The sequence below is a fragment of the Nomascus leucogenys genome, chromosome 23 (genome assembly GCF_006542625.1).
Source record: "Nomascus leucogenys isolate Asia chromosome 23, Asia_NLE_v1, whole genome shotgun sequence".
Taxonomy (NCBI): domain Eukaryota; kingdom Metazoa; phylum Chordata; class Mammalia; order Primates; family Hylobatidae; genus Nomascus; species Nomascus leucogenys.
The window spans coordinates 8,406,762-8,695,119 of NC_044403.1; the positions used below are offsets into that span (position 1 = coordinate 8,406,762).

Below are 288,358 nucleotides of genomic sequence, written 5' to 3' on the forward strand. Positions count from 1 at the left end.
ATCAATAGACATAAATGGATATAACCATATCTCTTTAGGGTATAAACTCTTTAGGTTAATGTGAACAGAAGCTCTTCTTTAGGGTCCTCAGTAATTTTTAGAGTATAAAGTGTCCTGAGTCCAAAACATGCGAGAACTCTTGCTATCAAGGGTTAATGATTGTTATATGGTGAAACAATCCAATGACTATCAGTGTATGAGTCTGGGTTATCCAAAGAAACAAAACCAATAGGTTTTATTTATATACATTTATATGTACACATATTACATTAATATACATAAATTTATATAATAAATATATAATAATATAATAGTATATGATATATAATAAACATACATTATATTAATATCCATAAATATTTCTATATATATAGTAACGAATTGGCTTACATGGTTGTGGAAGTGTTAAGAAGTCAGCAAGCTGGAGATACATGAGAGTTGATGGTATAATTCTGATCCAGGTCTGAAGACTTGAGAACCAAGAGAGCTGATGGTGTCCAAGTTTCAGTTTGAGTTCCATGCGGAAGGAGAAGACCACTGTCTCAGCTACAAGACAGTCAGGCAGAGAGAAAATTCTCCCTTACTCAGGATTTTGTTCTATTCAGGCCTTCGGTGGACTCGATGAAGCCCACCCACACTGGGGAGAGAAATCTGCTTTACTCAGTCTACTGATTCAAATATGGATCTCATCCAGAAACACCCTGACAGACAGACCTAGAATAATGTTTGGCCAAATGTCCAGGCATCTTATGGCCCAGTCAAGCTAACACATAAAACTAACCATCACAATCAGCAACACATACAAAATTTCATTTTCCCTTGTTTGCATGCATGCATACATAGATAAGAGGAACATTTATATGCATGGATAAGTGGTTAGATAGATGCTTTTTCCCTGATTTGGACCTGTTATTAGAACGTTAAATTAATCACAAGCCTTAGTCCATGATGAAAGATCCCTTTAAGCCTCTGTTCCTGTTTTACTTATTCCCTCTTATCCCCATTCTCTCTTCCCATTTATCTCCTCTCATAAACAACTATTCTAATGTGTTTTCTGTGTATAATTTTTTCTGGTATATGTACTTGTAAAATATGTATAATGATTTTATGTTGCACATATTTTTAATTTGCAGAAATAGTATTGCGATAAATGCATATAAATTTATTTCCTATTTTTCATTTTAGCATTATGTTCTAAAGATCTATCCTTATTACATCATGCTAGTAAGAAAAGTCATATAGACAGATCATCTGACTGATACACATTTTTCTCAGCACACACATGCAGCTATAGATTGGATGGCAGCATTAAAAGATTTGACCTTTTAATATAACAAACATTGCTAAGCTATACAATTTATACAACCTAACCTAAAATTACTTTACCATTTGCTCTCAAACCTCATGCTGTCAAGCAGCTTTTATTGATGGTCTCTGTGTGCGACAAGCTTGTTGCACCATGAGAGTGTCTAAGCAACAAGAGCCAGAACACGGTTTCAAAATCTTGGCTCTATAATTGTGTGATCTTGGGTAACTTACTTAACTTCTCCGTGTTTCAGTTTCATTATCTGTAAGGTGAAGTTAAAAAGAGTACTACTTGCAGATGCTGTGGCTCACGCCTATAATGCCAGCACTTTGGGAGGCCAAGGTGGGTGGATCACCTGAGGTCAGGAGTTCGAGACCAGCCTGCCAACATGGTGAAACCCCATCTCTACTAAAAATACAAAAATTAGCTGGGCATAGTGGCAGGCGCCTGTAATCCCAGCTACTCAGGAGGCTAAGGCAGGAGAATCACTGGAACCTGGGAGGCGGAGGTTGCAGTGAGCCGAGATCGCGCCACTAACTCCAGCCTGGGCAACAAGAGCGAAACTCCATCTCAAAAAAAAAAAAAAAAGAAGATACAACTTTATGGCACTGACATGAGACTTTAAATGAATTAATATATTTGTAAAGTGCTTAGAACAGTGCCTGGCAATAGGACACATTATATAGATGTTTGTGAAAGGAAAGGAAATGAAAGAACAAAAAGAACATGCCACCTGAGAATGTTGACTTGTTCCTAAGAATCAGTCTGCCTTTCCCATTAGAGCATTTCTCTTCCTTATCTTCCTGAGAAAAATGTTTTGGTAATAAACAGTCACTAAATGATTATGGATAGAGGTAGTAGTATTATTCTGTTATTTTACAATCTTATGTATAATATTAATAGTTACTTAGAATATTTAAGTAAATATACTAAATATTCTAAGTAACTATTAGAATTCTCAGTATAAGAATCAAGAGTAGAGATTGTAGAAAGTAGAAAAGTTCCTCTTCAAAGCTCGTCTTAGTTTAAAAATAAAATAATAGACACTAGGAATAATAGCTTCTTACTCTAAAGCCTTCTATCAACTTTAGCCCAGTTAGTTGCTTTGACTTACTCAGGCATGACTGGACAGGCCCAGGCAAGTTCTTAGCTCATAACTTATGCCCCTTCCATATTTGGAAATGTTATTGCTTCCTTAAACCTTTCGTAAGCAACTTCCTCTCCTTCTCTGTTCTCCCATGCACTTACCTATTTAGGAAAGTTTTAGGTTATTAGCAAATCAGGTATCAGTTTAAGAATGTGAGGTCTAGCTTCAGCCAATGGATGCAGGACACAGCAGTAAGGATGACCCAAATGCAAAAGGGATAAATATGTCTGTTTTTTCTTTGTTCAGGTGTGGCCTTGCCATTGTTCCATATGCATGGAGCACCCTTTCTGCAGAAAGTAAAGATTGCCTTGCTGAGAGGTCCTTTGTCTCCATGCTGACTTTTCTTCGTGGCACCAATTATCTATTTCTAACAGAGATTCATGGGCATTCAGACTAAGAAAATAAAAGGATTGTGCATTTCACATCAAATATAGTAAGTTGTCAATCTCCTTAGAGCCCACAAAGCCATCTTCTTTTCTTTCCCATCAAATCATTCATGACTTCACTATTCTCTCCTGGCCACAGAAAACAGAAATTCCCAGTGCCAGGAGCAGTGAAGTCAGAGCAATATGACAGCCTCCAGGTGTTTTGTATAACTAATTCCTGGCATGAGGCTTTATAGTTTTCTCTGCTTTTATCCTTATCATTAATGACCATGTCATTCTAGAAGCACTAACAGAATATCAGAAAAAGATGAGCATTTTTAATGGGGTTTGAAGAAGTCTGTCAAATGGAAGACCAACCATGGGATATATTTCTTAATTTGAAAATCAAGCTAAATTTAATTGATCCAGATCGTTTTTCATTATAAACTCTTGCTAGCTTCCTTTCTCAGAGTGATTGCAATCACTTACTTTTCAGATTGGGTGCCTGGGATAAAGCCAGATTAACTTTGAGCTGTGAATTTTACAAATGCTCTTGTTTAACATATAATCCATTTAAATAGAGCCATTCTACAAAATGCAAACATGGTAATTGGTGCAATTTTATTTTTTTGCGTGAAACCATACAAGAATATGCTTGCTTTGACTTTCTGAATCTCTGCACAGTCAGAAATCTGGCAGAATAATCACTGAAGTTCAAATTAGAGCCCCAGATGGAAACACAAACAGGGGCCACCACTGTGCCTTTTTCACGCTTCGAAGCTCAGTTCTGGACGGAAATGTGTTTTGAGTTAAAATATAATCATTTCCAATTCCTTCTGATCACTGAATCATATTTGAAAGAAACAGCCCAAGGACTACGATTGCTTTTAATTACCACCGAATGTTGATTGAAATGATCATTTCCTTCCTATCCATTTTTATTTTTATAGAACAAATAAGAATAAAATAAAGATATGGCCTTTTAATATTTTAAGTGTATTTTGGGAATGATTTCTGTTGGACATTGCACTTTTTGGAGTAGAGTTTCTTTATCAGGTTCAGATTTTCCCAATTTTATTTACTATGGATCACAGAAAGGGTAAGGTCAGTTTAATATCCTTGAATGGTTGAGTTTTTTAATTTGGTTGGCTTCTTTTAAAATTCAGTAAGGCTCAAGAGAGTTCATGCACTTCTCTGATTAAAGAATCTAAAACTGTAAGATATCTTAGACAAGGTTCATTGTAACTTTACCGTACTTCTACCTCCCCACAGCATTTAAAAAATGAATGCACTAAAATTATTGAGAAAGACAAGTAAAAGCAAAACAAAACAAAGCAACTCTATTTCACATAAAAACTTCATGGAATATTCAATATTTAAAATTTTATATTAATTTTGATCTTTATATATTATTAAAATGTTATAAATTACAATTATTCCTCTCCTTAGCTGACACCTAGGCAAGTAGCCTAAAACCCAACAGTAAAGAGTGGTACCCAAGTCTCATTCAAAATATGAATGGAGAACACAAAGGTGTCACATGGCCTCCCATGATTTATTCTCCTGTGTCTCAATTCTGAACAACCATGAGACTAAATAAATGTATTTTTTGATGCTTTTCTGATTATTTTAAGATTTCTAATACAAATTCAAGAAAAATGTCTTAGAAAGTTAATTCTGTTGTGAAATACATAATCTCTAAAATGAATCCTGTATTTGGGTTTCCCCAGAAGCCTTTGAAAGAAAATTTGTATATGTTTCCAGTAAGACTTCATAAAGCAATATGTTTAACCAATCTATAAAATGCTAATTAATTGCATAATCTGTAGAGTCAGACATACCTAAGTGGTTCCAATCCACCTTACTAACTCCTCTAACTCAAATTCTCTGTGCTTAAATGTTCTCACCTGATAAATTGCTAATTCTAGTCCTTCCCTCAAGAGTTCTGGGGTGAATTAAATAAGATAAAATGAAGTGTTTGGCATAGTACCATAAATATAGTTAGTCTTGAATAACAATAATTGTTATTATACTTGGCTATATGGGAATACATAAAAAGGAAAAGGAATACATGATTGTCCCTACCTTCAGGAATGTTATCCTCTCACTGAGGTTTTGACATACGTACATGAAAAGTTAAACATACTGAAAATCAGAATATGATTCAATGAGTCTTGTAAAAGATTTAGACTTCCAGGGAGAGGAGGTTACTGTGGAATGCAGTGGCCTAATATGACTTTAAGGGAGAGAAAGGATTTGAGCTGGAGCATAAATGAAATGTAGGATTCAGATATTGAGAAAGGTGCAGTTCATTCCAAACATGAGCAGTGAAGGGGAACAGTTTTGGGGATAGGACTTTGGGGGACACTTCTAGACAATGAATATGCACACGAGCGTGTGTGTGTGTGTGTGTGTGTGTGTGTGTGTGTGTGTATTTGGCTAGCACAGAGTCATTCTTGAGAAGATTCAGAAAGATGGGTTTGAATGTGTTTAAGGTCTTGGATATTTTTGAGTAATGGAATGAGACGATTCAACAACAATTAAGGAAGACTTATTTGATTGTTTCTTGTTGGATGGGCTGAAGGAAGGATCTGATAAAGGGATATAGGTTAAGAGGGATTTTTGTGTGGACCAGGATAGAAGTTGTGTTAAGCCATTCTTGCACTGTTGTAAAGAAATGCCCAAGACTGGGTAATTTATAAAGAAAAGAGGTTTAATTAACTCATGGTTCTGCGGGCTTTACAAGAAACCTGATGCTAGCATCTGCTCAGCTTCTAAGGAGGCCTCAGGAACCTTACAATCATGGTGGAAGGCAAAGGTGCTAAACCATTCAGGAAGGACCCATCCCCATGATCAAATCACTTTCCACCAGGCCCCACCTCCAGCACTGGGGATTACATTTCCACATGAGATTTGGAGGGGACAAATAGCTAAACCATATAATTCTACCCACTGCTCCCTAAATTTCATGTCCTCTTATTTCAACATCAAGTTGAAAGTCTGAAATCTCATCTAAGACTCATCTATTCCCACCTATAAGTCTACAAAATCAAAACAATTTATTTACCACCCAAATACAATGGTGGTACAGGCATTGGGTAAACATTCACATCCCAAGGGAAGAACTTGGCCAACAGAAAGGGGCAACAGGCCCCATGCACATCTGAAACCCAGCAGGGTAGTCATTAAATCTTAAAGCTCTAAAATAATCTCCTTTGACTCTATGTCCTTTGACTCCATCCAGGGAACATTGGTACAAAGGGTGGGCTCCCAAGGTCTTAGGCAGCTCCACCCCTGTGGTTTGTCAGATTATAGCCCACACAGCTGCCTTCATGGGTTAGAGGTGAGTGCCTGCAGCTTTTCCAGGTACAAGGTGCAGGCTGCTGGTGGATTTACCATTCTGGGGCCTGGAGGACATCAGCCTTCTTCCCACAGCTTTACAAGACAGTGCCCCATTGGAGACTCTGTATGGGGCTCCAAACCCACATTTTCCCTCCATATGGCTGTAGTAGATGTTGTCTGTGGAAGCTCCACCCCTACAGCAGGCTTCTACCTAGGCATCCCGGCTCTCTCACACATCTTCTGAAATCTAGGCAGAGGCTGCCAAGCCATATTTAGTCTTGCCCTCTGTGTACCTGCAGGCTTAACACCACGTGGGAACTGCCAAAGATTATGGCTTGCATTCTCTAAAGTGGCAGCCTGAGCTGTACCAGGGCCCCTTTGAGCCACAGCTGGAGCTGGAGCAGCTTGGATGCAGGGAGCTTGTCCCAAGGGTGTGCAGGGCAGCAGGGACCTGGGCCTGGCCCACAAAACCATTCAGTACTCCTAGGCCTCAGGGCCTGTGATAGGAGGGGCTGCATGGGAAATCTCCAAAATGCCTTTGAGGCCTTTTTCCCATTGTCTTTGTTATTAGCACTTGGCTCATTTTTAGTCATGTAAATTTCTCTAGCAAGTGGTTGCTCCTCAGCCTGCTTGAAATCCTCTCCTGAAAAAGCTTTTTCTTTCTTTGCCACATGGCTAGGCTGCAAATTTTCCAAACTTTTATGCTCTGCTTCCCTTTTAAATATAAATTCCAACTTTAAGTCATTTCTTTGCTCCCACCATCAGAAGCAGCCAGGCCACATCTTGAATGCTTTGTTGCTTAGAAATTTCTTCTGCCAGATACCCTAAATCATCACTATGAAGTTCAAACTTCCACAGATCCCTAGGGCAGGAACACAATGCAGCCAAGTTCTTTGCTAAGGCATAACACGTGTGACCTTTGCTCCAATTCCCAATAAATTCCTCATTTCCATCTGAGACCTCAGCAGCCTGGACTTCACTTTCAGCATTTTGGTCACAACTATTTAGCTAGTCTCTAAGAAGTTCCAAACTTTCTCTCATCTTCCTGTATTCTTCTGAGCCCTCCAAACTCTTCCAACCTCTGCCCATTGCCCAGTTCCAAAGCTGCTGTCACATTTTCAGGTATTTTTATAGCAATGTCCCATTCCTTGTACCAATTTATTTTACTAAGCCATTCTTGCATTGCTACAAAGAATTACCTGAGACTAGATAATTTATAAAGAAAAGAGATTTAACTGGTTCACAGTTTTGCAGGCTTTACAAGAAGCATGGTACTGGCATCGGCTCAGCTTCTAGGGAGGCCTCAGGAAGCTTCCAATCATGGGAGAAGGCAAAGGGGGAGCAGGCACATCACATGGCAAAAGCAGGAGCAAGAGAGAGAGAGTTGTGGAAAGGTGCCACATGCTTTTAAGTGACCAGATCTTATGTGAACTCAGAATGAGAGCTCACTTCTCAGTAAGTGGAAAGCCCAAGTCATTCATGAGGGATCCACCCCCATGATCAAAACACCTCCCACCAGGCCCCACCGCCAACATTGGGGATTACATTTCAACATGAGATTTGGGCAAGGACAAATATCCAAACTATATCAGAGGTCATGAGGTTGGAAAGAGAAAATAATGATAATACCAAATTAGATAATGCAGTTAATCACCTACTTTAATCCTCCCCATAACCCTAAAGAATAGATACCATTATTTTACCCATTTTATTGATGAGAAAACCAAGGCTATCAAAGCTAAGCAATTAGTCCAATAAAACACAGCTAGAAAGTGAAAATGATGGGATCTGAAGTCTGATTGCTTTTCTGATTCCAGAATTCAAGTACTTAACCACTGTGGCATATTGCCTGCTATATATGAGAAAAAAATGGTTTCAGGAAATAATATCTTGTTTCCTTTACCAAATACAGCTTATTTTCAGATCAAATGCTAGCTTGATCAATAATGTGGGAATAAAAACCAAATTAGAAAAGCCAAGGCTATTTACTTTGAGCTTGCTATAGTAAAGAAGTTAGCCATCATTGCTTGCACTTTGGCAAAAACTCAAAGGCAGGCAGGGGAGTGGGAATGCTTTGTAAATGAAAAAGGGAAGGCTCTGGGTATGCCCTGATGGGAGGCTGTTTCATGGGGAAGCTGTAAGCAGGCTAACTAGGGGTGGGGCACCCTGTGTGATTGGTTAGGTGTCCATATTTAACTATCTCTGATTGGTCATTAATTGGAAATGAAGTGGGGAGGCCAAAAATAGGAAAACTGTCAGCTATTAATCAAGTCCAGGCCATTTGGGGCTGATGGTTACAAAAGTTATTGTTTAGCTTCCTGGATTGTCACTGGAGATAGCATTGTGGCTTCCTGCGAATTTGACTTTTAGCAGGCTAGCTTCCTGGGTTGTTTATTGCATGTAAGGTTTATTGCATGTAAGGTTGGTTTCCTGAGCAGGTTGCTGCAGGTTATAGGTCAGAATTCTAATTTTGTATATGTTCTGGCCATTGGCTGTTTGAAAATTCAGTCTCAATACTTTTTTAGGGCTTAATGACCTTCAAACTTCTTAAGATACTTTCCGATTCTGGTGAAAGAAACAGTAACATCATTCAAGACATAAATGTTAGAAATGTAATTGAAAAATTTACTTGGGAGTACAAAATTGAAACTGAGTATTTGAGGTTTACAGCCATACAATATTTTACCCCAGAGGCAAAAATATGCCTAATATACAGCAGGTATCTAGGTATATATTTCAACTTAGCCTGTGCCCACTCTCTATACTTTCTCTTGCCTCGCAGGGGAGAAGCCTGGGAATTACACTTCCCAGAACCCCTACCCAGCAGGTTGTAGGTTAGATTCTCTGGTGAAATGGCCTCCCTTGAAATACAGAAAGAAGTAAAGCTATGACTAGTAACATTTCTTATTTTTCTTTATCTTCCCAATGTTTAGCATAAAACCTAGCACAAATTAGCCACTCAATAATAGTTGTAAAATGAAGTCAAATTAAATAAATGGATAAACAGATAAGGAAGCAGGAATTTTGAAGCAGACCAACACAGAAAAGTAGCTGATCAAAAATAAAAGTAAGTATAAAAAAGAAAATAAAATCATAAGTGACAGTTAAAATTTATAGCCTACTAATAAGGCCCTTCCACAAAGAGAAAATTGAGGACCAAAGTATTAATGAAGAGCATTCTTAGAATTATCTTACAGTTTATTTCTGTTGTAATTTGCCTTTTAATGCTGTTCCTCACATTCCGTCATTTCATTGCTCTTAATTCCCTTCAAACTCATCTCAAATCTGTTCACTTTGGGCCATCTCTATTGTTACTATCTTAATCCAAGCAGCCCTTATCTTTCTCAGGGACTTCTGAAGTAATCTCTGAACTGGGATCTGCTTCCACTCCAGTCCCCTCCACTTCATTCGAGTGAGCTTCTCTGTCTAGTACCGTGCTAGTGTGAACTCAGAAGTGCTGTAAGTATAAAATACACATTACATTTCAAACACTTAATATGAAGAAAGAATGTAAGATGTCTTAATAATAAAATTTTACATGGATTATATAATGATACAATAATACTTTGGGTGTGTGGGGTCAGATAAACTATATTATCAAAATAAATCTGATTTGTTTCATTTTCCTTTTTAAAATGTAACCAATAGAAAATTTACATTTTCAATGTGTCTTTCAATATATTTCTATGGGACAGCTCTGCTCTGACCAAGAATTAGTGATCTTTTAAAAAGGAAGAATAGTAGATATTACTACCCTGCTTTAACCTTGCATTTAGGATAAAAACCACCCAAATGTTGGAGGGGTGCCTGGTAGGAGGTGGTTGGATCATGAGAGTGAATGTTGATGCTATTTTCATTACAGTGAGTGAGTTCTCATGTGATCTGGTCATTTGAAAGTGTGTGGCACCTTCCCCCAATTTCTCTCTTGCTCCTGCTCTGGCCATGTAAGTCATGCCTGCTCCCTTTTGCCTTCTACCATGATTGTAAGTTTCCTGAGGCCTCCCCAGAGGCAGAAGTGCTATGCTTCCTGTACAACCTGTGGAACCATGAGTTAATTAAATCTCTCTTCTTTACAAATTGCCTTGTCTCAGGTATTTCTTTATAACAATGCAAGAATGAACAAGTACAGCATTTTTATTAGGCTCATGTGATTTCAGACAAACACGGAACATTAGCTATCATCTAGACAAATATTCTTATTTTAGATATGAGGAAACTGATACAGTTTTAATTTCAGTAAGAAAGGGGGGAAATTCTTTTCTATGATTTGTATATTATGGAGGCAGTCACCTTTCTATTGAGACACTGTAACATATGATACATGAGATGAGATGATCCTTCCACACTCCTACAAGGAATGCACAGGTTTGCCACCTACCATCGTGTTATATGGTATGAATCTACACTGGGGCACTATGTGTGAGGAAAAGTCGGGGAGGATGAGGCTTTATATTTCAGAAGAGCCTGGGCCATCCTTTGCTAATTCTACGTAATGCAAGTATTTATTTGTTTTTTTTCAAATAATTTAAATTATATCAAAGGAGTGAAGCCAATTACAGATGTCTGTTATTTTTCATCTTCGTTTGTCTGAGAAAAGTCTTTTTTAAGCCCTGATTTCTGAAACATACTTTCACTGTTTATAGAATTCTACATTGACAAGTACTTGAAAGATGTCAATTGTTTTCTTTCTTATCTTTGTTTCCCTGTATGTTGTATGTCTGTTTTTCTTTGGCTGCTTTTAAGATTGTTTATTATTAGCTGTCAGAAACTTGATTATGATGTGACTTGCCATGGTGTTCTTTATGTTTATTCTTCTTTGGGTTTGTTGAGCGTCTTGGATCTGTGGGTTAATAGTTTTCAGCAAATTTGAAAAATCGTTAGCTATTCTTTCTTCAAACAACTTTTTCTGTCCCTCTCTCTCTGATCTCTTCTAGGACTCCAATTATGCATATATTAGGCTACTTTATACTGTCTCACTGGTCATTTTCAGTTTAAAAAAATCTTTGTGCTTAATTTTGGTTAATTTTGTGGCAATATCTTGACATTGATTGATATTTTTCTTTAACAAGGTCTAATCTACTGCTAAAACCATACAATAAAGTTTTTCATCTCAGATAATGCATTTTTAAATCTCCAGAAGTTCTATTTGAGTCCTTTGTATATCTGCCACTTCTCTCCTTATCATGATTATGTTTTACTCTACCATTTTCAACATATGGGTCACATGTATACTAGCCATTTAAATATTCTTGTCTGCTGGTTTCATCATACCTGGGTCTGTTTGCTTGATTGATTTTTCTCATGGTTAATTATCCTTTTTTGCTACTTCTTTGCATATTGGTAATTTTTAATTGAATGCTAGATATGGTGAATGTTACATTGTTGATGCTGGATTTTGTTGTGGTTCTTCAAATAGCCTTTGGTTTGTATCTGCATACAATTAACTTAGTTGGAATCAGGTAGTTCGTTTAGAAACTCAATTTTAAGCTTAGCTGGAGTAAATTCTGAGCAGCCTTTGGTCTTGGGTTAATTTAGCCCCACCGCTAAGGCCTCCTGATAATTCTTCCCAAAGCTCCATGTGTATGGCAATCTTTTTACTTGGCTGGTGGGAACACAAACTATTCCCAGCCCTGTGTGAGCTCTAGACATTGTTATGCCTATTCCTTTCCTTTCTTGTAGCTTGTGCTTTCCCTAGCCTTGGGTAGTATTCTTACATGCATGTGCTGATTAGCACAGAGCTGAAAGACTCAAAGGGAACCCTCTGCAGATTTCTTTTTCTTTCTCGCTCTCTTTTTTTTTTTTTTTTTTTAAGATGGAGTTTCACTCTTGTTGCCGAAGCTGGAGTGCAATGGTGCCATCTTGGCTCGCTGCAACCTCTGCCTCCTGGGTTCAAGCTATTCTCTTGCCTCAGCCTCCCCAGTAGCTGGGATTACAGGCGCTCACCATGATGCCTGGCTAATTTTTTGTATTTTTAGTAGAAACGGGGTTTCACCATGTTAGCAAGGCTGGTCTCAAACTCCTGACTTCATGTGATCCACCCACCACCTCGGCCTCTCAAAGTGCTGGGATTACAGGTGTGAGCCACCATGCCCAGCCCCCTCTGCGGATTTCTAGAGCACTCCTTCTCTCTCTCTGCCTCTCCTTGTGTCTGTCTCTCTCTCTCTCCACTCTGGCACTCTGCCTCATAAATTCTAGTCATCTTAGTCACCTGGAACTCTGATCTCTGTATTGTCAACACAGCAAGTCTACCATGCTATGTTAGATCTATCCCTGCTCTGTGCTCGGGACACCCTCCCAAGGCAGTAGGCTAGTGCAGTCCTAGGGCTCATCTGTGTCTCTTCTCACAGGGGACACAGTCCTTTGGTTTGGTCTATTGTCCAATGTCTGAAAACTATTTTCTCACACATTTTACATTTCTTTCTTTCTTTTTTTTTTTTTTCCAGAGACAATGTTTCACTCTATTGCCCAGGCTGAAGTGCAGTAGCACCATCTCAGCTCACTTCAACCTCCACCTCCTGAGTTCAAGCCCTTCTTGTGCCTCAGCCACTTGAATAGCTGGGATTAGGGATGTGCACCACCACAGCCTGCTAATTTTTGTGTTTTTAGTAGAGAGCTAATTTTTGTGTTTTGGCATGTTGGCCAGGCTTGTCTTGAACTCCTGGCCTCATGTGATCTACCTGCCTCGGCCTCCAAAAGTGCTAGGATTATAGGCGTGAGTCACAGTCCGGCCTACATTTATTTCAAGTGAAGAAAATCAGTTCCCTGGTACTTCGTTTTGGCCAAGAACTGGTATCTCCAGTTGTTTGTTTTCTATAAGAAGAAACCATGTCTTTTGCACCTCATAGACTCCAAGAATTTTGTAGCTCAAGGGACTCCTAGTCTAATTGATGTCATTATAGGTAGCTGGTAAGCGATACTCATGGAGGAACAAAAGCACACAAAAATATGGCTTTATGCTACACAGGGAGACATTTTACTCCAGCTGTGTAAATAACAACAGTCATACCACAATTATTAAATAGAATTGATCAATGATGACATTAAGGTAGAGTAAGAATGTTCTGGGCATTGTCACCAGTTCAATTGTCTTTGGGAGGTGCTAGTAATTATCCGTATAACAAAATGTTTCTCCTAAAGGGTTTAGAGAAAAACAAAATCACAATTTAGTTCTGTTGGCTGCTAGTTTCCATTTCTATCCAATGGGCATAGGACTCCTTTTCCTTTCCAGGTACCATTGAAGTAACAGGACAACTCCAGTACCTAACTGCATTCTTGCTTCTTTTTCCCTTTACAGAGGTGCTGGTGGTATTTTACTGATGCTTATCTGCCTGCTATCGTAAAAGTAACTTCAGTTTGGTTTAAAATGCACCTGAATCTAAAATCTCTTTACTGCTAGTCCTCCTTTTTCATTACCCTGCTTCTTACCAGATGGCATTCTCTTTAACACCAACATTTTTGAGAGTTTCAGAGTAGTCTGCTAAAGTGAAAACTTGAAACCTGAGGGTATTGTCAAATGCTAGTACTAAAAGGGGACTTCAACTTGGGAGGGCCCTACTCTTTCTTTTTTAACATAGGAACACCATGATGGAAAATGGACTTCTATTGCAATCCCATAAAGATCTTAGCAGTAGTGTATGTTTCCCATTACTAAAAATGTATATACACAATGGTTTAAGATGATTGCAAAGAATTCCAGCAGGTTTTCTAATTCTTTCCCAATCCCTGCCTTCTCCTTTCCAATATGCACGTGTTTTAGAGTAAGTTATTGTCCTGGTATCATTTTTTAAAAAATAAGGAAATTACACCCACATAGTTTTTCCTGTTTTTCAACCCCAACCCCTTTTAAATTTTCTCAATTACTCAATTGATGGACTTGGGGGAAATGCAATTAAATCGTATATTAAGCCATTGTTATATTTAATAAGAACAGGTAGTTTAAACATGAACATTTCAAACAGTTTATATCTACCAACAATGTCTAGATTCATGTGTTTTATTTAGAATGAGAGTCTCTTGAACATTATGTACAGCTAATCTTGTTCAGCACCAGTGACTCACCTCTAATCAGACAAACAATGTCTCTTTTTAGACCAAAATATAATGTTGGTAAAAGAAGTCTTGTCAGGTTCCTGATTGTCTGTACTACATAGCGTCAAATTTAGAGATTATGCTGTAATACAGAGTACCATCTGGGATGCCTGAAAGATGACCATTGTATCTGCTAACACGTAGCTATGATGCATATTTTAGTCTTCAGAGTTTCTGTGTATTATGAACACATATTTGTAGTCTGCTTATGTGCATGAATATGTTATAAATCAGAACTACAAGTATATATATAACCCTGAAATTTTCAAACCCCCTGCATGGGGTTAAGTTTTAGCATGGGAGATTGCCCCTTTGTCACAACCTAAAATGCTGTCAGGGCTTGAGGCATGGAAATAAAATTCCTGTCCCTGGAAAAGGATAAAAAAATGAAGTGACCCCCATCTGTGGATCTGAAGCAGTGAGGAAGACCAAAATTTACTTGCATTATATCTTCTTCAAGTTGGGTATTATTTATAAATAGCCCATCTTTTTAATAGGAAATTTCAGGCCAACTATTCTATTATGTCATTTCTTTGCCATTTTTTTCCCCTTTCAATACAGTTGTGGTTTTGGCTTTTCCATGTAGTTTCTTAACTGAATTGTCAGCAAGATCTAGTCTCAATTACTTCACACTTAAGCACTGTTATAACTCTATTTCTCTTTACTCTATCTCATCACAAAAACCTGTAATAGTGACCAAAGTCTATTTTAATCATTCATCATTCTATCAGCAGTCTTTTGATGACCTAAGGGTCTAACTGTACTACACTGATGTAGATCCTAAGCTGTTGGTTCCACTGTGCAATCTGCATCAAAATATTCCAGGAGGCAGATACAACCTCACGTTTAAATGGAGCCAGGACAAAGCTGTATATTATGCTCTCTTCTTTTAAATATACAGCCAAACAACTTGGTACAATCATTGTGTAAATTATGTGCATACGTACCACCAAATAAGAAAAAAAAAGGTGTTCCGATTATTTTAAGAGTCAGAAAATTACAATATTTGGGTTTAAAAATAATTTATATATTTATTTTTAGATGAGGTCTCACTCTGTCACCCAGGCTGGAGTGCAGTGGCGCAATCTCTGCTCACTGCAGCCTCAACCTCCTGGGCTCAAGCAATCTTTCCACCTTAGCCTCTTGAGTAGCTGGGACTACAGGTGGGAGCTATGATGCCTGGCTAATTTTTGCATTGTTTTTAGAGACAGAGGTTTCTCCATGTTGCCCAGGCTGGGCTCGAACACCTGGTCTCAAGCCATCCACCCGCCTTGGCCTCCCAAACTGCTGGGATTACAGGCGTAAGCCACCGTTACCGGCCAGTGTTTGTTACCCTGGGTCCTCCTAGATGTAGATGCCAAGACAGCTTAAATGGTTAAACCATATATAATTCAGGAAATGCCTGCAACAGAACAAAGGAAGGGACCCAGAGAAGACTGAGCCTTCTGGCCATAACGTAAGCAGAATGAGTGAGAAGAGGGAGTGAAGAGTGGATGCAAGTATTCTAGATGACTGTGAAATCTAAGGAAGGTTCAGGGAGGCCAACAGCGAGTCCTCAAGGCGAAGTTGACTGTCAAAGGTGAGTCTTGAGTCTCCCAGGAGCGGGCTGTCTTAGTGCCCCTGCTGCACTCAGTTCTCACCTGGGAGCAGCCAGTGGGAAGGACGGCCTCAGTGCAGACACAGGAATGGATTTCAGTGAAAGGCAGCTGGGGCCCTTATCAATTTCAGTGTAGTCAGAGGTCTGCAAGCACATCCTTATAATCACCACAATTTCTCTCTTAAAATACTAAATATAGTTCAGGATTCAGGAATTTGTTTCATATGAAATATCCAAGTGCACCTAACTATAAGTTCTATCATAACAGGACTTCAATATACTTACTTTAAACAAGGTTTGACACAATATGAAGTACAACTAGGTCTCAAAACAACATGTACTTCACATACCTGGAGCAGAGGAATATTGTTGCCAAGGTCCCAATGATAATGCAATTTCATTTATACCTTGAATTTGATTATGCTTAGCAGCTTAGGCAAAAAGAGGAACACATTTCTTTTTATGACAAAAGAAAGTCAACTAATTTAACATTAGAGGCCAGGCCGGGCCGGGCGCGGTGGCTCACGCTTGTAATCTCAGCACTTTGGGAGGCCGAAGCAGGCGGATCACGAGGTCAGGAGATCGAGACCACGGTGAAACCCCGTCTCTACTAAAAATACAAAAAATTAGCCGAGCATGGTGGCGGGCGCCTGTAGTCCCAGCTACTCGGAGAGGCTGAGGCAGGAGAATGGCGTGAACCCGGGAGGCGGAGCTTGCAGTGAGCCGAGATTGCGCCACTGCACTCCAGCCTGGGTGACAGAGCGAGACTCCGTCTCAAAAAAAAAAAAAAAATTTAACATTAGAGGCCATCTTTTTTTGCTAAAGCTAAACTCAAGCTGTAATGTATTACTCATCCTCCCTGTGCAAAGAACACTCGGTAACATAATGGGTCATATCTCCAATTACAGGTTTACAAAAGGATCAGAAATTCAGTTCAAGGAGATGATTCTTGCACTGACCTTCTCTAATGGTAGAGGACTCAACATTCAACTGTAACTCGGTCAAGGAATTTCTATGTCTGGCTTTAATAATATGACTTAAAACCTATCCCTTCAAATATAATACTTGGACAGAAATTAAAGAATTTAGAAGAGAAGCTTGCTCATTAGACTCGGCTAGACTTTCCCCATTATGTAATATTTTAGAGAAATCCTTGGCCAATCTTTGAGGGTGGTCAATTCATAGCAGAATTTATAATCAGCGTGATGCATATCACTCATAGACCAGGAGATGTTGGAAGATAAATGAAACTTTTTTATTTTCATAATTAAAATGTTACTTTACTATGTTTTAGAAAAAAATATAATTAGCCCATTGAGTTCACAGATAAGATTAAGTAAAAAACTTTTAAGACAAATATTAAGTAAATAGTATTAACAGTATATTGGTAAGCAAACACAGCAAAAATGAAATGGTGAAGGTGATGTGGTAGATTAGATAATGGTCCCTGAAAATGTCCACGAACTAATACTTATGTGGTGAAGGGAACATTGCTGATGTGATTAAGTTAAGGATATTGAGATGGGGAGATTTTTCTGGATTGTCTTGGTGGCCCAGTGATGTAATCACAAGGGTCTTATAATAGGGAGGCAGGAAAGGCAAAGACAGAGGAGTGGGAGTTGCGATGAGGGAAGCAAGAAGCTTAGAGTGATTGGAGGAAGAGGCCACACGCCAAGGAATGCAAGTGTCCTCTAGAAGCTGAAAAAGACAAGTAATAATTTCTCTCTTAAAGGTTCCAGAAGGAATAAGCCCTGCCAACGCCCTGATTTTAGCCCCATAAGACTGAACTTTAAGTAGCCACGTATGACAAGCAGCTACCCTATGGGACAGCATGCTGTAGATGATGCCATGAAACTGATCATTAGTGGGTTGCTTTGTGCAGCAGCCCCAAGGGACACACACTAGATAGTAGTACGATTGCACTCTTGTATGACACTCAACCCAGCAGCTTTATATTCTGTATCTGTTATACTGACAAGGCTGTATAATGAGGTTATCCAGGAATATTGATATGATCCATCTTTATCACACTCAGGAGGTCAAAGTATAGGATCCATGATGCATCTCAGAGAAACATGTTATTTAAGTTATGTTTTAAGTCTGAATTTCAGGGGGCAGATAATCACATCCAAATGAAAACCCTCTAGTAGTTGGTTCTTTGTGGTGTTCCTCCTGAGATGTAAGGAGCTGTGGGTTTTAGGTGTATGAAAAATGAGCCCTTTTGACCTAGCATGGTGTTTCAGTGAAGTTAGGGATATTATATCAAATTAAGTTCCAACTTGGAATGAGAACTGTTGTAAAATTTTCCACTTTAAGAGAAACCCAGGGAACTGAAGTTTGCTTTATTATATCAAAGTGAGCAGTCAGCAGAGAGAAAAACATATTACATCCTAAAGGAGAAAGAGACTTTTCTTGAATTGCAGAATGTTGACACCATACATCTGTCCGACATCAAAGCTGTTGGTTATAAATCTTGCAGATAACTGATCATCCCAAATCCACAAAGGCAAAAGTTGAAAGAGAAGTTGGAACATCAGAAAAGGCACAAGAAACTCCGCAGCCCCTGAAGGGGTTGAAGCCGTTTCCAGTGTGACATATACCATGAGGTTTCTGCAGGATTTGGCTGTCCATTTAAATGCTAATGTGCAATTCTGGCATATCCTCAGAATGAAAGTGCTGAAGCAAGCAGCAACACTGGAAATTTCAGAACATCGTTGAATATTCAGTATCCATGCACTAAAGAGCTCAGGTAGCCTTTTAAATACCAGACAACAAACCATAGTTCTCACTTCCATATGCTTGGCTAAGAATTCTTTGGCAACATGCTACTTTTTAAAGAAAAGTTCAGTGAAGTTTTGCATTTCCATGTGATTTTTTTATGAAGTTAATCTAACAAGCAAAGCAAGAGGTCATCGGTTGCAATTAAAAGGCAAATTCAGAAGTTCTTCCTGGTTGTTTTCTCTTAAGTCTCGATCGTCTTCACCTGTGAGAACTGAAACTTGTCAGGAATTGAAGGGAAATTTCAAGGTTTTGCCTCATTTTCTTACTCTGCATTTATGTAGCGCATCAAGCCATGTTAATATAATGTCACTGAGCCAGCAATAAGCGGGCACGCTGAGGAGTAGTAATAACTGTTACTGAAATTTGTGCCTTGAGAAAAAGAAGAAACTATCAAAGAGAGTGAGTTCGAAAAGTTATAAAACGTAACTGTTATATATACTACAATTCAGAAAATTCTAGTTTCATTAAACAATATTAAAGATCATTCAATGTTAGCATTAAATATATATAATAATAATAATAAAAAATATGAAAAATATACTGATTCCTGTAAATAATAATGTAATTAATATCATAGTCCTTATTCACTGGGGATATGTTCAAGACCCTCAGCGGATGCCTGAAACAGCAGATAGTACTGAACCTTATATATACTATGCACAAATTTTATTTATTTTTTCACAATTTTATGGATAAAAGATTCAGTCTTACTATAGATCACAGCAACCTCAGCACTGGAGAACTTTCACTTTTTCACTTAAAGGAAGTATATGGACTACTGTATATGATCTGTATTTATGCAGTGCATCAAAGTCATAATATAACATCACCGAACAGCAAAACAGCACACTGAAGGTAATAATGTTATGAAGTGGTGTCCTGAAAAAAAGCTATCAAAAGAAGTTTCCAAAGGACAGTTATATGGGAAATGTTAATTGCTATATGGATATTTACTACATTCTCTAGAAGAGAAATTTTACACCAGTGTAGAGAAAGTGCAGTTTATACTTTGTCTTTGCCATATCTAAATTGCCAGCATCACTACTCTTGTGCTTTGGGGCCATTATGAAGTAATATAAGGGTTCCTTGAACACAAGCACTGCTTTACTGTGACAGTGGACCTGATAACCGAGACAGCGACTAATGACTAACGGGTGGGCAGTGCCTACAGCAGGGATACACTGGACAAAGAGATGATTCACGTCCTGGGAGGGATGGGGTGGGATAGCTCCAGATTTTATCACACTACTCAGAACAGAGTGCAATTGAAAACATGAATTATTTCTGGAATTTTCCATTTAATCTCTTCAGACTGTGATTGACCATGAGTAACTGAAACTGTAGAAAATGAAACCATGGATAAAGAGGAGTACTGTATTAACTCATTTAACCCTGTAAGGGTGTAATCCTGTAAGAGTGTAAATACCTTTATGAGATAAATATTTATGGATGGGGAAACTGAGGCACAGAGATTCTGCGACTTGACAAAGGTGACACAGATCATAAGTGATGGATAAACAATTCAGACTCAGAAGATACTGGACCACAAGATATGCTCTTAAAATCACTATACATGGTGCCTTAATCCCACTTTCCAGTGACATTTTGAACAATCTTCTATTTCAAATTTCTTTAGGTATTTACAAAAATAAAAGCCTGCTTCTCACTAGCTTATAAATACCTTGAGGTTTTCCTCACCATGTGGTGGCTTGCGCATATTCAATGTTCCACAAATGTTTGTGGTGTAGGCAGTATAAGAGCAAAGGTTTGGGGGCAGAGAAAGCTGAACTGGAAACTCCACTCTACGACTTCCTTAAGGTGTGAACTCAGTTTTTTCAACTACAAAATGGGAATCACGGAGTTATTGTGAGCACTAAACCTCACAGCTGAGGAAAATGAGGGCCAGCCACACTAGAACTCTGGCCATCTAATATCTACTCAGTTCTCTTTATCCAAGAGACCTCCTTCTCTCCTTTCCTTCATCCTTTCCCTCCTTCTGTTACTTTATTCACTCATTAAATATACTTTTTATTAAGTATCCACTTTGTACTGGGCCTTGTGAATAAAAATAAAGCAAATGATGGGTTTCCAATCCTGACTCAATTTCTGCTATGGCGGTAGCTCTTGGATCATGGACCCTGAACAAGCAACATCAGCATCCCTTGGTGTGATGGTTCATTTTAATGTGTCAGCTGGGCCACAGGGTGTCCAGACATTTGGCCAAATATTATTCTGAATGCATCTGTGAGGACATTTCTGGATGAGGTTAACATTTGAATTGGTAGACTGAGTAAAGTCCATTGCCCTCCCTCATATGGATGGGCCTTATCCAATCAAAGACCTGAATAGAACAAAAAGGGTGAGAAAGAGAGACTCCCTCCTGCCTGCCTAAGCTAGAACACTAGTCTTTCTCTGCCTTCAGATGCAAACTGAAGAGTTGGCTCTTGGGTCTTGAGCCTGCCAGCCTTCAGACTGGAATGTACACCACTGGCTGGCTCTCAGGACTTTGGACTTCGCCTGGAACTACACTGTTGGCTCTCCTAGGCCTCCAGTGTGCTGACTGCAGATCTTGGGACTGCTCAGCTTCCATAATTGTGCAGGCCAATTCCTTATAACAGATCTCTTTAACACTCTGTGTATCTCCTATTAGTTCTGCTTCTCTGTAGAATCCTGACTAACATACTTGGGCAGTGAGTTCAGGCTGCACCCTGAGAGTGAGGCCCAGCAAGCTGTGTTTTAGCAAGCCCGTCAGGTGACTCTGATGCCCCCTAAAGCTTGAGAAGCACTCTACTTGAGATATTCTTGATTGACCTCACTAGTGGGAAGCACAGCATTTCATCATCAGCAGAGTTAAACTCCTGAGTCACGACTTCTTTTCAGATACTACAACTGAAGGTCAATTCTCTGAACGAGTTCACTTTCACATCAGACCTTTCCTACAAGAGCCAATAGGAGGCCCTGGTTGTCCAATCTCTTAATGAGCTTAGTTTATAAATATAAGTGTAAATATGCTGGATATTTGTTGTTGCTCAGCATAAATATATTCTAAAGACTGACTGAATTAGGTAAGAAAGCTCTCCTCAAACTCTTCAAGGACTGTAATTACCTTACTTCCAGTGGATGATGGACCTTATCTAACGAAAGCAAGCTACAGGGACAATAAAACATTCTTACACTACATTGCATCGAGTGGAGTCTGCCAGAGTTCCTCGGCACTCCCTCCCGAGACATCTGATCTCTATTATTTTTTCTCCATGATTAAACATGCAGGTCTGCTTTCCAGCTCCTCAAGGACACTCAAGAGGGGCTGCAGGAATTCGCATTCTGTTGTTCCACTGTGAAAACACACTGTCCTCAGGGGTATTCACGATTCCTGCGAACTGTGGGTGGTGAATGTTTGCCATTTTCATCCAAATTAAGATGGGTAATGAAAGTCACAGGCTTTTCTTTTTTGCTTTTTTTGGGTTTTTTTGCTTCAAGAAAGATCATCTAGAGTTTCATTTCTTTCCTATCAGTAGGGGAACAGGAACAGATAACAGATCTTTTGTTCCAAACACATTGTACCAGTACTTGATCCAGGTATGTTGTACCCACAGAAGTGAGACAGACCTCCAGTCAAAGAGCGTGCTCTGGAATTCTTTGTGGGCAGAGCAGCAGTCTATTTTTTAGTAAAAACACACAACAAATGGATTATTACATGTTATGAGCTATTAAGCAGTTCAAACATACGTTTATCATCTACACATATTCATTGAGTGCTACCATGTACTAGCCAGTGTCCGATGGCATTCTAGAAGAGAAAGTAATGTACTGAGTTGTTAAACGATTCAGTCAAAATCACTTCGTTTGTGGAATGGAAGAATCAGATCTTAAAATCTATTTCTTTCTAAATCCAAGCACTGTAACATGTTTTCTCTGTGCCTCCAGTTTTTCTCTAAATGGACAGTCAGAACTTCTACATTTAAAAACCTCAATAATAATGCAAATCTGCAAATACCAAGTGGTAGGGGTGGGGATATGAAGAGTAAGCATTAAGAAAGCAAAGATGGATACGGGCACTGTTCTACCAAGGTCCAGCCAGGAAAAACAGAAAGGATATTTTAATGAAGGTGTTTTAGAAGAAAATTAAGAAATTAAGAACGGTATTTTAACGAAGAGATTGGTCAAATGGGTATTTGAGCAGTGAAAGTATGAAAGGGAACTCTAGGTAACCGCAGGAAGTAGCTCCCTATCCTAGACTGTGGGAGCAAAGACAAGGGGTTGGAGTTATTAGGACTTAGCTCCAAGGAGGGGCCCTGCCAAGTTGGAAGCCAGTCTTGTAGGCGGGGTGATGACTGGCAGGTGCTGGTCGTTCTCAGATGGTGTGTTCAAACTTGTCCTGGGAAGGTGAGGGGGGAAACATGAAAACTGCAACCTCTAGAATAACTGCTGAGAGTGAAAAAATGTTTCTGATGAGACACTCAAAGGAATAGGAAGCCACCAGGATGCTAAATGGAAGCAGATGGAGGAACAAGTCCCCTTTTCCTCCTTCTGCCTTCCAGGCTGCCTCTTACGTCCGCTATTGGCAGAGCCTGGCATGGGTCCAGCTGGCAAAGCAGCAGTGTCTGCTCCTGAAATCCTCACTGCGCCTGGCTAAGTCCATCCCTAAGCGGAGGTAAACCACATGCTGCTATGCCTCTGCACTGATCAGTTCATGAACTGGAGTAGAGGCCCCCTGGGTGCAGAATTCACTCTCACTTATACCCTTGGCTCCATTTGGTGCGACTCTACTCATGATCTTCGCTCATTTCACTCTTGTGGGATCAAGGAGCATTTTCCAGGTTGTCCACCTCATAGGTAGAAGTTTGTCAGGTTTTCCATGACTTAGTGTCTAGTATGTGAGTCCACTGACTTAACCCTTTTAATTTTACTAATTTCTCTGGATACATTTCTCCCACTAATAGAATAGATTTCACCTCCATTTAGTACATCTCTCTGATTTTCATCTCTCTATGAAGAGAATCCTACTTCTGTTTATTTTGTTCCTTTTCCCCATTATTACCTTCTGATGAGAACTACTCATTCTTATCCCAAGTTGTAGATGAAATTCCTGCGAGCTGAGATTTTAGAGAGAAAGCTAGTTATAGCAAAAATAATCCTCAAGTAAAATAAACCAGAGTTCCCCAGACTTTGGAACAGTGCTGGTCCAAGATGAAGTTTTCTCTAGTGCAAAATAAAAGCAATGCCAAGAACTATGAGAAGCAAATTTGAATTCTGCCTCCCATGATTTTTGGGAAGTTACTTTACATCTCTGTGCCCCAGTTTTCTCATATTCTCTTACTATTACAACTAATCTACAAATTAGTCATTAATAAGCACACAGACCACTAAGTGCTCAGTAAAGGCTAGATAATATTATTTCTGGACTGTTTAAGGATGCCAACTGTCCTTTCATGAGAAGGATTGACCTATATTCAGAGATGACATCAATCTTAATTTTTAAAATTTGGAAATGCTTTCTTGTATAAAATGGCATTAACAGTAAATGCGGCGAAACCTAAAGGTCTGAAAACACTGCTATGAAAGACTCCTAAATTATATAAAGAAATGTTTAAAAAAAAAAACAAGTGTTTTATCAAGTCTTTTGAGGTTTTTGTTTTTGTTTTGTTTTGTTTTTGATACGGAGTTTCACTCTTTCACCCAGGCTGGAGTGCAGTGGTGTGATCTCAGCTCACTGCAGCCTCCGCCTTTTGGTTTCAAGAGATTCTCCTGCCTCAGCCCCCCGAGTAGCTGGGATTACAGGTGTGTGCCACCACGCCCAGCCAATTTTTTTTATTTTTAGTAGAGACAGGGTTTCACCATGTTGTCCAGGCTGGTCTTGAACTCCTGACCTCGTAATCCGCTTGCTTTGGCCTCCCAAAGTGCTGGGCTTATAGGCGTGAGCCACCACGCCTGGCTGAGTTTATAAAATATTAATTTACTAGTTTGACAAAGATATATTAGGTGCCTGCCTTGTGTAGGACCCTGAGATGATGCTAGAAATGCCGTGATGAGTGAGACAGACATGGTGTGTGGCCTCAGAGAGGCGATACCTAGCAGGGCTTTTCACATAACTTATTTAATTTGATCCACATAATCAGCCTGCAAAAGGGTATCATTATTATTACCTCTGTTTTAAAGATAAAATTTAAGTCTCGTGAAGGGAAATAAGATTCTTTGCATCACACAGCAGGCAAAAGTTTGGGTTCTTTTCCCCGTAACACAATGATACATTGCAGGCCTAGCTCTTCTCCCAGGAATTGCATCTCTGTTCTTACAATGAAAACTTCTGGGAACATGTGCTTAATAAACGTGTACAAAGGCTCACTTTTCGGAACACATCTAGTCTGTGAAACAAGACTGGGTATAGATTCAGAAGCCCCTGACCCCCCAGGTAGAATAACTGACTCAGGAATTTAACAATCAGCTCTCTAACCCTCTCTCCTCTTCTCATTTGTTAAGTGAGCAGAGGGTGTGAAATGTACCTTTAATGCCTCTAGCCTATTCTTTCCACCCTCTCTGTGACCTTTTTACCCATCTATTCCTCAAGGGAATAGAGTGCAGAGCCTGCTGAGCCCACGCCCACCGGGAACTGGCGCTGGCCCGCGAGTACCGTGCGCAGTCCTGGTTCCCAACTGCGCCTCTCCCTCCACACCTCCTGGCAAGCAGAGGGAGCCGGCTCCAGCCTCGGCCAGCCCAGAGAGGGGCTCCCACAGTGCAGCGGCGGGCTGAAGGGCTCCTCAAGGATGGCCAGAGTGGACACCGAGGCTGAGGAGGCGCTGAGAGCGAGCCAGGGCCGCCAGCACATTGTCACCTCTCACCAGCACTTGGGGAGGCTGAGGTGGGCAGATCGCCTGAGGTCAGGAGTTTGAGACCAGCCTGGCCAACATGGCAAAACCCTGTCTCTACTAAAAAATGCAAAAATTAGCTGGGCATGGTGGCACACACCTGTAATCCCAGCTACTGGGAAGGCTGAGGCAGGAGAATTACTTGAACCCAGGAGGTGGAGATGGTAGTGAGCCGAGATCATGCCACTGCACTCCAGCCTGGGTGACAGAGTAGGACCCTGTCTCAAAAAAAAAAAAAAAGAAAAGAAAAGAAAAGAAAAGTAAATTGCCTCTAAATCTCTCATCTCCTCTCCATTTTTTCAAAAAAGTAACGTCATAGGAACTTAATTAAAGTATTACTGATAGATTAAGTAAATTATCCAAGTCACTCAGCTAAGAAGCATTGGAGCTAAGATGTGAATCCACAGCTCTCTGGCACCAAAGTCTGTGTTTTTCTGTTTACTGGCACTTACCAAACTTTATACAGCTAGATGTGAATTCCACTAGGTATTAGTAATGTTGTCCTGCCAAAGGCATTCATGATCAAGGATGTTTGGGAAATAGTAAATGTACTTGATTCCTTTGGAGTTCACACCGTGTCTATATTTAGCAAATTAAGACTCTAAGAAGCTCCGAAGAATAGGAGAAAACCCTGTTTATTTGGCTTAGCTTAGCATTTGGGTTTCTGCTCCTTTCCTGGGTTAAACACTTAAAACAATTGCTGTAGGATGGAGAAAAGGAGACACTGCAGTGCATCAGTCAGAACAATGAGAAAATCACGACAACTGCTAGACTTGGATACCAGACAGCCCCTTGGAGCCAGAGTTGCTGTCTGGGACAAAATGATCTGCTTGAATCTAGAAGGTAGTATTAAGAACAGTCTCAGGAATAGAAAATGTCATATGGGGAGCAGAAAAGGTTTGTTTTTAAAAGGGAGAGAGGTCTAAGTGGAAAAGAGCCCATTTAGCTGGAAATACTGGGTAGTTATGGTGTGTAAGTGGGCAAAAAGAGACTAGTTAACAAAATATTATCAGGTTATAATTTTATATATATAGTAATAATTGAGTCTTTTGTTATTTTACAGATCAATACCAATGAGAGAGATTGACTCGTTTCCTAGGGTGACCACCCATCTCAGTTTGCAGGACTTTCAGTGCTAAAATTGAAAGAGAATTCACTAAAAACTGATTATTTGCAAAGATTGTCATGAACACTCAGGTACCACATCTATGTGATCTTAACACGTTTTTAAAGTTCATTCAATACATTAAAGGAAAGTTCATTACACAGATTATCGATAGTGTAGTTTTGATGTAGAGTGAAGCATTCTTGTGCATTAGATGTTAATGGTATGGCTTGGGATCTATCAGGGACACAACAAATATTTATTCTTAGCAAGTCAGAGCAAAGGGCAGTGTTGTTAATCTGATATTCACCCCTCAGTAATATAAGCCTGGCCCAAGAAGAACTGTGCCAATTCTACGGCTGATAGGATGGATCCATGAGGGAGGCAGAAAGCACCAAGATTCAAGGTTGTAGCTGCCTCCAGCAAATGGGCAGCCACCAAAGTCCATGACGCAAGTCTAGAGAGATTAACAGCCTGCATCCAGTTGGCCTGTGTAGAGGAATTAAGGTGTGTGCAAAAGTAATTGTGGTTTTTGCGTTGTTGGAATTTGCCATTTTATATTAGAATACATTCTTAAATAAATGTGGTTATGTTATACATCATTTTAATGGGCGTGCCTCCCTTTATGATTTTTTGCTAATGACTTATTACTTGCTGTTTATTTTATGTTTATTTTAGACTGTGGAAATAATGTTAGAGAAAAAGCAAATTCAAGCGATTTCCTTATTGGAATTCAAATGGGTCGTAAAGCAGCAGAGACAACTCGCAACATCAGCAATGCATCTGGCCCAGGAACTGCTAATGAACATACAGGGCAGTGGGGGTTCAAGAAGTTTTGCAAAGGAGAGCCTTGAAGACCAGGGTAGTGACCAGCCATCGGAAGTTGACAACGACCAACTGAGAGCAATCATCAAAGCTGATCCTCTTACAGCTACACGAGAAGTTGCTGAAGAACTCAACTTCGACCATTCTACGGTCTTCTGGCATTTGAAGCAAATTGGAATGATGAAAAAGCTTGATAAGTGGGTGCCTCATGAGCTGACCTAAAAAAAAAATCATGATTTTGAAGTGTCATCTTCTCTTATTCTACGCAACAACAATGAACAATTTCTTGATCGGATTGTGACATGTGATGAAAAGTGGATTTTATATGACAACCAGCAATGACCAGCTCAGAGAAGAAGCTCCAAAGTGCTTCCCAAAGCCAAAAAAACAAAGGTCATGGTCACTGTTTGGTTGTCTGCTGCCCATCTGATCCACTACAGTTTTCTGAATCTTGGCAAAACCATTATTTCTGGGAAATATGCTCAGCAAATTGATGAGACGCACTGAAAACTGCAATGCCTGCAGCTGGCATTGGTCAACAGAAAGGACCCAATTCCTCTCCAAGACGACGCTCAACTGCACGTTGCACAACCGGCGCTTCAAAAGTTGAACTAATTGGGCTATGAAGTTTTGCCTCATCTGTCATATTCACCTGACCGCTCGCCAACGAACTACCAATTCTTCAAGCATCTCGACAACTTTTTGCAGGGAAAACACTTCCAAAACCAGCAGGATGCAGAAAATGCTTTCCAAGAGATCGTCGAATCCCAAAGCATGGATTTTTATGCTACAGGAAAAAAGAAACTTATTTCTTATTGGCAAAAATGTGTTGATTGTAATGGTTCCTATTCTGATTAATAAAGATGTGTTTGAGCCTAGTTATAATGTTTTAAAATTAACAGTCCGAAACAACAATTACTTTTGCACCAATCTAATAGAAGTGACCTTGGCCCTGAATTGAAATGCAGAGCAAAGCTTTAGTTCTCAGGCAGCAGAGTCAGCAAGAGCAAAGGAGGGCTGGTTCTCAAAGGCAAGGCAAGTACAAGAGGCCCATTGTCAGAATGGAGACATCACGGGGGAGTGAGAGGCAGAGTGTGGACCAGCATGCTGCGGCCTTGCACCCTGATGGAGGCCAGGCAGCGAGATGTCTACCAACATAACAAGCCCATGGACCACCTCCAAGGACATTTAGCATTACATTTTTCCTGACTGTGACGAGATCAAGGGTCCCAGGTCCTTTAAATACTCTCTATCTGGGAAAGGTAGTACTGAACATCTATGTAGGAAGATCATCAGAACGAGACAGAGGAAGAGGGGAAGACAAGAAAAGGCAAAATGGGGTTCACTAATTGCCAGGTGCAGCAACTCCTCCTTCAGTTCCTGAGGGTTTGGGAGTTCTGAGAATGGAAGAGCAGAGAGGCCAATCCTGGAGTCACAGGAGGCTTCTACCCACTCACTCAGTAGGTTATGTATATGGAGAAAATGTAAAATATTGCACTGACACACGTCACCCTCTTCTGCTCCCCAATCTCAGTTCTGCTGGAGAACAGGTGCTGGGGGTGGGTAGGATTCCTCCTGGGACAAGGGCTTGGAGACTGTGGGACTTGGGCACAGAGCTCCATGTCACCTGACATGATGGAGGCAAACACCAATAGGTGTTTTATCCCTAAAGGGAGAGGAAACGAAGGGGCTTGGCAAGGCCGTCATCCTTTCTCATCAAGTAGAATCTCTTTTACAATGAGGTCAGCAGTCTGTTTATTTTCCAGTTAACAAAACGTCTGGAGAAGAAGGGAGCTGTGCTTTGTAAAATTTCAGTGTTGGGGTTCACAGTCCTGCTTTGAACCCACATAAAAACACATCTGATTTGAAGTAGGCTGGTGTTGAAATATGATGCTGAGAACCACACCACCACACACGAAAACCTTGTGGAATAAAAGGCCTTGTAAAGTCCCTGTTAAAATACTATGTTTTGTACAAGGGCATCTTATAGAACGTTTCAAATGACTGGAGGGGAATTACAGAGATTAATCATCTTATAAGCACCAATTAATGTGACTGTATGTTATTGGTGTCTCACTGGACAATCAATTTTTAAAAAGAAATAAAAATTTCTGGGAGCTACATTGCTTTGCCTCAGCTAGTGACTGTTTATTATTCCTTGGCTGAACTACTTGCTGATTTATATCCTTGAAACTGAATCCTTTATTTGGAAATCCAATTGTAGATTTAATACTCTGCAGTCAGTTTTCTTAAAGGGAAGATCTAGAAACAAAGAAATAATAGAATTTTCCAGAATCGACTCTGTAGATTAAGTTCTAAGTGTACATTCTTTGGGCATCTACTTCCAGGTCTCCTTTCACCCCCAGGCTTCCCCTGTTACTCCAAAGTCCTGCACTGAGGTCACACTTTTTGCTACCCCTTTAAGGTAGATAATCCTGGGGTGTTACTATCTTTTTTACTCTCTTCATCTGTTTCCTCTGGACCATCTACTAAACAGCCATTGCTTCAGCTAACATCGCTAAACTGATTACTCCAAATTTAGAGTTCTACCTCAGACTCTCTCTAAAGCTCTCAACTGCCTTCTTGATACGTTCCCTGAGAAGTGTCATTGGCACCTGAAATTCAACATGCCAAGACCAGACTGGTCATCATCTATTTCTCTTTTATTCCCTATTTCAGGAAATGACATCACCACCAATTGGCTGGCCAGGCCAGAACTTTGTGAATTGTTTCAGACTTTGCTGTCCCTACAAAATTACCTTCCATAACAAGCATTATTTTATAGTCCACAGTGAGGGTCTCATAAGAGATCCTGTAAATTCCCTCCTACCAAGTGTGGCCCCTGATCCTCCTCACACTGAAGCACCAGTGTTCTTGCAGTGCTAAAGCACTCTCTGGGTCATGGTGTCTTAGATCGAAGTGAAACATTCCCCCACCTCATTTTCTCTTTTTCTTATCAAGATATGAGCTCATGAGGACAGAGGGACTTCTGAGGATAGCTACCAAACTGCATGCATAATCATTCCTGTCTTCTAACTGCAAATGTGTTTCTTGATCAAGCTGATTATTCTGACTCTTTAAAAGATGTTTTAGGCTGTCGCTTTCTCACACATGTGCAGATTGTCTGAACCCAGTTTGGGTTCAGGCTAGGATGTCAATCTTGGATGTAGATAAATGACAGGTGTACCTTGAGGCTCTAGACAGCACCTGGATATCCTTGTTTACCAGGTATGTAGCTATGATTCAGGGACTAGTTGGAAAATGATGTTTACCTGTCAAATAACAGCAGTTCAAGTAGATTTCCTCATACCAGCAATGCTTTGACATCTCACATCAAAAACTCAGAAAGAGGCTCCTTTCCCAAGATGCCTGGAAGTACGGCTCTTTGCTAAGCAATCAAAGTCATTTTAGATGCAGTTCTTTAGCGAGCTCTGCCAGAGCTCTGCCCACTAGAAGAAAGGATTATGAACACTTACTTTGTAAGATGTGGTCTTGAGGCAGCAGTAACTTATCCCTAAGGCTCTGTTGAACAAAGGCTGTGTCACCCACTAAATAGGGACATGTGAAAACGTCTACTGCACATATTGTCTGGTGATTTCACTTTGAGTCGTTGCTGCATTTCAACCAACTTCCAAGTGACTTTTTTGTTCTTCAACAACTACCCTAAATGTTACACTATTATCATAAAACAAAAGACCTGAGAATCCTTTCTGGCATTTTTGTGTGAAAGTAATTTAAGCTTTGCAGAAATCTGTGGCCCTTTCATATTAACAAATACATTATCATCTTCAATGCCTCAGTCATTTCACAGCCATATATTGAAATATTCAACTAAAGATATTTCTAATTAAATGAATGAAAAACTATGGATACAGCTAACTTTTAAAAATAGCTTTTCTCTGACAACTTTACTTGAATCACCATACTTTTAAACAAAGGCTATTTCATTTTTCCTCTCTGCTTCTTGTATCAAGTTTAAGAATCAATGCCAGCATTTTTTTCTTACCTTCGACCATTTCCTCCTCTTTAACTCCGTATCTCTTCCTTTTGAAGTCCATGATGTCTGATTATATGACACCGCCCCACATCCTATCGCTGCCTCTGTTGGTCCTTCATCATCTCCATGTTTTTGAAGAACAGAAAGGCCATGTGCTCAGAGACTAGAGAGAGTGGATGATGCCGGGTAAGTTGGAGATGTTGGAGGGCTAGATCATAAGGACCTGGTGGGCTGTGTTGAGAACTTTGGTCCTTATTTTAAAAGCAGTCAGAAACCTTTTAAGGTTCTTAAAAGGATAAAATGATACCTGATATGATTTTTATTTTTTTGGAGACAGGGTTTCACTCTGTCTCCAAACTGGAGTGCAGTAGTGTGATCTCGGTTCACTGCAACCTCCACCTGCCAGACTCCAGCAATCCTCCCAACTCAGCCTCCTGAGTAGCTGGGACCACAGGCACATGCCACCACGCCTGGCTAATATTTGTATTTTTTGTAAAGATAGTGTTTCACCATGTTTCCCAGGCTGGTCCTGAACTCCTGGACTCAAGTGATCCACCTGCCTCTGCCTCCCAGAATGCTGGGATTACAGGCATGAGCCACTGTGCCCAGCCAAACTGATGTGATTTTTGAAAGACCACTCTAATTGCAACACAAAGTATGAATTGAGTCAGGTAGGAATGGATATGAGGGAGCAATTAGAGTTCAAGGCCATAAACAGAGCAAGAGGATGACAGTGGCTTTGACAAAGGTGGTAGCAGCAAAGGTGGGCAAAGTGTTCGGAGAAAAAATGGGCAGAAGTTGCAGATTATTTAGATGGAGTTCAACAAAGAGAAAGAAGAATCTAGGATGACTCCAGTGTTTCTGCAAGGAGCAACAGAGGGTGTGGTGGTGTTGTTGCCTAAGACGGACAACACAAGAATGGGGCAGCTTCTCCTGGGAGTGAGGGCTAGCTCAGATTTCCTCCCCATGAACTCTCCCAACACCTGCCTGTCAAGTTCTAACTGCTGCTACTGTTCCCAGACAGGTAAGTGTCGCCATGGAAGATAATGCAGTAACTGGCTGCACTTCATATACATCATGTCCAATGCCCGCTGGTCCTCCAGGCTCTTTGGAAATGTTTTTATCGATTTCAAATTAAATCTTATTCTATTTTTTATACTGTGTTTTTAAAATGTTTTCACTCTTCCCATACTTCAGTCACATGGAGTCAATACAATCCTTAAATAATATTTATAAACTGACAAACTTTAAGGATCTAGCTGTATATAATGCAACTCTGCAGAGTTTTGTGGTTTTTTTTTTAAGAAAACAGTATTCTGAAACAACATTCTATGTAATCATTAAAACAAGGGCATATATGTATATAACTAAATGAAAAAGCAGGTAATAAAATAAAATATATGCCGGGTGTGGTGGCTCACGCCTGTAATCCCAGCACTTTGGGAGGCCGAGGCAGGCAGATCACCAGAGGTCAGGAGTTTGAGACCAGCCTGTCCAACACGGTGAAACCCCGTCTCTTCTAAAAATACAAAAAAAGCATTTAGCCAGTCATGGTGGTGTGTGCCTGTTATCCCAGTTACTCAGGAGGCTGAGGCATGAGAATCGCTTGAACCTGGGAAGCAGAAGCTGCAGTGAGCCAAGATCACACCACTGTACTACAGCCTGGGCAACACAATGAGACTCTGTCTCAAAAAAAAGAAATAAAATAAAATATATAACCCCATTTTGTTAAAGTATATGTAAATACACAGCAATATAAACATATACACATGTATACATGTCTGTGTGTATGTATACACACATACATTCTACCACCTATCTATTCAGGGGAAGAAATGAAAGAATACATACTAAAATGTTGACTGAATTTACTCTGTCTGATTAGTTTGGAGTGACTTGACTTTTTAGATCTTTTGATTAAAATGTACTGTTTCATTTGTGTGTGTGTGTGTGTGTGTGTCTGTGTGTGTATGAGATACAGTTATTTTTTATGTAATAAAAAGTAACAAGTAATGATTGTTATGTTAAAAGAGATACTGTGGGCTAAAAATCAGCAATAACTTTTAAAATCATCTGGGCAAGTTATAAGGGAAGTCTAAACAATCCAAGGACAGAGTATTATTCACTGTTTGATTTGGCCAGTTTTCTAACTATAATTATTATAGCTTTATGATAACATTTTCATAAGCCAAGAATAGGTGTTAAAGTGAATCATCAATTTATAAAGGTAATTATAAAGTAATTCTACTCTGGTATTGATTGCATTTAATGATCCCATTCAGAAGAGTAATACTACACTTCCTTCACTCTAAGTGATTTGTTACTACACTGTTCAAAGAGATGTAGTATATAAAAGCATTAGGCATTTGGGACTCTACCTTAGTTTTATTAGGAAAATTAGGGAAAAAAATGTGTTTACATGTGGCTTTTATTCCCTGACTTGTCCCTTTGGGATAATTACATTCTGGTTAATCCTTGAAGAAGAGGCCAAGGTTCGTATTTACCAAACACATATCATAGTATTTTTCAGGCATTGTACTGGTATATTTAATATTCACACAATCCTGTGAGGCAGGTTTTTACATTTTAAGAGATTGAGGCTCAGAGAGATTTCTAACTTCTCTGTGGCCACAAAGCTAGTAAGGTGGTGATACCAAAATTCAAACTCAAGGCTTTCTGACTCCAAAGATTCTGTTCTTTCCAATCGATCAGAGTTGTAACATCCTATGGTGATAGATTGTACTATTTTTCAGAATTATTCAATCTCCTTTTACCATAAGGAGATCGTATCTCCCGCCTCGTTTACTCTGGGCATGGCTGTGTAACTTGCTTTGACCCTTGGAGTGTGAGTGGATGTGATGAATACCACATCATTTTAGAGGCATCAGGGGTTTCTGTTAACTCACTTGCTCTTTTCCCTGTGCCATATGAATGTGGCAAAACATTAGAGGGAAGGAGGAGAAAGAGATTATGTTTATCCCCTGTACACACACTGCTCCCTTCCTGCCTCTTGGAGTTCTAGGCTGGCTGCATTCCTCTAAGGCCACAGGGCCTCTGCAGCTCTAGCTCCAATAACACCTTTAAACCTAAGAATGATCATGATTTCTCATTCACCGATGCTCCACCATCCCTTGCCTTCTTCACCCAGTCTGTATCTCTGTAACTAGTTCCTTTATGATACTCTCTTCAGGTTTAAGCCCTTTGAGTGGATCATCTTTTCCTGAGATGTCCCTGATGATAGAGAAAGAAGCCCAATCAGACTTTTAAACATGTTGCAGAACAGAAATCAGTATCAAACATTGGAGGCCATAGAGAACCAGAATCAAAGAGATGAGAGGGAGGAATGATGAGTCATAGAGTCCTATGAGCAGTTTCTGTGGATCAAGTACTAAGTGCTTCACGTGCATGGCATTTAAACCTCACAATGACCCAGTGACTTAATAGGATAACTACCAAATTTTATAGGTGAGAGAGTGGTTAAGTAATTTGTTGTGGTCACTCTTTAGTCATTGGCAGAGCTAAGATTTGAATCCCAAATCTTTTGCTTCCCAAACACAGGCTCTTAACCATGTACTATACTTAACTTTCTATTACAGAAACAAGACCTATAGTTTACTGCTTGCTTTACATACTTGCAAGGCTTGGTATGTGTCACGGTTAGCTGTCTTTAAAGGGCAGATGGGGGCAGGTATTTTGGCGATAGTCAGCAAATGTATCTGAGTGTTGATGAGTCCAGTGTTGAAAGGCTGCCATGGGAACACCTGACACCCTTCTCTGTGTCACTTCCTTCTCTCAAAGCTTAGGCAACTCCTCATTGGCCTCCAGATAAAATCCAGCCTCCTTTGCCTGTCCTTTCCTGTTCTCCGCAAGTGTGCCACATCTACCTTTCCAGAATTGTCTTCTACCAGTCACACGCTCAACATGCTTCAATCAAACGGACTCACTCTTTGTGGTTCACTGGTTTCTTCATGAAGTTGCTTTTACCCCATTTTTTTCCCCTGCGAAGGCCTCTTGAGCCCTTCTGGCCCTTAAAGTCGCTTAAAAGCTACTCCCCCCAAACCAATCTCTCCTTATTACCCAATCACAAGCCATCATCTCTCCCTATTCTTAATATTAGCAGCTTTGTTTAACTACTTTTGCTGCACATATTAAACACAATAATTTTAGTTGTCTGTGTTCTCTTTTACTTTCCTATCGGATATTAGGAGCTTAGACAATGGGGAAAGCTAAACTGTGTGAAACAGAACCCCTAACCCAAGGAGAACTGTCAACACAAAGATCTCTAAACACCAGTGCCTCTATGTACTTAATGTGGCAAATGATCAATACTTTGGGCATTTAAGAGAGTGAATGTTCACATTTAGGTGAGGGGACCGAAGAAGGTTTCTTGGGGAAAAATAATGCCATTTGGGATACACCTGGAAGTCTGGTAGGGCTGTCAAATGACATAAATTGGGAGGCTCATTCTTTGAGGATTCTATGGAGCATGAAATGGCTTTAAGAATATTGCCTCCATTGCGCTCAACCATGCCTCCAGTGTTTAATGATACTAATAATAGCATAGATCATTTACTGAGTGCTCAATATATGTCAGAGATTCTGTTAGACATTCCCTTTTGTACATTATCTCATTTAATTCTCATAAGAGCATTTAAGATGACAAAAATCAATGCTTAAAGAGATTTAGCAACTTTTCCAAGGTGGACCAATTAGTCAGTGGTAGAGGTGAATCTTATATCCATGTCTAACTGATTACAAAGTCTAGACGACTAAATGAGACCACATTGCCTTTATTTTTCCAGCCTGATATTTTACAAAATCCTTCTTTATGTATCTACAACTGACATTCCAGGGAAAATGCAAACCCTCAAAAGTCATATGGAGTCAATACAATCCTTAAATAATATTTATAAACTGACAAACTTTAAGGATCTAGCTGTATATAATGCAACTCTGCAGAGTTTTGTGGTTTTTTTTTTTTTTTTAAAGAAAACAGTATTCTCAAACAGCATTCTAACTATCTTATGACTTTTATATTGGGGCATTAAAGTTGTGACTCTTTAATCTGAGGTACACAACAAATTCCAAAATCTCTGAGTGATGATATAGCTCTTCACGTGAAATATTTTCTAAAACTAAACTATGGTCCCCCAGTAATTATGTGAGTCATCATTCAAACTAAGGTCTCTGTTTAAATTCAAACCTGTATCTAGTAAATGAGATTTTAAAAGTTGCTCTTTGCTATTTTTATCAGGATAAAAATGTGACAGCACTTTCCAAGTCTACAATGAAATTAAATTCAGGGATATGAAAGTGTTATACATTGTAGAATATGAAAGACATTTACCAAAGACAATCAGCTTCTATCTTCCATGTGCTCAGACACTGCAGTAATAAGCATTAACACACCGGAGTTTCCTGGGTGTGAGTTATAAACAAGCATGAGCTGAAAAGGAGATGTCGGTATTTTTTCATTGTTGTTAAATCATAAAAACATCTATTTCCCAGATGTTATGAAATGTTTTCTGTGCCCTGTGTGAAAACAGTAACGAATTTTCATACCAACAAAATATGACTTGAGGACAGATTGCTAGCAACATCTGTTAAAATGAGAGAGAGAAGAGAGAGAGAGTGAGCACACAAGCACACACTTCCCAAGGGCAGAATCTTACCTACTGATAGGCAAAAGACTGGCAGGTGTCCTTCAATTACAGCACTGCCAAACAGAACATTCTCCATAGAACCTCTTGTTAGCTACATTGTATTGGTGCAGAGCAGCAGCTCTGGAGAACTATAGGAGAATGTTAGTTTTAGCACACACTGCTAAAAATTTTGGGGGAAAAAAATCACATCTGAAGGACATAAAGTTTGGAATTATCCAGACTTTCGCTCAGTTCAGAACTACCAGTAGCCAGAAGCAAAAGGGCAGTGGAAAACGAAGCATTTGCAAGTTTGTCAAATTGCTATTTATGTATGCATCAACATATGGACTTTTTGGCAATTCACAGACACTTTTGAGATCATATATTTTTGTAGATATGGAGAGGACTGAAAGTGTTTCCCAGAATGACCACAATAGACTATGGTCACACTTGACAGACCGTGAAGTGGGTAAAAGTGTGATTTGTTTAAACTATTGTTCACATTCTAGACAATGCCAACTAACATCATAAATGTTAGTAGCTTGGTAAATGTAGCTTATCTGACTCAACAATACCAACCATTCTGGTTTTCTTGGGACTGAGGGGTTTCCCCAGGACAAGAGACATTCAGTTCCACTGAAATTGCCACTAAAGTAGTATAGTCCCAGACAAATGGTAGTTGGTGACCACTATAATAAGACAAAATATTTTAGTTTCTATCTTATATGCCAAATTCATATGAAATTTAAAAGTGCAAAGGAAAACAAAAACCTTGCTCTATTATTTTTAAGCCACAAACTTCTTATGTTCAATTTTTTAAATTACAAGTTTATTGAAATAATTTAAGTGATTGTTTTAAAAAGTAAAATAACACAATAAAATATTTCTTTAGTAAACTGAAGATGTTTTTATAGCTCATAAGAAACAGTGGAATCATTTCATCACTCTAAAGAGTTTCAAAACTTTTGCTTTAAAAATAAATAAATGAACAAAAAAAGCATTAAATAAAATGACTCCTGAAAATGCATAGAGCAAAGGAGAGGCAATAATGATATGAGCCAGAGCCAATGCATTGGTGATGCTGGTGATAATTTTGATTGGGGCTCTGACCTGAGATAAATTAAAAACAAGGGTTCAAAGAAGCTTTGAGGCACTGTTGTATTGGGGGATAGAGAAGATAGCTGCACATGTGAATCGCTGAAAGACATGATGGGACAGGATGGGATGAGCCACTCTGTGCCACTTCCTTAAACTGGAGCCTCCTTGACAAAAGGACAAGCCACAACTGAAGTGGAAAGAATAGGTCAATAGAACCTTAGTAAGATTCACCAAGACCTGAAGATCATCCTCTTTTTGTACTTCAGAGTACAGCTTCAGGCAATTCTGTTTATTGCATCAGCACTTAATACTAGCTGAGTGGTTTGAAAAAATACATTTTAGAAGGAACAGTGCACATGTTTGTTATTAATTCTAATTTACAATATAAGGTGTTCTATTTTAATTCTTTGCTTTTATATTGTGCCTGCTGTGGGAAAATGGAAAATGACTAACTTTTAGCAAATGAAAGGAGGCGGATGCAAAGCAATATGGCTTTTGCAGCTTTTATTTTTTTAAGCATATTTTATATACACTGAGAAAAAACAAGTAAATTAAACATACTAAATGTTATTAATGTAAGTTATTTCTGGGTGGCAAAATAATAAATTTTTATTTTATTTTTTATTATGTCTAATTTCTCTAAATTTTTAGAGTAAAATAATAATTTATCAATGTAATAATAAAGTATTATAAGTAATAATTTACCAAACATTATGTTCCAAGGAAAATAGACCACTGTGATTACTTTCAATATCTATTAGAGAAAGTGAGCAATTAATAAGCATTTTTTGACTATTGGGTACAAATAAAGAAGAAGGCATGACCCATGCTCTCAAAAAGTGTAAAATATAGCAGGGAAAGAAAAAATCATAAACATTTATGATGATAAAGGCCAATGTGATTCATTTTGTGATTACAAAGGATATTGTTATTCAAGTATATGTATTATTACTTTTGATATTGTTTTGTTGCATATACTACTTTATACATACATGGAAAAATATCACCGATTATTAGAATCTGCCTAGAGTATGAAATATATTTAAGAACCCGCCTTCCAAAAAAAGCTTTATGCATATTTTCAAAATAGCATTCAGGGGATCCTGCTCCAAGATGGCCAAATAGGAACAGTTCCAGTCTGCAGCTCCCAGCATGATCAACACAGAAGACAGGTGACTTCTGCATTTCCAACTGAGGTACCTGGTTCATCTCACTGGGACTGGTTGGACAGTGGGTGCAGCCCATGGAGGGTGAGCTGAATTAGGGCAGGGTGTTGCCTCACCTGAGAAGCTCAAGGGGTTAGGGGATTTCCCTTTCCTAGCCAAGGGAAGCCATGACAGACTGTACCTGGAAAAATGGGACACTACCACTAAATACTGCGTTTTTCCAACTGTCTTAGCAGACGGCACAGCAGGAGATTATATCCCACACCTGGCTTGGTGGAGTCTTGCTCACTGCTAGCCCAGCAGTATAAGATCGACCTGCAAGGCAGCAGCCCGGCAGGGGAAGGGGTGACCATCATTGCCGAGGCTTGAGTATCTAAACAAAGAGGCCAGGAAGCTTGAACTGGGCGGAACCCACTGCAGCACAACAAGGCTTGCTTCCTCTACAGACTCCACCTCTGAGGGCAGGACATAGCTGAACAAAAGGCAGCAGAAACTTCTGCAGACTTAAACGTCCCTTTCTGACAGCTCTGAAGAGAGCAGTGTTTCTACAGCATGATGTTTGGGCTCTAAGAACGGACAGACTGCCTCCTCAAGTGGGTCCCTGACCCCCATGTAGCCTAACTTGGAGATACATCCCGTTAGGGGCCGACTGACACCTCATGCAGGCGGGTGACCCTCTCGGACAAAGCTTCCAGAGGAAAGATCAGGCAGCAATATTTGCTGTTCTGCAGCCTCTGTTGGTGATACCCAGGCAAACAGGGTCTGGAGTGGACCTTCAGCAACCTCCAACGGATCTGCAGCTGAGGGACCTGACTGTTAGAAGGAAAACCAACAAACAAGAAGCAATAGCATCAACATCAACAAAAAAGACATCCACACCAAAACCCCATATGTAGGTCACCATCATCAAAGACCAAAGGTAGATAAAAACCACAAAAATGAGGAGAAACCAGAGCAGAAAAGCAGAACATTCTAAAAACCAGAGCGCCTCTTCTCCTCCAAAGGATTGCAGCTCCTCACCAGCAACGGAACAAAGCTGGACAGAAAATGAATTTGACGAGTTGACAGAAGTAGGCTTCAGAAGGTCGGTAATAACAAACTTCTCTGAGCTAAAGGAGGATGATCGAACCCATCGCAAGGAAGCTAAAAATCTTGAACAAAGATTAGATGAATGGCTCACTAGAATAAACAGTGTAGAGAAGACCTTAAATGACTTGATGGAGCTGAAAACCATGGCACGAGAACTACATGACACATGCACAAGCTTCAATAGCTGATTCAATCAAGTGGAAGAAAGGGTATCAGTGACTGAAGATCAAATGAAAGAAATAAAGTGAGAAGAGAAGTTAAGAGAAAAAACAGTAAAAAGAAATGAACAAAACCTCCAAGAAATATGGGACTACGTGAAATGACCAAATCAACATTTGATTGGTGTACCTGATAGTGATGGGGAGAATGAAGCCAAGTTGAAAACAGTCTTCAGGGTATTATCCAGGAGAACTTTCCCAACCTAACAAGGCAGGCCAACATTCAAATTCAGTAAATATGGAGAGCACCACGAAGATAGTTCTCAAGAATAGTAACCTAAAGACACATAATTGTCAGATTCACCAAGGTTGAAATGAAGGAAAAAATTTTAAAGGCAGCCAGAGAGAAAGCTCGGGTTATCCACAAAAGGAAGCCCATCAGACTAACAGCAGATCTCTTGGCAGAAACTTTACAACCCAGAAGAGAGTGGGGGCCAATATTCAACATTCTTAATGAAAAGAATTTTCAACCCAGAATTTCATATCCAGCGATATGAAAACTAAGCTTCATAAGTGAAGGAGAAATAAAATACTTCACAGACAAGCAAATGCTGAGAGATTTTGTCACCACCAGGCCTGCCTTACAAGAGCTCCTGAAGGAAGCACTAAACATGGAAGGGAACAACCGGTACTAGCCACTGCAAAAACATACCAAATTGTAAAGACCATCAATGCTAGGTAGAAGCTGCATCAACTAACAAGCAAAATAACCAGCTAACATCATAATGACAGGATCAAATTCACATGTAACAATATTAACTTTAAATGTAAATGAGCTAAATTCCCCAATTAAAAGACACAGACTGGCAAATTGGATAAAGAGTCACGACCCATCAGTGTGCTGTATTCAGGAGACCCATCCCACGTGCAGAGACACACATAGGCTCAAAATAAAGGGATGGAGGAAGATCTACCAAGCAAATGGAAAGCAAAAAAAAGGAGGGGTTGCAATCCTAGTCTCTGATAAAACAGACTTTAAACCAACAAAGATCAAAAGAGACAAAGAAGCCATTACATAATGGTAAAGGGATCAATTCCACAAGAAGAGCTAACTATCCTAAATATATATGCACCCAACAGGAGCACCCAGATTCATAAAGCAAGTCCTTAGAGACCTACAAAGAGACTTAGACTCCCAAACAATAATAATGGGAGACTTTAACATCCCACTTCAATATTAGACAGATCAACAAGACAGAAGGTTAACAAGGATATCCAGGACATGAACTCAGCTCTGCACCAAGCAGACCTAATAGACATCTACAGAACTCTCCACCTCAAATCAACAGAATATACATTCTTCTCAGCACCACATTACACTTATTCCAAAATCGACCACATAGTTGGAAGTAAAGCACTCCTCAGCAAACATAAAAGAACAAAAATCACAACAAACTGTCTCTCAGACCACAGTGTAATCAAATTAGAACTCAGGATTAAGAAACTCACTCAAAATGGCACAACTACATGGAAACTGAACAATCTGCTTCTGAATGACTACTGGGTACATAACGAAATGAAGGCAGAAATAAAGATGTTCTTTGAAACCAATGAGAACAAAGACACAATGAACCAGAATCTCTGGGATACATTTAAAGCAGTGTGTAGAGGGAAATTTATAGCACTAAATGCCCACAAGAGAAAGCAAGAAAGATGTAAAATCAACACCCTAACATCACAATTAAAAGAACTAGAGAAGCAAGAGCAAACACATTAAAAAGCTAGCAGAAGGCAAGAAATAACTAAGATCAGAGCAGAACTGAAGGAGATAGAGACACAAAAAATCCTTCAAAAAATCAATGAATCCAGGGGCTGCTTTTTTGAAAAGATCAACAAAATTGATAGACTGCTAGCAAGACTAATGAAGAAGAAAAGAGAGAAGAATCAAATAGATGCAATAAAAAATGATAAAGGGGATATCACTACCCATCTCACAGAAATATAAACTACTATCAGAGAATACCATAAACACCTCTACATAAATAAACTAGAAAATCTAGAAGAAATGGATAAATTTCTGGACACATACACCCTCCCAAGACTAAACCAGGAAGAAGTGGAATCCCTGAATAGACCAATAACAGGCTCTGAAATTGAGGGAATAGTTAATAGCCTACCAACCAAAAAAAGTCCAGGACCAGACAGATTCACAGCCAAATTCTACCAGAGGTACAAAGAGAAGCTGGTATCATTCCTTCTGAAACTATTCCAATCAATAGAAAAAGAGAGAGTCCTCCCTAACTCATTTTATGAGGCCAGCATCATCCTGATACCAAAGCCTGGCAGAGCCACAACAAAAAGAGAGAATTTTAGACCAATATCCCTGATGAACATCGATGCAAAAATCCTCAGTAAAATACTGGCAAACCAAATCCAGCAGCACATCAAAAATCTTATCAACCATGATCAAGTCAGCATCATCCCTGGCATGAAAGGCTGGTTCAACATATGCAAATCAATAAACTCCATTACATAAACAGAACCAATGACAAAAACCACATGATTATCTCAATAGATGCAGAAAAGGCCTTCAACAAAATTCAACAGCCCTTCATGCTAAAAACTCTCAATAAACTAGGTATTGATGGAACATATCTCAAAATAATAAGAGCTATTTATGACAAACCCACAGCCAATATCATACTTAATGGGCAAAAACTGGAAGCATTCCCTTTGAAAACCGGCACAAGACAGGGATGCCCTCTCTCACCACTCCTATTCAACATAGTGTTGGAAGTTCCGGCCAAGGCAATCAGGCAAGAGAAAGAAATAAAGGGTATTCAATTAGGAAAAGAGGAAGTCAAATTGTCCCTGTTTGCAGATGACATGATTGTACATTTAGAAAACCCCATCGTCTCAGCCCAAAATCTCCTTAAGCTGACAAGCAACTTCAGCAAAGTCTCAGAATACAAAATCAATGTGCAAAAATCACAAACATTCCTATACACCGATAACAGACAAACAGAGAGCCAAATCATAAGTGAACTCCCATTCACAATTGCTACAAAGAGAATAAAATACCTAGGAATCCAACTGACAAGGGATGTGAAGGACCTCTTCAGGGAGAACTACAAAACAGTGCCTAGTGAAATAAAAGAGGACACAAACAAATGGTAGAACATTCATTGCTCATGGATAGGAAGAATCAATATCATGAAAATGGCCATATTGCACAAGGTAATTTATAGACTCAATGCCTTCCCTATCAAGCTACCAATGACTTTTTTCACAGAATTGGAAAAAACTACTTTAAAGTTTATATGGAACTAAAAAAGAGCCTGCATTGCCAAGACAATCCTAAGCCAAAAGAGCAAAGCTGGAGGCATCACACTACCTGACTTCAAACTATACTACAAGGCTACAGTAACCAAAACAGCATGGTACTGGTACCAAAACAGACATATAGACCAATGGAACAGAACAGAGCCCTCAGAAATAATGCCACATATCTACAACCGTCTGATCTTTGACAAACCTGACAAAAACAAGAAATGGGGAAAGGATTCCCTATTTAATAAATGGTGCTGGGAAAACTGGCTAGCCATAGGTAGAAAGCTGAAACTGGATCCCTTCTTTACACCTTATACAAAAATTAATTCAAGATGGATTAAAGACTTAAATGTTAGACCTAAAACCATAAAAACCCTAGAAGAAAACCTAGGCGATACCATTCAGGACATAGGCGTGGGCAAGGACTTCATGACTAAAACAGTAAAAACAATGGTAACAAAAGCCAAAATAGACAAATGGGATCTAATTGAACCAAAGAGCTTCTGCCCAACAAAAGAAACTACCATCAGAGTGAACAAGCAACCTACAGAATGGGAGAAAATGTTTGCAATCTACCCATCTGACAAAGGGCTAATATCCAGAACCTACAAAGAACTTAAACACATTTTCAAGAAAAAAACAAACAACTCCATCAAAAAGTGGGCAAAGTACATGAACGGACACTTCTCAAAAGAAGACATTTTATGCAGCCAACAGACACATGAAAAAATGCTCATCATCACTGGTCATCAGAGAAATGCAAATCAAAACCACAATGAGATACCATCTCACACCAGTTAGAATGGTGATCATTAAAATGTCAGGAAACAACAGATGCTGGAGAGGATGTGGAGGAATAGGAACGCTTTTACACTATTGGTGGGAGTGTAAATTAGTTCAACCATTGTGGAAGACAGTGTGGCAATTCCTCAAGGATCTAGAACTAAAAATACCATTTGACCCAGCGATCCCATTACTGGGTATATACCCAAAGGATTATAAATCATACTTCTATAAAGACACATGCACATGTATGTTTATTGCAGCACCATTCACAACAGCAAAGACTTGGAACCAACCCAAATGTCCATCAATGACAGACTGGATTAAGATAATGTGGCACATATATACCCTGGAATACTACACAGCCAAAAAAGGATGAGTTCATGTTCTTTGCAGGGACATAGATGAAGCTAGAAACCATCATTCTGAGCAAACTATCACAAGGACAGAAAACCAAACACCACAACTTCTCACTCGTCGGTGGGAATTGAACAATGAGAACACTTGGACACAGGGAGGGGAACATCACACACTGGGGCCCATCATCGGGTGGGGGGCTGGGGGAGGGATAGCATTAGGAGAAATAGCCAATGTAAATGACGAATTAATGGGTGCAGCAAACCAACATGGCACATGTATACCATGTAACAAACCTGCACATTGCACACATGTATCCTAGAACTTAAAGTGTAATTTTAAAAAAAAAGAAAAAGAAATCATTCAGTCCAAAAGAATCCAGTTTGCCCCAAACATTTACAAATGTTTACGCTCCCTTCAATCACTTTCACTCTCTTCATTTGTTACTCATCTTACTAATAGGCATCTATGTTGAGCCTCCTTATTTTATGGAGTCATTGGAAAAACAAGCCAAATGTGAAGAGAGAAAATGATTATATGTGCAGAGCTTTAAAAATCACTTTTGAATTTTAACTGAATCCACTGTGACTACAATTCTGATCATTAGATTCAGTCATTTTCATTTTAGACTGAGATAGACCAACCATGTGACATTTTTCTTTACCCTTCTGGAAAATGGGAAGAAAGTTGATTATGTTTCTTCCTTAAGGAGCTATTGAATGAAGGTGATGCTGTTTTCCACTTACTGATAAAGGGTATCTCTCCTCTAAAACAAGGCTTTGTTAAAATTAAACATCAAGGTGATTTATAATAATTGGCCACTGTGTCTTTTAAGGATAAGATGGTCTTTTCTTCTGCATGAAAAAAATACAAATATAAAAAACAAGAGATCATTCTCTCAGTTTTCAACTGAGAAAACTGAGTTCTTGCCTTATTAGAAAGAAATCAAGCTTGCAATTGTTACTATGGCAACAAATTGTCAGTATGAACACTGGAGTTTCTCTGGCCTGGTTGATCACTAAACAGAAGGCAACAGAAGAACAATTTATTCATTATTTTTTAAATTAAAAACATTTTGCTTAAGAATCCATGTCTGTAAGCTCTCCAAGGTTGGGAATACAGGTGCAGTAATAAGAACCACATTACAAAAGTAAGTTAAGCCAGAGGATGTTAAGAAAGTGAATTAGACCTTGGGACAATGAGTTTGCCATTTGTAACCTGTTAGTGGCTGGCAGAGACCTCTTGGTTGGCCTCACTGGACTCTGATTTCCTTTACTTGGCCTTGTTGCCCTTTCTCTGGTATTCATTTCTCAACTGGGAAATGCTGGGTTGGTGACAACATGTGGATAAAAATCCATTTATTCACCAATTAAAAAGTGTTTGTTGAGTGCATGCTATATACCAGGCACTATTCAGCACCAGGGGGCACAGTGTTTGAACAAAGAAACAAAAATAATGCTTTCATGGACTCACATTCTCGTGAGAGAGACAGGCCAAAAATAAACAGAGAAACCCATACATAATGTCAGATAGTAATAGCTGCTATGAAAAAAGTGAATTATATTAAGATAGTTGTAGAAAAATGTTTGAAAGAACAGGGAAATACTAAATCTTACGACATTTTACCTTACCTATAACTAGGCCTGATAGACATAGATTACATGTGAATATATTCATTCATTCATCTTTCTAAAGAAATATGGACTGGATGGGAGCTTTCTATTTGCCAGACATTGGGATCACTCCTGAGAAGAGGGAAATATTGACCTGGTTTCAGAGACTGAAATATCATGAGCCCTTAATAAGGCTAATGAAAGCCTTCAATTTGAGACCTTTGATTTTTTTGACTCCATGTTTTATATCTCTCTCGAGTAAATTCCTTGACATTTTCCAAATATGCTTTATTGCTCTAAAAAATGCCTTTGGAATATTTTAATGCAGTTTCTTACAGAGAAAAGAAGGCTTAAACATTTTGCTCTCCGGCTTACACGTTCTCACAGCAAGTTCCTTTGTGGAACCCATGACCTCAGGTGGTAGTCATGGAAGAAAATATAAATGGATTTGAAGAGAATCTGTTTGTATTTTCATAAATGGCAGAGCCATTCCAACAACTAAGGGGAGCTTAAAGGTTTGGAGTGTGTATTCCGCTAAGGAGCCTACAAAACAGAGGCCCTGCCATGAGACAGGCAGAGAACTAAGAAAGGCCCTAAGGATGACCAAGCCCTCCCTTCCCTGCCAAGGTTGGGCTGGCAACAGTGACCGAGTTGCACACCCTCTGGACCACCCAGTGTGGCAATTTCTGTGTTCTTCCCAGGTTATAGTTATTCTTTATTGTCTCATAAAGAGCCTGGCACTGACTTGGTCACTTTGTGGGACAGCATGTTGGCATTATATTTTGTGTTGCCAGAAGCAACTCCAGTGATTGTGGTAGAGCAGGCCTGCTGCTTTTTTGATGATCAACATTTAGCATGGATTATAATTGAACTCTTCACTTTCTTTTCCTGGATTGAAGATCACATTCTGCAAATGATTCTAAAGTGCTTTGTAAATACGAGTGCAGCCATATTGAAATGTTAGTTTTTACAGTAGCTGGGGTTAAGTAAAACGGTGCAGGTTGATCACCTAGCAGTCTTAGAAAATCTGGATTCTAGACCACATAGGTGAGTTTTTAAGGATTGCAAGCTGCTCTATCCTTCCTCTAAACGTTGTTTTGTTTTGTTTTTAGTTTTATTTTGTTTTAAGTGCTTGTTAACCTTCAGAATATCAGAGTTATGCCCTCTTGCCCTTGGGTTAATCTATCCCCAGTTGGAACTCAAGGCTGTTGTGTCAAATAGCCTTGAGGACCTCATCAAGCTGAAAAGTTGACAAAGCGACACCCATAGAAGTTCTGACGAAACACTAAAAAAACGATTCACCCATGAGCTTCTCAGGCTGTAGCCCAGTGCTCAGATGTCTCTTCCACTTTCATTTCTCTCTCCCACCCCCGTTAATTCTCTTTACTCTGAAGCCCTTTTGGTCCCTTCCAATTCACAGGATATTGGCAATGGGTCCACCATCACATTAGCATGGGCCCTTGGTGGTGGAACATCTTGTTTCAGCCCATTTCTCTTGACAGTACAGCCTGCATCAAAACAGGCAGCAGGAGCCTTTCGGAAGATCCCATTAGTGAGTTAATTAGTAGCAGAGCTCAGATGTGCTCCAGGGATTTTATGACATGTCCTTTCTGAAGCGTTATTTCTATTCACATTCTAAGCCTTAAAAAATTAAAGTCAAAATGTTAATAAGCTAATAAGCCTGACTGTAAATTTTTTCAGGTATAGAAACAGATTTTTCTTAAAATTGCAGAATTAACACATTCCTCCTTTTCTTTCAACATTAATTAGTTTATTCTGAAATACAGACCATTTTTAAAAGGACATAAGAGGGTCTTTGGAGTTCTAACTGCAGCATGGAGATTGTGTAAGTTACAATTCACACCATCTCAGCATTGCCCTGTGCTTGCTGCGGGCTTACAGCATTCATCTGCCTCTTTCAAGTTCTCTTTGTTTCCCTTAATTTCCAGCTTAGCTTACATATGGGCTAATTTGCCTTTCTCTTTTATTTATTCACCTTCTACAATCTACAATAGCTAAGGATCAGCTATTTCCCTTAGCTGCCATCTCTTCCTCAGAAGAGCAAAATTCTACCTTCATTTCTGAAATATTTTGTCTGTCTTCAATACTTTACCAGTTTATATTATTGTGGTCAGGTTATCTTGACATACTGCATCATTTCTTAAGTTGTTTTCTTACATCCTTGCCTGCAATTCTATTTGATTAGATATAAATGACAAAGTAATTTGGGCTCACATTTGAACAAAAACCTGTGTGTGTATGTGTGTGTGTGTGTTTGGGTGTATTTGTGGTAAAGGATAGTGGTGGGCTGAAGGGGTAAAAGAGAGATGTTGGGGTGAAAATCTTCTCAAGCTGGTGGTATCAGCAGATTCTCCCAATCCAGGGAGGGATTTGAAATACTCCCTCAATCCCTTGAGAGACTCCATAATGGAAATGGACAATTGCCCACGGAGATTTCCCAGGAAACGGGGAGGTTCCCTGGGAAATTTCTGTACAGGCCAGGCTAGGATTCTTCCCAAATCCAGAGAATCTTGGGGCTGCATGGCAAATAAAAGCAAAGAGAGTACTGGAAATAGGCATTTGCTTTGGTAAAGCCCAGTACTCATCCAGATTTATTTTTCGGTTGTCATGCTGGTAAAACTGGTTAATCTAAAAAAAAAAAAAAAAGTCTCTACAAGAGCCTATTCTGTGTGGGGAAGAGCGATCTAGTGAACCAACAGAAAACTTATATAGCTATTCAACTGTTATTGACTTGAGACGTATGAAAGTGAGCAAGTCAAGATCTTTCTTTTCATTGAGAGCATATTGAGGCTAAATGAACTGTGCACAGTTCTGCAGTTCTGTAGACACTCAGACAATGTTTATTTATTTATTTATTTATTTATTTATTTTCTTAGTAGAGACAAGGGTCTCGCTATGTTGCCCAAGCTGGTCTCAAACTCCTAGCTTCGAGTCATCCTCCCCCCACCGGGCCTCCCAGAGTACTGGGATTATAGGCATGAGCCACTGCCCCAAGCCAGAAAATGTTTAATTTAAAAACATGTTTATTGCTTACTAAAAAGGCTTCTGGTGTGTATAAAAATATATAAGCTAAAATATTTTTGAAGTAGCCTCCAGAGCTCAGTAAGCAACAATTAGGCAGAGAGGCGTACTAACCGGTGTTCAGCAGGCCCCAATGAGAAACACAGGATTATCCTGTTTGGCGAGTTCTTCAGAGGTCACCAGCTGGCTGGTGAACTGGAATCTCCCATGTTCCTCTCTAATTTGGTTCTAGGACCCCAGGCTTTGAAGGATCACCACGAAAAGTGATCCAAGCCCCAGGTGCCAGGGTCACTGACTTGGCATGAGCCTTCCCACACCCGCTTAAGCCCCTGAACAGTTCCAGGTCCCAGCAACTCAATCCTGGCCAGGTTTTACCTGCAGGCTGTCATCCTTACTGAGCCACACCTACCTGGAGTAAGAAGCTGGGCAGAAGCTATTTGTCTTCTGTCCACTCCTAGGTTCCTTAGCCTCCCTCCTTTGTACTCACAGAAGCATTTCCCCTGAAGAAGTAGCCTGGCCCATGCCAATCAAACCAAGACAGAGAGAAGCTGAGGAGTCCTTGCCCTGTCGGACTCCTTCTGCCCCAGTCTCAGCAGGTGAAGCTTGGAATTAGTCTTGCAGGTCTAAATGAGAGATTCAGAAATCCAGGACTAATCTCTAGGCTGTATTGTGCTGCACTGGTCCCTTCTGTATGACTGTGTTTATGCCTTGGACTTCCATTGAACACATCAGTTCCTGAAGTCTTCCTTTCTCTTATGGACTGAATTGCGGCCCTCCCCACCATCAAATTCATTTGTTGAAGCCCTAACCCACAGTGTGACTGTATTTGGAGATAGGGCCTTTAAAGAGGTCGGTATTAAGGCTGGGTGCGGTGACTCATGCCTGTAATCCAGGCATTTTGGGAGGTCCAGGTGGATGGATCACTTGAGCTTACAAGTTTGAGACCAGCCTGGAAACATGGCAAAACCCCATCTCTACAAAAAACACAAAAAATTAGCCAAGTGTGGTGGCTCGCACCTGTAGTCTCACCTACTTGGGAGGCTGAGGTGGGAGAATCACTTGAGCCTGGGAGGCAGATGCTGCTGTGAGCCGTGATCACACCACCGCATTCCAGCCTGGGCAATAGAGCCAGATCCTGTCTCAAAAAAAAAAAAAAAAAGGTAATTAAGGTTAAATGAAGTCATAAGGATGGGGCCCTAATCCCACTCGACTGCTGTCCTTGTAAGAAGAGGCAGGGACACCAGGAGTGTGCATGCACTGATGGAAGGCCCAGAGAGGACACAGAGAAGGCATCACCTACAGCCCAGGAAGAGAGGCTTCACAAGAAACCAACCCTGCTGCACCTTGATCTTGGGTTTCCAGCCTCTAGAACTGTGAGGAAATACATTTCTGTTGCTTATACCCCTTGGTCTGTGGCATTCTGTCATGGCAGCCCGAGCAGGCCAATACAATCGCATCTCAGCTCAGGTGGCTACCCAGGCCCTGCCATCCTCCTAATTATTTTTTCTTAGCCCTGTGGCTGTTGCTCAGCCCTGTTGCTTTATCTACAGTCTTTAAGCAGCCTGATTGATCCATCACAACAGGAGGCTGCTCTTCACCTGACCTCAAGAGTCCTCTCTGCCTGGAATCCCACTGGATACTTATGTGGGCTAGACTCAGACTTGATTTGGCCACACCCACTTTTTGGTATGAGGCATTATTTATTTTTAAATTATCTTTATTTTCCCAACCCTACAGTGTAAGCTCTGGGAAGACAGAGACCTCTTATTCCATTCACCGTTATATTTCCAGTCCATTTTTTTAAGTTCAGGGGTACATGTGCAGGTTTGTTATATAGATCAACTTGTATCACAGGGGTTTGTTGTACAGATTATTTCATCACCCAGGTGTTAAGCCTAATGCCTATTAGTTATTTTTCCTGATCCTCTCCTTCCTCCCATCCTCCACTCTCAGGTAGACCCTAGTGTCTATTGCTCGCCTCTATGTGTTCACACACCCACTTTTGCCTGTGTATTTGGGCCATTGGCCACTTTCTTGCTGGGAGGCCAGAGCCACAGTTCTCCTTTCCTCTTCCTGCCAGCTGGCATGTGCAGGCAGGATGCACGTGTTCACTGCATCTGTGTCTAGGATGAGAGGACACTTCCTGCTTTTCTGCTTGTTAGTGCCATTACCCTGACCCACTGCCCAGACCTCAGGCTGCCTCTTCCCTGCGGCAGTACTCCCCAGACAGACCCCCACCCTGGCCTGGCTGGTCCCTGGTGCCAGCCCTCCTAGCTGAACCTTTCCTGGAACTAGTTATGTCCTGATGACAAAAAGTCCTTTCAGGCCATTGTTTTCTTAGTGATTTTTTTCATTTGCCCTTAAATGTCTTAATACACTCCACCATCTTTACATAACCAGATGAATCTGGCCAAGCTGCAACAGGGATGTCAGTGCTCGATAAAGATCTGTTGCCACTGATTTGATTTGCCAAATTGTAGTGTCTTATTATAAGCCAGGCTGTCTCTAAGAAAACTCAGTGAAAAAGAATTGAACTAAGACACATGAATTGCATGAGTTAATAGCTTTAAAATTGAATTATTTATGGAAAATACCCAAGTGTTCCTTCATATAGAAGCTTCCTGGTGCATTTCTTAACTACTGACAGAGCCATGGAGGGCCAGAGGAACAGTGTTAAGAACATTACTAATTGAAAGTTATGCAGATGTAAGGACAAAGCATATTTAATCAGCAGAGTTTGATTTCCAAAGTTCATTCAGCCACAGCTATTCTGTAAGAGCTAGATTAAAGTAAAACTGCATGAGAGACTCATTTGTATATATCACAGATGAGAATTTCTACAGTCTCCTTAAACCTCCAGCTTCATGTCATCTGAATGCCAGGATGAAAGTAAGCCTCTGCCCATCTCACCCTCCATTTCTTTTTCTATCCCCACAGTCTCTCTCCACCAACTCCTCAGCCTTTTTGTCTGGAGACAGTGTAGTAAAATGGGGAAAAACCATGGGTTTGGGGTCAAAAAGACTGGGTCTGCCACTTATTAGCAGAATGGCATATTAATAAGTTATTTAGGCATAAATAGATTCGTTTAAAGACTTCTGTAAAATGAGGACTACCATCCAACTCATGGTGCTTGTAATGACCAGTTGATGAAATCTATGTACAGTACCATGCAGAGTGTCCAGCTCAATAATACACGTTTCTTATTCTTTCACTCCCCGCTTACATTCTTTCAAAGGAAGGGGAGCCCATCACCAAGGCTGTTGTGCCTCTAGTGCTGACCTATTGCCCCCGGCTCTCCTACATCTGTTCCCTCACAGGTTTGCCCTGTCTTTAGTATGAGCAATATCCCCTCTCTCTAGGCTTCTTCTCTTCTGCCTTTGATGGGTTCCATACATCAGATTCTAGAGAATAATTTCTACCTATTGTTTTTCACATTCTAATGATCTTCTTTTCAAAGCCAATACACTGAAATGAGTGGTGTGTTTTCACCACCAGTTTTCTTACCACCTGTCATCTCTTTTAATCTTAGTAGCTTGCAGATTCTTCCAAGTCCCTCCAGAGGGAAATTCCCAGAGTCTGAAATGCTGTCCTTCTGGCTTGGTGGGATTATCCATAACCGAGGCATCCTCCATGCTCATCGGGCTATAGGAGTGCTTTCACTGTGTAGGGAGTGAAGTAGGTTAGTACCATTGCACTGAAAAGGCTGCCCTCCAAAAAAAGGAAGATATAAGAAATTCAGGTCATAGAATGTTTAAATTATGTAATCATACATTTTCATCAGCACTAAAAAATAATTTTTGGCTGCAAGATATCATTTCTAAATTGCCCAATATAATATCCTATAGGAAGGGAACTTTAGATATAGATAGATATTGAATTGTTAGTACCCCTTGAAGAAACATCTGTTATTATTTCGACCGGTTTTGCATAGTACTGAAACCCTTCCAGAAGTCTCATACATTATACATGTGGTAAATCACAGCACTTTTACCTAATTGCTCCTTTAGGAGCTAATGACCCCCTTTGCTGCTTTGTCTCAGACACCTGATGCAATCAGCATGGAGAGGGTGTGCTCAGTCTCATCTGTTGCCTTGTAAATTCATATTTAGTTCAAAATTAAGTGCAATTTCAAGGTGTTTAGTTTAATTTTAATCAATCTAGTGTACTGTAAGCATTGCTCAAACTTATACATTTGTTAAAATTTGTAAAGGTGACTTTGGTGAATGATTTTTGGCCTTTAAGTAGATTCAGCTTGTTGTATATGCAGAATATCTTGCACAGAATCAACCATGGAAATTCACTGAATATGCCCTTTGCTCTCATAATATTGAAAATCACAGCATAACTTGAAGGACCTCATTCAGTTAAGAAATCAGTGCAGGATTTATAAAGGTACCATATAGGAATCTGGTACCATGGGCTGGTGTGTTTCTCTATTATTATTTGTAGAGGGAGACTTGTGGATTGAATTTTTTTCATTTCTGAATACATAATTGATGTCTTAGCCCATCAAAAATGTGTAAGGCTGGGCCCAGTGTCTCACACCTATAATCCCAGCACTCTGAGAGGCCGAGGTGGGTGGATCACGAGGTCAGGAGTTCGAGACCAGCCTGACCAACATGGAGAAACCCCGTCTCTACTAAAAATACAAAAGTTAGCCAGGCGTGGTGGCATGTGCCTGTAGTCCCAGCTACTCAGGAGGCTGAGGCAGGAGAATCACTTGAACCTGGGAGGGGGAGGTTGCGGTGAGCCGAGATCGGGCCACTGCACTCCAGCCTGGGTGACAGAGCAAGACTCCATCTTGGGGGAAGAAAATTAAAAAATTAAAAAAAAATAACTAAAATAAAAATGTATAAGCTTCATATAGCTTAAAAATAATTTTCTATAAAAAGATGAATAATGTAGTTTAAAACTACTCTCTATTCTTAAAAATTGAGAATGAAGAGTTGGAAAGCAACTAAAAAATAATATATTCCAATTCTCTTATTAGACAGGGGAGCAAAGAAAGGCCCAGGGCCCTTAGCAAGTGACGTGCTACGGTCTGTTTTCCCCTGCAAATTGATGACTAAACTAGGACAAATACTGAGTTATGAAAGACTTAATTTTATGGAGGAGAGGCACAGACACAATTATGACAGAATTTTTTAAGAGTTAAAAAATTACTTTGCCCACTTCATAGCAATATAATAAAGAAGAAAACAGATATAACATGGAAAAGCATTGTTCTAATTAGCTGATTTTCTGTATATATAAATCCATGTAGCATTCCTTTCTAACTGCATTTTGTATTTGTTGTCATATTTCTTTTAAATGAAAATGAGTAAATCAATGATTCTGTTCATCTGGAGTTTCACAAATTAAGGACTGAATTAGTTCCATTGATAGAAAAGAAATTTGTGAAGCAAGTGTGATGTTTGAAATTTATAATGGGGCCAGGTGCGGTGGCTCACACCTGTAATCCCAGCACTTTTGGGGGCTGAGGCAGGTGGATCACGAGGTCTGGAGATTGAGGCCATCCTGGTCAACATGGTGAAACCCTGTCTCTACTAAAATACAAAAAATCAGCCGGGGGTGGTGGCGTGCACCTGTAGTCCCAGCTTCTCAGGAAGCTGAGGCAGGGGAATTGCTTGAACCCGGGAGGCAGAGGTTGCAGTGAGCTGAGATTATGCCACTGCACTCCAGTGGCCACTGCACTCCACTCTGGCAACAGAGCAAGACTCCATCTCAAAAAAAAAAAGAAAAGAAAAGAAAAGAAAAAGAAATTTATAACGGGAAAGTTTACCTACTTAATCTAATCATTTGCAAGTGTTCTCTATTTATATCTCAATATAGCCACAGCCACAGAAGTGGAAATCCAGCAGTGCTAAGGTGGCTTGTTGGTTTGCTAATTATGAACTACCCTTATCTATTCATTATAAGAGATTTTCTGGTATGCTTTTTAAACCTAGTTTTGGTGGATGCATATAACTGAAAATAATGAAAGTGGTGGAATTGAATATAGACTATTCTTTTTTTTTTTCATTATTATTATACTTTAGGTTTTTAGGGTACATGTGCACAATGTGCAGGTTTGTTACATATGTATCCATGTGCCATGTTGATTTCCTGCACCCATTAACTCGTCATTTAGCATTAGGTATATCTCCTAATGCTGTTCCCTCCCCCGTTCCCCCACCCCACAACAGTCCCCAGAGTGTAATGTTCCCCTTCCTGTGTCCATGTGTTCTCATTGTTCAATTCCCACCTATGAGTGAGAACATGTGGTGTTTGGTTTTTTGTCCTTGCGATAGTTTACTGAGAATGATGGTTTCCAGTTTCATCCATGTCCCTACAAAGGACATGAACTCATCATTTTTTATGGCTGCATAGTATTCCATGGTGTATATGTGCCACATTTTCTTAATACAGTCTATCATTGTTGGACATTTGGGTTGGTTCCAACTCTTTGCTATTGTGAATAGTGCCGCAATAAACATACGTGTGCATGTGTCTTTATAGCAGCATGATTTATAGTCCTTTGGGTATATACCCAGTAATGGGATGGCTGGGTCAAATGGTATTTCTAGTTCTAGATCCCTGAGGAATTATTTATATTTTTTTTTCAATGACCAGCTTTATTATTAATTTTTTGCACACAAAACAATAAACATTTTCTAAAAATACATACAAACAAAAAGATGCATATCAAACATATTAGGAAGGTTGCACATGGGAAGTCGGGGAAGAGAAATGGGGGGTGGGAATTAAAATAAATGAGAGAGGGACTTTATATGGATCAGTGATAATAACTCAATCCTCTATTTGACAAAGAAGAAGGAGAAGGAAGAGGAAGAAAAAGAAAGTGGGATAAAGGATCAGAAAGGGAGGAAAGTAGAAAAAACTAGAGTATGACTCCAGGGTAGACCTGTTTTGTTGTCACTGAGTTGGTTAGTTGGTTTGTCTGTTGTATTTTTCATGTTTTGCCATGTTGGCCAGACTGGTCTCGAACTCCTAGCCTGAAGTGATCAACCCGCCTTGGCCCCCCAGAGTGCTGGGACCACAGGTGTGAGCCACCACGTCCAGCCCCCACATTGCTTCTGGCCTCCGTGGTAGACCTCCCAGACGGGGCGGTCGGGCAGAGGCGCTCCCCACATCCCAGACGGGGCAGCCGGGCAGAGGCGCTCCTCACTTCCCAGACGGGGCGGCCAGGCAGAGACACCCCTCACTTCTTCCCAGATGGGGCGGCCGGGCAGAGGCGCTCCTCACTTCCCAGACGATGGGTGGCCGGGCAGAGGCGCTCCTCACTCCGACGTGGGGGCAGAGGCGCTCCTCACTTCCTGGACGGGGCGGCCGGGCAGAGGCGCTCCGATCCCTGAGGAATTCTAACTTTACACTCATACCAGTCTGTATCACAGACATATGATATGACAAGTAGTTGGACTGAGATTCAAGATTATCAAGAAGATTATTGGAATATGGTTTTATATCAACTGTCATTAATGAGCCCTAAATATATATACTGTGCTTTGAAATATTAGCTGACAGTAGCACATATTAATTATTTTTTAATGCAAATACCTGTATTGGGAGTGATTGTTTTAAAATGCTTCCTATAATGGTGTACAATTATACAAAGTTTGGGGACCTTTGGAGACCTGCCTAGACAATGAGCATATGCTATTCATTACTCTCTTCCTAAAGCTTATCTCCTTAAGCTTCCTTGCAGAATGGTTTGTGTAATTACAAAACCATCACAAAGGAGAATTAGCAAAACATTTGGAAAGATGGATCCAATTTTATAGATTCAGAAACATAATTTGTTAACAGGCTCAATATTCTCTTAGTATCTCCACCAACACTGTCCAATGGAGCAGTATGCAATGACAGAAATGTTCTGTGTCTGTGCTATCTGATATAGTAGCCACTAGCTATGTGTATCGAGCACTTGGAATGTGGGTAGCGTGGCTGAGAAAGTAAAGTTTTAATTGTATTTAATTAATTAAAAATTAATGGCTGGGCACAGTGGCTCACGCTTGTAATCCCAGCACTTTGGGAGACTGAGGCGGGTGGAGCACGAGGTCAGGAGTTCAAGACCAGCCTGGCCAACACAGTGAAACCCTGTCTCTACTAAAAATACAAAAATTAGCTGGGTGTGGTGGCGGGTGCCTGTAATCCCAGCTACTTGGGAGGCTGAGGCAAGAGAATCACTTGAACCTGCGAGGCGGAGGTTGCGGTGAGCCGAGATCTTGCCACTGCACTCCAGCCTGGGTGACAGAGCTAGACTCTGTTACAAAAAAAAAAAAAAAATAGAAAAATAATTTAAATAGCCACAGGTAGCTAATACCTACAGTACTGGGCAAATCAGTTCCTGAGAGAGATTACAGAGTTCCTTCTAAGATCCCCTAGCACTGAGCACAGTGCCTGATACATATTAGCCAGGTGAAATGAGAAATTAGGAAATGCAGCATATATATAGGAAGACAAAAAACCCCAGGCACACACACATATCGTTGAAATGACACTGAACTCATTAACCTAATATGGAATGTAAAAGGAATTCACTTAGGAAAATAATCATCGCAAGTTCTTTGCTTGCTGACTAATTCATATAGGGGAAAAGTAAAAAAAATAAATTTTCTGTATGATTAAACTGGGTTACCAAGCAGATAAGATCCTATAAAACCCATAAAAGCTTGTTAGATCCCTGCCAGGGCATGAGATCTTTAAGCCCATGGAGCGACTTCCTTTTAAGGCGACAGCCCCTCTGGGTGAGGCAGAAGCCATTCCCACCTCCCGCTGTGTGTTCTAAGACTCCTCCCTGAGTCAGTGGCAGACACTTCAGGGCAGCGGCCTGTCCTGTCACTAGTGTGTAGCTAAGGAAACCTGGCTGAACGCATTGTTACTATGGCTCCATGTGCCAGATCTCCGGGGCTGAGCATAACAGAAGAAGCTTAAGGACACTACATGCAACAGCCAGTGAGAGCAGGAGACATCGGTGTTTCCAGAGTCCAGACCCACCATAGTAAGTGAGAAATGAATGCTGGATTTTCCCCATCAGGCAATTCACTGGCTTCCCTCATTTCCTTTTTATACTAACACCTGACACTTTAGAAAGTGGCCATATCTGTCATCACTGAGATATAAGAACAATATTTTTTCATAAACGTGAAATTTCTAAAGTAATAAAAATGGCGTGAATTGAGATACTGTTTTTGAGTGAAACATTGTACAGACTATTGTGAAGTGAAAAAAGAAAGTTTAAATGGTATGTGTAGCAGGAATCCATGACTGCAGAAATGAACATGTATGTATAGAATAGACGAGAATGACATATTAGTGTGTAATAAGAGGTATCCTACAGAAGTAACGTTTTCAGTGATTTTTATTGTTTCTTTTGGCTTGCCTATATTTTCCAAATTTCCTCCAATAAATACGCATTACTTTTATGATGAAAAACTTTACATTTTTAAAAACTACATTCTCTATCTTGACTAATCCTTTGGTAATAATAATAGTAACATAGTAATATAGCAGGAAGGAAAGAAAGAAGGAAGGAAGGAAGGAAGGAAGGAAAGAGAAAGAGAAAACATCCTCAGATAATTTGTCCTAAAGTCTCCACTTTTACCAATTTTGAAAGTTATTTGACAGTTCCTGTGAAATTGGCTGTTTTTACCAATCTGTAATAGTCAAGAGGAACCATTTTGGTCAACTAGAGACAGATTACCCAGTTTCAAGATTTCAAATGAAATTAATTTAAAATAATAGCAAATGCTTTTTTATGTATAATACTCAGAACTCAGAAGATGATGAATTAATAATTGGTGTATTCATGTATTTATTCAACTGGTAAATGTTAGAAACCATGCGACATGCTAGAGATAAAAGAATGAATAAACGAACACAGATTTAACTATACGTTTTATTTTTTAAACTTATATTTTAACTACTTCCAAAATGATTTGTGCTAGATTGTAGAAATTTTATTTTTTCATTTTTTACTTTTATTATTATTTTTTAATACAGGATCTAGCTCTGTCACCCAGGCTTGAGAGCTGTGGCTCATTCTCAGCTCACTGCAACCTCTGTCTCCCAGGCTCAAGCCATCTTCCCACCTCAGCCTTCAGAGCAGCTGGGACGGACTACAGGCACAGGCCACCATGCTCAGTCAATTTTTTTGTATTTTTGGTAGAGATGGGTTTTGTCATGTTGGCCAGGCTGATCTTGAACTCCTGGGCTCAAAGCAATCCACCTGCCTTGGTGGGATTATAGGCGTGAGCCACTGCACCCAGCCAGATTGCAGAAATTTTATAAGAAATATATTTATTATTATAGATAACACAACATTATTAAATAGTCAAATGATCTATTAGATATAAAGGCATCAAAAACCTATTCAATCATTTTAGAAAATGACATTGTAAGGATTTGAGAAGTCACCAGAAGAAAATCCAAATTATTCTCATCCCAGAATACTAGGAAAGACATTTTAAAAGTATGGCACTTTCATTCTGCTTTTTATTAGTTGATGGGTCTCAAACAAGCCATATCAACAACCTCTCAGATTTAATAGATTCATGTCATAGAGAAGTTTTCATATTATTTGAATTTCAAAGTTGAAAGACTAAATGCAAATACTCTGAAAGCAACATTGCTGGCAAACAGCTAGTTTGCATTTACATTTTCTAAGCTCCAACAGATCCTTACCTACCTTTTAAGGATTTTCTAAGGCCACCAGGACATTATATTTTTAAACATTGGCAGCTTACTACCATTAGAATTTTGTTTTGCCCACCTGTTCAATCGGTGGTGACCTATCTCTGAACTATAGTTGATGCTTCCTTTCTGCATACTTCCAGGCCAACTTTTGCAATCATCAAAGCCAGGGAATACTGAAGAACCAGGAACTTTGGGTTAACACACATGAGTGGCAGACCTCACTCTTCTTGACCCAGCTGCCCCTCTAAGGGGCTTTGAGAAAAGCACAAGAGAAAAAAAAATGATCCTGGGGCTAGGGTGGATACTGGCAGTCCCTCAAGAGGAAAGCAGAAGACCATTGGAAAGAGAGATCAGATGCTGCAAACCAAGATGAATCTGAGAAGACAGAACAATCGAATGACAAATCGGGGGCAGGTGAGGGCCAGAGTGATGGGAGAGGGCCAGGAGAGGTGAGAGGGAGCTGAGAGGAAGGTAAAGACTAGGATGGTTTCGGAACCCATTTAGGGACACTGAGCTCTACTTTCCATATGCTGTCTATGAACAACAGGCCTGTTCTTGGTGGGCAAGTGGTAGGTCTTCTACCCTATACCATCTTGAACAATGCCATCTCTCATAGCTTGGGGTTTACTATTTATTTTAAAAAATTAACCCAGGTATTGTGATTTTATTTTTGACCTCTACACTGTCAATAGCTAACAACCAGGACTTTAATCCTATCATCAGAATTATTAGATACAATGCAATAACCAACCCAGGATTTGTCCTCATCCATGAGGGCCCTACAAGGAGAATCCTTTCGTTGTCCTTCTGAGTGTCACATTCCTTCAACACCTACAAGCTTCCCAAAGTTACTCCAAAACTGCCATGCAGCAGTAGGGACATGGCTCCTTATTTTCACAGTGATTAATATTTACTGAGAACCTGCTATTTACAGGCACTTTACATATATTATCCTTCTTCATGTGCATAACAACCCTGTGAAGGAGGTAGCCATATCCCAGTTTAAAAGGATAATCTGAAATGCAGAAGGGTTCAGAAAGTCTGAAACACATACAGCTGCTACATGTCACGGCTGGGTTTGAAGCAGGCCCCAGCTCTTTTCCTTATGCTGTGATGTTGCTGTATTGTTCGGATCTAATGTTCTGTGGCCCATTTTACCATGGCATCACTGAATTAGCACATTATCAATTCCCTAATCACATGGCTGCTTCTTAGCCACACATAATTCCACTCTATGTTAGCGAGCTGGGCTCAGCAGTTACTTTGATCTTTTTTTAAAGGCTGCAGTGAACATCCAGTAATAATGTATGAGCAACCTAACCTTTCAAAGTGGAAATATGTCTAATGGTCACAACCACCTCTCCTTTCAACTCCCTTACCCTCACATCTCCATTGCAATTATTCCTTAATTATTGAAACCTCTAGTCCATTGATGCTGTCACTCTTTCACAATTTTCACTACTCCCCAAACCTTGCTTCTCTTTTTGCCCAGCTTACAATTCATGACCCATTTCTAAAATCATTTAATTGAAAACACGCTCAATTTTCTGGCCCCACTCTCCCTATACTTACCTGGCTAGACTCCAACTCTTCATGAGCCTAACTAGCCATTTTCTCCATGCCTAGGGATTAATCACATCTGTTGTCCTGGCTGCACTTTAAATTTGCAATCTCAGACCTCAAATAGGCCCTTAGTACTGCGAAAGAGTCCTACTAGTTTTCCCCAATAAAGTCCCCCTTTGAGTCTTTGAAATGATGATTTCACATTTCCTCTCTCCCAAAACTTCTCACACTGTCTCCCTCCCTATTCATAGCTGATGACTTAGACTCATACTTCATTGAAAAAAAAATCTAAGTTTGGACAAGAGTGCCTTCATCTCGTCAAATCTATGTACCTCAGTCTCTGTGCCCATATTGTCTCCGCCTTCCCTGTTTTTGAAACAGGAGAGATGTGTCTGCTCCTATCAGAGGTGAATCCTCCCAGTCCTACTCTGATCCTACTCACCCTCACCTTTCCAAGGCTTCTTGTTCTTACAGTTAAACTCCTTCTATTCTGCATCATCTATGGCTTTCTCCACATGGTGTCATTCCAGACAACATATATGCAAGTTCTGTGAACTCCCAAATTACAAAAACCAAAAAACCCTCAAAATATTTCCTTGGTTTTCATCTTTCTCTTTTTTGGTTACTCTATCAAGGTTCTGTTTTTGTTTGTTGGTTGGTTTGTTTTGTTGGTCGTTGTTTATGTGTGTGTGGTTTTTTGTTGTTGTTGTTGTTCATTTGTTTGTATGTTTGTGTGTTTTTGAGACAGATCTTATTATGCTGCCCAGGCTGGAATGCAGTGGCGGCCCCCTGCAGCCTTAACCTCCTAGGCTTAAGCAATCTTCCCACCTCAGCCTCCTGAGTAGCTGAGACCACAGGCATGTGCCACCATGCTTGGCTAATTTTTTTTTTTTTTTTTTTGTAGAGAAAGGGATATCACTATGTTGCCCATTCTGCTCTTGAACTCCTGGGCTCAAGTATCCTCCTGCCTTGGCCTCCCAAAGTGCTGGGATTACAGGCATGAGCCATCACACCTGGCTTCAAGCTTCTATTTAACCATTCACTGAATCTGCTCTGTCAAGGCCACCACAATCTTAATATTGCTAGATCCTATGTGCACTTCTCCTGTTTTCATTATACTCACCTTCTTCACAGCCACAACTGATCCAGCTGTCCAATTCCTTCTTGGAAAACTTTTCTCTCTTGGCTTTTATGATGAACGCTTTCCCATATCTAGCTCTGGCCAATCCTTTATTTCTTTTACTTTATTTGATCTCAATACTAGACTGACTTCTAAATTTATGTGCAGTCTCTCCAGGTGACCTTGTCCAGTTCCTGACCATAAATGTCAGCTATGTGCCATTTGCCATTCATCCAACACCCTGAATTTCGAACTCACAATCAACTGACTACCTGGTACCTCCACTTGATAACAAACATTGATTTCTCTGGCACTTTCCATCAGGAGCCTGTCTAACAGCCACTCCTCCCTTCTTCTTTGCCATCAGAACCTTGATTGTATGCAGTTCCCAGGGGGCCATGGTCTTCAGGGTGACTGGTCATCCAAGTGACACTCAATTAGTCATGGCCCTATCATGGTAGCTCAATTCCTATTGTCAGCAATTGGTTTAAAAATTGGAATGCACATGTGACACAATTCTGGCCAATGAGTTGAAAGGAAAATCTGCTACAGAACTTCCTGGGATATTTTCCTTGCTATTAAAAAGGAATATGTAAGTCTCTTCCTTGTTTATCCTATATCCTATTGTCTATAAAGCCCTCTATCTTCAGGCCCTTGCTAATCTTTTTCATCTCATGCCATTCTTTCTTTGCTTACTCAGCACACTGGCCTCCTCTCTGTTTTTCAAACCCACCAGGTGTCAGGGTCTTTGGCCTTGCTGGTTGCTTCCCCTGAATGCCTTTCCTCAAGTTCTTTGCGTGGCTAATTTTGTATTTTTAGTAGAGATGGGGTTTCTCCATGTTGATCAGGCTGGTCTCGAACTCCTGACCTCAGGTGATCCACGGCCTCAGCCTCCCAAAGTGTTGAGATTACAGGCATGAGCCACCGTGCCCGGCCTGCTGAATTCTTTTATAAGTTCTAGGAGCTTTCTGGAGGAGTCTTTAGGGTTTTCAAGGTAAACGATCATATCGTCATCAAACAGTGACAGCTTGACTTCCTCTTTGCTGATTTGGATGCTCTTTTTTTTCTTTCTCTTGTCTGATTGCTCAGGATAGGACTTCTAGTACTATGTTGAAGAGGAGTGGTAAGAGTGGGCATCCTTGTTTTGTGCCAGTACTCAGAGGGAATGCTTTTGACATTTCCTCATTCAGTATTATGTTTGCTGTGGGTTTGTTATAGATGGCTTTTATTACATTGAGCTATGTCCCTTGTATGCCAATTTTGCTGAGAGTTTTAATCATAAAATGATGCTGGATTTTGTCAAATGCTTTTTCTGCATCTATTGAGATAATCGTGGGATTTTTGTTTTAAATTTTGTTTATGGAGTGTATCACATTTATTGACTTGTGTATGTTAAACCATCCCTCATCCCCAGTTTGAAACCTACTTGATAATGTTGGGTTATCTTTTTGATATGTTGTTGGATTTGGTTAGCTAGTATTTTGGTAAGGATTTTAGCATTTATGTTCATCAAGGATATCAGTCTGTAGTTTTCTTTTTTGGTTATGTCCTTTCCTGGTTTTGGTATTAGGGTGATGCTGGCTTCATAGAATGAATTAGGGATGGTTCTTTCTTTCTCTACCTTGTGGAATAGTGTCAATAGGATTGGTACCAATTCTTCTTTGAATGTCTGGTAGAATTCTGCTGTGAATCCATCTAGTCCTGGACTTCTTTTGTTGGTAATTTTTTAATTACCATTTCAATCCCACTTCTTATTATTCGTCTGTTCAGGGTATCTAATTCTCCCTAATTTAAGCTAGGAGGGTTGTATTTTTCCAAGAATTTATCTTTCTCTTCTGGGTGTTCTAGTTTATGTGCATGAAGTTGTTCATAGTAGCCTTGAATGATCTTTTGTATTTCTGTGGCGTCAGTTGTAATATCTCCCATTTCATTTCTAATTGAGCTTATTTGGATTTTTCTCTCTTCTTTTCTTGGTTAATCTTGCTAATGGTCTATCAATTTTATTTATCTTTTCAAAGATAAATTTCAAAGCTTTTTGTTTCATTTATCTTTTGTAATTTTTTTGTTTCAGTTTTCCTTTCTTCTGCTGGGTTTGGGTTTGGTTTGTTCTTGTTTCTCTAGTTCCTTGAGGTGTGACCTTAGAAGGTCAGTTTGTGCTCTTTCAGCCTTTTTGATGTAGGTGTTTAGGGCTATGAACTTTCCTCTTAGCACTGCCTTTGCTGTATCGCAGAGATTTTGATAGGTTGTGTCATTATTGTTGTTTAGCTCAAATAATTTTTAAATTTACATCTTGATTTCATTTTTGACCCAATACTCATTCAGTAGCAGGTTATTTAATTTCCCTGTGTTTGCATGGTTTTGAAGGTTCCTTTTGTGGTTGCTTTCCAGTTGTATTCCACTGTGGTCTGACAGAGTGCTTGATATAATTTCAATTTTATTAAATGTATTGAGGCTCTTTTTATGGCCTATCATATGGTCTGTCTTGGAGAAATTTCTATGTGCTGTTGAATAGAATGTGTGTTCTGCGGTTGTTGGATGAAATGTTCTATATATATCTGCTAAGTCCATCTGTTCCAAGATACAGTTTAAATCCATTGTTTCTTTGTTGACTTTCTGTCTTGATGATCTGTCTAGTGCTGTCAGTGGAGTATTGAAGATCCCCACTATTACTGTGTTGCTGTCTATATCATTTCTTAGGTCTATTATTAATTGTTTTATAATTTGGGAACTCCAGTCTTAGGTGGATATATGTTTAGGATCCTGATATTTTCCTGTCAGACAAGACCTTTTACCATTAGATGATGTCCCTCTTTGTCTCTTTTAACTGCTGTTGCTTTAAAGTTTGTTTTTTTTCTGATATAAGAATTGCTACTCTTGCTCACTTTTGGTGTCTATTTGCATGAAATGCCTTTTTCCACCCTTTTACTTTAAGTTTATGTGAGTCCTTATGTGTTAGGTGAGTCTCCTGAAGGCAACAGATAGTTGGTTGGTGAGTTCTTATCCATTCTGTAGTTCTGTATCTCTTAAGTGGAACATTTAGGCCATTTACATTCCATGTTAGTATTGAAATGTGAGGTACTGTTGCATTTGTTTTGCTATTTGTTGCCTTTGTACTTTAGGTTTTTTATTTTTTGTTTTTGCTTTTTAACTTGTATTTTTGTTTTATAGGTCCTGTGTGACTTATGCTTTAAAGAGATTCTGTTTTGATGTGTTTCCAGTATTCATTTGAAGATTTAGAGCTCCTTTTAGCAGTCCTTGTAGTGGTGGCTTGGTAGTGGTGAATTCTGTCAGCATTTGTTTGTCTGAAAAAGACTGTATCTTTCCTTCGTATTTGATGCTTAGTTTCACTGGATACAAAATCCTTGACTGATAATTGTTTTGTTTGAGTAGTTTGAAGATATGGCCTCAATCCCTTCTAGCTTGTAAGGTTTCTGCTGAGAAATTTGCTGTTAATCTGATCGATTTTCCTTTATAGGCTACCTGGTGCTTCTGTTTCACAGCTCTTAAGATTCATTCCTTCATCTTAACTCTGGATAACCTGATGACAGTGTGTCCAGGGAGAGCGCTTTTTGCAATGAATTTTTCCAGGTGTTCTTTGTGCTTCTTGTATTTGGATATACTAGCAAGGCCAGGGAGGTTCTCCTTGATTATTCCCCCACATATGTTTTCTAAACTTTTGGAATTCTCTTCTTCCTCAGGAATACCAATTATTCTTAGGTTTGGTCATTTAACATAATCCCAGACTTCTTGAAGGCTTTTTTCATATTTTCTTATTCTTTTTTCTTTGTCTTTGTTGGATTGGGTTAATTTGAAGACCTTGTCTTTGAGCTCTGAATTTCTTTTACCTGTTCAATTCTATTGCTGAGACTTTGCAGAGCATTTTGCATTTTTGTAAGTGTGTCCAATATTTCCTGAATTTTTTGTTTTTTCTTTAAAGCCCTCTATTTCCTTGAATATTTCACCCTTCACTTTTTGTATCTTTTTTTTGGGTTTCCTTAGATTGGGCTTCGCCTTTCTCTGGTGCCTCCCTGATTAGCTTAATAACTAACCTCTTGAATTCTTTTTCAGGTAAATCAGGGATTTATTTTTGGTTGGATCCATTGCTAGTGAACTAGTATGATTTTTGGGGGGGTGTTGAAGAGCCTTGCTTTGTCATATTACCATGGTTGTTTTTCTGGCTCTTTCTCATTTGGGTAGGCTCTGTCAGAGGGAAGGTCTAGGGCTGAAGGCTGTTGTTCAGATTCTTTTATCCCACGGGGTGTTCCCTTGATGTAGTAGTCTCCCCCTGTTCTTATGGATTTGGCTTCCTGTGAGCCAAACTGCAGTGATTGTTGTCTCTCTTCTGGGTCTAGCCACCCCTCAGGTCTACCTGGCTCTGGGCTGATACTGGGGGTTGTCTGCATGGAGTCCTGTGATGTGAACTGTCTATGGGTCTCTGAGCTGTGGATACCAGCGCTTGTTCTGGTGGAGGTGGCAACGGGAGGGTGCAATGGACTCTGTGAGGGTCCTTAGCTTTGGTGGTTTAATGCTCTATTTCTGTGCTGGTTGGCTTCCTGCCAAGAGGTGGCGCTTTCCAGAGAGCATCAGCTGTGGTAGTGTGCAGAAGAACCAGCAGTGGGCAGGGCCCTAGAACTCCCAAGATTACATGCCGTTAGTCTTCTGCTACCAGGGTGGGTAGGGAAAGACCATCAGGTAGGGGTGGGGCTAGGCATGTCTGAGCTCAGAGTCTCCTTGGGCGGGTCTTGCTGTGGGGGATGGGGCTGAGTTTCCCAGGCCAATGGAGTGATGTTCCTAGGCGGATTATGGCTGCCTCTGTTAAGTCATACAGGTTGTCAGGGAAGTGGGAGAAAGCCAGAAGTCACAGGTCTCACCCAGCTCCCACTCAAACTGAAGGGCTGGTCTCACTCCCACTGTGCCCCCATTAAGAGCCCTGAGTCTGTTTCTGGGCGGTGGGCGAAACAGGCTTGAGAACTTCGCTACCCAGGCTACCCGCCTCCCAGCTGCGAAAGATAAGAGCTTGTTTCAATGGATTTGTGCCCTCCCCCGAGTTCTGGCCACGAGGCTTCTCGCCCCATTCAAATTGTTACAAAGTTCAGCTGGAGATTTCCTTCCCCCTGTGAAGTTTTCTGCCTCCTCCTCCTGCTCCTCTGGTCGCCCTCCCAGTGGATCCCTGTGGTGCCAGGCAGGAATGGGCTGCTTGGGGACCCAGCAAGCTCACGGGGCCTTTCTGCTGCTTCCCCCACCCCTGTATTTCACTCAGCTCTCTAAATTGACTCAGCTCCAGGTAAGGTTGGAAAATTCTCCTGCAAACAGACCTTCAGTTTCTCCAGTGGGGGTGTGTGTTCGGGAGAGGAGACTCTCTTTCCCACTTTGCATTTGGGGCACTCAGTATTTGGGGTGTCTCCTGGGTCCTGCAGGAGCAGTCCACTTCCTTCAGAGGGTCTGTGCGTCCTCTCGGGACTGCTGGTTTGTTCTTGCAGTTGACCTGGAGCTGAAATTCACAATGCAAACCTCCACATGCTGCTCTGTCTGTCTGAGTCAGAGCTGCGATCTAGTCCTGCCTCCCGTCCACCATGATCCTCAAAAAATGGAACATTTTAGATAATTTATTATAGCAACTCCAGATACTGATCCTCTCCCAGGGCTTATTATTATTGTTGTTTACTTATTTGTTTGATTAGCTGGTTAAGTTTCTTTCCTCCAGAGCATATAGCGTTGGATGCTACATAATCTTAAGCATGTGCAGTCACCCTGACCACTACTCATTTCCTCCTCCCCCCAAAAGTGGTGATGGTTTTAGCCAGGATCTTTTTTACTGCTTATTTCCCTGAGATCCCTATTAAGCATCTAGTTGGTCAGCTTCTATTGGTTAGCATCCACGAATTGCTTGCTAATTACTCTATTGTTTATGATTGTGTCCTGGGTCACAAATTAGTTCACAGTCTGACCTAATTAAAGTCAGATCTCTTTGGGGTGAGTTTTGTGGCTTACTCCAACTCCATGAGGACTCTTTTCAACTGTCTCTCTATATATATTTCTCTTTCTGTTAAGCTTCTACCTGGTCTGCCATTTCGTTTATTGCTATCATGGAATTAATAGCCATGGTGGCAATAAACTTAATTGCTCACTATCAAAATTTCCATTATTTTCAATAGTGCACTTAGGCTTGGAATTCCTCACACTCCATTCCAAATAAAATCAATCCCCTTAGAGAGAGCGACAGAGCTCTTTGTTTTTACGGTCTGCCTAATCCCCAGAGGCAGAACCTCTGCATTACTGATTTGGAACTGTAGGAGGGACAGCATCTACTTCCCTTGGATTAACACCAGAGTCTATGAATAGGGCACTTAGTGAGGGTGGTAGCCACCGGTCCTCTTGGATTGTTTCTCTTGGTATGAAACTTTTCATCCTAAAAGCAACTTGGATTGAGGCTGATTAGGACTCGGTAGTCTTGACTTATCAAGCCTGAGGTAAAACTTGCACTCTACGAGTTAGGGGCTTGGTGAAGAACAGGAGCCCCAGACCTCTTGTTTGCACTTATCTAAAGTAGAGTTTCTGCAGTAAGGAGATAGGAGAAAGTAAGAAATTTTGGTGACCTGGGCCAGTCTGTGAGAAACTGTAACTCTACTATCATTTAGAAGAAAAATGAACTCGTGTTCTTGGCCATACCCAGTAGAACCTCCATCACACTGAACTTGGAGGTGAAGAGCAAGTTATGGCTCGAATCCCAGAGAGTCGCTTTTCTTAATAAGATTTAGTTAATTTTCTTTAATAAACATTTCTACATCTTCAATATGTTGTTAGGATACCTTCCAGACACTTTAAATGGTTGTTGTTTTTACAATTTTCATTATTATTATTTTTTTTTATTATACTTTAGGTTTTAGGGTACATGTGCACAATGTGCAGGTTTGTTACATATGTATCCATGTGCCATGTTGATTTCCTGCATCCATTAACTCGTCATTTAGCATTAGGTATATCTCCTAATGCTGTTCCTCCCCCCTCCCCCCACCCCACAACAGTCCCCGGAATGTGATATTCCCCTTCCTGTGTCCATGAGTTCTCATTGTTCAATTCCCACCTATGAGTGAGAACATGCGGTGTTTGGTTTTTTGTCCTTGCGATAGTTTACTGAGAATGATGTTTTCCAGTTTCATCCATGTCCCTACAAAGGACACGAACTCATCATTTTTTATGGCTGCATAGTATTCCATGGTGTATATGTGCCACATTTTCTTAATCCAGTCTATTGTTGTTGGACATTTGGGTTGGTTCCAAGTCTTTGCTATTGTGAATAGTGCCGCAATAAACATACGTGTGCATGTGTCTTTATAGCAGCATGATTTATAGTCCTTTGGGTATATACCCAGTAATGGGATGGCTGGGTCAAATGGTACAATTTTCATTATTTATAGTTGTTTTGCTGGGAAGAGTGTCCACAGAGCTTCTCATACTACCTTTGGGAAGTGCTTCTCCCTGACATGATGAATTAGCTTCCTATGGTTGCTTTAACAAATTACCAAAAACTTGATGGCTTAAAACAATACAGATTTATTCTCCCACAGTTCTGGGGTCCAGAAGCCCAGAATCAGTTTCACTAGGCTAAAGTCAAGGTGTTGGCAGGGCTGATTCCTTCTGGTGATAAGGCGGGAATTCATCCCTTGCCTCTTTTAGCTTCCAGAGGCTGCTGGCATACCTTAGCTTGTAGCCACATAACTCAAATCTTTGCTTCATTGTCACATGGCCTTCTCTCTGACTCTGACTCTTATGTCCCTCTCATGAGGAATCCTATGATTATGTCAGGCCCACCTGGGTAATTCAGGAGAGTCTCCCATTTTAAGATCTTTAACTTGATCACGTCTGCAGTGTTCCCCTTGCCATATAAGGTACCATTCTCAGGTTCCAGGAATTAGTATGTAAAATCTTGGGGGAAGTGATTATTAGAATCTACGATTTTAATGTTTGGAAGTGATTTAGTCTTTTTAGATGAAAAAACCATAGCTTGGATTTGTTACAAACATACTGAAAATCATTTAACCAGTGTGAGATAGAGCTAGAATTAGGCCTCTGAACTCCTGTTTTGGGATATAGTTGAATGATCCAAAAAATAATAATAAAATCCATATTATTTATGAATTCTATTCCAAAACATAGATATAAAAATGGTGAATTATGGAGGCACAGATTGGTTTTTATCAAAACTAACTACCTGAGGTCAACTTAAAGTAATATATGCAATTCAATCATTGTATTCAAATTTCACCTTTTATAACATCCTTTGCCTTTTAAAGAAAAGGATTGGCTGCAAGAAAGATGTTTTCCCCAAAGTTAATTTAATTCATGTTCATGAATATGTGCAATAAAATGTAGTTATTACCACATGTGCTGTGAAATAAACATATGCACATTTAGTTAATTTATGGACAATGTGTCCTGTGGTGATACCAGATGAGAGAAAGCATCCACACGTTCAAAAGGAACGTGGAAAATCTAGGTGAATTAACTGTGTGTGACATGTGAGGATTTCTCTCCCAAAATATTTTCACCGATTAGAGTTCACAAAGCATGATCCCTCCAGCGCTTTTCTCTAGGGTTGTTTTTTCCTCCAGCACCTGAAGGACGTTCGGGGCATGCTAACATTTCTCTTGTGACATAAAATGACCCATGAGAAGAACTGATTAACGATTGCGCACACTACTTTGGGGAAAAAAATCATCATGAAAGTTGGAACAGTTCCCTTTAGCAACAATGTCTACGCTTAGAGTTTTTCAAAGCTATTTCACTAAAAAAAGAAAAAAGAAGTGAAAGAAAAAAAGAACAAACCTCCCTGCACGGATGCCTTTCAGAGGTTCACCCTCATCACTGAATAAGAAGATGAACAATGAGTTATTGTGAGTTATATGCAATAGTTGCAGAGAAAGAATCTGGCCCTTGAAAGGGCTAGAATACACTGCCAGATTTGACCTAACCCTCTTGTTAGCATGTACAATTACCTTTGTGGTATCAGCTCAGAGAGTGGGGAGAAAAAAGGTAGCATGACGGTGTTTTCTGGGTGCAGAACAGACCCTTTTTATTGTAGAATGTTCTTTGCCTGACTTACTGATTTACTACTATTCTGTAAAAACAGTGCAAGAGTGCATCAAACATTTCCTTAAACGACTGCATTTAAAGGTCTCCTTTAAAAGAATCACAAAATAAATCTGTTTAATCATGGAAAAACATTATTTGATGTATTCTCAAGTGAGGGTCAAGCTCACTGAGAATAGGTTTTTGAGGTTTCAGCTTGGGTGGGAGTGATCTTTATGTTTATTCTGCTGAAAGTTCTATCAACTGCCTAGAACTCCCCAGCCCAGAAATAAATATGTAGAAGTAGTAGGTGCAATGCATGCTAAAAAATTATAGAACAAGGTTTCCAATCTGCATTGTATCCTATCTTTTAATTTTATGTGCATTCCCTTTTCAGGAAAGGACAAAACTTTTAGCTTTTACTGAGTACTGTTAGGAAATTCAGCCTAAAGAATCACTAGGTATATTAGTCAAATTATACTGAATTCAGTTCACAAAAAAAGTCGTAACAATCCCTACTCTTATGGAAGTAAGAGCTGTACTTACTGTTTATAATGCATAAGGGAAAATATCATTGATAGCCAGCATTTTCAAATCATGGTCTCTTCACTTAACTTTTAAGAATGTCTGTATTGAAGGATTTTATGTGTGTATATATGTATACATATATACATACACATATACATATATGTATATATACATACACATATACATATATGTATATATACATATACACACACACACGTACATACAAAAAAATAGAGATATCATGAATATTCAGGTCTGTTAATTTTATCAAACAACACATCTGTGGAACCAGCACCCAGGTCTAGACACAGCATTCTCAGGAACCTCCTTCATTAAATCTTTTAAAAAGGAATTTGATATTGCTTGTTTAGAAATGCAAAAGGCTAATCGAATAGCTGTTTTTCTGACACTTTTTTTTAGACAGTTTAGAGAGACCCAAAGTATCTGTCATACACTTTCAAACAGATGAAAAAGTACAGCCCCATGCTACCTTATTTTTTCCCTGAAAGGGAAGAGGAGATAAATATAACGCTACTTTTCCATTCAGTAAAGGAGGAGGAATTTATAGAAAACCACAAGAGAAATAACTGATTTGTGAAGAGGCCTGAAACATTCGTTTTAAATTGAAAGCCCCTCTAAGTCTGTGACCTTGGGGAACAAGGGCTGTGCACAGCCCAGGCAGCAGGAGGCCACCACAGCGGGAGGCAGAGGTGCCATCCCAGGCTGTGGGGCGATTTCTCCAGCTGTCACTCAGGCCTGTCTTGGTGGTGGTGAGGCCAGGGCCCAGCAGTCATGGGTTTCAACAAACCCCAGCCAGGCAAGGCTCTGGCAACCACCAGGTCAGAAAAACTTTTGGGACAAAGGAAGTCCTCTACTTAGATGATGACAGAATGATGATTAGTAAGCCAGGGAGTCTGAAAAGAACTATCTTAATAGGCTACACAGGACCTGAAGGCACTTGAGCAGGGGGCTCAATTGGAGAAGGCATGGAAGGTTCTAGAACCCCCCAGAGATAGCAGACCAGCTGTGAGGTGTAGGACCCATGACTGTTCGGTGACCACCCTGACATCATAGATACAGCAACACAGGCCTAAGGGATGTCCCCATTTGCAGGGGTGTCAATGGTGAAACTCCACCCAGAATACCCATTTCCTGGCTTTCAGAGCTCATTCTGTTCTTTATTATTACTCAAGTGGGATCATTTTTACCATTTGGTACTAATGAGTTGTGGTGGAAAGATGTTACATATAATTTGGGAGCCTGAAAAATGCAAGTTGAAACCAAGGATGAGGCAGTGTTGAAAGCCATTGGCTGAGGGAGTTTTGAAGGGTCAGTGTGAAATCATAGTCATATTATTACTCAGAGTTTATCATGCTCACTTTATCCTCAGTTGATAAGAAAAAATGAGGAGTAGGTGAAAATGAAAAGGACCTCGCTACGCCCATTAACACTCTGCTCTGACATATGTGCGTGCATGTATGTGTCTGGTATATGTGAATGTGTGCATGTGTATACATGTGTGTCCAACACTGTTAGCTCTATTGTGATTATTGTAATGCTGTTATTCACTTTTGGTCTACAGGACTCAGTTTTTCCACATAGCAATGAAAAATAATAAAAGTTGCATTGCAAGGGCAATTTGTGAGTGCTGGGATACTTGCTTTTGTATTTGCCTTTAGATGGAGGGTACCTGTAACTTATTTGTAGAAGTGATTTTATGGTCTGGAGGTATTTTAAAACCCAGGTCATATGGCTAAATGTAATTAATCCTAAGCTAATGAGTATACAACTAAATAATGCAAATAATAATAATGCAATCCCCCTTTACCTTGAACAACAATTATAATAACTTCAGAAACTTATAAAACTTATGAAAACCTTATACTCTATTTGAATGTGCCCAGTTTATAGTAGTGACTCTACCTACTCAAATGATAGGCAATGACTCCTAAAAGTCCTGTAACTGAGAAGTAGTACTTTATTTTCTAAGCGAAAATGGGTGATGTGGGCTGTTCATATAAATCCACACCATCAGACTCTCTAGCTGTGGCTGGTGAGCTCTTTTTTCTACTTTAACAGCCAAGGTCATTGGTTTAATCTTTATATTAACCCTTTAGCGTTGCTCTATATCACAGTTATGGAATGGGTACATTTTCCTAGTTATCTGTTTCATAAATGAGCATTTCTGAAAATAAGGGAAACCAATGAAAATCAGGAGAGCTTGATAGCTTTGCAGGCAGTATTCGGATTAAGACTGATGGCAAATTTTAAGGATTATTTTAACTCAAAGATTTATGATTCTATGAGTTAACTACTTCTGAAAAGAACACTTATATTTGAGAATAGTTCATCTTGCATCCCTATTGACAGTAGAATGTTCGTGTCTTTTTCATATGTGAAAGGTGTTTTCAGTACATGTGGAAGGTAGGAACAGTCAATGGGCATTGCTGGAGGTCCAATCCAAGTATAAGCCAAGTTTGTGCCAAAGATAGGTTGGGCTCTTAGGCACACAGGCCCAGGAGGAAAGGATGATTAATACCTATGTGCACACATCATACTCAAGGGATGATGAATTCTGAGCACCCAAGTCAGAACCAAGGAAGCTGAATTCTGCCATCAAGTCCAACCTGTGAGTACAGGCAGCAAAGAGCAGGCCACGGCAGTCAGATCCAAAGCTGGCTAGACCCTGGAATGCCGATGGGAGAGATGAAGGAGGCAGGTGATATAAGAGGGTCTGCCACCATCTCTGTAAGCAGGAAGGCATGTCCAGGGGTGTGTTTTTAGCATCTGATTGGCCATGGGTGTGGCACACAGGCAAGAGTGTGGGATGGTAGCAGATATCCAATGTTATTGGAGAATGAGGCATTTCATTTGGGTGGACTTTCTAAATCCCAGAACAAAATTCTTTTAAATGCATACATTCAGCATTTGCAGGGATGCCTTTTGAGTGGATTGCACGCTTTCTCTCCCTTTTTTTTTTTTTTTTTTTTTTTTTTTGAGACAGAGTCTCACTGTATCACCCAGGCTGGAGTGCAATGGCGCAAACTTGGCTCACTGCAATCTCTACCTCCTGGGTTCAAGTGATTCTCTCACCTCAGCCTCTGAAGCAGCTAGGATTACAGGTGCATGCCACCACACCCAGCTAATTTTTGTATTTTCTTTTTAGTAGTGATGTGGTTTTACCATGTTGGCCAGGCTGGTCTCGAACTCCTGACCTCAAGTGATCCACCCACCTTGGCCTCCTAAAGGGCTGGGATTATAGGCGTGAGCCACCACACCCGACCTCTCTCCTTTTTAAGTAGTTTATGAATTTAATGTAAGCTTTACTAGATGACCAGCCCTGACTGTACTGTGCTTTAAAATAGCAACACCTTCAGGTTTATTCAGCTCTGACAGGCTTCTTGCCCATACAGGAAACGATAGAGTTTTCTCAGACTGCCACATTAAAAAAAATTCTTGTGTTATTTGTGTGTCTAATTTTTTTTCCTCTGGCAGGGAGACAGCATTTCTTATTACATCTAACTCTTCCCAGTGTGCCCATCTCTATTAGAGCTTTTCTCCTTCCCTGTCATCCGCCAGCTTATTTCTGATTTATCTGTTTGGGGCTAGAAAAACAGATGTTTAGGCTCATTAAGACGGTGTGTAAAATAAGAGAGGCCATCCTGGTAAAATGTCTTAGGAATTCAGCACAGAAACTTAGTGTGTGGACATCAGACTTCAAACATCTATTTTACCTACTCAGGACCCTTTTGGCGCCTTTGTGTTTTGTTTTGTTTTGTTTTGTTCTGTTTGTTTTCATAGTTGAGCTTTAGAGGGATCATCTCTGAATACGTGAGGTCAGAGTGTAATCTTAAATGTTGTTGGACACTATACATTTGCTGTAATGTCTTTCATAGGACTGTGACTGGCATAGACTAAAGGCTTACCAAATATTTCTTGTACAAATAATATAATGATGAATGAGGCAGAGTGTGCAGTTTCTGCTCTGCTAAATTCAGCTGCATACACAGTTTAGCAGAAGGCAGAAAATATGTAAGTGTTAAGGGCAATGTGGATAAAAGCGAATGATGTTGATATTATTTTGTAGGGGGGTCACAAACTCAAGGTCAAGGGCAACAGTGGCCAGTGCAACTTTTCATTTTATGTTAGTGCCTGTGGGTCATGCATGAACTCTCCAGTTCATAGGCTGCACCATTGCTTTGTTGTTTTACACTTGGCTAAGTCATACGGTGAAGTTAGCGGTTTACTGTACCCTGAGGGTGTTTGGATTTTCAGGCCCCTGAGGGGCTAATAGAATCATTATTGAGTGTTTTTATCATACAAGGCAATATCAGATGATGAGAAGCATATTTGAAACCCAAACTCTTGACTCCCCTCCAATCTCAAGCTTGTTCCTCTGCAGCCTTCCCTGGGGATGCCCCCTTCTAATGCCCAAAACCTTGGGGCTGTTCCTCTCTTTCTTTCATATCCAGCATTTGCTCCATCAGCAAATCATATCATTTTTGAAAGGTATAGAATTTAAATATTATCCCCATTGCTAAGACCTTGATCCAACCCACTTGCCTCTGGCTCAGAATACTGCAGTAAATTTGATTGTTCTAACAGCAGCCAGGGTGATCCTCTTACTGTGGAGGCAATCACATCAGTTTTCTGTCCAGAACCCTCTGTTGATTTCCCATCTCATTCAGCATAAAAGCGCGTCTTCTCCATGGCCCACTTCTCTTCCCTGTCTTTGCTGACCATATTTATTAGTCTGTCTCCTGCCTCAAGAGTGTAATCTTCTTGACAGAAGAGACTTTGATTATTCATTTTTATATCTCAAGTGTGTAGAATAAGGCCGTGTTTTAGGGGTTCAGTCAACATTTGTTTAAGGTACAAACAAATGAATAACTGAAAGGAAAAATAGGGAAACAGAATTATTCATTTAAAAAACATGAGGAGGTGTTGGTCAAACGATACAAACTTTCAGATATAATATAAACATGTTTTAGGGATCTAAGGCACAGCATGAATGGTGATGAATGTGTTCATTAATTTGATTGTGGTAATCATTGCACAATGTAAACATATATCATATTATGCTATATACCTTGAATATATACAACCCTTATTTATTAATCAAATATTTAAAATAAAATTTGTTTTAAAAACTACGTGGCTGGGTACAGTGGCTCACATCTGTAATCCCAGCACTTTGGAAGGCTAAGGTGTGAGGATTGCTTGATCCCAGGGGTTCATGGTTGCAGTGAGCCATGATCACACCACTGCACTCCAGCCTGGGTGACAGAGCGAGACCCTGTCTCTCTTTCTCTCTAAATAAAAAAAGTTACCCCTGCCAATGTATTAACATGTTAATAGATGTGGTTATTAGTTAACATGTGTTAACTCTAAGCCAGGCACTATTCTAGGCCCTTGGAATACTCCAGTGACCAAATCAGAAGAAACTTCCTCTTGTGGAGGTCAACAGGCAATGAATAGAGATGAAGACAGCAGATAAGGAAAGTAGTTAGGAGCCCAGTGTCTGATGTCAGTTCACCTAGGTTTGAATCTCTTCCCTGCCGCTTACCAGACTATGTTCAACAAGTTACTGAAGCCTTGATTGCTTTGGTTTCTCTCCATCTGTAAAGTTGGGGTAACACACCTATTGCATAGTGTTGGTGGGGATTATGATAGAACGATGGTAGAGCGCATATAAAGCACTTGATGTGTGGCAAGAATTCATAGATATTGACATTAATAGAGCAAATGAAGATCTGGAAGCTAAACAGTAGTGGCTACAGAGTGGAGTACAACCCACAAGGAGGCTTTAGGGGAGAAGCAAGGACCCAGTGCCTGAAGTTGCGGTGCTCAGTTCAGCACTTTCAAGTTCAACCTAAGGAAAGAAAATCAGCTCATAGAAAAGAAAATTGGCCTTGCTCTGTGAGAAACTCATGTATACCCGGATCATAGACACATGGAAGAGGCACATAATAGCAGAGTTTTTGATGTCGTAAGAAAAGCTAGAAAATGTACTCCTATCTTATTGAAGAAAAGAAGCATTTATATTGAAAAGGTATACTTTACCACCTTTCTCATCCTTCAGAGAAACAACAGAAAAGAAACTAGAAATTTATTTTATCATTTTAAAATTATAGAAATTATATATTTAAAATACTTGTATTTTAAAAGTATATTTTGTAATTTTGTAAGTTATAAAATTTGTTTTGCTAACTGTAAAAATTGGAATTGAGAACAGAATTAAATGGAATTAGAAAGTTGTGGAGTTCCATTAACATTAAAAAAGGCCTTTCTTTGTTGAAATGCCCTTTGAAAACATTGCATGGGGAATCACTGGTGGTGTTGCTATTCCATCTAAAACGCAATCACTTGTGGGAAAATATAGTTTCCTCTGGAAAAGCAGCTCTGTTGTAACTTAAACTCTGAAAGTAGCTAGTCCCTTTTTGCTCTTTTAGTGCAGTACACTCGAATTTAAGGCAGAGTTAAAAGAGAGTCTAAATTATGGAATAGCATGGTCACATATGTATATATTGTGCATCTGAATATTTATAAAGCTAAGGCTTTTGGAGATACTAAGTTCAAAGGATTCCCTTGAAGGGCTGAGCACTTCTATTCAAACTCTGAGTTACTAAAGCCAGAATTTACATGTAGGATAAAAGTCTTATAACCAATGTTTCAAAAAAGGAAGAATTGGCAAATCTGTGATCAGTCTTGGTGAGAATTCTTTCGCATTAGTTATGCCCAAGACAGCTTGACCATCCATTTTGCCAAATCTAGTCCATCCCTGGGGGATGAGCAGGGAAGGGAGAGGCAGAGATGGCTGTGTGGGCTCCAGCCCCACCCGCCATCCTGCCCACAGAGCACTGGGAATTGGCTTTGGGAAAATGGCAGAACAAGCACCTGCAGTCTTAGATCATTCTTTCCTGGATCACAGCCTGCCTACCAACAGCCAGGCTTCCCCGAGGAACCATCTGGAGATGGGAATACTCTTAAACTTCACAGAGCAAATGCAGACAAGAAAAGAGGGCCCAGGCCTCTCTCAACTGTCTTGTGAACTGATTACAAAAGGCAAACTTAGAAATTGAAGTTTGTTTATGGTGCATTTAACATGCACTGGAAAGAAGTGAAAAGGGCTATAATGTGTTTTAACTTTGTTGTATGTTTTGCTTATAGAACTTTTACATTTTAAGTCAAATTGATAATCTTTTCCTTTAGGTTTTGCGTTTTGTTTTATTTGGAGTAGAAAGTTGGAAAACTAGTTAGCTATATATATATAGTTGAAAAGCATGTATCCCTTACCCAGCAATTCTACTTCTACAGACATATTCTAGAGAAACTCCTGTACAAGTACACAGGCAAACACATACAAAGGTGCTCTTTGCAGTATTTTTTTTAATAGTAAAGAAATTGAAAATGATCTAAACGTCACTGAATGGGGAAATGAGTAAATAAATTGAAGCAAATTATAGAATGCTCTTACAATGGCAGGGCAAAGACTGTTAACCCATCACCAAACCTGTTTCCTATTTTGGGGTAAATCGTTTCACACTGATTAAGTCAGTTGATGAATTTCACTCATTCAGTGAAATTCAGTGAATGGCTATTAGGTTTTAAGTACTGTGCCATGTACCATGGATAAGGCAAGAAGCTCATAGCTTAGCCATCTTTGTACTTTACTAGCCAAAATATGATGTTGAAGCTTATTTAAGCTTATAATTAATTAGGTCATTTTAGCAGTTGGTTTGGTCTTGGAGTCAGTTATTAAATTATTAATATTCAAATTGATGTTAAATTCTTTTACCAAGTATAGGTGTGCTAATGCCAGCCCCTCCCACAGTCTCATCACAAGGAGAAAGAAGAGTTATAAAATCACTCCCACTAAGGTCTTTGTAGAGTCTTAACATGTTGCTCCAACCTAAAGAGCAATCTACATTTTAAGGAGAAAATTCTTAACCCAAAGCAATGGTATTGCAAGTATCACTAAGGGCACTGCAAGTATCAGATTCTTCTGTCTGCCCCTTAAAACCCTTTTCTTTCACCTGAGTGAGTGGTTCTCACTTGCAGCTGCACAGTAGAATCACCTGGGGAATGATTCTAAGAAGACTGATGCCTGCTCTCCAATCAAGAGCAATTAAATCAGAATTCCCAAGGGTATAGCCTGGCATTTGGAACTTTCTAAAAGCTCCCCTAGTGACTAATGGGCAGGCTTGGCTGAGATCAATCAAAATGTCCATTGTAAGTAAAATCCCACACTTCTCTGACACACACACAACCACAGAGAGACAAATAGGAAGTTACAAAAGCAGTTCTTAAATTTTGGGGATAATTGTCAGAAAAAGTAGAGATTGGGGAAATAATTGAGAGAGCAGGCTCAGGGGTCAGATGAGATAAGTTTGTGTCAGCACTGCACACACTGGCTGTGTAAGCTTGTACATCAACCCCTTTCCTGTACAATAGGGACAACAACGACACCTACCTCTCATAGGACCCTTATGAATATTAAATACATAGAACAGTGCATCTTCATTTCTGTTGCATCCTTCAAGTACTGCTTCAAATTTCACCTGCTCTGTAAAATCTCTTTTGCCTCATGCGAGAAGAATAAACCACTCCTTTCTCTGGCCTCACACAGCATCAATCAAGATTAATATTATTTACCTATGTATCACGTGGCATTGCAATTGATAGAGTTTCTTGTCTATCTTCCCATCACGATCGTTTTCTGTTAAGCATGGTGAACTTCTGAAAGAAAGAAGGTCATTTTATTATGTTAAGGAAATATCTATCAATTCTTACTGTTTTGAATGTTTTTCTTTGTCCCCCTTCCCCCTTTTCACTCTCTAGAAAAATAGAAGCCATAAGATGGGCTCATCTGCAAACTCCCACCACCTCTACCTGCCACTTGCCTCTGTGTCCGTGTACTCTGCCTTCCCTCTATTACCACAGATAAGCTGCCCATTCTCCTGCTAAAGGCCAACCCCTGCACTTGTCCAAGAGATAACATCCCCCTCTTGTCTACAGCAGACACCTGCCTTGCGGGTTTGACTGATGTCAGTGAAGTGTCTGGTTTTGGTGGCACCTCAGAACCAAGAGGCAGATAGTACCCAAGACTGCATAGGGACACTGGAGCTCTGTAAAATTCACCTATTAACTAGGCAGCACCCACTAAAGTGAATAAACAGAAATTCTGTGCCCGTCAGGGCCTCAACATAAAGTTAACATTAGCATTAAATATTATAGCTAATTAAAGTCAATATTAGCAGCTAGGGAAAGAGCAAGGCTGACTCAGAGCTTGTGAGTCTTACTAGCCATGTGAGTTATTGAGAAAGTTATTTTACCTCTCTGAGCCCCCTTTTCCTCCTTTGTGAAATAAGTTAGTCCTTATTTTAAAACAGCTATACTGAGTTACATAATGTAAATTATATTGAGGTATAATTTACATACAGCATACTTCATCCTTTTTAGTGTACAGTTCTAAGTTCTGAAAATCCCATGTTCATGTAACTATCACTAGATTCAAGATAGAGAACATTCCTGTCACTCCCAAGAAATCACCTTGTGCCCCTTTGTAGTCAACTACAAGTCAACCTCACCACCAGCTCCTGGGAAACAGAAATCTGTTTTCTGTCCCTGTAGTTTTGCTTTTTTCCAGAATGTTATTATATAAGGGAATCATAACATATGTGTCCTTTTTATTTTGAAATAATTGTAGATTCATATGCAATTTAAGAAATAACTCAGAGAGATCCCCCTGTACCCTTTACCCAGTTTTCCCCGATGGTAACATCTCACAAAACTGCAGTACAATATCACAACCAGGTTACAGATATTGATCTGGTCAAGATACAGAACATTTCCATCACCACCAGGATCCACTTCCCTTCTCCTCTGCCTCCTCCTTAACCTCTGACAAACTTGAATCTTGTCTTCATTTCCATAATTTTGTCATTTCAAGAATGTTATGTAAGTGTAATCATACAGCATGTAACCTTTAGGGATTGGCTTTTTTTACTCAACATAATTCTTTGGAGATTCATCCAGGTTGTTGTGTGTGTCAGTAGTTCATTCTTTTTTACTGTTGAGTTGTTGTAAAATAAATTATTGCAAGGATTAAATGATACAAAGCTTAGCACAATGTCTGCCTAAATATTGATTATTATTGATTCATCAGTAATATTAATTAAATATTTTCCTTAGAGACTTCCCCTACCACCCTGTCTAAAAATAGTCAGCTATGTTACCCTCTTTCTCTTACTCTGCTTTGTTGATTTACTTCATAGGCCTTCTCACTATCTCACATTGTGTGTGTGGAGGAGATGAGGTGTAGTCTGTCTCCCCTACTAGAAGTAGACTTCATGAGGACAGGAACTTAATTGGTTCACCACTGGGTCTGGAATGGTGCCTGCTACCTGGTAGGCATTTAATAAATGTGTGTGGAATATACATGAGTGAATAATGATCTTCCACATATAACTTTAGGCAGAATCATGCTAAAATCACTGAAATAAAGAATAATTTATTTTAAAAAAATCTACCTTAGTAAACTCCAGTTTTAACAACTTACACTGTTAATATTTTCTTATGACAACTCAAGTTCTAACATTAAGAAATAATTTATGACACTAGGCTGGGCGCCATGGCTCACACCTGTAGTCCCAGCACTTTAGGAGGCCAAGATAGGCAGATCACTCGAACTCAGAAGTTTGAGACCAGCCTGGGCAACATGTTGAAACCCTGTCTCTACCAAAAATAGAAAAATTAGCTGGGTGTGGTGGCACACACCTGAATCTCAGCTACTGAGGAGGCTGAGGCAGGAAGATCGCTTGAGTCTGGAAGGCGAAGGTTGCAGTGAGCCCAGATCATGCCACTGTACTGCAGCCTGGGCAACAAGAGTAAAGAGTGAGACCATGTCTCAAAAAAAAAAAAAAAAAAAAGAAAAGAAAAAAGTATATGGTTCTGCTATATGGCTCTCTTCTGAACATTGTCCAGAATCTTCACATCCTTCTCTGGCTTGGAGTTCAGAATTGGAAAGGTGCTTCCAATTACTGCAAAGGGAACTGAATTACCTCACGCACTCTACTCTGCTTCTCCTATTTCTATATCCAGGAATTGTGCTCGCATGTTTTACTGCACCATGTTGCTGACTCATGGTCAGCATGTGACCCACAATGACCTCATCTTCTGCATTCACCCATCCCCATCTCTCATCTGTGAACAAGAAGCTTGTTCTGCTACCTAAATTTCTCCCTTTTAGCTGAGCCTCATTTTGTTTGGCCACTATTACGGGCTGGATTGTGCCCCCCTGTATTTATTGGTTGATGTCCTTTCCCCCAGTACCTCAGAATGTGACGGTGATGCAGATAGGGTCTCAACAAAGGTAACTAATTAAAAATGATGTCATTAGATTGGGCCTTAATCCAATATGACTAATGACCTTATAAGAAGAGGCGATTAGAACCCAGACATCAACAGAGGGAAGACAGTGTGAAAACAGGGAGAAGATGGCCATCTTTAAGCCAGGAAGAGCCTCAGAAGAAACAAACCAAACTTAACAATACCTTGGTCTTGGACTTCCAGTTTCCAGAAGTATGAGAAAATAAATTTCTGTTGTTTAAGTAACCCAGTCTGTGATACTGTGTTGTGGCAGCCTTATCAAACTAATATAGCCACTTTGCCTATTTGCCAAGCACACTTTCAACTCTGATTCTCTCTCCCAAGGTGCTAGACTCTGCAGTCTGCCAAGTCTGTTCTACTTTAGTTAACCTCTGTTAACAGAAGAGAAACACTGTTCTCTTCTGGGTTTGTGAAAATTAACTTTAGAAGGAAAACACCCCAAAAGGAATGGGCACAAAGTCTATTGCATGTGATAGTATCATGGAGGGTAGATTAATCTTGAACTCAGTTCATGGATGACTACTCTGCAGGATGTCTGGAGAAGCAGCTTCTCCAGATGTGCTGAGCTGGAGGTCAGCATTTAAGGTGTCACCCAGAGACCTGGTAATTGAGGATTTGGGATGTAGGGAGCTCATCAAGGGAATGTGTCTGTGCTCAGTATCAAGAACTGAGCTATAGAAATCCCCAGGGCTGGTGGAGGCAAGAGCAAGAGAAGTTGGAAATGGAGCAGAAGAGGCAACTGATGAGGCAAGAAGAGAACTAGACAAATGTGTAGGAAGCTTAACAAGGAATAAACAGAAAAAAAAGAGGATGTCCCTTACCCCATCCTTCAATCAGTCTCCCTACTCCCACTGGCCACTGATGACTTGCCTCGATAAACCCAATGGACACTTTTTTTAGACACTTTTTTTTTTAACCCACCAGCAGCAACTGACATTAATAATCATTCTCCTTCATTTTGGAAACCACTCTCTTCCTTTGTCCATGATACTCCTCCTCTCTGCTTTCCCCCTTGTCCTTCTGTCTCTTCTCCCAATGCTTCCCCCTATCTTCTCCCTTAGTTGCCCCTCAGCTGCCAGCTCTATTTAGGAATCTGCTTGAATCCCATTTCTAAAGGAGCCCCTTTAGACTCCACACCCTCCTCCCACATCATCCATCTCTTTCATAGGTGGGGTCCTGTGAAAAAAGTGAAAGTATTTCCAAATACTTTCTCTCTTTCCAATGTTTACTTTTCCTATGACCTGTTGACAGCAAGATTCTATTGATATTAAATATTTTTTCTAATAAGCTAATTTAATTTATGCATGCATTCAATCAGCTGTTCATTCCCTTAACAAATACGCATAAGGTTTTATGTGCCAGACACTATACAGAGCACTGCACTACAATGTTAATTATCAAATGAGGCTCGTTTACATTTTGCCAGCAGCCTTCAATTCCGAGGTCCAAAGAAGTAAGTCGTGATCATAGAGTTAACATTTTTGTTGCAGTTTACATAATGCTTTTGTGTAATTTATGCCATATAATGCTCATAACAACTGTAAGAAGTAGATTGGGCAGGTATTGTTTTAACCTCAGGAAACCAAGGCCCAGTGATTCCCACTAAAAGATCTAGCTAAAAAATGGTAGAGTCAAAACACACACAGGTCTTTTGGCTCCTAAGCTAATCTTGATTTCTTTTCTACCCATCACAATGTCAGAAGCAGCAGTAAGAGTGCTTTAAAGTCTAGAAGGAGAACAGGACTTGTGTGGTGCGTTGACCTTCTGTTGCTACTATAACAAATTACCGCCAACTTGGTGCCTTAAAACAACAGACGTTTATCCTCTTAAAGGTTTTGGAAGTCAGAAGTCCAAAATGAGTGTCTCACTGGGTTGAAATCAAGGTGTCTTCAGGGCTGCGCTTCCTCCAGAGCTTCCAGGGGACAACCCTTTCACTGCATTCTCCTATATTCTGGAATCTGTCCTCGTTCCATGGCTCATGACATTGCTCTTTCTCCCGCTGCTGCCATCATCCCATCACCTTCTTCCTCTTCTAGCAGATCTCTCTCTGTCTGCCTATAAGAACACTTGAGACTACATCACAGGACCCACTCAGATAATGCAGGATAATCACCTTACCTCAAGATCCTTGATCTATTCACATCTGGAAGTCACTTTTTTTTTTTTTTTTGAGACGGAGTCTTGCTCTGTTGCCCAGGCTGGAGTGCAGTGGCGCGATCTCGGCTCACTGCAAGCTCCGCCTCCCGGGTTCACGCCATTCTCCTGCCTCAGCCTCTCCGAGTAGCTGGGACTACAGGCGCCTGCCACCACGCTCGGCTAATATTTTTTTGTATTTTTAGTAGAGACGGGGTTTCACCGTGGTCTCGATCTCCTGACCTCGTGATCCACCCACCTCGGCCTCCCAAAGTGCTGGGATTACAGGCTTGAGCCACCGCGCCCAGCCTGGAAGTCACTTTTGCCATATAAGGTAACTTTCACAGATTCCAGAAATTAAGACCTAGATGTCTTTGGGGCCATTATTCAACCTACCACATATGGTAGCCTTTAAACTCTATACATGGGGGACATTTAAAATATATATATATAAAGTCATTCCAGCTCTAGACTCCCTTTTCTGTTTCCCTGCATTTAGATCAGTTCATCAGAGCTTCATTCATTCAGCCAAAAAACATCATGGGGATTCAGGCACCATGCTAGTTACTGGGCATATAACAAGCAGATAACAGTGGTGAAGATAAAAATAAGATCTGATTCGAGTTTACGTTACCTGAGTGACTCAGCAAAGGTTTCCTAGACATAAAATTGCTTGACCTAAGCCTTGAATAGCAGTAGGAGTTTGTTAGGCAGATATCAAAAGAAAGAATTCTAGAAAAATGGACAGAGATGGTCCAAAGCCTAAAAGTGTGAAATCCACAGTGAATTCCATCCAGGCTGTGAGTAGTGGTTCAGTGTTGTTGACAGTGGGAATGTGTGTGTGTGTGTGTGTGTGTGTGTGTGTGTGTGTGTGTGGGACCTTACAGACTCAGATAGAACTAGTTAATTGTAGGAAATGATATACTTTTTTCCAGGTTGTTCATTCATTTGTTTTAACAAGAAGCATTTGACTTACTCTAAAAAATTTTAATTTTGCTATCTCTCCATCTAAAGCCACAGTATTTTTCTTATTTCTTTAGTTGGCAGTGAAAAGAAAAGCCCTCTACCTTACTGAACACACACAAAAACCTTTGAATAGGTACAATTATGTTAAAGGCTAAGATGGCAAAACAAGCTTAATAAGCACTCTATCCCTGGATGGAAATTTTTTGCTGTTTCGTGACGAAAATACTCCGATGGATAGAAGTTTACTCTTAAATTCCACCACACAGAATAAAGAGAAAGCAACCAAAGAGGAAATGTTAGGGATCAGAACTGGCAAGCAAAGGAAATCCAAATGTATAAAGAACCATTTAAATCAGACTGGCATAAAATGAGGTCCATTCTAATCTAACTTTTGAATGCATCACTATTGCTCTCTAAGGAAATGGGATCGGGCTCATTTTCCAAGACTGCTTGACTGGAAAAATAAAATCAAATAAATATTTTAGCAGCACTCATGGCTATGACTGTGTGTGTGTACATATGTGTATGAGTAACAGACAGGAGAGAAAAAGAAAGAGAAAGGGAGTCAATCCTTTACTTCTCAATCATATTTTGGAAGCATTCTCATTATGTTTTTGCTCTTTAAGGCAATATACTATAAATGTTCTGAAATGGAATACTGGAACACTGGAGCTAAAATGATGAGTGGGATTAAACTTAACCATCTGAACTCAGCTACATAGTCGAGGATTCCAGTGTGGACAAACTTCCTTCATCCTAGTCCCTCCTCATCACTGTATTCCTCACAGCCTGTGCTTAAGTCTTCCCATCCTAAACAAAACAACCCCTCCTAAAACCATCAAAACACCAAAGGCTTCCTTTGATCCTGTTAATCCTCTTCTTGCCCTGATTAGTAATGTTTTTAAAAATTATTTATCTTCGTGGTCTTCTTGCCCTCATGATCTAATCATATCATAACACCTATACATATGATTTCTGTCTCCAGTACGCCACTAAAATTGCCCTTTAATAACATTTCTTCTTAATCACCAAATGCGATAGCTTTGCTACAATTTTTGTCCTGTTTGACTTCCCTGGTGTTTGAGGTTAAAACTTTGTCCTTCCCTTGACATCCTGCCCTGCTTTATACTGGTTCTCTTCGTTCTCCTCACTTTCCTTCTCTGCTTCTTTGACTCCTGTATGCCCCTAGAAATAGGTGTTACTCAAGGGGTCTCTGCTTTCCTTAAAGACGTTACTTGAGAATCTCTTACCCCCACAGTTGTGACTGTTAAAGACAAGTAGCTTCCCAGTTTTCCTTCAGTCTGAGCCTCTGCTGTCCTCTCAAATTTCTTATGCCCAAACCAAACCCAACACCTTCTTTTGAAGCTAGCTGAGCCTTGAGACTTCCTTATATCTAATCAATGAGACCTCAATTCTCCTAGTCCAAACTAATAACCTTGGAAGTTTCTGTGGTTTCTTCTTAACCCCGATTAGTGAGATGCCAAGCCTGATGGTGTCTCCTTTACTCTACCCCTTGGGTCCTCTTCGCTTCCATCTATATGATCACCACTTCAATTCAGCCTCTCATTGCCTTTCTCCTGTACCACAATCCTAGTTTCCTAATCATCCCCTCATCTTCATTCTCCTCTTTCTTTGATCCATCCTTAACCCACTGCCAGCTGTAAAAAACATTTATAGTCTTGTATTGTCCGATAAATTAAATGAAGGCGCAGGGTCTGTTCCAAGATGGCCGAATAGGAACAGCTCCAGTCTGCAGCTCCCAGCATGATCGATGCAGAAGAGGGGTGATTTCTGCATTTCCAGCTGAGGTACCTGGTTCATCTCATTGGGACTGGTCAGAAAGTGGGTGCAGCCCACAAAGGGCAAGCTGAAGCAGGACGGGATATCGCCTCACCCAGGAAGTGCAAGGGATCGGGATTTCCCTTTCCTAGCCAAGGGAAGCCGTGACAGACTGTACTGGGAAAATCGGGACACTGCCACCTAGACACTGCACTTTTCCAACAGTCTTAGCAAATGGCACACCAGGAGATTAAATCCCATGCTTGGCTCAGCAGGTCCCATGCCCACAGAGCCTTGCTCACTGCTAGTCCAAGATCGAACTGCAAGGTGGCAAGCCTGGCTGGGGAAGGGGCATCCGCCATTGCAGAGGCTTGAGTAGGTAAACAAAGCAGCCAGGAGGCTTGAACTCAGTGGGGCCCACTGCAGCTCAACTAGGCCCACCTGCCTTTGTAGACTCCACCTCTTGGGACAGGGCATAGCTGAAAAAAAGGCAACAGAAGCTTCTGCAGACTTAAATGTCCGTGTCTGACAGCTCTGAAGAGAGCAGTGGTTCTCCCAGCTTGGTGTTTGAGCTCTACGAACAGACACACTGCCTCCTCAAGTGGGTTCCTGACCCCCGTGTAGCCTAACTTGGAGACACCTCCCAGTAGGGGCTGACTGACACTTCATACAGCCAGGTGCCCCTCTGAGACAAAGCCTCCAGAGGAAGGATCAGGCAGCAATATTTGCTGTTCTGCAATATTTGCTGTTCTGCAGCCTCTGCTGGTGATACCCAGGAAAACAAGGTCTGGAGTGGAGCTCCAGCAAACCCCAACAGACCTGCAGCTGAGAGAACTGACTGTTAGAAGGAAAACTAACAAACAGAAAGGAATAGCATCTACATCAACAAAAAGGACATCCACACCAAAACCCCATCTGTAGGTCACCAACATCAAAGACCAAAGGTAGATAAAACCACAAAGAAGAGGAGAAACCAGAGCAGAAAAGCTGAAAATTCTAAAAACCAGAACACCTCTTCTCCTCTAAAGGATTGTATATCCTCACCAGCAATGGAACAAAGCTGGACGGAGAAGGACTTTGACAAGTTGACAGAAGTAGGCTTCAGAAGGTCAGTATTAACAAACTTCTCCTGGCTAAAGGAGGATGTTCGAACCCATCGCAAAGAAGCTAAAAATCTTGAAAAAAGATTGGATGAATGGCTAACTAGAATAAACAGTATAGAGAAGCACTTAAATGACCTGATGGAGCTGAAAACCATGGCACGAGAACTGTGACGCATGCACAAGCTTCAGTAGCCAATTTGATCAAGTGGAAGAAAGGGTATCAGTGATTGAAGATCAAATGAATGAAATGAAGTGAGAAGAGAAGTTTAGAGAAAAAATACTAAAAAGAAATGAACAAAGCCTCCAAGAAATATGGGACTATGTGAAAAGACCAAATCTACGTTTGATTGGTCTACCTGAAAGTGACACGGAGAATGGAACCAAGCTGGAAAACACTCTTCAGGATATTATCCAGCAGAACTTCCCCAACCTAACAAGGCAGGGCAACATTCAAATTCAGGAATTACAGAGAATGCCACAAAGATACTCCTCAAGAAGAGCAACCCCAAGACACATAATTGTCAGATTCACCAAGGTTGAAATGAAGGAAAAAATGCTAAGGGCAGCCAGAGAAAGGTCGGGTTTCTTTCCCATCAGCCTAACAGGGGATCTCTCAGCAGAACCCCTACAAGCCAGAAAAGAGTGGGGGCCAATATTCAACATTCTTAAAGAAAAGAATTTTCAACCCAGAATTTCATATCCAGCCAAACTAAGCTTCATAAGTGAAGGAGAAATAAAATCCTTTACAGACAAGCAAATGCTGAGAGATTTTGTCACTACCAGGCCTGCCGTACAAGAGCTCCTGAAGGAAGCACTAAACATGGAAAGGAACAACCAGTACCAGCCACTGCAAAAACATGCCAAATTGTAAAGACCATTGATGCTAGGAAGATGCTGCATCAAGTAACTGGCAAAATAACCAGCTAACATCATAATGACAGGATCACATTCACAGATAACAATATTAACCTTAAATGTAAATGGGCTAAATGTCCCAATAAAAAGACACAGACTGGCAAATTGGATTAAGAGTCAAGACCCATCAGTGTGCTGTATTCAGGAGACCCATCTCACATGCAGAGACACACAGAGGCTCAAAATAAAGGGATACAGGAAGATCTACCAAGCAAATAGAAAGCAAAAAAGCAGGGTTTGCAATCTTAGTCTCTGATAAAACAGACTTTAAACCAACAAAGATCAAAAGAGACAAAGAAGGCCATTACATAATGGTAAAGGGATCAATTCAACAGGAAGAGCTAACTATCCTAAATATATATGCACCCAATACAGGAGCACCCAGATTCATAAAGCAAGTCCTGACAGACCTACAAAGAGACTTAGACTCCTACACAATAATAATGGGAGACTTTAGCACCCCACTGTCAATATTAGACAGATCAACGAGACAGAAGGTTAACAAGGATATCCAGGACCTGAATTCAGTTCTGTACCAAGTGGACCTAATAGACATCTACAGAACTCTCCACCCCAAATCAACAGAATATACATTCTTCTCAGCACCACATCACACTTATTCCAAAATTGACCACATAGTTGGAAGTAAAGCACTCTACAGCCAATGTAAAAGAACAGAAATCACAACAAACTGTCTCTGAGACCACAGTGCAATGAAATTAGAACTCAGGATTAAGAAACTTACTCAAAACTGCTCAACTACATAGAAACTGAACAACCTGCTCCTGAATGACTACTGGGTACATAATGAAATGAAGGCAGAAATAAAGATGTTCTTTGAAACCAATGAGAAAAAAGACACAAGGAACCAGAATCTCTGGGACACATTTAAAGCAGTATGTAGAGGGAAATTTATAGCACTAAATGCCCACAAGAGAAAGGAGGAAAAATCTAAAATTGACATCCTTGCATCACAATTAAAAGAACTAGAGAAGCAAGAGCAAACACATTCAAAAGCTAGCAGATGACAAGAAATAACTAAGATCAGAGCAGAACTGAAGGAGATAGAGACACAAAAATCCCTTCAAAAAATCAATGAATCCAGGAGCTGGTTTTTTGAAAAGATCAACGAAGCTGATAGACTGCTAGCAACACTAATTAAGAAGAAAAGAGAGAAAAATCAAATAGATGCAATAAAAAACGACTAAGGGGATATCACCACCAATCCCACAGAAATACAAACTACCATCAGAGAATACTATAAACACCTCTCCTTAAATAAACTAGAAAATCTAGAAGAAATGAATAGATTCCTGGAAACATACACCCTCCCAAGACTAAACCAGCAAAAAGTGGAATCTCTGAATAGACCAATAACCGGCTCTGAAATTGAGGCAATAATTAATAGCCTACCAACCAAAAAAAGTCCAGGACCAGATGGATTCACAGCCGAATTCTACCAGAGGTACGAAGAGGAGCCGGACGTTCCTTCTGAAACTTTTCCAATCAATAGAAAAATATGGAATCCTCCTTAACTCATTTTATGAGGCCAGCATCATCCTGATACCAAAGCCTGGCAGAGACACAACAAAAAAAGAGAATTTTAGACCAATATCCCTGATGAACATTGATAGAAAAATCCTCAATAAAATACTGGCAAATTGAATCCAGCAGTACATCAAAAAGCTTATCCAGCAAGATCAAATTGGCTTCATCCCTGGGATACAAGGCTTGTTCAACATATGCAAATCAATAAACATAATCCATCACATAAACAGAACCACAGCGAAAACCACATGAGTGTCTCAATAGATGCAGAAAAGAGCTTCGACAAATTTCAACAGCTCTTCATGCTAAAAACTCTCAATAAACTAGGTATTGATGGAACATATCTCAAAATAATACGAGCTATTTATGACAAACCCACAGCCAGTATCATACTTAATGGGCAAAAACTGGAAGCATTCCCTTTGAAAACTGGCACAAGACAGAGATGCCCTCTCTCACCACTGCTATTCAACATAGTGCTGGAAGTTCTGGCCAGGGCCATAAGGCAAGAGAAAGAAATAAAGGGTATTCAATTAGGAAAAGAGGAAGTCAAATTGTCCCTGTTTGCAGAGGACATGATTGTATATTTAGAAAACCCAATCATCTCAGCCCAAAATCTCCTTAAGCTGATAAGCAACTTCAGCAAAGTCTCAGGATACAAAATCAATGTTCAAAGATCACAAGCATTCTTATACACCAATAACAGACAAACAGAGAGCCAAATCATAAGTGAACTCCCATTCAGAATCGCTACAAAGAGAATAAAATGCCTGGGAATCCAACTTACAAGGTATGTGAAGGACCTCTTCAAGGAGAACTACAAACCACTGCTCAACGAGTTAAAAGAGGACACAAACAAATGGAAGAACGTTCCACGCTCATGGATAGGAAGAATCAATATCATGAAAATGGCCATACTGCCCAAGGTAATTTATAGATTCAATGCCATCTCCATCAAGCTACCAATGACTTGCTTCACAGAATTGGAAAAAACTACTTTAAAGTTTATATGGAACCAAAAAAGAGCCTGTATTGCCAAGACAATCCTAAGCCAAAAGAACAAAGCTGGAGGCATCACACTACCTGACTTCAAACTATACTACAAGGCTACAGTAACCAAAACAGCATGGTACTGGTATCAAAACAGAGATATAGACCAATGGAACAGAACAGAGCCCTCAGAAATAACACCACACATCTACAACCATCTGATCTTTGACAAACCTGACAAAAACAAGAAATGGGGAAAGGATTCCCTATTTAATAAATGGTGCTGGGAAAACTGGCTAGCCATATGCAGAAAGCTGAAACTGGATCCCTTCCTTACACCTTATACAAAAATTCAAGATGGATTAAAGACTTAAATATTAGACCTAAAACCATAAAATCTCTGGAAGGAAACCTAGGCAATACCATTCAGGACATAGGCATGGGCAAGGACTTCATGACTAAAACACCAAAAGCAATGGCAACAAAAGCCAAAATTGACAAATGGGATCTAATTGAACTAAAGAGCTTCTGCACAGCAAAAGAAACTACCATCAGAGTGAACAGGCAACTTACAGAATGGGAGAAAATTTTTACAATCTACCCATCTGACAAAGGGCTAATATCCAGAATCTACAATGAACCCAAACAAATTTACAAGAAAAAAACAAACAACCCCATCAAAAAGTGGGTAAAGGATATTAACAGACACTTTTCAAAAGAAGACATTTATGCAGCCAACAGACACATGGCAAAAATGCTCATCATCATCGGGCATCAGAGAAATGCAAATCAAAACCACAATGAGATACCATCTCACACCAGTTAGAATGGTAATCATTAAAAAGTCAGGAAACAACAGGTGCTGGAGAGGATGTGGAGAAATAGGAACACTTTTACACTGTTGGTGGGACTATAAACTAGTTCAACCATTGTGGAAGACAGTGTGGCAATTCCTCAAGGATCTAGAACTAGAAATACCATTTGACCCAGCAATCCCATTACTGGGTATATACCCAAAGGATTATAAATCATGCTGCTATAAAGACACATGCACACGTATGTTTATTGCGGCGCTACTCACAATAGCAAAGACTTGGAACCAACCCAAATATCCAACAATGACAGACTGGATTAAGAATATGTGGCACATACACACCATGGAATACTATGCAGCCATAAAAAAGGATGAGTTCATGTCCTTTGCAGTGACATGGATGAGGCTGGAAACCATCCTTCTAAGCAAACTATCACAAGGACAGAAAACCAAACACCACATCTTCTCACTCACAGGTGGGAATTGAACAATGAGAATAGTTGGACACAGGGTGGGGAACATCACACACTGGGGCCTGTCATGGAGTAGGGGGATGGGGGAGGGATAGCATTAGGAGAAATACCTAATGTAAATGACGAGTTAATGGGTGCAGCAAACCAACACGGCACATGTATACTTATGTAACAAACCTGTACGTTGTGCACATGTACCCTAGAACTGAAAGTATAATTTTTAAAAAGGCAAAAAGAAATCTAGATGAAGGTGGCCATAAACTTTGTCAGTTATACTACAATATCTAGAATGAAAAAGGTGGTAGACTCATCCACTGCACTTAATGTCATCAGAATTGTGTCCCATGGAGGTATTTCACTTAAAGGTGTATGTAAGAAACACTGAGTTTAATTAGAGTACAGTGATGAGAATGGAGAAAGATCCATGATCATGTTTTATAATGAGTGGTTAAATAAACAGAGATATTCTGGCCATTAAGAACCATGATTTTTAAAATGTTTAAAGCTGACTTCAATACTTGAGTTATTGTCCTTTGGAAAAGGACTTCTTTTGTCCCATGCAGCCATAAAAGGTAGAATTTAAAGAAAGAAGTGAAAGCTGTAAGAAAAAGGATTTTAAGTCAATATAATGAAAAAATAGAACTAAACAACGTTGGGACAGGTACTCTTAAGAGGAAGCAGATTCTCTGCCACTAGAGGTGGCCATTTAAACTAGATGGCTTTGTGGGAATGTGATAGGGTTGATTCACAAATATGACTCTTTTCAATCATGCAGTACCTTTTGTTTGCTTGCTTGTTTGTTTGCATAGCTCTTTATTAGCCTGACATGTAAGACTGATCCACTTGTCCAGCTTTCCCTCCAGTATTCGTATGTGTCCCTGGTATTTCTTATATCTACAATTTCCCTGACTTGCAGTTTCCCCTTTTAAAATTTCATGCCATTTTTCAGTGGTCAAATCATATGTCACTTTTTGAGAAAAATTTCCCTTCTCCCCACTTCAGATACCACCGCAAATAGATGGGTTCTATTCCAAAACTGCAGACTTCATTTATGCATTGTAAGTCACTTATTATTCTGCCCCATGTTATTTGTGTATATTTATTATCTTACATACTAGCATGTCATCTTCACGAGGACAGGAATTGTCTCTGTATTGTTAATTTCCTATAAGACCTAGTATAATAGAATTTCTTTATTTTTTCAACAAATATTTCTTTTTCTTCAGAATGAAAAGACTATACTTACCTCTTAGGGGCCTTCCAACTTAAAAAAGATGTATTAATCTGATTCCAGAACTTATTTCATAATTAATAATACAAAGGCCTCTTTATTGACTATGTGTACGAACAGTCAGATATACCAATGTCAAACTGGTTCTGTAAGAAAGTGTTTAAAATCTGACTTCAAAAGGCAGATAACTCCCATGCTGATCAGTAGTAGGATAGTGCCTGTGAATAGTCACTGTGCTCTGGCCTGGGCAACACAGTGAGATCCCATCTTTTAAAAAAGGTAGAGAACTATTTTTCAAACATTTTGCAACATTCCTATTGAGATATTCAACGCACATGTTCCTGATAGAATTTTGAATATTAAAAGAATTGTACATCTGGTTATATTCTTATGAAATTAACTGACACTAAATCAAGTGCTCCACAAAGTTAAAGATAATATAATTAAGAACATCATCAATGAGGTAAGCAATGAATCCTGGCAAGACTTAAGAGGGGGAACACCTTATTGTGATGTCTCAGAATTTTTTACCACTCACGTCTACCATTTCTTCCTGAACTTTACAGTCTTACAGAACATTTCCATTGCTGCAGGTTTCTGTTTGGCAAATTGCTGGCAATACTCCAGATGTTTTTCAGTGTGAATTTATAGAAACGTGCATTGTACAAAATTCAAAGGAAGGGCTGTTAGGTTAGATAAAACAAGAAGAAAACCAGAGCAACCAACATTGAAAAATAAGCCTGAATTCTTCGTTTGTTTCAGCTGATTTGTTTTCTCTCCTTTTCCCATCTGCCTTTAGTCCTCTATTGACTGAAATTAGCAGGGACTAAAAGTCATATCACAAGTTGACATGCTTAACTGTAGCCTCCAGAAAAATCCAAATGTATTGGAGTCTAAAGGCAGTTATATCAGATCAGGAGTAAGAGTTTTTACTCTTGGTATTTCTTGGGAAGTAAACTTCTGGATCTTTTGACTGTCAGCAATTAAAAGCCCTTTAGAAAAATTCCCAGAGAAAGCTCTTTCTTGTGGGTCTGAGGCAGTTGTGGACTTGCCAAGAAAAGGTAGTCCTGTGACTTCCTGACCATGTCAGCACCTGGGGAATTAACAAAAAATCAATTATTTCTCTCTGGGCACATTTGGGGCTTTCTGCTACTTTGCCTTTTTCTCAAATGTCCCCTTCCTTCTCCACCTAAACAGAAGAAAGTCAATACAATGTGGGTCAAGAACAGTCAGCAGGAAGGTTGAGGTTTTTTCTTTTTCTTTCTTTTTTCTTTGGATGCATGCCCCCTAAAGAAAGAAAAGAAAAATTTAGGATTAACAAGTTGCAACCAGAGTTATGCTGCCTAATTACAGGTCTGATTTCATGCTTTTCTGAGAGATTTATGAAGAGGCTAAAAGATACTAGATTATAGCCCAGTCAGTACCCCTTGTTTCTGGTATCATTAATTAATTAAGACAAATTTCTAAATATAAAATAAGCATGGATAGATATAATCAAATTTTCTGACATTATTACCTAAAACATGGTTTCTAACATTATAAAGTAGGCATTAATACTTTGGTAAAAAGTTTTAATTAATAATAATTTATTGTACATTTCAAATAGCTAGAAGGAAATATTTGTCATATTTCCAACACAAAGAAAAGATAAATGTTTAAGGTGATAGATTTACTAACTACCCTGATGTAATCATTACACATACAGGTATCAAAATACCAAATGTACCTCCAAAATATGTACAACTATTATATATTGATTAAAAAGTAAATAAATTAATTAAATAAGATAAAGAAAAGGATTAACTTGCAGCAATTGTGAAGCATAAGATGATGGTTAAGTATTGATTTTCTTTCTTTATAAACTCGTATCTTGTGTTCCAAAAGCATTAGCTTTGTTTTCGAATGGAATCTTCTCTGGGATTAAAAAAAATTTTATTTTAATTTTTGTGGGTACATAGTAGGTAGGTACATATATTTGTGGGGTACATGAGATGATTTGATACAGGCATGTAATGCTTAATAATCACATCATGTAAAATGGGTTATCCATCCACTCAAGCATTTATCCTCTGAGTTACAAACAATCCAAATATACTCTTTAAATTATTTTAAAATGTATAACGAAATTATTATTGATTATAGTCACCCTGTTGTGCCTTCAAATACTAGGTCTTATTCATTCTTTCTAACTATTTTTTTGTTCACCCATTAACCATCGCTACCTCCCCCAACCCCCACCATCCCACTACGCTTCCCAGCCTCTGGTAACCATCCTTCTGCTCCTTAACTTCCTCAGATCAACTGTTTTGATTTTTAGATCTCACAAATAAGTGAGAACATGCGATATTTGTCTTTCTCTGCTTGGTTTATTTCACTTAGCGTAATGATCTCCAGTTCCATCCATGTTGTTGCAAATGACAGGATCTCATTCCTTTTATGGCTGAATAGGACTCCACTATGTATAGTACCACATTTTCTTTGTCCATTCAGCTATTGAGGGACACTTAGGTTGCTTCCAAATTTTGGCTATTGTGAACAGTGCTCCAACATACATGGGAGTGCAGATATCTCTTTGATATACTGATTTCCTTTCTTTTGGGCATATACTCAGCAGTGGGATTGCTAGATCATGTGGTAGCTCTATTTTTGTTTTATTGAGGAATCTCTAAACAGTTGTCCATAGTGGCTGCACTAATCTACATTCCCAACAAAAGTGTACCAGGGTTTCCTTTTCTCCACATCCTCACCAGCATTTCTTGTTGCCTGTCTTTTGGTTAAAAGCCATTTTAACTGAGGTGAGATGGTATCTCATTGTAGTTTTGATTTTTCATTCCTCTGATGATCAGTGATGTTGAGCACCTTTTCATATGCCTGTTTGCCATTTGTATGTCTTCTTTTGAGAAATGTCTATTCAAATATTTTGCCCATTTTTGATCAGATTATTAGATTTTTTTCCTATAGAGTTGTTTGAGCTCCTTATATATTCTGGTTATTCATCTCTTGTCAGATGAGTAGTTTGCCAATTTTCTCTCCCATTCTGTGAGCTGTCTCTTCACTTTGTTGATTGTTTCCTTTGCTGTGCAGGAGCTTTTTAACTTGATATGATCCTATTTGTCCATTTCTGCTTTTGTTGGCTGTGCTTCTGGGATATTACTCAAGAAATTTTTGCTCAGACCAATGTCCTGGAGAGTTTCCTCAACGTTTTCTTGTAGTAGTTTCGTATTTTGAGATTATAGATTTAAGTCTGTAATTCATTTTGATTGTGGTTTTATATATGGTGAGAGATAGGGATATAGTTTCATTCTTCTGCATAGGAATATCCAGTTTTCCCAGCACAATTTATTGAAGAGATTGTCTTTTCCCCAGTGTATGTTCTTGGCACCTTTTTCAAAAATGAGTTCACTGTAGGTGTGTGGATTTGTTTTTCAGTTCGCTATCCTATTTCATTCATCTGTGTCTGCTTTTATGACAGTACCATGCTGTTTTGGTTACTATAGCTCTGTAGTATAATTTGAAGTCAGGTAACATGATTCCTCCAGTTTTGTTTTTTACTTTGCATAGTTTTGGTGTTCAGGGTCTTTTGTGGTTCCATATAAATTTTAGGATTGTTTTTTCTATTTCTGTGTAGAACGTCGCTGGTATTTTGATAGGGGTTACACTGAATTCGTAAATGGCTTTGGGTAGTATGAACATTTTAACTGTATTTATTCTCCCAATCCCTGAACATGGAATATGTTTTCACTTTTTGGTGTCCATTTCTGTTTCTTTCATCAGCATTTCATAGTTTTTATTTATTATAGCACTCTTTCACTTCTTTGGTTAATGTCTAGGTATTTAATTTTGATTTCTGGCTATTATAAATGGGATTATTTTCAAATTTTTCAGATTATTCACGGTTGGCATATGAAAATGTTACTGATTTTTGTATGTTAATTTTGTATCCTACAACTTTATTGAATTTGTTTAGCAGTTCTAATAGTTTTTTGGTGGAGTCTTTAGGTTTTTCCAAATTTAAGATTATATCATCTGCAAACCAGGATAATTTGACTCCTTCCTTTCAAATTTGGATATCCTTCATTTCTTTCTCTTGTCTGATTGCTCTAGTTAGGAATTCCAGTACTATGTTAAATAACAGTGGTGAAATGCTTGTCATGTTCCAGATCTTAGAGGAAAGGCTTTTTGATTTTCCCTATTCAGAATGATAGCAGCTGTGGGTCTGTCGTATTTGGCTTTTATTATGTTTAGGCATGTCCCTTCTATACTCAGCTTTTTTAGGGTTTTTATTTTATTTTATTATACTTTAAGTTTTAGGGTACATGTGCACAATGTGCAGGTTTGTTACATATGTATACATGTGCCATGTTGGTGTGCTGCACCCATTAACTCGTCATTTAGCATTAGGTATATCTCCTAATGCTATCCCTCCCCCCTCCCCCCTCCCGCCACCCCACAACAGTCTCTGGTGTGTGATGTTCCCCTTCCTGTGTCCATGTGTTCTCATTTTTCAATTCCCACCTGTGAGTGAGAACATGCGGTGTCTTGTTTTTTGTCCTTGCAATAGTTTGCTGAGAATGATGATTTCCAGTTTCATCCATGTCCCTACAAAGGACATGAACTCATCATTTTTTATGGCTGCATAGTATTCCATGGTGTATATGTGCCACATTTTCTTAATCCAGTCTATCGTTTTTGGACATTTGGGTTGGTTCCAAGTCTTTGCTATTGTGAATAGTGCTGCAATAAATATATGTGTGCATGTGTCTTTATAGCAGCATGATTTATAATCCTTTGGGTATATACCCAGTAATGGGATGGCTGGGTCAAATGGTATTTCTAGTTCTAGATCCCTGAGGAATCACCACACTGTCTTCCACAATGGTGGAACTAGTTTACAGTCCCACCAACAGTGTAAAAGTGTTCCTATTTCTCCACATCCTCTCCAGCACCTGTTGTTTCCTGACTTTTTAATGATTGCCATTCTAACTGGTGTGAGATGGTATCTCACTGTGCTTTTGATTTGCATTTCTCTGATGGCCAGTCATGATGAGCATTTTTTCATGTGTTTCTTGGCTGCATAAATGTCTTCTTTTGAGAAGTGTCTGTTTATCTCCTTCACTCACTTTTTGATGGGGTTTTTTGTTTTCTTCTTGTAAATTTGTTTGAGTTCATTGTAGATTCTGGATATTAGCCCTGTGTCAGATGAGTAGGTTGCGAAAATTTTTTCCCATTTTGTAGGTTGCCTGTACACTCTGATGGTAGTTTCTTTTGCTGTGCAGAAGCTCTTTAGTTTAATTAGATCCCATTTGTCAATTTTGGCTTTTGTTGCCATTGCTTTTGGTGTTTTAGGCATGAAGTCCTTGCCCATGCCTATGTCCTGAATGGTATTGCCTAGGTCTTCTTCTAGGGTTTTTATGGTTTCAGGTCTAACATTCAAGTCTTTAATCCATCTTGAATTAATTTTTGTATAAGGTGTAAGGAAGGGATCCAGTTTCAGCTTTCTACATATGGCTAGCCAGTTTTCCCAGCACCATTTATTAAATAGGGAATCCTTTCCCCATTTCTTGTTTTTGTCAGGTTTGTCAAAGATCAGATGGTTGTAGATGTGTGGTGTTATTTCTGAGGGCTCTGTTCTGTTCCATTGATCTATATCTCTGTTTTGGTACCAGTACCATGCTGTTTTGGTTACTGTAGCCTTGTAGTATAGTTTGAAGTCAGGTAGCGTGATGCCTCCAGCTTTGTTCTTTTGGCTTAGGATTGACTTGGCAATGTGGGCTCTTTTGGTTCCATATGAACTTTGAAATAGTTTTTTCCAATTCTGCGAAGAAAGTCATTGGTAGTTTGATGGGGATGGCATTGAATCTATAAATTACCTTGGGCAGTATGGCCATTTTCTTGATATTGATTCTTCCTACCCATGAGCATGGAATGTTCTTCCATTTATTTGTATCCTCTTTTAGTTCATTGAGCAGTGGTTTGTAATTCTCCTTGAAAGAGGTCCTTCACATCCCTTGTAAGTTGGATTCCTAGGTATGTTATTCTCTTTGAAGCAATTGTGAATGGGAGTTCACTCATGATTTGGCTGTTTGTCTGTTATTGGTGTATAAGAATGCTTATGATCTTTGTACATTGATTTTGTATCCTGAGACTTTGCTGAAGTTGCTTATCAGCTAAAGGAGATTTTGGGCTGAGACAGTGGGGTTTTCTAGATATACAATCATGTCATCTGCAAACAGGGACAATTTGACTTCCACTTTTCCTAACTGAATACCCATTATTTCCTTCTCCTGCCTAATTGCCCTGGCCAGAACGTCCAACACTATGTTGAATAGGAGTGGTGAAAGAGGGCATCCCTGTCTTATGCCTGTTTTCAAAGGGAATGCTTCCAGTTTTTGCCCATTCAGTATGATATTGGCTTTGGGTTTGTCATAGATAGCTCTTATTATTTTGAGATACGTCCCATCAGTACCTAATTTATTGAGAGTTTTTAGCATGAAGGGTTGTTGAATTTTGTCAAAGGCCTTTTCTGCATCTATTGAGATAATCATGTGGTTTTTGTCTTTGGTTCTGTTTATATGCTGGATTACATTTATTGATTTGCGTATGTTGAACCAGCCTTGCATCCCAGGGATGAAGCCCACTTGATCATGGTGGATAAGCTTTTTGATGTGCTGCTGGATTCAGTTTGCCAGTATTTTATTGAGGATTTTTGCATCAATGTTCATCAAGGATATTGGTCTAAAATTCTCTTTTTTGGTTGTGTCTCTGCCAGGCTTTGCTTTCAGGATGATGCTGGCCTCATAAAATGAGTTAGGGAGGATTCCCTCTTTTTCTATTGATTGCATTCATTTCAGAAGGAATGGTACCAGCTCCTCTTTGTACCTCTGGTAGAATTCGGCTGTGAATCCATCTGGTCCTGGACTTTTCTTGGTTGGTAAGCTATTGATTATTGCCACAATTTCAGAGCCTGTTATTGGTCTATTCAGAGATTCAACTTCTTCCTTGTTTAGTCTTGGGAGGGTGTGTGTGTCAAGGAATTTATCCATTTCTTCTAGATTTTCTAGTTTATTTGCGTAGAGGTGTTTATAGTATTCTCTGATGGTAGTTTGTATTTCTGTGGGATCGGTGGTAATATCCCCTTTATCATTTTTTATTGCATCTATTTGATTCTTCTCTCTTTTCTTCCTTATTAGTCTTGCTAGTGGTCTATCAATTTTGCTGATCTTTTCAAAAAATCAGCTCCTGGATTTATTAATTTTTTGAAGGGTTTTTTGTGTCTCTATTTCCTTCAGTTCTGCTCTGATCTTAGTTATTTCTTGCCTTCTGCTAGCTTTTGAATGTGTTTGCTCTTGCTTCTCTAGTTCTTTTAATTGTGATGTTAGGGTGTCAATTTTGGATCTTTCCTGCTTTCTCTTGTGGGCCTTTAGTGCTATAAATTTCCCTCTACACACTGCTTTAAATGTGCCCCAGAGGTTCTGGTATGTTGTGTCTTTGTTTTCATTGGTTTCAAAGAACATCTTTATTTCTGCCTTCATTTCGTTATGTACCCAGTAGTCATTCAGGAGCAGGTTGTTCAGTTTCCAGTAGTTGAGCGGTTTTGAGTGAGTTTCTTAATCCTGAGTTCTAGTTTGATTGCACTGGGGTCTGAGAGACAGTTTGTTATAATTTCTGTTCTTTTACATTTGCTAAGGAGTGCTTTACTTCCAACTATGTGGTCAATTTTGGAATACGTGTGGTGTGGTGCTGAAAAGAATGTATATTCTGTTGATGTAGGGTGGAGAGTTCTGTAGATGTCTATTAGGTCTTCTTGGTGCAGAGCTGAGTTCAATTCCTGGGTACCCTTGTTAACTTTCTGTCTCGTTGATCTGTCTAATGTTGAAAGTGGGGTGTTAAAGTCTCCGATTATTATTGTGTAGGAGTCTAAGTCTCTTTGTAGGTCACTAAGGACTTGCTTTATGAATCCGGGTTCTCCTGTATTGGGTGCATATATATTTAAGATAGTTAGCTCTTCTTGTTGAATTGATCCCTTTACCATTATGTAATGGCCTTCTTTGTCTCTTTTGATCTTTGTTGGTTTAAAGTCTATTTTATCAGAGACTAGGATTGCAACCCCTGCCTTTTTTTGTTTTCCATTTGCTTAGTAGATCTTCCTCCATCCCTTTATTTTGAGCCTATGTGTGTCTCTGCACGTGAGATGGGTTTCCTGAATACAGCACACTGATGGGTCTTGACTCTTTTTTTTGTTTTTTTTTGTAACATTATATATAATAGTGACAGATTAAAAATTAAATGTTTAATAGTATACTTTGACGGATTATATTTTATGACAAAATCAATTTAATGATACTTAGGTTATTGATTGATACGAAGACAGTGCTGAAATGGAAAATGTTTATGGAATACTATATTTCATTGAAACTCAGATTCCATCAATTACAAGATATTTCTTAAGCCATTAATAAGGAAAAGTCCTAGTAGTTAAACTTTGACACAGTATCAAATGATATATGAGTTGGCTATACTAGCTTCTTGGTAATTTGATATGTCTGTCACTTTGGGGGCCGGGTGTGGTGGCTTACACCTGTACTCCCAGCACTTTGAGAGGCTGAGACGGGAGGATTGCTTGAATCCAGGAGTTCAGGACTAGCCTGGACAACTTGGTGAAACCCTGTCTCTACTAAAAATATACAAAAAAGTTTAGCCAAGTGTGGTGCCGGGCACTTGTAGTCCCAGCTACTTGGGAGGTTGAGGTGGGAGGATGGTTTTGAGCCTGGGAGGTGGAGGTTGCATTGAGCCGAGATTGCCCCATTGCACTCCAGCCTGGCAACAGATATATATATATATATATATATATTCTAAATATAAATAATATTAAAAAATTTTATATTAAAAAGAAAAAAAAGGATTTGGCAGCTTCTCCCCCCTTCATTTGAATTGGTTGCCATAAGATAGACAATCTTTTCAGATGCTATTTGGTAAGAGAAGGTAACAGCTTTGTCTATTTGTGGGAATATTCCTTTCTTAGGTCTTGTAAAGCTCTTGATTTCTTCCCTCAAGAAAAATACGGAATTGCATGCATTCTTCCATCAGTATTTGATTCATTATAATAAATGTATGCCTCACTGCTGTGTTCCACACCTTTCTACATAAAAATATAGCCTTTTGTATTAACAACATTTCTAAAAACATTTTATTGTTTGTTTTTTGAGATGGAGTTTCGCTGTTGTTGCCCAGGCTGGAGTGCAGTGGTGCAATCTCAGCTTACTGCAACCTCCACCTTCCGGGTTCAAGTGATTCTTGTGCCTCAGCCTCCCTGGTGGCTGGGATTACAGGTGTGTGCCACCATACCCAGCTAATTTTTGCATTTTTAGTACAGATGGGATTTATACCATGTTGGCCAGGTACGTCTTGAACTCCTGACCTCAGGTTATCTGCCCGCCGTGGCCTCCCAGAGTGCTGGGATTACAGGCGTGAGCCACCGCACCTGGCCTTAAAAACATTTTTTTTTTAACATTTTATTTTATTTATTTATTTATTTTTTAAGTTTTATAAGTATATTTTTATTTATTTATTTATTTATTATAATTTAGGGTTTTAGCGTACATGTGCACAATGTGCAGGTTTGTTACATATGTATCCATGTGCCATGTTGATTTCCTGCACCCATTAACTCGTCATTTAGCATTAGGTGTATCTCCTAATGCTGTCCCTCCCGCCTCCCCCCACCCCACAACAGTTCCCGGAGTGTGATGTTCCCCTTCCTGTGTCCATGAGTTCTCATTGTTCAATTCCCACCTATGAGTGAGAACATGCGGTGTTTGGTTTTTTGTCCTTGCGATAGTTTACTGAGAATGATGTTTTCCAGTTTCATCCATGTCCCTACAAAGGACACGAACTCATCATTTTTTATGGCTGCATAGTATTCCATGGTGTATATGTGCCACATTTTCTTGATCCAGTCTATCGTTGTTGGACATTTGGGTTGGTTCCAAGTCTTTGCTATTGTGAATAGTGCCGCAATAAACATACGTGTGCATGTGTCTTTATAGCAGCATGATTTATAGTCCTTTGGGTATATAGCCAGTAATGGGATGGCTGGGTCAAATGGTATTTCTAGTTCCAGATCCCTGAGGAATCGCCACACTGACTTCCACAATGGTTGAACTAGTTTACAGTCCCACCAGCAGTGTAAAAGTGTTCCTATTTCTCCACATCCTCTCCAGCACCTGTTGTTTCCTGATTTTTTAATGATGGCCATTCTAACTGGTGTGAGATGGTATCTCACTGTGGTTTTGATTTGCATTTCTCTGATGGCCAGTGATGATGAGCATTTCTTCATGTGTTTTCTGGCTGCATAAATGTCTTCTTTTGAGAAGTGTCTGTTCATGTCCTTTGCCCACTTTTTGATGGGGTTGTTTGTTTTTTTCTTGTAAATTTGTTTGAGTTCATTGTAGATTCTGGATATTAGCCCTTTGTCAGATGAGTAGGTTGCAAAAATTTTCTCCCATTCTGTAGGTTGCCTGTTCATTCTGATGATAGTTTCTTTTGCTGTGCAGAAGCTCTTTAGTTTAATGAGATCCCATTTGTCGATTTTGGCTTTTGTTGCCATTGCTTTTGGTGTTTTAGACATGAAGTCCTTGCCCATGCCTATGTCCTGAATGGTATTGCCTAGGTTTTCTTGTAGGATTTTAATGGTTTTAGGTCTAACATATAAGTCTTTAATCCATCTTGAATTAATTTTTGTATAAGGTGTAAGGAAGGGATCCAGTTTCAGCTTTCTACATATGGCTAGCCAGTTTTCCCAGCACCATTTATTAAATAGGGAATCCTTTCCCCATTTCTTGTTTTTGTCAGGTTTGTCAAAGATCAGATGGTTGTAGATGTGTGGTGTTATTTCTGAGGGCTCTGTTCTGTTCCATTGATCTATGTCTCTGTTGTGGTACCAGTACCATGCTGTTTTGGTTACTGTAGCCTTGTAGTATAGTTTGAAGTCAGGTAGCGTGATGCCTCCAGCTTTGTTCTTTTGGCTTAGGATTGACTTGGCGATGCGGGCTCTTTTTTGGTTCCATATGAACTTTAAAGTAGTTTTTTCCAATTCTGTGAAGAAAGTCATTGGTAGCTTGATGGGGATGGCATTGAATCTATAAATTACCTTGGGCAGTATGGCCATTTTCATGATATTGATTCTTCCAACCCATGAGCATGGAATGTTCTTCCATTTGTTTGTATCCTCTTTTATTTCATTGAGCAGTGGTTTGTAGTTCTCCTTGAAGAGGTCCTTCACATCCCTTGTAAGTTGGATTCCTAGGTATGTTATTCTCTTTGAAGCAATTGTGAATGGGAGTTCACTCATGATTTGGCTCTCTGTTTGTTATTGGTGTACAAGAATGCTTGTGATTTTTGTACATTAATTTTGTATCCTGAGACTTCGCTGAAGTTGCTAATCAGCTTAAGGAGATTTTGGGCTGAGACAATGGGGTTTTCTAGATATACAATCATGTCATCTGCAAACAGGGACAATTTGACTTCCTCTTTTTGTAATTGAATACCCTTTATTTCCTTCTCCTGCCTGATTGCTCTGGCCAGAACTTCCAGCACTATGTTGAATAGGAGCGGTGAGAGAGGGCATCCCTGTCTTGTACCAGTTTTCAGAGGGAATGCTTCCAGTTTTTGCCCATTCAGTATGATATTGGCTGTGGGTTTGTCATAGATAGCTCTTATTATTTTGAGATACGTCCCATCAATACCTAATTTATTGAGAGTTTTTAGCATGAAGGGTTGTTGAATTTTGTCAAAGGCCTTTTTGCATCTATTGAGATAATCATGTGGTTTTTGTCTTTGGTTCTGTTTATATGCTGGATTACATTTATTGATTTGCGTATGTTGAACCAGCCTTCCATCCCAGGGATGGAGCCCACTTGATCATGGTGGATAAGCTTTTTGATGTGCTGCTGGATTCGGTTTGCCAGTATTTTATTGAGGATTTTTGCATCAATGTTCATCAAGGATATTGGTCTGAAATTCTCTTTTTTGGTTATATCTCTGCCAGGCTTTGGTATCAGGACGATGCTGGCTTCATAAAATGTGTTAGGGAGGATTCCCTCTTTTTCTATCGATTGGAATACTTTCAGAAGGAATGATACCAGTTCCTCCTTGTACCTCTGGTAGAATTCGGCTGTGAATCCATCAGGTCCTGGACTCTTTTTGGTTGGTAAGCTATTGATTATTGCCACAATTTCAGAACCTGTTATTGGTCTATTCAGAGATTCAACTTCTTCCTGGTTTAGTCTTGGGAGGGTGTATTTGTCGAGGAATTTATCCATTTCTTCTAGATTTTCTAGTTTATTTGCATAGAGGTGTTTGTAGTATTCTCTGATGGTAGATTGTATTTCTGTGGGATCGGTGGTAATATCCCCTTTATCATTTTTTATTGCATCTATTGATTCTTCTCTCTTTTCTTCTTATTAGTCTTGCTAGTGGTCCATCAATTTTGTTGATCTTTTCAAAAAACCAGCTCCTGGATTCATTAATTTTTTGAAGGGTTTTTTGTGTCTCTATTTCCTTCAGTTCTGCTCTGATTTAGTTATTTCTGCCTTCTGCTAGCTTTTGAATGTGTTTGCTCTTGCTTTTCTAGTTCTTTAATTGTGATGTTAGGGTGTCAATTTTGGATCTTTCCTGCTTTCTCTTGTGGGCATTTAGTGCTATAAATTTCCCTCTACACACTGCTTTGAATGTGCCCAGAGATTCTGGTATGTTGTGTCTTTGTTTTCATTGGTTTCAAAGAACATCTTTATTTCTGCCTTCATTTCATTATGTACCCAATAGTCATTCAGGAGCAGGTTGTTCAGTTTCCAGTAGTTGAGCGGTTTTGAGTGAGTTTCTTAATCCTGAGTTCTAGTTTGATTGCACTGGGTCTGAGAGACAGTTTGTTATAATTTCTGTTCTTTTACATTTGCTAAGGAGGCTTTACTTCCAACTATGTGGTCAATTTTGGAATAGTGTGGTGTGGTGCTGAAAAAAATGTATATTCTGTTGATGGGGTGGAGAGTTCTGTAGATGTCTATTAGGTCCTTTTGTAGAGCTGAGTTCAATTCCTGGATACCTTGTTAACTTTCTGTCTCATTGATCTGTCTAATGTTGAAAGTGGGGTGTTAAAGTCTCCCATTATTATTGTGTGGGAGTTTAAGTCCCTTTGTAGGTCACTGAGGACTTGCTTTATGAATCTGGGTGCTCCTGTGTTGGGTGCATATATATTTAGGATAGTTAGCTCTTCTTGTTGAATTGATCCCTTTACCATTATGTAATGGCCTTCTTTGTCTCTTTTGATCTTTGTTGGTTTAAAGTCTATTTTATCAGAGACTAGGATTGCAACCCCTGCCTTTTTTTGTTTTCCAGTTGCTTGATAGATCTTCCTCCATCCCTTTATTTTGAGTCTATGTGTGTCTCTGCACGTGAGATGGGTTTCCTGAATACAGCACACTGATGGGTCCTGACTCCTTATCCAGTTTGCCAGTCTGTGTCTTTTGATTGGAGCATTTAGCCCATTTACATTTAAGGTTAATATTGTTATCTGTGAATGTGATCCTGTCATTATGATGTTAGCTGGTTATTTTGCCGGTTACTTGATGCAGCGTCTTCCTAGCATCGATGGTCTTTACAATTTGGCATGTTTTTGCAGTGGCTGGTACCGGTTGTTCCTTTCCATGTTTAGTGCTTCCTTCAGGAGCTCCTTTAGGGCAGGCCTGGTGGTGACAAAATCACTCAGCGTTTGCTTGTCTGTAAAGTGTTTTATTTCTCCTTCACTTATGAAGCTTAGTTTGGCGGGATAGGAGATTCTGGGTTGAAAATTCTTTTCTTTAAGAATGTTGAATATCGGCCCCCACTCTCTTCTGGCTTGTAGAGTTTCTGCTGAGAGATCAGCTGTTAGTCTGATGGGCTTCCCTTTGTGGGTAACCCGACCTTTCTCTCTGGCTGCCCTTAAGATTTTTTCCTTCATTTCAACTTTGGTGAATCTGACAATTATGTGTCTTGGAGTTGCCCTTCTCGAGGAGTATCTTTGTGGTGTTCTCTGTATTTCCTGAATCTGAATGCTGGCCTGCCTTGCTAGATTGGGGAAGTTCTCCTGGATAATATCTTGCAGAGTGTTTTCCAACTTGCTTCCATTCTCCCCATCATTTTCAGGTACACCAATCTGACGTAGGTTTGGTCTTTTCACATAGTCCCAAATTTCTTGGAGGCTTTGTTCATTTCTTTTTATTCTTTTTTCTCTAAACTTCCCTTCTCTCTTCATTTCATTCATTTCATCTTCCATCAGCGATACCCTTTCTTCCAGTTGATCGCATCTGCTACTGAGGCTTCTGCAATCTTCGCGTATTCTCGAAACTTGGCTTTCAGCTCCATCAGCTCCTTGAAGCCTTCTCTCCATTGGTTATTCTAGTTATCCATTCTTCTAATTTTTTTTCAAAGTTTTTAACTTCTTTGCTATTGTTTTGAATTTCCTCTCGTAGCTCAGAGTAGTTTGATCGTCTGAAGCCTTCTTCTCTCAACTCATCAAAGTCATCCTCCATCCAGCTTTGTTCCGTTGCTGGCGAGGAACTGCATTCCTTTGGAAGAGGAGAGGTGCTCTGTTTTTTAGAGTTTCCAGTTTTTTTGCTCTGTTTTTTCCCCATCTTTGTGGTTTTATCTACTTTTTGTCTTTGATGATGGTGATGTACAGATGGGTTTTTGGTGTGGATGTCCTTTCTGTTTGTTAGTTTTCCTTCTATCAGACAGGACCCTCAGCTGCAGGTCTGTTGGAGTTTACTAGAGGTGCACTCCAGACCCTGTTTGGCTGGGTGTCAGCAGCGGTGGCTGCAGAACAGCAGATTTTCGTGAGACCACAAATTCAGCTGTCTGATAGTTCCTCTGAAAGTTTTGTCTCAGAGAAGTACCCGGTTGAATGAGGTGTCAGTCTGTCCCTACTGGGGGGGTGCCTCCCAGTTAGGCTGCTCAGGGGTGAGGGTCCCACTTTAGGAGGCAGTCTGTCCATTCTCAGATCTCCAGCTGCGTGCTGGGAGAACCACTACTCTCTTCAAAGCTGTCAGTCAGACAGGGACATTTAAGTCTGTGGACTTTCTTGCTGATTTTTTGTTTGTCTGTGCCCTGCCCCCAGAGGTGGAGCCTACAGAGGCAGGCAGGCCTCCTTGAGCTGTGGTGGGCTCCACCCAGTTCGAGCTTCCTGGCTGCTTTGTTTACCTAAGCAAGCCTGGGCAATGGCGGGCGCCCCTCCCCCAGCCTCGCTGCTGCCTTGCAGCTTGATCTCAGACTGCTGTGCTAGCAATCAGCGAGACTCCGTGGGCATAGGACCCTCCGAGCCAGGTGCGGGACACAATCTCCTAGTGTGCTGTTTTCCAGGCCCGTTGGAAAAGCACAGTATTAGGATGGGACTGACCCAATATTCCAGGTGCCGTCTGCTTCCCCTTTCTTTGACTAGGAAAGGGAACTCACTGACCCCTTGCACTTCCCGAGTGAGGCAATGCCTCGCCCTGCTTCGGTTCACGCACAGTGGGCTTCACCGACTGTCCTGTACCCACTATTAGGCACTCCCTAGTGAGATGAAACCGGTACCTCAAGCAGAAATGCAGAAATCACCCGTCTTCTGTGTCACTGGGGCTGGGAGCTGGAGACCGGAGCTGTTCCTATTCGGCCATCTTGGCTCCACCCTCAGGTCTTGACTCTTTATCCAATTGACCAGTCTGTGTCTTTTAATTGGAGCATTTAGCCCATTTACATTTAAAGTTAATATTGTTATGTGTGAATTTGGTCCTTTCATTATGATGTTAGCTGGTTATTTTGCTCGTTAGTTGATGCAGTTTCTTCCTAGCCTTGATGGTCTTTACATTTTGGCATGTTTTTGCAGTGGCTGGTACTGGTTGTTCCTTTCCATGTTTAGTGCTTCCTTCGGGAACTCTTTTAGGGCAGGTCTGGTGGTGACAAAATCTCTCAGCATTTGCTTGTCTGTAAAGGATTTTATTTCTCCTTCGCTTACGAAGCTTAGTTTGGCTGGATATGAAATTCTGGGTTGAAAATTCTTTTCTTTAAGAATGTTGAATATTGGCCCTCACTCTCTTCTGGCTTGTAGAGTTTCTGCTGAGAGATCCACTGTTAGTCTGATGGGCTTCCCTTTGTGGGTAACCCGACCTTTCTCTCTGGCTGCCCTTAACGTTTTTTCCTTCATCTCAACTTTGGTGAATCTGACAATTATGTGTCTTGGAGTTGCTCTTCTTGAGGAGTATCTTTGTGGCATTCTCTGCGTTTCCTGTAATCTGAATGTTGGCCTGCCTTGCTAGATTGGGGAAGTTCTCCTGGATAATATCCTGCAGAGTGTTTTCCAACTTGGTTCCATTCTCCCTGTCACTTTCAGGTACACCAATCAGACGTACGTTTGGTCTTTTCACATATTCCCATATTTCTTGGAGGCTTTGTTCGTTTCTTTTTATCCTTTTTTCTCTAAACTTCCCTTCTCGCTTCATTTCATTCATTTCATCTTCCATCACTGATACCCTTTCTTCCAGTTGATCACATCGGCTCTTGAGGCTTCTGCATTCTTCACGTAGTTCTTGAGCCTTGGCTTTCAGCTCCATCAGCTCCTTTAAGGACGTCTCTGCGTTGGTTATTCTAGTTATCCATTCGTTTAATTTTTTTTCAAAGTTTTTAACTTCTTTGCCATTGGTTTGAATTTCCTCCTGTAGCTCAGAGTAGTTTGATCGTCTGAAGCCTTCTTCTCTCAATTTGTCATTCTCTGTCCAGCTATGTTCCGTTGCTGGTGAGGAGCTGCATTCCTTTGGAGAAGGAGAGGTGCTCTGCTTTTTAGAGTTTCCAGTTTTTCTGCTCTGTTTTTTCCCCATCTTTGTGGTTTTATCTACTTTTGGTCTTTGATGATGGTGATGTACAGATGGGTTTTTGGTGTGGATGTCCTTTCTGTTAGTTTTCCTTCTAACAGACAGGACCCTCAGCTGCAGGTCTGTTGGAGTTTGCTAGAGGTCCACTCCAGACCCTGTTTGCCTGGGTATCAGCAGTGGTGGCTACAGAACAGCAGCGGCTGTAGACAGCAGATATTGGTGAACCGCAAATGCTGCTGCCTGATAGGTCCTCTGGAAGTTGTGTCTCAGAGGAGTACCTGGCCGTCTGAGGTGTCAGTCTGCCCCTACTGGGGGGTTGCCTCCCAGTTAGGCTGCTCAGGGCTCAGGGACCCACTTGAGGAGGCAGCCTGCCCGTTCTCAGATCTCCAGCTGCGTGCTGGGAGAACCACTACTCTCTTCAAAGCTGTCAGACAGGGACATTTAAGTCTGCAGAGGTTACTGCTGACTTTTTGTTTGTCTGTGCCCTGCCCCCAGAGGTGGAGCCTACAGAGGCAGGCAGGCCTCCTTGAGCTGTGGTGGGCTCCACCCAGTTCGAGCTTCCTGGCTGCTTTGTTTACCTAATCAAGCCTGGGCAATGGCAGGTGCCCCTCCCCCAGCCTTGACGCCACCTTGCAGTTTGATCTCAGACTGCTGTGCTAGCAATCAGTGAGACTCCATGGGCATAGGACCCTCCGAGCCAGGTGCAGGATGTAATCTCCTGCTGTGCCGTTATTTAAGCCTGTTGGAAAAGCACAGTATTAGGGTGGAAGTGACCCGATTTTCTAGGTGCCGTCTGTCACCCCTTTCTTTGACTAGGAAAGGGAGCTCCCTGTCCCCTTGTGCTTCCCGAGTGAGGCAATGCCTCGACCTGCTTTGGCTCATGCACGGTTCGCTGCACCTACTGTCCTGCACCCACTCTCTGGCACTCCATAGTGAGATGAACCTGGTACCTCAGATGGAAATGCAGAAATCACCTGTCTTCTGCATCGCTGACACTGGGAGCTGTAGACTGGAGCTGTTCCTATTCAGCCATCTTGGCTCCATTTTAGGGTTTTTATCATGAAGGGATGTTGAATTTTATGAAATGTTTCTTGAGCATCATTGAAATGATCATATTTTTTTCCTTCATTCTGTTGATATGATTTATCACATTGATTGATATACAAATGTTGAACCATCCTTGTATCCTAGGAATAAATCCCACTTGATTATGATGAATGATCTTTTAAATGTATTGTTGAAGTTTGTTTGTTGGCATTTTGTTGAGGACTTTTGCATCAATATTCATCAGAGATATCGGCCTGTAGTTTTCGATAATACTGGCCTCGTGGAATGAGTTTGGAAGTTTTCCCTCCTCCATTTTTCAGAATAGTTTGAATAGGATTGGTATTAGTTCTTTAAATTTTTGATAGAATTAATCAATGAAGCCATTGGGTTCTGGGCTTTTCTTTACTGGGAGACATTTTTTTAATGGCTTCAATTTTGTTACTTGTTATTGGTCTGTTCAGGTTTTGGATTTCTTTCTGGTTCAATCCTGGAAGGTTACATGTGTCCAGTAACTTGTCCATTTCTTCTAGATATTTTAATTTATTGGCATATAGTTGCTCATAATAGCTACTAATGGTTTTTATTATTTCTGCAGTATCAATTTGTATTGTCTCCTTTTTCATCTCTGACTTAATTTATTTGGATCTTCTCTTTTTTTCTTAGTCTGGCTAAGAGCCTGTCAATTTTGTTTAACTTTTCAAAAAAACAACTTTTTGTTTTATTGATCTTTTGTATTGTTTTCATTTCAATTTTATTTGCTTCTGCTCTGATCTTTATTATTTCTTTTCTTGTACTAATTTTGGGTTTGGTTTGCTCTTACTTTTCTAGTTCTTTAAGATGCATCATTGGACTGGTTATTTGAAATTTTTCTTCTTTTTTTGATGTAGGCACTTTTGGCTAAAAAGTTCCCTCTTAGTACTGCTTTTGCTGTGTTCCATAGGTTTTGGTATATGTGTTTCCATTATTTGTTTCAAGAAATTTTTCAATTTTCTTTTTAATTGCTTCATTGACCCACTGGTCATTTAGGAGCATGTTGTTTAATTTCTATGTTGTATTAGTCTGTTCTCATGCTGCTAATAAAGGCATACTCAACACTGGGCAATTTATAAAAGAAAGATGTTTCATGGCCTCACATTTCCACATGGCTGGGGAGGCCTCACAATCATAGCAGAAGACGAAGAAATGGCAATGGGTTGTCTTACATGGTGGCAGGCAAGACAGCATGTGCAGGGGAACTCCCTTTATAAAACCATCAGATCTCATGAGACTTATTCACTATCACAAGAACAGCATGGGAAAAACCCACCTCCATGATTCAGTTACTTCCCACCAAGTTCTTCCCACAATAAGTTGGGATTATTACAATTCAAGGTGAGACTTGGGTGGGGACACACAGCCAAACCATGTCACATGTATTTGTATAATTTCCAAAATTTCTCTTGTTATTAATTTATAGTTTTATTCCATTGTGATCAGAGAAGATGCTAGACATTGTTTCAATTTTTCTGAAGGTTTTAAGATTTGTCTTGTGACTTAACATATGATTTATCTCTGAGAGTGATCCATGTGCTGAAGAAAATAATGTGTATTCTGCAGCCATTGGGTGAAAAGTTCTGTAAATATTTATTAGATCCTTTTGGTCTATAGTGTATATCAAGTCTGATGTTTCTTTGTTAATTTTATGTTTGGAAGGTCTCTCCAGTGTTAAAAGTGGAGTGAAGTCTCCAGCTATTATTGTGTTGGAGTCTGTCTCCCTCTTTAAAAATATTTGCTTTGTATATCTGGGTGCTTCAGTTTTCAGTGAATATATATTTTAAATTGTTATAACTACTTGCTGAATTGACAACTTTATCGTTATCTAGTGACCTTCTTTGTCTCTTCCTATGGATTTTGTCTTGAAATCTATTTTTTCTGATATAAATATAGCTCTGCCTGCTCTTCTCTTGGTTTCCATTGGCATGGAATGTCTTTTTCCATCCCTTCATTTTTAGTCTATGTGTGTTTTTATACATGAAGTGTGTTTCAGCCACTCTATATCTTTTGATTGGAGAGTTTAGTCCATTTACATTCAGTATTATTATTTATAACTAAGAACTGACTTCTGCCATTTTATATATTTTTTGTTTTTTTGTGGTCTTTTCATTCTTTTCTGTCTTCCTTTTGGTAAAGATTATTTTCTCTGGTGATATGATTTAGTTTCTTGCTTTTTATTTTTTGTGTATCCATTATCTGTTTTTCATTTTGAGATTATCATGAGGCCTTCTTAAGCTGATAACAACTTAACGATGTTGTATAAACAACCTAACAAGCAAAAAGAACACTAATAAAGACTCTGTGCCTTAACTATGTCCCCAATTTTTTCACATTTTGTTGTTTCTATTTACATTTATTGTACTGTCTATGTCTTGAAAAGTTGTAGTTATTATTTTGAATTGGTTCGTCCTTTAGTCCTTCTATGTAAGAGTAGCTTAAACACAACTGTTACAGTGTTATACTGTTCTGTGTTTTTATGTATATTTGCTATTACCAATGAGTTTTGTATCTTCAGATGATTTCTTTTTGATCATCAAAATCCTTTTTCTTTCTATTGAAGTACTTCCTTTAGCATTTCTTGTAGGACAGATCTGGTGTTGAAATCTCTCAGCTTTTGATTGTCTGGAACAGCCTTTATTTCTCCTTCATGTTTGAAGAATATTTTTGCTGGATATACTATTCTACTGTAAACATGGCATAAAGGAATGCTGGATTTTGTTGAATGCTTTTACTGGGTCTATTGAGATGATCATGTAATTTTTGTTTTTAATTCTGTTTATGTGGTGTATCATATTTATTGACTTTCAAATGTTAAATCATCCCTGTATCCCTGGTATGAAATCCCTCTTGATCATGGTGGATTACCTTTTTGATATGTTGTTGGATCCGGTTAGCTAGTATTTTGTTAAGGATTTTAGCATCTATATTTATCAGGGATATTGGTCTGTAGTTTTCTTTTTTGGTTATATCCTTTCCTGGTTCTGTTACTAGGGTGATACTGCTTCATAGAATGATTTAGGGAGGATTCCCTCTTGTTCTATCTTGTGGAATAGTGTCAACAGGATTGGTACCAATTCTTGAGTGTCTGGTAGAATTCTGCTTGAATCCATCTGGTCCAGGATCTTTTTTTGTGGGTAATTTTTAAATTAACATTTCAGTCTCACTGCTTGTTATTGGTCTGTTCAGGGTATCTAATTCTTCCAGATTGAAGCTAGGAGGGTTTTATATGTCCAGGAAATTATCCATCTCCTCTAGGTTTTCTAGGTTTATGCATGTAAAGATATTCATAGTAGCCTTGAATGATCTTTTGTATTTCTGCGGTGTCAGTTATAATATCTCCCATTTCCTTTCTAATTGAGCTTATTTGGATTTTCTCTCTTCTTTTCTTGGTTAATCTTGCTAATGGTCTATCAATTTTTGTTTTTGTTTTCAGAGAACCAGCTTTTTGTTTCATTTATCTTTTGTAATTTTTTGTTGCTGTTGCTGTTTCATTTAGTTCTGCTCTGATCTTGGTTGTTTCCTTTCTTCTGCTGGGTTTGGGTTTGGCTTGTTCTTGTTTCTCTAGTTCCTTGAGGTGTGACCTTAGATTGTCTGTTTGTGCTCTTTCAGACCTTTGATGTAGGCATTTAAGGCTATGAACTTTCCTCTTAGCACTGCCTTTGCTGTATCTCAGTGATTTTGATGGGTTGTATCACAATTGTCATTCAGTTCAAAGGATTTTTTAATTTCCATCTTTATTTCATTTTTGACCCAATGATCATTAAGGAACAGATTATTTAATTTCCATGTGTTTGCATGGTTTTGAAGGTTCCATTTGGAGGTAATTTCCAGTTGTATTCCCCTGTGGTCTGAGAGAGTGCTTGATATAATTTTAATTTTCTTAAATTTATTGTGGCTAATTTTGTGGCCTATCATATAGTCTATCTTGGAGAAAGTTTCATGTGCTGTTGAATAGAATGTATATTCTGTGGTTGTTGGGTAAAATATTCTCTATACATCTGTTAAGTTCATTTGTTTCAGGGTATAGTTTAAATCCATTGTTTCTTTGTTGACTTTCTGTTTTGATGTCTAGTGCTGTCAGTGAAGTATTGAAGTCCCCCACTATTATTGTGTTGCCATCTATCTCATTTCTTAGGTCTCTTAGTAATTGTTTTATAAGTTTGGGAGCTCCAGTTTTAGATGCATATACATATTTAGGATTGTGATATTTTCCTGTTGGGCAAGACCTTTTATCATTATATAATGTCCCTGTTTGTCTTTTTTAACTGCTGTTGCTTTAAAGTTTGTTTTGTCTGATATAAGAATAGTACACCTGCTAGCTTTTGGTGTCTATTTGCATGGAATGTCTTTTGCTACCTTTTTACCTTGAGTTTATGTCCATCCTTATGTGTTAGGTGAGTCTCTTGAAGGCAGCAGATAGTTGTTTGGTGAATTTTCATCCATTCTGCAACTCTGAGTCTTTTAAGTGGAGCATTTAGGCCATTTACATTCAACATTAGTATTGAGATGTGGGGTGCCATTCCATTCACCATGCTATTTGTTGCCTGTATGCCTTGGTTTTTTGTTTGTTTTGTTTTTGTTTTTGTTTTTGTTTTATAGGTCCTGTGAGATGTATGCTTTAAAGACTTGCTGTTTGGATGTGTTTCCAGGATTTGTTTCAAGATTTAGAGCTTTTTTTAAATCAGTTCTTGTAGTGTTAGCTTGGTAGTGGCGAATTCTGTCAACATTTGGTTGTCTGAAAAAGACTACGTTTCCTTCATATACAATCCTTAGTTTCACCGGATACAAAATTCTTGGCTGATCATTGTTTTGTTTGAGGAGGCTGAAGATAGGGCCCCAATCCCTTCTAGCTCATAGGGTTTCTGCTGAGAAATCTAATGTTAATTTGATAGGTTGTCCTTTATAGGATACCTGGTGCTTTTGCCTCACAGCTCTTAAGATTCTTTCCTTTATCTTAAACTTTAGATAACCTGATGACAATGTGCCTAGGCAATTATCTTTTTGCAATGAATTTCCCAGGTGTTCTTTGAGCTTCTTGTATTTGGATGTCTAGGTCCTAGCAAGGCTGGGGACATTTTCCTTGATTTTTCCCCAAGTATGTTTTCCAAACTTTTAGATTTCTCTTCTTCCTCAGAAACACCAATTATTGTTAGGTTTGGTCGTTTAACATAATCCCAGACTTCTTGGAGGCGTTGGTCATATTTTCTTATTCTTTTTTCTTTGTCTTTGTTAGATTGGGTTAATTCAAAGACCTTGTCTTTGAGCTCTGAAGTTCTTTCTTTGGCTTGTTCAATTATATTTCAGAGACTTTCCACAGCATTTTGCATTTCTATAAGTGTGTCCATTGTTTCCTGAAGTTTTGATTGTTTTTTGTTTATGCTGTTTATTTCATCAAATATTTCTCCCTTCACTTCTTGTATCTTTTTATTTTCTTAGATTGGGCTTTGCCTTTCTCTGGTGCCTCCCTGATTAACTTAATAATTAACCTTCTGAATTCTTTTCCAGGTAAATCAGGGATTTCTTCTTGGTTTGGACCCATTGCTGGTGAGCTAGAGTAATTTTTAGATGGTGTTAAAGAACCTCATTTTGTCATATTACCAGAGTTGGTTTTCTGGTTGCTTCTCATTTGGGTAGGCTGTGTCTTTGGGAAGGCCTAGGGCTCAAGGCTGTTCAGATTTTTTGTCCCACGGGATGGTCCCTTGATGTAGTACTCTCCCCCTTTTCTTAGGGATGTGGCTTCCTGAGAGCTGATCTGTAGTGATTGTTATCTCTCTTCTGGATCTAGCCACCCAGCAAATCTACAAGGCTCCAGGCTGGTACTGGGGGTTGTCTGCACAGAGTCCTGTGATGTAAACCATCTGTGGATCTCTCAGCCATGGATGCCGGCACCTGTTCTTGTGGAGGTGGCAGGGGAGGAAAATGTACTCTGTGAGGGTCCTTGGCTTTGGTTGCTTAATGCACTATTTTTGTGATGGTTGGCCTCTTGCCAGGATTGGAGCTTTCACTAGAGCATTAGCTATGGTAGTATGGCAGTGAGTGGGGCCCTAGAACTCCCAGGAGTATATGCCCTTTGTCTTCAGTTACCAGGGTGAGTAGGGAAGGACCATTAGGTGGGGACAGGGTGAGGCGTGTCTGAGCTCAGACTCTTCTTGGGCAGGTCTTGCTGCAGCTGCTGTGAGGGGTGGGGGTGAGATTCTCAGGTTAATGGAGTTGTGTTCCTAGGCGGATTATGACTGCCTTTACTGTGTCATGCAGGTTGTCATGGAAGTGGGGGAAACCTGGCAGTCACAGGCCTCACTAATCTCCCACGCAACCCAAAGGGCTGGTCTCACTCCCACTGTGGCCCACCCCCTACAACAGCATCAAGTCTGTTTTCAGGCAGTGGGTGAGCAGGGCTGAGAACTTGCTCCAGTCTACCCCCTTACCAGCTGCAAAACCAAGTAGGACATTTGTTCTTCCCAGGCCTGTGGAGTCTGCACACTGGATTCATATCTTTCTCTGAGTTCTGGCCAGGAGACTTCTCAATCAGTTCAAACTGTTACAAAGTTCAGCTGGAGGTTTCCTTCTCCCTGTGGCCTTTTTCCAGTACCTCTGACTGCCCTCCCCAAGGACCCCTGTGAGGCAGGGCAGAGATGGCTTGTCAGGGGACCCAGTGAGTCCACAGGGCTTTTCCTGCTGCTTCCTCTACTCTTGTATTTTGCTTGGCTCTCTAAATTGATTCAACTTCAGGTAAGGTCAGAATTTTCTGCCATAATCTAGACCTTCAGGTTCCCTAGTGAGGGTGTGTGTTCCAGGGTAAATGATCTCCCTTTCCCACTTCCAAAGTTTGGGCACTCACAGTATTTGGGGTGTCTCCCGAGTCCTGCAGGAGCAATCTGCTTCCTTCAGAGGGTCTGTGGGTTCTCTTGGCTTTCCTAATGTATGCCTGCGGTCATTCTGGAGCAATAGTTCACAATGCGAGCCTCCACGTGCTGCTCTGTCCATTCAAGTGGGAGCTGCAATCTAGTTCTGCCTCCTGTCCAGTATGATCCTCTCCTTCTGATATCATGTTTTTCTGCATGATGTTGATCCTTGTAGATGTTCTTCAGTGTCTGGGCACTGAAGACTTAGGTGTTCCTTGTAATCCTCTCACTCTGGGCTTGTTTGTACCTGTCCTTCTTGGGAACGCTTTCTAGATAGTCAAGAGAACTTAGGTGTTATAATTTGAGTTGTATCTGCTTTAGGAGGCACCACAAACCCAATAACTCTGTGGTTCTTGCAGACTCATAGAGGTACTACTTTAATGGCCTTGGAAAGATCTGGAAGAATTATCTGGATTACCAGGCAGATTATTGTTCTCTTCCCTCACTTTCTCCCAAATAAATGGAGTCTCTCTCTCTCTCTCTGTTCTGAGCCATTAGGAGCTGGAGGTTGTGTGACAGAAGCACCCCTGTGGCCACCACCACTAGGAGTGTGCTGGGTCAGACCTGAAGCCAGTATACAGCTGGGTCTTGCCTAAGGCTTGCTGTAACCACTCCTTGGCTATGCCCTATGTTTGCTAAATGCCCCGGAGCTTTATAAAAGCAGGTGGTAAGGCCAGCCAGGCCTGTGTCCTTCCCTTCAGGGTGACAAGTTCCCTCAGGCCCTGGGCATGTCCAGAGGTGCTGTCCGGGAGCCAGGGACTAGAATCAAAAATCTTAGAAGTCTATCCAGTGTTTTGTTATATTGTTCTGCAGCTGAGCTGGCACTCAAACCACAAGACACAGTCCTTCCCCCTCTTCCATCCCCTTTCCAAAGGCAGAGGAGCCTCACCCTGTGGCCGCCACCACCACAGGCCCACGTGGAGTACTGCTGTTAAAGCCTAAGGGCTCTTCAGCCACCTTGTGGTGAATGCTGCCTGCCAGTGCAGTACTAGTGGTGGTAGCCACAGGGGTGCTTATGTCATACCACTCCCAGGTGGCTCAGAACAGAGTGAGAGACTCCATTCATTCAGGAAAAGTAAGGGAAGAAAACAAGGATCTTTGCCTGGTAACCCACTCTGGCCTAGGGCAGGTCCAGAAATGCCATCCAAGAGCCATGTCCTGAAATCTGGGACCCCAAGAGCCTGCTTCGTGCTCTACCCTGCTATGGCTGAGCTGGTACCTAAGGTACGAGACAAAGTTTCCTTTGCTTTTCCCTTCACTTTTCTCAAGTAAAGGAGTCTCACTCTGTAGCCATTGCAGCATGTGCTAAGTCTTACTGTCGCCAGCCAGTGTTAGAGTCTTACTCAAGGACCTCAACATAGTGCCTGGGTATTGCTGCTGGTTATTCAGGACCAAGGGCTCTTCAGTTAGCAAATGATGAATTTTTCCAGGATTAGGTCCCTGCCTTCAAGACAGCAGCTTCCCTTCTGGTCCAGGGTCCTCCCTTTCCTGGAGCTAAGTCCTGGAAAGGGGGCCTCACAACTCTGACTGGTGATCTATCCTGCTGTGGGCTGAGCTGCCTATCACAGCTCTATCCTGCTGTGGCTGACGTTCCAGATGCCAGACAAAGTCCTCCATACTCTTCCCTCTCCTGTCCTCAGGCTGAGGCAAGGGGTCTGTTTTTAAGCCACAAGCTATGCAGTCTGGGGCTAAGGAGGGGGTGATGCTAGCACTCCCTTAGGCACCTGGCTGGTGTATCAGTAGGTCACACGACCCCCTAGTCCACTGGCTCTGGGCCCAGTCCAGCACTAGGACTCACCTAGGAGTTGCAGTCCTTGTGGCCTAGACTGTCTTTCAAGTTTATTAAGGGCTCCAGAGCACTTTAGCCTGCAGTGGCAAGGCTTTGGGGAACTCAGGTTTGGACTGCTGAGACGGGAAATTCCTCTCTGGCTAGGGCTCTCTCCATGGGCGGGCATCAATAGAGTTGGTCCTTTTTTTTTCTGTTATAATAAGGCAGCACTGAGTTCAGTGCCTCACAAATGCTGTGATCTCCTTCTCCCACGCACGCTGAAACACTCTCCTCACCCCACTGCTGCTGCCAGGAAGTGGGGGACGGTTGGTGTCAGTGATTAAAGACTGTTTTTCCTACCTTTTCAGTGGCTCTTTTGGCAACATGAAGTTAGAACCAAGTACTGTGTGTACTCGGCTGATTTTTGGTTCTTATAGAGGTGCTTCCTTTGTGTATAGCATGTAGACAGTTGTTGAACTGGTGTCTTTGTATGGGGCATGATTGGTGGAGACTTCTCTTCCACTGTCTTGCTCTGCCCCTTCTCTGGGTTTGTAATTCCCACAAACGTGCCAACTCCCTGTACCTAGTAAACTGGGTGAGACAGGTGGTGGCTACTTCAAGCTCAGCCTTGGTGGATAATTCTTTTTCTGCAAATGCAGATACAGAGTAACTGGTTCTAAGAGATCTACACAATGAATAATTAAGTTTTACCGTCTACACTCTCTTCAGCCTAGTTTATAGACAAGAAAGCATTTTTATAGTTATTCTGTGGAGAATATTTGTGCCATGAAGATTTTAAATCTCATCATCCCTTCCTGGAAATTGGGCTGGTCTGGAGCATCAAAACAATAATCAAATTCCTAATTTTTAATGTAAAAAATATAAAATGAAATAGATAACATATTGAGAAAAGTATACATAAAGTATATGTAATTTAAAAATAAGTAAAATAAACAAACTCATGCCTACCACCCAGCTTAAGAAACAAAACAAATACAGCATTAACTATGTCTTGAAGTCACCTGTATCTCCCTCCATCCCCAATCCCAGCCATTATCCTGAATTTTCTATTTGTCAATTCCTTGCTTTCCATTGCAGTTTTACCACTGTTGTATGTATCCCTAACATGTGCATATATATGTGTGCATATAATTTTGTAAGTTTTTAACTTTATATAAAATACATCGTATTTTTCCCAATGATTTGTTTTCTTTAACATGTTTATGAGATTCATTCATGTAGGTGTGTGCAGCTCTAATTAATTGATTTCTGACTGTTATATACATAGACATTTTATTCTTTTTCCAATTGATGAACATTTGGGTTGTTTCCAGAACTTTGCTATGATAAATGATGTTGCTATGAACTTCATTGTACATGTACCTTGGACAGTAGTGGTTGGGTTATGGGTACCTATGTCTCCAGCTGTGTTAGATAATCCCTAGTTGTTTTCTAATTTGGTTTCTAGCAATGTAAGAATATCTTTTCCTCTATACCCTTACTAAGACTTAATGTTATCTTATTGTGACTTTTGAAACATATTTTATGAGTATTAAATAGTATCTCCTTGTGATGTTAATTTGAATTTCCCTGGCTACTGATAATGTTGAGCATATTTCTTATATTTAATGAACATTGAGTTCTGATTTTTTTTTCCTATTTTCTTCTGAGTAGTTGACTTTTACTTATTGATATATAGGCTTTCCTCCCTTTTTAATTGTGAAATAATTTACAAAAATACGTAAAACATCTATGTACAGTCTAATAATTTAAAGGCAATAGCTATGTAAGGACAACCTAAGACAAGAAATAAACATTTCCAGGACCTCAGAAACTCCACGTTTTGCTAATTCAATCCCATCTTTTGCTCTAGAAGGAATCATTACCTTGATTTTTTTTGACAATCAATTCTTTGCTTTTTTGATAGTTTTACTATGTATGCATCCCTGAACAATATAGTTTAATGTGGTCTATTTTGAACTGTATGTTATTTTTATACTTTTGGTTTTTACTTCATTACATCAATATTATACTTGTGAAACTTAGCATGATATCATAACTCATCTTGAAGTGTCCAGAATTTGTGGTCCATCTTATTTTAGCCCTACAGCTTGGCCTATAACTCAGATTTACATGGGATTATCTGAGTTGAAATTTAAATAAACTTAAAACAAACTAATACTCATCTAATTCCACTTACGTCTCCCATTTTACCCAAATTTACAAATCTCTCCGTGTTAATTCCAAATGAGTCAGGAGATTTGATTAAATTTCTAGTTAGTTGCTATAGTAGCAGATTTATTTTTGTTTTATTGCTACCTTATTCCTGAACATTTTCCATTTAGTATAATCAGTAATTAACTTTTACACACCCACACTTCACATTTACTATCTCTGAGGCATGGCCAGTTCTCTTATTTTCTTTTTCCTTAATACCAGCAGCCTAACTACGTACCTTAGAAGAACTTCTGGTTCTGAGTATGAAACAGCCAGATAAGTTATAAGTAAACAAATTTGCTGCCCAAGACTGTGGTGCTTGGTAAATATTAATAATTAGGGCCCAAGGATGTTGCCAATTATACATAAGTGAGTTAATTTTTTAAAAAAAATGTGCTGATATTCGCCTAGCTTTCTTGTTTCTGATCTTTTTTCCTAAAATACCCTCTGAATTTAATTCATATTACTAAAGTTCAACAAACAATTATTGAGGGCCTAGGCAATATGCCCTCCCTTAACCATTAAAAAGGAAGAAAGAAAAAAATAGTGATTTCTTCTTCGATGGATTCATAGTCGATATAGTTGGATGCCCTCTCCAAATCTCTTGTTGGGATGTAATCCCCAGTGTTGAAGGTGGGGCCCATTGGGACGTGACTGGATCATGGGGGGCAGATTTCTCGTGAAAGGTTTAGCACCATCCAGTTGGTGCTGTCCTCACAAGAGTGAGTGAGTTCTCACGAGATCTGGTTGCTTAAAAGTGTGTGGCACCCTCCCACCTCTCTCTTGCTTCCGCTCTCACCATATGACGTGCCTGCTCCTGCTTCCCTTTCTGCCATGAGCAAAAGTTCCCTGAGGCCTCTCTGGAAGCTGAGCAGATACTGGCCCCATGCTTCCTGCACAGCTTGCAGAACAGTGAGCCAATTAGATCTCTTTTCCTTATAAATTACCCAGCCTCGAGTATTTCTTTATAGCAATAATAGAACAAACTGACACAGAAAATAGTCCAGGAAAGAAGACATATGTACAGACAACGTAGAGTACAGGGGCAATAATAGAAGCAAGAACAGGTGAAAATCACATAGAGGAGAGAGAAATTCACTCTATTAGAGTTCAGTGTGTTAAGAAATGACATCACAGAAGAAGGAGCCATCCAAGATGGTTTTAAAAGGTTGAATAGAAACTTTCCAGCTGAGAGAAACAGGATGGGCAAAAGCCAGAGCTTACAATGGGTTAAGTGAACTACATGTGGTTCAGTGCTGCTGGATTTTTAATCACAAGGGGAAGCCTGAAGAGAGATGAAGCTACGGAGAAGTCTTAAGTCGGTCACAAAGGGCATGCCATGTGGTTTGTCAAGGAGTTTGTGTTTTAGAAATATAACCTTCAAGATGTTGTGGAATTTAGATCATCAGCTGTACAGTAAGTGTTAGGATTGGCTTGACTGACAGTAACTCACCGCTTAAAAAGGCTAGTCCAGAGATCCAGTTCACCATCGTATCAGAGACTCAGTCCCTTCCTATATTGTTGGTTGTCATGTCAGCCCCAGTCTAATGTCTAAGAGGGCATCCACAGTCCATGCAGCAAGCTTAAGCAAGGACAAAGCAAATGAGGGCAAAGTGTGCCTGCCAATGGTCTTTCTGAGAAGATCCTCAGAAAGTGCCGCATGACTTTTCAACCTACCTCCTGTTGGCCAGCACTTAGTCACATGGTCACACCCAAACACAAGGTAAACTGGGAGGAGAAAAAATGAAAGTGGAGGACAATTGGCAGTTTTTGCTACTAAGAAATAAGACATAGGAAGCGAGGAAGACCAATAAAAAGATTACTGCAGTATTTCAGTGGGAGATAACAAGGGCTGCATGAAGGCAGTGTTGGTGAGAATGGAAAGGGAAGCAGGACCTGAGAGCTATTTAGGCAGCAGAGTGGTTAAGAGTTGGTGATCTAGCGAATGGGTTGATGGCTTTTGGTTTTTGGCTTGAGTAGCTGAGTAGGTAGAGGTATCACCATGGGGAATTTTCATCATAAAACAAACGGAAGGGGAAAAAAACAAATATTAAAACAAGAAAAAAAAATCAAAATAGTACTTTTACTGTATAAAGTCTACTTGCCTTTGACACTACCCTTCCCCTAGTGCTTCCTCCAAAGGTTTAGATAATCCTTACCAGCAGAAGGGGAGACACCAATGTCCAAATGACATAGAACACTGGGCCTTTTCCTTCTACTCAAGACAGTGAGATGGGAAAACTGAATTCCAGACCTAACTGTCACCAACGGGACCAATGACCGAGGGCAAGTGAGTTCATCCCTTGCGACTTAGTTTCTTCATCTGTAAAATATGAAAGTTGAACTAGGTAATGTTTGTGATCTCATTCAGCTATAGAATTCTTGGATTCACTGTTCATACCAATCACCCACGCTAATCAACATCACAAAAAAATGAACAACCTTGTGTCACCCCAGCCATGCATAACTCACCAATGAAAAAAGATAATTGAGGCAATAACTGAAAGGTCAGGTAAAACACAATTTCCTAATTAGACATCACATCTCTTCAGTTGGCTGTTGGAAACCTAGTTTAGTGTGGTCTGTTGGTATTAAACTTTGGCAAATTTACAAAGTATTTTATTAAAGTGAAGAGGGTTTTGCCAATTGCATTTCAAAATTACTTTAAAAGATTTTACCTGGGGGGGGAAAAAGATTACTTTTCCTATTATGTGCATAAGCCTACATGTGGTTGCTGAAAATATCTCCCTTGAGTTAAGAAGTTTTTTCCTTTTGGTTGGTCAAGTACATAATGTTCCACCTACTACAAAGGATTAAAATGACCTGTTTCATCACAGAGTAAGGTAATCGCAGCAGCATGTGATTTTTGGCAGAAAGAACACTTTGTAATTGCTAATTTCCTACATCTAAATTCAGCTGAAGGTTGCAGCCCCAGTCCGTAGTATTTCACAAGTCTTAACAAGCAGAACCCAAGGATGCTGCCAGGTTTTTTAGACTGCCAATGAAACTGGAAGAGCAGAGAGTTTGCTGAGGGTGAGCCTTTATGAAGGAATGTTCAAATCCAAGACCCTGAATGTCTTACAGGAACATGAAAGAGTCCATGGGACACAACTGTCAGACTCGGATGTTTATTTTGGCCCCAGACTCTCTTCTCATCTCCTCTGTGCTTTCTGCCAACTGGCAGCTGTCCTCAAGGTCAGACCCTTTATTAAAAAATCAGCAACTTAAATAAAAACCAGTAATGCTTTCAGCAAGTATAATCCATTTTACTTGAGAGGTGTTTCAACTAGTATTTCTTTTGATGCAAAGAAAGTTTGAAAATATGATATGAATAAAACATTTTAGAACTCACATCTAGGACCAATTTGTATTTTTCAGCCAAAGAAAAATACTCCTTACTGAATAAGTATTAGACCCCAGTCTATGATGAAAATATACATTTTCCAGGTGGCCAAAAGAAAACAAATGCAAATAATACCATCATGATATAATCGACTTTGAAGCTATGATTTTATGTTCCTTAAGTCTCCAAATAAGTTTTAACCCTGTTAGTTGTATTTTAAAAGGAATCATTCTTTGCAGATGTCAAACCAGATGTTAAAATGAGTTTCTTTACTATTTGTCAAAGCATTACATGTAGTCACATTTGCAAGATGGGAGACCTGGAGTTCTGGAGTTCTGGACTAGACCTGGCAACCTGGATTCTGCATACTGATTAGGTCTATAAAATGTCCTGAGGCATATAAAATCCATGCATTAGAAGTCAATTCTTGAAAGTCAAAACATCATATAGGACTTTTGCTGACCAAAAACTAAAGATGTGTGTAGGAGCTGATGTGCCATAGCTTAAAGAGAACAGGTTCAGTGGTTATACTGAGCAGTGCTCAAGGCCAAGCTTGTCCTCAACCAGTTAGCCTACCTCAAAGTTAATTTTTGATTGTTTCAATTGTACCTTAAGTGAGAAAAATCATAAATTTATTGTATACATCATATATATTCATCACATATATTATTGATATATATAAATTGGCAGCTCAATTGCTCTCGTTGCTCAGGTCTAAATCCCTGGAGTCATCTTGTCTTCTCTTTTCCTCTTACACTTTCTATCTAATCTGCCAGCAAATTCTGCCAACTTTGCTTTCAAACTATATCCAGAGTCCAAACCCATCTCATCACTTCCATTGCCACCATTCTGGAGGTTGGTGCCATAGGCTCTCTCTGGATGATGGAAGCAGTCTCATCTTCTCTGGTCTGTCCGCTTCTTATTCTCTTAATTTCAACACAGAAGCCAAAGTAGTCCTTTAAAGACACAAGCCAGATCATGACACACGTTGGTTCAAGTTTCCCTGGCTTGTGATTTTCCTTCTCTCTCAGAGGAAAGCCAAAGTGCTCCCCCTGAACTGATAAGACCCTGAGGCTCTGGCCTCTCCATTGCCTCTCACTCATCTCTTATCACTGTCTAAGCCCATCCCCATCACTCTCTTTGCTCCCTCGGCCTTACTAGGCTCTTTGCCAGGTCCTGTCTCAGATCTCTGCACTTGTGGCTCCCTCTACCAGTGGAGGCTGGTGCATTAACCCAGCTACAAGATTACAAGCACAAAATATTAGAATTGAATCATTGAGATTCAAAAAGATAAGGGGAAATCCAAGACACATTTAAGAATGAGATATGATATCTCAAATAGGAGCAAGGGGATTAAAAAGGGTAAAAATAAAATCTGTGTTCCTATATTGGCTAAAGATACTTTTGGCTGGGTGTGGTTGCCTGGTAATCCCAGCACTATGGGAGGCAGAAGGAGTGAGGATTTCTTGAGCTCAGGAGTTCAAGACCAGCCTGGGCAACATAGTGAGACCTCGGCTCTACTAAAATTTTTTTTAAAAAATTATCCAGGCATGGTGGCACGAACGTGTAGTCTCAGCTACTCAGAAGGCTGAGGCGGGAGGATCATTTGAGCCCTGGAGGTCAAGGTTGCAGTGAGCCATGGTCATGCCACTGCATTCCAGCCTGGACAACACAGTGAGAAGTACTCTTAAATAAATAAATAAAGTGCTTAAATAACTTATTACATATTATGTGACAAAGGTTTTCAGGTATAGGTTTGGTGTGCATTTCATAGTTAGCATTGCAAACTATCTCCTAACTAAAATTTTATAATTAGCAGATACTATAAAAATGATTATGTAAATCAAATACAGATGATTTCTCACATAACTCTGCTTATAGAATATTGACACAGTCTTATTTAAATATCAAATTTAGGTTGTCATATTTTAAAAAATTTTTTCCAGATGTATGGTTTCATGAGAAGCCATCTGCAACTTCCAAAAATTTATTCAGAGCCCATGAAGTTTTAATGTTTCTGCACTTTGAGGTCTCCTATTGAATATTCCACTTTTCTCATGATCGAAGTGTTTTGTTTGATTCTTTATAGGCTTCTGAGCAAGATCGCCATTTGGAGACAGACTTATATAAAGCGAGCTATAACTTTGTATGCAATTTACTGATTAACAGGTATGAAAAATAACAGCTGATTTAATTTAATTATTACATCATAGGATGATAAGCTTGGAAGTGAGCTTTGCATAATATTCCCTGTCACGACTGTCCTCTGTTGACACAGATACATAGACAGGGTTATTTGTGGCTGTAGAAAATGTGAAGCAGACAGTACTTGGAAGTGAAGGGAAGAAACCACACCAAGATCTTGCCTGGAATTCTTCTTTTGGTCACTCTAGCATCCTAGTTAGATCTTGAAAATCCATATGGAACTACCATATAATCTTCCTCTTCATCAGTGAAGGAACATTTCAGACCTGTTGGCTGTGGGACCCATGATACCAGGCTTTTGTCCCTTCACATGGGTGAAGATGAGATAGAAGTCGAGGAATAAAGGAAGTCAGGTGTAAATAAAAGTAAATACAGCCAAGTCCTGCATAAAGATCTTTCGATCAATGACGGACTTCAAATATGACAGTGGTCTCATAACATTTTATTGTATTTTTACTGTAGTCTTTCTATGTTTAGATACACAAATACTTAGATTGTGTTATAATTGCCTGCAGTATTCAGTACAGTAACATGCTATACAGGTTTGTAGCCTAGGGGCAATAGGCTATCCCATATAACCTAGGTATGTAGTAGGCCATACCATCTAGGTTTGCATAAGTACACTTTGTGATGTTTGCACAACCAAAATCACCTAATGGTGCATCTCTCAGAACTAGAACATATACCCATCATTAAGCAACACACAACTGTATATTTTCTAACCTAGATTTAACTCTTTATAATATCAATTATTTTTGTCAGTTTTTATGGCAGAATTTGATATCTATGATGATAAAGTTTAATCAAAAGAGTAATATATTTGAAACATAACGGCTTCATCATTAAATTCCGTGATTTAGAGGTGCTCAACTTCTTGTCTCAGAATCGCCTTTCCTAATCCTAATAGGCTCAAAGAGTCAGAGAAACAACATAACTATGATAACATTACCCATCTTGACCGCTGACCTGCCAACTACATTACCTTGTTGCTCCTCATATTTTATCAGCAAAAGAGATGCCTCCATTGAAAATGAATCCAGATGTTTTAAACACAGATGCTTTGGAGATAAAACAACAGTAGTTCTATCTGACAAATAAAGCACTGCCCAGGGCCTTTAGTTTATCCCTAGTACATAACCCTGGCCATATGACCATTTCTCAGCAGCACAGTCAGCACTGGCTCATAATAATAGGCATGCAGTCTGTTGTGATGCCTGCATGCTGCTACAGGATGCCTCCAGGAAATATACGCCTTATCTGCCTTTTTCTCCTCTCTTTTGATTGGAGAGATTGCTGTTCAGAATAGAAAGCTTCTCTACTAACTTAAATTAGTTCCGAGAAAGCTAAAGCTTACTGTTCATGGGGGATTATATGCCATGTCCTTAAGTACATGGTCTTACTTGTTCTCATAACAACTCGATAAGGGAGGTATCCATTTCCCCATTTTGAAAAAGAAGAAATAGATCTCAGAGAGGTTAAATAGCTTACCAAAGTCTCATAGGTTTAAGAGATTGCTCTTGATTCAATTTCAGGTTTGTCTGATTTCAGAGTCCAGGCTTTTCCCACCCAGGTTCAAAGAGGGAAATATCCTGAAATTGCCCAAACTAGAGATTACTGTATCTGACCTCTGAACTTACCAAATCCATAGTGTAGCTTTGATCATTAAACAGGTTGATGATAATTTTGGTATAGATCAGGCAAATTTCATAATTATTTAGATAAAAGTAATTCTGTTTTAGAAAGAATTACTATAAAGACTGTCTACATTTTGCTCATTTCATCAGACATATAAGGGGCACAACTATATGAGGATATTATGCCAGTCCCTGAAAATAGGATGAACAAAGCACAGCCCTTGTCCTTAATCTCACAGCATCATGGTAAAGATAGATTTGAAATAATACCAGCAATTGGGAGTGTTATTCATAATATTTAATACTTGTGCTGAACAAGTACCCACCAATCAGAATGGAGACTGGCTATATACAGCTAGTATGGATGGCCACAGTGCAAATGATTGCATATCAACTTTGCCTTAACAATGTAATCAGTACTAAAATAGAGATTAAATGATGATGATAAAAAAGAGATTTCATCGATGATGAAAACATCGATGGAAAGCTGGGTGGAAGAAGGGGCCAGAGGGGGTCATGAAAAACTACAAAACAGAGATGATGCATGATCTGAACCTTGACAGATAAGTGGGAGTTTTCCATCGGACAAAAGAGGACATGGCATTCTGGGCAGAGGACACAACTAAATTGAACAAAGCCTGGGTGGCATAGGCAAGTGTCTAGTAGCCTACTGTGGTTAGATCATAGGGCTTGCTGAGAGTAGTGGCAGATGATAATGAAATTTATCTTAGGCCCAATCATGAAGGGCCTTAGCAAATCTAATAAGTTTTTACTTTCTTCTCTGGGTATCAGAGAACCCAAACAATTACTTCTATGCTTGAGCTAATTTGGGGGGTACGATAGAGAATGCACTGGCAGGGAAAACCACTCAGAGGCTCCTTGGGTAGTCCAGGAGAGATGCAATTGGAGTCTATACCGGTATTGTTGAAAAGAGAAGGGGGTGGACGCAAGAGGCATTTGATAATATGCAGTGGTTGGCTGAGTATATTGAGAGAGGGAAAGCAAGGATCAAGAATGAGTCCAAAGCTCTTGGCTTGAGCAGTTTAGTTGGTTTTTACTGAGACAGAGCAGGGAGATGGGGATAACATCTCCAGGATGTTTGGAAATTGAGCAAGATAATAAGCTTGGTTTGGGGCATAGTGTGCCATACAGAACACCTAGATAGAGAAGTCAAAGAGGCAACTAGTATTATTATAGTTAACTGATAGCACCTGCCCTATTTAATTAAATTAGTCGATGCCTTGTATAGTCATCTTTTGGTATCCATGGGGGATTGGTTCCAGGACCTTCTGCAGATGCCAAAATCCTTAAATGCTAAAGTCCCTGATATAAAATGGTGTGATATTTGCATATAACCTACACATACCACCTGTATACTTTAAATTATCTCTAGATTACTTACAACAGCTAATACAATGTAAATGCTATATATATGTAGTTGTTATACTGTGTTGTTTATGGAATAATAGTAAGAAAAAAGTCTGTACATGTTCAGTACAGATGCAACCATTCATTTTTAAAAATACATATTTTTGATCTGTTGGGTGAATCCACAGATGCAAAATGCACAGAAATAAGGGGCTGACTGTGTATATTTACACTTACTTGACAGATAACTCATAGCCTAGGAAGGAGAAACTTGAAAACTAAAATATGTAATTACTCCTCCTTTAGGAGAAGTTATGTTGAAAATAACATGTATTAGGTTAGTGCTTTGAGCACAATGCTATCTTTTTCCACCATGTTTTCATTTGTCTAAGAACAGAATCGGGATGCTGAGCAGATCTGCCTAAATTAGATCAGCTTAATTTGGTTAGATGGTTTGGGTCAATTTATAGATTGCACATCATATTTTATAAATATCAACATGTATTTTAAAACTTAATTTTGCTTATTTGGATTTCATTGTACTGTTAAGGCCAAAGGTAGATTTTGACTGCTTTACAGGTGAGTTTGATTTGCAAAGATCCCTGAGACAGGTCTTTGAAGGATGTTTTCATTATTTTGCTTTAGTGAATTTCAAGATTGCATATGCTGTGATATAGTAACAGGCTGCACATAAAAATTCAATGCTGACTTGGCAAATGGCAACTGTGGGAATTGCCAAGTTTTGGTTCATAGTCTGAATCTGCACTAGTCTACACAGTGGTAGTGAATCTTCATAGCAAGGAGCAGTATAGTATTAAACAGATCCCTCATTTACATAGTTTTGCATTAAACTGATTCACATACATATGTAATACATTGTGTGACTATATCTCAAATCACATTGAAATCATATTTTACTTTTATTTGGTTACTTGCTCCTATGGGGATCCCCAGGAAAAAAAAAGCTATGGAGTTGAGTAATTTATTTTTGGCACATTCTCACCTACTGGTGCCACTATTTTCCAACCTACAGCCCTTAAACTAGCTCTACTTACCCAGTAACCGTCACTGCAGTATTTCACCAACGTACACAGATCACCTTTGCTCCTCCTCCCTAGGTGTCATTTAAACTCGTATTTAGGGTAAATGCTATATTTTAGGGATTTCAGTTTATTCACAGTAGTGTAAACATGATTGGACAATCTTCCTAAAATGTGTGTTTGTGTGCACATGTGCACCCCGTAACATAGAATGCCTTCTTAGATGAATGAGCTGCCTCCTGTTGTGTTCTGCAAAATGGGAGAAAGGAGGACAAATAAGCATGTGAACAACTAGGCAGGTGAACAAGGGAAGAAGCCTGTCCATGGAGTGAAGTCAAGGTGCTAGTAGGTAGGAGGATTCAGTCCAGTGGGATTAGAGAAACCCATTCTTACCACCTGCTACCAACCCCACGTATGCTCCCACCATGGGCATGATAGGACAGGGAAGTGGGATCAGCACAGACCCTGATGCCTCACGCGCTTGGAATCTATTTACTGAACTTAGAAAATAGAGCTGGGCAATATCACACTGAATGGGCAAAAACTGGAAGCATTCCCTTTGAAAACTGGCACAAGACAGGGATGCCCTGTCTCACCACTCCTATTCAGCATAGTGTTGGAAGTTCTGGTCAGGGCAATCAGGCAGGAGAAAGAAATAAAGGGTATTCAATTAGGAAAAGAGGAAGTCAAATTGTCCCTGTTTGCAGATGACATGATTGTATATTTAGAAAACCCCATTGTCTCAGCCCAAAGACTCCTTAAGCTGATAAGCAACTTCAGCAAAGTCTCAGCATACAAAATCAATGTGCAAAAATCACCAGCATTCCTATACACCAATAACAGACAAACAGAGAGCGAAATCATGACTGAATTCCCATTCACAATTGCTTCAAAGAGAATAAAATGCCTAGGAATCCAACTTACAAGGGATGTGAAGGACCTCTTCAAGGAGGACTACAAACCACTGCTCAATGAAATAAAAGAGGGCACAAACAAATGGAAGAACATTCCATGCTCATGGGGAAGAATCAATATTGTGAAAATGGCCATACTGTCTGAGGTAATTTATAGATTCAATGCCATCCCCATCAAGTTACAATGACTTTCTTCACAGAATTGGAAAAAACTACTTTAAGGTTCACATGGAACCACAAAAGAGCCCACATTGCCAGGACAATCCTAAGCAAAAAGAACAAAGCTGGAGGCATCATGCCACCTGACTTCAAACTATACTACAAGGCTACAGTAACAAAAATAGCATGGTACTGGTACCAAAACAGAGATACAGACCAATGGAACAGAACAGAGACCTCAGAAATAATACCACACATCTACAATCATCTGATATTTGACAAACCTGACAAAAACAAGAAATGGGGAAAGGATTCCCTATTTAACAAATGGTGCTGGGAAAACAGGCTAGCCATATGTAGAAAGCTGAAACTGGATCCCTTCCTTACATCTTATACAAAAATTAATTCAAGATGGATTAAAGACTTAAATGTTAGACCTAAAACCATAAAAACCCTCGAAGAAAGCCTAGGCGATACCATTCAGGACATAGGCATGGGCAAGGACTTCATGTCTAAAACACCAAAAGCAATGGCAACAAAAGCCAAAATAGACAAATGGGATCTAATTGAACCAAAGAGCTTCTGCACAGCAAAAGAAACTACCATCAGAGTGAACAGGCAACCTACAGAATGGGAGAAAATTTTTACAATCTACCCATCTGACAAAAGGCTAATATCCAGAATCTACAAAGAACTTAAATTTATGAGAAAAAAATCAAACAACACCATCAAAAAGTGGGCAAAGGATATGAACAGACACTTTTCAAAAGAAGACATTTATGCAGCCAACAGACACATGAAAAAATGCTCATCATCACTGGCCATCAGAGAAATGCAAATCAAAACCACAATGAGATACCATCTCACACCAGTTAGAATGGTGATCATTAAAAAGTCAGGAAACAACAGGTGCTGGAGAGGATGTGGAGAAATAGGAACACTTTTACACTGTTGGTGGGACTGTAAACTAGTTCAACCATTGTGGAAGACAGTGTGGCGATTCCTCGAGGATCTAGAACTAGAAATACCATTTGACCCAGCCATCCCATTACTGGGTATATACCCAAAGGATTATAAATCATGCTGCTATAAAGACGTATGTTTATTGCGGCACTATTCACAATAGCAAAGAGTTGGAACCAACCCAAATGTCCATCAATGATAGACTGGATTAAGAAAATGTGGCACATATACACCATGGAATACTATGCAGCCATAAAAAATGATGAGTTCATGTCCTTTGTAGGGACATGGATGAAGCTGGAAACCATCATTTGAGCAAACTATCGCAAGGACAGAAAACCAAACACCACATGTTCTCACTCATAGGTGGGAACTGAACAATGCAAACGCTTGGACACAGGGTGGAGAACATTACACACTGGGGCCTGTCATGGGGTGAGGGGAGGGGGCAGGGATAGCATTAGGAGATATACCTAATGTAAATGACGAGTTAATGGGTGCAGCACACCAACATGGCACATGGATACATATGTAGCAAACCTGCACATTGTGCACATGTACCCTAGAACTTAAAATATAATTTAAAAAAAAAAAAAAAAACAGAAGAAAATAGGGCTGGAGTTCTTGCTTCACTTGTTGCTGGAAAAGAGGTAATTGGCCTGGTTAAAATGTCAAAGAAGCAGAGGTTTGTTTTTATTTTATATCTTCCCTATAGAGCTATTTGCAGACCTTTCTTTGTCCTTAATGGAAGCAACATACAGCATTAATTCTAAGATGACATTTTTTCACAATTTAATACCTCTGACATTGGGATGTATGGTACAATCAATGGCATTTTATGGCATTGCTGTTGCCCTGGATTGAATTTCTTAAGGAAACATTTATTTCCAACAGTTAACTAGGGACACTACCAGTCAGAGACCACTTCAAATTAAATTCTTTTCTAGAGGTTTTTCATCACACCAATACTGTGTATTCAGACCTCATGGTTATATGACTAATGGCTTGAGGTTCAAAATCTCAGAGGAGATTTTTATTTTCTCCCTCCTCTCATTGCAAAGGTTGAGAAATAAAAATCCCTTGGGGTGTGGGGTGTCCCAGCTTCATGCCAGAGTTTCCTATTAGACTCCCTATTTTGGGGCTTTTTTTCTTGGTAGCTGATAGAATAATGGTGCATCTTATAGTCAAAAGAATGGAAGAAATTCAGTGTAAGAAGTGAAGAAGTTCACCAGGGACAAAAAGCCTTGCCAGTTTCTTACTTCTGAGCAGCAGCAACGCCTTCTTCAGGTCTTTGCCTGTCTTTTCGAGCCTGCCAACACCTCTCAAAGAGCCAGGTAATCACCCTCCAGATGAATGATTCACTATGTAATTTGTAAGTATAATGGGATTTGTTAATTTGTAATTTCATCAAGATGTAATTTGTGAGTAAAGATCGTACCAAAGCTATAATTACCACTGTGGTGATTTTGTTCCTTCTTTTTGCAAATACTTAAAAGGTGTCTATTCTGTGCACTGGAGAAGAAACAAAGATGCTCAGTAAACAATCCATGACGGCAGGGAGCTTAGGACCCATTATGATTAGATAAGGCATACACAAAAACAACGGTAATGAAATATAGAAAGTGATGATGCTGGGGGACAGAATAGCAAATGTGCCCCCATGGATATTCAGGAGAGAGGAATTATTTCTAGTTTGGGGAGAATCAGAAAACACTTTATGAAAGAGATGAGTGATAATCATATTAACATTAATAATAACAATAATTATATTTCAAGTGCCTTACTCACATTATTTAATCCTTCATGACATAGGTATTAATTTCATTTTACAGATTAGAAAACTGGCTTTGAAAACTGAATACAACTTTGGAGTCAGAAGCGGTGTGGGAAAAATGTTGTCATCTGTGAGAACAGTCAGAATAAAGGCCTGGATGGGGGAGGGCAAGGGGCACTGACAAAGACACCACACAGATCAATTTGGTTAGAGGATGAGCTGGGTCAAGGCAAGTAACAAGAGAGATAAAAGTGAATATTTTATTTGAGCTAGGTAATGGAGGAACAGATGGGGTTGTCATGGAGATGGAATAAGCTGGCAAAGGGTTTGTTCTAGAGTTGCAAAGAAGAAAGTTTGTCAAAGACAAACGATTTGGAGATTGGGTGTCTGGGAAAAAGTGATATGAGGAGAAGAACTAGTAAACACAAGAGAATATGGGACATTGAGTTCTGTCCTAAAGAGCTGAATTATAAATGTCCTGATACTGGCTGTGCTAGTTGAGAAAAGGCTTGAGGGGAGAGGCCAGCAAGGTCTGAGTAATCAGTGGTAGGTTTATAAAAGTTCTGAACATCAAGGATAGAGTCTCCCTAGAGGGATATCTAGGGCAGGGGGAGGCAAACTCAAGTCCAGTTAGGCAGGTCCCACGATGTTCCGAAAGTGATCCTCATAGCATGAGGCATGGAGACTCATGTGGTAGGTGAAGATTAACTCATCAGGGAAGATTTTCAGGGCCTGATGAAAAAGTGAAAGTTCAAAATCAAGCCACAAGGAAAAGGATTGATTTAGGCTAAGAAGTCAGTTTTATCCTCCCCATTACAAGTTGCCAATTTTCCTAGAGAACAAAGATACTTCCAATTCTGCTCCTAGTGAACTGGCAAAACACAAAATGGGCATCATGGACCTGGGCAAAAGGACCAGCTAAACACCCTTCTGGGCATGATTTTGCAATTTTTTCATCTTTCCCTGGAATGTTATGTTATTGGCCAACTTAGGGCTCTGTCCGTTTCAGAGTGCTCAGACTTCAGGCATGGGGAAGTTGAAAGACTGCATTATTTCTAGATCCTCTTTGTTCATAGGCAAAGTAGCTGACATCTCCTGCCAGCCTGACTTCTCATTAATTCTAGGACTGGGCTGGGCTCTGCTGCCTCTAGTGAGGTACCTAATAATTAAAGACAGCTGAGAAGGGTTGGAAAAATCTGGAACTTGCAGTAGGCAATTGGAATTGCTAGACTAGAACTTAGGAGCCACGTATAATCAGAGATTTTAGAGTCAAAAAGATGTAATGGTTGAAGATAAGAAAAGGAGTGAAGTTACTGAAATAAGAAAGGAAGACAAACAGAGAAAAGGCCAAGGACTGACCAGATGGATTCTCTGAATTTGGAGAAAGACAGGATGTCGGAGAGTTGGACGAGAATTTAGAGGAGAAAAACAAGAGTGATAAACACAAAGAGAGGAGAAAGTGCAAACAGAAGAGGGATTAATCATATCAGTGCTGCCGAAGGAGACTGAGGATTAAAGCCATTAAATGGATCTACTAGGAGGACACTGTGACCCTGAGAACAGGCATGACTTACCTGCAAGGGAAGAAAGCATAGCACAATGGGAAATGTGAGTGAGAGTAAGGAAATAAAGCACTATAGCTGTTTTTTTTCCCTAAAGTTATCTGGCAGAAGGGAGGGAGGGAGGGAGGGAGGGATGGATGGATTGGGAGAGGGAGGAAGAGAGGAAGGAAATATGCTAGCACAGTAGCTCTGAGGGGTTTTTTGCTTTTTGTTTTGATTTTCAGGTCTTTGTTCTAAGTCTGCAACCTCTAATTTTCCATTGTCTTACTGCCTCTACTTCATGTCACATGGCAAATTTTTGTTAGTACTGTCAACTCTCCCTTTTTCATTCCTTCCCCTCCTCCCCAGTGTAACCCTGCAGGTTTCAGTGTTGTGAGTTTGGATTGTTTGCTGATTAGTATTATCTGTATATGGTCTTCATTTGACTAGTGACACTAGGAAAATTATGGATTTCTGTACACCCATGGGTTTCCCCAACAGAATTTTAATTTATACTGACACTTTGGAAAGAATATAAAAACATTCTTGTATGCCATCAAATCATTTAAACCGTCTCACAAATAGATACAACTTAGCCATTTGCATCAAATAAAATTAAATCACAATATTCTGAATATAATGGAAGGGGAAATACTTTTTCTTTTTAGCACTAAAGGACCTTTCCCATAATGTTCAAATGATTAAAGTTAATAAGATGGATGATTAAATAATAGATATAAGTTTTTGAGTACCTAATTTATGTCATATGCTTATGGCAATGCTCTTTCTATCCCCATTTTACAGAAGAAGAGATTGAAACCTATGAAGTTATTTTACATAAGTTCTCATAGCAAATCAATCGAGGATCCCTGATTTGCACTGAAAGGTATCTGGCTCCAAAACCTAGGGGAGGAACCTCTGGACTCCATTCATGCCACCTCCACCTTTCCTACCTTTACAGAAATCCTTGGTTGAGCTGGGTGTGGTGGCTTATTCCTGTCATCCCAGCACTTTGAGAGGCTGAGGCAGGTGAATCAACTGGAGGCCAGGAGTTTGAGACCAGCCTGGCTAACATAGTGAAACCCCTTCTCTACTAAAAATACAAAAAATTAGCTGGGCATGGTGGTGGTCACCTGTAATCCCAACTACTTGGGAGGCTGAGGCACGAGAATTGCTTGAACCTGGGAGGCGGAGCTTGCAGTGAGCCATAATTGCACTACTGCACTCCAGCCTGGGCAACAGAGCAAGACTCTGTCTCTAAATAAATAAATATTTTTTGAAAAGGTTGGGCATGGTAGCTAATGCCTGTAATCCCAGAACTTTGGGAGGCCGAGGTGGGTGGATCACGAGGTCAGGAGATCAAGACCATCCTGGCTAACACAGTGAAACCCCGTCTCTACTAAAAATATAAAACATTAGCCGGGTGTGGTAGTGGGCGCCTGTAGTCCCAGCTACTCTTGAGGCTAAGGCAGGAGAATGGCGTGAACCTGGGAGGCAGAGCTTGCAGTGAGCCAAGATCACGCCACTGCACTCCAGCCTGGGTGACAGAGCGAGACTCTGTCTCAAAAAATAAAAAATAAAATAAATAAATAAAAATTTTTTTTGAAAAAGAAATCCCCATGGTGACTGAAGCCAAAAATCATTTCACATTGATATGAGAACAAAATCTTTCAGATCTTTTATTTTTCAGGAATGTCATTTACCTTAATTTCCTAAATAACTAAATTTATTTTTCATTTGCTGAGGTAATTTGTCTCCTATCCTAAGGGGCCAATTTTAAAACTGGTCTACTCAGAACTAGTTATAGAATTTAAGGGACCCCTTGTTAAAAATTACTAAGGATTTCAAGGCAGCAACAACAGATCATTAAACCAAGCTTGGGGCTCTGCTGAGCACTGAGCCACCCATGACTGTACAGGTCACAGGCTCATAAAGTGGGCCCTGGGTATACTTTTAAGCATGATTTGTTAAGGCTGCTCAGCATTTACTCCATCCTATCTATTCCTAGTAACAGCAGAATGAATTTTACTCCTGCTGAACTAACAAAGAGGACCTTTCCCATAATGTGCAAATGATTGCTTGTAGTATCACTGCACTGCAGAGCCTTTTAAAGAGATTGCCTCTAGAGCCACCAACTGAAGAATGGAGTGGGCTAGCAAAAGTTTCTTTTAGTATCCTATAATTCATCTAATTATTGATCCACTAGGAACAAACACATGGTTACATGATGCATACTGGGAATGCATTCAACTCCTAGGCCTGGTGTTCAAGGCTCTCCACAGTCTGATCTTCCTTGTCTCTCTGGCTCTACTTGGCACTCCCCACCCATGCCATCTCTTGCCTCAGCCAATTAGTTCATCTTTGCTGTATCTGCTTGTACTTTCTGTCCCTGCATTTTGATGCATGCCAGAAAAGTACATACAACACTGCCTAGCCACTGCACACACTTAATATGTGCATTTGTTGATTGAATGCATGCATAAATAAGTCAACAAATGCTTTCCTTCCTGTTCTCTACCTTTCAAAATTCTATCCAACCTTTGAGGCCCACTCATATGTCACCTCTTCTATAAACTACACCTCTTTCTAACTACAACAGTCAAAGTAATTGCTTCCCTGAGTTATTTGAGCCTTTGAAAAAACTATTCCTTTGGTTCTTATCACATTCTATCACATACTATATTTATTTTTTATTCACAGATACTATAGTTTCATCTAAATAATTCCAGAAGACCAAGGAGCATGCCTGAAACATGTTTATATATTATAGAGTGTCTATTCAATTGCCTTGTAAATGATGGCGCTCAGTATTTTGCAGGGAATGGTATAATATAATGATTGAGAATGCAACCTCTGAAGTCAGACAAAACTGAACTCTGGTCCTGGTTCTGCTGCTTTACAGCTGTGTGGCTTTGGGCAATTATCTGACTGCTAAAGGCATCAATTGCCTCATTTGTGAAAGGCAGACAATAATACATCATATATTAGGCTGTTCTTGCATTGCTATAAATAAATATCAGAGACTGGGTAATTTATAAATAAAAGAGGTTGAATTGGTTCACGGTTTTGCAGGCTGTACAGAAAGCATGGTACCAGTATCTGCTTCTGGTGAAGGCCTCAGGGAACTTACAATCATGATGGAAGGCAAACGGGGAGCAGGCATCTCACATGGCAAGAGTGGGAGCAAGAAAGCAAGGTGGGCGGGGGGTGCTATACACTTTTAAACAACCAGAGACCATGTGAACTAACTGAATGAGAACTTATCACCAAGGAGATGGTGCTAAACCAATCATGAGCGATCTGTCCTTGTGATCCAATCATCTTCTACCAGGCCCCACCCCTCACACTAAGGTGGGGACAAATATCCAAACCATATCATTCTGCCCCTGAACTCCCAAATTTCATGTCCATCTCACATTGCAAAACACAATAATCTCTTCCCAACAGTCCCCCAAAACCTTAACTCATTCCAACATCAAGTTTAAAGTCCTAAGTCTCATCTGAGACTTGTCTCCTTCCACCTACGAGCCTACAAAATCAAAACAAGTTATTTACTTCCCAGATACAATGGTGGTACAGGCATTGGGTAAACATTCCCATTCCCAAAGGGAAAAGTTGGCCAAAAGAAAGTGCCAATAGCCCCATGCAAGTCTGAAACCCAGCAGGGCAGTTATTAAATTTTAAAGCTCCAAAATAATCTCCTTTGACTCCATGTCCTCCATCCAGGGCACACTGTATAATGGGTGGACTCCTAAGGCCTTGGGCAGCTCTGCCTCCATGGCTTTGCAGGGTGCAGCCCCTGCAGCTGCCTTCATGGGTTGGAATTGAGTGCTTGTGGCTTTTCTAGGCACAGAGTGCAAGCTGCCAGTAGCTCTACCATTCTGGGGTCTAGAGGGCTTCAACCCCCTTCGCACAGCTCCACCAGGCAGTGCTTCAGTTGGAACTCTGTGTCAGGGCTCCAACTTTACATTTCCCCTTGGTGTTGCCCTAGTAGAGGTTCTTGTGGAAGCTCCTCCCATGTGGCAGGCTTCTACCTGAGTTAGGGGTTAGGCAGAAGCCTAGGAGGCTTTCTGATACATCCTCTGAAATCTAGGTGGAAGTTGCCAAGCCTCCTTTACTTTTGGATTCTGTGCACCTGCAGGCTTAACATCATGTGGAAGCTGCCAAGGCATATAGCTTGTGCCCTCTGGAGCAGTGGCCTAAGCTATATCTGGGGCACTTTGAGCCATGGCTGAAGCTGGAGCTGCAGAAATGAGGGGAGCAGCATCCCCAGGTGATGCAGGGCTTTGGCATTCCAAGCCTGGCCCATTAAACCATTCTTTACTCTAGGTCTCTGGGACTCTGATAGGAAGAGCTGCCTCATAAGTCTCTGAAGTGCCTTCCAGGCCTTTTCCCCATTGTCTTGGCTATCAGTACCTGGCTATCTTTTAGTCATACAAATCTCTCTAGCAAGTTGTTTTTCTGCAGTCCACTTGTATTCTTCCCCTGAAAATGGGCTTTGCTTTTCTGCCACATGGCTAGGCTGTGAATTTTCCAAACTTCTAGGCTCTGCTTCTTGTTAAAATATATGTTCCAATATTAAGTCATTTCTTTGCTCTGACATCTGAAAGTAGGATGTTAGAAGCAGCCAGGCAACATATTGACTGTTTGCTACTTAGATATTTCTTCTAACAGATACTCTAAGTCATCACTCTTAAGTTCAAACTTCCACGGATCCCTAGGGCATGGACACCAAGAATTCAAGTTCTTTGCTAAGGCATGACAAAGGTGACCTTTGCTCCAGTTCCTGATAAGTCCCTCATTTCCATCTGAGACCTTCTCAGACTGGACTTCACTGTCCATATCACTATCAGTATTTTGGTCACGACCATTTAAGTGGTCTCTAAGAAGTTCCAAACTTTCCCTCATCTTTCTGTCTTCTGAGCCCTCCAAACCCCTCTAACCTCTGCCCACTACCCAGTTCCACAGTTGCTTCTACATTTTCAGGTATCTTTACAGAAACACCCCACTTCTCAGTACCCATTTTCTGTATTAAGCCACTCTTACATTGCTATAAAGAAATACTTAAGACTGGGGAGTTTATAAATAAAATAGTTTTAAGTTGGCTCACAATTCTGCAGCCTGTACAGGAAGCATGGTGCTGGCATCTGCTTCTGGTGAGTGCTTCAGGGAACTTTACAATCATGGTGGAAGGTGATGCAGAGTCAGCATGCCACATAGTGAGAGTGGAAGCAAGACGGCAAGGGAGGAGGTGCCACTCTCTTTTAAACAACCAGATATCATGTGAGCTAACTAAGCAAGAACTAACTTATCACCAAGGGGATGCTGCTAAACCATTTATGGGGGACCAATCCCCATGATCCCATCACCTCCCACTAGGCCTCTCATCCATCACTGGGGATTACGATTTGACACATTTGGAGGGGACAAATATCCAAGCCATATCACATCATTATAAGAATAAAATGAGATAATATATGTAGAGTATTTAACACATATAGGAATCATGGTAAATAATAGCCATATAGTAGTGGTGGTAATAGTATTTATTCACTATTGAGTATGGCTGACTCTGAATTTTAGAAGTATTTACTGAGAAAACTAAGGGAGAAACAGAAGCAAACAGTACAACAATAAACACTAAGAATAATAGAATAGCTGAAGAAAATTTCAAGAAAATAAGGATGTCTAAGTTGTCTTTCTTCTACTGCAGACTAGTCCATATCTGACCATAGGGTTCTTAGAGTTCAGTTTCCTAACAATGCATGAATTTTCTTATTCTATCTCAGATGTCTGTTTTTTCACATCTTTCTCACACATGTGGTCTCAAACAAACAACACAGGGTCATTTCAGACACTATGTTATCCACCCTAGTGCTCTCTTTTCTGTTCCTAGTGAAAGTTGGAGGTGTCCTGCACTTACAAAAGACATAACTCGAACCTCAGGGCCTTAGTATCCTTAGAATTCTCCCAATTTCTTCCATTCTCTCATTTGCACACAGGGGAGATGTTTCTATTACCAACCTAAATTTGTTTACACTTCAAATTATCAAGAGAATAATTAAAATAGCTTCATTTAGTGAACAGCATCATGGAATTCTCAAGAATAATCTGCCTTTGGTGAACTGTACCCTTCATTGACACCCATTGCTATTATCAAACAATGATAGGATTGTTCATCAACAGTGAGCAACCCTAACAGCAAATCCTAACTTCAAATTTGTTATATGCATGGTTGCCAGGGAGGAAGAAAAGACAGGGTTGAGGCCTCTCCCTGCCTGTGTTTTCACGCTGGCGCTGGTTGGGCTCAACACAGTCTTATATTTGTGCCTAAAGCCACTGATAGAGCTCATGCTGGTGGGAATGTAAACTAGTACAACCACTATGGAAAACAATGTGGAGATTTCTTTTTTTTATTTTTATTTTTATTTTATTATTATACTTTAGGTTTTAGGGTACATGTGCACAATGTGCAGGTTTGTTGCATATGTATCCATGTGCCATGTTGGTTTGCTGCACCCATTAACTCGCCATTTAGCATTAGGTACATCTCCTAATGCTGTCCCTCCCCCCTCCCCCCAACCCACAACAGTCCCTGGAGTGTGATGTTCCCCTTCCTGTGTCCATGAGTTCTCATTGTTCAATTCCCACCTATGAGTGAGAACATGCAGTGTTTGGTTTTTTGTCCTTGCGATAGTTTACTTAGAATGATGTTTTCCAGTTTCATCCATGTCCCTACAAAGGACATGAACTCATCATTTTTTATGGCTGCATAGTATTCCGTGGTGTATATGTGCCATATTTTCTTAATCCAGTCTATCGTTGTTGGACATTTGGGTTGGTTCCAAGTCTTTGCTATTGTGAATAGTGCCACAATAAACATACGTGTGCATGTGTCTTTATAGCAGCATGATTTATAGTCCTTTGGGTATATACCCAGTAATGGGATGGCTGGGTCAAATGGTATTTCTAGTTCTAGATCCCTGAGGAATCGCCACACTGACTTCCACAATGGTTGAACTAGTTTACAGTCCCACCAACAGTGTAAAAGTGTTCCTATTTCTCCACATCCTCTCTAGCACCTGTTGTTTCCTTAAAGAACTAAAAGTAAAGTAGTTCTTAAAGAACTAAAAGTAGAACTACCATTTGATCCAGCAATCCCATTACTGGGTACCTACCAAGAGGAAAAGAAGTCGTTATACAATAAGATACTTGCACATGCATATTTATAGCAGCACAATTGGCAGTTGCAAAAATGTGGAGCCAACCCAAATGGCCGTCAATCAATGAGTTGATAAAGAAACTGAAGCCAAGCTATTTGAAAATACACTGTCAGAAGAGACAGAAGAAAAAAGAATAAAAAACAATGAAGCACACTTATAGGAACTAGAAAATAGACTTGAAAGGGCAATTCTAAGAGTTATTGGCCTCAAAGAGGAGGTAGAGAAAGAGGTAGGGGTAGAAAGTTTATTCAAAGGGATAATTTAAAAGGACTTCCCAAACCTGAAAAAGAGCAATATGCAAGTATAAGAAGGTTATAGAACACCAAGCAGATTTAACCCAAAGAAGACTACCTGAAGATATTTAATAATCAAACTCCCAAAGATCAAAGACAAAGAAAGAATCCTAAAAGCAGTAAGAGAAAAGAAATAACCTACAGTGGAGCTCCAATATGCCTGGCAGCAGACTTTTCAGTGGAAACCTTACAGGCCAGGAGAGAGTGGCATAACATACTTAAAGTGCTGAAGAGAAAAACAACAACAAAAACGTTTACACTAGAATAGTATAACCAGCAAAAATATTCTTCAAACATGAAGGAGAAATAAAGACTTTTTCAGACAATCAGAAGCTGAGGGATTTCAACACCAGATCTGTCCTACAAGAAATGCTAAAAGGAGAACTTCTATCAGAAAGAAGAAGGATGTTGATGAGCAAAAAGAAGTCATCTGAAGATACAAAATTCACTGGTAATAGTAAATATACAGAAAAACAGAACATTATAACACTGTAACTGTGGTGTTTAAGCTACTCTTACGTAGGACTAAAGGATGAACCAATCCAAAATAATAACTACAACAACTTTTCACGACACAGACAGTACAATAAGATATAAATAGAAACAACAAAATGTGAAAAAGTTGGGGACAAAGTTAAGGCACAGAGTCTTTATTAGTTTTCTTTTTGCTTGTTAGGTTGTTTATACAACAATATTAAGTTGTTATCATCTTAAAATAATAGGTTATAAGATAGTATTTGCAAGGCTCATGATAACCTCAAAATAAGATAACAGATAATGGATACACAGAAAAAGCAAGAAACTAAATCATATCAGCAGAGAAAATAATTTTCACTAAAAGGAAGACAAAAAAAGAACAAAGAGAAGACCACAAAAAAAACCACATAAAATGGCAGAAGTCGTTCTTAGTTATAAATGATAATAGTGAATGCAAATGGACTAAACTCTCCAATCAAAAGACATAGAGTGGCTGAAACACACTTCATGAATAAAAACATACATAGACTAAAAATAAAGGGACGGAAAAAGATATTATATGCCAATGGAAACCAAGAGAAGAGCAGGCAGAGCTACACTTATATCAGACAAAATAGATTTCAAGAGAAAATCTATAAGAAGAGACAAAGAAGGTCACTATATAATGATAAAGGGGTCAATTCAGCAAGAGGTTATAACAGTTTAAAATATATATGTGTCCAACACTGAAGCACCTAAATATATAAAGCAAATATTATTAGAGATAGAGAGATAGACTCCAATGCAATAATAGCTGGAGACTTCATCCCACTTTCAACACTGGACAGAACTTCCAGACATAAAATCAACAAATACACATCAGACAATATACACTATAGACCAGAAGGATCGAATAAATATTTACAGAACATTTCACCCAATGGCTGCAGAATACACATTCTTTTCCATAGCACATGGATCATTCTCAAGGATAGATCATATGTTGAGTCACAAAACAAATCTTAAAACATTTAAAAAAATTGAAATAATGTCTAGCATCTTCTCTGATCACAACAGAATAAAACTATAAATCAAGCCGGGTATGGTGGCTCATGCCTGTAATCCCAGCACTTTTGGAAGCCAAGGTAGGTGGATCATGAGGTCAGGAGTTCTAGATCAGCCTGGCCAACAAGGTGAAACCATGTCTCTACTAAAAATACAAAAATTAGTCAGGCATGGTGGTGGGCACCTGTAATCCCAGTTACTTGGGAGGCTGAGGCAGGAGAATTTCTTGAACCCGGAAGGCAGAGGTTGCACTCAGCCAAGATTGTGCCACTGCCCTCCAGCCTGGGTGACAGAGCAAGACTCTGTCTGAAGGAGGAGGTTCCAAGATGGCCAAATAGGAACAGCTCCGGTCTGCAGCTCCCAGTGTGAGCGATGCAGAAGATGGGTGATTTCTGCGTTTCCAGCTGAGGTACCAGGTTCATCTCACTGGGGCTTGTCAGACAGTGGGTGCAGCCCATGGAGCAGGGCGGGGCATTGCCTCACCCAGGAAGTGCAAGGGGTCAGGGAATTCCCTTTCCCAGCAAAGGGAAGCTGTGAAGGGTGGTACCTGGAAAATCGGGACACTCCCACCCTAATACCTAATACTGCACTTTTCCAATGGCCTTAGCAAATGGCATACCAGATTATATGCCACACCTGGCTTGGAGGGTCCCATGCCCATGGAGCCTTCCTCACTGCTAGCACAGCAGTCTGAGATTGAACTGCAAGGTGGCAGCGAGGCTGGGGGAGGGGCGTCCGCCATTGCTGAGGCTTGAGTACGTAAACAAAGCGGCCTGAAAGCTCAAACTGGGTGGAGCCCACTGGAGCTCAAGGAGGCCTGCCTGCCTCTGCTAGACTTCACCTCTGGCGGCAGGGCATAGCTGAACAAAAGGCAGCAGAAACTTCTGCAGACTTAAACGTCCCTGTCTGACAGCTTTTAAGAGATTAGTGGTTCTCCCAGCATGGAGTTTGAGACCTGAGAACGGACAGACTGCCTCCCCAAGTGGGTCCCTGACCCCTGAGTAGTGTAACTGGGAGACACCTCCCAGTAGTGGCCGATTGACATCTCATACAGCTGGGTGCCCCTCTGAGGTGCAGCTTCCAGAGGAAGGATCAGGCAGCAACATCTGCCATTCTGCAATATTTGCTGTTCTGCAGGCTCTGCTGCTGATACCCAGGCAAACAGGGTCTGGAGTGGACCTCCAGCAAACTCCAACAGACCTGCAGCTGAGGGTCCTGACTGTTAGAAGGAAAACTAACAAACAGAAAGGACGTCCACACCAAAACCCTGTCTGTACATCACCATCATCAAAGACCAAAGGTAGATAAAACCACAAAGATAGGGAGAAACCAGAGCAGAAGAGTTGAAAACTCTAAAAGTTAGAGTGCCTCTTCTCCTCCAAAGGAACGCACCTCCTCGCCAGCAACAGAACAAAGCTGGGTGGAGAATGACTTTGACAAGTTGACAGAAGAAGGCTTCAGATGATTGGTAATAACAAACTTCTCCTCACTAAAGGAGGATGTTCAAACCCATCGCAAAGAGGCTAAAAACCTTGAGAAAAGATTAGAAAAATGGCTAACTGGAATAAACAGTGTAGAGAAGTCCTTAAATGACCTGATGGAGCTGAAAACCATGGCACGAGAACTACGTGATGCATACACATGCTTCAGTAGCCGATTTGATCAAGTGGAAGAAAGGGTATCAGTGATTGAACATCAAATGAATGAAATGAAGTGAGAAGAGTAGTTTAGAGAAAAAAGAGTAAAAACAAGCAAACAAAGCTTCCAAGAAATATGGGACTATGTGAAAAGACCAAATCTACGTCTGATTGGTGTACCTCAAAGCGACGGGGAGAATGGAACCAAGTTAGAAAACACTCTTTAGGATATTATCCAGGAGAACTTCCTCAACCTAGCAAGGCAGGCCAACATTCAAATTCAGGAAATACAGAGAACGCAATAAAGATACTTCTCGAGAAGAGCAACTCCAAGACACATAATTGTCAGATTCACCAAAGCTGAAATGAAGGAAAAAATGTTAAAGGCAGCCAGAGAAAAATGTCAGGTTACCCACAAAGGGAAGCCCATCAGACTAACAGCAGATCTCTCAGCAGAAACTCTACAAGCCAGAAGAGAGTGGGAGCCAATATTCAACATTCTTAAAGAAAAGAATTTTCAACCCAGAATTTCATATCCAGCCAAACTAAGCTTCATAAGTGAAGGAGAAATAAAATCCTTTACAGAAAAACAAATGCTGAGAGATTTTGTCACCACCAGGCCTCCCTTACAAGAGCTCTTGAAGGAAGCACTAAACATGGAAAGGAACAACTGGTACCAGCCACTGCAAAAACATGCCAAATTGTAAAGACCGTCAATGCTAGGAAGAAACTGCATCAATTAATGAGCAAAATAACCAGCTAACATCATAATGACAGGATCAGATTCATACATAACAATATTAACCTTAAATGTAAATGGGCTAAATGTTCCAATTAAAAGATACAGACTGGCAAGTTGGATAAAGAGTCAAGACCCATCAGTGTGCTGTATTCAGCAGACCCATCTCAGGTGCAGAGACACACATAGGCTCAAAATAAAGGGATGGAGGAAGATCCACCAAGCAAATGGTAAACAAAAAAAAAGCAGGGGTTGCAATCCTAGTCTCTGATAAAACAAACTTTAAACCAACAAAGATCAAAGAGACAAAGAAGGGCATTACATAACAGTAAAGGGATCAATTCAACAAGAAGAGCTAACTATCCTAAATATATATGCACCCAATACAGGAGCACACATATTCATAAAGCAAGTCCTTAGTGACCTACAAAGAGACTTAGACTCTCACACAATAATAATGGGAGACTTTAACACCCCACTGCCAGCATTAGACAGATCAACGAGAGAGAAAGTTAACAAGGATATCTAGGAATTGAACTCAGCTCTGCACCAAGAAGACCTAATAGACATCTACAGAACTCTCCACCCCAAATCAACAGAATATACATTCTTCTCAGCACCACATCACACTTATTCCAAAATTGACCACATAGTTGGAAGTAAAGCACTCCTCAGCAAATGTAAAAGAACAGAAATTATAACAAACTGTCTCTCAGACCACAGTGCAATCAAACTGGAACTAAGGATTAAGAAACTCACTCAAAACCGCTCAACTACATGGAAACTGAACAACCTGCTCCTGAATGTACTGGGTACGTAACAAAATGAAGGCAGAAATAAAGATGTTCTTTGAAACCAATGAGAACAAAGACACAGTGAACTAGAACCTCTGGGACACATTTCAAGCAGTGTGTAGAGGGAAATTTATAGCACTAAATGCCCACAAGAGAAAGCAGGAAAGATCTAAAATGGACACCCTAACATCACAATTAGAAGAACTAGAGAAGCAAGAGAAAACACATTCAAAAGCTAGCAGAAAGCAAGAAATAACTAAGATCAGGGCAGAAATGAAGGAGATAGAGACACAAAAAACCCTTCAAAAAATCAATGAATCCAGGAGCTGGTTTTTTGAAAGGATCAACAAAGTTGATAGACCGCTAGCAAGACTAATAAAGAAGAAAAGAGAGAAGAATCAAATAGACGCAATAAAAAATGACAAAGGGGATATCACCACCGATCCCACAGAAATACAAACTATCATCAGAGAATACTATAAACACCTCTATGCAAATAAACTAGAAAATCTAGAAGAAATGGATAAATTCCTGGACACATACAATCTCCCAAGACTAAACCAGGAAGAAGTGGAATCCCTGAATAGACCAATAACAGGCTCTGAAATTGAAGCAATAATTAATAGCTTACGAACCAAAAAAAGTCCAGGACCAGACGGAGTCACAGCCCAATTCTACCAGAGGTACAAAGAGAAGCTGGTCCTATTCCTTCTGAAACTATTCCAATCAATAGAAAAAGAGGGAATCCTCCCTAATTCATTTTATGAGGTCAACATCATCTTGATACTAAAGCCTGGCAGAGACACAACAAAAAAGGAATTTTAGACCAATATCCCTGATGAACATCAATGCAAAAATCCTCAATAAAATGCTGGCAAACCAAATCCAGCAGCACATCAAAAAGCTTATCCACCACGATCAAGTTGGCTTATGCCTAGGATGCAAGGCTGTTTCAACATATGCAAATCAATAAACATAATCCATCATATAAACAGAACCAAAGACAAAAACCACATGATTATCTCAATAGATGCAGAAAAGGCCTTCAACAAAATTCAACAGCCCTTCATGCTAAAAACTCTCAATAAGCTAGATATTGTTGGGATGTATCTCAAAATAATAAGAGCTATCTATGACAAACCCACAGCCAATATCATACTGAATAGCAAAAACTGGAAACATTCCCTTTGAAAACTGGCACAAGACAAGGATGCCCTCTCTCACCACTGCTATTCAACATAGTGTTGGAAGTTCTGGCCAAGGCAATCAGGCAAGAGAAAGAAATAAAGGGTATTCAATTAGGAAAAGAGGAAGTCAAATTGTCCCTGTTTGCAGATGACATGATTGTATATTTAGAAAACCCCATCGTCTCAGCCCAAAATCTCCTTAAGCTGATAAGCAACTTCAGCAAAGTCTCAGGATACAAAATCAATGTGCAGAAATCACAAGCATTCCTATATACCGATAACAGACAAACAGAGAGCCAAATCATTAGTGAACTCCCATTCACAATTGCTTCAAAGAGAATAAAATACCTAGGAATCCAACTTACAAGGGATGTGAAGGACCTCTTCAAGGAGAACTACAAACCACTGCTCAATGAAATAAAAGAGGATACAAACAAATGGAAGAACATTCCGTGCTCATGCATAGGAAGAATCAATATTCTGAAAATGGCCATACTGCCCAAGGTAATTTATAGATTCAATGCCATCCCCATCAAACTACCAATGACTTTCTTCACAGAATTGGAAAAAACTACATTAAAGTTCATATCAAACCAAAAAGGAGCCCTCATTGCCAAGACAATCCTAAGCCAAAAGAGCAAAGCTGGAGGCATCACGCTACCTGACTTCAAACTATACTACAAGGCTACAGTAACCAAAACAGCATGGTATTGGTACCAAAACAGAGATATAGATCAATGGAACAGAATAGAGGCCTCAGAAATAACACCACACATCTACAACCATCTGATCTTTGACAAACCTGACAAAAACAAGAAATGGGGAAATGATTCCCTATTTAATAAATGGTGCTGGGAAAACTGGCTAGCCATATGTAGAAAGCTGAAACTGGATCCCTTCCTTACACCTTATACAAAAATTAATTCAAGATGGATTAAAGACTTAAATGTTAGACCTAAAACCATAAAAACCCTAGAAGAAAACCTAGGCAATACCATTCAGGACATAGGCATGGGGAAGGACTTCATGTCTAAAACACCAAAAGCAATGGCAACAAAAGCCAAAATTGACAAATGGGATCTAATTAAACTAAAGAGCTTCTGCACAGCAAAAGAAACTTACCATCAGAGTGAACAAGCAACCTACAGAATGGGAGAAAATTTTTACAATCTACCCATCTGACAAAAGGCTAATATCCAGAATCTACAAAGAACTTAAATTTACAAGAAAAAATCAACCCCATCAATAAGTGGGTAAAGGATATGAACAGACACTTCTCAAAAGAAGACATTTATACAGGCAACGGACACATGAAAAAATGCTCATCATCACTGGCCATCAGAGAAATGCAAATCAAAACCACAATGAGATACCATCTCACACCAGTTAGAATGGCGATCATTAAAAGGTCAGGAAACAACAGGTGCTAGAGAGGATGTGGAGAAATAGGAACACTTTTACACTGTTGGTGGGACTGTAAACTAGTTCAACCATTGTGGAAGACAGTGTGGCGATTCCTCAGGGATCTAGAACTAGAAATACCATTTGACCCAGCCATCCCATTACTGGGTATATACCCAAAGGATTCTAAATCACGCTGCTATAAAGACACATGCACACATATGTTTCTTGCAGCACTATTCACAATAGCAAAGACTTGGAACCAACCCAAATGTCCATCAATGATATACTGGATTAAGAAAATGTGGCACATATACACCATGGAATACTATGTAGCCATAAAAAATGATGAGTTCATGTCCTTTGTGGAGACATGGATGAAGCTGGTAACCATCATTCTGAGCAAAGTATCGCAAGGACAGAAAACCAAACACCTCATGTTCTCACTTATAGGTGGGAATTGAACAATGAGAACACTTGGACACAGGGTGGGGAACATCACACACCGGTGCCTGTCATGGGGTTGGGGGAAGGGATAGCAATAGGAGATATACCTAATGAAAATGATGAGTTAATGGGTGCAGCACACCAACATGGCACGTGTACACATATGTAACAACCTGCACGTTGTGCACATGTACCCTTATAATAATTATGCAGGAAGTATAGTGATTAAATAAAATTGGGGAATTAGTATCTAAAAAAAAGACTGTCTCAAAAAAAAAAACTGTAAGTCAATGACGAGAAATTTTGGAAATTATACAAATACACGTGATATTGTTTGGCTCTGTGTCCCCACCCAAGTCTCACCTTGAATTGTAATAACCCCCACGTGTCACGTGAGGGACTCAGTGGGAAGTAATTGAATCGTGGAGGTGGGTTTTTCCCATGCTGTTCTTATGATAATGACTAAGTCTCATGACATCTGATGGTTTTATAAAGGGAGTTCCCCTGCATATGCTGTCTTGCCTGCCACCATGTAAGACAACCCTTTGGTCTTCCTGTCTTCCGCTATGATTGTGAGGCCTCCCCGGCCATGTGGAAATGTGAGGCCATTAAACGTATTTTCTTTATAAATTACCCAGTGTCGGGTATGTCTTTATTAGCAGCATGAGAACAGACTAATACAACATAGAAATTAAACAATATGCTCCTGAATGACCAGTGAGTCAATGAGGAAATTAAAAAGAAAATTGAAAATTTCTTGAAACAAATAATGGAAACACATATACCAAAACCTATGGAATATAGCAAAAGCAGTACTAAGAGGGAATTTTATAGCTATAAGTGCCTACATCAAAAAAGAAGAAATATTTCAAATAACAAGTCTGACGATGCATCTGAAGAACTAGAAAAATAAGAGCAAACCAAGCTCAAAATTAGTAGAAGAAATAATAAAGATCAGAGAAGAAACAAATGAAATTGAAATGAAAACAATACAAAAGATCAATAAAACAAAAAGTTGGTTTTTTGAAAAGTTAAACAAAATTAACAAACCTTTACCCAGACTAAGAATAAAAGAGAAGATCCAAATAAATAAAGTCAGAGATGAAAAAGGAGACATTACAACTGATACTGATCTTTCTCACTCCTTTAATCCAGTGCTTCTCTCATAGGTTAAAATTTTTACATATTTTAAACAGGGTTCCTAGGGGGCGCTAGTGTTTCATAAGCTAGAGAATCAATATTTGGCTGTTATGTTGAATAATGACTGCCTTTATCGTGTTTGCAGAGGGAATAAAAGCTAATGAATAGAATTTCTCAGTTCAAATTGTTCTCCAATAACGTTTTACAGGCTTTGGCTCCAGACTACTTTTCTGCGAGAGATTGCCCATATATGACAGAAGAAAATGAAACTGCAAATGTATTATCAATAGGAAACCTCAAAATTAACCATTTGCTCTTGGTTCAACCATTTGTTGAGTGTTATTTTATTTCAAGACACATGGGCTGGTGGTTGTGATTTCATAAGATAGATTAAAAGTGTATAGGTGAAATAAAAAATGTATTGGTTTGTATTTTTAAAAAAATTACTATAGAGAATGTAGTATTCTGCAAATAAGAGCAAATGTTATGAATCTTTGTCCCCTGAACAAGTCTGAGGTGTTCTGACTTGACTTGGAAAAATAAGTGCTATATTCCTCTAAAGAGTATGAATAGAAAAGATTTGCGGACAAACACTACTCCTAAAATACATGTAATGTGTCAGGTAATTAGACAGTTATTTTGAACTATTGCTAAAATTGGTATGTCTGAGGATTCAAACCAGTGTTTGAGACTCAGCCTCAGAAATGCAGATCTAAGACCTTAGTGTTGTTTTTCAGCAGGATTTTGTGATTGGGAAGCTCCATGAAGATTACTTTGAACAAACTTTCTGAAACTTGAAACTTCCAATACACATCCTCTAGCCTGTCTTTAAATACCCCTAGTAGGAGCTTAATGTGACTCTAACTTCAAGGTAAAATAATAGCATCTGTGTCTGAGGCTATTATTACACGTGGATCTGTGTGAAAGAAATGAATTGACTGAGTACATTTTTGGACTAGCAAAAGGCTTTATAATAGGAATTTATACTATTTTTATGTGGGTGTAAATATGAAATTGAATTCCTACAATTGTATTCCAAACTCTTTGAATCTTAGATAATGGAACATGTCATAGTGTTTAAAATTGTAGTCCTGAACTGATTATTACTCAACTGCATATTACCCATGGCCTGAGAGGGGAAGAAAATTATCTTTGTATATGCTGCCTTCATTCACGCAAGACATTTTATTTGTATTACCAATTTAATAAAATCTCTTGCTGTGCAAATCTTCTCCACACGTGGAGGCAGAGAATTAAATATATAAAGCCAGTTCTTTGTGTTCTTCAACTCTTTAAAAATTGTGTATATGTAATATTTTGTCTGTTTTTTAAATTTAAGAATATGGAATTTTGTGACTTTTAATTTTTTCTTAAGGTAGAAATCTCACAACATGAAACTCAGTTTTCATTACTCTATTTTGACCCATATCTACTCTTATGGGGCTTCAATTCCCCAGCAAAATTCTGGTATTTTCCCAACGCGGATTAAAGGCCCAGATGATTTGAGACCAGACCAGAAAAAGCAGGATAAAGCTGGTTCAGGACTGGACAAGCATTTAGGCAGATACCACAGAAAAAGGAAGATATGGGACAAGAGTAAAGCAGAAACAGCAAGTACAGTGAGGAGGTCTCTCTAACAGATGGATGAGACTAAATCTTGGCTCTGCCATTTACTGGCTGTATAAGCTTGGAAGAGATATTTCATCTCTTGGAACTTCCACTTCCTCATTTGGAAAATGGGGAAATTCCCATCTTCTAGAGCTGTGGTGAAAGAACTGTATAAAGATTATTGCACTGGCACAATGGCTCACACCTGTAATCCCAACACTTTGGGAGGCCGAGGCAGGCAAATCACTTGAGGTCGGGAGTTCAAGACCAGCCCGGCCAACATGGCAAAACCTCGTCTCTACTAAAAATACAAAAATTAGCCAGGCATGGTGGCGCATGCCAGTAGTCCTAGCTACTTGGGAGGCTGATGCAGTAGAATCACTTGAACCTGGGAGACAGAGGTTGCAGTGAGCCAAGATTGCACCATTGCACTCCAGCCTGGATGACAGAGCGACATCCATCTCAAAAAAAAAAAAAAAAAAAAAAAAAAGATTATTGCACCTCATGCAGTGTTTCCGCTTCTTCCTTTCAGTTCCTGCTGACCCTCTCCTTCCTGAGCAGAGACAGCCATGTTGATGGCACCATTAACATTTGAGTCTGTGCATCCCAAACTGAGCCTTCTATTTTAGTCTTTTTGCAAAGGAGAACTTCAGATAATTTACAGCCAAAAATAATCATAATCTATAATTAATCTCCATATAACTATTACTCAGCTTTAAGAATTACAAGTCATGGCCCAACTTTTTCATCTACGTTCTCATCTGCTTCCTACTGTCTGTATTAATTAGAAACAGAGGACGTCATATCATTTTATCTATAAATGGTTTAGTATGTATCACTAAAAGATAAGAACTCTTTTCAAAAAACATAATCATGATACCATATCACACCTAAAATATTTACCAGTTATTCCTTAATATCATTAAGTACTGTGTGCTTAAGTTTCTAATGTCTTATAAATTTCTACAGTTTGCTTGAATTAGGATATGTTATATCCACAAATTACAAAAAGTGTCTTATAAATTTCTTAATTGATTAGCTAACGTGCTCTTCTGATTCGTGTATCACATGTAAAGTAGAGGATTCATCAGATTCAGGTTGATTTTGTTGCTGCTGATGGCATTATTGCTACTGTTATTCTCTGTCCAGTAAGTTATATCAACCACATGAATACTACCAAGTGGTATTGTTATTGGTGATGTAATTTTTTCCAAACTGATAAACAACTCTTGGAAACGTCTGAACAAATCAATATACAATCTTTCCTGAATTTAAACAATAAATAGTTACATCGTAAAGACTTTGGTATATATTAAAACTGCAAAAATATTTTGTATTTATATGACATATAGAGCTAGGCTTTAGGCTCATATAATTCTAATCTTCTTTTTTTTTTTTTTATGATGGAGTCTGGTTCTGTCACCAAAGCTGGAATGCAGTTCCACCATCTCAGCTCACTGCAACTCCACCTCCCCGGTTCAAGTGATTCTCCTGCCTCAGCCTCCAGAGTAGCTGGGATTACAGGCACCTGCCACCATGCCCAGCTAATTTTTGTATTTTTTTAGTAGAGATGGGGTTTCATCGTGTTGGCCAGGCTGGTCTTGAACTCCTGACCTCAAGTGATTCACTCCCTTTGGCCTCCCAAAGTGCTGGGATTACAGGTGGGAACCACTGCACCCAGCCGGATAATTGTAATCTATTTTTCACCTGCATGAATGCCCAGAAAGGCATGTGTCATGTGGGAACATTATTTACTAAGTAGGATTATCTGCCACATTGTGGAAAGTCTAGCATCTCTGGGTTCTGTCTACCAAATGCCACTAATACCCGACCCAAATCTTTATGACTACTATCAACATCCTCTTACGTTTACAAAATGCTCTCTATGGTTCACTTTGTCCCCTGTTGAAAACCACTAAATTAGTTTAAGCAACAACAAAAGAGAAAATTGGTCTTCATTGCATGTATGCAGTAATTTAAGAAAAGGAAATAAGAAAAATGTCTAGTATGGGGAATGAATATTGAAACACTCACAAATTTAAAGCCTTCAAAAGTTTTTCTCAGCTGACATAATTTTATTTCTCCAAAATATGTTGAAAAATATGAGCAGGCTCTCTGATAAAACCAATGAGGTCATAATGACTTTATGCTGATATATGCAGTTCAAGTAGAGAAAAGTTTAACCAGTCTGAAAGCCATCCAGACTGGTACAGGTAGGGAGACTGGGAGAGTGACAAGAAATGACAAGCCCATTTTAAATTCTTTACTAAGCGTAAGTAAAAATGTATAAACCTTCTGATGCTATATTTACATAATTGGCCCATAATGTTCATAAGGAATTGTGCTTCATCTCTGAGAGGGAGGAAATACAGTCAAACGTTTACTTCCCTTTAACTTACCTTATGATGTGTTATACATCTTGACTTTTTCTTTTCGGCTTTTTAAAACAGTTACTTTATTGTCTTTAAAAATCATTTTCAAATCTATATTAGAAGATAGTTTAGTATTATTTCTGAAAGCAGGTATTGTTTATTCATGGTACTTAGCCAGTTTTTAAGAAATAGTAGAATCTTATTAACTATTTTTAATAAACTCACTCATCCAGTAATCATCATGTATATATCTTATTATTGTATATAATCATGTACTTTCATATTTATTCATTTTATTGTCATACTATCATTATCATGAAACATTAAGTGTGAGTGTTTTACACAGAGGAGAAACTGAATTAAATGATTTCTTCTAAATCCTACTGCTGGCATAATTAGGAGAAGAATTTAGGTGTTCTGGCTTTGATTTTATGATTTCTACCAATAGACTTCTTTTTGCATTCAAGTTTTATGGTTTCTACTCTTGCTGCCTAGCTGTTTTCATGTGTTCAAAGTATTTGTCCAGAGAGAGAGAAAGAAAAAAAAAGAAGGAAAGAGTTGTGATTAATTTCCCCAGTATGTACATACTGGCCTTGACTCTTAGAAATACAAAACAAGATATCAGTAATTTTGGTGGCAAAGTCTAGTGGAAGATATAGCTTTCCTAAGAGCAAATTACTTATTTAATGTCTGCAAACTGCAAAGAAGGTATAGCATCAACATAGTAATTGTTCAGAAACTGGAACTTGGTTACTATGGAGACATTACCTCATAGTTCTAAGAGGCAGTGTTGGCCAGATGCAACAATTGTATTCATAAACGTCTCTTTGCCAAGTTACTGCCCTCTCAAGCTGCTTCCAGTGAATGCTACACACCTTCACCATGGTTTGTCCGATATCTATCCTTAGCCAAGATCAGGATTGGCTATGTTGGTACTTATATATCCTCATGAGAATTCTGGTTCTGGTACTAGTTTGGTAAAGAAATTATTAAACCTGGCTGATGCTTGAAGGTAGTTGGATTAACGGGTGAAGTCACTTTGAAAAGAAAAATCTGCCTTGAACCTCAGTGATATTCATCGTCTGATGTCATGATCTGGTTTCCTAGGAAAGAAAAGAGACTTCTTTTCTAGCCAAGATGAAAGATACACAAGACATTCAGGAGGCTTCGGAGGCAATGCAGAGTAAAGTCCATGAGCAGGAAGATAAGAATGAGAAACAAGAACAGTGAGCATGCATAGATGCGACGAAAGCAGAGTTAGAGCTGAGTTACGGAGGAGCAATGATGGCATGCTTGACCTCTTTTGTTTTAATACTCTCATGAACCAGTTAGAACTAGAATACATCCCACAAATTTTCTAGAAATAATGGACTGTAGCATACAACTACTTCCACAACTACTGTTTTATAAGGTTCTAGTCCTTGAGAAGTATAAAAATCCACCTGGACAGATCTCCATAGTGTAAGACCTAGCTGAGATTCCATCCGAAGTTCCCTTTTTTTTTTTTTTTTTTTTTTTTTTTTTTGAGACGGAGTGCGGTGGCGCGATCTCGGCTCACTGCAAGCTCCGCCTCCTGGGCTCACGCCATTCTCCTGCCTCAGCCTTTCCGAGTAGCTGGGACTACAGGCGCCCGCCACCACGCCCGGCTAATTTTTTGTATTTTTAGTAGAGACGGGGTTTCACCGTGGTCTCGATCTCCTGACCTCGTGATCCGCCCGCCTCGGCCTCCCAAAGTGCTGGGATTACAAGCGTGAGCCACCGCGCCCGGCCTCCAAAGTTCCCATGGAATATGTTAAGGCAATTTACAGAAATAGTTTCTTTCTAGAACTATTTTACAGAACTGGGGACAAAAAAAATTACCAGAATATTGGTTTTGGAAATGTCCGTGAGAATGTTCTATAAAATTATGATCCCTATTTTTACATTTAATATAAATCATTCATCAACTAAAGCATTACCACTGGTTTTCCAATGTTTTCTTTAAAATTGGCTTATTGAGTATACATAATTTATGGCTATTGTTACTGTGGACCTAGAAGTCCTATGTTTATTGTTCAGTCCAAGTCCATTTTTAAATATTTGTTCTTAGAGATCCTCTGAGAAATGATTGTTGTCAATATTATCAATGCAGCGTCTCCCAAAGTAACATTGCAATGCTAGATTTGAGCTTTTGTAACTGCCCCTGGTTTAATGTTAATCAATTATGGAGGGAGTGAGATACCAAGAAGGGGCTTAGAAAATTACTTCTGCTTAAGGGAAAGTTAACTAAGCACTGAGAAAAAATCTCTCATCTTCCAAAAGAAGACTCATAGGTAGGCAAGTGGAAGGTTCAGGTGATGGGCTGTATCACACGAGTTTGTTCCTGAAATGTCTCAGCTCTTTCAAAGATGTGTGCAGCCATTAGAAATTTCTTATTCGGCCAGGCATAGTGGCTCATGCCTGTAATTCCAGCAATTTGGGAGGTCAAGGCAAAAGAATCACTTGAGGCCAGGAGTATTAGAGACAGCCCGGGCAACATAGCAACACCACATGTCTACAAAATTTTTTTCAAAATTAGCAGACATGGTGCCATGTGCCTGTAGTCTCAGCTACTTGGGAGGCCGAGGCGGGAGGATCAGGAACCCAGGAGTTGGTGGTTGCAGTAAACTATGATTGTACCACTGTACTCCAGCCTGGATGACAGAGAGAGACCCTGTCTCATAAAAAAAGAAAAGAAAAGAAAAGAAATTTCTTATTCACCTACCAAAATAAGAACACCCTATAGCTCCGGGACAGGTTTCTCTGGTTGCAAAGATTTTGTTAAGGCTTCTTGGGAATCTTTTGTGGAATTAAATTTATTTTAAAGTGCTATTGTTTTACTAGAGGAAAAAAGTTGAGATCTTATAAAATGAACATGCTGAAAAGAATAGCCAGTCTGTTATGAAGCCCAGATATAAGGAATGTTGAAACAAAAAAGCATTTCTCTGCTGTTGTAGTCAATGTCAGGGAGAAGTCCTGTCTTACAATCCTGTCTCATGTTAAACACAGATGAAATATCTGTAATCTGACGTTTTACCTCTAAAGTCTCCTTCCCACTACCTCTATGGTCATACTCAATAGTGTATCTTCATAGGTTAGAGCTTTTCTGACAAATATGAATGCTTGGAGTGTCAGCAGGATGTTAAGTGCACATGCTTATTAAGCACTGGGCTAGTAATCATGACATTTTCAAAGCCAATGCCATTTAATTATTTTAAAAATTTGCCTGAGATGTCTGTGTCTGCTGAGAGGCACATTAAGAGCAGTCTAGTTTTGAATACAAAACTCTCCAGGTATAAGATTTCTGATAAAGAACTTTCACAGTGTAGAACAAAATGATTGTGAATACCTCTTGGTAAACAGAGATATTGAGGGTGACAGCAGCAAGACGGCAGAGTAGGAAACTCCAGGCCCTCATTCTCCTATAAGAACCTGAAAGAACAACAAGGAGAGGTTGGCTAACGTAACTTTATAAGAGCTTTGGGAAATAGATCAAAACAGAGATAATTCATGGAGGCAAAATAATTAGTTCCTGACTTATAGTGGATAGATATGTGGACCCCCAGAAAGGGGATGGTTGAATTGGCCATTTGTCTAATTTTTCAGAGAAATAAAGGGTTTAGATTCGAGGACTTTGTTCACAATTTAAGCACTGAACACGCATGCATACACACATGCACCCACAAAAATTCCTTTGAGGTCACTGGGAAGAGCCTCAATGTGACTCATAAAATGAAATGTCCTAAGTCTTTTCAGGATTCTGTCAATGAATTGTTGTTTAACTTGTAAAATAATTGTACTGAAGCTTATGAACCTTGTTCAAATGATTGTGCACTAGTTAACAAATGTTTTATAGTTATAAAAAAGAAAGGAAATCTTTGTTCATAATAAGATTCACTTATAAAAATAGTATGTGAAAATGATCTTTCTTCTCTCTCTTTTCTGTCATTCCCTCCAATACGTGTACACACACACAAACATGTACAGTTTATTTGAAGGCAGACATTCACTAAACAATCTTAATATAGAAAAGTTAGTTAAGCAGCAACAGGAATTAAAGGAAAAGTGTATAGGAAACAATGATATATTAAACCAGAATTATAATCATGATTTTATGGTAATGGAAAGGGGAAATACGACAAGTGATCAAAGTGGAGGTATAAATGGCTTATGAAGTCTCCACTTAGAGTAAAAAATACATTTAAAAGCCTGGAGGGAGATGGTAAAATGTCTTGTTGGTGGCATTGTAATGATTAGTATTATCTTTTTTCTACTTACACATTTTCAGAACTACAATAGAAATTTGTTAATTTTCAAATATTTTTCAAGCATATAATAAATTGGTAATGAAGTGTTTTATTTAGATTGTTAAAACTAGAAATACAAAATGTTATTGTGCTTGTGTCGGATGCATATTACCTTTGAAAAGCAGAATCCTGGGTAATAATGATAGCCCATGCTTCTTTTATTCACAGCCACTTTTACTTTCTTATTTATTTATTTTATTTATTATAATTTTTGTACACAGAAGAGAAGACAAACTTGGAGTATATTCTTTAGTACATTTTTCCCCAAAGATGATGGGTTCAGTTGCCACAACACTGCCATTGTCATCTTCAAATTCCAGTGGAATGCCTCTTGGTTACTATCTGTCTAGTCCTCAGATTAGTAGAGTAACTATATCAACAACTGGACAATTGACTTCTAAAGCTACTGCAGGTAGCTGTTCCCGAGTGGAAAACAGCTTGGGTAAGCAAAATATGGACCCCATATTTTTAGAGTACTTTTAAAGCATATATTTCAATAGATTGCATATATGACTCTCAGCCAGAATGATGTTTTATTATTAGTCCCCCAAAATGCTAACTTCCTAGCATCTTATGAAAAGTAACTTAACTATGGTCATCACTGATCCTAGAACTGGGGTATTAAATTCAGGCCACATACATGCATGTGCCAAATATATCATTCTTATAATTAAGATATCTTGAGTTATCATGATGGTTCATGAGTTGACTGCAAACATACATTAGAATTGCTAGAGAGTTAAATATTCCAATGTATAGCATTAACTGCCCTTCCTCTGAACACTACCAGAAGGATTAAATACCAGAAAGATTGAGTATTTTGTGCCTTTAGGAGATGTATGGCTTAAGTAACGAATAGACAGATAGATGAGACAAAGAAGTAACATAAAGTAGGTATAAAATAATGGAGAGAAAATGGTAAAACAATAAAGAGAACTTGAAGGAGAGGAAAATGAAAACAAAAGTAAAGTTTTGACTATTATCAACAATGTGCTCAGCAATACCCACACTCTAGGGTGTTTGTTTCTCACCATGTTTAGGGAACTTTGAGGGTATGTTTTCGTGGTTTACTGAAAACACTATCATCCTTTGAAACACAGGATCTACTGTTTTTCTACAATGTTAGGCATCAGGTAGAGAACTTAACATCTCTACATCTCATTTTCCACAAAGGCAAAATAGGGATTAAAATAGAAATGTCACAGGGCTATCCTAAAGATTAAATATTTATGAAAATTACCTAGCACATAATAAATACTCAATAAACATTAGTTGTGAATCTGAACGTACCGGTAATCACCTTCTTTTAAAATAGACGAGACTTGGGGTTTGTGTTTCAATTGCCAATCAACTAACAAGTTTCAAAACTGGTAGCACAAATAGTCCAGTGACTATCTGATGCCTCCATTATCCTTTACCATCCTGTGCCCATTTACAGCCCAGCTGCCCCTCATCTATATTTCATTTTGTTTCTAATATGTTTCATTTTGTTTCTGATATGTTTTTAAAATCTTTGACATGGGTTATATAGGGTTTTTTTTTCTCCTGCCATTATGGTCATATTCCCTATGTTTCATTTTTTGTATGATGAGTATAAAATTTCCCAAGAAACCTCCTAAGTTTACACTGACCTTTAGGATGACCAAAACCCATATACTGAAAATGAAAATACAAATTTTAGGTTTGGGAAGAAAAGATTTTCTATCATTCGTCATTATATCATCATGGCATATGTTCTATATTTGGGTTAAACTTTGGCTCCTTGTAATGGGGCAAAAAAATGAAATACAGTGGCTTCCCCTTATAATATGGGAGCTGAATTGGGATGTAGTCTTCTCCTTCCATTACTGTAGATTCCACTTCTCTAGGTAGATGTATAGGTTCACTGAGATTTGTGGCACTTGGTTCATTGCCATCTTTTGTTCTAGACAAAATAACAACTGGGACCAAAGTTTATGTGTCTTCTTTTCTTTTGGAATACCAAGGACTTCATTTCTTGAGATGACCTGTTAAGAAAGATGCTGTACATTATCCTTCCCCAAAGGAATTTAAGGATTAAGGAAGTACTTGACTGAGAATGAACTAATGTAATTCCAAATGTTTTTTTTTTTTTCTCAACAAAATACTTTTAGGAATCTTCTTTAAGAATGATGATTTTATTCCTTTATATCTTTCACCTCGTTTTGGTTTTGCTAAAGATGTAAGATTTAAACTCTAGATTGTCTTAATCCTTTGAGGATTTTGGACCGAGAGTCACATTAACCAAAACTCTGTACTGTAATAATAACTATCATTTATTGGCAGATAAATATTAAATATTATGCTAGACACCTACATGATCTCCAGCTCTCTTATCTCCTTACACAAGGTAGTGATATCTTTATTTTATGTTCAGGAAAATGGAAACTTGGAAAATTTACATCACTTGGCTTAGTAAATGGCAGAACTGAAATATAATTACAAGTCTGTCTAAATGCAAGACACGTTGCTCTTTCCACTTCATCACGATGCGTCTTTGTAATGTAACTCTCTCTTTGCAGATATATTATTAGATTTGTCCAGAATGGCTCTTTATGTTTAAAATTATGAAACCTATTTTGTATTTGAATCAAAGTAGTGAGAATTTAAAAGAGCAAACTTCTAATAGGACTGTGGAATCTGATTAAGCATTACTTTATCTTTCTAATAAAGTATTTTAATTAAATAGAGGAAGTTTAAGTCTTTACCTGGCAAGAGTACAAACCATTGTAGGAAAGGATTCATATGAGGCGTTAACTTATGGGTTAAGTTAAAGTTTAGCCATTTGGGAATTTTAGCATACATGAAGTAGAATAAGGCTATATTTACATGTAACAAATCTAAATTTGACAGACTCAAATGTTTTCCCTATTTCAAAATTGATGATGCTTCTAGTACAACTAAATAATCAGTTAAATAGTCATTATTCTAATGATATAATTTATTGTTTAAGATAACTGAAATACTCTCTAGGAACTGAAGATGTCACTATAAATATCCACTTACTGATTATTTTATGGACTTTTGTTTAAAGCTTCTAACTATTCTCATTAAGTTTGATAGTGATATTAAAATGTAAAAATATAATTTTGTAGAAGCAGAGAATAAAGATAATGGTTTTAGGTCCTTTTAATGTCATTTTATTTACTTCTCTCCTGGTTACTTCTTTCTTTTGTTTACTTGAAAGATGCCAGCCCCTTCTCGGTTCCAAAGAAACAGGATGAATCACCCATGATTGGGGATGGAGAAGATTATTTCCTTTCTTTGTTTGGTGATTCGAAGAAACTTATAGCACACTCAAACTACACTCAGAAACCTTTAAAATACTTTCCTATGATTCTTGAAGAAGTTGGCCAATTTACCTCCAGGTACATATTTTATTTGAACTACTTAGTATCTTCTGTTGGGGTAGGACCAATAAATCAGCAGAAAACAAAGTTCTAATCTGTAGTTATATGCATTATTTTATCTAAAACACTAATCAGTTCGTTGAAACATAACTGTTTCATCTTCTGAGCAATTAAAATAAATTGATATAATAGTCTAAAGAACCAAACAAGAAATGTGAATTCTTCAAAGATGCCAGAGTAAACAGTGCTGCATAATCTTTACTAATAGGGTCAACTCAATTATTCAGGACACTTTTTTATCGTTGTTGAATTATTTAGATGGATCTAATATACATATTTTCTTCTAGTAGCTCTTGGGTTCAAGACAGAAGGAGAAAGATATATTTTTACTTCATTGATCCATTTTTATGACTGTTAGTATCTATGCAAAAAGAAATTGATCAGGAAGAAAGTTGGTATTGGGACTAAAAAGAGTTATGATCTATTCATTTATATTAATATAACCATGCCTTACTTATTACATGAACAACATACTGAATTTGAAATGCTAGTAATAAGCACATGTTGATAGAAGTCGTTAGATGGCTAAAAGAAATCAGAGTTGAGGGTCAGATATGAAGGAAATTTTCTCTCCCTTTATGCCATGTTTCCTAAAATCAATCACCCATGCCCTATTACAATTTAACAGTGGAGAATACCTAAGCATTTGCTCTACTGTCTAAAAACACCTCATCTGATCCTTCATTCAGTACGTACTATGTTAAAATGATGAGCAGCTTGGAACAAAATAAAATGTTCAAAACTTCTGTTAAAATGCAATCCTATTAAAAATGGTGGTGTAGAAGCAAGCTGTCTTCAATCCCTATCCAGCCACCCCAGAAAACAAAAACAAATATACAGTGCCAAGATTATCATTTTCATCAGCAGTATCTCAGAACTCAAATATGAGGATGAGACAATTCCTGAGGCCACAGAGAAGTGAAAAACACTCATATAATAATCAAGCTCTCCAGAGGTCAAGGACAAAGAGAAGAACCTAAAAGCTGTGAGAGAAAAGAATTTGTCTAGCAACAGACTTCTCAGTGGAAACCATGTAGGTCAGGAGGGAATGAGACAATGTTTTTAATGTGTTAAAAACCCTGCTATCCAAGAATAGTGTATCCAGCCAAGCTGTCTTTCAAATATGAAGAGATAAAATCTTTCCCAAACAAAAGCTAAGAGAATTCACCACCACGAGACCTATCTTATAAGAAATGCTAAAGAGAGTTCTTCAATCTGAAAGAAAAAAATGTTCAAAAAGAAAACACTTGAAAGTATAAAACCTCTGGTAAAATTAAGTACATGGAAAAACCCAGAATTGTAATTGTGGTATACAATCCACTCATTACTCTAGCGTGAATCCCTAAAGACAAATCTATCAAAAACAGTAATATCTATAGCAATCTGCTAAGAGATAGGCAGTATAAAAATATGTAAATTGAGAAAACTAACAGTCAAAATATGGAAGGATGGAGTTCCAGTCTAGAGATTTTTTCTTTGTTTCTATTCTTTCTTTTTTCTATTCTTTCCTTTGTGATTTAAGATAAGTATTCATCTCTTTAAAATAACTTGTTATAGCTGTAAGATGTTTTTTGTAAGCCTCATGTAACCACAATGCAAAAACCTATAATAGATTCACAAAAAATAAAACGCAATGAATTAAAATATACTACCAAAGAAAATTACTTAACAACGAAAGAATATAGTAATAAAGGACAAAAGGAGGAGACAAATTATAAAACAACCCAAAAACAAGAAATACATTCTTATCAATAATAATACTTCATGTAAATGGACTTGCTTCTCAATTTAAAGGTATAGAGTGGCTTAGGGATAAGGAAACAAAATCCAGCTATATGCTGCCTAGAAGAAACCCACTTCACCTACAAAGGCACACAGACTGAAAGTGAAGGGATGGAAAAACTATTCCATTCAACTGGAAACCAAAAAAGAGTAGGAGTAGCTATACTTATATCAGATAAAATAGACCACAAATCAATGACTATAAAAAGAGACAAAGAAGGTCACTATATAATGATAAAGGGGTCAATTCAGCAAGAAGATATAATAATTATAAATATCTGTACATCCAATACCAAAGCTCCCAAGTATATAAAGCAAACATGAATAGATTTAAACACAGATATAGACTGCAGTACAGTAGTAGGGCACTTTAACATCCAGTTCTCAGTAATGGACAGATGAACCAGACAAAGAAATCACAAAGAAACATCAGAGTTAAATTGCACATTAGATCAACTAGGCTTGACATGTGCAGAACATTTCACCCAATTGCCGCAGAATATACATTCTTTTCATTAGCACGTGGAACTTCCCTGAGTATGCTCTCTTAAGCCACAAAACAAATATCAAAAAGCAAAAATTATGTCAAGTACTTTTGTGACCACATTGGAATAAAACCAGAAATCAATGAGAGGAACCTAGGAAAATACACAAACACATGGAAATTAAGAAACACACTTCTGAGCAACCAATGGATCAGTGAGGAAACAGAGAAGAAAATTTAAAAATGTCTTGAAACAAATGGAAATGGAAACACAACATACAAAAATCTCTGGGATACAAAAAAAAAAGCCGTATTAATAGGGAAGTTTATGACAATAAATACCTATATCAAAAAAGTAGAAAAGCTTCAAGTAAACAATCTAACAATACATCTCAAGGAACTAGGAAAGCAAGAAAAAAAACAAACTGAAACTTAGTAGAAGAAAAGAAACAATAAAGATCAGAGAAAAATAAATGAAATTGAGACAAAAAATATAGATCAACAAATAAAAAGTTGGTTTTTTTTCCATGATGCTGGATTATATCAAATACTTTTTATGCATCTAGTGAGATGATCATATGGTTTTTCTTTTTTAATGTTAAACATCCCTGCACTTTACAATAAACATTTGGTCATAATGTTTATGATTTACTATACTGTTTGAATTCCATTCGTTAAAATATTGCTTCAAACTTTTGCATCAATGTTTGTAAAGATTATTGGTCTGTAGTTTTCTGTTCCTGTAGTGTCCTTGTCTGTTTTGGTATCAGGGTAATTCCACTCTTTATGGAATGAGATGGGATATAGTCTCTCCTTTATCCTTTTCTAGAAGAGATTGTGTAGAAATAATTTTTTTTCAGAAATGTCTTATAGAACTTATTGGTGAAGCCATCTGGGTCTGGAATTTCTTTGTGGTAAAGTTTTAAAACTATAAATTGTTTTTAAATAGATATTAGGCTATTCTAATTATTTCTTCTTGAATAAGCTTGGGTAGTTTGTGTCTTTCAAGAAATGTGTCCATTTTTATCTAAGTTGTCAAATTTTTTTGCATAATGTCATTTATAATATTCTCTTATCCTTTTAAGAACTGTAGAATCCTTATTGGTATCACCTTTCTCATTTCTCATATGGTCATCTGTATCTTCTCTTTTTCCTGATCATATCACTAGAGATTTAGTTTTATTGAGCTCCTCAAAGAATATGTGTTTGGTTATATTGGTTTCCCCTATTTTTTGTTTTTTATTTAATTGATTTTCATTTTGGGCTCCATTCCCTTTCTTCTGTCTACTTTGGGCTTTATTTGCTTTTTTTACTCCCCTAATTTTTTAAGGTGAAATTTGAGGTCATTGATTTGATACCTTCTTCTCTTTTGATACTACAGGTATTTGGTGTTATAAATTTTCCTCTAAGTACATCTTAGTGGCCTCCCACAAATTTTAATGTGTTGTATTTTTATTTTCATTCAGTTTAAAATACTTTCTAATTTTCATTTTCTTTTTGATCCTTGGGTGATTGAAAAGTGTGTTATTTAGTTTCAAAGTGTTTTACAGATTTTTCAGTTCCAGTGATTTTCCAGATATCTTCTTGTTATTGATTTCTAATTAAATTCCACTGTGGTCAAAGAACATACTTTGTATGACTTGAATCCTTTTATATTTACTGAGACTTCTTTTATAGCCAGGATATTAATTATTCTGGTAAATGTTCTAGATGCATTTGAAAAGAATATGTATTATTCTGTTGTCTAGTAGAGTATTTCATGTCAACCATTTCATGTTGGTTGATAGTGTTGTCTACTGTCTTTTTGATGATTTTTTTTGTCTACTTGTTGTGTCAATTATTGGGAGAGCGGTATTTTGGTATCTACCAAAATTGTGGATTTGTTGATTTCTTCCTTGCAATTCAATCACTTTTGTTTCATGTTTTCTAAAGCTTTGTTATTAGATGTAGAAACAGAAACATTTAGGAATGTTACATCCTTCTGATGAATTGATTCTTGTATCATTATGAAATGACTTTCTTTATCCTGGCAATATTCTTTGTTCTGAAATATATTTTGTCTGATATTAATATAGCCACAGGAGCTTTCTTTTTACTGGTGTTAGCATGGTATATATTTTTCCATACTTTAACTTTTGAACTATTTATGTCTATATTTAGAATGCATGTTTTGTAGGTAGCATATAGTTGAGACTTGCTCTTTTAGCCAGTCTGAAAAATCTCTGTCTTTTCATTGGGGCATTTAAACTATTTACATTTAAGGTTATCATTAATATGATTAGGTTAAGTCTACCATCTTGTTATTTGTTTTCTCTTTGTCCCAGTTTTTCTCCTTTCTTCAATATTTTCAAGATCTTGCTCTACTACCTTTTGTCTAAATTGTTTCTAATAAATTTTCTGTCATTCTTATATTTACTCCTCTGCACAAATATTCTGCTTTTAAGATGTTCTCATTATCATTGTTTTTGGGAGATTTGATTATGATGTCCTGGTATAAATTTCTTCAAATTTCCTATGCTTGGGGTTGTTACACTTTTTTGATTAGCATATTTATAGATTTTGAATAGTAAAAATTTGGAAAAATTTTTACCATTATTTCTTCAAATATTTTTTGTCCCCGCTTCCTCTCTCCTTTTAAGGGACTCCAATTTCACATATATTAGGCCACTTGAAGTTGTACCATAGTTTACTAATGCTCTGTTATTTTTTATCTTTTTATGTACTTTTTCCTCTGATTGTTTCTTTTTGGATGGTGTATATTATTATGTCTTCATGTTCACTGATCTTTTCACCTGCAATGACTACTATTATGTTAATCCCATCCAGTGTATTTTTAAATCTCAGTCATGTCTCTACATTTTGAGCATACAAATACAGTTATAAGGATTTTTCCTTTTCTACTGTTTCTAACATCCGTGTCAGTTCTACATCATTTTGATTGATTTTTCTCCTTGTTATGGGCTGTATTTTTCAATTTATTTGCATGCCTGGTAATTTTTTATTGTATGCCAGAAATTGTGGATTTTACCTTGTTTGGGGGCTAGAATATTTTTGTATTTCTATGAATTTTCATTTATTGAGTTTCGTTCTGGGACCCACTTAAGTTACTTGGAAATAGTTTGAGGTTTTAAGGACTAGCCTTTACAGTTTGTTAGGTGGAAACAAAGCAATGTCTTCACTTTGTTATTAATTATTCTCCACTACTGAGGCAAAAGTCTCCTTAGTACTCTACGCAAGGCCCCATTAATTATGAGGTTTTTCAGTCTGGCTGGTGGGAACTTCCTTACCCTGTGAGAGCTTCAAGTACTGTTCCTTCTAATCTTTTCAAAATAGTCTTTTTCTACAGTCTTGGGGCATTTACTCAAATACATGTGCTGATCAATCTTCTGCTAAATACTCAAAAGGGACCATCTGAAAATCGCCAGCACTCTTTTTGCAGCTTCCCGTGTCTGATACTCTGCTTGTGACCTCCAGCCACCTTGGTCTCCCTAGACTCTCAGCTCCATCTCCTCAAGTCAGAGAGGATGCACCCTCCATGAGGCAGCCTGGAAATTTTCTCGAGAAATAATCTGGGGAAATTTTAAGTCTCACTGCATTTCTCTTCTTTCTCTCAAGTATCACCATTCTTTGTTGACCAGTATCAAATATCTTCAAAAATATTGTTTCATATATTTTTCCAGATTTTTAGTTGTTTCAGATGGAAGGCTAAAGTCACTTCTTGTAACTTCATCTAGTCTGGAAACAGAAGCTGATTCTCAATTTGGTTGTTTTCAATCAAAGCTGTTGTTTCTTTCCTACTACCACCTACTATCTCTAGGGATTTGTTTAATATCTACCAGCAGAAATAAAAAAAAGGAGTTGTAGGCAAACAGGAAACAAAGTAGAGACATTATTAGGATTTTCACTAGTTACACATGCTCCCTGTGCCTGTATCCAAGATCTTACCTTGGCTTCAAGTTTAGTTCTAGGTGTCTCAGGTGTGATCAAACTATATTAAGAAGGCTAACTTCTCATTCATCCTCCATCTCAACCCCCAAGAAATTCTTCATCCTACAAGTCTAGAGTCAAAATGATAGTAAGCTCTGGATTCAGATGGGCCTCACTGAGATCGTGATAAACACACGAATGGTTCTGGTTTAAAACAATTTTGAGGCTGCAAATATCTTCATCTTCTTGAAGGATTCTTATTCAGACTAAAACCCATTTATTCTTCCCTTGGATGATTTAGAACCTTGTAGTAGTGATGTACAAATTTACATCTCCATGACATTAAGGATCTACCATCAAAACTTTTAGGCGTGAGGGCTGTTATAGTACCAATGAACGGAATTATGTTCCCTGAGTCTTTCTTTGTCCTTTAAAAATTTAAGGACTCTTAAATGCTGTACCCTCTCATCAGCCCATATGCCCCCAACTATAAACATCTATATAGGAAATGTTAGGTATATACAGGTTGGAAGAACTGGAACTTCAAAGATAATTTTAGCAAACTGCAGAATATCAGAAACCTAAAAGCAGACAAATAGCATGGAGCTATCAAGGAGAGCCCAACCAACAGATAAATTAGTGCTTAAATAATGGAAAGTAATTTTGTTTAAAAAGTGACATAGCCATGTTTCTACTCAATCTCTTTACAAACACAGACTGTGCAAAGGCTACTGATGGTGATTGCAACATCACTCTCCACTCTCAGCCAATCACGAATTATAAGTAGAGGTCTCAGGTCACTTTCCTATTAAAGATAAATGGGAAGGCTGGCAGGGAAGAGAAAAAGATGACTACTAAAGGCTGTGTGACAGCAGATTAACAGCCTGCCTCTGAATTTCCATGCATTGATCTGATATCAAAAAGAAGGCAAATAAAGTGCTCTGATATGGACAATGTTTTTTCCTCCAGACAGGAACATTTATTCTATGTATATGCATAAAATAAAAATTTAAGGTTAATGAATAAGCACTTTGCTTGTATAATGAAGGATTTTTGAAAAGCAACTGTAAATATCCAGCTATATGTATAATAACAAAGGAATAGCTGAGCTATTCCAGGGTCTTATCTGTTTAAAAACAAAAGTCAAATTAGTGCTCATCTTCCCAGGCAGAAAAAGCAAGTCTGAAAAACAAAAGAATGTTCTGTCAAAAAATAAAAACATCCTGTAGAGAATTTAGTAACAGTAAGATGAGGATGACACAAAGGAGTTCCAGGGATGTCAAAGAGTAAAATGTTACATCCAAAATTTGGTAAGAACCATAATGATAGTGCAAAAGAAAAAGAAGAAAAGAAATTATGACATAAATTGTTCAAAAGTGAGCCTCTATAAAAAAAGGCATTCTCATACAATGCAGATGAGACCACTATTTTGAAGGGAATTTGATAATGTATATCAAGAGATTTCATAGAAGATTACACCCATTATTTTCATAATTCCTCTTCTGAGAGACAAAATCCAGAGTGATAGCCTGACATTTAGAGCCACTTTTCTCCTCAAAACAGCTGCTAATTTTGAAAGCCGCAACTAAGAGACTGAGAAGTTAGAAGTTCTTCTCAAGATTCATATGACTGGGTGAATAAAAGTTGGCATTTAGGGCCTATAAAAAAACGGAGGGTCACTTGAGGCTTTCAGCTGGAACTTCAAGGAAAGACGGAAGAGTAAGGCTATATGCAAAACAGACCAGTACAGTGTCCAATTATTTCACATTTAATCTAAAGTGATTTGTTCCCAACTCAGATGCCTACCAGAAGCAAAAGTAAATCTTAAGTGAAAAAATATTATACAGAACCTTAAATTATCTCTGCAGTTTTTTCTCTGTAATACTAGGCACCAAGCAAAAACAAACAAACAAAAAATATATGAAAGATAAGAGTTGACCAAACACCAAGATTAAAAGTGGACACCAGAAACAGGCCTAGACAGTCCAGACATTGTAGTCATCTGACCAGGATTTCAAACTAACAATGACTAAAATATTCAAGTAATTAAATGACAAGATAAAAATTTTAAAATAAACCTGGGAGCTAAAAATCATAAACAAGTTCTAGAACTAAAAAAAAATCTAATAACGGAAATTATTATTTCAGTAGGTGGGTTTAACATTACATTTGATATAGCAGAAGAGAGAATTACTGAACTGGAATATTCTCAGAAGTAAATATCTAGACTGAATCACAGATAGCAAGGTTATAAATAAGCATAAGAGACAAATAAGGCAAGATTTTGTTTTAATCTACTTCTAATTAAAGTCACTGAAGGAGAAGAAAGATTGAGGTAGAATGGTATTGATCGAAATACAGAAGAGAATTTTCCCAGACTAATGAAAGACATCAAGCCAAATATTCAAGAAGTACTACCAACGTCCAGCAGGCTAAAAGACAGAAAACAAGTCAGCAAACAAACCAGATACATTCTTTAAAAAAAAAAACAAACTTTTTAAAACAGAAGACACAAAAAAAGTCTTAAAGTCAGCCAGAGAAAAAAGACATTTACCTTCAAAGAAATAACAAAAATAGTGGCTGGCAGTTGGTTTATCAACAGAAAAATAGAATAACGAGAAACACTAGACTAAATATCCAATGAAAACATTGGGACTGAAACTGTAGGCCAACAGGGCAACATTTCTGACAAACTGACTCTAAAAATCACAAGAAATATATATTAGTGTCCTATTGCTGCCATAACAAATTACCACCAACTTAGTGACTTAAAATAACATGAATAGCACCCACTTATTAACACATAGTTCCCTAGGCCATAAATCTGGGTTGTCTCAGCTGATTTCTTAGAGTTTTACAAGGTCAAAATTAAGATGTCAAATGGCTCTTATCTGGACACTGAAATAAATCTGCTTCCAAGCTCTTTGAGGTTGTTGGCCAAATTCAATTCCTTGCGGTGATAGTACTTCTTTACTAACTGTCAGCATGCAGTCACCCTTAGGTTCAAAAGGCCTCTCCCCAATCCTTGCACATGGGCAGCTACATCTCAGAACCAGCAACAGTGCATGGAATCCTTCTCATGCTTGGATTCTCTCTGACTTCCCTCCCGCTGCAGCTCTCTCCTGCTTCCAGTTGGAGTAAATTCTCTAATTTTAAGGTTCATTTGATTAGATTAATTCCACCTGATCACTTCTCGGCCTTTTGGCTAAGATCAAGTGTAGATTAATTCCACCTGAATAACCTAGGATACTCTCCCTATCTTAACATCCATAACTTTAGTTATATCTGCAAAGTCCTTTTTGCCATCTAACATAACATATTCACAGGATCCAGAGATTAGAGATAGACATCTTTGGACAGCTATTTTGCTTACCACAAAGGGTTAAAGTCTAAAAAGAGTTAACACAATTTTGGAAAAGAAAATGAAAGGGGACTTGTCCAACCAAAATCAAGACTTCATCTAAAACAATATAAATTAAAGCCATTTGGCATAGACACAGGATGAACAGCTAGATCAACGGAACAGCTAGGAAGCCTTACAATATTCAGAAACTGGCTGTTTGACTAAGGTGACATTACAAATCAGCAGGGAGATGATGGACAATCTAATTAGGTAGGAAAATTAGCTCCTTATATGAAATACACTCTCACACATATATATACATACAAACAAAGCTGTTCAAAGCAAATTATTGAAACATTTAAAAGAAAATATGACATAAGAGCAGGGAAAGATTTCTTATATAGGACACAAAAAGCAGAAACTATAAAGAAAAAGATTGATAAATTTTATCACAGTAAAAATTTTAGAAATATAAACTGTACCATAAGAAACATTATAGATGAAGTATTTTTAAAGTCTCTTCCTGCAGAAAATATGTGCATATAATTGAATACTATACTATGAATACCATAAATCAATTATAATAATGTAAATTCAGAAAAGTGAATGAAATGATATGAACATGCAATTCATTAAAGAGGAAAACTGAGTAGCCAATAAGCAGCTTGTGCTGGGCAAAATCTGAAAAAGGGGTTGAAAAGTAACAAGACTGATAGAGGCAAAACAGTTGACTTCAAGAAGCAAAGGGAAGAGTTTCCTAAAACAGGGCATATCTGGCAGAGGCCAATACTGGGGAGACATGAAGATATAGACTAACAGTTGCCACTCAATTTACCGATTGTGAAGGACACTGGTCATCTGGGTCTTTGGCAGAGGTAGGTGGTTGTGAAGTAAATAGAGGTGATTAATTAGTGACATAGCCTTTTCCAAAAGCTACGTTGTCATGGCAGTAGGAATTGTAAGCTGGAGAAGGCCTGTTCTCTTTTTTCTTTTTTAAGGTGGCAGCCCCTCAAGGATATGTACCTATTTGGGGGAAATAGGTAGTCCAGAGGGAGAAGTTGGTGTTAAAGGAGAAAGGAAGGACACTGAGGGGACTGAGTTGCTGAAGCATCAGGAGGAGTTGGTGACCAGAGGGCTTCACTGCAGATAGGAGAAGGGGCCTCTTCCACGAAAATGGGGTGGGCTACAGAGAAAAGGCGGGCTCTGCTGTAGCAGAGCCTAGGAGAGCCTGTTTCTAAGTGGGAAGCAGGGAAATGCACTAGTCTTTCTGATGGCCATGTTTTCTTAGTGAGATAACTTGCGAAGAGTGAGAATAGAGATATGGGGCAGGGATTTAAACATTGTTGAAGGATGGCAGGAGCTGCTCTGAAGATTCCGAAGTTGGCTCATGAAGATGACAACTTGCTGTCAATCAGCAAGGGCCCAGGTGTGGTTGGAGACCACTAAATTTTTGGTAGCAGCAATCTTTGTGTGTGCGTTTTCTAGTAGAGTTCAACCACCATGGTGTGTACAGAATTTAAACAACCTGAATGGTTAGGTCAAACCTATTTGAGATTTTACTCGTTGAGTGACGCAGAAGGACAAGGATTAACATTTATTGAGTGACCTTGTACATGGGAATTAATCTCTCTCAACCTCAGTTTCTCTATCTATAAAACGGGGCTAAAAATACAACCTGTCTGAGTTGTTTTAAGAGTTAAATGAGATAATACAGTGTTCCTCACATTTTTTGAATGTGACCTTCAGTAAGAAATATGTAGAAGTATTTTAATGAGAAATATGTATGTTATTGTGAGAATTACATGAGTTACCATGAGTCCACAATGCCTTCACCAAAATACTTGAAGACTTACATATTTCCAAATTCAGAATTTTGACAATTTTAGGAAAGGAAATTTTAGAACACATATAACACCTTGTCAGGGATTACAGAAGTATCGAAAATCAAACATTAATCTTTTCACAGAAAAATATATAAATATTCACATAAACCATAAACAAAGACTATAAATAGCCTCACCTCAGTTTTGGACCAGGCTTTGCTTCAAATATGTTTTTAAAAAATTTTTTTGGTTTTTTAGAGCTTTTTAGATTTTGGAACTGTGGATAAGAAATTGTGGAGAACTATATATAGGGATAGGTAGATAGATAAATAAATAGAAGCATAGACATAGATATACATATAGAGATATTAGATATATAGTGTTTTTAAGTGCCTGGCATATAAGTAGTGTTGTTATTATTATTGGTACAGATATATCTTATTTTTAAGATGGGGTTCCCCACTTACCAAAGTGATTTTTGACCTACTAATAAGTTGTGACTCACAATCTGAAAAATGCTGATATATAATGATATATAAATGATTATCCTGGTCCCTGGATCATACATACTTAGCTCTCAACACAAGTTAAATGGTAAAAAATACCATCTTATGTTTATATAACGTTTTTACCTTTCAAAAATCTTGTAATCACATAGTTGCTATTTATCTTCAGTCACTTTATCAGAAATAAAGTAAATGATTTGTCTCTTGATCTACTTTTGAGAGTTTCATGTCTCAATGATTTTTTTCTTGAACAGTAGGAAATTTGAACTATTATAGTTCACAACTTCCTGTGGCTTTCATACCTTGACACCTAAAATACTTTTTAAGTTTTCTTTATTTTAAGTGAAATAGATTATTTTATTGCACAGATAAAGAAATAGAACTAAAAACTCAAGCCATTTGTCTAAGGTTACAAAATATACTATTTCTATATAGAACTTGCCCAATAGAATATACAGTTCAAGAACAACTTTCAAGCAGTTTATTATTCACTTCTTAAAGTGAGTCAAAGATTCTCCTATTAAAGGCACCTTACAATCTTTGTGTTTTATTTTCTAGTTCTCTTGGAGATGTTGAAATAGCTGAAGTGAATGTCAAGGGTTTGTTCGTGAAGCTCATTAACTCTTCCCTTGACAAAGAAATGGCAATTGGAGATCATATTCTCCAGCAAAATATGAATGGACAAACCATTTCTTTGTACCGATTCCTTCCAAACATAGTAATGCAGGCAAATTCCACAGTAACAGTGAGTATAAGAGTATAAATACTGTACATTAGAATTGTACAGGACAAACTTGTTGACATTGTCAGTCTGTGGCTCAGCACTGTCTCATTATCACTCTATCTGGATCTGTACTTAAGATGTGATTTTGTTGTTGTTGGTTAATTACCGCACTTTGTCAGTCTTCTGGATGCTAATTAATACCCACAGTTAAATTTCCACAGCTGTCTTCAATTTTGTATACAATATCTTTTGTTTTTATAATTGAACTATTAAAATGAAATTCTTAATTTCCTGAAACCAAGTAAATATAAACCTGCAAAGACGAGCAAAGAGATTATTTGCTTAGAGAACAGGTAATTAGCTCATGCAGGAGGGTTCGTCTCTCATTTTTTCCTTTAATCCCTGTAGAGTAGCTGTCTGGTGTTGCATAGCTTGACATTGTATATGATATAGTCATTATATTTTAAAACCTCATCTATTCAGAAAGATTATGTTGGAGTAACCCTGTGACATTTACAAAACTGTGTTCAACTCCAGTGGCATTTGTCATTAACAATTTTATTACAGGTGTGGGCAGCAGCATCTGAAGCAAAGCATCAACCTCCATCAGATTTTCTTTGGAAGGAACAAGACAAGTTTAGAGCAAGTCCTGACTGTATAACAATCCTGTGCAAACCGAATGGTCAAGTTAGTTTCTGGTTCTTAACAATTGTTTTTTTAAAAATATTGTGTTTATTGAGCATATCTGTATTTTTTATTCTTTCTATTTTATACCATGTGTCTAAGTGCATAAATGTCAGTAAAATTGACTTAAGGCCTAAAAGATTATTTTATTGTCAGGTTCTTATAAATTTATTTATTCATTTAATTTCAATAGTTTTGGGGGAGCATGTGGTGTTTGGTTAACATGGATAACCATGTTGTCAAATGGAAGAGCACTCATTAGTTCTTAAGTGGTGGTATTCCATGGTATGTATCTACCACGTTTTCTTTATCCACTTGCTGCATGATGGGCATTTGGGCTAGTTTTTCATAGAATGGATAGTTAGCCTTATGTTCCCCATCCTCTTAGCTCACCCGATTATTTTTTTATCCTTAAAGCTTGGGAAGAACCATCACTAAATGCCACAACACATCAGGCAAATCAACAGCATTCTCTCCCCAATGTCAGAGGGCCCAAGAGCTACTTACAGTATGGCAAAAATAATTTTGATATCTCATATTCCTAAGAAGCCTCTTCAACTTTCAAAGTCAAGGGAAGATTTAATTTGTGATATTTAGCCTGAAGAGTGGGATAAGGAAGGTACTCTATACAGGTCTTTTCTATTTATTTTTTCATTTCTCAAATATTTATTGATACTCTTCTCTATTTTAGAGCTATGCTGAGTACTGGGAATATAACAGATTAAGATCTGCACCAAGGAACTAATATTCTAATGAAAGAGCTTACAGTATTAATTTGAAATGACTATACTTTACTCCTTATAAAATTAAGGGTATTAGCAATAGCTTTGTGTAATTTGTTCCCAGTATTTGACAATTTTATATTTTCACTCAACCTTTCTCTTGGTATAATATTAGCATAAATATATACCCATGGACATACCATTAAGGTTCAAAGGTATTTCTTTTTACAACAACAAAAAAGTCCTTTCTCAAGATGATTTTTAGATCATTTTTAGATACCTGTGTTTTTTTCTTACCCTCAGTCTAACTTACTATGTCATGTAACTACTAACAAAATATGTTAACCAGAATCTATCTCTGAGTTTTCTTGCTGCATTATAATATATGTTGAGACTGACTTTCCCTTTAAAATAGACTTGGCTGATTTCTTAAGAGCCATTTACTCTCTTTCTGTGGGAACAGTTGTTGTTAGATGAGGAGAGCACCCGTGAGATATAACTTAGCAGCCTTCACCCACTCAGCTTTAGATCTCCTTGTGGGCTCGAACTGAATTTTATAATACTTCTCTGATGGGAAAAATAAAGCTACACAATCTAAGTTATTTACTTAGATTAATTTTCACTGATGGGGAAAATAGGATATACAATCTGAGTTATTTACTCAGCCTCATAAGAAATCATTAGCAAAATCCAGTTTAGGATTAAGGCATTCTTATCTCAGAACTTTCATCATAGTTATCCACTCTGTAAACCAGTTTGTGATTTCTATTTTGTATGTGCATTGCTCCAGGCACTGAGCATTGAACCAGACAGACCAGGTCCCTGAGCTCCTGGAATGCAGATTTTAATAAGTTTTCATTTGTTGCAACTGAATTAGGCTTTGTACTTAGACTGTTCCTTTTACCCAGTGATTTTAATGACTTTGCACATATAGAATCATACCATTTCTGTGGGGTGATGTAAGCACAAATAACTGTGCCTACTAATGGAAGACTGAACCTGATTGATTGATCCACATGGAAAATATTTAAATATATTTCGTATCTGTCAGGAATGGTGCTAGGTGCTAGAAAAAGGAACATAAGTATTGCACACTTCTTGTCCTCAAGAAACTCAGTCTACTAGTAGAAATTGATATGTAATAATAAGTAATTACAATACAGTGAAACAATGCTTTAATAAAGTACAGGCAGCCCAGGTCAGAAATATCAACTCTGTAAAGGAAAGCATGAGAAAAAGCATTGAGAGGAAGAGCCATGTGTTGTGAATCTGTAGTGGAGAGGAGTTTGCCCACCTAACTTGAACCGTGGTGATCTTGCCCCTTTTCACTTCCTGGACTCTCCTCTCTCCATGCTTCTTCATGCACTCTGCTCTAGCCACACTGGCCCTTCTCATACTACTTTTACTTTCCAGTGCTTCACTGCTCCTTCATGTCGCAGGGCCTTTGCACATGCTTTTGCCTCTCAATAGACTTTCTTCCCTCCCATTTTACCTATTAAATCCTACCTGCCCCTCAGAACTCAGCTCAAGCCTTTTTTTTTTTCCTGAATCACATCCCATTGGAAATTCTGCCTTATGGTAAAGCCATATGCATTATTTAATTCCACTAGAAAATATTTCCCTTAAATAGGTGGAAATGTGACTTTAAAATCAGCTTGAAACCCTAATGTAAGTATAGAGTTCTTTTTCTAATAAATTCATTTTCATTCTCACTTTAATAGCACTGAATATTACTATCTGCAACCACCAGGTAAATTTTCCTTAAAAAGACAATTTACTGCCTTCCCATAGACATGCTGAAACACAGACTCAAAGTATCATCATGACCCTGGAATTGCTTTCTATTTGTATGTAGAAAATAATCCATATCTTGTGGAAAAAGTCACAAAGCCCGTAATCTACTGTCTAAAATAATAGCCAGCTATACAGATCAGAATAGACCCTGTTTCTGGACTTGAATAATATTTTATATTTGTAAGATGGGGCAAAGAGAAGTTATATTATGGGTCATTTTTAAAAAGAAGCCTAGGCCAGCGCAGTGGCTCACGCCTGTAATCCCAGCACTTTGGGAGAACGAGGCGGGCGGATCACAAGGTCGGGAGTTCAATACCGGCTGGGCCAACATGGCAAAACCCCGTCTCTACTAAAAATACAAACATTAGCCGGGCGTGGTGGTGCCTGCCTGTAGTCCCAGCTACTCAGGAGGCTGAGGCAGGAGAATTGCTTGAACGTGGGAGGCAGAGGTTGCAGTGAGCCAAGGTTGCACCACTGCACTCCAGCCTGGGTGAAGAGCAAGACTCTGTCTCGAAAAAAATAAAAATAAAAATAAATTTAAAAAATTAAAAGGAGGCTAAGATAAAGTGTGTCTTAGACTACTTTTTGAGTCATCTTATCACTAACATGGCAATGGTTAATATTCGATACAGCTACAAATCTTATGGCTTAATATAGAGGTGGCTTTTAATTTTGCTTTGCCATGCATTAATTATATAACTGTTATTCTACTTTCTCATTTGTAAAGTAAGAGATTGTATAACATAATCACTAAGACTCCGTGAGTCTATGGACCTTTAAAGCAGGGATAGGTTTTGTTTCACCAGTCATATTGTTGTCCCATTGGGATTTGGAGCCTCTAAATTGCACGTCAAATAATTAATTAATGTCTTATGTTTATCAATGCCTGGTACTTTCTCAATACATTGTTTTGCATTAGAGATCCAGATGTGGAACAGACCAGTCTTATACAATAGGAACTCATTGAAGGGCTGTTTATATATGCCTTATTTCATTTGATTCTCAGTAATGTTTTGGTATTTTGGGAAAAAAAAAAATGGGGCCTGGAAAGTTAAATGGCTTGCTTAAGGTCACATGATAAGTAATTTGATAGAACTAAAATAAAACCGTATCTTCTAAATGAACCAAATCTTAAAATTCTCAAGAATTTTTCTATTGCACTAAAAATAGTTTACAAGGTTCATGTGGCAACATTCTAGAGCTGAGGCAAAATTTTATCACATTATCATCATTGTCATCGAAGATTTTCTTAAGTTCCTACAATACAGGGAAAAATCAAATATTGCCTTGTCTAGGAAAGGCACACATCTCAATAAGGGAGATCACCCTAAAAAGATCATGAACATATTTTCAAAATATAATATGTTTGAGCTACTGAAAAGGGAGGATTCGTAACTAATGATCTGTAGCAAAAGTCCATTTTTTTGCTGTAATCAATGAAAATAAACTTTTTAAAAAAGAATTCATCTTTCTTTCTCTGCTAGAAGCTTAGCCTAGCTGAACTGACCTTGTGTTGTCTTTATGTCTATGTTATTTGTCAAGCCAAGCAGAGGGATGTTCAAAGGTTACAGTGTGAAGCCAAACCTCTAATTTAGTAAACTAAAAACAGATCACCAGAACAAGTAGAATGTTAGGGCACGTTTTTCATGTTGAATAGAAATATAACTGTTAGTGTCTAGACAGGATTTTCCTGAATAATTTTTGCACGTGTATGTTGTGCGCGTGTCACATATTCAGGAAATCCAATCAAACTCCAGCTTCAGTGCTTATGGGTCTCCTTAATACTCTCACCTAGGATTCTAGCCTGAAGAACGTGTTTTCTTGTCTATGTCTCTAGCTCTACTGTCCATTTTCCCATCTGAAATAAGACACACTCAAACACACAGTGTCTTAAATGTTTAAAATCTTATTCATGTTACCATTACTTTTCGCGCAGTTCTTTAGAGTTGTGAAATCCAGTAGCTGGATGAATTTTACAACACTTCGGTAAAACAGTTCCCACTGCCGCCCTCTCAGTTTTGCACATGAAGTCACAGTTCAAGTTAGAAAGTAACTTACCTATCTGAGATTATGCTGCTTGTAATATTCAGAACAGGAAACTAAGGCCAAGATGCCTTACTCTATATCCTCATCATGTAGTTTGCTAAGCCACACGCACAGGTGAATGGCATTATATAGTTGTTTTTAAATTCTGTTGTACCGTATTTTACATGGTAAATAAAAAACAACTCATAATGGATAAGAGACCTAAACGTAAGACCTGAAACCATAATACTGCTGGGAAAGAACATAGGGGAAAAGCTCCTTGACATGGTCCTTTGCAATGATTTCTTGGTATCACACCAAAGCTCAGGCTACAAAAACAAAAAAAAATAACAGTGGGTATGGAGTATGTCAAACTAAAAAGCTTCTGCACAGCAAAGGAAACAGTTAACAAAATAAAATAGCAACCTACCGACTGGGAAAAAAAAAGTTTGCAAACCTCATATCTGAGAAGGAGCTAATATTCAAAATGTAGGAGGAACTCTTACAACTCAATGGCAGAAAAGCAAATAACCTGATTTAGAAAACAGGCAAAAGACCTGAACAGACATTTCTCCAAAGACATTTAAAAAATGGCCAACAGATATATTAAAAGGTGCTCAACATCACTAAGCATCAAATAAAAGCAAATTAAAATCACTATGAGCTATCACTTCACACTTCATAAGGATGGTTATTCCAAAAAGACAGGAGATATAATAACAAATGTTGGTGAGTGTATGGAGAAAAGGGAACCCCAGTGCATGGTTGGCAGGAATGTAGATTGGTGCAGCCGTTATGGAAGACAATATGGAAGTCTCTAAAGAAATTAATAGTAGAGCTACCATACAACCCAGCAATCCCTCTTCTGGATACATACCCCAAAAATATGAAATCACCACCTTGGAAAGGTATCTGCACAGCCATCTTCATTGCAGCATTATTCACAATAGCCAAGATATGGAAACAACCTAAGTGTCTGTCAACAGACAAATGGATAAAGAAAATGTGGCTATACACGATGGAATATTATTCAGCCTTAAAAAAGAACATGGAGGGACCTGGAGGACATTATGCTGCGTGAAATAAGTCAGACACAGAAAGAAAAATGTTGCATGATCTCACTTACATGTGGAATTTTTAAAAAGGTCAAACATACAGAGAAAGAGAATAAAACTGGTTCACAGGGATGGGAGCAGGGGAGGAAATAGGGAAATGTAGGTCAAAGGATACAAAGTAGCAGAGATTTGTAGGATGAGGAAGTCTAGGGATCTACATAAGGACTATAGTTAATGAAATTGTGTTGGGGATTTTTGTTAAATAAGTAGATTTTAGCTGCTCTTGTCATAAAAAAGTAACTACGTAAGACAACAAATACCTTAATTTGCTCCACCATAGTAATCATTTTACTATCTATATATATATATCTCATAACAGCATGTTGTAAACCTCAAATATACATAGTTGACACTAATAAATCATTTTCATTAGGCCGTTGCCTGGTACACCCCTATCCACTGGAAGCAAGCGTGGGAAAAATTGGATACCGACATTGAATTTAACAGATGTTCAGTAGTATCTCCAACATTCCGAAAGCATGTGTTTCAGTGGACAGCATCTACAACTACAATAACTAAAGAAAAACAAGATCAACCTAAGAAAGCTATCTCGAATTATCAGGTGGAACAAGCTGAAGTTCTCCTTAAGAGGTAAGGGTTGTTTGGTTTGTTTGTTTTAATGGGTCCTTCCCATAATTAGTAACTGAGCATATGGGAACAACTAGATGATAAATGGATGTGTGATGTATAAATTAAATCAATAGTGATTTTTGGAAACTACTATTTTGAATAGAACTCATAGGAAAAGCATAAAAACAGAATGAGCAGGTAAATAATCATAGGGCAATGAAGGCTGGCGATCTTCACTAGGTGGTATTGAGACCCCTCTGGCTATTTCACTTTTTTTTTTTTTTTTTTGAGACGGAGTCTCCCTCTGTCGCCCAGGCTGGAGTGCAGTGGCACAATCTCGGCTCACTGCAAGCTCCGACCCCGGGTTCACGCCATTCTCCTGCCCCAGCCTCTCCGAGTAGCTGGGACTACAGGCACCCACCACCTCGCCCGGCTCAATTTTTTTGTATTTTTAGTAGAGACGGGGTTTCACCGTGTTAGCCAGGATGGTCTCGATCTCCTGACCTCGTGATCCGCCCGCCTCAGTCTCCCAAAGTGCTGGGGTTACAGGCGTGAGCCACCGCGCCCGGCCGCCATTTCACTTTTCATGGGCACTGTTATTAGAGGCAAGGCTGCTGCAGAGATGTGAAGAGGTGAGGTATCCCCAAGTCTTTAGCAGTGGAGGGAGAGGTGCATTATCCAGGAATTTTATCTTGGATCAAAAGCTGCCTGTGGACAGAGGTGCAGAATATATTATTCATTTGTAGGCAGATGCTTCTGAAGTTATAATAAAAGTTCTGTCCACGAAGTTTAAAAAGTCATATTCTCTTGGTCTTGAAATATGCTTCCACTTTAATTGTGCCTTCAACATTAACACCACAGCATAAAATGGCTTTTGAGTTCCATTTAGGCTTTTTTCTTTTACAGAGAGGAGGAAATCCCACCAACCGTTTTCCCCAATCGCAGCCCTTGGTGCCAGAATCCCTATGTCTCTGCACATCCTTACTGTCCTCTGATTGAACCACACAATATATCCACCGCTGGAGGCAGCTTGCATAGACAGCCCAGGTCTCGGTCAACCAGAACTGATCAAGCCTCAGGTCAGTTAAAAGAGTACTTGTTCCAGTGGAGAGTGCGTGTGTGTGCATGCACATGTGTTAACTAGTGGGTTAGGTGGTCAAAATGTGCTAAGTGTTAAAGATGATTCATATTCTCAAGAATAGATGGCTCTTAAAGGAATTATTCTAAACCATTCACTTACATTTCCCCTAGCACAGTGTCTTCCACTGTGCTAGATAAATATCTGTCCTTGATAAATATCTGTTGAATGAATCAAAAGAACAGGGTGGCCAGCAAGAGTATGTATGATTCTTGAAGTTCAATGAAAAACACTTCTTGTTTTTTCATCAGGCAGCAAAAACTGGTCTTACAAGTTATGCTGTGTTGAAAAAAATTCCTTCTTTTCCAAACACACTCTAATGTTAATCCCCAATTCTTTCTCCGTCAGAAGTTTCTTAAGTCCTCTAAATAAAGCTTTTAGAGTTAGTATGACTAACACAGGTCTCTGTGAATAGATTTTAGGAAGTCCATGCACCTGCTACATTTGGCACAAAATTGTGGGTGTCTATATGATTTTTTCTGGGGAGAGAGTCCATGAAGTTCATCAGATGTCCACAAGTATTTAACAAGAACTGGAGTAGAAGAACATAAAGCCAAGAAGGAACCAGACTCAACTATTGGAGAAAGCCTGTTTAATACACCAGCAATATCCTGGTGAAGTTGTAATGATTCACAAACCTTGACTTAGGAAAGAAGAGCTTGTTTTTTAAAAAATGAAATCTTAAGCGAGATCCCAATATATAAAATGCATAAAAACAGATCCACCCAAGGTGAGGAGGATGTAGCAATTTCCACTGCTCATGACCCCCTTATTCTTCCATTTCTCTTTGCCTGTGATCTTTAAGACACCGCGAAATCACAAGATTCTCCATGAAACAATATGACAGCCATTGTGTTAATATGCTAGCACATCATTGGGAAATAGCACCCCCAAAATAGTACCTTTTAGAAGTAGAATGATGGAAATTTTGTAATTTACTGAATATATTTCTTTTTCATAAAATTATATACCATGTAGCTCTATGTCTGAGTTTCCTTATCTGTAAAGATATGGGTCTGAAATTGAAGGCCTCTTTAGCAATAAACTCTGTGCATGTGTGTGAGCTTTAGATATAGATGTAGATATATTAGATAGATGTAAACAACTTTAGCCCTTTATAATCTTTAGTACCTTATGACTTAAATTTGAGGCTTTCAAGAAATACATTAATTTATGTTTTTCTTTAATTAATGATAACCTTCACTAGTTTACTTATTCAGAACAACTTATTTTCCAAAGAAATTTGATTTCAAAATTTTTGAGGCACTTTTCTATAATATAATAGTGGCAACTCATCTTGATTATTCAATAACATTTGCTATTCAACACAAAACACTTCACTGTATGTGCATATTTTGTAGTAGTAATTCAAAGATAGTTGCTTTGATACCTCTACAGTCTTTATATATCGTTATATAACTTTTTTCCATTCATTTAATTTTCAATATGAACAGATATACATCAGAATTGTACGATTGTTTGATTTCTACCACAAAAGATGGTCACAAAGAAACACATGTTATGAATGTGGTTGCTGACTGATTGAATCAAGTAATCCCTGAATTACCAGTTCATCTCCTTGAAAGGATTTGTAACATGATTCTTCAAGGGAAAGTTACATGGTTTGTTAATTATCCACTATCTTTTTAATTTGCCTGCTACTGGAAAATTTGCCACCGTTAGCACACACTTAGTAGCTGGCAAAGAAAAAAAACAGACAAAACAAAAAATAATTAAACTTGGAAGTTGTTCAATCCTGCTCCATTTACCCTAAAATAATAAATGGGCTAGTTTGCTGAGTTACAGAAGAATCTTAGATAGAAAGAAATCTATCTTCTGTTTGAAAATTGTTGCCTTGTTTTAAACTATGTCTCTCAAATATGCTACAGAGGAGCCTAGAGACTAATAAAGAGGATAATTTTAAGGAAACATCTACACACTGTACTTCCCACTTACGCTAAACACATTTTGTTTTTAAAAACGTTAAAATACAGCAAGTATAATGTTAAAAGCACCCATATATTAATCATGCAGAATGAATGCATGTTAACATTTTGTTGTATTGTTTCACATTACCAAAAAGAAAAATTCATAAATTTGAAGTTCCTTTTAATTGTATTTGCAGTTCTGATCTGATATTGGAATAAATCATTCTGGTTCTCATTTTATACTTTGTTTACATGCGTATGGATCCATATATATATATTTAAAATAATTTGCGTGTTTTTAATTTACATAAATGGCATCATGCTAAATGTGCCAGCTCTTTTTGACTTACTATAATTTGAGGGATTTAACTATAGTAATATAGAGAGACCTAATTCAGTCACTTTAACTATTATGTAGTATTTCATTATACAAATTTACTGTATCTTGTTTATTCCCCTATTAATGTTTCTCTCATCAACAATGTAGATGAAAAATTTTTTAATTTTTTTAATTTTCTTTTTTACTTTAAAAAAAATTTACCAAGGCTTTGAATGCATCCAAGAAAATGTTATGTCTATGGCAATGATCATCCTTGTGCAAGTCCACTTGTGCATACATACAAAGGTTCCTTTGGGGTTCATACCTAAACTTTTAAAATCTTCTAAAATTCCTGCATGTACTTATTCAGTTGTGTGGTACCTGTATCTTCAACTTCATTAGATTTTGCTCAACTGCTGTAGGAAGAATTTTGCTAATTTATACTCCCACCAACATAGTAAAATATTTCCCATTCCCCTTATTCTCACCTAACTTTATATTGCCAGAATCATAAATTATGTGCCAATCTGATGGACATTAACTAGTAACTCATTATCTTAATGTGAAGTTCTTCTTTAATAGTGGTGTTGTACATCTTTTCATATGTAAAAAAATAAAAAATCATTCCCTATCTCATAATTGTCATAATAATAAAGTTATGTGCTTATATTTATTAATTATGGGTGGTATCCATTCCCTCAAGCATTTATCCTCTGAGTTACAAACAATCCAGTTACACCCTTCAAGTTAGTTTAAAATGTACAATTAAGTTATTATTGACTGTAGTCACACTATTGTACTATCAAATAGTAGGTCTTATTCATTCTGTTTTTTTTGTATCCATTAACCATCCTTACCTCCCCACCCCGCAAGTCCCCCACTACCCTTCCCAGCCTCTGGCAACCATCCTTCTACTCTCTATGTCCATGAGTTCAGTTGTTTTACTTTTTAGATCCTACAAATAAGTGAGAACATTGTGTGTTTATTTCTGATAGTTTTTCCAATTTGCTTTTTGTATGTCTTTAATATATTTGGAGTTGTTTTTATGTATGGTATGAAATAGTGACCTCAGATTTCTTCCATATGGAAAACCATTCGTCTCAACACCAGAGAGTGTGTCCATCACGTGCACACTGATTTCTAGTACCACCTCCCTCCTATGCTTAGGTCTGGGTCTGTGCTCTCTAGAGTGTTCTATGGATCTATCGCTGTGCCACTAACACTGTTCCTGTTATTATCGGTACATAATCATTCTTTTGCTCTCTTCTTGCTCTTCCCTTTCAGTGTGATTTGGCTTTTCTTAAACTTTTTACTCCTCTTTACAATAATCATTTTTATCAAGTTTCACATAGAAAAACTATCTTGTTAGAGTGTGATTAAAATGGTAAGAATTTTAAAGGTCATGTTGAGAGAAAGTTGATACCTTTATGATACTGAGTCATGGTATATGAAATCAATTGTCAGTTCATTCAGATTTCTTTCATGGCTTTCATTGATATTTTCTCATTTTTTTCCATAAAATTCTTGTATATCTTTTGTAGATTTCTCACCCAGGCAGGTGTATTGATTTGTTATTATTGTTGCTACTGCGTTTGAAAATGCTATCTCTTTCTATAACTTTTTTTCACTTTTTTAAAGAAGAGGAAAATTATCTTTGTATATTGCTCTTGTTTCAACAAATTTTCTGAACTTTCTAGTTTTGATAGCTTGTAGTCTCATGGGTTTGTCTGCTTGTTTGTTTGTTTGCTTGTTTTTGAAACAGAGTCTCACTCTCTCACTGTAGCTGGAGTGCAGTGGCACGGTATCAGCTCACTGCAACTTTTGCTTCCCTAGTTCCAGTGATTCTCGTGCCTCAGCCTCCCGAGTAGCTGAAATCACAGGTGTACGCCACCACACCCAGCTAATTTTTGTATTTTTAGTACAGACAGGGCTTTGCCATGTTGGCCAGGACGGTCTCAAATTCCTGACCTCAAGTGTTGGCCTTCCAAAGTGCTGGGATTACAGGCATGAGCCACTGTGCCTGGCCACATGGGTTGTTTCTTCCCCCTCTGTATTGTACAAATGTGTACAAATGACATCCTTTCTTTCCAATGCTTATAAATTTATATCGTGTTCTTGCATTATTACATTGGCAATAATGTGAGATAGTTCCAATGAGCATGGCCAACTTTGTCTTATTCATATTTTTAATCAGGATGCATCTTAGTGGAAGGTTTGCTGAAAGTCACCACTGAGCATTCATTTGGCTGAGAATTTGTTCCTGTGGGAATTAGCACAAATTTGGGGGAATGTTCTGAATTCTACAATGTATGGGGGTAGGAATTTTATTCAATGTAATGAAGATCAAATGCACAGGGCCTCTAGCTAACTTTGTGACTATGGATTATTAAAGGATTAAATATGATGTGACACTCATCCTGCCCCTCAGGGTTCACAACAAACTAAAATGCCAGAAACCACTCATGGGCAATAAATGTTTCTGATGATTTGGGAGTCATGAGAAAGAGGTTTTATTAAAGCCCCCTCCCCACACACAAAAAAAATTGTGAGTAGATTCTCCTAAGAATCCTTTCAACTGGCCCCAAGAGGGATTACCCTTGGCCCCTCACGCCATGCACTACCAAAGCTCTTGCCATAATTGCCCTCTTTGTCTCTTTCAGAAGAGCTCTCACTCCCATAGCTTCAGGAGTCACCATACCTTCTACCAAAAGCCTGGTAAGGTATCCTCCCCTTATCCTAAGAGGAATCTGACAGCAGATGTCAAGAGGAAACATTTTCACCTCCTTATAAATTCCACTATTATTTCGACTTCACAAATAAGAATTTAGTAAGTGATGGAGCTAGAAAATTTTCCGCCTTTGAATCTTTTTGTAATGTTATAAAATACATAAAGAACAAAAAAGACACTTCTCTACCCACTTCCCCAAATGAAAAATATTAATACGTTGTCATATTTGCATTAATTGTTTTTTTAAATAAGCATTACATGTCAAAAGTCTCCTAGATTTCTTTTTCTAGTCCTACTCCTATTCCCCTCCTTTGCTCCCTAAAGCAACATCCATGAACCAGGGATATTTTTTCTTTTTGCTATTGCCTCGTTTTTTGCTGCTTAATGCAAATCTAACTTCAAATTCAACCATTTTTCCACTATCAACTGTTGAAGCTCAAAAAACTCATCTGTAGCTGCAAATATGTATTTCAAACCTATGTAACCAAAGCAAATGTTGCAAAAGACAATATTGATTTTTCTAAGTATGACAGATTCTGATATTTCCTACTCTATTATTTCATTTTAAAATACTTGCCATGACCTTCTAAATTTATTTCATAACCAATAGAGAGGGCAAGATTTGCTGTTTAAGAAACATTGCTTTAGAAATATTTATGAAAAGACGAGAGCAATGGAAAAGGCTCAGGGGAGATAGCATTGGAACTAAGGTATTGAAGGTCGAATAGGAGTTATTCAGGTTGAAAAGAGGGTGGGAAAAGCATTCTGAGTAGAAGAAACAGTACATATTAAAAGCACAAGGAGGCAAGAATAAACTTTGGGTTCAGTGAACAGAGAGAAATTGAATCTGACTGAAATATAAGTAGAAATTGAAGTGTTAGTCCAGAAAGTTTGGTAAGGACTAGATGTTAGAGGTATTTGTACACCATCATGTTAGAGTTTTGACTGTATTCTGAAAATACTGTGGAGGCAACAATTGGATTTTAAATAGGTGTTATAGTTAATAGTTATAGTTAATAGTCTCATATAGATCTGTGTTTAAAAGAGAATTTTTAAAGCAATGTGAAAAATGAAATGGAGTAGGAAAGATTCCAAACTTTTGATCTCCAGCCCAACATTCTATTCTGAACTTCTGATTTATGAGGCTAATTACTTATAATCTCTAGCTGGAGCCCTACAAGTGTCTCATTCTCAGAATGTTCAGAACAACTCATCATTGTCTTTCCTTCAAAGTCTGTCATTCCACTGATTTTCCTTATATAAGTGAATGCCATTCAGAAACCCGAGGTATCCTAATGGTCTTTCTCTACTCCTTTTCCTTCCTCAACTCCCAAGTATAATCAATCTTATGTATCTAAAATCTTCATTTTCTCCCCATTGCCCTCATGGTGGAGTCCAAACCCATGAAATTGTTTAAGTATCTTTGAGCCAGGGCTGTCCTATCTCGTCACACATTCACCTTCTTGCATTCTATGCTTTAGTCATCTTGAAGTTCTTTCAGTTCTTCAAACACACCCTGACTACCTCCAGGCCTTCACACATTCTTTTACCCCTCCTCTTCTTATGGATAATTCTTTTTCATCCTTAAAGTTTCACTTATATGTCACTACCTCCAAAGAACCCTTCTCTAGTCCCCACCAAATGAGTTTTTTGCTCCTAATATGTGTTCTCAGTAATATCTTACACTCACCAAGCAAAGCGTTTATTGCACTGTATTGTAAATTCTCTTTTATCTCTGGACTATAAGTGTTAAATTGCTTTTATTTTGGTCATCTTTTTGTCACTTGCACCAAACTCACCACATGACACATAGGAGTTAATACGTGTATACTGAAGGACAGACTGAAAAAAAGACACTGAAGATTTTTAAATGACATCTCATAGAGTTAGACTGGTATTTTAATGAGAATTTTGGAAGGAATATAAAAAATAAAGTGGAATACAAAATATCCCCAAATCTAGAAAAAAAAAAAAAGCAGTAAGGAAGCAAAGGATAAGGAAAGAAAGGAACAACAAAAAAAGATTAGAGAGAAAGACTGAGCACAAGTAAGTCTAGTAGAGTTGTAATTTGAATCCCAAAAGGAGATGACGGAGAGGTTGGGACAGAAACAATATTTAAATAAATAATGGCAAAAATTCTCAAACACTGATACAAAGACATCAAGCCACAGAAGAACAATAATAAATCCCAAGCAGCATAAATACAAAGGAAACCACATCTATGTACATCATAATAAAACTTCAGAAAACAAAATATGGAAGTCATAAGATAATGGAATGATAGCCTCAATGGGCTAGCAGAACTTCTAATCCTGAGTTCTATATTGAGGAAAAATATACCTGAAAGGGTGAAGGTAAAATAAGGACATTTTCTGACAAAGACAAACTGGAAGGATTCATTAACGGCAAATCCACACTAAGGAGATACTAATGGAAATACTTCAAATAGAAAGAAAATTATCCCACATGAATGCACAGAGCTATAGGTAAAAGTAAAAAAAAAAAAAAGGAAACAAAACATGAACAAACATAAATGTTTACTACACAAAATAATACTGATGTTGTCTTATAGGGTTTTAAATTGAGATAGAATTTAAATACATGACAACTATATAGTTTCCTAGGGAGGGCTACCTTCACAAAGCACCACAAACTTGATGTCTTGAAACAAAAGAAATTTATTCTCTCACAATACTGAGGCAGAAGTCTAAAAGCAAGGTGTTGGCAAGGCCATGCCCACTTTGAAGACTTTAGAAAATTTTCTTTCCTTGCATCTTCTTAGTTTGTAGTCATTGCCGGCATTCCTTGATACTCCTTGGCTTGTTGATCCATCGCTGTAATTTCTGCCTCTGTCTTCATATGGCCTTAACTTCCTGTGTGTCTGTGTCCAATTTCTCTCTTCTTTATAAGAACATCAGTCATTGGGTTAGGGCCTATACCAATCCACCACGACCTCATCTTAACTTTATTACATCTCCAAATACCCTATGTCCAAATAAAGTCATGTTCACAGGTTCCAAGGGTTAGGACATATCTTTTAGGGAGACACAATTCAATCCATTACAACAGAAATAGAACAAAAGTTGGGAGAGGATTAAATGGAGTTAACGTATTCTAAATTTTCTGTTTTTCCAATAAGTTGTAAAAATAACATCTTATATTAGACTTTAATAAATCAAAAATACATGTTGTAATATAGGATGGAAACTATAAGAATAGTATAAGAATGTCGGCCTGGCACAGTGGCTCATGCCGGTAATCCCAGCACTTTGGGAGGCCGAGGCAGGCAGATCACCTGAGGTCAGGAGTTCGAGACCAGCCTGACCAACATGGTGAAACCCCATCTCTACTAAAAATACAAAAATTGGCTGAACACGGTGGTGTGCACCTGTAACCCCAGCTACTCCAGAGGCTGAGGCAGGAGAATCGCTTGAACCTGGGAGGCGGAGGTTGCAGTGAGCTGAGATCGCGCCATCGCACTCCAGCCTGGGCGACAAGAGTGAAACTCTGTCTCAAAAAACAAAAAGATATATGTCATAGTTTCATTATCATTCAGTTAAAAATATATAATTTCCAACGTAATATCTTCTTTGATACATGGGATATTTGGGGATAATATATCACCAAGAAATTGGGTTTATTTCAGGAATGCAAGGCTGGTTATAAAGAGGAAAATTATATAATCATCTCAATAGTAAAAGCATTTGATAAAATATTCATTCCATACCCACGAGAGGAGAACCTTAGAATATTAGGACTAGAAAGAATTTTCTTCATCTGACAAATGATATTTGCAAAACTCCTAAAGCAAACGATATCATACTTAATGGTGAAGTAGGTGCAGTGGTGAAAGGTTTTGAGGTCCTGAGAAAGACAAGAATTCTCTTTATGATGACTTCTATTCAACATTGTACTAGAAGTCTGCATGAAATAAGGCAAGAAAAATGAATATATACATACTAATTACCCCATAAACCAGCAGTTTCATTCCCAAGAACTATATATATCTAACAAATATATACATATGTGCACCAAAATATACACACAATAATGGTCTGAGTGACTGTATTTGTAGTAGCCAAGAACTAGAAGCAATCCAGGTGTTCATCAATTATTTAATGGGCAAATAAATTATAATATGTTCATACAATCCCATAGGTGATTAAAATGAATGAACTACTGCTACGTGCAATAATATCAGTGAATCTCGTAAGCATACTATTGAACAAGAAATGTCAGACAAAAAGGAATGTGTATTGAATGATTTTGTGTATATAAAATTCAAAAACATACAATATTGAACCATAGTGTCAAAGGTCAGGATAATAATTAACTTTGAGGGAAGAAAGGAGTAATAGAGGTTACCAAAAATGCTTCTAGAACACCGACATGTTCCATTTCTTGATCCAAGTGGTGTTTACAAGTATGTTTTACTGGTTTCACCATGCTGTAAATTATGATTTGTGAACTTTCCTTCATGTATATTATACTTAAATACATTTTATTTTAAAAAACTTAATGAGCAATAAAAACTGGTAAGGGAAGAAAGCATGGTTCCATTAACGAGCATGGACAGCTTATACACTGACAAGGAAGGACAAAGAAAATCTAAAAAAAAAATACGTTGATGAACTGAAAATGAATATTAATAACATGAAGCTATTCAGTGTAAGAGAAAAACAGTCTTAACCATTAAGAAGCTTAAACCCATCATTATGTTGCAATGTCTTGGGAATTAATTTTAATATAGTTTGTCATAGCTCAGTCATTTCCAGAAATACCTCATAGCAGAGAAAGCTAATTGCAGCCCTTAAAATATTCTTCCTTTATACACAAGATTCACAGGTCCAGGGAAATCTAGACACATGGCCACCAATAATAAGGCCTGTTTTTCTCAGCCTCTGCTGCAAATAGTAGGATTATGTGTCAACATCTTGTATAATGGAATGTGAACAGAAATTGTGTCTACAACATCTGGAGCATGCCCTGAGCGTGTGTGCTCCCCTGTGCCTTCTCTATGGCATGACCATGGGGCTAGAGCTGCCATATTTCAACTGAGAGATGAAGCCGTGAGCTGAGGATGAAAGAGCCACCCAAAGTACCCTGTACTGGCACATCTCCAGACTGTTCAATGAGGGATAAATACTTTTGTTTATGCCATTTTTTTTTATTTTTATACTTTAAGTTTTAGGTTAAGTTGGATCTTTGTGTCTGAGCCAGATGGCCCATAGAATAATGCTACCATTTCAAGATTTAGTTTCCCTTAATAGGCTAGTGGTTAAAAAGAAAACAAAAATCACAGCCCAAACAGACATTTTTTAAGATAATTAGGTGAATTTGAATACAGAATGAATATTAGACATGGAGTCATTGTTCTTTTCTTAGGTGTGTTAATTGTGTTGTGGTTATATTGGTTGTTCTTAGGAGATTCATACTGAAATCTTACTCTCTAATGGTCTGGTCATGTAGGCATATGTGATATAAGATAATGTGCCTGGGCACAGTAGCTCACACCTGTAATCCCAGAACTTTGGGAGGCCGAGGTGGGTGCATCACTTAAGGTCAGGAGTTTGAGACCAGCCTGGCCAACATGGTGAAACCCCGTCTCTACTAAAAATACAAAATTAGCAAGGTGTGGTGGAGCATGCCTGTAATCCCAGCTACTCGGGAGGCCGAGGCACAAGAATTGCTTGAACCCGGGAGGTGGAGGTTGCAGTGAGCCAAGATCGCACCATTACACTGCAGCCTGGGCAACAACAGCAAAACTCCATTAAAAAAAAAAATTATAAGATAATGCAAATATGGCAAATATTAATGATTAAATCTGGGTGATAAGTATACAAATTTGGTTGTATTATTCATTGACATTTTCTGTATGTTTAAATTTTTCACAATAAAAATTTGAAATAGTAAAATAAATAAGACAGATTTTTTGATAGAATCTAGTATGTACCAGGAGCTGTTAGAGCACAAAGGCAAGGCCCTGAGTACAGCACGAAGGAGTCGTCAGAATGAAGGCTAACGGCCCTTTAACACAGCAGATAGGTTTACACTGTGTTGCCATCATTCATCCTACACCTGGAGAGAATGTGCTCTCTTCTTGCTCTGATTAGCTTGTAGATTGTCGACAATTTTGTCAGTGTTCTTCTGTAATTCAGGTTAAATGACAGAAACTAGTCTGAGGATAGTATTTTGCATTGTTACGAGTTGATATTGTGAGCATGTTCAGTTTAATGTACTTTATTTGTTCATGGTTGAATGCGCTTTGCCTATCTTCTGCAATCCATCTCATATACTGCAGTGGAATTCATCCTAATTGTGGACTCTGCACCTGCTACTGCCTTCTATGCAAATGTTATCATAGTAATAATAATGATGATGTTTCTTTGTTTCTGAGTGTGGCAAAGCCACACTGTGAAAAACTAACTGCTAGAAAATAAATAAAAGCAGAACATAGATAACCTTATGCAGGAATGAAACACTTAAAATCTCATCAATGTGAGCTCCATATTAAGACCACATCTATGGAATTTTACTTAAGCTGGACTGTGGGCTCATTATAATTTAATAGATCTGACCTATCTGTCTTAGGATCAAAGTATATTTTTCCCATAAGAAATTGCCTCCAATACAAGTTTGAGATTTTTGAGTTTTTCTTTATATATTCCTCAGATTAGTATCTGTTCTGTTTGTTGATGTTTGTGTGTATTGCGTGGTTTAAATTTGTCAGACTAGGAATTTGGAATAACATCACGTTTCTGTGAATAGGCAGAGTATTAGTCAATATTATATACATATAAACATATATGGCTAAGTTAGTCAATGACATAACTAGAAATTATATGAGTTAATGTATAAAAAATGTTAAACGAAAAATATCTCACTATCCAGAGGGATAGAAAAAACTAATTACTGTATTGGAGCACTTATCATCAGACTGAGTAGAAAACAATAATTTGAAGGAACATTGCAAAATACTAAGGGGTCCCGTGCATATTCTATTATCAAATAATTGTTCCAAAAAATTAGAAACCTTTATATAAAGGAAAATTTTACTACATCATATATTCAAAAGTAATAATTTTTCTCTTCTCTTGCTTACTTTCAGAAAATTTAGATTAAAAAGTCACCTTATTTCTGCAGGACTTTTTAAAAAAAGAATAGACGAGTGAGAACAATTTATGTGCTGCTTCTTACAATTGAAACAAACGTTTCTTTAATGGCTGAATAATGAATTCCAAAGTATTAGTCTTAGTAACAGAATAATTAGGTAACATTATGACCAGATATTTTATTTCAAAACATTTCAATATTATAAAACAAATGTTTTAAATCGTCCTTTAGTTATGAAAGATTGTAACCTTCTTTACAGAAATAGACGTCCATTTCTTTACACAAGTAAAAAATATGATTTCAGAAATTCAGGGGATTCAGATTAAAGTTACTAGGTGCTAAATGATTGGGGCTCAAAAAAAAACCCCAAAATTGACATTACTCACTGATGTGGAAACAGACAGACACCACCACTACTGACAGTCCTGTCATTCAATTTCAAAAACTTGTAGATGGGAATTTTCTACAAATGTTTGTAGCTCTGAAGTATAGAGTACAGCATTTCCTGAGGATAAACTTTCAGGGTACAATTGGAAACCTTCGTTCTTAGATTAGTCAGTCTGGAAGGACATACATAAAATATTTACAAGGTCTATTTCGTGCCAACAAACTGCTCTAGAAGATTAGCCAGAGTCATCTTATATCTAAGCCACTGCTTATAGTAAGGAAAATATCTTAGAAGCCTATTTATATCCCAGGTTCATAACTTACTATTTAGCAAGTTTATACTGTGATGTGCCAAACAGCATCCTGATTCTTTAGATTCAGAATCCTATTTGTGGCTAAGAAAATTACCGTGATAACCAGGAACAGTCTTCATTTTTGTTAATCTTCCTTGCAGATCACATTTTCACTTCCAGCTTTGGATATTGTTTTTCTGTAATAAAATACCAGCAATTTAACTTGATAATTCTTCTGAGCTTGCATAGAAAAAGAAAGGCTTAGGTATGACCGAGGAGATTTTCCTGTTTTGTTTTTTTCCAGAGGAGCTCATTATCATCTACACCTAGGATATTATTTGGTTTTCTTCTCTTTTGTTTTACAAGAATAAAAATGACACTCATCTTTGGTCTAGAAGTAATTTGTACTTGGTGTCATTCAATTCAACACTATTTCAGTTTGATACACTTGCTTCATATCTGGAAATTATATTTAAACAAAGTGACTTTCAATTCCTGCTTAAGTAGATGAGAGTGAGGAAGGCCACCGTATCTGTCACCTCATTCATCACCAGGCTGGAGTTGACTGACATAGCAGGCGAAGCATCATCTCCTTCTGTCACATCCCTCCTGATGCAGCCGATTGCTGGACCTCCCTCCCCTAGCTACTTTGTCATTATTGCAGTTCTACGTATAGAAAGCATTTGAGGAATTTTACAGGCTGGTAAAATTATTCTCCAACCCTCCATTTTAAAAAATATATCTTCCAGATGGGTATTTTTTGTCTCAAAGTTTTGACTAATTATGTCCTGAAATATATGCTTCCTTTTAGAATGATTCATTGGAAACTTGAACTTCATAAGAATCAAATAATACTTTTCAGGTGGTTTTTAAACCACTTTGTTCAAGTCTCCACTAAATACTATCCTTAAGCCACAAATTTCTTCTTCAAGTGAAAGAAAATCCTTTTGTTGTTCGCTTATTCCAGGATTTGTTTTAACATGGAAAAATCAATACTTGGAATACTGGACTGAACTCTTGCCCTTCCCTACCTATCCTCTCTCCTTTTTTAAATTTTTTTTTTTTAATTTTCAGGAACTAAGAAAAAGAAGACATCTGAGACACAAAAGCAATAAGCAGTCAACTCAACCTTTAAAGGTAAGTAACAGTATTGCAAATTTGCTTTCTCCACAGAAAAATAATATGACGAAAGTAATGTCATATTATTTTTGCTTCATCTCTGAAGCAGAGGCAGAAATGTCTTTGAAAGTCATCAGAACATGGGTTGTCCTTATATATTCCATAGTCACTAATTTTCTGTTAAATATTTATGTTGCCTTTAGAGCCATCAGTTGTCTTCATGTTGAATGATAAACTTCCTAAGAATGGGAAATTGGAAATGTCACATCTTTAATTTTTGCCCCAAATCCTCAATTTATCCTTGTTGATGGCTAAGTAACGAGCCCTTGAACTCCAGAGTCGCTTCAAACACTCAGAACAACTCTGCAACTACACCAGTACATTTTAATTCCTGTGAGCAAGAGAGTATTAATTACATCACAGAAATCATTCTGGCTAATGAGACTGCAGCTGTTCTCACATGCTAAATGATATTGTATCATTTAACGAGTTAATTCTATGTTGCGTCATCTCTTTTTCACGATGATATCAACTAAGTAATTGAGGAATATCTCAACAAAGTTGGTTTTCTGTCTTTTAAGTGGTTGAGTTTAAATGCTCCCCTAAATAGCTAATGACAAGGTGGTGTTTTGATGAAGATTCCTTTTGGTTGGTGTCTTTCTCTAGTTCACATTCTTTGTTGCCCTCGTTTACTGCTGGTCTATTTATATGTTTTCTCGTTTTTTGTTTTTTGTTTTTTCTGCCTAGGCTTCCTATTCATTCCTTGACTTAAGATAAAACTACAGCCACGTGAACCCTAACTTGTTGGTATTCTGCACTCTCCTGGTAGAAATGACTTAATTTTTCTACTCCATACAGCCTACTGGCTCTCTGGGTTTCTCCAGCTCCCCTCATGTATGCACAGGCCTTTCAGGTTCTGTCTGATTGCTCAGCTGTCCGGTTTCTTTCAGCCTGTCTCTCCCTAGATTTTCCCTAATTGTCATCTTCTATTTTTCTGAAAGTCAACTACTCTTTGTCAAGCCCACTCTCTCCATTCCTATAGCATCATATCCTTGAACTGCCAACTTCCTAAAAATGTGATAGCCACAACTTCTCTATTCAAAGCCTCCTTCACCGACACTTCTAGGACATTGGGACTGAAAAGGGACTTATCCAACCATTTTCCTTTAGGGCAAAAGAAACTGCAGTCTGAAGAGGTGAGTTACCAAAATTAACCAGTAATTAACCACAAAGCCAGAACTAATCCCAAGGTATTTTAATGGCAAAGAATTGTATTACTGCGAGCCAAGAATTCAGACTTGGCTCCTAGTAATATAGTTCTTGCTCCCAGAGATCCTGAGTTATGTCTACCTGGTGATCAATTTCCTTCAGTTGTCATAAGCTTTAGTAGTGTGCAATTGAAATGCAAAGAATGAGGTCTGAAATCTGCCCAGGCATTTAGCAACAGCACTTCCATAATTTGATTATGTTTCACTCCCTGTAGCCAGAGAGAATTCTCCTGAATTTGCATATGAGTTGGAAAGGGGAAATTTTATTGTATACAAAAAAAAAGGGGGAATTTTTTTTGTTTAGGTTGGAAAAAATATTCTGAATCGTCCCATTGGATATTTAAATAACAATTTGGCAGAGGTTTTTAGCCTTCGTTGATCTTTCTCGGTTATTATTTTGCGTAACTACCACGGTAAAAGTCTTGTTCATTGATCCTCTCTGTGGCATATTCTCTGGTAGCTTTGATTTTTTAAAAAAAATCTACCCACCCTGTTTGGAAAAGTTCTGGGCCTCCTATAAGATGCCTTACTTCTGTTTTCTCAGAGCTCCCTCCCCCATCTGGTGGTATCTTCAGGGTCGATCATCAATGTGCCCTTCACTGTGCCCTTCTGAAGCCTTACTGGGAGCAAAATTTTACTTATTCAGTTTAATTGTTCATGAGTGGATGACTTATCTATTGCTATCAGCTCCTGAGTCGGACTTGTCAGTTTGTGGAAAATTGTTCAGAGATGAAGCAATTGTTTGTTTGGTTCTTACTGGTATTCATGAGCAACCTTGGCAACCTGTAATGCTGTACATTTGGATAGCATTTCATGGCTTTACATTATGTCACTTGAGCCTCTGAGGTAGGCAGGCCTGATACTATCTCCAGTTTATAGCTAAAGAACCTTTAGATCAGAGAGATTAAGTGACTCGCCCAAAGTCACTTAGATAGTAAGTAGCAAAGTTAAGACTAGAATCTCAACCTGATGCCATTGCTCTTCCACACCACTGTGCTAATTAACCTTTAAGATTGTCTTTGTCTTTTTTCCCCACTCAAATTTGTCTGAAAGAAAGAGACACCACACATTTAGAAGCAGGACCAGAAGAAACATTTTCATTCACAAAAGGAGGAGTGGGCTATCACTGTTCGAAACTGCAAGAAAGATTTAGGTTCTACTTCTAAAATTGCCAATTTAACAGAATGCCAATTACAGAGACAAACAAGCAAATGAAATTTCAATCTCATGGCTGGGCACACTGGCTCACACCTGTAAACCCAGCACTTTGGGAGGCCGAGGCAGGTGGATTACTTGAGGTCAGGAGTTCAAAAGCAGCCTGGTCAACATGGTGAAACCCCATCTCTACTAAAAATACAAAAATTAGCTGGGCATTGTTGCACATTCCTGTAGTCCCAGCTACTCGAGAGGCTGAGGCAAGAGAAATGCTTGAACCCAGGAGGTGGAGGCTGCAGTGAGCTGAGATCGCACCACTGCACTGCATGCAGCCTGGGCAACAGAGTGAGCCTCTGTCTCAAAAACAACAACAAAAACAAACAAACAAACAAAAACAAAGTTCAATCTCGAGTTTATTTGACCACTGATCACATTTCTATGCAACAAATGATTAAAAACATGCAGTGTGCTCAGAGTCAGGCTCTCAAATGCTCTCCTTACTCAGTACCTTACAAAGAATGTGTGGGCATTCTGTTGTGTGACTAATGAACAGTGTCTGTGGGCGATGCCACAGAATGCCACAGAAACAGAACTTTTCGCAAGTTAGAGAATTCTGGAAAGGCCAGGTAATTTTCCTATGTGGCTGCCACCTGTCGTGTGAACTTTTAGACTTGCTAGGAAATACTGAGGATTCTCGAAAAAAGTATAAAAATGGAAGAAAGAGCAGGGGAACAAATGGGTCTTGTTACAGATCACCAGAACTGTCCTCAAGAGTATGCAATTGCTTAGGACCCACAGAAAACACCAACATTGCCAACACAGCATATAAACTCACAACCAGTAAACGCTCTTACACATAGGAGGCATTCCTAATAAAAGTGCTGGTGATGGAGTCTTTTCATGAACTGAGCTATGTTCATGTATCTCCTACTGTCCTCAGTGGTCTAAACTGGACAGTTCAAACATGGGATGTCCTTCTAGCCCTCCAAGGAGTGTTCCTTGGGACCTGACAAGAAGTTTTTATAACAGTTTCTCCTGGGGCCACTTTTTGTGAATGGGGAGTCTGTATTTAACAGCCCAGAGAGAGGGACTAATATTTAATGCTCTTTAATGTGAAACCTGCCTTAAAGGAGTTTTGAAAGTCTGATAGTTACATTTTCTGATATCAGTGTTTTCTATCTCTACTTTGTGGCATATTCCTTCAATCTCTGCACTGATAATATGTTTCTCCTCTCAGCCCCAAACTGATCTATCAATTTCCAAAATTTTTCATTCAGTTGAAATTTCATGATTTTTTTTTCCCACGACCTCCTTCTTTCAAAGAAGTACACTGTGCACTTCTTGTTAGTTACCCTGTTCTTGTTTTCCCAGCTTTACCTTTATGGTGTCATGGTCAAGTTGTATGGAAGAGGAAAAAGACCTGCAATCTAGGCTCCCTGCCATGCTAGTCAAAGACATTCCACAACTTAAAGAAAATCAGATGCCTGAGCAAACGTAGCGGGTTCTGCTTTCGTAGAGGAGGTATAGAACACAAACATCTCAGGCTGTAAGGCCTCCTGCTAAGACTTCTACAGAAAATTCAAGCCTGCTGCACACAGGAAAACAAAGCTTGGGTTTTTGGTTTTTTTTTTTCTATCACACTTTAAGTATGTTACCTAGTTTCTTTCAAGTCTGGGGCACACCTGAAATATTTAAAGGAAAAGATAATCAGGCACTACTCAAGTACCACCAAGTAGAAAATGAAGGGTGTGAACATTTAAAAATGGATCAGTAAACAGGCTGCCTCAAAACCATTTTGATTCCCATATTCAAAACCAGAAGTAAGCAGTATCCATACCCAGATAATGAAATATAATAGCTAAGCTGCTTAGGCATAAAAGAGCCCTGAACATCATAAATCACCATTAAACTGTAAACTAAACAAGTGCACATTACAGAGTTGAGTTCACAGGGGAAAAAAATGAATAATCCTTTCACCTTGGCAAAACTTGAGTTCTCATAATTTCCTCCCATGGCTGGGCACTGTAGCTCATGCCTGTAATCCCAACACTTTGGGAGGCCAAGGTGGGAGTTCAAGACCAACCTGGGAAACAGAGTGAAACTCTGTCACTACAAAAAAAATTTTTTTTTTGAGACAGAGTCTCGCTCTGTCGCCCAGGCTGGAGTGCAGTGGTGCAATCTCGGCTCACTGCAAGCTCTGCCTCCCGGGTTCACGCCATTCTCCTGCCTCAGCCTCTCCAAGTAGCTGGGACTACAGGCACCCGCCACCACGCCCGGCTAATTTTTTGTATTTTTAGTAGAGACGGGGTTTCACCATGGTCTCGATCTCCTGACCTTGTGACCCGCCCGTCTCGGCCTCCCAAAGTGCCGGGATTACAAGCATGAGCCACCGCGCCTGGCCTACAAAAGAAATTTAAAAAACAGCCAGGTGTGTTGGCACATGGCTGTAGTCCCAGTTACTTGAGAGGCTGAGGCTAGAGGATCATTTGAGCCCAGGAGGTTAAGGCTGCAGTGAGCTAGGATCATGCCACTGCACTCCAGCCTTGCAGCAGAGCCAGACCCTGTCTGAAAAGACAACAAAAAAGAATTTCTTTCCTGCTGTTACTGTCGTGCATCTGTGAGTATGATCAAGACCTGATGATTCTGGGTCTTAATTTAAGGTTAATATGAATGGAAAGACTCTGAACACCTCTACTTCATATTGCTATAACAATTGAAGCATTCCGGTCAGAATTACATTTCACCATGCATTGCCATTTATTTTTTTGCTCAGGACAATAATATCCAAGTCTAGAGAAAATGAACATGCCTAGCATGTTGCAACCAACCTTCATCACACAGGAGAGGAAGCCAGGAGCAAGGAAGCAAGAAAATAGTTTCTTTTAGAAAAAAAAATAATAATTTCTTAGGACTTTACTGTCACCATTTCTGAAAGAAAAAGCTAGAGTTAGTGGACAAGTCAAAGTGTTTGTTTTCTAAGCAGTTGAGAAAAAAACATTGGTCAAAAGCAAAACCAGCACAGTCTTTATTTTGTTCACATGAAGTGCCCTTGTGACTTCAGTCTTTTATACCCTACCCAACTATCAGGTCTACAACTTCCACAGTTTCTGCAGATGCATTTTCCAAAAGTGTATGTGTCAGGAATTATGAATCTTGGAGTCTGTCTGATTCTCTACAGTTGGAATCTGTCTCCTTGAAGTATGGGGTTAATTCAGCTTCCTAATGAAATAATGAGTTAAATTTCTATGGAGTAACCAGCTGGGAGTTTTTAAACCTGCCTACACATCTAAAATTTGCCAAAAGAGTCTCACCTTTCAGCTTTTGATACTTACTATGTGCAAAATCCCATGGACAGAACAGGAAATGACAAAGGAACAAAAGTATTTTAATTAAATAATGTAATGGAGCTACCTTTTAAAAATGCCATCCTCAGTCCTTATTCTACAGCTATCTTATTCTATACCTATCAACAGTCTAAAAGTTTAAAAAATGAAATATGCCTATTATTAATGTTGACCCTATTTGTAGTGAGAAAGTATGATTGCTTCAGATTCTGTGACAATATCCTGCCTATACCTTGTAGCTCTATTTAAATTGATTTATGTATATTTATATAGCATATACAGGAAGATATGGTGCATACTTTCTTGGAGTTTGAGGGGAAGGAGAGAAGTGAGAATGTTTCCCCAATATCTTCTTTTAAAAGATTAAGAGTAAAATAACCCCAAAATTTTATCAGTGGTGACCATGAAGAGAAATTCATTGAGTTTTGTTGGTTTATTACACCCAAGCACCAAGAGCTAAAAATATATTTTTTAAAATATGCCAAGGGATTCAAACATATGCTTTTTTTTGTTTTTTGTTTTTTGTTTTTTGAGATGGAGTCTCGCTCTGTCGCCCAGGCTGGAGTGCAGTGGTGTGATCTTCACTGACTGCAGCCTCCACCTCCCAGGTTCAAGTGATTCTCCTGCGTCAGCCTCCCGAGTAGCTGGGATTACAGGCATCCACCACCCTGTGCGGCTAATTTCTGTATTTTTAGTAGCAAGGAGGTTTCACCATGTTGGCCAGGCTGGTCTCGAATTCCTGACCTCAGGTGACCTGCCCACCTTGGCCTCCCAAAGTGCTGGGATTACAGGCGTGAGCCACCGCGCCCAGCCCAAACATAGGCTTTTGTTGCAGGACTTTTCCTTAGTTTAGCTAAAGACGGGGTTCTTGTCTGTTCCACAGCTGTGAAAATTTAGGCTCACAGACGGTTAAAGGGTGAGTAAAGCAGGGTTTTATTGGGTGAAAGGGGGGTTAAATGGGGGAAAACAGGGATCCTCTGCAAGGCCAGTCCACTGCTAGAGTGCTTCCCGCCAGCCATTGGAATACCAGGTTCTACACAGGAAGAGGCAGGGCCAGTCTCCTCCTTGCTGCAAAGGGCACGAACCCAAGTCTCCATCTCAGTGGCAGGCTGATTGGAGTTTCTCCAGGGAACCCCTCCCACCTGGCTGTCTCACTTTTATACTAGTGTTCATAGAATATTATTCACAAAAGCCCAAAAATAGAAACAACACGTGTCCATCGACAGATGAATGGATTTTTAAAATCTGGTGTATAATACAATGAAATGCTATTCAGTTATTTAAAAAATGAAGTTCTAATACATGCTACACGTGGATAAACTTTGAAACATTATGTTAAATGAGATAAGCCATACACAAAAGAATAAATATTATGTAATTTCACTTATCTGAATAAAAATTGTATAGAGATGGAAAGTATAACAGAGTTTACTAGGGGCTGGGCTGGCAAGGGGAGAATGGAAAGCTATTATTTAATGGGTACGGAGTCTCTGTTGGGGATGATGAAAAATGTTCAGGAAATGGATAGAGGTGATGGTGGCACAACATTGTGAATGTACTTAATGCCACTGAATTGTACACTAAAATGGTTAAAATGGTTTACAAAGTACTTCTAATCAAATATAACTAGTATTTCCAAGAGGGAAGAAAATCATATTCTAGTCTCAAGCCTCTGAGAAGATACCCATTGCTCAACAAAACAACTTTACATATACTTTCTGGTTATATTGCAGCATAAATATTTTCCAGTTGCTGGGCCACACCGTTCACATTATTTCCTCATTTTTGGACACTCCGGAGCAGACTTGTACATTTTCAGAAAACTGTCAATAACACTTTTTGCCACTTTGCACCATTAAGTGTTATCTTTGAATCAGGTGTTGGCCAAATTGTGTAGACTGTTCTGTTTTGTTCATGGTTACTATGGAAACTGTGCAGTCATAATGTTTTGAGGAGGCTAGCAGGAAATTTAAGAGTGTACAATAAAAGTTCACTGATTTCATGGTTTAAAATTTCTTCCAGCTGTCTCCATTTTTGATGATTATCATGTTCACATTGGGAGTATAAACATACAACCGAAAGGGCTCTGGTGACTATGGCCAATAAGCCATCTCACCCCAACAGACTTCCCTCCCAACCTCTTTTCCTCAAAGATTTGTAATAGGAACACGTGAAACAAGTGGTATGTAAGGTTCAGGTGTTTTCAATTATTTCCCTCCTACGAACAGAGGTTTCCTGGATCCAAAACATGTTTCAGCTCAAAGGGTTTTCCTTATTTTTGAAGATGGCGTTGTCTCGGGAAAATTTCATCTACATATCTCTGATTCACTGATCTTCATCAATAAAGCATCTCCCCGGAGCTCTTCTACACAATTATTTCCTCCATGAGTGGCCAAAAATGTGGTATACTTAAGTATTTATTTTGTAAAGTGTGCTCTTAGAAAGTATATAACCTTTGCCCTTGCAAGAAAGAGAGAAATGAATGCTCAGCGCTGGGATTTGTGGTAGATTCCTTGTCAGTTACGTCACCACAGAGCATTCCAGCACAATGCCTCCACTATCTTGCTGCTCAGGAGCTGTCTAGTATGGCATAGGTGAGGGAAGATAGACTCATCTCTGATGGTATAAATAATTAACTGCCTAAATGTTGATGGTCATGCAGGACTATTCAGGCATTATAAAGAAAGAATGTGTTTTTGCAGCATTTTATTTTCCTAAGTTTCTATGAATAAAAGCTAAAAGATTGATTTTTAGGTTTCAACAGACTTAGATAGCAATGGGCTTTATCTTATGGTGTCAGAAATTTGCCACTTCATCATCGCCCTCTGCAAGTTAGCAACAGCACTCTGTTTATAAATATCTTGCAGGAATTGTGAGCATTACTTCATTAACATTTGAATGAGTGCATTAATAATACTCGTTTTAGGGAAACAAATTCATCTACAGATGGATGAACTAGATGAATACAATGAAAAATAAATCCAAAACTTTACCTACTGCTTTATACCCCCAAATAGATAAACATTTTAAACTATTCTGCCTACACACACACACACACACACACACACACACACACACACACACAAGTACATACTTTATGATTTTGGCAGGAAATAGTAAAAGAAAATATGAAATGGTAAGCACTGGTCCTATGATAATGTTTTTGATTAATTACCAATGAGCTTTGAAGAGAAATCCAAATTTTCAGATAAGTGTCAGGGCTAGAGTTCTTTTAGAGGGCAAACTTTTGCTATTCTTGGCCCTTACTCCAGTGTCTAAGTAGAGGGGACATTAGCACTTAACCAATCTAAGTTTTACATTCATAATAACAATACAACTTTGCAGCAGTTGTTGCCCAAAGGGTACAAAGCTTCAGTTAAACAGGATGAATAAGTTCTACAAATCTATTTTATACCCCGGTGACAGTTAATAATGATGTATTGTATACTTGCAAGTTGCTAAAAGAGTAGATCTTATATGTTTTTGCCACCAAACAAATGTTAAGTATGTGAGCATAAATGTTATTTTGATTGAATTAATCATTTCACAACATATAATTAATCATTTCACAATATATACATACCTCAAAATACCATGTTGTACACTGTAAATATATACTATTTTTATTTTTCAATCCTATCATAATAGAGCTGGGGGAAAAAACTAATATGACTTTGTGCTTAGACAATATAGATGGTTACCACTTAATCCATGCTTATGAGAGTACTGACTTAAAATATATCTATATAAATTTATTCATAATCATATTCTTTGGAATACATTATAGAGACAAACCAGAGACAAGTAGAAATTTTGTTTTATTTTTGAGGTTTTGCTTTCCTAAACTTTTACTTTTCGCAGGCTAACAATAGTTTCAGTATATTCAATGCCATAAGATTATCAGCCTGTTATTTAAATTTTACAGCAATATGAGAAAATGTAAAACTTTTGGAATTGTTTGAGAACAGTATCATTCTGTCCTAAATAAGTTATGTAGGTATCTGGATTGTGGTCCCGAAAATGAGGGGAAAGCTTCTCTAAATAAGAAGTCAATATGACTACGAAGTGACCAAATTTTACCTTAATATCAACAGAGTGCAAAGGTCAGTAATAAAACTCTTCTCTACCTTCTATCTGCATAGCATATTGTATTTTATATTAGTCAATGAATAGAGTTCAGACAGAAGGAGGAACGTAGTCACAGGAGCACAACTACCACAAGAAATGGTTTTCAAGTTTATGTCTTATGCCTCCTACTATGCAGAAAACAAGGAGCCTCCTGGATAGGTTGGGGTGGGGAAGGAATCCACTTCCAAGACTCCCCATTCACATGGTTGGCAAAGCGGTCCTGACAGCACATTCCTATCCACAACCTCCTCTCCTTAAGGCAGCTGGGGCTTCCTCACGCCTGGTCCCTAGGTTCCAAGGGTGAGTGGCCTAAGAAACAGGAAGTGAGAGCTGCCTATTTCTTAGGGTATGGATGCAGAAACCAACAGCATCCCTCAGACATGTTCTATTAGTCAAGCATTGTTACAGAGCCTAGGTTCAAAGGGAGGGAATATAGACCTCACCTCTCTGTAGAAGGCCTGTCAAGGGATCGTGTGCCATTTTAAACCCATTATTATTTGTAAATTGCCAACAAATTACACACTACTTTTCTACTTGATCTTGCCTTTCTAAATTCATTGGGAATGGGAATGTCTGCCCCAATCACTGACAATAAAATATATTCCAAGTCCACCCCAAATTCCGTTGGTGGACCCATTGAATCCTGATGTTTCAAAGAATCAGAACAGGGAAGAAACCATGGCCTTTTATGTTTTGGGTGGGTATATCGTGAATTTAATTGAAACAAGGAGACTGTGTTTGAATATTTCTCTGAAGCAACAATTGGTTCTACAGATTATAAATTAACTCTTAATTCCTTGCACCACCTTTCCAGGGCGCCTCAACATCTTTTCCTCTTCGTTCAGTCACTAAAATCCACTGGGATTAGCTGGAGATATACTGTGAAGGGCATGTAGTTTTGTTTAGTTTTTACCTTTCAAGCTTGTTTTTCCCTGTTATGCATTGTAATCACCAGATATTTTTTGAGCATCTATTATACACTAAGCATGAAAATAATGTGTAAGAATAATACATTGTTCATGCCTTTAAAGAAGTCATAGACCAGTGGGAAAGATACTTGTAACCAAATACTTAAAGAATCACAGAAGTACTACAACAAAACTAAATACAAAATCCTGAGGGTTCTTTGAAGAACAGTAATTGCAGATAGGTGCCAAGGAGCTGATTTTAAGAGACAGGCTAGATGTTTCAGGCTAATGGAGAAAAGGAAGGCAGATCAGGACATGCAGCAAATACATGGAACATACTGGGCAGCTTTAAGGAATGGTCATTTATGTTGGTACGTTTAGAATATGGAATAAAAGAAGGAACAAGGAGATGAGTCCAGAAAGGTAGATTGTGAGCTTTGTGTTCTGGGGCCAAGTGGTTGAACATGCTCCCATAAGTTATAGAAGAGAAAGAGTAATCCCAGCTTCTCCTTTGGAATCCAGCAGCATGTAGGATAGTGAGAGATAAAGATAGAATTTGTTCCACTATAAAATAGTGCGTATTTTTCTAAGAAACCTCAACTTTTTCAATCTTGCTTTTTATGACTTGCTTGAAAAAAGGTTTAATTAAAAAAATATTGATCATAGCATTTCTAGCTCATATGTATAGTTATAAAACCTAAAAATTATTGATTGATCGAATACAGTGATGACATCTAGCTTTGGCTTCAGAGTAAATGTCTGCCTTTGTTATCAGCATAGACTTCTTGAAATTCTTCTCTCCTGTATCATCTACTATCAGAATGAACAAAGCATAAAATATTCATGATAGGTTTTTTCCCCTAAAAATTCAGTGTTAAGCCAACATCAATCTATACAACGCAACTCATGATCCCTAATTAATAAATTACACATTGTTCCATCTCCGCTATGAAAATATGCTATAGGGAAATTGACATGTGCAAGGAGCTGTCTCAGGAAGTAAAAAGGACATCCTTTAAGAGTATCAACCTAAATTGAAAAGTTGGCTTGAATTATTATGCTAAGCCTATGCTATAACATTTTCAGGTAAAAACTCGATGGAGGATGGGGTAATATTCCAGTCTTAAGACATTTGATAAAATGTGTTCATAAGATTGACTGATATGCTCTTCTAAACTTGTCCTACTGGTTTTGCCAAAATGCTGCACCATTTAGTTCACATTACTGTTCAAGATCCCACAATGACTCTTACTTTCCCATAGTTTGAAATCTAAAGTAAACTCTAATGTTTGCTAAGTTTTCTGGTTGATTTCTAGACGTATATCTCTCCCTTCTGTATTTATTTGCGCAATCACTGCCTCAACTAGCACCTTATTTTATGTAAATTATCAACTCCATAAATGTTCCCAAGGACTCCTGCTTGCTAAAGTTACCTCTTCCTTTTAAAAGGCTAACAAAAAATTGTCTTGTAACCTGCCCCCACAATGGGAAACCTATTGTCTCTCCTAACTCTGAGGAAGGTTGATTGTTTAGGGGTTAAGCTTCCCTGGTCACTAATGACCTCCTGGTGAATTCCCCATGGTCTATCCTTGTGTTGCCTTCTGTGCATGCTGTTCTTTCCCAGCAGCACATCACCATCAGGCTGGCACCACCTCAAATCCTCCAGCACCAAACTACTTTCTACACAAGACTGTGTGTCCAGCCCACATTGCCTTGGGGCAATAGAGAGAATTTATGTTACTTGGTCTGTAACCCAGCAAATAACTTAGGACTGAATGTTTATTGTCTGTGAAGTCTTTTGGGCATTCCCATCTCTAGCAATTTCTCAAGGACTTTCTCCCCATGCAGGTACATTACGTTGCTCCATCAACCTTCCTTTCTCGTCTCATTTCCTTAGCTTCATAGTCCAGTTCTAGCTCCTCCCCACCACCCCTCTGTAGACTTTCTTGTTACTTCTCCTATAGGAAGTTTCTCTTTCAAGCTTCTTTGGTTAAATAAGGTTAGTCTTGTTCCAAAAGAAACACATTTCAGATATAACGTCTGCTTCATTCTGCATTATACCCATTGCCCCACTCTCTTGATCAACATTTGATTTTCTCCATATAAAATGCTAAGTTTCCTTTGGTAATTATTTTATAGAAAAAAGGGGGAAAAATGATGAAGCACCTACGTGGTAATCAGCCACTGAACTAGATGCTTTTAACTAGTTCTCATTTCATCCTCAGGCGGCACTGGGCCCCAACACCAGTAAACAGCTAGAGCTCATCTGTAGCTGCTCCATCTCTATCTGGCGAGAGCCATATGGTTTGCCTCAGTCAATTGTTGATTTCACTTTTATAAAGGCATGCCACTTTGCCTTTTGTCAGCCTGGAATTGTGTTTGTCAAAGACTAGTCCTTACAGCAGTTGCATTGCATTAGGTGGGAGTTTGTTAGAACTCCAACATCTTAGAACCCACCCAGACCTACCAAATTAGAATCTACATTTTAACTCTTTCCCTGGGTGGTTAGTGTGCAAATCAGATTTAGAGAAGCATGAATCTCCATATATTACTAGGTTCACAGTATCTTTATAGATTCTTTTTGATTAACGTCTGTATTCAATTAGGATTGCTGGCTCAGCGTTAGAGGACATTCATGACCCTATATTTCCAGAAGAAGCAGCAAAATAACTGTGCAAAAATAAAGGGAAGGCTTTAGTTCTGAATTTAAATTATTTGCAAAAACTTAAAAACTGATTTTCTTGTTTATAGTTCCCTTCCGCACCTCTGTAAAATAAGGTTTCCTTTTTCCATACCTTAAATGTAAGAATGTAAGGGCTTCTAACTTTTATAGAGTTATCCATTCCACCTAGATAATAGATTTACTACTTTTGCTCATTGGCAACTAAAGTGTATATACCTTGTTCAGATTTGTAATTGCCAAGTGTTTCAGAAATGAGGCCCTTGAAAAAGGATATTATAGTTTAAACTTCACTTAATGTTAGAAAAATGTTACGGTCAATAGACCCTCTTTGAACTTTCCAAGTGGAGTTTTGCTAGTTCTTTTGCAACTAGCAAAAAACCCACTATGAATATCTGTCATTTTCCATAGTTTCTTTGCTAGCTGTAGGTATTTGTTTGCTTGCTTATTTCTTGCTAACTTTTTAAACAGGAGGGATTAGAGAAAAGTAAGGGATAGTGTTACAGAAGAATACATTACACATTATAGGCTTATCCAAAGCCTTCAGATACCGAACAAATTGTAGGGTGGAGAAGCAGAGAGTTAAAAAGGGTATTTGCTGAACTGGTTTTTATTTAAAGTCAAATAGTTTAAAAAGAAACTAAGCCTTCTGGTTTCCGTTAGATTTTTATCAGTACCGTTTTTACAGTTTCTCTTTGGCATCAAAATAAATCTTTCTGATATATTACTTCAAGTGAAACCAATAAATTTATAGCCACAACATAAAGATTTTGGAAGCTTTTTCAACATAAAGATTTTGGAAGCTTTTTCAACATAAAGATTTTGGAAGTGCTTTCAAATACTTGAAATCAGTACATACAATCCTTATATCCTGAATCCTCATTCACCTTTTTATTTTTCAATAGTATCATCAGGTTTTCTTTTGTAATTTCATTTCTTTTGCAATTTCATTACAACCGTGTTTCTTCATAACCACTTAAAATGGCTACTGGGTCAATTCTTTCATAATGTACTCACCCACTCACCTACGGGATATTTAAATTCCTTACCAAATGTTTCTTATTACAAACAATGCTGGGCCAGGCGCAGTGGCTCACACCTGTTATCCCAGCACTTTGGAAGGCTAAGGCCAGAGGTTCATTTGAGCTCAGGAGTTCAAGACCAGCCTGGGCAACATAGTGAGACCCTGTCTCTTAAAACAAACAAACAAAAAAACAACAATGCTTCAAGAAGCCTATTCATGCAAATTATTTTTCTACATAAACACTTTTATTTTAAAAACAAAAATAATTTAGAAAGAAGTTGATTTTAATCGAAAACTATAATTGGATAAAGTATATTTTCTAAATATGTCTCTTTCATTCTCAACTCCCAACATTTTTTTTTTTTAATTTACAAAAGAAAAACACAAAAGTTAACTATCCAGGTGACTTAAATACACTTGCTTTTTTCTCAAACATCTGTCAAGTTTGAGGTTAATTGCTTTTTGGCTGAACTTTGTGTAAACAGACACAACCAATAAAGGTTAGTCAGCAAGTTAAAGCTCTTGGTCCTGTCATATTTAGCTCTTCAGACTATTTATGTCCAAGTGTTTTAACCAAGGAGTTAAATGGTTAGATTTCTCATTCATAGATTGTTTGGGGTTATTACCCAAGGAACTTAAGCTTTAACCATCAACTATGCATTCTTTTTTTTTTTTTTTTTTTTTTTTTTTGAGATGGAATGTTGCTCTGTTGCCCTGGCTGGAGTACAGTGGCGCAATCTTGACTACTGCAACTTCCACCTCCTGAGTTCAAACGATGTTTCAACCTCAGCCTCTTGAGTAGCTGAGACTACAGGCATGCACCACCACGACCAGCTAATTTTTGTATTTTTAATAGAGGCAGGGTTTCACCATGTTGGCCAGGCTGGTCTGGAAATCCTGACCTCAAATGATCCACCCACCTCGGCCTCCCAAAGTGCTAGGATTACAGGCGTGAGCCACCATGCCAAGCCTAACTACTCATTCTTAAAGGCCCACATTGATATTTCCTTTTTAAGATAATTGTTTAATATAAATTTTTTGAGACAGGGTCTCCCTTTGTCACCAAGCTGGAGTGCAGTGGCGTGATCATAGCTCACTGCAGCCTCAACCCCTGAACTCAAGCGATCCTCCCTCCTCAGCCTCCTGAGTAGCTGGGACTACAGGTGCGCACAGCCACACCTGGCTAATTTTTGTATTTTTTTAGAGACAGGGTTTTGCCATGTTGCCAAGGCTGGTCTCCAACTTCTGAGTTCAGGCAATCCTCCCCTCTCAGCCTCCCAAAGTGCTGAGATTACAGGAATGAGCCACCACGCCCAGCCCACATTAAGACTTCTTATATCCATTTTAGTCTCTGCTCTTTGTCCTTCATTTTTTTTTTAAGGGTTGTGTTAAAATGCAAGGTAAACACAAATGCTGAAATAAGTGATGAGCAAATACCCTAAAGTTAGGAGGCAGAGATTACTGAACTGTGTGGCAGTTGTTTTATCAAGTTATTGTCACTGCTTTGAAAACCTTAATCTTAAAGATACTTTACCAAACTAGATGGGTCCTGTAAGTGAACACACGCTCCGAAGTGCACTGTGGCCCGACAGCATCCTTTTCCATGAACACAGACTTTCTGGGCCTCAGAATGCTGTTGACAAATGGTAATTAATTGTGAACAGCTGTTTCCTAAGCGTGTGCCTCTTCAAGTGAGAGGCAGGACATAAACACACTCACCAACTCAGCACCAGGAGGGTTAGAGAAGGGTCCTGCAGATATTCTGTGCTTGCTCTGGACACACAAGAGAGGCTTCTGGAAAAATTGAAAATCAGATGGATACCACTTCCTGTTTCTTCATTTTAGGAGCAGCCACTTGTTTCTAATGCTTGAATTTTATGACTGATTGAAACTTGGAAACATTTTCAAAGATATATTCAAAATTTAGCTGATTTTGTTCAAAGGAAAAGAGACATCCCCAATTCATTGTCAAAAAGCATAATGGGTCAACAGATCTGTATTAATAAACCCTTATTGTAGCACTTAGATTTGTGTTAAATCCAAGGCTTCAGTTTCTTTTCTTTTCTTCATGAAAGTAGATGAACTATCTTAGAACTTTAAGATTAACTGTCTCTGACAACTATAAAAAAATATAGTTACTGGGGGATGTAAAATTAAAGCTGATGGAGACTGCAGAAGTTAATGTGGTTCTGGGATTAACATGCAGGGTTAAGTTATTTGTTCTTAACATGTTATCTTCTATTGATTATAATCAAACACAGCCAGTTCATCACTTTACCTCATAACTTTCAAATGTGTACATGCTAATGACAGCAATTGTATAGCCTGAAGTTTAAAGCAGAATAGGAGAAATTACTTCTTCATTTTTTGCCTCCATTTTATCCTCATACTTATCCTGAAATGTTTTCCAAATTATTTCATGTATTTCTACAGTCGGCTATTTTCCATTACCACAAGGGAAGGAAAATACTGCTGAAGAGACTTGGGTTTCAAAGAAACATTACTGCTTGACTGAGGGTCTTTAAATACAAACCTAGAGAAATTTTTCAACCTTCTTTCACTATATGTGTGTGTGTGTGTGTGTGTGTGTGTGTGTGTGTGTGTGTGTAGAGACAATATATTACTATATGTTGATGACCTCACTTAAGTAAACTAGGTAGTTAGGTTGTGATTTGAAAGAACCTGAGTGCTCAAGAATCTCTCTACAGCCACAGACATCACACAAGTTATCCTCTTCAGAGATTTAAAGAATTTCTATTGGGATTTAGCCTGTTGTCTATGCAGCCACAGTTTAGCAGTGATAAGTTCTATGTTTTACAGAACGATCCTGATTTCAAATCACCTTTTTATTGTCTTTGAATCCTCAAAATTTTCCCAAAAGATGGCAGCATTAGTGCCCAAAGTCTATGTTGAGGCTGCACAGAAATCTGGAAGTGATTTTAAAATGTCAGACACATATATCAAATTTTGGTTTAGAAAATACTTAGGTGGTTGTACACAAAATCTAGGAGAGTAATATACGAAGTGATCTGCAAACAACTTAAATATAGAATGACTTGCCTGCTGTGTTCTCTGTGCTAGGGAGATCCTGGACTGGTGCCAAGGGCAAGAAACAGACAAAATTGTCTGTCTTCATGAAGCTTATATTTTAGTGATGGGAAACGAACAATGTACAAAATAAATACTTTAAGATAGCATGTTAGAAGGTGGTGATATGCTGGAAAATAAATCGAGAAGGATGACAAGGAACTGCTGAAGGAGGTTTACTGTGATTCAAACAGGATGGACAAGGAAGGTGTCACTAAGAAGGTGACATGTGTGCCAGTACTGAAGAAGGCAAGGGAACAAGCCACGTGGGATGTGGAGTGAAGAGTTCAGCAGTAGAAATGGCAAGCCCAAAGACTCTGCGGTGGGAAGAATAAGAGGGGGGTATAACTGGGACCAGTGAGTATGGGAGGAGAGTAGATCAGAGAGGCAAGCAGTAGAGCAGGTCTTGTAGAGCCTTGTGAAATAAATTACCTTGATGCCTAAGGATTCTTGACTTTACGGAATAGTATAGGCCTCAGTTATTTGGACAGCAAGCTAGACAGGCCCACCTGTGAGATAGGGTATCTTTACCTCATGGTTGACACATGGATAAATAGTGCCTCGATGGCTCAACTAGCTTTGCTGTTATCTGTGGATTTCAAATTATTTAGGGACTATAAAGACATATGCATCTGAAAATATAGTAATATTAATACAAGGTAGTGCCTTGTTAGAAGCAGATAAGGTGCTGGTGAATAAACTTAGCAGAGAAAAATAATCAGGCATTCAATTCTGGAAAGGATTTTAGGATAAAGGGAGAATGGGCCTAGGTTTTTAACCATCCTTGGTATTTGGAAAGAACAGCACAAAATAAGATGATCTGCATTAGCCAAGACACAAAAGCACAGGTCAATTGAGCAGACAGAGGATTGACCTTTTTGACTACAGCATAGGATCAGGAGCCACCTTGCATCCTTCCACCCACTGCATTATTTCTGCTATCCCTCTGCACCTAGGGCTGCTGCTAGGCCATAGAACACCTTTCTGCAAGTTTGAGAAAGGCTCAAGTGTCCCTTCAAGACACTACTTTCATCACTGGAAAGCTGTGGCATACTGATGTTGTGAGAACAAGGTGCTTTACTGCCGTCTGCCAGAAAATCATGATAAAATACAAATGCACCATGCCTACAATGGGAGTGCATGCCTTCAAGCTGCACATTGCACAAACCATACAACCATGTGTGGCAGCTGCACATGTAGGAGAAGGTGTGAATAAGTCTGGATAGGAACTATTTAATCTGAATATGAAGGTATTTGTATTGCATGTGAGTGCTCACCATTGGGTGACCTCAGCAGAGGAGGATTTTAATAATCAAGTAGATAGGATGACCCGCTCTGTGGACACCACTCAGCCTCTTTCCCCAGCCACCCCTGTCATTGCCCAATGGTCCTATGAACAAAGTGGTCATGGTGGCAGGGATGGAGGTTATGCATGGGCTCAGCAACATGGACTTCCACTCGCCAAGGCTGACCTGGCTACAGCCACTGCTGAGTGCCCAATTTGCCAGCAGCAGAGACCAACATTGAGCCCTTGATATGGCACCATTCCTCAAGGGATCAGCCAGCTACCTGGTGGTAAGTTGATTATATTGGACCTCTTCTATCATGAAAAGGACAGCGATTTGTCTTCACTGGAATAGACACTTACTCCAGATATGAGTTTGCCTATCCTGCACATAACACTTCTGCCAAGACTACCATCTGTGGACTCATGGAAGGCTTTATCCACCTTCCATGGTCATGGTATTCCACACAGAATTGCCTCTGACCAAGGCACTCACTTTACAGCTAAAGAAGTGTGGCAGCAGGCTCATGCTCATGGAATTCACTGGTCTTACCATGTTCTCCATCATCCTGAAGCAGCTGGATTGATAAAACAGTGGAATGGCCTTTTGAAGTCACAATCACAATGCCAACTAGGTGACAATACTTTGCAGGGCTAGGGCAAAGTTCTCCAGAAGGCCATGTATGTTCTGAATCAGCATCCAATATATGGTACTGTTTCTCTCATAGCCAGGATTCACAGGTCTAGGAATCAAGGGGTAGAAGTAGAAGTAGCACCACTCACCATCACCCCTAGTGATCCACTAGCAAAATTTTTGATTCCTGTTCCCACGACAATACGTTCTGTGGGCCTAGAGGTCTTAGTTCCAGAAGGAGGAACACTTCCACCAGTAGACACAACAGCGATTCCATTAAACTGGAAGTTAAGATTGCCACCTGGACACTTTAGGCTCCTCCTACCTTTAAGTCAACAGGCTAAGAAGAGAGTTACAGTGTTGGCTGGAGTGATTGACTTGAACTATCAAAATGAAATCAGTTTACTACTCCACAACAGAGGTAAGGAAGAGTACTCATGGAATATAGGAGATCCCTTAGGGGTTCTCTTAGTATTGCCATGCCCTGTGATTAAGGTCAATAGGAAACCACAACAGCTCAATCCAGGTAGGACTACAAATGGCCCAGACCCTTCAGGAATGAAAGTTTGGGTCACTCCACCAAGAAAAAGAAAAAAAATCATGACCTGCTGAGATGTTTGCTGAAGGCAAAGGGAATACAGAAGGGGTAGTAGAAGAAGGTAGTCATCAATACCAACTTTTTATTTTTCTTGAGACAGAGTTTCGCTCTTGTTGCCCAGGCTGGAGTGCAATGGCACGGTCTTGGCTCACTGCAACCTCCGCCTCCCAGGTTGAAGTGATTCTCCTGCCTCAGCCTCCCAAGTAGCTGGGATTACAGGTGCCCATGAACACACAGGGCTAAGTTTTGTACTTTTTAGTGGAGACAGAGTTTCACCACGTTGGCCAGGATGGTCTCGAACTACTGACCTCTGGTGATTCGCCTGCCTCAGCCTCCTGAAGTGCTAGGATTACTGGCATGAGCCACCTTCTTTTGTTAAAAACTTGTTTGTGCATGTATACACTTGTAGTAAGAAAATATCTTCATTTTATTTCCTTTTTCTTTTATCATGTAAGATTTATTGACTTCACATCAGCATTTAAGTATTGTTAACTTTGTGTAATAGTATTTAGGTTAGGAATCGATGCATTTCCGGTTGTATGAAGGATAGTTATGTTAGGTGTAATTATGACCTTATTATTGTCTTTATTTGAAGATTATGTATGATCTCAGGAGATGTGTGTGGGTTCAAGTTGACAAAGGGTGGACTTGTGGTGGTTGATACTGAGTGTCACCTTGATTGGATTGAAGTGTTGATCCTGGGTACGTCTGTGAGGGTGTTACCAAAGGAGATTAACATTTGAGTCAGTGAGCTAGGAAAGGCAGACCCACCCTTAATCTGGGTGGGTAGGCACAATCTAATCAGCTGCCAGTACAGCTAGAATATAAGCAGGCAGAAAAATGTGAAAAGAGAGACTGGCCTAGCCTCCCAGCCTACATCTTTATCCTGCACTGGATGCTTCCTGCCCTCAAATATCTGACTCCAAGTTCTTCAGTTTTGGAACTCACACTGGCTTTCCTTGCTCATCAGCCTCCAGACAGCCTATATTGTGGGACCTTGTGATTGTGTGACTTAAAACTTAATAAGTTTTAATAATAATAAGAGTCCTACCACTCTTGCCTTCCAAATCCCTGCATATATATATGGCATCTCTTAGTATTACCATGCCCTGTGATAAAGGTCAATGGGAAACTACAACAGCCCAATCCAGGCAGAACTACAAATGACCCAAGGCCTTCAGGAATGAAAGTTTGGGTCACTACACCAGGAAAAAAACACATCTTTGTTCTTCCATCCCAGCTGGCCCCTCATGCTGGTGGCATCCCTCAAGACAGCTTTTCCAAATTTCTCTACTTTTCTCCTGATTTTAATCTCGTGCCTGATGTCTTACTTTTAACCAGTAACTCACCTTTCAATTTTTCTTCCTTCCAACTATTATCCTCTATCTTCACTATCCTCTCCTTTCTCTCAGGGGAAAGAATCGCCCCTGTTGCTTTCTACGACCAATTTTATCCCCACCAATCCCCACTAGAACAATGTTCTATTGACTCTTTTCCTCTTATTTTTTCACTTTCTCTCTCTCTCTGTCCCCACCCAACTCTCTTGCCTTTTTCCCCTGAAGTAAAAGATGTCCCCAGCTCCTTTGTATGTTAAAATAAACTGTCAGGCCCACTTTCCCTTCAAGATATCTTTACCATCTTATTCTCTCCTCATTGACAATCTTCTTTTAAAAAATAATAATAATGTAATAGTTCTCCATAGAAAAGCTGTCAGTTTCCTCTCAGAAAAATGGTCATATAGCCTACATTCAAATGTCTCATCTGCTTTCAGGAGGTTATTGGATTCTGTGAGGCCCATGGGTTGATTCTCCAAGGATTTGGGGATGGGCATAGAGGGAATATAGATCATGCTGCCTCAGGAAATTCACCTTGGTGTGGTGATAATGGCCCTGGATGACCCTGGCATGGCAGTAGCTGCACCTCGGCTACCTATTCGATTTGCCCTGGAGACCCTGGGAGATTTTAAACAATTATTTCTGTAAATAATTCCAACAACATAAACACTGAGGACATTATTCCATTAGTCAGTTATCCAGGGCTGCTTTCAGTCAGGAGTTCTGCCCAGCGTGCTCATAGATGACTTTCCAACATGGTTTAAATACCCACATTAAAAAAACTCTAGAAGTCAAGGTCAAAACTGGGGAAAATCATAGAAATCCTTTAGTCTAGAGCCCCCAGTTCTATCAATTCAACCCAAGCATCCATGCAACCTTTGGTCAGTTTCAACCTCTTTCTTCTTTGATTTCTTTATCTGTAAAATGAAGAAAGTAAGCACATGTACCTCATAGAACTATGGTATGGATTAAATTAATCGAGACAGTAGTGTAAAGAATTTAGCATAGTGTCTGACACATAGAGCTCAATAACAGATCACTCTCATTTTGTATAATTACTAGTAATCTAGTCCACCCTCAGCCAGCTACTAGAAAAGCAAAAGAGAACTCAGATCCCCGAGGCCTGCTCTGCAACCTCCCTGCTATTCCATGAGAGGGTGAAGACATCACATTTCTATATGGAAAAAGGATCCAAAATTTGTATTGCTGTAGCATTGGTAAATTATAGATGCTTGATGAAATCACGAGTCCTACCACTCTTGCCTTACGAATCCCTGCAGAAAACAAGCAGATGGTTAGTATTATTCAATGGATAAAATTGCTATTTGCCTTAGATTTCTCTTTTTGTAAACAAAGTTATTTTGAGTACAGACCTCACAAAAGAAGAGCATGTGCAATTGTTTAACCATTTTACATTGACTGATAAATCTCTTTTTTCCATAACTGTGCCACATTTCATTAAATATTCAGTGGAGGTTTTGATTCCATTATGGGATCCGGATCCATGCATATTCCCAAAGCTGGAGTGAGTAATGTTGTTCCCTGATTTTTCAGACTGTTCTCGACCTACATGCTCATTTTTACTTAAAGGGTAACATGATTTTATTATTGTTTTTGTTCCTGTTGTTGTTGTTGTTATAAGTACACCAAACAAATTATTTAAGAAATGAATAGCACAGAATTCCCAAGCCAGTTTAGAGAAAATACTCAAAAATTGTTTTCTGGATATACATACAGCGAGAGCTATATTTCAAATAAATTTAAATTTTTTTTAAGTTTTTAAAATGTGAGAACACTATATGATACTAATAAATAATAGTCATTTGCTAAATATTTTAAAAATCCAGTAAGAGCTATTTAAACTTAGATTTCTTTTTCCCTACTGGATTTAAAAATCCATTACAGTGTAATGTAGTTAATACTCCTTCCTTCAGAAAAGACCATATTTAACACCAACTTAGCCAGATATATAATTTTTAATTAATAAAAGTCCCCACAGGAGGTTCTATTGTCTTTCTTTGCCTCACTGGCAAAAGCAAAACCAACCTACAAACAAAAACACATTGTCTCTTCATGCTTTTAATCAAAGTAAGGTATTTATTTTCCCTTCACTTATCTTTTGTATTTTGAAAGAGCATGGCACTAAGGAAGGTGCCCCTACAGGAGTAATCCTAGAGTTCCTTATGCCAGGTAAGGCCTGTCTAACACCTAGTATTTCTCAGATACAGTTTTATCTCTACAGTCTTCTGTGTCTTTCTCTGCTATCTATCACATTGCTACACAGCATTGGCCCAACACGCCTGAGCAAAATCCAGAATTTTCCTAGGGCCTTGAAAGATGTGGCAAACATTTTTAATGCCTACTTCTACCAATTTTCCCATTCCTCAATATAGCCGCAATTCATATGGGGTGGCCATATTTCCCAATAAAATTCTGGCCCCGTGAGATGTAAATGGAAGTACATGTGACTTTCAGGAAATCTTTCTAGGCAGAGGGGGCATGCCCTTCTTTCTTCCCTCCTGCTTCAAGCTTGTAACATGAACATGCTGTCAGCTAGATCATTAACAACCGTGCCGAGCCACAAAGTGGCCACAGAAATGGAATAAATGCAAGCTGCAGAATCACATGAATGATAATAAAAAGACAGAAAAAAAAAAAAAAAAAAAAAAAAAAATGGAAGCATGTGCTTAAGATGACAGATAAGAAAGATAAAAGCTTGTATCTCTGCTATTACCTTTAAGATATCATATTATATCCCTAGACTGCTTAAGAAACATACATTTCTGTTGTGTTTAAACCAGTTATTTTTTTGTTTGCTTCATATTGATGTTTTGTCATGTGGAGCTGAGCTTAACCCTGAGACACGGAGATCACCTGCAAGTTATAGAGAATGGGGAGAAAGCAGCAGTGAGTTAATACTAATTCATCATGTGCTTATAAAATCGACAAGACCAGAATTAGAACACATACATGGGGAAATAACAGTTTTGAATGAAACTTTAAGATATAGTTACAGGCCAGGCACGGTGGCTCGCCCCTGTAATGCCAGCACTTTGGGAGGCCGAGGCGGGTGGATTGCCTGAGGTCAGGAGTTCGAGATCAGCCTGGCTAACATGGTGAAACGCCGTCTCTACTAAAAATACACACACAAAAATTTAGCTGGGCATGTTGGTGGGTGGCTGTAATCCCAGCTACTCGGGAGGCTGAAGCAGGAGAATCGCTTGAACCCAAGAGGCAGAGGTTGCACTCCAGCATGGGCAACAAGAGCGAAACTCCATCTCAACAACAACAACAACAAAAAGATGCAGTTATAACGTATTATGAATTGGTTTAAGAATTTCCTATCATGAAAAGATCACTGAGATTATAGACAATAATGAAAGCAGAAAACTACATTATACATTTGTCTTCTCAACTAAAGAAACTCCACCTATAAATGTAATTGTATAAATGTAATACTTTCTCAGTCCCTTAATCATGTGTTGGTGGGTTTCTACCACTATTTCAAATGTAAAAAAGAAGATTGTGATTAATCAATAATACGTATGCTAATTATATTTTATTATTATAGAAAAGATAGTATTGCTGAAATGTGGCTCCTAGTTCTAAGAAAATATTTTGCTGTTTGTTCTACATTTTCTCTTTCAATAAAAATAGTTGAATTCTTTTTATAATAATATAAAGGATAAAAATTATTTTAAAAATGCATGTTTACAGTAGCATTATCTGTGATAGAAAAGAATTGAGAATAGCTAAATGGTTTGACAACAGAATACAGGATGTGTGGTGTGTTCATATGTTGGAACACTCTACAGTAATGAAAATGAACAGCTGCACACAAATACATAGATGAATGACAGTATAATGCTAAAGAAGATTTTTAAAGTATATGCTGTCTGGATCCATTTATATAAAGTTCAAAATAAGCAAAATGAATTTGTTGTGTTAGTAATTAGAATAGGAGTCTCCTTCCTGGGAAGCAGTGATCAGAAGGCAAGATGGGGCCTCTGAGGAACTGTGAATGTCCTGTCTCATCATCTTATGCTCACTTTGTAAAATGACAACTTTGCTTTATCAAAATTCACCTAGCCATTCATTCATGATTTAGTACTTTCATGTGTGTACAATATTCTTCAATAAGAAGTCCACTTTGGAGCTGGATGTGGTGGTTCACACCTGTAATCCCAGCACTTTGAGAGGCTGAAGAGGGAGAATTGCTTGAGACCAGCGGCTTGACGCCAGCCTGGGCAACAAGGTGAGGCTTTGCCTCAACAAAGACTAAAAAAAAGTTAGTCAGGCATGGTTAGTCCCAGCTACTCAGGAGGCTAAGGTGGGAGGGGCTTGAGCCCAGGAGGTCAAGACTGCAGTGAGCTGTGTTTGAGCCACTGCACTCCAGCCTGGGTGAAAAAGCAAGACCATGTCTCAAAAAAAAAACACTGAAGTTTACTTGGAAAAAAGTCTAAAAACAAAACACCACCTGATTCTGATTTTCCTATCCTTGCTTCTTAAATCCAGTTGAGAGGTTAGAATGTTCCTCATCTGCTATAGTCCAAATGTGTCCCTCAGAATTCATGTGTTGGAAATTTAATCCCCAATACAACAGAGTTGGCAAATGGGGCCCAGTGGTAGGTGTTTAGGTGATGAGGGCTCTGCCCTCATGAACAGAGTAAAGACATTATTTTAAAAAGCTTTTCAAAATGGGCTTGCTTTCTTGCACTCTCACATTTTTGCCTTCCACTATGTTCTGATGCAGCAAGAAGGCCCTGACCAGATGCTGACACCTTAGTGTTGGACTTTCCAACCTTCAGAACTGTAAGCCAATACATTTCTCTTAATTATAAATTACCTAGTCCCAGGTATTCTGTTATACCAGCACAAAACAGACTAAGACACCATCTTACCCTACAGCCAGTACCAGGATTTTGAATGACAGAATGATGACCTCATCATCCTTTGTTTTTGCTGGCCAGTTCCATATTTTGAATGAAAATCACCTGGCTTCTGTGAGTTCTTTTGTATCCTCTCTAACTTATCCTTCAGTATCAAATTTGAAGGATTGTTTTGAGGGGGTCTGAAATTCTCAGTTTTTGCTCTATCTTGTTTCTCCTTTTTCCATTTGCTCCCATTGACACACACGGAATCTCAATTGTACTTTCATCCCAGTCAGCAGCTGCCCCAAACAAGAAGACATGCCCCATCATTAGTGGTGCCAGGTGCTGGCTTTAGCAGAACATATTCTAAATGTAACTGATCAATGGCTTATATATTATCCTAACAGTTTATTGCACTTGGAGTTCTCACTTTAGATTAGCTCCCCTAGAGGGGTTTTAAAAAAATTATACATACAGCTCTGTTATAACTGTGGCTTTTAAAGGTCTTTTTAAATTGTAAATGTTCTCTGGACCCTTACTACATTTTTTTTTTTTTTTTTGAGACGGAGTCTCCCTCTGTCGCCCAGGCTGCAGTGCAGTGGTGCAATCTCGGCTCACTGCAAGCTCCGCCTCCCGGGTTCACGCCATTCTCCTGCCTCAGCCTCTCCGAGTAGCTGGGACTACAGGCGCCCGCCACCACGCCTGGCTAATTTTTTGTATTTTTAGTAGAGATGGGGTTTCACCGTGGTCTCGATCTCCTGACCTCGTGATCCGCCTGCCCCGGCCTCCCAAAGTGCTGGGATTACAAGCGTGAGCCACTGTGCCCGGCCTCCCTTACTACATTTTTAATAATTGACAACAGAATTCTAAAAGCCTCCACATCCATGCTCAGGGGACCTTGTAATCAAAGGACATAATCTAATCCGTTACAGCATCTCTTAGGAGCCTCAGGAGGCCTGAAGATGCTGGCATGGTGCTAAAAAGAAGAGATCAGCAGTATCAGAGCTGATACTGCTGATCTTCTTCAGGGAATAAGAGAGGACTTTGGCCTACAAAGGGGGTGCCCTTATCCTCACATAAATTCGTCTGCTGATAAAACAAATGACAGAGCAAAAGTTGTGGTTGATAATGGTTGGCATTGTGGCATAGAGAGTGATTTGAAAACCTCTCTTGACCTTGGAATCCTTTCTGCAAGTATCGTTAGGTAGGAGGGACTGGTCTGATGGAATGAGAGGCAGGTAAGGAGCCTTACCAACTGAGCTTCTCTCCTCCCATCAACACCTTCTCCTCTCCTCCCATCAACATCAGATGGGATCTGCTGGGTCCCTTGGACAGCACTGCACTGAAACTTTGTCCTCATACAATGATACAGTTCATAGGCCACAGGGAAGAGCCATCCCAAATCTAACCCTCCAATGGATGCCAGACTGGTGTATAATATTCACTTAGGGAGTTGGTGAACATTCTGATTGCGAGGCCTGATAAAAGTCAGTAGCTGGTCCTAGGAATCTGTTTTTAATAAGATCCTCAGGTAATTCTGATGTACAGACAAGCTTGAGAACCATGGTCATAGCATGGACAAAAACCTATACTTAAGTTTCTGCAAGTGAGGACCAAGGACCATCTGCATCAGAGTCACCTGCATGTCTGAGATGTGCACATTAGGACATGGAAGCCTTCATTGAGAAATGGAACACTGGGGGCTGCTCTGGCTGAATTGAACAAGAGTTCAGGCCTTCACCATATTGAAGTAGGAAGATTTGGAAATATTTCCATATGCATCAAAATTCATATCCACAGCTTCTCTTACAGAATCTCTGAACCTAAAGCAGGACCAATAGCACTTCTGGAAGACTCACCAATGTCTATGCACCATTTCTTTATTGTCTTCTCTCTTCTCCCTCAACAAGAATCCTTTATCAAGATTGAAGGTTCAAAATATCAGCTCAAACTGATTCATGTTCTTCCAAATCCCTTGGCTTATTCTTAGATTTCTGTCAAAAACTAAAGCTCTTTTTTTCTACATCTGCTAATGTCTCCTTTTCCCAAGGCATGAAGGTGGAAAATCCCACATGCTTGAGGTGAAGAAAGGGCCTTGGGGTACCAGTAAATTCAGAGGAGATACACACCAGTGCTGGTAATGTTTTGTTTCTTAAGCTGGGTATTAGGCACACAAGTGTGTTCAGCTTACAGAAACACATCTAGTACACTTGTGATTTATGTACGTTTCTGTCTATATACGATACTTCAATAAAATGCATAATAAAAAGTGATTAATATCTCAAAATGTTATTGTGCTCATCGATCAATTGGTAGATCAATAGAGACAAAGGTAAGAATACAGAAAAAATCTGAACAAAATTTGTTAATGGGGTACGGTGGCTCCTGCCTGTAATCCCAGCACTTTGGGAAGTGGAGGCAGGCAGATCGCTTGAGCCTGGGAGTTTGAGACCAGCCTGGGCAATAAGGCAAAACCCCATCTCTACAAAAAAAAAAAAATTAGCTGGGCATGGTGGTACATGCCTGTGGTCCCAGCTACTCTGGAGGCAGAAGTGGGAGGATAGCTTGAGCCGGGACACCATTTTATCAAGAACATTTTAAATCAAGAAAAACAGTTTTTGAGGTTTTTCTTCTAAATGAGGACAATAATTTATAGCAAAAGAAATTTCCCAATCATGTTACCTGGTGATGATCCTGCAGAGGGCTTCCAGTAGTGAATTCTGAGCATTATCTTTTGTCCTAACTTTGTGATTGTGAAGTTAATTTGCACAGGAACAATTTCCACCTCTAGATATATCTGTATACACTTGATGGAGCCAAAAGAAAATTTCAAAGAACTTAGAAGGAATAGAATGCTTTTCAGAGATGCTTGCAAAGTCAGAACTCTGTAAGTATTTATATAAGAAACCACTTAATGTCTACTTGACTGATGGGTACTCAAGTTGCAATAAGACAGCTGCTGAATAGAAAGTAAAGTGTTTTTAAAGATGAAAGAAACAATTCTCCTCTTCTAAGGTCAGTGTTGTACAACTCACATGCCAAAAAATCACGAGGTCTTCCTGAATGCCATTTCCAAGGCTGCTTAAGAGAAACCGGAAGCCAGCAGGACTGTCTTTGGTGCTCAACCAATTTCCTTCTCAGATTTCCTCCTTCCCCATCCCCATCCTTTCTCTCACGCCACCCCATCTCCAACCACAAACACCCTTTAGTTTCCCATTCTTGTTACCTTTCTTGTCCTCAGCTGGATGACATTAAATTTGATGTTTTCAACAAATATACATAAAGCAGCTACTCTGAGGGATTAACTGAAGATAGTTAAACATGGCCCCTGTGTCCTTTCCTTTGTAACAGGGACTTCTGGAAATAGAGAGGTTTTTAGACAGGTGGTAGGATGGATATTTCTGGGCAGAAACAAGCCATCACTGGCTCATCTCAGTGTTGTACTGGGAGGCATGTTACTCTAGGAAACATGATCCATCCCTTTGTCCCTTGATTTTTTTCAGTTCACCCTAAGGCCAGGTACCCACAGTTTGGGAAGGACTTCCTCTGGTATCTCCTTAGCTAATAGGCTCAGTGAGGTGGCCTCTTGAGACAGTGGCTTCTCAGCGAATGGGTAAGAAATGTGCCCATCACCACCACATCTGGCCCTCTCTGCTAACAAACAAATGAATTTGCAAGGGCTTAGCATGCCGTCTCCCCTCCAAGACCAGGCTGCTGCCTCCTGATCAACGGCCCAACGTTGAGCATGTGAACACTATCGCTGAGTGAGCTCTGTACCCTGTACCCCAAACCATATTTGTGTGGCTCTTCAATGTAATGAGTCATGCTGACTGCTTGGAGTAATGGGTGCTTAATCTCTCTGTGCCTCAGTTTCCTCATCTGTAAAATAGGAAGAACAATAGTGCCTACCATACAGCATTAGTATGAAGATTAAATAAAATGGGTAAAGTGCTAACATGATGCCTTGCAAATAATACATGCTGGCTCTTTAAACACCCAAACCCATTCTTATCAAAGACTTCTCTACATGATAATGGTGAGAACTCCGGGTCTCATGCCTTGTTAGTATTTGTATTAGGATCTACTCAAATGCTGTTCATAGAGGTGTCATAACTACCATTTATAAGTGCTCATTACATGCCAGGCACACTTTACATGCACTGTTTGCTTTCATCCTCATGACCATCCTCTGAAGTTGTACTTGTTCTCTCCATTTTACAAAAACTGAGGCACAGGAAGTTTAAGTAAATGCCGAGGTTTACACAGCTACTAAATGGCCAGCAATCTGGCTCCACGGTCCTTGTCTCAGCCACTGTGCTAGCCCAAATACTGCACTGCCTACCCTGTGCCGTGGGCCAGAAAACACAACACACCTTTGTGGTCTGAGAGATGACCTGGCTGTAACAGGTACCCATCCAAGCTTGTGCTCAAATCGTGACCCAGTGATGAAATGTTTAACATTTTGAGTGCTTTAAAAATTTCAAATATTTTTAATATCTGTAAACACTTCCTGTGAATAGTCAGGAATAAAATTAGTGTAGCTTTTTATTGCTAATGTTTTTAGCAATTAATGTGTACTAGGAATTGGGTGACGTGCTTTACATTGATTCTGTCACTTTGTTTTCACAAGAACTTCAATGAGATGGGTACTGTGACTCCACCCATTTTATAGATGGGGCCCAGAGAAGTTAAGTAACAACCAGTGACACCACCTATCTTGTAGGGTTTTATGGGGACTAAATGGGTTAACACGTATAAGCAAATGCTTAGCATAGAGCCTGGTGTATTATTTGTATGGTTCCCAGACTGTTCAATGAATATTAGTAGAATTCTCTCTCATTATCTTAGGAAAGACCATTCTTAGTCAAGGTGAAAGAAGATCTTTGCCAGCTGAGACAATTACACATCTTAGCAGCTAGCAGGAAAACTATAAATTCAGCTACCTATGAAAAATTCCTAGATTCATCTAAAATTCTCCTTTTAACTGAAATTATTCAATCAAATGTGTCTAAAACTAGGAATTTTATGAGGAAATACACTATAGACAGAAACATCATATTTTTTAATTTAATTATATTCTTATTATTTATATATTTGGTAAAAATTATATTTTATACACCTAAATATATCAGTTCCAATAGGACAGATGCTGTACTGATACTTCTGTTTTTCCCTCACTTTTCTCACCCAAAGAGTCTGGCTCCATCCCTCCTACCTACACTAGCTCTTCTAGACAACCAGACCATTGCCTCTGGTTCTATTTTGGGATGTAACAGTAGATTCCAATATTCCTTTTGGGAGCGTTGACCAAAGACGTCATTAAACAAGCGAAGTTTCTTCTTCCCAATTACCGGCCACATCTCACAGCATAACTTGGATATACAATGGGGTTTAAAGACTCCTTCCCCCAATGGGTGCGAATGAAGAGAAGAATAGAGTGAAGAGGAGGAGCATCCTGTCTGCCACACTTCAGGTTATCCTCTCCCAACATGTGGCAAAGCCAGAGCAAGAGAAGCCAGGTCTCACTTCTTATTCCCTCCTCCCTGATCTCTTATAGGAACCTATCTTTAAACCTCCAGAGTTTTCAAAGTATTAACAAGCACATTTTTAAATGCCATATTTCTTCATACCCATTCCTCCCCTTCACACTCTTTAACCTAAATTTTGTGTTCAATGGAGTGAATCTGGAGGCACTGCCTTGACATTTCACTACAAGTACTGAAAGGCTGGGATCAGCAATGCAAGTAGGAGGCATAGTGGGTTTGAATGGGTTTCTATTCATCCTATCAGTGGCAGAGAGATTCCCCCTTAGGGTTAGGAAGATGGCCAAACACATGACTCTAAGCATTGGACAAATGAGACCAACAGCAGTTCATTAGTCACATATACCCCAGCCTAGGGGAGGAGGACATAGCACACCATTCAGGGCCACACAGGGGTTGCAATCGGGAACAGAATGAATAACCAGGGGATGTGGGAGGCAGGCTTTGCAGTGTCAAGATGGCTTGGTGCCTCCTGGTTCCCACAGGAGGATGTAATAGGCTTGTTTGAAAAACTGCTTAGGAGGAAATTAAAACCCACTACCGAGGGATAAATAGGAACTGCACCTGGTCCCCTCAAAAAGGAGGGTTGTTTGGCTGGGGGGACGTCATCTGTGAGAGGAGAGTAGGGAGGAGAATTTGCAGTTAGGCCATTCAAGGCCTTCCCAATTTTCCCAGATGTCAAGACAGCACATACTATTAACTTTAGGCCTCACATTATAAAAGGTGAGTACAAAGGAGAGTGTGTGAGAAATAGTTTTTGGCACACACAAGTAGATGAGAAAGAACAGGTAGAAAACTGGAGAGACAAGGTCTATCATGCAAGCTCAGATGTTCTTCTTGAAAACCAGAAATAGAGGTGGTGTTTAAGAGACCCCCATACAAGCAAAGCTCTGTTGTCAAGTCTCCAAATATTCCAATTTTAGCCAGTTTTTTTAATTATTCTGGAAGATTCTGTGGACTTTCATTTGCTTTATGACAATGCTGATTAATAATTTGGGGGAAATAAATTGTTGGGATTATATAAGATACATATATAAAAAGCACATGAATGATAAAATCTCTGTATCAATGTATGGTCATTATTTCAGCACACCAAGAACAGCAAGAACTCCAATTTTCACTGAGAACTTACCGTGTGCTTTGCATACAACCCCTCTCCTTTAACTTTCATGCCTACCTTACAAGGTACATGTCATTCTAGGAAGGGAAAAGATGCAGGATCAGAGAGTTGCTGTGGCAGGGCAGGAATTTTTAACCCAACCCTACATGGATCTCAATAGAGGTTTTCGAAGCATTAGTAGTGTCTAGTCTGGTGAATAAAAAAAATACCGTATCTTTAACTTCACGGTAAAGTTAAGGACACCAGTTATTTATTTATTTTGTTATTCAACAGATAATGTTTGACTACCTACTACGTGCCAAGCATTGACCCTAGTGACGAGAAATCCAAACCCTTAATGTTTCAAAGAATAGCGTGAAAGTATAGACATTCACAATGGCCATACTGCCCAAGGTAATTTATAGATTCAATGCCATCCCCATCAAGCTACAAATGACTTTCTTCACAGAATTGGAAAATACTACTTTAAAGTTCATATGGAACCAAAAAAGAGCCCGCATCGCCAAGTCAATCCTAAGCCAAAAGAACAAAGGTGGAGGCATCACGCTAACTGACTTCAAACTATGCTACAAAGCTACAGTAACCAAAACAGCATGGTACTGGTACCAAAACAGAGATATAGACCAATGGAACAGGACAGAGCCCTCAGAAATAACACCACATATCTACAACCATCTGATCTTTGACAAACCTGACAAAAACAAGAAATGGGGAAAGGATTCCCTATTTAATAAATGGTGCTGGGAAAACTGGCTAGCCATATGTAGAAAGCTGAAACTGGATCCCTTCCTTACACCTTATACAAAAATTAATTCAAGATGGATTAAAGACTTAAATGTTAGACCTAAAACCATAAAAACTCTAGAAGAAAACCTAGACAATACCATTCAGGACATAGGCATGGACAAGGACTTCATGTCTAAAACACCAAAAGCAATGGCAACAAAAGCCAAAATTGACAAATGGGATCTAATTAAACTAAAGAGCTTCTGCACAGCAAAAGAAACTACCATCAGAGTGAACAGGCAACCTACAGAATGGGAGAAAATTTTTGCAATCAACTCATCTGACAAAGGGCTAATATCTAGAATCCACAATGAACTCAAACAAATTTACAAGAAAAAAGCAAACAGACCCATCAAAAAGCAGGTGAAGGATATGAACAAACACTTCTCAAAAGAAGACATTTATGCAGCCAAAGAGACATGAAAAAATGATCATCATCACTGGCCATCAGAGAAATGCAAATCAAAACCACAATGAGATACCATCTCACACCAGTTAGAATGGCAATCATTAAAAAGTCAGGAAACAACAGGTGCTGGAGAGGATGTGCAGAAATAGGAACACTTTTACACTGTTGGTGGGACTGTAAACTAGTTCAACCATTGTGGAAGTCAGTGTGGCAATTCCTCAGGGATCTTGAACTAGAAATACCATTTGACCAGCAATCCCATTACTGGGTATATACCCAAAGGATTATAAATCATGCTGCTATAAAGACACATGCACACATATGTTTATTGCGGCACTATTCGCAATAGCAAAGACTTGGAACCAAGCCAAATGTTCAACAATGATATGCTGGATGAAGAAAATGTGGCACATATACACCATGGAATACTATGCAGCCATAAAAAATGATGAGTTCATGTCCTTTGTAGGGACATGGATGAAGCTGGAAACCATCATTCTCAGCAAACTATCGCAAGGACAAAAAACCAAACACCGCATGTTCTCACTCACAGGTGGGAATTGAACAGTGAGAACTCATGGACACAGGAAGGGGAACATCACACACCAGAGCCTGTTGTGGGGTAGGGGCAGGGGGGAGGGATAGCATTAGGAGATATACCTAATGCTAAATGACAAGTTAATGGGTGCAGCACACCAACATGGCACATGTACATATGTAACAAACCTGCACATTGTGGCAAGTGTACCCTAAAACTTAAAGTATAATAAAAAAAAGAAAAAAAATTGCATCACAAGCCATACTATTTTTAAAATTAAAAAAAGAAAGTATAGACATTCACTTCTGACCATGACAGACAAACACGACTGGGTTTACCCTCCCAGCTTAAATAACAAAAAAGAAATGAGCAAAATGCATGTTCATTAACATGTTCATAAAACAATGAGTTCTAGACATTGGACAACAGGTCGTAGAGAACAGTGATCCCTTAGAGAAGAGAAACAGACAAGGTGAGCTCTGGGGGTGCCTTACTGTCTGGTTTCCAGGCCTCAGCATAGGGAAGGAGAACACACACAAAGCCCAGCAGTCTCCCTGATTTGAGGAGCTAGAGTTGAGCATCAGGGGAGGTCAATCCATCTAGAAGTTGGAGGAAGAGAGTACCAGACAAGAGAGAAAGAAGCTGCACAGAGAGAAATTTCTGGAGATTTCCTGAGCTCCCCTTGAGTCTTGATACCTGAGACTAAGGAAAGAACGACCTGAAACAGGCAGGACAATCCCTTGGACCTACAAACGGCTGGAAGCAGGTTGTGTTCCCACCAGTCAAAATGGGAAAACCTCATAATACACAGGGCATCAGATGGAGAACACAGAAAAGGATTGCCTTAGTGCTGGAACCACAGTCTGCTCTAGTTGTGCCTAACAAGGCTTAAAAGCAAGACTCAAGAGGGTCAGGCTATTTCCAAGTAATTTAATTGCCAACCAAAAAAAAAAAAAAGGCCTAAGAATATTTAAAGAAATATTCTTCCAATATGTAACAAAGTAAAATTCGTCATGTCTGGCATCCAATCAAAAATTACTAGGTATGCCAAAGGCAGGAAAATACAACCTCTTGTGAGGAATAAAATAAATGAGAAACAATCCCAGAAATGACACACAGTGTAGAATTGGTAGACATGGACATTAAAACAATTCTGATAAATATATTCCATATGCCCAAGAAAGTGGAGAAAAGATTGAGCTTGTTAAAAAGAGACATGGGTAATATTTGTTTTTTTGTTTGTTTTTGAGACAGAGTCTTGCTCTGTCAACCAAGCTGGAGTGCAGTGGTGTGATCTTGCCTCACTGCAACCTCCACCTCTCGGGCTCAAGCAATTCTCCTGCCTCAGCCTCCCAAGTAGCTGGGATTACAGGCCCGTACCATCACGCCAGCTAATTTTTTAATTTTTAGTATAGATGGGGTTTCAGCATGTTGGCCAGGCTGGTCTCGAACTCCTGATCTCAAGTGATCTGTCTGCCTCAGCCTCCCAAAGTGCTGGGATTACAGGCCTGAGCCATCATGCCCAGCTGGATGATATTTTGAAACACTCAAACTTCTAGGCATTAAAAATTCAATGGATGGTGCTTTGGATGTCTCACAACTACCACCCACACATTTAGGACTCACTAGAAGGGCTCATAGGGCTCAGAGGCAAGATGATCCCAGCTATGGTTTATCAAGCATAAGATATACAGCCAGCCTCGCAAGGGAAAAAGACAAACCAGGTGAAGCCTGGAGGAATTTAGGCACTGGCTTCCAAAGTTCTCCTTCTGGGGCTGAAGAGGGATGGGGTGGCCACATAGAACACACTCTTTTAGCCAACAAAATGCAGTGTTTCTGCTTAAGACTCAAAGTTCAGAGTTTTCACTAGGGGCTGATTATTTTGGCAGTCTCTGCCTCCGATAAGCCACAGCTACCAAAATTTTAGACATCTGGTAGAAAAGCTGGCATTCACCATTAATTATATTGTTTGCACAAATAATCTAGGCAAGCTGGTATGTAAGAGTTCGGTGTCTCAGGTCAGCAAATCATCCTCAGCAGTGTAGGGAACATCCCAAAGCCAAGTTCCCAGATGGTAGTCTAGGGCCAGCCCCCCAGGCAGATCCTTCTAAAGGTAGCAACATCAAGCCTGCTATATTATGTCTTTTCTGCACAGATGGAATTAGCAGCAAATTAGATACTGCCAAAGAAAAGATTAGTGAACATGAAGAAATAGCAATAGAAGTAATCTAAAACGAAAGAAAACTGATATAAAGACTCAAGTTTCTGCCTTGGATAGTTGGTGCTATTATGAACATAAAAAGAACAGACGTTCTATTAAAACCTTTTAAAACATAATTATTGAGCAAGCAAGCACTAAATTGACCCATTGTACAGTTTTGTATGATTACTAAAGACTAGCAAGGACTTCATTTTTATGTTTATTTCTGAAATGTTTATAACTAAAGCTTGATAATATTTCCATATAACCAAGAAACAAAAAACTTTTAAGCTATTAAGGATTTTAGCAAATGGATTCTATGAGAAGTAATCAAAGGAAAAACAATATGCAAGGATAAAATCTGTTGGTGAATATGAGACAGTAATGGAGAGAACATTTGTCTTTTGTATGCAAAGGACTTCATACACAATTACCTGACTTAATTTCACAACACTTTAAGAAGTAAGAATTATTTTCTCATTTTACAGATGAGAACATTGAGGGTAAGAAAGGTCAAGTAACTACCCTAGAAGAACACACAGTTAATTTGATGGAACCAGAAAAAGGAAGCCCATATGTCTACGTCTCCAAACTCTTTGTGTTTTCATTGTTCTTTGCTTTTATATCTACCAAGGACAGACAGAATGCAACAGGCTCTTTTTAAAAACAATTGTAAAAATGGAGGTCCTGAAATGCATATGGAATCATTTGCACTGACAGAGGTAGCACAGGCTAAAATAGCCCAAACCTCTGCCCCCGCATCTCTCTCCTGCAAAAATAATAAATACATAAACCCTATTCCACCTACACTTTTTTTAATCTCTAGAGTTTTATCTTTTTGAACTTAAATAATTCTAGGGTAACTAAAATTATAGGGCAAAAATGGCAAATATACAATCACTCTCCTCTTTCAAACAAGGGAAATATTATTCATATATCATGGCCCTTTTCCCCTCTAAACTCAGATACAGCATCAGAATCCTTCTGAACATATTGTTCCAGGCAGCCATTTCCAGTGATTGAAATTAGAATTCAGAATGTAACCTCTTTGCATCTTTATTTTAGGAGTCATCCATTAGAGCATAGTAATTGGAATTCAGATTCTGGAACTTGATTGTCTAGGCTCAAATTCTAGTTCTACCACTTACAAACTGTATGAATTTAAATAAGTAAGTTAATCTGTTTTCAGCTCTAATTTGGGGATAGTTATGGGTATCTACTTCAGAAGGCTTTGCAAGAATTAAATGAGTTGAAATACATGTAATACTTAGACTAGAACCCAGAACATGGTAAGCATTATATGCCTAGCTGTTATTACTGTTATTACTATTACCAAAATCATACAGATGAAGTTTTCACAATCATTTTTTGCAAGAAGCAAAGCGATAGGAGGCTGAAGATAATTGGGCACTTAAACAGAAACAACAAAAGAAAATGGAATCAAATGTCCTGCTTATAGACATGATTAAAGGATAGTACTGGAGAAGTAAACTAGACCATCTTTAGAAGATTTCTTTTGTCCCTCTGAATTCTACATTTCTGAAAAGAAAAAAGTAAAGGTATATAGGGACTCTTAACCAAGCATCTCAAATGTCCAACAACAGTATTTGGTTAAGTATACACTCTGACCTACCCACACCGTGAAATACTGAATATCCCCATTAAAATGCATGTCTTAGAATACCTGGTAACTTAGGAAATATCTCATAATATATTAAGTTAAACAATAAAACTTTAAATCATATATACAATATATTCAGGTTTTATAAATTACATACAAATATTAACATAGCACATGTGAAAAATATTCTACATATATACATGGTATATATATTACCATATTATATCCATTAATGTAAAATATATAAATAAATCTGTAGATATGTAAAATATATACATTCTATTCATAGAAAACATGGGCAAACATCTACCAAAATATTAACATGGCTGTATTTGGATGGTAAGATTATAGGTGGTGGTTAATTTTCATACATTCATTTATTTATCAAACTTCTAAATAAGCATACATTACTTTTATTTCGATTTATTTTATTTTAACTACATATTTAGTGATCAAAATACAAAATGTTTGTTGGATAAAGCTACCATTTTTTACTTGGGCATAATAGATTGTTAATTCAAAAGATATAACACTATTAGTGAAGACACACAATACAATTTTTAAAAACAAGGTATTTAAACATTCACAACATCCTGCTCTGCAAAAAATCCTAAGTTAATTCTTTTCTGTGTAATTTAAATAAAATTTATTTTCCAGAATAATTATGTCTAGCCTACATTTTCTTGTATCAAAAAAAGAAAAATTTTTAAATTTCAACTTTTATTTTAGATACGGGGGTACATGTGCAGGTTTGTTACATTGGCATATTGCATGATGCTGAGGTTTGGGGTACAGATCCCATCACCCAGATAGTGAGCACAGTCTTTCCCAAAGCCTTCAGTCATGTGCTTGAACTTCAAACAGTGCTTCCCAATTTTCAACCTAAAGGACTATTTATAACATCAGATATTAACGTTTCTAAAACCTGGATATCTCACTATGCCTTCACCCTGGGCCCCAGAAGACGAAGCCTAATGAAAGTTAACCTGCTACTGCTGACTCTTGGCTCCCAGGACTGCAAGATTGAGAGCAAAATGGGAAGGGAGCAGCGAAGGAGAGAAAGCAAAAACCAGGCAGTGCATTACAGAGCGGCTATAGCTTCACGGGAAGACCTAGTCTGCTGCCTGGTCAACGGACATCTCTGCAAAGTCCATGTGGGAGCGGTGGGCCTCAGAAGACGTGTTCGAGGGAGGATGAGAGAGAGAGATTGACGCTCTGGCTCTTTTCCATTTCCTGCCAAGCCTGCGGCACAGAGCATGACCTCCCTGGTGCTTCCAGACTGTGTTCCCAGTCCCTTGGGGACGCTGCTGGGGAAGCCAGATCGCCTGTCCTGCAGCAAGTCCTTCCTCTGAACCCAGACATGGCGGCAGCAGCCAAAGCCTTTGTGAGATGCTCCATCAGATGCGGATGACTGAGGAGGTCCTCACCCAGGACAGGCTGAGATGGCAGGTGGGGGCAGCGAGCAAGTTGCCCGGGCCTGAGGGGCAAATGGAGCGAAGCCAGCCTGGGGAGATGCATACGTGAGTATGGAATACACCACTAGGCCTAGTTTCACTGCAACTTCCTCGTTTCCTACAGTGCTTCCTGTTACGAATGAAACTACTGCTTCTTGTATGAGGGTGTCAAGGAACCTGCTTTGAATGAAGCTGACTTTGCCTGCTTGCTCCAGGTGTGACTTGGACAGTCATCTTCTCTGGGATTTCTCCCTCGAATTTCAGTTTATTAGTCTTCAATAAATTTTTCTTTATTGAATTCCTCTTCAAATATTCAGTGACATGTTGCCACTGAAACCAATGAAATAATGCAAAAAAAAAAATTAATAATACCTCCCACTGTAAGTGACCTTCCATACCATAACTGATATTTACAGCCTGATCAACAGGTATGTGTTTTGTAAGCAAGGAGAAAGATGTGAAAGGAAGGAGCGTAAGCTGTATAAGCCTTCTACTATTATCTTCTTATTCACAAGGAATCACTACAAAATTACTCTACAATTCGGTTGTCGTAACTATACATCACAGACTTCCCTTCAGGCAAAAAGGTATAGCTCTACCTCATTCAAAAATAGCTTTCAGGTTAATCCTGAGACACTGTCTTTTGGTGATGGCAATTTTTATTTTTCTATGTAAAATTATTTATCCTGTCCATTAAAATTGTCTTTAGATTCTTTTCTTAAGGAAAAAAATAGATGTCATGTAGCACATTGCTTAAGTATGTAGCTTCGGATGTCAGACTGCTTGAGTACAATTCCTAACTCCACCACCAAGTAGCTGTGCGACTTAGGACAAGTTACTTAAATTCTCTGTGCTTTAGTTTTCTTATCTCTGAAGAGGATTGTAGTACATACCTCCTGGATGATGTTGGGAGAGTTAAATGAGTTAATACACTGAAGGCACTTCAGACAGTGCCTAGTATGTAAGAAGCACTCAGTAAATGTTAACTATCACTGTTCTTATAATTGTTAGTATTTCATAATGCCCACATAAATAGAAACATATCCACTTAACAAAGAAACAAAAATGAATTGAGCCCTGTTATGTGTCATTTACTAAGTACATAGGGACAACTAAGACAGGGTTTTTATTCCAGAGAATGGGAGAAAAGATAAACATAGGAACAGGTAAATTGCAATATCACTTGATAGATGGTTTAATAACATGAGAAACCAGCAGCTATGGGCTCAGTGATGGGAGTGAGTAATTGTGCCTCAGGAAATGCTTCAGGTCTGAGATGGGTCCTGAATAACAGGAATTTGCCAATCAGAGGTGGTGGCATTAGAGTGGGTGTTCCAAGTCTAGGGAGCAGTATGTGCAAGAATGAAAATATTCCTCTAGGCAACTGAGAAACATCTTCCGTGAGGAGATATTAAGATATGACGATTTTCTTCCCATTTTCTAAAATGTCACATCTCAGCAGCTCAAGCTAGAGCATTTGGTCATCTGCCAAATGCTTTGCAAAACGTTTTGGTTCCTGTGACTCATCATCACCAAAAGCTAATTGACTACTATGACTCATTTGCATCCCTATTGGAATTGTATCTCTGCATAAACTCATGTTTCTGTACAAAGCATGCCATCGAGTGGATTAACTAAATACTCCTGTTAAGGACAACACCAGACAGTCACGAAGGATAATTGTCACATTTTAGATACTGTGCTCCAACATCGATTTCTGTACTGCCAGGGAAATCATGAGGGAGTAATAAACTGGGATTGAGCATAAGTGAAAAGTATAGATAAACAAAGGCCAAATGAGGAAAAGAGCTTCATGCAGCTGCTTTTTGATATAAACCCAAGAAGGTACTATTAAAGCAAATATACAATGATGCACTTTAAAAGCTAAGGGTCTGCAATTAATTAGTAACACTGATAATTCCTTTCTGTCTTCATGACTTCATAGAATCAAAAGGAATAGAGAGTTTGGAAAAAAAATGCCTGTTTATCTAAACTGTCTCTTTTGTTTGATCATTTAAAAAACTATTTTCAGTTTTTGGGTAAAAGACCATGTCATTGTTAAGCAAAAGTCTTACAAGAAAAAACAAGGGGTGAGAAGATACTTTTAAAAATATATGTATTATCTTAGCTTCCCTAAACTGTAAGTCTCAAACAGCATTGAAAACAACAGAAGCTCATTATGCTGTTGTTTTAATGACAGCATAAAAACTGTAAACTACCTAAATGCCATCAATAGGGGATCACATTAATGAAATGTGGAATAGTCATCAGGAAACACAATGAAGCAGTTGAAACAAAACTAAATCCACGTATATTAACATGGATCCAAAATTTGATGTTGAAGGGAAAATGCAAGATAGAAAATACATGCACATGATATTATTTTTTAAAATATAAAATATTACTACATATTACTTATACACAAAAATGGATTGGAAGAATATAAACGAACTCGTCTTAGTGATTACTCTGGGGAAGGGAGAAGGGAATGAGAGATGACAGTGTAGGGGGTATGATGAAGATTAAAGTAGACTTAGCTTTATCTTTATGGTTAGAAAAAGACAAAGCAAAATATTGAGTTATGACTTTGCTGTTCTTTTTGCATTTAAAGTAAAAATGGGATTCTCTTTTCTGCTTCATAACTTGCTTTGTGTCTTCCCATTTTCTTTATCATCAGAGATTTAAACTGGTCTTCCCATTTCAACTTAAGACAGAGACACTCTATTAACAATTTTTTTCTTTTGTTTTGTTTAATTTCAACTTTTATTTTAGATTCAGAGCATACATGTGCAGCCTTATTACATGTTGCATGATGCTGAGGTTTGAGGTATGACTGATCCTATCACCCAGGTAGTGAGCATAGTACCTAATAGGTAGTTTTTCAGCCCTTGCTCTCCTCCCTTCCTCCCCACTTTTGTAGTCCCCAGTGTCTATTATTTCCATCTCTGTGTCCATGTGTATGCAAGGTTTAGTTCCCACTTATAGAAGAGAATATTCAGTATTTGGTTTTCTGTTCCCACGTTAGTTCACTTAGGAGAATGGCTTCCAGCTACATACATGTTGCTGCAAAGAACAGGATTTCATTCTTTTATAGTGCTGCATAGTATTCCATGATGTATATGCACCACATTTTCTTTGTCCAATCCACCATGGATGGGCACTGAGGTTGATTTCATGTCTTTGATATTGTGAATAGTCCTGTGATGAACATATGTGTACATGTGTGTATTTGGTAGAATGATTTATTTTCCTTTGGGTATAAACCCAGTAATGGGATTGCTGGATTGAATGATTAGTTCTGTATTAAGTTATCTGAGATATTTCCAAATGGTTCTCCACAGTGGCTGAACTAATTACATTTCCAACAGAGTATAAGCATTCCTTTTTCTCCACAGCCTCACCGGCATCTACTGTTTTTTGATTTTTTAATAATAGACATTCTGAGAGGTGTGAGATGGTATTTCACTGCAGTTTTAATTTGCATTTCTCTGATGATTAGTGACATTGAGCATTATTTCATGTTTGTTGGCTGCTTGTGTGTCTTCTTTTGAGAGGTGTCTGCTCATGTCATTTGCCCACTTTTTAATGGGGTGGTTTTTATTTGTTGATTTGTTTAAGTTCCTTATAGATTCTGGATATTAGCCCTTTGTTGGATGCACAGTTTCTGAATATTTTCTCCTATTCTGTAGGGTGTCTTTTTACTCTGTGATAGTTTCTTTTGCTGTGCAGAAGCTCTTTCATTTAATTAGGTCTGACTTGTCAATTTTTGTTTTCGGCATGATTGCTTTTAAGGTCTTAGTCATAAATTCTTTGCCAAAGCAGAGTCCAGAATGGCACTTCCTATGTTTTCTTCCAGGATTTTTATAGTTTGAGGTCTTACATTTAAAACCTTGATTCATCTTGAATTAATTTTTGTGTATGGTGAAAGGTAGGGGTCTACTTTCATTCTTCTGCATATGACTAAGCCAGTTATCCAAGCATCATTTATTGAACCAGAAGTCCTTTCCCCATTGCTTACTTTTGTCAATTTTGTCAAAGATTAAATGGTTGTAGGTGTGTGGTTTTATTTCTGGGTTCTCTATTCTGTTCCATTGATCTATGTGTCTGTTTTTGTACCAGTACCATGCTGTTTGTGTTACTGTAGCCTTATGGTATAGTTTGAAATCCAGTAATCTGATACCTCCAGCTTTCTTCCATTTGCTTAAGAGATTGCTTTCACTATTTAGGCTCTTTTTTAGTTTCATATGAATTTTAAATTTTTTTTTTTTTTTTTTTTTTTTTTTGAACGGTCTCGCTCTGTCACCAGCTGGAGTGCAGTGGCGATCTCGCTCACTGCAGCTCCGCCTCCGGTTCACGCCATCTCCTGCCTCAGCCTCCCAGTAGCTGACTCAGGCGCCCCCCCACCCGGCTAATTTTTGTATTTTATAGAGACGGGTTACGTGTCTCGATTCTGACTTTATTGCCCCTCCCTCCAAGTGCTGGATTACAATGTGAGCCACCGCCCCTAAATTGTTTTTCTAATTCTGTGAAAAATGTCATTTGTAGTCTGATAGGAATAGCATTGAATCTGTAGATTGCTTTGGGTAATATGACCATTTTAACAATATTGATTCTTTTAATCCACGAGCATGGAATGTTTTTCCATTTGTTTGTGCCATCTATGATTTCTTTCAGCAGTGTTTTGTAATTTCCCTTGTAGAGATCTTTCATCTCCTTGGTTCAGTGTAGTCCCAAGTATTTTATTTTATTTTTGTGGCTACTGTAAATGAGATTGTGTTCTTGATTTGGCACTCAGCTTGAACAATATTGCTGTATAGAAATGCTATTGATTTTGCACACTGATTTTGTATCCTGAAACTTTACTGATGTCATTTATCAGTTTTAAGCTTTTGGTGAAGTCTTTAGGGTTTTCTAGGTATAGAATCATATCATCAGTGAGAAGAGGTAATTTGACCTTTTCTTTTCTAATTTTGGATGCCTTTTCTTTCTTTCTCTTGCCTGATTGCCCTGGCTAGAACTTCTAGAACAATGTTGAATAGGAGTGGTGAAAGTGGGCATCCTTGTCTTGTTTCAGGTCTTAAGGGGAATGATTCCAGCTTTTTCCTGTTCAGAATGATGTTGGCTGTGTGTTTGTCATAGGTGGCTTTTATTATTTTCAGGTATGTTCTTTATATGCTGAGTTTGTTGAGGGTTTTTATTATGAAGGGATGTTGGATTTTATTGAAAACTTTTTCTGTATCTATTGAGATAATCATATGGTTTTTGTTTTTAGTTCTGTTTATGTGGTGAATCACATTTATTGACTTAGGTATGTTGAACCAACCTTGCATCCCAGGAATAAAGCCTACTTGATCATATAAAAAGTGAATTAACTTTTTGATATGCTGCTGAATTCAGTTTGCTAGTATTTTTTGAGGATTTTTGCATCTATGTTCATCAAAGATATTGGCCTGGCTGGGCGTGGTGGCTCATGCCTGTAATTCCAACACTTTGGGAGGCCGAAGCGGGCAGATTATCTGAGGTCAGGAGTTCGAGACCAGCCTGACCAATATGGTGAAACCCTGTCTCTACTAAAAATACAAGAATTAGCCGGCCCTGGTGGTGGGCGCCTGTAGTGCCACCTACTCGGGAAGCTGAGACAGGAGAATTGTTTGAACCTGGGAGGCGGAGGTTGCAGTGAGCCAAGATCATGCCTGGGCAACAGAGTGAGACTCCATCTCAAAAAAATAAATAAATAAAATTGGCCTATAGTTTTCTTTTTTGTTTTATCTTTGCCAGATTTTAGTATCAGTGTGATAATTGGCTTTGTAGAATAAGTTAGGGAGAAGTTCCTCTTCCTCAGCTTTTTGGAACAGTTTCAGTAGAATTGGTACCAACTCTTTTCTGTGCACACAAACTAGAAAATCTAGAGGAAATGGATAAATTTCTTGACACTTTCAACCTCTAAGATTGAACTAGGAAGAAATTGAAACCCTTAACAGACCAAAATTGAGTTCTAAAATTGAATCAGTAATAAAACACCTACCAACCAAAAAAAAAAAAAAAAAAAAAGCCTGGGACCAGACAGATTCACTGATGAATTCTACCTACCAGACATACAGGGTGCACCACCACCTCATCCTAGATAGACAGGAATTTGAACTGCTGCCCTATTACATCTCTGTTCCAGAGCTCATGACTCCTAGATCAGATGTACACTGCAGCCTTTTTCTGAACCACAATGTAGTTGAGAGCCTCAGGGATTGCTTAATTTGCGACTCTCCGTGGCAGTGGTTTTGGGGCAGAACTTCATCACACAGCCTAACTAATACAGATGGCATTGTGGCTCACCATTCTCCAATGTGATAGCACTATATCTTCATGTAAAAGGAATTAGGGGGGCCTCCGCCTTTGGGCCTGTGCAGGGGTATCTTGGTTGTGGTGATATTGGCTGGGTGGGCGGGACCAATCTCAGGCCCTGGGAGAAATGGTCAGGTGTCAGGAGAATTGGAATGGGGTTCTCCAACTCCCCAGCCTCTAAATGGCCAGCTGGACAGCGTGTATGAGTCTTGATGGGGCTGGATCGGGTGGAACCTGAGTTGCTGGTTGTGATAGGGAGGGGCAGGCTGGTCCCTGAGTCACCAGCTGAACTCTCACATAGGGTCAGGTGGTGGGATCTCGAGGGAAGATCACAGGCCTGTGAAGATAAGGTTTTCACAGCTGCAGTGTTCATACATGGGCGGTGTTGGTGCACTGGAAGTCAGAAAGTTGCAAGCCCTGTTGGGAAGGTGCTGTGGGGTCATGGCCTCTCTGCAGGGCAGCTGCTGGCTTGCTGGAGACTCCCCAAAGCACTCAGACTTTTCGTTCCCTCCCCAGCCTGGGGGCAGCAGCGGGAGGGCACTGCAATGGCAGCCAGTGGCAGAGGGCCTGTTAGTTGCCTCTGGGAGCTCCACTGCAGAGAAATGCAGAGCCCTGGCCATAGGACTGACTGCACTTCCAAGCCCAGGGGCCTTGCCTGGAAATGCACAGAGTGGGCAGGAGCTTGCAGGAAAGACAGTCTGACCTCCTCTCTGTTGAGTGGCTACGGTGTGCTGGAGGTGCCTGTGAAAGCAATCAGGCTCCATGTTCCTCCTCCCTAGTCTGGGGGCAACAGGAGAAGGTACCACAGAGTGGCAGAGGGGCTGTTGGTTACCTCTGGGAGCTACACTGCAAAGAAATGCAGAGCCCTAATGGGCCACAGTGCTGAGGTGGGGTGGGGTGGTTGCGCTGGGAGCCTAGGCCAGGGGGCCTTTGATGGAGAGGAGCAGTGGAGACAGGGCCTGCAGTCTGACCCCTTATCAACACTTATCCTGGGAGCGCGTGAAGGAGCCTGCCCTTCTTTTTTGGTGGAGGTAGGGCAGCTGGCAACAGGGTGCTCAAGGATCCAAGGTCTGTGGGGCTCCACTGGGGCTTCAGCAGTGGCTCTGCCCAGACTGCAGGCAACTCTGTGTGTCAGTATGGAGGCCCAGGGTGGGAGGTTAACAGGGGCGGGGCGAGCGCTTAGGGGGAATCTCTCATGCCCAGGATTGCAAAGGAGCATGGGGGAAGTGTGGGTACCGGGTGGGGGGGATCTTGCTCACTCACCCTTTCCCCTTGGTGGGGAGCCTCCCAAGCTCCACACCCATCCCAGGTGGTCAGCGGCCCTGCTTTACTCTTCTCTGTTCTCCGTGGGTCCCCTTGCTTCCTTGATGAATCTCAGCGTGGCCTCCTGGACAATCCACTTGAAGAGCTAGGATTTACTCCCCACTATCCTCTCCGTGAGAGCCGTGTGCATCAGCTGCTTCCAGTCAGCCATCTTGAATTCTCTCTTACAACGTTTGTGATCAGTCTGAGTTCAACCAGAAAAGTAGAAACTGCTTTCAAAACTGCATTTCAAACAGAAAACCGTTAGCACTGTAAACCAAAGAGTATCTGAGACAAGTCTCAATCAGTTTAGGAAGTTTATTTTGCTAAGGTTAAGGACAGGCCCGTGACAGCCTCAGGAAGTCCTGACAACATGTGGCCAGGGTGGTCAGGGCACAGCTTGCGTTTATACATTTTAGGGAGACATGAGACATCAATCAATACATGTAAGATTTATATTTGTTCCCTCGGGAAAGGCAGGACAACTCAAAGCATGTAGGGAGCTTCCAGGTCATTGGTAGATAAGAGAAAAACAGTTCATTCTTTTGAGTTTCTGACTAGCCCTTCATTGAATTAGCAATTTACAGGAATAGTCACTTATGCCTTAGTCTGGCCTAGTGAAAGGATAGGGCAAAAGAAGCAATGGGTATGCAATTTGTCTCAGATGAGCAGAGGGATGATTTTGAGTTCCGTGTGTTCTTTGTCCACAAGGGATTTCCTTGTGGCCAAATTGTGAGGGAGGAGGGAGGTGTGTGTGGTTTTTTTTTTTTTTTTTTAATCTTACTAGCTATGTTTTTTAGGAATCGAATGGGAGGCAGGTTTGCCCTAGGCAGTTCCCAGCTTGACTTTCCCCTTTGGCTTAGTGATGTTAAGGTCCTGAGATTTATTGTCCTTTCACAGTACATAGAATTGGATGCTTGCAAAACCCTTGGAAGAATTGGGAGTAAAAGTTCTAGGGGGTGGAGGACCACTAGCTTTCATTTTTAGCTGTAGATTTGCTCAAGAGAACCAGGACGTTCCTGCTCCTGTCCAGCAGTCAGGACACCAGGGACTGGCATTGAAAGGGGTGAAAATAACGTCAAGTGCTAAGACAACATCTGCAACACCCTTAGTAGATAAAGGTCAGACATGCAGTTCTCTTTCTTCATTTTTTTCTTAGCTGGGATTAAAAAACAAATTAGGTGCTCCACTGACCTTTCATCCTGTGCGATGGAATTGAGCAAGGAGGAATCCAAGGACCCCTAGCCAGAGCAGAAACTTTCTTAGCAGAGGTTGTAGACCACCTCTTCTCTCTATGAGGCAAAGCTGCTTGCTAATTACATAAGCTCCTCTCTCTCTCAAATAGGCAGATCCTGCATCTTTCGAGACTGCCAGATAGATGAGTTGATTATGTCTCCTAGCTCAATGCTGAAGGGCACAAGCAGATGGCATCAGGGTTTGGTGGAAAGAGCCCCAAATCCATAGCTCAGAGACTGTTAGTTTCCTCTGGGAGCTCTACTCCAGAGAAATGCAGAGCCATGGCCCAATCAAAGTGGCATAGAGGCGTAGATCCTATCTCTGGCCTTATCATTCCCTAGCTGTAGGACTTCAGGAAAATCAAAATCACTTAATCTTTCTGGAAAGTTGAAGTACATCATGATTCAGTGCTTCCCACCCAGCTCTCCAATTTAAGTTGAACTGTGAGAGCATCGTAGTAAGACTAAATGTCACTCTGATCAGCTATTATTCTCAGCTTATCAAATTTAATTCAGATTTTCCTGTAGAGAATGAATAATTAAATATTAGTTATTCTAGGCACTTGTAAACTGAATACATCAGATTGTGCCTACCTCCACAGAGAACTTTCCACACTATACTGAACTATACATGCAAACAATGTTTCTTCACTTTCTAGAACTTCAGATCCTAATTGTTTTCATTTTTTAAGGGTTCGAAGTAGGGAACAGGTTTCAAATGTTAACAGCTCTTCCTTTAAAAATCAGCAAATATTTTTCTGAACTCTTCATTTCCTGTATAATATCCTTTTCTGATTTAAAAAACAAAACAAAGCTAGAGTGTTTGTTATGTTTCACTGAATTATTACTCATTTCCCCCACTTTGTTCTGTAAAAATATGTGTCATAGCATCCTCAATCCATATTGTATGGGTTGATTTAGATGAGTATTACCATCTAAAGCCCCACCGCCCTCTTCTCACAGGCAACATCCTAACTTACTCATCTCTGTACTCCCTGTGCCTAGACCAGTGCCTCGCACACAGGAGGACCTCAATGAAGGTTTACTGAATGAATAAATAAATGATGAACAAATTATGTCTCCCAGGCTACAGAGATGCTTTCTCTTCACCGATTACTGTTACCATCTTTCAATTCAATACTGCACCTGGCTTGGGCCTGGAGGCTTATGTCGGAGGAGGACACAGACTACTTTAGCTACGACTTCTCGGAAGAAATCAGGAGGCATGGTTTTGTCCATCTGTTTGTTTTTGGATTTTCTTTTCTTACTTTATTTTTTAATTTAAGAAATATAATGATGCAGGGCAGGCAAGCTCTAAATTGGAGCTTAGCCAAGGGGGGTTCTTGGCTTTGCTCAGGAAATAATTCAAGGGCAAGCGGATGGATAGAAGAAAGCAGCTGTATTGAGGCAGTGGTGGTACGGCTCCATGACTGCTCCTGCAGAGCAGGACTACCCCACAGACAGTGTGCTGACAGCAGAAGCTCAGGGGAGCTCTGCAGTCACATTTATACCCACTTTTAATTACATGCAAAGTAAGGGGCAGATTATGCAGAAATTTCTAGAAAAGTGGTGATAACTTCTGAGTTGGATCATTGTCTTGCAAATGGACAGTAACTTCCAGACGTTGTTATGGCAATGGTAAACTTCATGGCCCACTGATGGGGGTCTGTTATGGAAGGATACTTCTGGCCCATTTCTGTTTTAGCTAGTCTTCAGTTTGGTCCAGTGCTCCAGGCCCCACCTCCAGAGTTGATTCTCACCTCCTCCCTCAACAGCACAGAGAGAAAAAGTCATGAAACATAAATGAGGCATTTAAGGACTATTACAAGCCAGGCATGGTGCCATGGACCTGTAATCCCAGCTACTCAGTAGGCTGAGGCAGGAGGATCGTTTGACATCAGGAATTCAAGACCAGCCTGGGCAACATAGTAAGACCCCATATATATATATAAAAAAGTGAACTATTATAAAATGGACACCCACGTAGTTACCACCTGGGTAAAGAAGCAACACATTGCCAAAATGCCCAGAACTCCTCAAGTGCTGCTTCCAATCACAATCCTCTCTCTTCCTCTAAATGTAGCTACTATCCTGACTCTATGGCAATCACTCTTTCCTTATAACGTTTCCTCCCAAGCATTAATCTCTGCATATTATAAGTTTCTGTTGCCTGTTTTTTGAACTTTGTGTAAATGGAATCATGGAGTAGGTTTTCTTTTGTATCTGTCTCCTTTCAAATAATAAATTAGGTTATTGTTACTTGGAATCAAGATTTTCAGCATAAGAAATACAATTGTAAAATAGAAGCTGAGTAAAAAGCATGTGATACTAAATTCAAATTGGAAATATCAGTATAAAGTCATGAGTGTTGTTTCCTTTTAAAATATACATTTTGTAGCTCTAGCATGGAAAAGGCCTAAAAGTAATGATCAGCATAGGAGCAACACACTATCCTAGAACCCAAATTGTAGTCTCTAAAAGGAGCCAGGAATCCTTAAAAAATGGTTCATTCCAGGTCTGAGGCAGGCAATGTGGGAAGTAAACTTGGAACTAGACAGCACAGAAACTGTTAAAGAGTACTGGGTTTAAGTCTTCATTGCCGATTGAAGAGTACCATGGATCAAAAAAACAAAAAACAAAAAACAAAAGAAAACTTGATGCTCAAGATTAATAATAATAATAGCAATTGACTGAAACATATAAAATTAGGTGAAAATCCATGAGCTCATAATGATACTTAAAAATACTGAAAAACTGGCCAGGCACGGTGGCTCACACCTGTAATCCCAGCACTTTGGGAGGCCGAGGCAGGCGGTTCATGAGGTCAGGAGATCGAGACCTTCCTGGCTAACACAGTGAAATCCCGTCTCTACTAAAAATACACAAAATTAGCCTGGTGTGGTGGCGGATGCCTGTAGTCCCAGCTACTCGGGAGGCTGAGGCAGGAGAATGGCATGCACCCGGGAGCTTGCAGTGAGTCGAGATGGCACCACTGCACTCCAGCCTGGGCAACAAAGCAAGACTCCGTCTCAAAAAAAAAGTACTGAAAAACTAATTGGCCGCCTTTAAGGAATGTTAGAGTGTCAATTTATTATGCTGAAAACTAAAATATAAAGAAAAAAATCAAGTCTTCCTGTACAAATTGTTTTTCATGGAAACCAAATAGTTGAATAGGTAAAGTTCTTTATAAAAGAATTGCAAGTCATAAATGCCTAAAAATAACAAAATTAAAATACCACCATTTTTAAAATTTAACTTTTATTTTAAGTTCAGGGGCATATGTGCAAGTTCGTTATACAGATAAGCTTTTGTCATGGGAGTTTGTCGTACAGATTATTTCATCACCCAGGTATTAAGCTTAGTACTCATTATTTATTTTTCCTGATCCTCTCCCTCCTCCAATCTCCACCCTCTGATAGGCCCCAGTGTTTGTTGTTCCCTCTATGTGTTCATATGTTCTCATCATTTAGCTCCTGTATAAGTGAGAACTGTGGTATTTGGTTTCCCCTTCCTGCACTAGTTTGCTAAGGATAACGGCCTGCAGCTCTATCCATGTCATTCTTTTTATGATGGCTGCATAGTATTCTATGGTGTATATGTACCACATTTTCTTTATCCAGTCTACCATTGGTGAGCATTTAGGTTGATTCCATGTTTTACTATTGTGAATAGTGCTGCAATGAACATATGTGAGTTTGTGTCTTTATAACAGAATGATTTATATTCCTCTGGGTATATACCCAGTAACACAATTGCTGAGTTAAATGGTATTTCTGTTTTTAGGTCTTCGTGGAATTGCCACACTGTCTTCCACAATGGTTGAACTAATTTACACTCCCAGCAGCAGTGTATAAGTGTTTCTTTTTCTCTGCAACCTCGCCGCATCTATTATTTTTTGACTTTTTAACAGTAGCCATTCCGACTGGTGTGAAATGATATCTCATTATGGTTTTGATTTGCATTTCTTTAATCAGTCATGTTGAGCTTTTTTCATATGCTGGTTGGCCGCATGTATGTCTCTTTTGAAAAGTGTCTGATTATGTCCCTTTCCTACTTTTTAATGGGGTTGTTTGTTTTTTTTTTTCTTGTAAATTTAAGTTACTTATAGATGCAGGATATATTAGACCTTTTTCAGATGTGTAATGTATTAGTCCGTTTTCATGTTGCTGATAAAGACATACCTGAGACTGGGAAGAAAAAGAGGTTTAATTGGACTTAAAGTTTCACATGGCTGGGGAGGCCTCAGAATCATGACAGGAGGTGAAAGGCACTTCCTACATGGCAGCAGCAAGAGAAAAATGAGGAAAATGCAAAAGCAGAAACTCCCGATAAAACCATCATATCTCATGAGACTTATTCACTACAGTGAGAACAGTATGGGGAAACCGCCCCATGATTCAAATTATCTCCCACCAGGTCCCTCACACAATATGTGGGAATTGTGGGAGTACAATTTAAGATGAGATTTGGGTGGGGACACAGAGCCAAACCATATCATCCCGCCCCTGGCCCCTCCAAGTCTTATGTCCTCAGATTTCAAAACCAATCATGCCTTACCAACAGTCCTCCAAAGTCTTAACTCATTTCAGCATCAACCCAAAAGTCCACAGTCCAAAGTCTCATCTGAGACAAGGCAAGTCCCTTCCACCTGTGAGTCCATAAAAACAAAAGCAAGCTAGTTACTTTCTAGATATAATGGGGGTGCAGGTATTAGGTAAATATAGCCATTCCAAGTGAGAGAAATTGGCCAAAGCAAAGGGGTTACAGGACCCATGCAAGTCCAAAATCCAGCGGGGCAGAAATCCTTACAGATATGCAGATATAAGCATATGTTTCCCTGCTCTGTCAGCTGAGAAGTCCTTGAAGCAGTGATATCCCCGCAGCAATGAGCATACCTAGAGGAGCCCAGATCGTAGATCTAGTATCATTTTCCAATAAAGGACCCAGAAATGACTGATTCCAGAACTGGGTGAGAAGTAATATATAAGATGAGCCTGAATCACAGTTAAGGAAATGCTCAAAAGATGAACAAATAAAAACTCCCAATGATGGCAGTATGTCAAAGGGACACAGGAATCAACTGCAGGTGCTCCTAATGGCCAAAGAAGGAACAACTTAAGCAACAGAATAAATAAGTATTTATAATCCAAGATATAACTATCCATGAGTACATACTGATACAAATAAATGATTGAATAAATAAGTAGATAAATGCAGGAGAATAGACAAATTTCCTGGCAGAAGAATTCTAAATAATTTATGTTGAGAGTTCACCTTAAAGAAGGTGGGGCTTTATTTCTCACTCTTTTAGTGTGGACTGCACATAATAATTTCCTTCCAAAGAGTACTGTATGGAAATAGGGGGGAAAGGACAACTTTGCAGTGAAGAAACTGACAAGTGATCAAGGTTAACATCAACAGTGACAAGTCATGCTGATAGTATGTACTACTGATATGATGTGAGGGGTATGGCACTTTACCTCTGTAATCTTCCTTTCCAAACCCCCAAGCCTCAATCTGAATATGAGAAAAATATCAGAAAAGTTCCAATTAAGGGATATTTTACAAAAATACCTGACCAGTGTTCCTCAAAACTGTCAAGATTACAAAAAACAGAGAAAGTCTGAGAAAACCCACAGCCAAGATGAGTTTAAGGATACATGACAACTAGATAGAATGTGGTATCCTGGATCTGTTCCCAGGACAAAACATAGATATTAGATTTTTTAAAAACTAAGGAAATCTGTATAAATCATAGACTCTAATTATAATAATGTATTAACATTAACATTCATCAATTGTGGCAAATATACCATACTAATATAAAGTGTTAATCACAGGGGAAACTGGCTGTGGCGTATATGGGAACTCTCTATGTGCTCTTTGTAATTTTTCTGTAAACCTAAAATGCTTCCAAAATAAAAGGTTTATTAAACAAGAAAGTGACGTATAGGCAACAAAAAGGTTTTTTTTTTTTTTTTTTTTTTTGAGACGGAGTCTGGCTCTGTCGCCCAGACTGGAGTGCAGTGCCACAATCTTGGCTCACTGCAAGCTCTACCCTCCCAGGTTCACGCCATTCTCCTGCTTCGGCCTCCTGAGTAGCTGGGACTACAGGCACCCACCACCACACCAGGCTAAATTTTTTGTATTTTTAGTAGAGATGGGGTTTCACCGTGTTAGCCAGGACGGTCTCCATCTCCTGACCTCGTGAACTGCCCGCCTCAGCCTCCCAAAGTGCTGGGATTACAGGCGTGAGCCACCGCGCCTGGCCAACAAAAAGTTTTTAGGGAATCATTCTGAATCCATTTCGGGTGGAAGGGCTAGGGCTGATGGAAAGTGGAAAGAGGTATGGATGAAACAAGATTGACAAGGCTTGACAAGTGATTAAACTGAGATTATGGGTATGTGAGAGATGACTACATTTTTCTAAGGTAGAAGTTGTGTTTTTATATTCCCTATAACGGGCACCATTTATCAGCATTTATTGATTTAACACGGGGGAGATAAATGTAATGAGGCTTTTTAGTCAAGGACAGTCACATGTTCCTCAGCAAACATCTGATATTTGGGATCAGGGAGTATGTCACCATGTTATGGGACATAGCAATTGCTTGGTACATCTGTGTTCAATACACTGAACTTTACCACTAAGCAGATTATAGCCATGATGCCTTCAAATCACACAAAAGACTCCTTCTGCCTCAAAGAAGATCATGGATCTTCATTTACTTTAAAATTTAGTCGAAATTCCAGAAGATCCAGCGGAGGCCAGCTTAATTGTTAGTTCATAAGAAACTTCACTCCATGAGTCTTAACCAAATGAACATATTCTAACACATTTCCTGCAAAATAAATATTTTACAGGTTTTACTTTAACCTTGATAGTCAAATCCACATAAAAACTTCAGGGCAAGCTAGTGATATCTAATGCATCTACCCTATGGTGAAAATACTTCTGTTTTTATGACTTCCGTATGAACAGTTATAAATTTCTCTGTTCCTGACCTTCCTTGCCATTTTTATATGAAAATACTTTTAAAATAGCATTTTTATGTGCAACCAAATGATTCATTACTGATATGGGTAGAGCAACTCATTTCGTAATTTAGGTAAGAGAATATATTTGAAATAAGGATGAACCTTATTATGCTAACTGTTTATTGTCTCTTACATTTACTATTTTCTTTTTTTTTTAAGTCATGGCTTAACATATATTTATTTTAAATATTCAGTCAAATGTGTTTCTTCCATAGGGAATGATAAAATTAATAAAATTTAGCTCTGAAGTTTTTGTCAAATGCCTTGGTGAATTATTATTAAATAATGCAGAGATGACCTTTTAGAATATTATAACCAGTAGTATCTGGGAGGCAGAATAATGTAGTGCTGCTTTTTTACAAAATGTACTCCACATAACTCTAGTTCTGTGGACTGTTAATAGGTTTTATTTAATGAGGCTGGGGGAAGTCCTGAGGTCAAATAAGTTTAGAAAGCATTCTATTAAAGTTGTTTACCGTAGGACTTTTAACATGCTGATGGATATTGTGAATCTTAAAGAGGGGAAAGAGCCTACAACATTTCTTAGATTGATTTGACCACAAAGTACCTCATATTTTCTGAATCACCTTGCAGCACCACACTTACAATAGAAAGAGTGAAGGGGGCAGGCTGGGGAAAAGAGGTGTGTATACATTCTAGAGGCATAGAGAGTTCCACCTGCACTGAAATTCTCACTTTGTTGCTAACAAGTAGGATGTTGTTAGGCAAGTGGCTCTCAGTAAGATTAATTTTAATCTGTAAGTAAAGATGATAACGTCTAATTTGCATTGTTTTCATAAGGATTACAAATAATTTAGATGAGTTCTGTTATAGATTATGATATAAAAAAGAGAGGAAGAAGCAATATTTGAAAAGATAATGTCTGTGAATTTTCCAAAACTGATGAAAGACGTCACTCACATATTTAAGAAGCTCAGTGAACCCCAAATAGGACAATATAAGAAAAAATTCCTAAGAACATCATAGTTATCTACTTCAAACTAAAAATAAAATAAAATCTTTAAAGTGACGGGGAAAAAAATATACTCAACGAAATGATTATAAGAATGGTGGAAGTCAAAAGACAATTAAATGACATCTTTAAAGTGTGGAAAAAAAGATAAAACTGCCAACCTAGGACTTTTGAGCTAATGAAAATTTTTTTCAGCAAAAGTGAAATAAAGACATTTTCAAACATACTGAAATTGAAGAAATTTATCACCAGCAGATATGCTCTATAAAAATTCTAAAAGAAGTTTTTTGGGCTAAAGGAAATGTGGAATTTTAAAAAAATGAAAAGCTCCAGCAACAGTAAATACATGGGCAAATCTAAAAGACTAACTCTTTTTAAACATTCCTTTGAAAACTAAAGTAATAAAAAATTTTGATTCATCCCAAAGACAGCAGGAAAGAAGAAACAAAAATAGAAATAGATCAAAAAAAGTTTAATAAGTTTGTAGATTTATACCCAACCATATCAGTAATTGCTCTAAATGTAAACATACTAAATGCTTCAATTAGAAAGTCAGATATTATAAGACTGGATTTTTTTTAAAAAAAGCCCAATACAGACGGTCCTTCACTTACATTCCTTTGACTTACAGTTTTTTGACTTTACAATGGTGCAAAAGCAACGTGCATTCTTTAGACTTACAATGGGCTTCCACTCAGATAAGCCCACTGTAAATTGACAATATTGTAAATCAAACATGTACTTTCAACTTACGATATTTTTAACTTATATGGGTTTATCATGATGTAACCCCATCAAGGAGATTTGTAAGTGCCATTTATAAGAGAACAAACTTTAAATATAAGATCACAGAGATGTCAAAAGTAAAAGGATGGAATAAGTTCTGGAGAGCTATTGTAACAGCATGGTGACTATAGTCAATAATAATATATTGTGTATTTGAAAATTGTCAACAGAGTAGGTCTTAAACATTCTCACTACACACAAAAAATGATAATTATGTGAGCTAATGAGTAAGTTAACTAGCTTGGTTGTGATAATCATTTCACAATTTATACATATATCAAGACATCATGTTGAACCTGAAAACGCACACAATTTTTATTTATAATGTATATCAATAAAACTGATAAAAAAATAAAGTAAAAGGATGGAGAAAATTGTAACATGCTCTATATTAGCTATAGGAGTGTGGTGCATTAATATCTAGGGAGACGATGAGGCCCTGAAGTAATAGAGGCCAGGTGGCTATACTTAACCCCCAGAAGCCAGGAGGCCACAACTAATCTAAGAACTAGCAAGACCATGGGAAGAGTCAAGGAGACTTTATGCTCAAGGAGTTGTGAAGATGGTTAATAGTACACACTGTCTCTCAGGGAAAACAGATGGGAAGTCAACAAGGATGTTGCTCAATATATATAATTTTTTTAAAAAGCAAGAATGAAGAAGCAGGAGTATGAGGGCAATCACCCCAATATAAGTCACAATTGTTTGCTCAGTTCCCAGAGCTGAGTCAAACTTGCATATTTAGACCCATTGATTAAAGATGTATCCAGGTTCCTAGGAGAAAGGACCCTACAATATCATGAAAAATATGTACCATAATGATTCCTCTGGCCCTTCTTCAAAGGGATATACAACCACTTACTCAATGGACTGTACGCTGGAGAAAGGATTATTAGACACAGGACCTGAGATGATGATGTTAATGCCTGGAGATGTCATCACAACTCCTCCCTGTTAGAATGAGGGCCTATAGGGGACAGGTAGCAAATGAAGTCCTATCTAAAATCAGATTCTCAATGGAGCCACTGAGTCTGCCCACTCACACTGTGGTCATTTCCCCAGTCTACAAGTGCATAATTGGAATCGATAGATTTTCCGCTTAGAAAAAGCTTCATATCGAAGAGTCATTGCTCTGTGGAGCAAGAGCTATCATAGTGGGGAAGGTAATATGGAAACCTCTGAAAATTCCCTCCATACCCCTGGCCAAGATAGTGAATCAAAAATAATATTGTGTCCCAGGAGGAATGACAGAGATTAGGATACTATTAAAGACCTAATGAACGCAAGGATAATGACCCCTTATATCTCCACTTAAGCAAGCAATCTCACTCCTTCAGAAGCCAGATAGATCCTTGAAACTGACTATAGCCTACTATAGATTTAACCAAGAAGTACTTGAATTGTAGCTGTGGTGCTGGAAGAGGTAACATGACTAGATTAATTAAACCTCAGGTACATGGTATGTGCTCACTGACTTGGCGCATGCACTCTTTTTCCATCCCTAATAGAAAACAGGATAATAAATCTTTCATATTCACATGAGATAGATGGTAATATTCTCCTATATTTTTGCCTTTATGTTACGTGAATTCTCCTGCCCTTGTTCACAATACAGTAGTCCCACCTTATCTGTGGTTTTGCTTTCCACAGTTTCGGTTATCCATAGTCAACATGGTATGAACGTATTACATGGAAAATTCAGGAAATAAACAATCCAAGCTGAGAGCTGTGACTGCCTACAGGGTTTCCAGATGGCTCACTCTTTTGGTCGGGGGACTGGGTCTGGGATGGGTACTTTCCTCATCAGCAAGATACAGGAAGAGTACCCAGACAGGATCAAGAACACGTTTAGTGTGGTGCCCTCGCCTGAAGTTTTAAACTGAATGCCATTCTGAGTAGCAGAATGAAATCTCAAGCTGTCCTGCTCTAGCCCACCCTGGACGTGAATCCTCCCTTTGTCCAGCATCTCTCTACTGTGTACACTACCCACCCATTAGTCACTTAGCAGCCATCTCTGTTATCATATCGACTGTCACAGTATCACAGTGTTTCTTCAAATAACCCTTATTTCACTTAATAATGGCCTCAAAATGCAAGAGTAGTGATGCTGGCAATTCGATATGCCAAAGAAAAGCTGTAAATTGCTTCCTTTAAGTTGAAAGTAAAAGTTCTCATATGCTGAGGTTGTTAAGATCTATGGTTAGAATGAATATTCTGTTAAATTGAGAAGGAAAAAGAAACTCATGCGTAGTATGTATGGGGTTCACTACAATCCACAGTTTCAGGCACATACTGAGAATCTTGGAACATATTTCCCACGGATAATAAGGGACTACTGTATGGTCCTAAAAGGTCTGGACCACCTGGACATCCCATAGAATATGACACTCATCTACTACATCATGACATCATATGCTTTGGATAGGTCAAGCAGGAGGTGGCTAGTATACTGGTGAGACATTCTGTGTTGTTTTTGCTTACAACACTTATGATATCAATGTGTAGGGTCTTTCCCTTAACCAAAAAAGTCTGCAACCCTCCAATCCTCTGACACCAATTGAGTGTCCTATGATTCAATTCATTTCTGGCACTAACTATCTGGGATTCGAGTTGGGCCCCACAGATTTAAGGACTCAGTCCCACAAGGCTGCTCTTACTTTAGATTCCAGTTGTAAGTATTGGGTCTCCAGTGAACACATACTTCTGTCTGACGTGGCTACAAAATGGGGCTCCCACAATCCCCACCTCAGGTTTGATAATTTGCTACAAGGCCTCACAGAACTTAGGAAAACAGTTTACTTACTGCTTTACTGTAAAGGATACATTTTAGCAACAGCCAAATGGAAGAGATGCAAAGGGCAAGGTATGGGAGAAGGAATGTAGAGCTTCCATGCCCTCTCTGGGAGGACCACTATCGCAGTGCCTGGATGTGTTCGTCAACCCAGAAGCTCTCTGAATCCCATCGTTTAGGGGTTATGATGGAGGTTCGATTATGTAGGCATGATTGATTAAACCATCAGTCATTGGTGATTAAACTCAATCTCTAGTTTCTTTCTCCTCCCTGGAGGTTCAGAGGTGAAGTTGAAAGTTTCAACCCACTAATTACAATGGTCGACTCCTCTGGCAACTAGCTCCCCTCCTGAAGCTATTTAGGGGCCCATCAAGAGTCAGTTTGCTAGCATAAACTGAAGTATGGTTGAAAGATATTTGTTATGAATACCAAAAGATGATTCTATTACCCCTATCACTAAGGAAATTCCAAGAATTTTAGAAGATCTGTGTCAGAAACCAGGGAGAAGGGGCAAATCTATATTTTTTATTATCACTGACATGTGTTCCAAGAGATGAGAGATAAAACCTGTGAAGATTCATGACTAGCTACTTCAGTGAAGTTTTGGGGAGTCCAGTAGGTGAGTGGTGTGTAGGGTTAGCTCTTCCAAACTAAAGACAAATTGCTGCATCTTGCGTCTCCATCTCCTACCACAAAGAAAGGCCACCACTTGTCAGCTTCCTTGAGCTCTGGAGGTAATATATTTCATGGCTGGTAATATTTCTACAGCCCATATATCAGGTGATATGGGAAGGTTCCAGCTTTGAGTGGGGCCTTGAGCAGGAAAAGGTGTCAAAGCAGGACCAGGCCACAGTGCAATCAGCCCTGTCACTTGGTCTGTATGATTCAACAGGCCCCATGGTAAGAGGTGTCATGTGGTGGGAAAAGATGTAGTAAAGAGTGTTTGGCAAGCTCAAGTGAAAGAATCACAAATCATAACTGAGGTTATGGAGCAAAACCATGCCATCAACAGCAAATTACGTGCGCTTTGAAAAACAGCTCTTATTTTTGGTGTGTTTAGGTCCTAGAAGTGATGGAACAATTGGCCACGAGAGACCAAATGACCCATCTGGAAATGCTTATTATGCACTGAATTCTGTAGGATCCACTAAACCATAAAGCCACATGATGCTTACTCATGCCTTCCAGTCCTGCTAGTAGCAGTCCATTGTAAGGGAGTGCTGATATATGTGGGATTAAACCTGAACAGGGCTGGAAGGCGTGAGTAAGTTTCATGAGTAGGAAACCAAGACCCCATATCACCAAGCACAGCTATACCAGTCAATACCCCCAACCCTTGCACTTAGGAACATATTTGGGCAAGAATGAGGGAGGGTGGGCCAGAGGGGTCCTGTATGACCAGATAAAAGAAAGAAAGAAGCCAAAGGTTGGTTTATGGATGGATTGGCTCAGTATGTGGATGAAAACCAAAAAATAGACAGTGGCTTCATTACAACCACATTCAGGGAAAGAGAGTAAAGAGGAAATCTTCCCAATGGCAGATTATGAGCAGTATAACTGGTCATCCACTTTGGGTAGAAGGAGATATGACCCAAGGTGAAAATACATATAAATTCCTAGGAAATGGCCAATGGCCTAGTTGTGCAGGCAGGGAACTGGAAGGAAAAGGACTGGAAGATCAGAGACAAGGTGTCTGAGGAAAAGGCATGTGGGTAGACAAATGGGTGAACGTATAAAGTGTCAAGACTTGTGTCGTACATGTGGATACCCACCAGAAAGCATCTACCATGGAAAAAGCACTGAACAACCAAATAAAATGAAATGACTCAGCCTCTTGACATTAACTAGTCTTTGTCATTGGTCACCCAGAGCATGCATGATGGACACATGAACAGGGTGGGCATGGCGGCAGAAATGGAGGCTATGTGTGAGCCTGACAGCATGAACCTCACTTACCAATGCCTGTCTACCTACTGTTACCTCTGAACATCCAACAGAGATACACGTTGAATCTTCAGTATGGCAATATTCCTTGAGGGAATCAACCAGCCACTTACTAGCAAGTTGACCACATGGAACCCTTCCATCCTGGAAAGACCAGTCAGCCATTCATCCTCACAGGGAGAGATACCCATCCTAAGTATGTGTTTTCCTTTCCTGCCTGCACAGCCTTAGCCAGCACCATTACCAAGGGCTTATGGAGTGCCTCATCCACAGACCTGGAAACCCACACAACAAAGCATCCAACCAAGAGACCTACTTCACCATGAAGGCAGTGTGAGAATGGACTCTTGACCCTTGACAGACCAAATCACATACTGCACCATCCCGAGGTGGCCAGCTTCATAGAATGCTGAAACAGCCTACTCCAGCTAGGTAACAAAAGTTATTCGTCAGTTTTATCATTCAAATGGCATATTTCACCATGGGGATGCAAGAAGCAGAAAATCCTGATGTGCAGAGAGAAATGAATGAAGTAATTACATAGAAGGCAGCAGATGCAGCAGACTGAGAGAGACTGAGTACCGACAGATGTCAGGTATCCAGTTACCCACAGCCCACAAGACACCTCTGTTTTCTTTTTCTTCTTTAAGTTCTGGGATACATGTGCAGAATGTGCAGGTTTTTTATGTAGGCATAATGTGCCATGGTGGTTTGCTGTACCCATCAACCCGTCATCTAGGTTTCACGCTCCACATGCATTAGGTATTTGTCTTAATGCTCTCCCTCCCCTTGCCCCCCGCCCCCAAAGGGCCCTGGACACCTCTGTTTTCTAACAACTAATCTACCCCCCCTTTCTCATAAGCAAGCTTGATTTGGTTCCTGTTATCTACAACTAAAAGATCTTATCTAATACAATAAATTTCAAAGAGGCAAACTTCTGCCTTCACCTGATGAACTTTCTAATAAATAATACAGTTGTCCCAAAATGGAAAACGCTTCTCTTATCATTTTGAGGTTTAGACAACCCTTCATCACTGTGTAGAAGAAATTCTGTCTATTATAAATAGTTGAACTAGATAAACTGAAGGTCCCTTGCTAGTTTGAGATCCTCTGACAAATATCAGGAATGGCATGATATGGAAAATAGAATAGTTTCACTCTTTTGGGAAATAAAAAATAATGAGTCTCCAAGTGCTCAATAACATTCCAAGAGAGGATGTGTGAGAGTGTATTACATTGCAGGGGGAAAACTGACAGATTCTAGATTTAACGTTTGTTAGAAAACCGGAACCAAAGTTTACAATGATTTCTCTTTTATTAAATTAATACACACAAAAAGCCTAGAAGTTCAGTATTTGGGATGCATAAAATATAAAAATAAAATATTAAATGAAGTAGTTTTTCAATGTATGTTTTTATTTACTGGCCGAAATGAAAATTGAAAAAGTTTGCACAAAATTTTTTGGCAAAATGCTCTAGTATGCTTTCTCTTGATATCACTGCCAACAATGCCCTCTAGTGGTAAACCAAGTAGGCACTGAATAATGGGGGGAGGAAATGAAACAAGCAAGCCTGCTAAACACATCGGTAAGATTTTCGTGAAAATATGAACTTTTCGTGCAGAAGGACCTGCGGCAGGCCTACTTCAGCTGCCTCCCGAGCCAGGTTTCCCTTGGCGGGTGACTGTGTCCCTTGATGACTGACTGTGCGCTCACTCGGGCACCAAGGAGAAGCAGGACCATCCGGCAGCCCACGTGAATCCAACAGCAATGGCCAGATCAAGGGGTCCAATCCAGTCTTAAGGGCCAACAATCCAGGATTCTCTCAGTCAACCAAAGCCTATCTGGGAAGAAGTGCAAGAGCAACTAGAAAAGAAAGGCGCCAAGGCTTTGTATGCATTTGAAGAAAAAACTAGAAAAACACAGGAAGAAATTGTTATCCAAAAAAAGAGGAAAAAAAAGAAAAAGACGAAGAAATCTGGTAGGTATTCGTCGTCTTCATCATGCTCTGATTCTTCCAGCAGTTCTTCTGATTCTGAGGATGAGGATAAGAAACACGGAAAAGGGAGAAAGAAAAAGAACCATTCACATAAATCTTCTGAAAGCTCCATGTCAGAAACTGAATCAGACAGTAAGGATAGAAAGACAATAAGGAAAAAAGACTTCTTTTTAAAGAAAAAGAAGGACCCAACTGAGAAAGAAAAAGGCTATTAAAGGACTCAGCAAAAAGAAACCCTCATTCTGAAGATAAATCTTTATCACCTGAGTCCTTGTCAGAATCAGAGTATATTGAGGAGATAAGAGCAAAAAAGAAGAAAAGCAGTGAAGAATGAGAAAAAACAACACAAAAAAAGGAAAAAGGAGCATGACAAAAACAGTAAGAAGAGAAAGAAGGCTGCTAGTTCAAGTCCTGACTCATCATAATATTAAGAAAAATCAGGATTCCCTTATAGAGAAAGTACAATGTCTAAGGAAATTTCAACTGTGAAAATTACAACATATTTACTATAATGCATGAATTTTCTTGTTTTTAGAATTGTCCTTGGACTGGCCAGACGCAGTGGCCCACGCCTGTAATCCCAGCACTTTGGGAGGCCAAGGCGGGTGAATCACCTGAAGTCAGGAGTTTGAGACCAGCCTGACCAACACGGTGAAACCCCGTCTCTACTAAAAATACAAAAATTAGCTAGGCATGATGGCTGGTGCCTGTAATCCCAGCTACTTGGAAGGCTGAGGCAGGAGAACCACTTGAACCCAGGAGGCAGAGGTTGCAGTGAACTGAGATGGTGCCACTGCACTCCAGACAGGGCAACAGAGCGAGACTCCATCTCAAAACAAAAAAAAATTATCCCCAGACTACCCAGTAGCTATTCAGATGCCGCTGTGTGCAAGGGCCATAAATGTTGCCTGCTGCTTGAGTATCTATTCTTTTCTCTTCCAGTGCTTGATAACTCTGGGAGCTAATACATTGCAGTAGCACTAGTGGTTACGATATTTGGGAATAAAATTAATATTTTTGACTAGAAGTGTACAATGATAAATCAACAGAAATCCAACCTGAATACATCTTTAAGATGGAATCAGAAATGGCCAGATGTTAAAAATTTTAAAGTAGTTAAAATTTTTGAAGTAAGGATTACATTGACGTTTCAAAATCCGTACTCTGTAGATAAGTATATTTTAATTTTTTCCCTGTGTAGACTTTTATTTACCTGGGAAGGGGCTTTTTAGGATGGAGGGAGGAGGTGGTTTGCTGTCTCTTTAGCTAGCAGAACAACAGCCTTTGATCCTCGCACTCCCTGTATTTGAGGAAAGAGTAGCCAGGCTTTATGGAGAGGTCAGAGCTGGGTGCCAGGAGTCTTGCCTTTTACTGAGCTTAGGGACATCCTTGCATTCTGTCATATGCTTCTTTGAATGAACCAGAGAAACAGCCCTTTGCAGCATGAGAAAGTCCCAAAATCCCTGGGATTTACCTCCACTTCAATAATACTGAATATTTTTTAGCATTAGAATATGCTGGGTTATTTGAATTAATTTTGATGACACTTTGGCTTTGGAGAGAAATGGTTTCAAATAGACGCTGGTACACTGGTACTTTTTGAATTGGAAAACTAAATATTCTAAAGTGCACGTTTTATACCATAAAGTTTTAATTAGTCAGGAAAATTCCACATAACCAGTGATAGTTCCTTTCCTTTTTGTATGAAGTTTGTTTAGGCTGCAACGTTTAGCTTTTGTTAACTCCTTTCTCTTGCTGTCTTAAGTTCACTACTGTGTTTAATGGCACATTTGCCAAGATATTGAGCATGTAAAAAGCAGGGTTTTGATTTTTAAAAAAAACACAGCTTCATATTGAGGCTCAGACTTACCATAAACGAGTTGAGTAGCAAGCCTGGTATGCTGTGTCTTGTTACATAAAGCTATTGCCAGAATCTTAGTAAATATAATATCTTAAAAGTTAAAACACAAACAGAAAAAAGAAAATATGAACTTTTACACCTCCAGTTGGTAACTCAATGTTATATTTGGCAATAAAATGAACCTTTACAAGGTACTGCAGCATATACCTTAAAGCACAAGCATCTCAAAGCCACTTTTCCCCTGTGGTTTTCCTGAACATATGCCAAACAGCACAGGAAAATAGCCATCTGTTAGGTCTCATTGGGGCATTTCTGGGTCACAACTTCCACTGGTATCTTAAAAGAAATTAAAATCTGCTTTTATGGAGGATGACATCATTCCCCAAAAAAACTGCTTTTAAACCCAATTACCTTCAAGAATTATAGCATCAGGCACCAACAATGACTCGTTCCCACTTTCAAGATTTTATCTGAATTCTGAACTCATCAACCAGATAAAGTCCCTTTGCTTGAGAATTCTTCAAACTATAGCTCTCAAATGGTGGGGCAAGCCGGTCAAAACAAGTTACAGTTATAGGAATAAAATTTCTCTATTCCTGGCTCAGCAAAGAGCTTCCCAAAGGAACTGCAGGTGAAGTAACACAAAGAAGGCAACTTACACAGCTTATTCCCCTCTAATTCAAACCAGCTCTAGTACTCTTATCTAAATCTGGCTTAAGATTTCTTTGTCTTGCAAACCGTTCTCCTTTCCCTCCCCTCCAAGCCTCCTTCCTTCATACTTTCTACTCATTCTCTCTTCCCTTCAGTAGCTGACTGAATATGTGTGTGGTACTGAGAGGCACTTGGAGCCTCTTATGACAACTATATTTGTATGAGAATATTTGCTCTGGATGACTTTGTGTCAAGTATGAACCTACTAGCCTGTTCCAGGAATTCTTTTATTTAAACAGAAAGAAACATATCCTCAGAGAACTATGCTGTGAGTTGACAAGGACTGTTAATATTAATATTAATTCCTTTAGGAAGACTGAATGACCACATTCTGGGAATGCTAAATGTTTCCTAGTTTTGCATTGGTAAAAAGGAATTCACAGACTAAATAATAACTCTTGCCTGTATCAACCTTAAACAAAGGTTCATGAGGCAACCTGAGCTTCAATATCATTTTCTCCATTGCCATTTCTGCTGTACCAGAAACAGTCTTTGGAGTCAGGTGGCTGGTCTAGGTGTAAATCCCACCATTGCCAGACTTGGCTGTGCTGTTGAGCAAGTCATTTACACAAGCTAATTAAGGAGCTGTTTGGAGACTCACAGAGCAATTGTCTGACAGTTTTACCTGCATCTAGCACTAGGCCAAGAGAAAACACAAAGATGTGTAGATGTCAAGGTGGCAGGAAATAGTACTGTGTTTCCCAAGTATGCTATATAGAATGATCCCTAACTTATTTGACCCTGGAGACCTTTTTTCTCAGAGCAGGGTAAAAAAAAAAAAACTCTTTAGGAAATGCTAACACAGGATGTTCTCTGGAAGTTTTCAAATTCAAATTACATCCCTTACATTTCTTCAGTCCCACTAGCCTCATTTATTTTATATTTTATTTTATTTTATTTTATTTTATTTTATTTTTAGATAGGATCTCATTGTGTTGCCCAGGCTGAAGTGCAGTGGCACAATCACAGCTCACTGTAATGTCAACTTCCCAGGCTGAAGTGATCCTCCCACCTCGGCCTCCTGAGCAGCTGGGACTACAGACGCATGCCACCGTGCTTGGTTCATTTTTTATTATTTTTTGTAAAGACAGGGTCTGCTATGTTGCCCAGACTGGTCTTGAACTCCTGGCCTCAAGCGATCCTCCTACCTTGGCTTCCCAAAGTGCTGAACCACCGCACTCAGATACATTAGCCCCATTTCAAGTGCTCAGTAGCCACATGTGGCCATGGCTACCATATTGGACAGTGCCGAATTGAACATCCCATCATGGCATAGAGTTCTATTGGACAGCACTAGTCTAGAGTTTTCCTCATAACAATGTAATTATATTCAAACTCTAGCCCTTAAGAAACTCACAAAAATAGTAACTTTAGAGTAGAGAAAACTGCAAAGCAGCAGCTTAGCCAAGTATCAAAGATAATATTTCTAGTAACGGGACAAACAGACATCACGTACCTCCTGTTATGCTGTCCTAGGAAGAACACAACATCTCATGTGCGATATTTCTGCCAAAAACACATAACCTGAGTCTAATCATTAGAAAACATCGAACACAAGTGGAAAGATATTCTACAAAATAACTGGCCTGTACTCTTTAAAACGTCAAGATCGCCAGGTGTGGTGGCTCATGCCTGTAATCCCAGCACTTTGGGAGGCCGAGGCGGGCAGATAACCTGAGCTCAGGAGTTCAAGACCAGCCTGGCCAACATGGTGAAACCCCATCTCTACTAAAAATACAAAAATTAGCCAGACGTGGTGGTGTGTGCCTGTAATCCCAGCTACTTTGGAGGGTGAGACAGGAGAATCGCTTGAACCCAGGAGACGGAGGTTGCAGTGAGCTGAGATGGTGCCACTGCCCTCCAGCCTGGGCAACAGAGCAAGACTCCGTCTCAAAATAAATAAATAAATAAATAAATAAATAAATAAATAAATAGAAAATAAAATGTCAAGATCATAAAAGACAAAGAAAGGCCAAGAAACGGTACCAGATTAAAGGAGACTAAAGAGACATGGTAACTCAATGTAATTCATGATCCTTAATTAGATCTTGACCAGGGAAAGAATAATCATAAAGGAAATCACTGGAATAATTGATCAAACAGACTGTGGGTTATATAATAGCATTATTAAAATGTTAAGTTTCTTGATTTTGATCATTATGGTGTGGTCATGTAAGAGAAAGTCATTCACCTTAGGAAATATACATTGAAGTATTTAAAAGTAAAGGAGCACTCTCTGGGTTCCAATTAAGATGGAGATAGCATACCCCACCCTGTCTCTCTTCCTGAATGCAACTGGAAACCTTGGAAAGGATGTATCATGTAAACCATTGAGGACTTTGAAAAAGAGAATGGTAGAAAGCAGGTTAGGAAAGGCAAACAGATCTCTGAGAACTACTAAAGTAAGGGGTGAGTCCTCCTTTTTTAAATCTGATTTCTCCCAGCCTGGACTCAAAGGCAACCTGAAACCCAGAAGTACATACAAGGTGCAGACAAAAATTGTTCTAAGAGGCATTCCCTCTTTCTTGTCTGGGGATCAGGAAAAGGGTCTCTTATGGGTTAGAGGTAGTAGAAGAAATATTCTGGGGTTTTATTTCCTTTCTTGTCCCAGCTCCTAGGCAATCCCACTCTGGCACAGAAGCAGCAATAGCTGGACAAATGCTTAAAAATGAGAGAGAGGAGAATCCTTCTGTCTCACCAGAGGAACCATGGATTCAAGAGTGTGAGACACATCAGTCCTGTTACTCATTTCTGTCTGTCCTTTCACCACTTGGTCCCTGAGGCAGATACAGTTGTGGAAAGTGTATAACAGACCAAGGAAACTAAGGCAGTGGCTATCTAGTCAGAATACTGAATTCCAGGAAGATGTTACCTGGAAGCAGGAAAGATCTCCCTGGGGAAATCATGGAAAGAAAGAAGCTCTAGAAAGTGATATGGGATCCAAGATGGGCCCATCTTTGAGCTGTGCATTTAGGTCTTCCCTAAACAGCATGCAAAAGACATTGAGAACTGATCTACAACGTGCCTGGGCGGCAATGATAATTTTTTTTTTTTTTATACAAAAAGGAAGCCTGCAAAGATGTCTTTATTTTAAATTGGAAGTATGAGATCCTAGAGATTTTTACCCAAGTATGGTTAACACTCTGCTTTTGAGTTTTCAAGTTGAAATCAAGAGAAAAAAGAAAACTGGATGAAGAGAGCGTCAAAGGATGTCTGGAGAGGAGTATCATCATTCTAAGGCCTTAGATCTGGGGAAGTCAGGAACTGTCATTTCAGTTACTGCTCCTTCCAGTCACACTCCATTAACCTGTTCCCAGTGAGTTAGGAGCCCCTCCAAGCATTTCCAAATGTAACTTGCTGGTGAATGTGATGTCTTCCTTGATGCTTCTGAAATTCCTTAGGAGATATACCTAATGCTAAATGACGAGTTAATGGGTGCAGGAAATCAACATGGCACATGGATACATATGTAACAAACCTGCACATTGTGCACATGTACCCTAAAACCTAAAGTATAATAAAAAAAAATAAAATAAAAAAAAGAATTTTAAAATGTACAATTCCAATATGATTAGCAAAAGGTAACAAAGACAAGAAACCAAAAAAATGTATTTTGAAAGAACAGTTGGCAATGATAATTTTTACATGACTTCGTATTTCTCATCAGAAACCATGAAAACCAGTAAGCAGTGAAACATTTTTTAAATGCTGAAATAAAATAGCTTTTAACCCAGAATTCTATATCCAGTTAAAATATTCTTCAGGAATGTAGGCAAAACAAGACATTCTCAGAAAAAGGAAGACTGAGAGAATACATCACAGCAGATCTGCTCTTTAAAAAAAAAATGCCAAATAAAGTTTTTCAAACAGAAAAGAAATAATAAGAGTAGAAACACTTATGAATAAATCAAAGAAGACCTAAATAAATGGAGTGGCAAACTATGTTCATGGACTGGAAGATTCTGTATAATTACCTTGTCATTTCTCTTCAAATTTATCTGTAGATTTAATGCAACTCCAGTTAAATCCCAGAATAATTTTTTTGTTGATATAAACAAGCTGATTCTAAAATTTACATGGAAAAGTAAAGGAGCTAGAATAGTCAGAAAATTTTTTTAAGCAAGAATAAAGTTAGAGGATTCACAGTAGACAATTTTAACACTTATTATAAAGCTACAATAGTAAATGCAGTGTGGTATTACCAAAGTGATAGACACACGTATCAATGGAAAAGAATTTTAAAATCCAAAAATAGATTCATGCAAATATGGCCAATTGATTTTGAACAAAAGTAGAACAGCAATTCAATGGAGAAAGAGTAGCTTTTTTAGCAAGTGGTTTTAAAACAATTGAACGTTCAGATGCAAAAAAAAAAAAAAAAGTATCTCAACCTAAACTTTGCACTTTATATAAAAATTACTCAAAACAGCTCATAGGCCCAAAGTTGAAACATAAAATTATCAAACTTTTAGAAGACAAATAAAGCCTTCACAAATTTGCATAAAGCAAAGCATTCTTAAATATGACACCATAAGAACAATACATAAAAGAAAAAATCAATAAATTGGACTTCATTAATAACTTAAACTATGATACAATATTTGTAAATCACACATCTAACAAAGGACCTCAACATTGAAAAAAAAGCTCTTGATAATCAACAATGAGAAAATGAATAACCCAATTTAAAAATAAGTAAAAGATTTGAATGAATGCTTTATTACATACGATAGACAGATGGTAAACAAACACATGAAAATATGCTTAACATCACTAACCATTGAGAAAATACTAATTAAATCCACAAGGTGATACCACTACACATTTATCAGAATGGCTAAAAAAATTTTTAAACCGAAAATATCAAAAAAGATAAACCAGAAATGAAAAAGAAGACATTACAACTGATACCACAGAAATTCAAAGGAGCATTAGAGACTATTACAAGTAACTATATGCCAATAAATTGGAAAACTTACAAGGAATGGATAAATTCCTAGACACATACAACCTACTAAGATTGAACTATGAAGAAATCCAAATAGCCCAGTAACAAGCAACAAAATATAAGCCAAATATCAATAACAAGCAACAAAATATAATCTAAATAGATCAATAACAAGCAACAAAATATAAGCCGTAATAAAAATCTCCAATTAAAGAAAAGTCCAAGGCCTGATTACTTCACTGTTGAATTCAAACAATCATTTAAAGAACTAATACCAATCCTACTCAAAGCATTACAAACAAATGAGGTGGGAATACTTGCAAAAACCAGCAATATCAAGTGCTGACAAGAATGCAGAACACCTGGAGCTTCCATACATTGCTGGTGGTAGTGCAAAAGAGTAAAGCTGCTTTGCAAAATTTGGTAGTTTCTTACAAATTTAAATACCCACTTACCATATGACCCAGCAACCCCATTCATAGGTATTTACACTAGAAAAATGCAAATTTGTGTTCACCTAAAAACCTGTACATGAATGTTTATAGCAACTCTATTCATAATTGCTTGAAAATTGAAATGGTAATTTGAATGTTTATCAATGAATGAATAAGCAAACCTATGACACATCCATATAATGCAATATTGCTCAGCAGCAATATAAACAATGAATGATTTATAAACAGAACATGAATAAATCTCAAAAGCATGATACTGAGTGAAAGAAGACAATCTTAAAAGTTTACATTCTGCATGATTGTATTTCTAAGACATTCTGGAAAAGCCAAAACTATGGAGAAGGATAAGAGATCAGTGATGACCAGGGTTTAAGAACAGGGGTAGGGTTTGACTATAGAAGGGCAGCATGAGGAAGGGTTTTATGGTAATGGTACTCTTTGGTATCCTGGCTGTGGTGATGGTTACATGGCTCTATCTGTGTGCTAAAAATACACCAAAAACAGACAGTGGATTTTACACTAGGTAAATTTTTTAAAATTTAATAACAATAATGCTTTAAGTAAAAGTAAAGCAGTGTGATGACTACAATTTTCTCTTGAATGGTTTAGAAAAATTATGTATGTAGGTAGGTAGGTAGGTAGGTAGGTAGGTAGATGTAGGTAGGTAGGTAGGTAGATAGATGGATATAGTGGACAGATAGAATGAAATAGCAAATGGAGAAAATATATACAATTGGTGAACCTAGGTAAAGGGTGTAAAGGAATTCCTTGTACCATTGTTACAACTTTACTGAAAGTTTGAAAGTATACCAAAACAAAAAGTTACCACAGAAGTGCATTTGTTTGTTTGTTTTTTAACAGAGTCTCACTCTGTTGCCCAGGCTAGAGTGCAGCCCAGGCTAGCGCAATCTTGGCTCACTGCAACCTCTGCCTCCTGGGTTCAAGCGATTCTCCTGTCTCAGCCTTCGGAGTAGCTAGGATTACAGGCACGCGCCACCACGCCCAGCTAATTTTTGTATTTTTAGTAGAAATGGGGTTTCACCATGTTGGTCAGGCTGGTCTCCAACTCCTAACCTCAAATGATCCACCCTCCTCGGCCTCCCAAAGTGCTGGGATTACAAGCGTGGGCCACCGGGCCCAGCCAGAAGTGCTTTTTCTTTTTTAGACGGAGTTTCGCTCTTGTTGCCCAGGCTGGAGTGCAATGGCGTGATCTTGGCTCACCTCAACCTCCGCCTCCTGGGTTCAAGTGATTCTCCTTCCTCAGCCTCCCGAGTAGCTGGGATTACAGGCATGCCCCACCATGCCCGGCTAATTTTGTATTTTTAGTAGAGACAGGGTTTCTCCATGTTGGTCAGGCTGGTCTTGAACTCCCGACCTCTGGCAATCCTCCCGCCTCGGCCTCCCAAAGTGCTGGCATTACAGGCTTGAGCCACAGCGCCCAGCTGGAAATGCACTTCGCGGTGGCTCAAGCCTGTAATCCCAGCACTTTGAGAGGATCACTTGATCCTGGAAGTTCCAAACCAGCCTGGGCAACATGACAAGACCTCGTCTCTACAAAAAAATACAAAAATTAGCGGAGCGTGATGAAGCTCACCTGTAATCCCAGCTATTCAGGAGACTGAGGTGGGTGGATCACTTGGGCCCAGGAAGTCAAGGCTGCAGCGAACCATGATCGTGCCACTGCACTGCAGCCTGGGCAACAGAACAAGACCCTGTCTCCAAAAATAAAAAATAAAAATAAAAAAGTGGCCAGGTGCAGTGGCTCACACCTGTAATCCCAGCACTTTGGGAGGCCGAGGCGGGCGGTTCACGAGTTCAGGAAATCGAGACCATCCTGGCTAAGATGGTGAAACCCCGTCTCTACTAAAAATACAAAAAATTAGCTGGGCGTGGTGGTGGGCACCTGTAGTCCCAGCTACTCGGGAGGCTGAGGCAGGAGAATGGCATGAACCCGGGAAGAGGAGCTTGCAGTGAGCTGAGATCGTGCCACTGCACTCCAGCCTGGGCAACAGAGCGAGACTCCCTCTCAAAGAAATAAAAAATAAAAAAGTGCATTTCCAACAAAATATGTTTAAAAAATTATCTTCAAGAATATCATAACACATATGCTGTGTCAGCCTTTTTGTTATTCTTCACATTGAGTGTGATCTCTCTCCTGTGTCTGAGCTTGAGAAGTCCCACCCAATAACCCTGGAATAGTAGTAGTCCTCAATGTATCCTTTGTGGGAACCAGGAGTACTGAGTTGAGGAGGACTCCCAGGCCAAGTCCAGGCTTATTGAGGAAGAGTTCTATTATTGATGAGTGATGCTTCTCATAGGTGCAGGCTAGGTTTCTGGCAGGATGCATGCCAAGAATATCCTAATGCAGCTTATATCATCCTGTTACTGTTTACCAGGTTTCTTCTTCAAACCACTGCTTAAAGCTCTAACACTCAATGAAATTTTTATTTATTGGGGATTTCTCAATAAAGAAGCATGGGACTTCTCAAGCTCAGATGTAAGACAGAGATCAAACTGAGTGCAAAGAATAACAAAGTTAACACAACATACATCTTATGATATTCTTGAAGGTACTTTTAAAATAAAACATACATGTTCTTTATCTCATCAACATAGTTCTAAACATTAATAGCCTTATTGGAGATGACTTACCTTATTGCTTTTAGTTAAAATCTTGTATCAGTAATTCTTTATTTTTTCATGTTCTTCTTTCTTACTTTTTTACCCAAATATAAATGTATATTTTATTTTGCCTAAATAACTGAAATAGTATCAGCTCTTTCCTCACCTCATCTTTCCACACTTTCATCCTACACATGGTGATTTTCTAAAGTACAGAGTAGATCAGATTTATTGATCTGGTGCTGCTACGAACCAGAGTCTATGCTAAGCATGGGAGACGATGCTATGATGATTCAATCCCTACTTTCACCAGTTCAGATCCAGAGGAAAAGACCAATATGCGAATAGATTGTTACAATACACTGAAAAACTCCTACTACAATTTTCTTTCTTTCTGTTTTTGTTTTTGAGAGGGAGTCTCACTCTGTCGCCTAGGCTGCAGTGCAGTGGCACAATCTTGGCTCACTGCAACCTCCTCCTTCCGGGTTCAAACAATTCTGCCTCAGCCTCCCTAGAACCTGGGATTACACGTGCACACCCCACGCCCAGCTAACTTTTATATTTTTAGTAGAGACAGGGTTTCACCATGTCGGCCAGGCTGGTCTTGAACTCCTGACCTCATGTGATCCGCCGCCTGCCTTGGCCTCCCAAAGTGCTGGAATTACTGGCGTGAGCCACCGCACCTGGCCCTACAATTTTCTCACATGTGAAATAAGAGCAAGAATGGTACATGCTTCCCAGAGGATGCGGAGTTACAGCTTGTAACGTGCTTGGCATATGATTTGACACATAGTAATCATACATACACACTAGCCATTAATATAATTACACCCAAGTGCCAAGTACAGTGTTATAAATTATCATTATTCTATCTTGCAGGATAGTGGATTTAAATCATTTTCTCAAGCCACCCAATGAGTCAGGGAATTTTGAACGGAGCCAAAATTTTGAAGTCTGTTATCCCAAATCTCCCACAAGGGAATACTATTTTCCAAATAAAATAAACTGAGTCCTTTTAATGTTGTCATCTGTTTCTAATATGCTTTTGAGAATCTTTCCACGATGAATTTCAGCAGAAGATGATCCCCATCTTTTTCTCAATCATGAGGTTTACAGTCAATGACATTATCCCCACATTCTATTTAACTGTACTGTCCTCTGTAATTCTCGCCAGCCCTCATAGCTCAGGTATGTTCCGCCCAACCCTCATACATATTTATTGACATTAAATAAAATCTCCTCTTCAACAAAATGAATTATGAATATTATATATCAAAAAATAATAGCTACAATGAAAAGGTCACACTAGGAAATAAGACCCAAAACTTCTAGAACTCTGAGGATTAGAAAAATAAAATGACATGATGCTTTCCTGAATCCCAAAGATAATCTCTTAAGTGTCCCAAAGAAAGCCTGGAGCACAAGGATAAGTATCAAAAACTATGGTACATTTCCAAACATGTCCAAAAAACGTTCTCTCCCAGCTTCCAGGATAAATCCAAAATAGAGCTTTTATTTTTTTTCTTAGCTCATATTATGGCTTTTTAGATGTGTCCCAGAATATTTTTTTAATAGGCTGCTCTTATAAACAGGAGTGTATAAGATTCTTGAAGTGCAGTGGTGCAGAAATAAGAGAATGGAAAGATCTGTGCTCTGAACTGAGCCCTGCCACGTAACTGCTGGCATGATTCTGTGCCAGGAACTTAATCATTTTGGACTTTGGTTTCTGAAGCTATAAACCTTAGAGATAAGAATATCTGGCTGGGCGCAGTGGCTCACGCCTGTAATCTCAGCACTTTGGGAGGCCGAGGTGGGTGGATCGCCTGAGGTCAGGAGTTCAAGACCAGCCTGGCCAAAGTGGTGAAACCCTATCTCTACTAAAACTGCAAACATAAGCCGGGCATGGTGGTGGATGCCTGTGATCCCAGCTACTCGGGAGGCTGAGACAGCAAAATCACTTGAACCCGGGAGGCTAAGGTTGCAGTGAGCCGAGATCACACCACTGCACTCTAGCCTGGGCAACACATCTATTCTTATCTATCTCAACAAGTCGTTATTGGGAACAACAACTAGCATTTGTGTGGCAATGTAAAAACTAACTTTTTCCTCATAAATATTATTTTATTTTGTTGCTATTACTGTTGAACTGAGTATTATTATTATTACAGTCATTGTATTCTTCTGACAAATGAGGAAGCTGAGGCTCAAAGGATTTTAAACTAACCTGCCTAAAATCAGAAAAAGTGGTAAATTACATCTCCTAACTCCACTTTTGCTTGCCGCGCTGGGTGGTAAATGCTTTGACTACAGGGATTTCCTTTCAACATCATAGTCTCTAGGCTGGGCATCAGCCCTGTGCATAGTAGGCACCCGGTAAATATCTGATGAGCTGGGGAGAACCAAAGTAGCATAGTGGGAGTCTGTTTCACCAAGAGTCAACGAGAAGAGACATTAAATTTTATAGGATATGAGGAAAAGCTCTCAACAGAAAATACATATACTACTTAAATTTAAAATAAAAAACCATACTGCAGGGTTATTTATCCTTTGAACACATTTAGGCCTTATATTTTAGGGCACATTTGACTGGGTGCAAGGGATAAAAACCTACTTGGTGAGGGAAAGAGACGAATCTTCCTTACAGAAGAATTCCACATAATATCTAGAGATATTTCCTTCTTCAAGAGGTAGAGCTTAATCCTCCAGCCCCTACTTTGACGGGGAGTGTGATGATTAATTTTATGTGTCGACTGGGCCACAGGTTGCCTAGATATGTGCTCAAACATTATTTTGGGTGTTTCTGTGGAACGTTTTTGGAAGATATTAACATTAAATCAGTTGACTGAGTAAAGCAGATTGTTTTCCCTAGTGTGGGTGGGCCTCATTCAATCAGTTGAGGGCCTGAATAGAACAAAAAGGCTGACCCTCCCTTGAATAAGAGGGAACTCCTCCTGCCTGACTGCCTTTGAGCTGGGACTTTGGTTTTTTCCTGCCTTCAGTTTCAAAATAAAATGTTGACTCTTCCTGGGTCTTGAGCCTACCAGCCTTCAGATTGGAACTACACCATGGGTTCTCCAGCATCTCCTGCTTGATGACTCGCTCTGCAGATACTGGGACTTGTCAGCCACCATAATTACATGAGCCAATTATGTAAAATAAATCTCTTTTACATAGGTATATATGGGTGTACTATATATATAGTGCACACATACAAGTACATATACATATATGTGTATATATACATATATTTATATGTGTGTGTATATATGTGTGGGTATATACAGATATATATACACCATATATATACACACACCATACACACACACACACACACACACACACATATATATAGGGTTTGTGTATATTTACAAACCTATTGGTTTGGTTTCTCTGGAGAACTATGAATAATACATTGAACTGATGACTCACTTCCAAAGAATAGAGCAGGAAAAGAGAAAAATAGTAACACTGAATTAGAAAAATCTGGCAAACACCATTTAATCCAAGTGATGAAGGTTAACCTCACCGGTGATGTCATGTGGATATCAGGTACCCCTGATGTGCTGTAATGTAATGAGGAGGGTACTTTGCTTCTGTGGCATTCTTTTCCAAAACCCATAACCCACATCTAATCATGAGAGAACAGGCAAACCTAGATTGGGGATATTCTACAAAATACTGTCAAGGTCATGAAAAACAAGAAAAGTCTGAGAGACTGTCACTGACTATAAGAGATTAAGGAGACATAGCAACTAGACATGGTGTCTGGAGTGGCTCCTGAAGCAGAAGGAAGACATTAATGGAGAAACTGGTGAAATCCAAATAAAGGCTGGAATTGTATCAATAGTAATGGCATGATGTTGGTTTCCTTGTTTTGACAAACATCCCATGGAAACGTAATATGTTAACAATGGAAAAATTGGATGAGAAATATACAGGAATTCTCTGTACTATTTTTGCCACTTTTCTGCAAAGTTAAAATTATTTCAAAATTAAAAGTTTATTTTTTTAAACCAAATCAAATGTAAGTCTCAAGTGTACTGAATAATGCATACATCCATAGGAAGGAATTACTTTCGGCTTTCACATGAGGCTTGGAGCTGGATAAACAAGCTCTGAAACTCCTCCTCTGTTTCCCTCTCTGGACTCTCACTGATGCTCATCTCGGTTTTTTTTCTTCACCACTGCCACATTTTTCTCTCTGAAGACTGACTTCCTTTGCCAAATTATTTAGTTACATTTGCCCACAAGAGAAACCTGCACGTGGCTCTGTCTTGTCTTGTGTCAACCCTAATCCTAGCTCTACATGACCTTGAATTTGTAGTTCCCTACACCATCTAACCACACTTCTCTGCCTTTAGGTGTAAATTATTGAGGAATGGAACTAAGTTTGTTTAACCCAGTCAATGGCCTGGTTCCCCTTGAGTTTGATGACCATTCCTGTTTTAATCAAGTGGAGTCTGTTGGTAGAAATATGACTCGATAGTCCCACCATAGTATCAGATTTTCGAAGGCTGAGAATAAGGAATAATTCTAAAAATACGGTCACCCCAGGGTATGTCTGATATATTATCTCTGCTTAACAGCATCTAAATTAGCACTGTAAATCTAAATTATTTTTAAAGACTTTCATGATTATGATAATAAATACCTGGACCTGAATGAAGGAGAGAAAAATAATCTTTTTTTTATTATCTCTGTCAAAAGGATTGGGGAAAAGAAATCCTCTGATTGGGATGAATAGGTTGTTTGGAAGAAAAAAGTTTATATTATTTGAATTACAAATGACAGATGCCCTCTAAGATGAAAGAATAGAATCATAAAGGATTTTTTATTAACTTACTAAAGAATTAATATATTTTGGCCCCTGACTCTGAGTTGTTCTTATTGTCAAGAGAACATATTTTGCAAGAATGTAATGAGATACTATGATTCTGTAAAATTCTGAAGATCATAAATTCTTGGGCCTATCTTCCTATCAGTGCAAGAATACTTTCCACAGCATTCTTTACAAAGGAATCACCCCACCCTCTGCTGAAACATTCTCAGTGAGAGAAAGCTCACTGCCTCATCTAGGTGTCTACTCTCTTCCTAATCAGTTTGCATTGTTACAGTTTTCTTCATATATTCAGCCATGATCTGTTTTCCTGATATAGAGGACTGGTGCTAGTTATACCCTCTAGATTTATTAAAAGAAAGTGTACATGATCATCCCACCTTCTCAGATACCTAAAACATGTGTACAAGAATGTATATTGCGACATTATTTGCAATAATATTGAAAACAGCCTAGATATTCATCAACTGTTTAAATAAAGTTCGTTTTGTCTAAAATAAGAGTTTGTATTAGAGACTGTTAGAGAGCCCCAAATAGCCCATGCCTACTCCCACTTCCAAAATCCAAATCCTTTCATGGTAAAAACAAACAAAAAAAAGCAAGGAAGGAAGGAAGGAAGGAGGAGGGAGGGAGGGAGGGACGGAGAGAGAGGGAGGGAAGGGAGGGAGAGAAGAAAGAAAGAACGAAAAAAGAGAGAAGGAAGGAAGAAAGGAAGGAAGGAAGGAAGGAAGGAAGGAAGGAAGGAAGGAAGGAAGGAAGGCAGGCAGGCAGGCAGGCAGGCAGGCAGGCAGGCAGGCAGGCAGGCAAGCACTCAACAAATCAGGACTAGTTTGGGGAAATTTCGTTAACATGATAAAGGGAATCAATGGAAAACTCACAGCTAATATCATACTCAATGTTGAAAGGTTGGAAAGTTTAGCCCTAAAATGATGAACAATGAAGAACAAAAGGATTTCTGCTCTTTCTACTTTTATTCAATATTACACTGAGGTTTTAACAAGGACAATTAGTTAGGAAAAGTAAATAAAGCATGTCCAGATTGGTTGGAAGTAAGACAATCTCTATTTGCAGATGACATAATCTTGTATACAGAAAATCCTAAGTAATGCACTAAAATGCTATGCAACCTAATAAGCAAATCCAAAAAATTTGCAGGATACAAGATTAATATACAAAAAACAATGAATTTCTGTACAATATGAATAAATAGTCATAATAAAATTAAAAAACCAATTCCACTTACAATCGTGTCAAAATACTTAGGAATAAATTTAACAGTGAGGCATGGTGGTGTGCGCCTGTGATCCCAGCATTTTGAGAGGCCAAGGTGGTTGGATTGCTTGCGCCCAGGAGTTTGAGACCTGAGCCCAAGAGTTTGAGACAAGCCTGGCCAACATGGCGAAACCCCAAAATACAAATATTAGCTGGGTGTGGTGGTGCATGCCTGTAATCCCAGCTACTCAGGAGGCTGAGGCACAAGAATCACTTGAACCTGAGAGGCAGGGGTTGCAGTGAGCTAACACTGGGCCACTATACTCCAGCCTGGGTGACACAGTGAGACTGTCTCAAAATAAAATAAAATAAAATAAAATAATTAAAAGAAATACAAGACTTGTACACTGCATGGTTGACAGACATTGAAGAAGACCCAAGTAAATGCAGACATTTCATGGTCATGCATTTGAAGACAATATTGTTAAGATGACAATACATCCCAAATTTATCTACAAATTCAATAGAATTCCTATTAAAATTCCAGCGGGCTTTTTTGTAGCATTTAACCAGCTGATCCTAAAATTCATATGGAAATGCAAAGGACTCTGATTAACCTAACAACCTTGAAAAATAAGAGCAAAATTTAAGAATTCATACTTCCTGTTCTCAAAACTTGCTACAAAGCTACAGGAATCAAGCAAGACTCTGCAGTACTAGTATAATAGACATATAGATCAATGAAACAGACTTTTACCAGAAGTAAACCCATACATTTATGGACAATTAATTTTTGAAACAGGTGCCAAGACAATTCAATGGGGAAATTATAGTCTTCTCAACAAATGATCTGGGACTAGATATTCACAGTTAGAAGAATGAAGTTAGACTCCTCTTTTGCATCATATCAGAAATTCACTCAAAATGGATCAAAGACCTAAGCAATTAGTTTAGCACTTTACAAGTCCTAAAACTAAAACTCTGAGAGGAAAACATAAGTGTAAATCATGTTTGTGACCTTGGATTAGGCAATGGTTTCTTAGGTATGATACCCAAAGCACAAACCACCAAAGAAAAAATAGATAATTTGAACCTCATCAAAACTAAACACTTTTGTCCTGCAAATGATCCCATCAAGAAAGTTTTTAAAACCTGCAGAATTAAAGAAAACACTTTCAAATTACATATTTCATCAGGCAGTTTATTCGGAATATATTCTTAAAACCCTTATAACTCAATAATGAAAAAATAACCCAATATTGTTGGGCATTTATGCAAAAGAAATAAAAATGTATGTTCACACAACAACCTGTATATGAATGTTCATAGCAGCTTTATAAATAGTCAAAAACTAGGAACAACTCAAATATCTTTTAATGGGTGAATGCGAAAACTGTGATACATCTATCATGCTATAGAATACTACACAGAAATAAAAAGGAATAGATTATTTGTAGACACAACTTGAGTAAATCTCGAAGGAATGATGCTGAGTGAAAAAGCCAATCTCAAAATGTTACATACTGTATGATTCTATTTATTAATATGTAAAACTCTCAAAATGACAAAACTCTAGAGACAGAGATTAGAGTTTTCCAGAGGACAGGAAAAAGGATAGAGTGAGGTATGTGAATACAAAGTAATGAAGGAGTTCTTTTGTGATGATAGAACAGCTCTGTATCTTGATGTGGTTACACAAATTTGTACATGAGATAAAATTACATAGAACTATACAACACACACACATACAAATGAATGCAGATTTTATCAAAGGTGAAACTGAATAAACTTTGTTATAGTAATACTGATATAAATTTGCTGGTTTTGATACTGTACTACAACTATTTAACATGTCACCATTGGGAAGCAAGGTGACGGATTCGTAGCACTCTGTACTATTTTTGTAATTTACCATGAACCTATAATTATTTCAAAATGAAAAGGTGTTATAAAAAATTAACAAAATAAAATAAGTCAGTCACAGAAAGATAAATACCACATGTTCTCAGTCACATATAACAGCTAAAAAAAAAAATTGAGCTGTTCTCACTCATAGGTGGGAATTGAACAATGAGAACACATGGACACAGGAAGGGGAACATCACACTCCGGGGACTGTTGTGGGGTGGGGGGAGGGGGGAGGGACGGCATTAGGAGATATACCTAATGCTAAATGACGAGTTAATGGGTGCAGCACACCAACATGGCACATGGATACATATGTAACAAACCTGCACATTGTGCACATGTACCCTAAAACTTAAAGTATAATAATAATAAAATTTAAAAAAAATTGAGCTCATCGAAGTGGACCTTAGCAGCTGGGAAGGATAGTGGGGAGGGAAAGACAGGAAGAGGTTGATTAATGGATGGAAAGTTACAGCTAGATGGGAGAAGTAAGTCCTAATGTTCTACAGCACTGTAGGGTAAATATAGTTTAAAACGATTTCATGTATATTTTCAAAAAGCTAGAAGAGAGTATTCTGAATGTTCACAACACAAAGAAATGATAAATGCTCAAGGTGATAGGTATGCTAATTATCCTGATTTGATTCTTATATATTGTATACATGTATGGAAATATCACTCTGCATCTCATAAATATGTACAATTATTATGTGTCAACTAAAAAGGAAAAAATGAACAAAGGATTTGAACAGACACTTCTCCAAATAATACATACAAATAGCAAATAAGCACCTCGCAAAATGCTCAGCATCATTAGTTATCAGGAAAATGCAAATTAAGCCACAATGCGATATCACTATACTTGCACTAGGATGGCTAAAATTTAAAAAAAATAACAATACCAGGCATTGACAAGAATGTGGAAGCAACTTGGCTCTCTCACACATTGCTAGAGGTACAGCCACTTTGGAAAATAATTTGGCAATTTCCCATAAAGTTAAGCAAATCCACTCTTACCATGTGACTCAGCAATCCAACTCCTAAGAATTTACACAAGAAAAATAAAAACATACATCCAATCAAAGACTTACTTTCAGGTGATAAGTTCATTGCAGCTTTGTTCCCAAAAGCCAAAAACTAGAAATAGTTTAAAACTCCATTGGGCCGGGCAAGGTGGCTCACGCCTATAATCCCAGCACTTTGGGAGGCCCAGGCAGGCAGATCATGAGGTCAGGAGATGGAGACCATCCTGGCTAATATGGTGAAACCTCGTCTCTACTAAAAATACAAAAAATTAGCCGGGTGTGGTGGCGGGCGCCTGTAGTCCCAGCTACTGGGGAGACTGAGTCAGGAGAACGGTTGAACCCGGAAGGCCGAGCTTGCAGTGAGCCGATATCTCGCCACTGCACTCCAGCCTGGGCGACAGAGTGAGACTCTGTCTCCAAAAAAAAAAAAAAACCTCCATTAACAGTAGACTGAATTAACAAATTATGGTATATCCATACAATGGAGTAACTGCAATAAAGTGGGTCAATCTCCAAAACATTACACTGAACTAAAGAATCCAGACACACAGAAAAGTGCATACTCTGTAGTTCCATCTATACAAGACTAAGCAAAAGCAAAATCAATCTACAGTGATAAAAGGAAGATTGGTGTTTGCCTCGGACCGGGGGTTGTGACAGCAGCGGACAGATTGGGAAGAAGCACAGAGGAATTTCTTGGGTGATGGATATGTTCTATATCTGGATTGTGTAGATGGTTACCCGGGTATGTGCATATTCACAACTCATTGTACTGTACATATGAAATGTATGCACTTTAGTTTTCTAAATTATGCTTCAACGAAGTTGAATTTTTAAAAATATAAACCTTAAGATTTTTCTGCATTTGCAGGGATGATAGTGAGAGGTTAAGTTAAAGAATATAATGGTTTTAAGTCTACATGGTTAGTAGAATGATACTGCCATTAACAGACATGTGTCTCTCACCAATCCCAAACTCATTACGGTCACAACTGAACTAAAGATCTCCTTTCAGCCGGGCATGTTGGCTCACCCCTGTAATCCCAGCACTTTGGGAGGCTGAGGCAGGCAGATCACCTGAGGTCAGGAGTTCGAGACCAGCCTGGCCAACATGGCAAAACCCCGTCTCTACTAAAAATACAAAAATTAGCTGGGCATGGTGGTGGGCATCTGTAATCCCAGCTACTCAGGAGGCTGAGGCAGGGAGAATCGCTTGAACCCGGGAGGTGGAGGTTGCAGTGAGCTAAGATCATGCCATTGCACCCCAGCCTGGGCGACAGAGTGAGACTCCGTCTCAAAAAAAAAGAAAAAAAAATCTCCTTTCATCACCACCCCGAAAACTACTCTTTCTTGGGTGTTTTCTGTCTCAGTGAATGGCATCCTTAGATATGCAACCCAGAAAACTAGCAGATGTTTTTGACACCATTACTCTCATTCCTCTTCACTCCCAAATCTAATCAGGCCTGCCGATTTGTATCTCCTAAATAGATTTCAAATGTGTTGGCTTCTCTCCATTTCCATCCATCATAACCACACTAGTTCAAGCCATCATCGCTCACCTGTGCCAGTCTAATAACCTACCAAATTGTTCCCCCTGCATCTATTCTTACCCCCAGCACTGATCTGGACTTTTGGTTGCAAATGACCGAAATTCTTTTCAAACTAGATTAATGTTTTTAAAATAAGGAAATATATTTCTATAACCAAGAAGAAGTGAACTAGATCTATGGATTTGCCTAATTTATTCAGAACTCAGTTTTTCTGTTTATTTCATTTTAGAGACAGGGTCTCTAGGCTGGAGTGCAGTGATGTAATCTCAGCTCACTGCAACCTCCGCCTCCTGGGCTCAAACAATCCTCCCACCTCAGACTCCCGAGGAGCTGAGACTACAGGCATGCACCACTACACCTGGCTACTTTTTTTTTATTTTTGTGTAAAGACGGGGTT

The 288,358-nt window shown here is 39.0% G+C and overlaps 1 protein-coding gene and 1 pseudogene across 8 annotated transcripts; both read left to right on the plus strand.

Moving 5' to 3' along the window:
• Positions 1–58,613: 58,613 nt before the first annotated feature.
• Positions 58,614–225,325, plus strand: LMNTD1 (lamin tail domain containing 1). 8 transcript variants are annotated; one of them, XM_030804531.1, is made up of 10 exons: positions 58,614–58,698; positions 130,292–130,333; positions 164,709–164,929; positions 167,693–167,873; positions 180,339–180,525; positions 181,072–181,191; positions 187,218–187,435; positions 188,321–188,493; positions 202,395–202,457; positions 208,741–210,218. In XM_030804531.1, exons 3-9 carry the CDS (start codon positions 164,758–164,760, stop codon positions 202,433–202,435), a joined length of 1,092 nt encoding a protein of 363 aa, XP_030660391.1. In that variant the 5' UTR covers positions 58,614–58,698; positions 130,292–130,333; positions 164,709–164,757; the 3' UTR covers positions 202,436–202,457; positions 208,741–210,218. The 8 variants fall into 8 exon arrangements, with proteins under 8 accessions (XP_030660391.1, XP_030660392.1, XP_003265665.2 ...); XM_003265614.2 differs by lacking the exons at positions 58,614–58,698; positions 130,292–130,333; positions 208,741–210,218 and adding exons at positions 160,972–161,190; positions 161,270–161,388; positions 224,947–225,325; XM_003265618.4 differs by lacking the exons at positions 58,614–58,698; positions 130,292–130,333; positions 208,741–210,218 and adding exons at positions 160,972–161,094; positions 166,883–167,009; positions 224,947–225,297.
• A 41,066-nt stretch (positions 225,326–266,391) lies between these two features.
• Positions 266,392–267,257, plus strand: LOC100585037 (annotated as a pseudogene).
• The last annotated feature ends 21,101 nt before the right edge of the window (positions 267,258–288,358 follow it).

Excerpts from the sequence above, each read along its gene's own strand:
- LMNTD1 (XM_030804529.1), top strand. The coding sequence starts at position 161,300 with ATGAAAGATACACAAGACATTCAGGAGGCTTCGGAGGCAATGCAGAGT. Across the intron at positions 164,930-167,692 it reads CCGAGTGGAAAACAGCTTGG|ATGCCAGCCCCTTCTCGGTT; the intron begins GTAAGCAAAATA and ends TTTACTTGAAAG. Across the intron at positions 181,192-187,217 it reads TGTGCAAACCGAATGGTCAA|GCCGTTGCCTGGTACACCCC; the intron begins GTTAGTTTCTGG and ends CATTTTCATTAG.